Source organism: Eubalaena glacialis, chromosome 14 (genome assembly GCF_028564815.1).
Source record: "Eubalaena glacialis isolate mEubGla1 chromosome 14, mEubGla1.1.hap2.+ XY, whole genome shotgun sequence".
Classification (NCBI taxonomy): domain Eukaryota; kingdom Metazoa; phylum Chordata; class Mammalia; order Artiodactyla; family Balaenidae; genus Eubalaena; species Eubalaena glacialis.
This window is the reverse complement of record NC_083729.1, coordinates 4,644,179-4,932,536: the sequence shown is the minus strand read 5'-3', so window position 1 is coordinate 4,932,536 and position 288,358 is coordinate 4,644,179. Positions and strand designations below refer to the sequence as shown.

At 44.4% G+C, this 288,358-nt stretch overlaps 3 protein-coding genes and 1 non-coding gene across 10 annotated transcripts; 1 reads left to right on the top strand and 3 right to left on the bottom strand.

Annotated features, from left to right (window-relative positions):
- Positions 1-101,907: 101,907 nt before the first annotated feature.
- RNF144A (ring finger protein 144A) lies at positions 101,908-215,939 on the bottom strand. 7 transcript variants are annotated; one of them, XM_061211135.1, is made up of 10 exons: positions 215,716-215,939; positions 203,227-203,290; positions 191,313-191,457; positions 139,670-139,815; positions 127,918-128,022; positions 127,720-127,780; positions 121,804-122,011; positions 117,571-117,721; positions 112,660-112,749; positions 101,908-104,686 (listed from the first exon to the last, which is right to left on the bottom strand). In XM_061211135.1, exons 4-10 carry the CDS (start codon positions 139,802-139,804, stop codon positions 104,555-104,557), a joined length of 882 nt encoding a protein of 293 aa, XP_061067118.1. In that variant the 5' UTR covers positions 139,805-139,815; positions 191,313-191,457; positions 203,227-203,290; positions 215,716-215,939; the 3' UTR covers positions 101,908-104,554. The 7 variants fall into 7 exon arrangements, with proteins under 7 accessions (XP_061067118.1, XP_061067116.1, XP_061067115.1 ...); XM_061211133.1 differs by lacking the exon at positions 203,227-203,290 and having other exon boundaries at positions 191,313-191,498; XM_061211132.1 differs by lacking the exon at positions 203,227-203,290.
- Positions 215,940-227,182: 11,243 nt separating this feature from the next.
- Positions 227,183-242,512, bottom strand: RSAD2 (radical S-adenosyl methionine domain containing 2). Its single transcript, XM_061210794.1, has 6 exons — positions 242,077-242,512; positions 237,828-237,989; positions 236,030-236,259; positions 233,381-233,530; positions 230,379-230,411; positions 227,183-228,685 (listed from the first exon to the last, which is right to left on the bottom strand). The coding sequence occupies exons 1-6, from the start codon at positions 242,423-242,425 to the stop codon at positions 228,521-228,523; spliced, it is 1,089 nt and encodes a 362-aa protein (XP_061066777.1). The 5' UTR covers positions 242,426-242,512; the 3' UTR covers positions 227,183-228,520.
- Positions 242,513-251,171: 8,659 nt separating this feature from the next.
- On the top strand, positions 251,172-265,346 carry CMPK2 (cytidine/uridine monophosphate kinase 2). The gene is made up of 5 exons (XM_061210804.1): positions 251,172-251,846; positions 253,259-253,373; positions 254,309-254,510; positions 260,554-260,787; positions 263,895-265,346. Exons 1-5 carry the CDS (start codon positions 251,172-251,174, stop codon positions 264,010-264,012), a joined length of 1,344 nt encoding a protein of 447 aa, XP_061066787.1. The 3' UTR covers positions 264,013-265,346.
- A 3,412-nt stretch (positions 265,347-268,758) lies between these two features.
- Positions 268,759-268,865, bottom strand: LOC133074845 (U6 spliceosomal RNA). The gene has a single exon (XR_009697251.1). It is a non-coding gene; the product is annotated as a U6 spliceosomal RNA (small nuclear RNA).
- Positions 268,866-288,358: the final 19,493 nt, after the last annotated feature.

Genomic DNA, 288,358 nt, shown 5'->3' with positions numbered 1-288,358 from the left:
CGCCCAGACACATAATAATCAAGCTATCAAAAATTAAATACAAAGAAAACATATTAAAAGCAGCAAGGGAAAAGCAACAAACAACATACAAGGGAAACCCTATAAGGTTAACAGCTGATCTTTCAGCAGAAACTCTGCAAGCCAGAAGGGAGTGGCAGGACATATTTAAAGTGATGAAAGTGAAAAACCTACAACCAAGATTACTCTACCCAACAAGGATCTCATTCAGTTTGACGGAAAAATTAAAACCTTTACAGACAGGCAAGAGCTAAGAGAATTCAGCACCACCAAACCAGCTTTACAACAAATGTTAAAGGAAGTTCTCTAGGCAGGAAACACAAGAGAAGGAAAAGACGTACAATAACAAAGCCAAAACAATTAAGAAAATGGTAATATGAACATACATAGCGATCATTACCTTAAATGTAAATGGATTAAATGCTCCAAGCAAAAGACATAGACTGGCTGAATGGATACAAAAACAAGACCTATATATATCCTGTCTACAAGAGACCCACTTCAGACCTAGGGACACATACAGACTGAAAGTGAGGGGATGGAAAAAGTTATTCCACGCAAATGGAAATCAAAAGAAAGCTGGAGTAGCAATTCTCATATCAGATAAATTAGACTTTAAAATAAAGACTATTACAAGAGACAAAGAAGGACACTACAAAATGATCAAGGGATCAATCCACGAAGAAGATATAACAATTGTAAATATTTATGCACCCAACATAGGAGCACCTCTATACATAAGGCAAATGCTAACAGCCATAAAAGGGGAAATCAACAGTAACACAATCAGAGTAGGGGACTTTAACACCCCACTTTCACCAATGGACAGATCATCCAAAATGGAAATAAATAAGGAAACACAAGCTTTAAATGATACATTAAACAAGATGGATTTAATTGATATTTATAGGACATTCCATCCAAAAGCCACAGAATACATTTTCTTCTCAAGTGTTCATGGAACATTCTCCAGGATAGATCATATCCTGGGTCACAAATCAAGCCTTGGTAAATATAAGAAAATTGAAATCATACAAGTATGTTTTCCAAACACAACACTATGAGACTAGATATCAATTACAGGAAAAAATCTGTAAAAAATACAAACACATGGAGGCTAAACAATACACTACTTAATAACCAAGAGACACTGAGGAAATAAAAAAAATACCTAGAAACAATTGACAATGAAAACACGATGACTGAAAACCTATAGGTTGCAGCAAAAACAGTTCTAAGAGAGAAGTTTATAGCAATACAATCCTACCTCAAGAAATAAGAAACGTCTCAAATAAACAACCTAACCCTACACCTAAAGCAATTAGAGAAAGAAGAACAAAAAACCCCAAAGTTAGCAGAAGGAAAGAAATCATAAAGACCAGATCAGAAATAAATGAAAAAGAAATGAAGGAAACAATAACAAAGATCAATGAAACTAAAAGCTGGTTCTTCGAGAAGATAAACAAAATTGATAAACCATTAGCCAGACTCATCAAGAAAAAAAGGGAGAAGACTCCAATCAATAGAATTAGAAATGAAAAAGGAGAAGTAACAACTGACACTGCATAAATACAAAGGAACATGAGAGATTACTACAAGCAACTATATGCCAAAAAAATGGACAACTTCGAAGAAATGGACAAGTTCATAGAAAAGCACAACCTTCTGTGACTGAACCAGGAAGAAATAGAAAATATAAACAGACCAATCACAAGCACTGAAATTGAGACTGTGATTAAAAATCTTCCAAAAAACGAAAGCCCAGGACCAGACGGCTTCACAGGAAAATTCTATCAAACATTTAGAGACGACCTAACACCTATCCTTCTCAAACCCTTCCAATATATAGCAGAGGGAGGGACACTCCCAAACTCATTCTACAAAGCCACCATCACCCTGACACCAAAACCAGACAAAGATGTCACAAAGAAAGAAAACTACAGGCCAATATCACTGATGAACATAGATGCAAAAATCCTCAGCAAAATACTAGCAAACAGAATCCAACAGCACATTAAAAGGATCATACACCATGATCAAGTGGCGTTTATCCCAGGAAAACAAGGATTCTTCAATATAGGCAAATCAATCAATGTGATACACCATATTAACAAACTGAAGGAGAAAAACTATATGATCATCTCAATAGATGCAGAAAAAGCTTTCAACAAAATTCAACACCCATTTATGATAAAAAACCTCCAGAAAGTAGGCACAGAGTGAACTTACCTTAACATAATAAAGGCCATATATGACAAAACCACAGCCAACATCATTCTCAATCGTGAAAAACTGAAACCATTTCCACTAAGATCAGGAACAAGACAAGGTTGCCCACTCTCACCACTATTATTTTGGAAGTTTTAGCCACAGCAATCAGAGAAGAAAAAGAAATAAAAGGAATCCAAATCAGAAAAAAACAAGTAAAACTGTCAGTGTTTGCAGATGACATGATACTATACTTAGGGAATCCTAAAGATGCTACCAGAAAACTACTAGAGCTAATCAATGAATTTGGTAAAGTAGCAGGATACAAAATTAATGCACAGAAATCTCTTGCATTCCTATACACAAATGATGAAAAATCTGAATGAGAAATTAAGGAAACACTCCCATTTACCATTGCAATAAAAAGAATAAAATACCTAGGAATAAACCTACCTAAGGAGACAAAAGACCTGTATGCAGAAAACTGTAAGACACTGATCAAAGAAATTAAAGATGATACAAACAGCTGGAGAGATATACCATGTTCTTGGATTGGAAGAATCAACATTGTGAAAATGACTATACTAGGCAAAATAGTCTACAGATTGAATGCAATCCCTATCAAACTACCAGTGGCATTTTTCACAGAACTAGAACAAAAAATTTCACAATTTGTATGGAAACACAAAAGACCCCGAATAGCCAAAGCAATCTTGAGAAAGAAAAACAGAGCTGGAGGAATCAGGCTCCTGGACTTTAGACTATACTACAAGGCTACAGTAATCAAGACAGTACAGTAATGGCACAAAAACAGAAATATAGATCAATGGAACAGGATAGAAAGCCCAGAGATAAACCCACGCACATAAAATCACCTTACCTTTGATAAAGGAGGCAAGAATATACAATGGAGAAAAGACAGGCTCTTCAATAAGTGGTGCTGGGAAAACTGGACAGCTACATGGAAAAGAATGAAATTAGAACACTCCTTAACACCATACACAAAAATAAACTCAAAATGGATTAAAGACCTAAATGTAAGGCCAGATACTATAAAACTCTTAGAAGAAAACATGGGCAGAGCACTCTATGACATAAATCACAGCGAGATCCTTTTTGACCCACCTCCTAGAGAAATGGAAATAAAAACAAAAATAAACAAATGGGACCCAATGAAACTTAAAAGCTTTTGCACAGCAAAGGAAACCATAAACAAGACAAAAAGACAACCCTCAGAATGGGAGAAAATATTTGCAAATGAAGCAACTGACAAAGGATTAATCTCCAAAATTTACAAGCCGTTCATGCAGCTCAATATCAAAAAAACAAACAACCCAATCCAAAAATGGGCTGAAGACCTAAATAGACGTTTCTCCAGAGACAATATACAGATTGCCAACAAACACGTGAAAGAATGCTTAACATCACTAATCATTAGAGAAATGCAAATCAAAACTACAATGAGGTATCACCTCACACCAGTCAGGATGGCAATCATCAAAAAATCCAAAAACAGTAAATGCTGGAGAGTGTGTGGAGAAAAGGGAACCCTCTTGCACTGTTGGTGGGAACGTAAATTGATACAGCCACTATGGAGAACAGTATGGAGGTTCCTTAAGAAACTTAAAATAGAACTACCATGTGACCCAGCAATCCCACTACTGGGCATATACCCTGAAAAAACCACAATTCGAAAAGAGTCATGTACCACAATGTTTATTGCAGCTCTATTTACAGTAGACAGGACATGGAAGCAACCTAAGTGTCCATCAACAGATGAATAGATAAAGAAGTTGTGGCACATATATACAATGGAATATTACTCAGCCCTAAAAAGAAATGAAATTGAGTTATTTGTAGTGAGGTGGATGGACCTAGAGTCTATCATACAGAGTGAAGTAAGTCAGAAAGAGAAAAACAAATACTGTATGCTAACACATATATATGGAATCTAAAAAAGAAAAAAAAAGAAAAAGAAAATGGTCAGAAGAACCTAGAGGCAAGATGGGAATAAAGACACAGACCTACTAGAGAATGGACTTGAGGACACGGGGAGGGGGAAGGGTAAGCTGGGACGAAGTGAGAGAGTGGCATGGACATATATACACTACCAAACGTAAAATAGATAGCTAGTGGGAAGCAGCTGCATAGCACAGGGAGATCAGCTCGGTGCTTTGTGACCACCTAGAGGGGTGGGATAGGGAGGGTGGGAGGGAGGGAGATGCAAGAGGGAAGAGATATGAGGACATATGTATATGTATAGCGGATTCACTTTATTATACAGCAGAAACTAATACACCATTGTAAAGCAATTATACTCCAATAAAGATGTTAAAATAATAATAATAATAATAATAAATATAGAGGAGAGAGAGAGAGATAAGAAACCCAACTTCTAAAGTGAATACCCCGAAGCTAAAGGTGAAGAGAGAGACTTGACAAAATGCTGATGATGCTGTAAAATACACAGAGATCATAGCAGTAAATAGAAGAGCAGATTACACCCTACAGTAGAGTACAGCCCACAGTTCTCCAAGAAAAGCTAGCATGTAGCAGGACTAAGATACACCAGGACACAAAGTCACAGGTCTGCTTAATTCAATTTGGTGAATTCCTTACATATATGTGGATAAGCTGTGACCTGTTTATTGCAAGGCAGATGTGTAGAAAGTGGGAAAATGTCAAGAGAAAGCTACTGCATGGCAAAGCAGACACAAACTTGAAGGCAGCGCCGATGGCTTCCACTATAGAAGTTGTCTAGAAGAACGTGAGGAAAAGTGAACCGTGTCCAGCGAATAGAGAGGGTAGTGGGATAACGTCTAAGCAGCAGGCTCCCTTTGTGGCCATTTTGCCACAAAGGTAAGAACGCCCGGATTGTGAGGTGCTCAGAGGGAGGGCAGCCAGTGGCAAGGACAGAGCAGATAGAAGGTAAACAGAAAAGAAAATGAAAACCCAAACTTCTTAAAAGGCAGTAGTTTAAAAAGAAGCACCTTTCTGTCTGCAGAATGTGTATTTGTCAGCATGTGGTCTTGGCAGGAAAAAAAATTCAGAGAAAGTGTGCTGGTGTTTGAAGAGACACACGTCACTAGCCAACAGGAGGGGCCACCTCCGTGAAGTCGGGGTGTTCACGGCAAACACCCTGCAGCCACCAACCATGGGAATGACTTCTCCCTGCATTTCTCAGAGTGGATGGGACCACAGCCTCTCTTGGAAAACAGTTTGATTGCAGGCCATTGCTACAGAAAAGTTGTCCCCACTTTACAGCCTGTTAAACCTTGAGACTCTGATAGCCTTAGAAGCACACGGGTAGGGATCTAAGGGGAATATAAACTAAATACCTGATTTCTGGTATAAATGGGGAAACAGTGAGTTTGGGGGCATCTCATTTTGCTTCTCCTATACACACTCAAAGTCTCTCCTAAATTTCAAATTTCAGCATTTATTGCTCTAGAGCGCTTCTTGAAACATACTTGACAAATTATTTGATTGAAGTGCCAATTTCTACATGATCTTTTAAAAGAAGGTGGAATGATAAGCCTAATCCGTATCAATTCCAGTCATGCTCTGAAGCAAACAGAAACAGTAAAGTGTGCAGTCGTTCTCCTCCAAGTCAGCTCGAAGGATACGTATGATTAACATGATAGCAGGAGCCTCTAACTAGATGTCTAATCACAGTGGAGGGCCTGGAACAAACCCCATAAGAAATCATAGCACTCATGTTACACAGCCTCACACAGGGAGTCCTTCTCCATCTGGCAACAGCCAAGACAAAGCTGATCCAAGTTCCCTGCAAAGGGATGAGCTATGTCCCTGGGGGTAAGAGAAATACATGTGCTGACGGCCAGCTATTCCTCTAAGTGCTTCACGCATATTATTTCCCTAATCATTAATACACCCTTGCAAGGTAGGTATTAGTGGCCCCATTTTACAGGTGAGGAAGCTGAGACCTGGAGAAGTCTAAACGGCGGAGCAGGGATTCAATTCTAAGTCAATCTTATCCCCCAAAGTCATGTTTTTTGCTTTTGTTACTGCATTGTCTCCCACGTATTTCTCTTCTCTACCATTTTGCTTCTTAATTATTTTCTCTTGAGGAAATCCCCAAACAGGAGGCAGCACATCTCCGTTCTCTGATGAGTCATTGCATGCATACATAAATGCAAGTCAGCATTAGTCCTCCCAAAATGCTAGTAACAAACTGTTTCCCTGTAAACTAAAGGCCAAGAAAAAAAAGGTGCACTTGGGTTTCTACCTACATTTCTATTTAAAATGCTGGGGAATCCAAGTATTTGCCCTTTCTCGTCTAACTTTCAGTCTCTGAATAACACTGTGTTCTAAACCCAGGCTCAACCCCAGTCTCTCCTCACAGCCACACCCAGCTCTGGGCTTTGGCAGTAGTGGTCCTCTTAAACAGACTATCTTAAAGTCTGAAAAAAAAAAAATGCTGAGTTCTTTCCTGTGTTGAGGAAGCCTCCCGTCACTACAGTGGTCTAGCTCTTCAGTCCAGCATGAACTGATTACAACAGCAGGAACCTGGCTGCTGGGGTCCACAGTCTCTTGATGCTTTAGGTAAACTGGCCGTAAACCCCAGTTTCAAAGCCTCCACAGAACACCACATTTTCTGTGTTTCGCGTCTCTCATCGGGTCCCCTAATATTTGGGAGTCAGAGAAAGGAGCTGCACCCAGCTGCAGCTGGCCCCTCTCTCTGACTCTTTCTGGGCCTCTTCCTTTCCATCCTTCTCACCGTTGCCCTCACTCTTTTCACTCTCCCCTCCCCCTACAGAAACTTCTCTTTCTTTTTTAAAAAAATGTATTTTATTGAAGTATAGTTGATTTACAAACTTTTCTTTCTTAATCACACTCTTGGTAACTCAGTGGCTAAGCCATGTGGTTTATCAGAAATATTTCCTATTCTTTTTATGCCCAAATACCAACAGTGTTATTCCTAAGATAAATTCTGATAAATAAAATTAGGTCTAGAGAAAACCAAAGGAAAAGTAAAATTATCATGTAGAAGATTCAGAAGATTATAAAAGATGGGTTTTAGCAATGTTTCCAGGATTCTACATTATCACTGACCTAAAATGCCACTGATATTATACTTTTTTATACTTGTTAATGAGCCCAAAACCCGTTCCATTAACAGTTGGATCAGCTTGCTTTCTTGCTTCTTGTCTGCCTTCATTTGTTGTATGCTGGACTGAGCTGTCACATGTTTGGAATGTCAATAGTAGAAAACATGTCAATACCATTTTTAAATGGGGGAAAGGACAACTATAATGCCAGCTTCATAATTCAAAAAACTTTCTTCTTTTTTTTCCTTCCCTGGTGGTTTTCTTTTCAATGCCTTCCATCAATTTCCTCAATACTTACAGAAGACATCCAAACAATGTATAGCCGTTCAAAGCCCAACATAATCCTGCCAAAATATTAAGGTCTTTTTCGCCATTATTCCCACTCATAAATCCCTCATACCTGTTAAATGGCTGGCTCTGGTTTTTCTACATATTTCCATATTTTACTCAATCCTTACTCTTTTCCACCTAAATAAAATGCTGACCATATCTTTCATAAAACTCTCCAAGAGCACATCTCAAACTTGCAATGCTCATTTCCTTGGTCAGAATGCATGGTGCTGGTGTTTGTTACCATGATTGCAATTATTACTGCCAATATTGACACTTAATGGACCCTTAAAATGTTCCAAACACAAGGACAATATATGCATTATGTCATTTAATGCTTATAAAATAAAATGAGGCAAGTACTATTTTTAGTAATGTTATTTTTTTTTATAAAGTGGTCACACACACGAGGACAAAGTTAGACATGCGACGGGTAAGGATGAGAATAGGACTCAAACCCACATCCATCTCACTCTTAACCATTATCTGCGTCACCCCATCTGGAACTGATAGTTTCTCTGTCTTGGCAAATGCTTTGCTCTCTGCTTGAACATCCTTCTTGCTTCATCCACTCTTACCGATCCTTCAAGACCCAGTTTAGCCCCCGTACCCCCCGGAAGCCTACTCGTGCTCAAGTTTATTTGGAGAGCCACGTGTCTGCTCACAGGAAACACTGTTCCAGGTCCTTTCACAGCCCTGACCACTCTGTATTGTACCTGTGTGTGTTCACTACCCATGTGGTCAGTTTTCTACTGACAGTAGAACTCTCCCTCAGCATTCAATGAGATTTTTCCCCATTGACAGAGCACAGGGCTGAGGTGGGATGTACCTAGTGACCCACTTTCTGTGCTTCTGGTTTGTACCGAATAGCTTTCCCCCAAGGGAGGAACATCTGTGATGAGGCACACAAGGACCGCTTCAGCAGATGGAAACCTGAGACAGCCTCAGGGCCGTCTGGTGATCCCTTTGCCCCTGGATGAGGCTGACATTAATGCAGTTCGGGCTGATGCCTGGGGCAACCGATCCTGTGATGAAGGGGAGAGACGGTGACTGTTGAATGATGGGAAACTCCGTCAACTATGCAGATGGTTTGGGGACCCCAGCCTATGCGGTAAAAGCATGTGCATGGTCACTGCAACCTCCATGGACAGAACCACGGGGCAAGGTGAGGATGTGTCTCCTTACCCAGAACACTACAGCTAAGGTGCTGCCTTCATGCAAAGAGTACCTGGAAAGCAAAGAGAAGAAAAGCACAAATATAGTTGGCCCCCAGACCAAGCATAGAACCAAGAACCATGGCTTTTGCATGAATTTCTTTGCTCTATAATATGATTTTTTTTAAAAAATCTACCTTATGTTCTTTTCTCACCTTGTACTTCTGTATATTGGATGTATTGGGACAGAAAAAGGTAAGGTTGAAGTGAAGGGAAGTTCAGAGGGTTATGGACACAGGGACGGGGGACAGAGATGGTACTGGGTCTTATCTACCAATCCCACTGCCTGGTGATGAAAATTAATGTATGTCAGGGAGTGTCTACCTTTATAGTTTTAAATGAAGTGGAAGCAGCTGTTGCTCTGAATTCTTTTTAACCCAAGCCCCCAAAAAGACTGTTTAAAGTCCTTTTTCTCCTGAGTCAATGACGTAGCCTAAAATCCTAGGCACTTTTTTGTTTTTTTTTCTAACCTGTGCTGAGAAACTTGCTGTCTGAGGAAATCTTCCATCTCCGAAAGGGCTCCAGGGAAAGACAAAGAAAAGTAGAGTAAACTGAGGTTTAACCACATGACAACTATTTCATTTTTGTTTATTTTTTTTCCTCTAAGATTTTAGAGAAAAATATTCAGGATTCCTCACTGCACGTACAAAAATATATGCAATTGAATATGAAATGTCCAACTCCTTTCCCATAAGAAGATTCCAAGTACACAAGTTCATTTCATACTCTGACCCTAACTTCAGATAGATTGTTTAGAATATAAGAAAAAAAGTGTTCCAGTAAGAAGGTTAATTTCCTATGACCCAAATGAATGCCACTGAGGCAAGTTAGCAAATTCATTTCTATATCTAGGAGCCCCAGATCTTGAAACTGAAGGGCATGGAAATTGATTGTATTAATTCCTAAAAGAAGTGCCAGTTACAAAAAAATGAGGCTTTATATTCTGTAAAGCTCTAAACTGTATGGTACTTAATCGTGCCTGTGTGATGGTGCAGTTCCCAAATCTACATAATTAAGTATAAGAGGGAAGTGGCTACTGGATTCTGCCTCAGTATTGAACAGGAAAAAAAAGAATCTTTATAGCCCTCAAATAAATGCTGGAAGGCAATTGCTCTAGAGAAAAGAAAGCATGCAGGTAGTTAGATTTGTTCAAATAGGGCAGTGTATTCCTGAATGAATTAACTCATCTCTCTGGGTATTTGTCTTAATCCATAAAATCGGGATGGTAAATCAAACTCAATGAGAAATAGTGAGAATTCAGTAACTATTTTAATGTTTGTTAGTCATCTATTGTCATACATGCAACACAGTTTGCACATGATGGTTATCGATTTCCAGAGTTTAGCACTTGTAAGTGTTCCTCTCCCCAAAAGCTTTAATTTAGCAAAGGAAAGTTGCAAGTCCAGCCGCATGGTACATTAGCATTGAACTCCCCTTCACAATGGCCTCACAAAACCATTTTATCCTTACTATTAAATACACATCACCATGACCGGAGTCACACAAAGAACAACTTACCCACTGGCCAGCTCTCCTGACCATTAAAGAAAGATAGGGAAGGAGACCAGAGATTTTGTTTTCGGGTTTGTTTGTTTTTTTATAAACTGTACTGGATGTCCTTTCTAGCAAAGAAACGATGTCCAAATGCTCTGAAAGGAACCTTGGCCCAAATCCCACTGGGTGAGGTATATTCTTTTCTAACTGCAGGGGAGAGAGATAAGGATAAAGATAAGGGCTGTTACTATCCACGGAGGAGCCATGGGGAGGTTGGAAGAGCAGATACCACGATGAGCTTCCAATGACAGACCGCCTCCCGTGGGTCTACCCTGCCTGTTCTCTGGCAGGAAGTGCCTCACGTTTTGTCCGCACGCCTGCAGACCTCAGGTCTTCACTTCAACGTGTTGACTCCGCCTTGAATGGTCCCCACATGTGCCAATATAAGGTCAGTTGTTATCAGTGATTAAGACTGTTTTCTGTGGTTTTCTTAGTTTGAGTGTGTACATAGGTTCTGAGTCCAACGCATTTCCTCTGGTCAGCATTTAAGTTTACACCTTCCTTAAAGCAAGCCCTCCCCTCAGAATCCTTGTTTTGTAAATCCACATTCATGATTCTTATTTCTCTGAGCTTTGGGTCAGAAGAAATCTGGCTGGCTTTAATGTGATATGTGCCTAGGGCCTCAGCCAGGTCTCAGAACTTCAGCCCTACTCTTCAGGGTTTGGATTTTCCTGCTGCTTTGGTTACAGTTGCTCATTTTCTCAATAGGGGATAAGAGACTATGAGTGCTGTTTACTGTGTCTGACATAATAATATTAAGGCTGCTAAGTGAAACTATACTGCTTTATACTAAACATGAATCTGACTTTCTTTACAAAATAGCATCATTTTGAAAACATTCAGGCGTGCATAGTTTCTATCTTCTCCATCTGGGTACCAGACATGCTGCTATGTAAGACGTATTGGACACAGGAGGAAGAGGAAAGAGAAGGTCCCAGGAACCCTGGAAGACTGTCTGGTTTAAATGTATGGAATTTCCTCAGGACAGAAGTCAGGATGGCATGACAGGAAAAAAAAATACAGGCCATCTCCTTATTTGAAATTTCACATTTTATAAATAGGCACAGAAAAAATAGGATTTTGTGTCAGTCAGACTTGACTTCACATCCTACCTCTGCCCCCGGAAGCTCTGAGAACTTCCTTTAGTTATTTATTCTGTGGAAGTCTTGGTTTCCTTGGGGATGATGACACCTGTCAACCATATCGCTAGGGAGCATCAAAGAGGTAACAGTGAAACTCTCACACTCGCAGGGTAGACCCTCAATAAATGAAGGCGAGTGTCGACAGGGGAAAGGATGGGGCCAAGGACTGAGCCCTGAACCCCCCAGCATCTGGGGGTCAGGGAGATGAGGAGGATGCAGAAAGGAGACTGAGAAAACGCTGTCAGGAGGAGACGGAAAACCATGAGAGACGGTGTCCTGGGAACCAAGGTGAAGAAGGTGTTTCCAGGAGGATAGAGCAGCAGAGAAATGAATAAGGTGTTCAGGAAAGAGGGAGAAATAAGAGGACAGCAAGCCAGGGAGCAGGAGTCGCGCTCGGAGCCGGCATTCCATAAATTCCAGGTAATGAATGAATACGAGCGTGCATAAAGGAGCCCACATTCTGAGGGACTACAGCTCATCCATGCAACAGACACCTGCCAAGTGTCACCCTGTACATCTCCCACTCCAGCCTCTGCTCCCACCATCACCCCTCCCCCGTGATGCTGCAGCCTCCTGCTTTCACTTACAAGGACATTTGTGATTACACTGGGCCACTGATGCAAAGATGAATCAGAAACATCCCCTTCAACCAACCTAAGAAAAAAGGTTTTAAAGAGGTCTTGTTTGTGTAACAGGTGTTAGTCCCAGAGGATAGACAGCAATGCAGGAAGAATCCGGTCCCTGATCCAAGACATGTGGCCTAAAACATCTCGTAAACGTCCCAAGGGGAGAAAACTCAAAGTAATCGGAGAGCAATTATGACTAAGTTGGGAGAAGGCAGGAGACCGAGGTGGCCTGAGGGAGCTCACTCTGAGATTAATTTGAGGTTTGCATTGACTTCTGTGATCTGTACATTCAGGGAACAGCTTGGCTGCAGAGGGTGTCAAGGTGGGAATCAGAGGATCACCAGTTAAACCAGCATTGTTTCCAAATCACCACGGAGAGGAAGTCAAAAGCAGATTTTTTAAAAATTTCAGCTTTACTGAGGTATAATTGACATATAAAATTGTAAGATTGTTTAGAGTATATGTACAGTTCTCCTAATGTTTGCCCTGGAAACCGTGAAACACTAAGTCAGGGTAATGATGCACTATTATTATTATTACTTAAGCACAAATATTCTCAAGTCTTCTCATGCTACGAAATTTTTTTTTTTTTTTGGTGTCAGTCAAAGTAATGTATGACATTTTTGAAAAAAGATAATGTGTTTAATCGCCATGCTTGTGGGAGCCGCTTATTTGTCAGAAAGCATGTGAAAACAGACAGGTATGTATTCCCGGTTAGTACAACAGCATTCTAATGCCTGTAGTCATGAAAGCTATAGCTGAATATTCATCACGAGTCTGGTGATAAACCTCAGCTTTCTACCATGCTGTGCTTCATTTCAGTGCAAAGCGGATTGCAGCTTTTTAAAAGTAAGTTGGAAGTGTATTTGCTCAAGGGGTTGACTTTGGGGAGCATGGAAGTGTGCTTCTCTGCTTAAATCCTTTTAGTTGATAATTCAAAAATGGCTTTGGGGGAATAAAGCACGTTAAACTTGGCCTTCCTGCAAGAGGAGTCTTAAGTACAGGCTGCTTTCTTGAGTCTGAGTTGCTGCTGAACTGCCAGGTAGCATCTACAGACTTTCCTGGAAACCGCCTCTGGTTAAAAAACTGAACTCTACTGTGTATAAAATAGATAACTAGTGAGAACCTACTGTATAGCACAGGGAACGCTATTCAGTGCTCTGTGTTAACCTAAATGGGAAGGAAGTCCAAAAAAGAGGGGATATATGTATACATATAGCTGATTCACCTGGCTGTACAGCAGAAACTAACACAACATTGTAAAGCAACTATACTCCAATAAAAATTAATTAAAAAAAAAAATTGAACTCTCTCTCCATTTCTCCTCTAGGGCTTTGCTTCCCAAACCATCCTGTTCAACAAGAAGATAATTGCATCTCTGCCACCGTGGGTGCCCTCTGCTGCCCATGGCTGGAGAGGCCCACAGCTCAGAAATGTACAGAAAGGACTTCGGTGTGCATTACTACTAGTCAACTGGTTGGGGTCTTCTTCAAGTCTGGGTTCACCTGCGTGGGTACCTGGATCCTCTTATTCTTCACAACGAACTCACGGTCTGCAAGTTATTTTTCTCTTGTTAATAAGGAATGCTTCTCGTAGCATGATATTACTGAACAGTTTAAAAGAAAATCTCCTTCAAACTTATCAGTGGTAAAGATAGGAAAGAAAACAAGGTGACATAAAGAACCCCTAATATAATCTTTGAGGTTTTCTCCTTGAAGAGCTTCTGCACTTCTGGCTCTAAATTTCTCATCACTAAAGTGAAAGATTTCAACTAAGATGGTTCTCCTCTAGCCCAAAGCATCTTTGGTTCAGAAGTTAACCATGGCTGAGTTTCTGCCACAACCAACGTAGTCAAATGCGCCATCTGTGCCTCCCATCCCCCTGCCCCCTTCTACACACTGTTGAAATGTCTTCTAAACCACACAGCATGAGAAAATGTCAAATACTAAAAAACTAATTCCAAAATGTTCTAAAGGCAGCACAATAAAGGAAAAGAGACGAAAAATCAATACGCTCAAGATTTTCTAAAAGGTAACTAATGTATCCAAGATGGCCTCAGAATTCCTTCTGGAAAGTCCTGAGGTCCATGATCTCTACCTTTAGCTTTTAGTCTCAGTAGCTCAGTAGTCTCTCTTCTCCTGACCCTCTCCTTCCTGACTTTACATTCACAGTGATTTTTGAAATCAATATCAAGTAATCATATAGAATCTCACTTCTGCACAGGTAACTTACCTTTTTTTCATTTGTAAAGACCAGATCTAGGAACCTTGTTACAATTGAAAATGTCCCTCTTTCTTCCATTCACAGGTAAAGCTCATAGGAAGGCCAGAAGGATAAAAAATGGACATCTTCCCCCAGCCAGTGAGATTCACATAAGCGATGCCCCCATCTAAGGCTAGGTAAGCCTTGCTCAGCTCTGTGGTTCAACCAAAAGGCAGCAGCGACAGGTAACTTCTCACCTGAGAAGAACCAGCCAAGGGGCGCAGTCACTCCCCGGCAAAGGAGCCCTCATCCTGTGATGCTGCTGCGGCCTCCATCGTGTTTCCATTTCAGGCAGAGCAAACATGTGTAAATACTTTATTAAAATTAAAACAAACTGATGAAGTGAAAGCTGTTCCCTCTGATTGATTTTTCAAAAGCCCCCTAGACTGCTTCTGTTACAGATGTTTGCAAAATGATTGGATGCAAAGTGGGCTTAATTCATAAAAGCAATAAAACGTTGCTTATTGACTAAACAGATGAGCTAGCTGAGGGGGGGGGGTGTAATTTGGAGTGTTCTTATTGGAAATGTTTTGAAGAAATGTAATGATAGTGGAGAGATAATAAGAGTCTTATGAGCTGTGGTAAATACATTTTCTTACCGAATGCTTGGGAGATTATGGGAATAACTAGAAGATAACCCTCAGATGTTCAGTTTTACTGGCTTTTTGAATAAACATGTGTAACTTTTAGCTTCATAAAACTATATAATTCCTGAGATGCAACATTTAAAATCCGTCGATAGGTTTTTAGTGTAATGGGGAAAAGTTTAAGACTGGGAGTCAGGACAACTGGGTTCTAGTTTTAGTTTTGCTACTGACTCTATCACAGTTCTCTTCGATAAATAAGTGATGGGGAGACAGAGATGGGGAAGTCAGGTCTCTTCTCTCCAGGAGCATAGAGTCTAGTGTCATAAGCTGGGGTACTCAGAGAGCCCTAAATATTCCAAGGAAGTACGTCGGGGGCGGCTGGGGAGAAGTGAAGTGGGGTGAGCAGGGGTGCTCTGGGCCCCCTACCTCTGCTTCAGCGAAATATCTCTGCTTTTTCCAATCACATAGGGCTACAGAGTAACACTTCACCTGCCGAAAGAACTGGTTGCTTTAAAATTTTTTGAGAAACAGTAGTTTCATGATAAGTCGTGCCTTTCCTACCTATCACGCAAGTGTAACTGGAAAAGTAAGAAGCCAGTGGCAGGTATGCAAGTTTTTGTGTTAAATTTGAGTCATGAAGAAGCAGATGTCATTTTCTCTGTTGCCACCTTCTTCCCCTCAGTTCATGGGTGTTCTTGGATTAATATCAATATTTTCATTATTGTAACTCTTTATTCTTACATAGGTTAATTTGTATTTAGAGGTATATGAATAAGAATAAACACATGTCATACATTTCACTCAGCAGAGAAATGTCATCGATATTGACAGAATGGATAGTAAGACACAGTGATGCCCCTGCACTGGACGTAAGTTTGGAGAGAATCAATACCAGGCTGTGTTTGGAGGCCCATATGGCCTATGATGTCTGTATCTTAACCCCACAAAACACTTCCTCCATGGACTACAGAGACTGGGTCCAGAAAATCTACGTCCAGCGTCAGAGATGAGACACATAATTGCATGTGCAAATGCTGGCATCTTTAAAGAGCACATCATCTGCTGGACACTCTATAGCTTCCACCAGTGAGACATGCTGCCTTCCTTCTCTGCTCTTCATTTGCTGTCACTTCTTGCAGTCCTTGATACCCAAGATTTATCACACCAGGGGAAATAGGTCAAGATTCCATCCAAAACCACCTCCAGTGTTGTTTCTCCTTAGCTTTACTGGTTATAATAAGGCTTTGACATCAAATGGAGGTAATGAGAACATTTCAACAACATTTTTTTATTACTTTAAATGTCAGTAACAAGAATGCATACCTAGCCATCATGGATAATTTCCTGTATTTTATTGCACATTTATATGAACTCTGAGTTCCTGGTGTCTGACACGAGATAGGAATTTAAAGCATATCTATAATGAATAACTTCTTGTGTATACATAGCCGAGCTTTTTATTCTAAACTCCATTCTGATGGGCTGCAGGAAAGTCGCTTTCTTTCAGTCATTCTTGTGGATTCCCTCCCACCTGCCCTCCCGGGGATGTTCCATGTCCCTGGCCTCTCATAAGCAGTACTGCAGGTCACTGATTATTTGTCCTTGCACGCACTGCTGCAATGACTATTGTCTTTATCTACATGGCCCACAGGGTCATCAGCTCTCTGGGAGTCTTTTGGAACTTTCAGAACCTCTGTAGATCTGGTCCCGTCTCTTTATGACTTTATACCCTGAGAACCTACCTTCCTGGGGTCTCCCAGCCTCCTGGGGGCACTACCATAAAAAAGCTCTGAGCCCCATCTCTATGAGGGTGAAAAGCATTGCTCTTTTCCCCAACTGGAGGAATCGTTATCTGTGTATGCGTGTATCTATCTATCTATCTCTTATCTACCTATTATCTATCTACTTAGCCTAATGATGAAGTTGAACTTCACATCCACTTATGGCTAGTCCATTTGGGTGTGTTATTTTGTTTCACTTTGCCACAACCGTGGGCTGTAGAGCATGTTTGGGAATTAAAATTCCAGCTGTGCCATTTATGAGTAGCATGACTTTGGGTAAGTTACATAAACTCTTTGTGGCCTCATTTCCTCTTTTGCAAATGGGATAAGATTGCCTACCAATGAGTTTAAGTAAGATAAAAACTTTTAACACGTAGTATCTATCATATAGTAAGCTCTTAAGAAATGTTAGCTACAGTCATTGCATTACAGCTTCCCAACAAAATGAAACATTTCACCCCTTACGATGCGTTTTTACATATACTTGGATGGAAAGTAACAAATCTGAATTTAAAGTGGAAGAACATGCCTTGATTAAGTGTGCCCAAGGTTTTGGGCATTGGACATAGTGTGAAAAGTCACCAGTCTTTCTCTGCCACCTTCAGAACATCTCACACAGGTGAAACACATTACATTCAAACCTATTCTCCACAGAGCCAAGGGCAGATGTTGGCTTTTGCAAAGGATATCACTCAAGTAACAAAGAAGAGAAAATGTATAGATGTATTTTCCTTCAGAAGAGGAAAGGAAAAAAATTAGTGAAACAAGACCAAATACAAAGATGAATGGCAAAAGAATGGAAGCAATCTAGATTGAGAAAAAAGAAAAGTAATAAGATTTTTTTGTTGAAATGACTGTATTGAGATTTCTGGGATACTTACCCTGCAGTAACTTTCATTAAATAAAAATGGACCTCGATGCATAAAGCACAGACTTATATGGCAAGTCACAGAACGATGGCCCTCCAGGAGGAAAATTAACCCTAAATACTTGACTTTTCCTAAAAACCTTGCAGTGAACTCTTTATTAGACATGGGGGCAGATTACTGAACTCAAAAAGTGTCTCAGGACTGCTCATCCTGTCAAATGTAGGCGTATGTGTATTTGCATATTCATACCTTACAAGACAATGTTCCTCCTATGGTGTTTCACATAATTAGATCCAAGTTATCTGTGATCCTGAGTAAAGAACAGACCATTGATCTGAATGGATAATGGAAATGGTATTGGCTTGAGTTGGAATAATCTGTTTCTAGTTCTACCTCTACTGCCAAGCAGCTGTGCAATGTGGACAGAGCAGCGGATAACATAGAGGCTCAGTTTCCTCATATGTGAGTTGAAGCGGTTGGACTGTACCATCTCTAGTTTGCTTCCTAGTGACTTTTCTTATGGACAATTCAGCAATATGAGTGTTGTTGATTCATTCCTGACTTCAGTGATCCTGCAGACTATCCATGACCTTCTTAGAACTCTGTTTGAAAGACCTGGTATTTACTTGTAAAGAGAGAGACAGGGATTGTTATGATTCATGTCTAAGAGAGCCTTTTACTTGCCTTCAGATTCCTTTGAAGTTGAACAAAGATAGAAATCGGGCATTAGTCACAGCCCAGAGAGTAAATGACAGCTCCCTCGAGATTCTTGTCACCGATTTTAAGTGAGTGAAATGAGGAGGGAAGAGTGGGTGTGTTCAAGTCTCCTTTGAATGTGTTGCGCTGCTTTTCATATTGTGGGGAAGTTTCCCTCAGGTCAAGCAACCTTCTGTTGAATTTCACATGGTTATGCTTTTTAAATTATAAATATTCATTTGATTAATATTTCTGCAACCATGAGCTTAAAAAAAAATCTATTCAAACACAATAGCCCAAGAACGTTATGAGATGGACTTACTATTGAACCTGAATGGTCTACTGACAGGGCTCCCCTATTATCTGCTCTCATGGAAGAGGCAGGAAAGAAAGAAAGAAATCAGAAAATCCAGGGTCAGCTTTTCAACATGCAGTTACCAGCATTTCAAACACTGCAGCTAGCCGGAGAACAAAGCAGAAAAATAATACACCTTCTCTCAATGAAGGTATGTGGAAGGTGAATTCAAGAATATCCTTGGCTCTAAAAGGATATATTATTTTCAAAAGGGTGCAAGGAGACAACTTTTCTCAGCTAACTGTTGGGGGCATAAATTCATATAATCTTTTAGAGTACTTTAGAAAAATAGATATATGAAGGGGATAGAGAGATATGTACACAGTAGGAGGAGAGACGGGGAGAGAGAGAACATATGTCAGAAGACTTAAAGAAGTTCATGTTCTTTGTTGTAGCAATAATTCTCCTTTATCTAGAAATACATTTTAAAACTAATATTTTTATATACATGGGTATAAATATTACATATATTAGCTGCATATAGGTATGTATATTTAAACATTATGTATAGGAGTATTTATGTATATATACATATGTACACACAATATATATACATGTATGTATGCACATAGAATAGAAATCCTTCTTTCAAATATCATTGTATTTAATGCACATACACATGTAGTAAATAATGTCTCTGTGTGTTTCTTATCAAGATAGAAAAAGTTAAACGGTAATTCACAAATTGCTGTAGGTTCAGAGTGGAGAAGCTGGAGATTTCAAATCTCCAGGGAGCCAGTCTTGGGGGAAAGACCCACATTTATGAGTTTTACCCCTCAGGTTCCACCAGGTTATCAGTGTGAATATAATCTGAGAAGAATCTCCTCATGATCCAAGAGGAAGAGAGGAAAGATAACTATTTTGATATATGGCCAGAACATTCTTTTCTCTTAACAAAGGACTTGCCTCAAAAAAAAAATGATTTACTCAGAGCCTAACTAATCTGGGGGAAGGGAAAACCCCACTCCAGACACCTCTAACCTTGTTGTCTCACCTAAGGTGGAAAAAACTGAGATGCTCTTGTGAAGGTCACAGCCCAGTGACGCAGGCTCACTAACAGGCTGAGACCTAATCATAAGATTACAGATTGCTTTCCATCCCCTCATACCTTACCACCAAGTTAATTAGGCATCTATAAAATAACAGTGGATTGCAACTAAAAGAATAACAAAGCTCAGACCCCAGAGAAAGATTCTCTAGAGAAACCCAGACAACAGGGGAGAAAAAAACCAGAGAAAATGTTAACCTCTAACAAACACCTATGGCTACAGGGAAGAGTAAACACAACCTAACTCCTAGCCAGATAAACGTAAACCTCACACTGAAGGCTGATCTGCCCCACTCTCTTTTACTCAGTACATCCAGCTTTCAACGAAAAAATTTAAGACATGCTAAAAGGTTAAAAAAAACAGTTTGAAGAAACAAAGCAAGCATAAGAGCGGACTAGATATGTCAAAGTTTTGGAATTATCAGACTGAAAGTATAAAATAACAGTAATTAATATGCTAAGGGCTTTAATGGAAAAAGTGGACAACATGCCAGACATGTAAGCAGACAGATGGAAACTCTAAGAATCAAAAGTAGATACTGGGTCAAAAACACTGCAGCAGAATGATGAGTACCTTTAATAGGCTCGTCAGTAGATTAGACAGGGCTGGGGAAAGAATAAGCAAGTTGGAAAATATGTCAATAGAAATTTCTCAAATTGAAAAGCAAAAAGAAAAAAATGAAAAAAATGGGACTGAATGTCCAAGAAATGTGGGACAATTAGGAAATGTATGACATAACGTGTCATGGGAATACTTGAGGAGAAGAAAGTTCAAGAAAAAAAAGGAACAGAAGAAATATTTAAAGCAACAACGGCTGAGAATTGCCTTAAATTAATGTCAGAAACCAAACCGAAGGTCCAGGAAGCTCAGGGAATACAGAGCAGAATAAATACCAAAAAAAAAAAGTATACTCAGGCATAACATTTTCAAACTGCAGAAAATCAGAGATAAAGAAAAATTCTTGAAAGAAGCCAGAGAGGAAAAAATATGTTACCTATAGAGGAACACAGATAAAAATTGCACTAGACTTTTATTCAGAAACCATGCAAGAAGAACAGAGTGGAATGAAATATTTAAGGTCTTGAAAAAACAGAACTACCAACCTAGAATTCTTTATCCATTGAAATTACCTTCAAAATTGAAGGAGAAATAAACATTCTCAAACAAAGTAAACTGAGGGACTTTTTTACCAGTAGACCTAACTTGCAAGAAATGTTAAAAAACTTTCTTCAGAGAGAAGGAAAATGATAAAGGTCAGAATCCTGGATCTACAAAAGAAAGGAAGAGCATTTGAGAAGGAGTAAATGGAGGTAAAATTATTTTACTTTTAAAATTAAATTTTTAAAATTTAATAATAAATTTTAATGTTCTTATTTTTAGTGCATCTAACACATAACAGTTGATTCAAATTAACAGCAACAATGTATTTGGTGATTATAGCTTATGGATAAGTGAAATGAATGTCAGCAATGTTATAAGAGATGGGAGGGAGGAATTGAGAATCCTCTGTTACAAAGCATCTGCACCACCCATGACGCAGTGTAGTGTTATTTGAAAGTATACTTTGACTGATTATAAATGTATATCACAAACTGTAGGGCAACCACTGGGGAAAAAAAGTGAGTCTGAAGTTGGTGATTTCCCCTTTCTAGGCATTTGTGGAAGTCAGAAATTGCACAAAGCAAGCGGCTAAGAAACTAAGCACAAAACCACTGAAATGTAGAACAGAGTATTCAGTAGTTTATTAGGCTGAAGAGTAGATAACTGGATTTCAGGACCCAATGAGAAAGAAGAGACATTGGTAAACTGTCTAACCTGACCAACTTGGATCTCTGGACAGCATATTACAAACCTGAAAAATTCAATACTGGACATTAAGATGTCAGTTGACAAGGGCTCTATCCTTGATCAAACATTAGTCAGCCTCCTCTGAGTCCTCTTCTCAACCAGGCCTGGACCCTGGCCTGCAGTCCTTGGCCTTCCAGCCCAGTTTTAGCAAGAATCTAAAGCAGTTTAATGGGAATCCCCCCACGTTTGATGTTTAATTAATTCATCTTAACAATTTTCCATCCACCGACTCCTGCCCAGTGGCTATAAATCCCCAGCTGCCCTTGCTGTGTTTGGAGTTGAGCTCAGTTCTATACAAAGTCTCTCTCCTCTACAGAAATAGTTTGAATAAAATCTGACTTTTCACCTTTAACAAGTGTCAGTAGATGGGTTTCCAGCACATTTAACACAGCAGAAAAGAGAATGAATAAACAGTAAAATAGGTCAGTAGAAAGTATCTAGGCTGAGACTTGTAGAAGAAAAAGGATGAAAAATATAGGAAAAAACATCAAAGAAAAATACGCTTTAATTCCATACAATTAAACTTTTTCCTCCATGTGCTATGTAGTGGGGGAAAAAAAAGTTTAACTGAAGTCCCAGGAAGGTTGTTAAGAGAAAATGGGGCAGAAAACATAGTTGAAAACCTGTTAAAAATTTTTTCCAAACCAAAGGTTCTGGTTCAAAAAGGGCTGTGAGCTATGAGCAGAAAAAAAACGTAAATGAAATTATCCATAGACTCATCATAATGAAATTGCTAAAAGGAAAAGGCAAAAGAAAAATTTTGAAAACAGAAAAAATCACCATCAGAGAAAAAATTACACTGGTACCTGATCTCAGAGCAGAAATGACAAAACCTAGAAGACAGAATATTATCTTTAAAATGGTGAAAGAAAGGAACAGCTAACATAGATTTCTATAAAATTCAATACCCAGCAAATATACCCTTGAAACAAAAAAATTTAATAGAGATATTTCTAGCCAAACAAAAACTCAGAGTTTTTTGCCAGTTGGCATCATTAAAGGAATCACTTAAGATAATTTTTCGAGAAGGAAAAAATATCCCAGATGGAAACATGGGAATGCCAGAAGAAATGAGGAGTAAAAAATAGTAAATATGTAATTAAATATAAATATATATGAGCTATGCAAAGCATGAATATTAAAGCCTCATGGAGACTAAAATATATGCAGAATTAAAATACATAGAGAAAAAACCCTAGTGGGTATAAATGGAGATAAAGATCCGAGCACTAAGTGGAAAGTGCTAGAAGTACTAAAATATGCTAGGCAGTAACAAGTCAAAATAAACAATGTAAGGACCAATCTAAAATATAATAATATATAACGATTATAGCATAATAATGTAATATAAATATAACACACAAGTAAATAGAGATGAAAATGTAATAATGAAATATCTATTTACATAAAAGTCAAGGAAAGAGAAAAGACTTATAATAACATGTAACTGTAATAACACACAACTTAGAGATGAAAAATATAATAAATTTCCATTAATTCAAAAGAGCACAAGAAAAGAGAAAAATGTATAAACATAGAGCAATAATCAATGCAGAAAATTAACAAAGTCTGTTGCTTCATGAAAACATAAAGACAGAGAATTACTTATCAAGAATTGCTTATCAAGAAACAAAAAAGGAGACACCAGTTGCCAGTAGGAAAGAGAGGCATATTACTATAGATATTACGGAAATTAAAATGATGAGCAATATTAAAATAACTTTATGCCAAAAAATTTGAGAATGGAAATAAAATAGAGAAATTCTTTGGGAAAAAAAAAACCCTTACCAAATGACATAAGCAGAAATTAAAATCTAAATATATTTATATTTATTAATTCCATTTAAATTGCATCAAAAAACCTGAAATAATATATAAGAATAAATGTAACAAATGACCTGCAGAACCTCTTTCTAAAAGATAAAAAGCATTACTGAGATAATTTAAAGGAATTATAACTAAATGTAGAGATATATTCATAAATCAGAAAGCTCAATATTTTTAGGGTATCTATTTTCCCCAAATTGACCTATGGATTCAAAACCCCAACAGGGTTTATTGTGAAGTCAATTCAAAAATGTATATGGAATACTACCAAATGTAACATAAATAGCTAATGGGAAGAAGCTGCATAGCACAGGGAGATCAGCTTGGCGCTTTGTGACCACCTTGAGGGGTGGGATAGGGAAGGTGGGAGGGAGACGCAAGAGGGAGGGGATATGGGGATATATGTATGTGTATAACTGATTCACTTTGTTATACAGAAGAAACTAACACAATATTGTAAAGCAATTATACTCCAATAAATATGTTAAAAATATATATATGGAAATACAAAGAAATTAAGAGATACAAAATAATCTTGGAAAAGAAGAATAAAGTTGGAGGATGCACACTAACTGATGTTAAGACTTACTATGAAGTACAGTCATTGGTTTGTGGATACATAAACGGATTATTGGAACAGAGTAGAGACCAGAAATAGACCCACATATATACATTCAATTGATTTTTCACTAAAGACCTGAGGTGTCTCAGAGAATGTCTTTTGAAAGAAAATAGCACTTCAATAACTTACTAAACACGTGGAGGGAAAATAAACTAATTACACACCCCTAACTCACGTTTCGCACAAAATTTAATTTGAGATGGATCATAACGCTAAACATAAAAGCTAAATCCATTAAAGTTCTATAAGAAGTCATAGGAGAATAACTTTTCAGGTAGGTAAAAATTTCTTAGGAAAGACATGCAAAAATCATAATCATAAAAGAAAAAAGGCAAATTGGAACCGATGATAATTTAGATCTTCTACTCTTCAAAAGCTACAACTAAGAAAATGAAAAAACAAGCCACAAGCTGGGAGAACACAGTTTCTGTACATATCCGGCAATGGAGTGAAGGAACCATTCTGTGTGGTACTGGGGTGATGCCTACAGGAATCTGTGCATTTGTCAAAACCCATAGAGCTGCACATGCCAGACAGCGCACTTGAATGTATGCAAACTAAAAAGTAAAAATTAAACCAGGATGTCTAGGGATCTGAGGATGGAATGCCAAATGAATCAAAGTACCAGGGATGTGTGACATGACCTCACTGAAGGGGCAGGTGTGGGGGATCTAAGTTAGCCTGGAAAATGTTGTTTTAACTGGAAACTGTAAGACTAAAGACAAAGGAACTGTACTCCCTTGTAAATTTGCTTCTCATGGCAAAGGGGGTTAACTATTATCAAACTTCTTTACGTGTATACTGGTGTTTGACAAGTAAGAGATGGATGGTGGATGGCTAGAATCAAGTTTCTCATTGTTGGAAAGGGAAACTACAGGTGAGCAAGAAGGAAAGGCTGGAATGAACCCTGTGGTGAGTGTTGGATTAGTCAAAGACATCAGTATGAACTCGTGTGTGTGTGTGTGTGTGTGTGTGTGTGTGTGTGTGTGTGTGCGCATATAAATATACATATACTTACAGAGGATACAGAGGCAATACCCCACCCTGCATACATTAGTTTGTACACATACATGTGTTATCTAACCTGCCCACTGAGACGGCCTTGACACCTGGATGCTAACATCCAGATTCTGGTTTCTAAATATTTTTCTGCTAGAAAAAAAACCAGGGCTCCTTGGAGAAATGTCTGATTCTAGAACATTGACGGGGAATATGCAAGATGAACCTGGAGCATCTCTTCGGCCTAGAAAGTAAGGAAGTGTTGAAAAAAAAGAAATGATGGGGACATATCAAAGGAACACATGAATAGGGGTAGGGAATTAAGAGGTACAATCTACTATGTATAAAATAAATAAGCGATACAAATATATAGTACAACATAGGGAATATAGCCAATATTTTATAGGAACTGTAAATGAAATATAACTTTTAAAAAAAGGAACACACAAGCCCAACTGAAATAGCTACCAATAGCCAGAACTACTTGAGCAACAATATAAATAAGGTAGTATTGGATTATCATCCACAGGATAAAATAAATCCATAGTTTGTATAAATAAATGGTTGAATATACAAATAAATGAAGGCAAGGAGGCAAAATCTCCCTTACACAAAATCTCAAATATATGTAGATATTTTCCCCATAGAAGGTTCAGTTAATCCACCCCCTTGAGAGTACTCTGAATTTTGTGACTCACTCCCCAAGAGTAGAGTAGGTAGAGGGAAAAATAATAACTTCAAACTGGAGGAACTGGCCATCGCTCCTTAACCAGGAGATATGGCACTGATGTTATGTGGAGGTCAGGTACCTCCAATATGATGTGACAAGAAGGGCACTTCGCCCATGTCATATTCTTTCCAAAAACCCCTAACCAAGTCTATTCAGGAGAAAATGCACCCACATTCTGCAAATTACCTGGTGAGGATGCCTTAAAACTATCAAGGTCATCAAAACAAGGACAGTCTGAGGGGCTGTCACAAACCAGAGGAGGCTAAGGAGACATGAAGACTAAAGGCAATGGACTGTATCCTGGAACAGAAAATGGACATTAGTGAAAAACTGCTGAAATCCCAGTAAAGCGTGGACCTTGTTTACTAGGAAGGGCTTTAGTTGATGTCTTAGTTTTGAGAAACGTAGCGTGGTAATGTAAGAGGATAATATTAGGGGAGAGTGAAACTGGATGAAAAAAGTAGGGGAACTCTGCATTACTTCCATAAATCTGTAAATCAGAAATCATTCGAATAGAAAATTTACTTTAAAAAATTCTTATTGTGCCATGTTTAGCCCAACATAGGAATTCGATATTGTTGAATGAATTATATATGAAAATGGCTTAGCATGTCTGGAACACGGTAGGTAATCAGTATGACAGTTTAAGGAAACAATTAAAAAGACATAATAAATTGCCCTTGATTAGGGATCACACCAAGGTCTTTAAACACTTTGAAGATAAAACCCAACACTGATTTTAATGAAGTTGCTTATGTCTTCAGTGTCTGGGTCATATGTTGGTTTCTTTCCACAATATTCTCTTGACTATTAAGATCAGCTCTAACATCTCTAAGCAAGAATTACCCAGCAATAAAATTCAAGAGCACCTTTTAAAAATAATATCCTTGTCTTTAGATTTCCAGGTGCAAAGAGGAATCTGATACCTTCATTGTATTCCTCTTTTCCTTTTGTGCTAAAGTTAGCTTTTGACTAATGCTTATTGCCTAAGCTGTATCACTTTTGATGTTGACATGGGCAATTCCAAAAAATATTAAACTTTACTCTGCCTAGTATTCCGTTTCACACTGGGACAAATACAAGCTAAGCTTCAGAATTATTCATTTATTAAAGTTCTAGAAGTTCTTACTTGTTAAGTCAAAGGAACACAAAGTTCAACTTAAATTCCAACGTTACACCCTATCTGAAATCCCAGTTCATAAAAAGAATTTGAACACAGAATTTTTAAGTGCATTTTTTTTCTTTCTTTTCAACGTTGTGCTTCAGATGAAGCCTCTGTAAACATACTGTCGGAGTGAAGGATATCTTGTTTCTTAGCTGCAATACAATTTCACAGAACGTGGAAATGAGAGAGAGAAAAGAACTATTAAATCATCGTGTCCGCTCCCTGCTGGCACTGGATTGCTCCCCGCCGTACATTTTCCGTTGCTTTGTCGATTTTGAAATGACTCAAGCAAGGAGGTTTCCATCACTTCCCTCGGGAGACTTTTCAATGGTTTAATAGCCCTCACTGTTCAGATTGCTTTAATTTTCCTTCGCTCAATTTTCCTTTGCTTAATTTTATTCTGTCTTTCCCAGTTGCACTCCCCTGGATGTGCTCTCCCCCTCCCCAATGTTAGAGGAGCTCTCATCTGTTAGTCATCTAAGGCACGGATTTAGTCCTTTTAATCTCCGCTCAGAAATCCAATGTTCAGTCTTCCTTAACTGTTCCACTTGACTTTCTTTGGAGACATTCTATTTGTTGTCAGTTAACACCAGATTGATTTAAGCAGAATATAACTAAATTATTAGTACTCTGTTTATCCCAGAAGTCTATAATACGTGTTTAATATATTCTTGCACAAACAGCAAGCTCTTCTGTAATCTTTTTAACACCTATTTAGTGCAACAGCGAGCTAAACAATGCACAAAGGAGAACTCAGATTACTTCCCACGGATTTAAACCACAAATCCAAGTACGGCCGGAGTAGAGGTGGACCAATTTTTTAACGATGCATACGCTCCCATATTTTTCTAGGAGATTTGTAAAATTATAATAAGGTTGGTTATGATTTATTTTACTTAAAGTATATGGTAGCTACTGTTACAAAGATATATTTCAATAATTTCAATAATAAAAGGTTATCTTCTGATATTAGAAAACTTAGGAAAAATTTAATAAATTGTGATACTACTTATATTTGTAACATGAGAATTAGGGCCCTTATCCTTAGCCCTGTGGGAAGGAGCATGGGGTCAGAGGAATAGACCAAGAAGCACTTAGCCTGAAGCAGCTGAAGCCTGAAGGCCCCTCAGTTTCTTTCCCCTGCTATAGTCTGAATGTTTGTGTCTTTCTAAAATGCATATGTTGAAACCTAGTTCCCAAGGAGATGGTATTAGGAGGTGGGATCTCTGGGAGGTGATTAGGTCAGGAGGGTGGAGCCTTCAGGAATGGGATCAGTGCCTTGTAAAAGCCACTTGAGAAAGCTCTCTCTCACCCCTTCCTCCATGTGAGGACACAGGGAGAGGACAGCCACCTATGAACCAGGAAGCAGGTTCCCACCAGACACCGAATCTGCCAGCAACTTGATCTTGAACTTCCCAAGCTCCAGAACTTCAAGAAATAGGTGTTTGCTGTTTATAAGCTGCCGAGCCTCTGCTATTTTGTTATCGCAGCCCAAGTTGACTAAGACACTCCTCTTCCGTCCATTACTGCTCAGAGTTGCTGGGAATATTCTCAGGTGTGTGTGGAGTGGGGGACAATTTGCAATGGGGAAGTATTTCCATGTCAGTATAGCAGGTCAACTGCCCCAAGACAGCTCAGAACGATTGGGACCTAAATCTCTAATGTTCTAGCAATTCGTTATGATGGATATTTTCATTCTAAATAGGCATTCCTAATTACTTTCCTAATGTATTTATAATTTTGTCATTTTTTCTCAATGAGGACCACTCACATCTTCTAAGCTTTAGGTCACATCACTGTGAATCCACCTTGGCTGAGCTGATGATGGTGCAGGTTCCCCAAACCACAGCATCAGCCAAGCTGCAGGTGCCAGGCACTGACCTAAGGTGAGGACAGGGAGTCTGTTCTATTCCTTTCCCTCTGCCAAGTGATCAGACACAACCCCACAGGTATACTTGGGGAATCCGGTGATAAAGCCAGCTCATCCAGGGTTGGAGGGACAGTCACTTTTTTTCCTAAATTATTACAGGTTCTGATAACTTCTGCAACTTTCAACTTGAAAAATCGAAATCTTAATTGTTGAACCAATACTTCCTGATTTTATTTGGCTACAAACCCACCTTTTTTCCTTTTTAATACATTACCCACCATTTTGCTAATGGACTTATGTTCTAAGGAACACATTCTGGGAAATACTCCACCGCTGCATCCCCGACAAATCTAATGTTAATGCTCTTTACGCAGTAGGACTTAAAGCACGTATGGAATTAATGTGGTTATTGAGTCCTATAAAGAGTTAAGGAAGCTAGACAGAAATCTCCATGAAGCTTAATGAATAAAAGCTCTCTCTATGGATATGTTCTATATCTTCTCTTTGTTATTGATTACATGGATGTATATTATTGTTAAATCTTATTGAACTGAGCATTTAGGATATATTGTATGTACATTACATCCCAAGAAAAAAGAAAGTGAAAATAAATAAAACTCACCTTGGGGAAAAAAAAAAAAAAGAGAGAAGTCTCTCTATTCCGAAGTAATTGAACCGAACAAAAACCTTCTGAAAGAGGAGTTAGCAGTCTCTACTTTGCCCCGAGTCCCCAGTCCTTGAAGGTAATTTCCACCAGAAGTGTATTGGGCCAATCATTCCAGACCCCTGTCTGGCTGACAAATCATGCAGAAGTACTGTCAGCCTCAAGCCTCACCGGAGGTTTCCTGCCATGCCATCTGGGCTGATGTTACTTATCTCGCTGTGTTTCTTAAATCTTTAATTAGCAACAGGTTCTTTGTGTGAGGACGGACTGCAACCCCTGGGCTACTTCACGGGCCAGTGAACCTCACATGCTCCTGGGAAGGCTTGGTTCCAAATATGCTCTCTTAGTTCGCTTCTTCCACAAATGCTCCTTGTTGGAATCAGGCAAGGAAACAAATTATTCTGATGCCTCCAAAGTGAAAGTGAATGTCATTTGATCTAGAAAATCCCAATCTCCATACAATTTCTTCCACAAAATCAGATCGTTAGGAAGATAAACATATTCTCACTGATTTTATGTCTACTTCTTCCATCAATTTTTTGGGGGTGAATTGAAATCTCCAACTGTAATTGTTCAGTAAACTATCTCTTTTATGCAGTTCTTTAAGTTGTTCTACATGTTTCTGAAGCCTCATGTGGCTTCTGGTGGCTCCTGGTGGCTCTTGGCTTGTGGCAGCATAACTCCTTAGCTTTTGCTCTTAAGGATTTCCAAATGTTGGATGGTGCCCACCTACATGATTGACTTTTTCTTCTTAAAGTCAACTGATTGTAGATGTTAACCACATCTGCAAAACACCTTCACAGAAACACCTAGACTCCTGTTTGATTAAATGACAGGCCTAGCCAAGTTGACAGTGACAGTTAAAACTAACCATCATTAAACCGCTTCACTAAACTTTTGTACCTTAATACAGCATCTGCGAAACTCAGGGATCTAAAAAAGTATTCTCAGAAGCCCTCAAATTCCAAGTGATTTTAAAATGTACATTTTTTCCTTATACAAATACTTTCAAAGACAGAAGATGAAAGTTGTCTTTTGCAGCATAATTGGATGTTGAGACACATTTTCAAATATTAAGAATACCGTCTCTTATTTGAATATGTACATTTATATTGAATGTATATATATTTATATTGAACATATATGTGTGTATATATGTGTGTGTGTATATATATATGTTTTATATATATACATATACATATATATATATATATATATATATATATATATATATATATGGAGAGAGAGAGAGAGAAGTTGAAAGAATAGAGCAATGAACTGCCATCTCACTTAAAGTATCCCCTGGTTACTCATGAAGTTTCCCAGATATCCATTTTAAATATGGCCAGAAGGGGTCTCTCCTATTCTGCCTTCCATGAACCCTGTGGCTGCCAGACTTTACGGAGGACCCCATGACACCCACTCCTAGAATTAACCTTTGTGTAATCCCTATCTCTTGAGTGTGAAAAGGACCCGCAACTTGTTTCTAATCAAGAGAATGTGGCAACAGTGACACACCTGATTATGTGCACATGATTATAGAAGAGTGTGGTGCCTGTTTCGTTAGAGTCTTTATCCATTTCTAGCTCTCAAAAGCAAGCTGACATGAACACAGCTACAAAGATAATTCTGCCAACAGCCTTGATAAGCCTGGAAACAGAGCCCATTCCAGACAAACCTTTTCATGAGAACGCAGCCCGGCCTGTGAAACCCTAAGCAGAGGACCCAGCTAAGCTGAGCCCAGACTCCTGACCCATCGAAACTGTGAAACAATATAGGTGTGAGTTTTTTTAACTTACATAATTTGTGGTGATTTGTTGCACAGCTTAGAAAATCTAGTATAAACACCCATCTACCCAACCATCACAAATTAAATACGAGTGTGTAGATATGTATGTGTGTGTTTAACACTGTCCCATATTTTCTTTACTTAGTTTTTATTTCCTGAACCATATCTACGTTTCAGGCATCATGATGCTTTACCCTAAATACTACAGTGAGTTTCTCATCAAAGTAAAGACAATCTCCTATAATTATACTATAATGATATTTATATACTTAGCATACTTAGCAAATTAATCATACTTAGCAAATTACCAATAATTCCAAAGTATCAAGTAAAACTGAACTTCATTTATGTATTCTTTGAGACACAAAAGACTTTTTTAAAAAACTTTTCAAAGAGGTCCACACATACTCATTTTTTGAAAACTATTTTAGCAAAGGTCTACTAGAAGATAGGATAAATTATTAAATTGAATATAAATGACTAAATGATACCACATTTAAAAGTATCCATAACATTGTTAATTCCCTGTGTTCATTCCAAGAATAATGAGTTTAATACTTGGTTATTTACATATTTTTACATATTAAAGGCCACTTAATGTCCACCAACTACTGCTGAAGACAGTCTGGGCAGCCCTTCCTGACCCTCTCTCATCTCCAGCCCTAGTAGTATCCAGTCCAGATTCTTTAAATTGCAAACAATAAAATCCACTTAAACAATTTTAAATGTATTGAATGGGCATTATTTCAATAATTTTTAAATGTTATAGAATTCAAGAAGGGCAAACCAAAATTAAGTCAGACTTTGTGAGATTAGAATTGATGATTGACAAATGGAAAGTCTAGTACACTTTGTCTCTACTTGGTCTTCAAGGTGTTATGTATTCGATCTCTATCTTAAATTCTGGCTATTTTTTTTCTGCTTACTTATTTTATCTTGAATTTAGTACAGCATAGTCACCAACTCTGATCTAAATTGTGACACTTCAATCCCAGAGCCCTTTACCACCTGACTCAGACTCCCACGGCCCCATCCCTCTCCCCAGGTATAAAACAATACTCTCCTTTTCTCACTTATCTAAAAGTAAGATTGGATAGGGTCACAATTGTTGCAAAAAAATGTAGGCTAATTGTGATCCCACACACGATTATAACCACTGCTCAAAGTGGCAACTGTTCATTTCAACATGCAAGTGAAAAAGAGGTGATACATAGCAGGTCAACTGCTGACCAAAACTGTATGTGTCCTAGGGAAAGTGGGTGTTGCAGCTCTGACCTTGTCTCAACTCACATTTCCAGTACTTAATTCTCAGGCAGGTAAAGATGGGAAAATACTGCTTCCATCTCATCTATCCCACAGACCAGGCAACACAGATGTTAACCTTTTGAAAAACAGTTTCTTTCTCAGTTTATATGGGTATAACTTGTCCATGGATCTATCAACCCTTGAACCTTCCAAAGACACCAGAAAAGGCACCCTGTAATCTTTCTCTCTAGATCTTTTTCAACTACAGATTTTGTCAAATAGCCAGAAAAGTACGAATCCAAGGATTGAGGACAAAACTAGCTGGCATCAATAGATGTGTAAAATAAAAAATCCCTGCCACCAGCAGAATGGGTCTAAAATCCCTATTTAATAAAGACTATCAGTATCTATTGCCAGCTTTCCTCTTAATTGGATTATGACTGAAATGTTGATGGATAAAAATAAGAAAATCAACTTTTGATTTTGATTATTTGTTTTTACCATCCACAACATGTTTGGACTGCAAACATGGCCCTGTGATTTTCTTATGACTTACCCAACAATGAAAAGCTAAAACAGCACACAAGGTGTGTGAGATTTCAAAAATAAAAGTCAGTTTCCTCAATGTCGCCATCTTATTGGTAAACTCTGTCGCTTCTCACCAATATCCAGCTTTCATTCTTATTAGGGAATTATGTCTCCCCACCATACCGACCTCAGGTGTGGCCGTACGTCTTGTTTCAGCCAGTGAAGGGTGAGAGATGACACTTATCACTGGTACAAGCTTTAAGAGTTAAGTGCACTTTATCATGCTTCCTTTTTTGCTGCCAATGTTTTCAAGAATATTACAGATGGAGGATCTATCTGACAGCCTGCAGATAGACGAGAGCCCCCCAGCTGACTTGAGATGAATATCTAGGATGAGCAAGAAATAAACCTTTGGTGTTTTACACCCCTGGAATTTGCAGTTCCTTTGTTACCATGGTATAGCCTAGATTGTCTGGCTAATATCCTTTACTTCTGAACATTATATCTACCCAAGAAGACAGCAGCAACAGTCTAGCTATTTGCCCTACTTCTCCCTTTCCTCTGTCAAAGCCATAGTCTACATTGCTGCTGGTGTAAACCTTATGAAATCCAAATGTATTCATGCTTTATTAAAATCCTTCTATGAAATACAGTGTTAAGTCAAAACCCATAGTATATAAAACAAAGTCACTCATAATCTGCCATCTCCTTCAGATTGCCTTCCACTCACAAACTTCTTGCAGTACTCGGATTTCTGACATTCTTTCATATTTTTGAATTTGCTCATAATATAAAGGCTTACCCATTCTTCAAAATTCAGCTCAGATATCTTCAATTCTATGAAGTTCTTCCTCCAACTGAAGTCAGAAGACCCATGTCCTAGTCCTCACTATGCAAGCTGTGTGCCAAAGCGGACTCTCTCAACAAGGCACGAAGTATCTGAGACACGTTAGGACTGAGTATTCGTCCTCTTTCTCAATGGCTCTTCATTACCTCATGATTCTGTAACGTGGTCCACACAATCTGCAGAATCAGGGAGATATCAGAAAAGGACCATGGATATCCAGCCTGTCTTTCTCTCTGCTCTTCACTAAGACTTTTGGGATTTTATGTTCTAATTTTGTTATTTATTAAAGATCGATTGGGGATGTCAGCAGGGTTCTTAAACTCTTTTTGATGAGGTAGATTGAGCAATGGACCCTTCTATGGAGATATATATTCTGGTTTGGGGCCAAGGTCCTATGTCTCTGGTTAAAAAAATGAACTTCATTTAGATGATCCCCATGGTCTCCTGTAGTGTAGCATCTCATGAGTGTAAAGGTATGGTTCATTCAACCAATAACAGAAAATATTTATTGAGGACATTCCAAGCACAAGGTCTCAGATCAAATGCAGGGACCTGTTCACTAACCTGGAGGTTTTATACAAAAGCTTGAAGGTATTGTTGATGGAATGCACTTTTTCTCTGCTACACTTCCCTCTCTGTATTTCAGGTTAGTGATTCCAAAGCTTTGCATCCAGCAACTTCTTGTTTATTACCAATGGCACCCTTGGTGGGTCCCTGTGGAGTGACTGTGGGGAAATTAAATGTTTTCACGCTGGGCACAGTCCTTCAAAGAAAGTCCTTGCCTGAGACGAATTCTCTCCATAGGTTGTAGTTAGTAATTTGCTTCCTGTTAATAATACCACACACATTGATCTCACAGCAGCTGGTGATTATTTGGCACAAAACCCACTGGATTTATTTTAAATTTAGAAAAAAATTTGCTCCAGGACCTGCTTCCTGCTTCGGCATTGCCTTGGGAGACCAGAATATTCTGAATAGCTTGGTGAGAATGACCAGTGTTCTCAACAACAAAAAGCCTCAAACTTTTCATCCAGCTGCCCACAGGAACAAGATTTTGTTTTTCATTCAGCTGAATTTCTTCACGCAGTTTCAAGTATAAAGGCTTTTCTAGCTTCATCCCAATTCATCAGGCATACACTGCTAAAATAAGACATTTTCTTTTCACAGCCAGCTTCTCTTTTGCCCTTCACACCATCCACCCCTCTCCACTCCCCACCCCTAAAAAAAGAGTGGTTGTTTGTCATTAAGCATCTGTTATCTGTATTGGGAACACATTTAATGCCAGAATAGGAGCTCCATTAAGGCATTTTTGTATTGTTCATTGTGGTATCTTCAGCAGCTGAGACAATGCCAGGTACATAACAGGTGTTCAAACATTATCTGTGCTGATTTATCAAAAACACCAAACTACATTTTCTGTTGCATAAGTATTATTATCTCTTGCCAAATATCAAAGGTGGGTTAAGATTTCTCTGAGCGTAATATGATGACCATTTTTTTAAACACAATTTTACTACCAATACACTCCATTTGACAGAGGTAATCACACGTAGTTGTATTCAAGTCTCCTATCTGGTTATCTTACCTTAGGATCCATCAGCAATTCATCCCATTTTTCACCTCCACATTGGGAACTTTGAGGTACCACATTCATCATTGTTTTTTCTCCTGAAGCCATTAACACTCTTGTTGCAAGATCAATTAAAACTTTAGCAAGCACTTAAAGCTTTCTGATATTATTCCCAGTCAGACTTTATGCCCCAAATGCAACATGTTCATTCTTTCCTCCCTTTCTAAAACTGCTTCTCACTTTTACTTCATTGATCAAGTTTTTATCTATGCTTCCAGGGGTATTTCACTTAGTACGTTCTCCATAAAGCCTTCGTGAACCAATGCAGGAAAAGCAAGCACTCTGTCTTCAGAAACTCCCATACAAGTAATTTGCATCCTTCATTTTGGTCAAAGACATCCTGAGTTAGAGGAAAATGCATAACATTTGCAGCAGAAAAGCTAAAATTAAATTCCTAATTAAGACTGTTGGACAATGATTGTGTTCCTTGTATTCCTTGGACAATAATTGAACTCCCATTTATCTATCAGTTTTGTCACTTGTGAAGTTATGGAGATATTATCTGATCCATATGTCTTGTGAGAAGCAAAGAGGTAATGATTGTGGCTTATAAAGTACCATAAAATGCTAGTTTTCATTACCTACTATATATTATACATTTGCGGACACGTCATCTTGTCCATTAAGGTAAGTTTCTTGAATTCAGAGACTGGGTCCTTTTGTCTTCCACAGCACTGACTCCTACAAAGTTCCCTTGATTTGAGATGAATGAAAAAAAAAATTCAAAGAAGAACCTAATATGTGAGGTCCTAGCCTCTGTTCTCAATGAGCAGGGTTCTCACACTATGTAGGGAAGACACTATAGTGCGGTCTATGCTTTTATGATGAATGTACAGAAAGAGAAGGGACCAAGTACTTCTCAGAGGAGGTAACTTTCAAATTCCATTTTAGAGGTGATTATGATAGTCAATCATATAAAATAAAGAAGGATATATTAGGAGTGCATCTAGAAATAACATTTACAAAAACCAGGAAGCACACTCTGAGTTTTATGATAAGGGAGTAGTTAGACACTCAATATGGGCAGAAAGGATCAGGTACCAAGAGATGGAGAGTCCAAGTAACAGGAGACCTGCGTGGCAAGCTAAGAAAATTCTACCCTATCTTTTGGAACTTTTTCTGGTCCATTAGCATGGGCTGACCTCCCGTGTGTCTGGTCCTCCTCACCTTCCCAACTGTGACTTGCTTTCCCACTCTTGCATTCATCGTCACCTTCTGGTCCCTGCAGCTTGACCCCTTCTCCATCTCATCCCTGTAATCATTGTAAATTTCACACCTATTATTTCTTATTTGACCTTAGACATTCTTACAGAATCCAACCCTATCTCAACCCCCGATGACAGGAAAGAAGCACACTGACCCTGGTCCTCCTGGAGCCTTTAAAGCCCACTCCTTATCAAGGGAAGGGAATCAGTCTTGGAGACATCGAGGTCCAACATTTAAGTATTATGCTGCTGCATTTATGAAAAGCATTTAGGCGCACCTGTGGAAAATATAAACTTAAACATAAATTCAGAAAGGGAGACCTACCATGAGTGGGCATGTGTCATTTATGTGGTAGGAAATCTTTGGATAACACAATATTGTACAGATAATGTATGGAATGGACTTCAAAGTTTTGAATGCTCTGAATAAAATGAAATGGAGAAGAATTATGCTTTGACCTCGGAATTCATAGACCTGAGCTATGATTGCATGTTTCAGCTTTCTACAGTTTCCCCAGCTGATGATGATGATGTCAAAATATCACATAACAAGTGTGATGTTCAATAACATCCAATGTGATCTTTACTAGAAAATGCAATGCATCGTAGGGAATCAATGGAAGCAGTTTCACTAAAGTAAGAATGGAATGGATTAATTCACTGGTCATCTATGCTGCACTGCATCACAGACTGGATTCTTGCTCTGTGAGACCCAACAGTGCCAGGTAAGAAAGTATAACTCTGGGGCTGGGGTAGAAAGTAAACCTCTGAAATTATGAACACAAACTGTGTTATATGCTGTGAAACCTTTGGGCACAGTGCACTGGGTTGTCTGGGAATCTTTAGAAGAGTCCAATGAAGTCACATCATCCATGGGCTTTATTCTGCATCTTCTATGGCCAGAGACTAGCAGCAGAGCTACATTCTATCAAATGTTAAGTCCCAAGCATTTTCTCATTTATTAATTCAAAGGATATTTCCTATAGATCAACTCTGTTTTATATGAATGTGGAACTAGAAACATGACAGCAAGTGAAATGGGAGACATTCTCACTCCCATTCTTGATGCAAGTCCACTTTAGTAGTGCTTTCTAAATACTCACATGAAATGAATAAATATTATACCTCTTTTGTGGTAGATAACACCTGAGGTGATGCCTAATGTGATGACTATCCTTCCCTTGAATGTGGACAGGTCCTGTGACCTGCTTCTAACAGAATATGGCAAAGGATGTTACTCTATTGATTAGGTTATGTTACATGACATAGGTGAAGGCTATCACTCCATGACTACGTTACATTATACAAGATTATAACTTAGCAAACTAGAGAGAGATTTCCCTGGTGGCTTTGAAGAAGCAAACAGCCATGTAGTGAAGTGCCCATGGAGAGGGCCAAGTGTCAGAAAACCACAGAGATCCAAGACTTAAGGGCAGCCAGTGAGAAGCTGAGGGCCTCAGTCTTACAACCACAAGGAAATAAACCCTGCCAACAACCTGAATGAGGATAGCAATGGATTCTTCCCTAATGATCCTCTGGGTCAAAACACAGCTCAGCTGACACCTCAGTCACAGCCTGGTGAGACCCTGAGCAGAAGACTGCTAAGCCGTGCCTGGACTCCTGACCCACAGAAACTGGTCAGAAACTGGAGATAATATGTATGTTGGTAATAATTTGTTATGGAGTAAGAGAAAACTAAGACATCCTTGATTCTAAGATTCCATCTTATAAGGTTTCAAATCAATGTAGTAATAGTTTTATGGGAAACTAAGATTACTACATTAAATACATATTGAAAAAGAGGGATTTAACAACCTATAATACTATATATTGATGTACCAGGTGCTTTGCTAAACCCAGAGGATGGGCTAATAAGGAAAAATGCAAGCTTTCTGCTTCAATGAACCCACAGTATAGATGAAAGAGACATAGACAGCAACAAGGCAACATGCAGATTTACACTGTGGCCTAGAGGGACCACGCTGACTACAGCCTATCTCTCCCACTGGTTCCAGCTGAAACTGGACAGAACACAACAAAAAGCTACTTGAGGCCTCTGAAAAGTAAGCAATATCAGATGAATTGGGAATTGAAGTAAAAGCTGAGTAACAACTTATAGCCAGAGTGACTTTCATAGATTTTTTTCCCCTCCTTTGTCTTCGCAAGGGTGAACCAAATTGTGGAACTATGCAGCAGTCATTGACTGCAAAAACAATAGAGGAAAAAAATCAATAAAATCAAAAGCCCATTCTTTGTAAAGCTCAATAAAATTGATAAGACGCTACCCAAACTGCCCATGAAAAACAGAGAAGACGCAAACTGCCTAATTCAAGAATTAAAGAGGGAAGATGACTAGAGACCCTTAAGACTTTAAAAGAATAATAACGAAATTCTATGAGCAATTCTATGGTCTTCAGTTCAACAACATAGATGAAATGGAATGATTCTTTGTAAGTCACAAATTATCAAACCTCACTGAAGAAATAGGTAGTATGATTCTTCCTACACCAAATACATAAACTGAACTGTAGTTAAAAACCTTCCAACAAAGAAAACTGCAGGCTCAGATGGTTTCACTAGAGTTCTACCAAGCATTTAGGAAAGAAATGCTACCAATTCTATATAATCTCTTCCAAAAAACAAGGGAAGAAATACTGCCCAAATTATTTCAATAATTTTTTGGCTCTGTCCCCTAAGGCAAATAAATAAAAGCAAAAATAAACAATTAAACTTAAAAGATTTTTCACAGCAAAGGAATCCATTGACAAAACAAAAAGACAACCTACAGAATGGGAGAAAATATTTGCAAATGATATGACTGACAAGGGGTTAATATCCCAAATATATAAATATCTCATACAACTCAATATTGAAAAACAAAAAACCCAATCAAAAAATGGGCAGAAGACCTGAATAGACATTTTTCCAAAGAAGACATACAGATGACTAATACGCACATGAAAAGATGCTCACATTGCTAATTATTAGGGAAATACAAATCTAAACAACAATGAGATATCATCTCATACTTGTTAGATTAGCTATCATCAAAAAGTCTACAAATAACAAACGTTGGCGAGGATGTGGAGGAAAGGGAACCCTTGGACACTCTTGGTGAGAATGTAAATTCGTACAGCCACTATGGAGAACAGTATGGGAGTTCCCCAAAAAACTAAAATTAGAATTACCATATGATCCAGCAATTCCACTCCTGGGTGTAGGTATATCCAGAAAAAAATGAAAATACAAATTCAAAAAAATACATGCACCCAATGTTCCTAGCAGCACTATTTACAATAGCCAAGATATGGAAGCAATCCAAATGTCCATCAACAGACAAATGAATAAAGAACACATATATGATGGAATATTACTCAGCCATAAAAGAGAATGGAACTGTGCCATTAGCAGCAATGTGGATGGACCTAGAGAGTATTATGCTTGGTGAAATAAGTCAGATAGAAAGACAAATACTGTATGATATCACTTATATGTGGAATCTAAAACATAGTACAAACAAAAGTATATAGCAAAACAGAAACAGACTCACAGATACAGAAAACAAACTAGTGGTTATCAGTGGGGAGAAGAAGGTGGGGAGGGGCAGGATAGGGGTATGGGATTAAGAGATACAACTACTATGTATAAAATAGATAAATAACAAGGATACATTATATAGCACAGGGAATTATAGGCATTATCTCATAACAACATTTAATGGTGTATAATCTATAAAAATACTGAGTCACTATGCTGTACACCAGAAACCAATGTAACACTATACTTCAATAAAAACCAATCAACTATAATTCAATAAAAATAAATTAAATTAAAAAATAAATTCATCAAAGATACCTTTAAAAAAACAATGTGGTATTGGTATAAACCAATGCGACAGAACAGATTGTTATATAATGTGAAAAGATAGTTGCATGAACAATGAATTGCCTTTTCAAGAAATGGTACTGGACCAATGGGACTTCCATATGCAAAACAGACAAACAAAAACAAAAAGCAAAAAACAAATTTCAACCTATACCTTAACTAAAAATTAACTCAAAATGTCTCATAGCTCTAAATGTAAAATATACAATTATAAAACTCTCAGAAGAAAACATCAGAGAAAAGCCTTTATGACCTTGGTTCAGGCATCTTTCTTAGCTAAGCATGATCTGTGAAAGAAAAAATGTTAAGTTGGACTTTAAATTTAAACCTTCTGCTCTTCAAAAGAGATTGCTGAAAGAATATAGACAAGCGATAGATTGGGAGAAAATATTTGCATATCTGACAAAGGACGTTTCCCACAATATATAAAGAACTTAGAAAACTCAACAATTAAAAAAGCAAACATGCCAATGTAAATAATGAGCAAAATATTTTCATGGACAGTTTACCAGAGAAAGTATGTGGAAGGCAAATAAGTACACGAAAGGATGTTCAACATCATTTGGCATTAGAAAAATGCGTATTAAAATCACCAAGAGATACCACCGTATACTATTAGAATGGGTGAAAAATTAATAATAAGAATTGACAATATTAAGTCTTGGTGACAAGAACTCTCACGCATTAATGGAAGAAGGCACAATAGAAAAAAATTTGGAAAACAGTTTGTCAGTTTCTTATAAATTTAAACACACACTCTATGACCAACCAATCCTACTCATAGGCATTTACTCAAAAGAAATGAAAAATTGAGTTCACACAAGAATCTATATGACAAAGTTTATAGAAACTCTATTATAAATCACCAAAAATGGAAATAACCTAACAACCTTTAACAGTGAATGGTTAAATAAAATATGGTACATCAATACTACTCGGCAATAAAAATTAACAAATTACTGATACATTCAATAATAAGGGTAAATTCCAAATGCATTATGCTAAGAGAGAGAAACCAGGCTCAAAATGCTATATAGTGTATAATTCCATTTATATGACATTCTGGAAAATGCAAAACTATAGGGTCAGAGAACAGGTCCGTGGTTTCCAGGGCTGAAGTGTTGGGTGGGAGAGGCAGCATAAGCGTATTCAGTTAGGGTGATGGAAACCTTCTGTGACTTTACTGCACTGGTGGTTACATAGTTCTCTGCATTTGTCAAAACTCATAGAACTGTGCACCAAAAAGTGAACTTTATTGTATGTAAATTTTAAATAAAAACAAAAATAATTAAACCATGAATCAAATATATAACTACATCTATTATAAGTGCTACAAAAGAGAATATAATAAAAATTAGCCTGATCAGAGAGAATAGATACAAACTGTTGAACAGAAATGAGATTTGAAGGAACAGCGGCATTTCACGGGAGAAGGGGGGAGGAGTGAAGGCTGTTCCAGACACAGGAAGAACATCTGTGCAAAGGTCCAGTGGCAGGAAGAAGAAGGGCATGTTTTGGTAACTGAAGTAAGGCCAGTGTGGCTGGAGCGTGGAAAATGATAGTGACCTCAGTGTGTCTTGTAAACCACACTAAGAATTTGGTCTTTATTTGAGGACAAGGGCAAAGCCATTGAATAATTTTCATCAAGCATAGGACAAACTTCCTCTCTCTCAGAATGGATTCAGGGAAACAAACCATAATTAGAAGCCTACTGTGATCCTTGAGACAAGAGACCATCAGATTCCCACCTGTAGTGGTACAGTGGTGATAAACAGAACTGAAAAGATCCTTGGAATATTCATATAGCAAATTGATAAAATTTCATGTTGGATTGGATATGGCACATGAACAAACAGCAAAGTGTCAAATATAAGTCGAAATCTGGAGTCCCTAAACATTTTTACATTTTAGGCTTTGAAAGCCACACTTGGACTCTGTTGCATGTTGTTCTTCTTGGTTTATTTTATTCTGCTTCTTGCTTTTTAGCAACCATTTTTTAAATGTTTGGTTCATCCTTAGCTCATGAACTACACGAAACAGGCCACAAGCTGGATTTGCCTTGTGATGTAGGGGATTCTGGCTTTCATAAGACAGTAGGTACCAGTGCCTTTCTGTGGAGCAGCTGACGTGGTTTGAAGCAAATACATCATGGGATTAAATTTTAAAATGCTGACCTTGAGCTGCCTTTGAAACACCAGATGGAGATATCAAGCTGTCACTTGGGTATACAGAACTGATGCTCGGAGCAGAAGTCTGGGCAAACACATAATTCGACGTTGTCTATGACTGTGGTAATAAAGACAGAGATACAGATGAAAGTGCCTGAGGAAAAGTTAGACTGGGAAGAGGAGAGGGTTTGGGATTGAGTCCTGAGCAACTGCATAAATTAGTGTCTCAATTAAAGGTGATGAACCTACAACAGAAACAGAGATAGTGGGCAGAGTAATTGAAGGGAAATTAGATCAGGTTGTGTTACAAAAGCCAAAGGATTCCATTCACATGCTCATTTCTTCTCCAGAATCGCACTCAAAATGGGGATTTAAGCCTTATGAATGTCCTAGCCAAAGAGTCTTCCAAATCCATAATGGTCCTAGGTTGTTTCATAAACTATTATGATAATCCAGTGCATTTGTATTAACATGTGTGGGTGATAGCAATCCTTTAACCTATAATATCCATAATATAATTTTGATTATTTAGAAGAATTACAGGGTCTTTTTTGAGTTTACTGTTTGGTTAAAATAGTCATCTTATTTTTCAAAATCAAACAACTTCTCTTCAAATTTGACTGGAAGGGTTTAAGGGTCAATAATTACCTAGTTCTGTGATATTCCCATACAAATCATATTAGTATCTCTCAGCTTCAAATTTTATGTACGCATTTTCAATATATGTGCCAATATTTATTGTTTCTTACTGGATTGTAAATTAATGCCATATAGGTTAATTTCATCTTTGACTATAGTAGATAATGTTATTTCCCAAAATGGTTTTACCAATTTAGAGTATTACTAGCAGTATACAAGGAATTCCAGTTAGTCCGCATCTTTGTCAACACTTGATTTTGGCAGTCTTTAAAATTGTTGCCAATCTTACAAATCCAGTGACATGTATTTAATGTCCATTTCCCTGATTAATGAAATTGAGCACTTTTCTCATGTTATCGGCCATTTGAATTTCTTTTTCTGTGAAGTGTCTCTTTACATTTTGTCTCTTTTTTATGAGGTTGTTTGTGTTTTTCATATGGTTATGTATCAATTATTTATATATTCTGCATATTGATCCCATTTCAATTACATGTTTGAAAAAACATCTTCCAGTTTGCAGCATTCGTAATCTTTTTCCTTGAGGTTTATTTAGCAGAAGAGAGATTCTTAATTTTAAAGGAATTTGATGTTTGCATTTCTTTTGTTTTTCACTTTTTACATCTTGTTAAAAATTATACCTTAATATGATAAAGATGTTGTCCCATATTTTCCTTTAGAGATGTAGAGTTATGCCCTCCTTTTCCTATGGATTTGCAACACCAGTGCTGTCATAAATCAGGGTTCTATTATCAAGTGGTGATTATGAGATCTCTGTTCTGCTCATTGGTTAATTGGTCTGTCATTGAAGCCATGCCCCACTCTCCTGCCCTCCTAATGACTGTAACATGAGAAGTCTCAATATCTCAAACGAAGTCACCCCTCAGCCCCCTACCCTAGCATTGCCCTGCTGCTCTTCAATGTTCTGGCTTTTTTATTTTTGCCATTTACTATTCCATATAAATTTCAGAGTATTTATATTTTTTATATATTTTATAATTTTATACTTCATGGTAGTTTTCAAGAGATTACATCTCTTTCTCAGGTATTCCTTTCTGCCTTAAAGACTAATGTGTCTGACATTAATGTAGCCATCATAGCTTTCTTTGGATTAGGATTTGCCTTTACTTTAAGCCTTTTTGTATTGTTTTGTTTCATATATGTTTCCTATAAAAAGCACATAGGTCTATACATAGAAACAATTTTAAACAAGTCTGGTAATCTTTATCTTTAATTGGATACTTTAGTTCATTTTCAATTATATTATTACACGTGTATATATACATACACATATATGTTTGTACTTATTTCTACCACCTGATTTTGTGCTTCATGTTGAATTCACTTCACCCTACTTTTGATTGGTTATGTACTTTTTGTTGTTTTTCTCCTCCTTTAGTTTGGAAGTTATGTACTCTATTATTCTCTTAGTGGTTACATGAGACAATTGAACACACATACTTTGCACCTAAAATAACATTACCTTCCCCATGAACAATACAGAGATCTTAAAATATTTATTTTCCACTGCCTGTCTTCTGACTTCTAAGCTATATCGTTCTCATTGATTTTAGTTTTTTCTTGTTTCTTTTACATCACAGACTTCATTTTTACTGTAGGATAAAATTGATGATTGTTTAGATTTTTTTGCATATTTATTACCCTCTTTGCTCAATACTTCATGATTCTCAGAACTTCCATGCGTGATAATTTTCCTTCTGCCCAAAATACATCCTTTAGAAATTTCTCTAATATTGGCTGGAGGAAAACTGAGAGTTTCTATTAATAGGAAATACTTATTTTGTCCTCATTTTTAAACATAATTCATAATATATATATAATTATAATTATATATAAAATCATTATATAATACATATAATTACATAATAATTATAATTCATACATATATATAATTTTGCCTGGTCATTTATTTCCTCTTAGTATATTGAAAATCTTATTATCTTTCAACTTCCATTGTGGCTTTTGAGAAATCAGATATCCATCAAACTGTCATATTTGTAAATGTAATCTTTTCTTTCTGTTTTAAAAATACTCTTTCTATCTTTGTTTTTGTTTTTTGCCAGTTTCATTGTGATGAGTCTATGTAGGGATTTCTTTTTACTTATCCTGTTTGGGATTTATTGGGATTTTTGGATCTAAGGATTGATTTCTTTCTACAATTCTGGAAAATTTTAAGTCATTATATCCTTTAATATTAATTCTTCTCTCATTCTCTCTGTTATCTCCTTCAGAAACTCCAGCTTGATGCAAGTTAACAACTTTGATCTCCACTGCATGTGTTTCAACTTCCCTTTTACTATATGACATCCATTTATCCCCCTTGACCATATTCCATGTGATTTCATGATTCTACAGCTTCCCAACCTTCCATTTACTCTCTCCAACAGATTTTTATCTTAATTGTGACAGTATTTTAATTTTTAATTATTTTATTTAGTTCTCTAATTAACCTTATTTATTATTTTTCACTCTCCTATTTTTGAAGATGTTATTAAGCTCTTCTAATACCTTAATACACATAATGCAAAGAAAGCACTCCCTCCAAAGATGTGCATGCCCTAATCCCTGGAATTTACAAATATATCGCTTTAAAGGGCAAAAGTGACTTTGCAGATGTAACTGAGTTTACAGGCTTTAAGGAGGACGATTAGCCTCGATTATCCAGGCTGATCCATTCTAATCACAGGCAGCCTGAAAAGGGGAGAACTTCCTCCTGTAAGAAAAAAAATATGGCGGAGGGGAGAGCAGAAAGGTCCCCAGGGTGAGAAGGACTCAATATACCTTTGCTGGATCTGAGATGTAGGTGCTCCCGTAAAATGACCGCAAAGAGGCCTCAGAGTTAATGGTGGCCCCCAGACAACAGTCAGGAAGGAAATGGACCTTAGGCTTACAACTGCGAAAACCCAGATTCTGCCAGCAGCCCTGATGAGCTTGGAAGTGGATTCTCCCAAAAGCCGCCTCATGAGACTATGCCAGCAACGCCTAAACTTTGGATTCCTGAAACCTGGAGCAGAGAACTCAGCTGAGCCAACTCCCAGAACTAGATAATAAACACATGTTTTTTTCAAAACCCTAAATTGTGGTAATTTTTTATAGCAACAATGGAAAACAGATACAATGTATTAAACATCAAATCAAAACTTTACTACTTAATGTGTGGCCCACAGATCAACAGCAATGGCAAACCTTGGGGGTTTATTAGAAATGCACAATATCAGGACCAACTCTTAGACTTACTGAGTTAGAATTTTATTTTAATAAATCAAAATATCACTAGGTGGCCCATAAATGCTCAGAAGCAATGTTAGAAGACATCCAGTGTCTGATTATGTCAATATCCAAGGTCTATGTGGTGTGATTCTTGTTTCTTATTCCTGTTCATGGTGCCTGGATCCCTTGTGTTTTATGACTTATGTGCATTTTCATTTATTGGAATTTTATCTATGGGATTTCAATATGTGCGTGTGTTTACAGATTTTAACTGAGTGGATCTGGGATGGGTCGGGAGTATCTACATTGCCAACAAAGGAAGTTCCTTCAGAAAGTAATTGTATTTGCTCTTACCTGGTGCCTGGAGACTCTCAATCCTGGTTCCACATTGTTCACCCTACACAAGGAGGCGAATTAGATCTCTAAACCTATGTGAGCTTCAGCTTGTGGTTTTGATTCTCAGGGAAGATTTCTTTGACCTTCAACCAAGAAGGTTTCCATGTAAGGAACTGGGCAGTGAGTTTATTCTAGTTTACACTTAAGCTAAAGGTGAAGCTACTAGAAGTCACAGGTTCGTCGGGTAGATCTATTGGCCCTCCCAACATGCGTGGGGCTTTGGCTTCATGTGGCTTTGTGCTCAATGTGGCCTTGAATTTTGAATCTTCTAATTGCCCCATTAGCAAATGGCATCTGGTGACAGTTTATTGTACTGATCTGCTCACTTCTCTGAGCTTCATCTTTTACACTATATTTGGCCTCTGAGAAGTTCAGAAAGAATTTCTTAAGGGATTATTGATACAATTAAAAAGATGATTTCTATATATTTTTAGAAAAATACCTCTAAAAATTGTAAAGTGATGGCATTCTGATTGTTTTCATCAAGAAGGTCATTCAGGGAGCATGGTTCATTGTGTTGCTGGAAACAAATCTCTCCAGTAGCCGGACTAGGCAAGTATTTGACATGTACAAGGCAGGAAGGTGTCCCAGCAGAGGGGAGGGGTCTTCCACCATCCTTATCCCAGGGGTAGGTTAGTATGGCATTTTGTGTTCTGTTATTGAACTTGTCAGGTTGAGTCTATGCCATGTGCTTGCATATGTTAAATGGGAATAAAGCCATACTTGGCTTTTATGCAGTTTTCAAGGTGAAACAGTTGCTAACCCACATGAGAGATCCCAGAATGGATATCGGTGTCATGCACTGAAATACACCAGGATTGAAGAGATAAATGTTCAATATTGGAGTCTGAGACATTTTCTTTTGAGATTACCATGTGTCGATGTCAACTAAGCTATTGGTCTGGGCTCAGAGTAGAAATCTGGGCCAGAGACATAAACATGGAGTGATTTGGGGCAACACAAGGAAGGAACAATATCTCACATTTTCAATAGACAGAGCTGCCGGCTGGTCATAGGGGAGAGCAAATGTTATTGGAAATTCACAAAGAAGGCTTCTTGGAGGAGAAGGGCTGTAGAAGCCACTGAGATTTATGAAAAAAAATGTGCTTATGAGAAAGAATGATGTGTACGCAGTGGTAAGGTTGCTCTCACAGGAGAATTCTGACAGCAGGCCCGCCTGAGAGAGGTGGGCAGGAGACAGCGGTGTCTGTTTTTACAAGGAGATAATGAGGCAAACAATCTCAGATTCATGTTATTTTCAAGTGGCATGATGTTGTGTGAGGTTATTTCATCTTCCTTTAAACAAACAAACAACTCAAAAAGAACAGAAGGTAAATATCATAAACATAAGCTGGAGAAACCTCCGGAAAGATCATCTGTCAGGCTGTAGCGATAGGTGTCAGCCCTGCCTTCCCTGGCTCCGCTGGCTACAGGTGCTGCCTTTCAGCACCTGTAGAATCCCAGCCCCAGCGGGGAGAAGCTATAGCACCCGGCTCTTAGGAGGGCAGAAGTCTGCATTTGGTAGAAGTGTTTGCCAGACCCAGAGTCTAGTCTGTGTGGACAGAGTCCTGCTTGTCCTCTCCCATCACTCCCCACACTTTGCACGTGGCCCCAACAGTGCTGGGACTCTCAACATCCCTGCTGCCTTGCTGGTATTCCTGCCTTGATGCTCAGTCCTGACTCCCCATCCAGCTCTTGTCACTTTCCAGGCCCCAGTCTCACACTTCCTTCTGCTACAAATAGACTGAACTTTTTGAGACCTTCACTGCACATGTCACCTCCTGCATCCCACCTTTCAGAGTAGGTTGCCCTGGATGCTGGCACTGGCATGGATTAAGCAAAAGTTTGCTGTACCACTAACCCTCCTTACCAAATTGGAAGTGTTAGACTCTGGTTCTCAGGGTTTCAAGTCAGCTCAGCAGCCAGGTCTGACCTGGTTCCAGCTTCCTTCCCTTATACCTCAGCTCAGACCGCCACGGTGTTTGCACCCCTGTTGCTGAGCCCAGGTGGTTGCGTTCCATGAAATCTGGAAATTTCTAGGAAAGTCACTCATTATTGTATTCTACAGATATGTATTACCTGACTACTATGTCCCCTATCGATTCTGCACCACCAGCAAAAATAAAATCCCTATCCTCGTGAGATAGCATTCTGGTAGGGGTTGGAGTGGGAGGGGGTAGAAGTAATGATCAATACTATGGAGCATGTTAGATGGTGTTAAATGTTATGAAGAACAATAAAGCAAGGTGAGAGAAAAGAAATTTCCAGGAGAGGTGGGAGGGGGTAGCTCTTTTTAGAGTGCCCAAGAATGGGTCTCTGTAATATAGTGGTATTTTAGCAAAGATCTGAGGGAAAGAAGGAAAGGAGCCATGAGACTATCTGATGGCAGAGTATCCAAAAGAAAGAACCACAGGAAGAGACCCTGGAGTGGACACCTGCTCAGCATGTCCAAGGAATAGGGAGGACGCCAGTGATGTGGATGGACAGGTGTGGAGGAGCTGGCCAGCGGAACAGCAGAAAGTCAGGTCAGGGAGGATGTGTAACTTTTATTTAGGGGAAGATGGGGACCATCAGGTTGTGAGCAAGAAACTGAGATGATGGAATTTCCACGTAAAGAAATCACCCAGGTCCCTATGTCAAGAACAGCCCATGTTACAGAGGCAAGTGGAGAAGCTTGGACCAATCTGGAGCAGTTGTGATAATCCATTGGAGAGATGATGGATCAGGGAATGGAAAAAGAAATGGTGAGGGCTTCAGATTCTGGATTTATTTTGAAGTTGGCTCCAGTAGGATTTTCCACGTGAACGGTGAGAAAATAAGTCCAAGGTGACAGACTTTCCGGTGCTTGGACTGGGCGACTGTAAGGACAGATTGTCATTTACTGAGATGCGGAGGGAGTTCTGTGCATGTGTAGGGATGGAGGAATGAGGAGTTTGGTTTGGGATATGTTGCGTGACAATCCAATGAAATATCCGACAAGAGATGCCAAGTAAGTAGGTGGTTGTAGAAGGCTGGAGTTCAGGGGAGGGATCAGATATACATTTGGGAGTATAGAAGCTACTTAAAGCAATGAGACTGGAGACAACACCAGAGAGTAGTGTGGCAAAGGAAAGATCTGAGGGCCAGCACTGAGAACCCCTGTTAGGACTGCCCCAGGGGAGGAAGTGAAGATGAAGCATTGGGGGCTCTTGGCTCCCAAGCCTCTGTGTTTTAACCAAATGAGCTCCATTTTTTGTGAAAAGCCATGCAATGCAGGGGTTCTATACCTACTGGACTCACCCTGCTTGGGTTAAATTGCAGCTTCCACCATTGACAAGTTTTGTGACCGTGGACAAGGTAGTTCTCTCTCAGTGCCTCGGTTTTTCCATCTATAAAATGGAGGTAATAATACTACCTTCCCAAGCTTATAGATTTTTCATGAGGATTAAATGAGTTGAACACCTTAGGGTGAGGCCAGACATAAAACGATCACCATAAAAGTGTTGGACATTATTATGTGTTTTATACCTCAGGGTTATAAATACAATTTCATTAGAACTAAGAGGTTGATTGCTAAAAAGAAGCTTTTTCATGAAAAAGAGCAGTGGATCCCTATAACTACAAGTTTATAGGTAAAGACATATTAATAGTACCACATACGATTATGCATTAACCTTTGGAAGATAAATGGAGATTCTTAATGTAAATTATGACAAAATAATATGAAATAACATTAGGAAACATAAGTGTCTCAGCTAAGGAATTTTAATAGTTGCTAAAAATGGGAGAAATGTAAATTGTTTGTAAATGTACATAGCACAAGACTATCCCGCTGGGAAAACTCTCAGCTGGGTTTCATTCTCCCGGTAGAAACTCCTATAGCACGTAAATGAGCCCAGTTAGAATATGCTTGTTCCTAATCACTAAAAGCTTTTGTACAGTAGTGGCTGTAACTAGTTATTTCTTTGTTATTTCTTTATAGAACAAGTGACTTTCTGATGAAAACCTAGACTTGGGCAGATGCAGGGTCCTAAACTTTAGGATCGGGGAGCAGGGTGGGGACCTCCAACAGGACTGCAGGTGAGGAAATGCATCAGAGATACACGTATTGCTCAGGGTCCACAGCACACTACAGGTAGAACTGAGACGGATCCCAGATCCCAGCACCTCAGATTGGGCTGATTCAATGGCACTGTCTCCACTGGCCTGGCCAATATCCTGCCTAAAGTGTGGGCTTTGTTTTTAGGAACCAAATTCCCTGTTAAAACAGAAGCGAAGGTCTGAGATCCTAGGCAGCCCTGCAAGACAACATTCATTCTGGATTGCTGTGTATCCATGGAGTGGCCAGACACTGAAGAAACTTCAATTCAAAAACTCTGGAGGGGGAAGGGTAAGCTGGGACAACGTGAGAGAGTGGCATGGACATACATACACTACCAAATGTAAAATAGATAGCTAGTGGGAAGCAGTCGCATAGCACAAGGAGATCAGCTCGGTGCTTTGTGACCAGCTAGAGGGGTGGGATAGGGAAGGTGGGAGGGAGGGAGACGCAAAAGGGAGGAGATATGGGGATATATGTATATGTATAACTGATTTACCTTGTTATAAAGCAGAAACTAACACGCCATTGTAAAGCAATTATACTCCAATAAAAATGTTAAAAAAAAAAAAAAAAAACTCTGCTGGGGGAGGGAACATTTATGATGAGACTTGCACACCAGGCCACATGGAAGGGCTACTGCACAAATCACTGGTTAACTGGATTCTCACTCAATCACCATTTTAAAAATGATTACCTCTGTGTCTTTAGCAGGTCCTTAGAGGAAACATTTGATAGCTCTAATTCTCTCAAAATATTTGTTATAGGTGAAAAGGTTGGAATTGAAATTAGAATCGGTAACTGAGCTTTTTTTTCTTTCCAATGATATTTAATTAACAAATAACGTATATGATAAGAGAAGCTGCCATTACAGCGTACTGTGTGCCTGCTATATTCAAGCTCATCACATACTTTGTCTCTATCGACCCTGTCAGGCAGGAAAAACAGTCCCCATTTTACCTATACGGCCCAAGGTCACATACTCAGTCTGAAACTAGAAATCAAATACAGATGTATTTGAATTCAAAAACATTGGCTTTTTCAACACATAACCCTTACTTCTCACCAGGTTTATTCTGTTAAACTTTCCCATATTCGTATGGAAATACTAAATAATCTTGACATTTTCCTGATGATAATGCAAATATAAAGGGTTGATTTTGAAGACAGAGCCAGTCGCAAAATATCTAGGTAGTTGAGCTAAACTTCAGAAAAAAATTTAAATTTCTTTAGCCAAGTCTCTAGTCTCCCATCCGCGATGAGAAGATTTTGTCATTTAGTTGAAAAAATTTTGCCAAACTTGAAGTGGTAAATTTTCAACTGTAGAAGGCCCTGTCAATTATATGGATATCATTAAAACTCTAAAGCAGAGCTAACAAAGGTAGCACTTTTTTTCAAAACTGCAGAAGCTTGATTTAATCAGTGAGAATTTCTTCTTCACACAGATTTTTGTCATCTCTCTCAGCTCCAGGGGCCCCTTAATGACAAATTAGCAAGGTGCTACTGTCTTGTAACTGGGAAACATTTTATCACATTGACATTCAGCATTGTGACCTGCTTCTCGCTAGACTGATAATTAATATTTGCACTGGCTACAGAATTAGCTTGTTTTATAGATGATTTTATATTCAAAAACTGCCTTCATGTGAAGCAGGTTTGTATCTGGAAGCCAACTTCATTTTGTTTTATTAATGATATTTGCAAGAACAACTACTATTGGTGAGGTATGTTTTTTGCTGGCCACGCAGACATCTTGATGACTTATATGATCTCAATTACATTACAATTGGGCAAGGTAAATAACATTACCCCCATTTTGTGGCTTAGGAAACTAAGTCTCAAAAGTTGGAATAATTTGCCCAGGGACATGTAGTTGATGAGCGATACAAGGTGGTTCAAATGCTCTTCTGTCAGAATCCAAGATGCTCTTAACTGGACCTAACCATCGGCACCAAGCTAAAGAAGGTCCACTCGAAAGAGGAGTAGAAATCACTCAAAATTCCAAGTGAAGGCTTGCCTTAGCAGGTGACCTGCGCTACCATAGATCTTCCTGCTGCAACAAAGGAAAAAATACTCTTCCAAACCGAATGGTTTAATTGGAAGTTATGTGAATACACCTGAGCTCCCTGATATTCTTCCAGCATGCAAATATGATCCCAAGTACCTTTGTTTTTAAAACAACCAGCATTCGTTTTGATTAGTTTATACTCAGGGCTGAACCAGCTATTAAATATATGGTATCAGATTCCAAAAGAACAGAAACTGTATCTTCACGTGTTTCTTCATAGAGACAGAACAGTTTTCTTAACAGCAAGAGAATATAGTTGAAGATCAAGGAACGTGTACCCTATCTATCCTATCAACTACATCTTTGTGGAAAGAGCTACAAAGTAAAATCAAACTACAGGGCAACAGGAACCAGCAGACAACTCAAGCTCCCTGAATTTTCTGTCAGGAAGAGCAATCTGCTTTGTGTTTGGCTGTAGTTGAAGTCTCAGGATTCTCCTCTGTGTTTCTTTTCTAAGCACAATTTCACTTCCCCGATGATTGAGGTCAATACTTGAACAGATGGCAGCTGGCATTTCCAAACTGTAGCTTTGAAGGAACTGGGAGAAAGACTCAAAGTGTCCTAAACTGAAAAACCTTAAATTTATAAAGAAATCACTTTTTAAAACAAAGGTCAAATAACTGTTGATTTCTTCTTTTAAGGAAAGGATGTTTAAATTCAGATTGACATTTTATTTATTTTTATTTTTTACTTTGAGTATACAAATAATGCATGCTTATTTGGAAAAATAGAAAATACAGAGAAGAAAAAAAGGAAAAGAAAGGAAAAAATCATGTGTAATATCTTCAGAACTATGGGAGATTAATATCAACTTGATTTGACTTATGTTAACCCAATTGTAGGGGGGAGATATCTTTTGTAATCCCTTCGTAACGTTTTTGGAGCTTGTCATTTTTGCTTCCTATAGATTTATAATATACATGTTTATATTACACAATGAAATCACACTGTATATGCTATCTGTAATGTATTATCAGGTTTTGGTAGTAACAACTTCATTATCATGTTCATTATGTGTTTGCTACAATGTTTATATAATGTTCATTATGATTTCAGTGGCTTTGCCATTCCACCAAATGGGTGCAATACTATTATTTGCTACACAGCCTTAAATAAGATCACAGTTGATTAATTTTTGTTGTTGTTTTTATATTAAAAAACACTTTGATGAACATCTTTGTGTATACATATTTTGGCACTTGACTAATAATTTTCTTAATATAAATCCCTAGAAGCAAGTCAAAGTAACAAACATTTTTAAAGCTTTTAATGCAGTCTGTAAAGAGGTTACAACAAATTATTTTCACACAATCTGTGTGCAAGTATGCCATACCCCTTCACCCTCTTCAACACTATATTTTTATTCTATTTTATCACTGTCAGTCTCAGTAGCTCATTTTTGTCTTAATTCAGCCTACTCCTTTCAAGCTATATTCAGCATACATACAAAATCCAGCACAAGACTTTAGACTATTTGGACTTTATGCTAGACTTTTTTTCATACTATTTCTTTAAATGTTTTCCTTCCAAGTTTCTCCCCATTTTCTGCCTCATTCTCTTCTGAATGCCCAGCATCTACTTCAAAAACAAAACCCAGAGAATATAGCTTGAGAACTGTGATTTTCCTGGCTACCACTCTGATCAGAAGAAGAGAACAGCAGAGCCAAGGGAGCAGACTGTGTCCCAGAACCCCTGCCTCATACAATTCCTAGGAAAAGGTACCTACGTTCAGAGAAAACTATAATTCAAAGAGATACATGCACCCCAGTGTTCATGGCAGCACTATTTACAATAGCCAAGACATGGAAGCAACCTAAATGTCCATCGACAGATGAATGGATAAAGAAGATGTGGCACATATATATACAGTGGAATATTACTCAGCCATAAAAAAGAATGAAATAACACCATTTGCAGCAACGTGGATGGACCTAGAGATTATCATACTAAGTGAAGTAAGCCAGACAAAGACAAATATCTTATGATATCACTTATATGTGGACTCTAAAAGAAAAAAAAGACACAAATGAACTTATTTCCAAAACAGAAAGAGACTCATGGACACAGAAAACAAACCTATGGTTACCAAAGGGCAAAGGGGGGTGGGGTGAGGGATAAATTAGGAGACTGGTATTAACATATACACACTACTATGTATAAAATAGATAGCCAACAAGGACCTACTGTATAGCACAGGGAAATATGCTCAACATTATGTAATAACCTATAAGGGAAAAGAATCTGAAATAAATAAAATTTTAAAACTAAAAAAAAAAAAGAAAAGATATCCAGGTTTCCTGGCACCTAAGTTTCTCCATACTGAACAAGGCATAGGCAAGGCAAAGCTTGCAGCCAGCAGCTCTGTGGTGGTCCTTTTATTTGGGATAATTGTCTGTTTTTATTTTCTGTTAGTGATTATCCACTCAAAATGTATGGTTGGTAGTTTTGATAATATTTACTCATTTTCCAGAAGACAAAGTGGTGCGGACTGGAGAGACATTTCCCCTCCCTTTGACTGGATGAAGAGCTTCTCCTGGGCAGGTTGCACTTCTTACAAGGATACCTGCCCTAGGGGTGACTGGGAAGACCCGTGGAGGCTTCAGCAGCCTATGGGCAAAACAAGCCACTGTCAGTGAGGCTCGCAGATAAGGTAAGCATCCGTGACTCCAGCTTCAGCCTCTCAAAGATCAGCACCTGGATGGGTGATGAGACCAGGTGATGCAGGACTTGGAGTGAAGTAAAGGTGTGCTCCATCCAGGGCCAGATGACATGGCCAGTCAGCTGGCTCCTGGGTTATCTATCAACAGACATGGGCTGGTTACGTACTGAAGCCCTGAGCCTCTTTCACCAAGGAAGATGGTTAATGTCCAAATGTGAAGGACATGGCTTCCTTATCATTTCAGAATTGAACTGATTCTTCAAACAGTAAAACATACACAAGCCAAACCCCACAGATTTTACAGAACTCTTCCAGTATTTACAATATAGGAAACACAGAGGTTTATAACAGGATAGGTAGGGGCCACTGGTGGGAGATACGGAGACACAAAGCCAGCTAGGGGCACCCAAATAGAAGAAGAAGTGCTCACCCCATCCTGCCGCCACCCCACCTGCCTCCTCCCCACTCCATCAAGCCATGAGCTGAGGTAGGTGAAGCAGAGGGAGGGAAGGAAGCCTTTATAGCAAGGCAGTTGATAGGAATTAACTATTTATGATTCTATTTTAGAAACTAAAATTAGAAATCAAGGACTTTCTGAAAATTCTTAAAAGAACATAATAGAAAGAAGTTCCATTCTAGCACATATTGACATTGAATCAGAAAGCATGGCACCTATGCAAGCTGACCTGCAAAGTTTGGCTAAGAAGTTAAGATAAATCTAGAAAAGACCCCTACATAGATGCTTATTTTAGTCATACTTAACTAAGGAAATTAACGTTAGAACCACTGTATAGATTGTACTTGAATTTGTACCTGAAAAGGATTAATAAAATGTGCTGTTTACATTTACAATAGCCAATACATGGAAGCAACCTAAATGTCCATCAACAGATGAATGGATAAAGAAGATGTGGTATATATATACAATGGAATATTACTCAGCCATAAAAAAGAATGAAATAATGGCATTTGCAGCAACGTGGATGGACCTAGAGATTATCATACTAAGTGAAGCAAGTCAGAAAGAGAAAGACAAATACCATATGGTATCCCTATATGTTGAATCTAAAATATGACACAAATGAACTTACCTACGAAACAGAAGCAGACTCACAGACATAGAAAACAACCTATGGTTACCAAAGGGGAAAGGGGGTGGGGGAGGGATACATTAGGGATTTGGGATTAGCAGATACAAACTGCTATACATAAAATAGATAAACAACAAGGTCCTACTGTATAGCACAGGGAACTATATTCAGTATCCTGTAATAAGCCATAATGAAAAAGAATATATATGTATGTATAACTAAATCACTTTGCTATACAACAGAAACTAACACAACATTGTAAATCAACTAAAATTCAATTTAAAAAAAATAAATAAAAATAAAATGTGCTGCTTTTCCTCATTCCATAGTGTGGGTCTGCCCCTTCTCAACTAATTCTCTTGCCATTTTCAGAAATTTTGAGTTGAAGAAGTCCTCGGTATTGTTAGAAATAGGTGCTTGACTTGCTAGAAATTGCATCTGGAGCACTTCATCCAAGTTCTGACGAGCAGGGAAGGCAAACAGCTGAGTAAGCAGACCCCCGGGCAGTGCAGCCTGGAGGAGGGACTAGGGCCGAGATTCCCCGTGGGCGGTGAGCTCGGGCGGCCTCCACACTGTCACATCCGGGGGCATTTCACCTCGTCCTGGCACACGTCTCCAGAGCAAGTCCAACCTCGTGGCCGCTCCAACCAAACCATCGGGCAGGCCAGTGAGACCACGGCTTGTCTGAAATAGAAGAGGAGAACTGAGGGACCCCCATCCCTACGGTGACACGGACCCCTCCTCTCTAACCTGACTTCCGGGGAAGGGGACAGCAGAGGGGAGAAGGAGAGAAGACCGGGATGCATTCAGAGTGACCGCTGCCCCCCAAATGCCCAGGGTCACCTCCAGATCTTCCTGTCCTGTGTGTCACGCCTCTCACCAGTGACATTTCCTTTAAAGCAGGGCTGCTTGCTCACTGGTCCGCGTCCACCCATGGGCCTGCCATGTGGGCAGTGTGGGAGGACACTCGGGCCCACACGGTGTCCCCTCCAGGGCGGCACGGAGTCTCCACAGGGATTCTGTCCAACCACAGTGCTGTTGCATCTTTCTGACAAACATGTAGCAAAATTCAGGGTCTCACTCTATCCTGGGAGAAGAGATGAAGAATTCTGCTCTGGAGCTAAGGAACGAAATCCCTGATCCTAACCAAAGGCCGAGTTAATGGGTATAAGATTTACCACTGGCACCCCCTTCTTGAAGAGGTCTCCCTCTACTTAAAGTCTAGGTGGTTAGCGTTGTATTGCGTCAAAGAGCCATAGGATCCGCGTCCTTTCATGGGAAATGGCTGCAGTGCAGCCTGGGAGACAGGGCTGGACCTAATCGCCACCAGGTGAGCTGCGCTGCCCAGGAGGAGGGCTCCCTGACCGCCTTGGGCTTGTCTGAGATGAGCTTGCTAGGGACTCGGAACGGCAAATATGCAGCAGTGTGACCCTACTTCTCCTTCCTACGCCCCTGACTGTCTGTGATGATTAAGGTCAAAACTCTGTCCTGCTTAAGTGGGACCGGCTTCAGGATCCTGCACAAAGCAGCCCTCAGACAGCCCTTACCAGTGCTCGCAGCATTGAGGTAAAACACCCTTAGCACCGCCGAAGCCCTTCTAGCCATAAAGCTCTGTGCTTGTGGAAGGAGAGCCAAGTATTAACCCACTTTATCTATTACTAATTAAACATTTTCTGTGTAAGGATTTATGCGTGGTACTTTTATATCATTTTCTCTCTTAATCTTTACAAACACCCCATAAAGTAGATAGTATTTAAACCTTATTTCATCTATTTGGAAGTTGAGGCTTGGAAGGATCAGATGCTTAAATATGGTTACGTAGTTAGCTAGTTACTGATCAAGTACAGAAACCTAGTCTCAGGGTAGGGATGAATAGGCAGAGCACATAGAATTTTAAGGGCAGGGAAATTATTCTGTGTGATACTGTGCTGGTAGACAGATAACATTATGCAGTTGTCAAAACCCATGGGAGAATGCCCAACACAAAGAGAGAACTCCAGTGTAAACTCTGGCCTTTGTTCGTACTGTTGCAAAATTGTTTCAATTGTAACAAAAGTACCACACTAATGAAAGATGCTAATAATAAGGGAAACTGTGACAGAGGAAAGAGGGGGAATATAGGAAATCCCTCTACTCTCCGCCCAATTTTCTGTAAAACTAACTGCTCTAAAATATAAAGTTTATTTTAAAAAAGAGAGAGAAATAGAAATGATGGTGTAACTTGATACTGAGGGGCATGGAGGTAGATAGAAGAACCCACTAGAGAAAAGATGGGTAGGAAGTGGCAAGGATGACTTACATTACAGCATATACAGCGTTGTTAGAAAGGGATTCATTTTAAAAAGCAGAATCTAAAGACAATTTTCAAAATGAAAAAGAATTATTGGATGTGCTTAAAAACAAAAAACAAGCCAGTCTGTGAATGGAATCTGAGTTATTCACACAGTGTTGCCTCCGTCTCCGAGGACAATTTTATCTGTTCCCTCCCGGGCATCCTCAGCACCTAATACTTTTGAGTTGAGGGATACTCTCATGTCTTTCCCTCCCTGAAGCAAAACTAGAAACGATCCTTACGTCATTATTGGTGCAGATGTTGGGGGAGGGGTGCATCCTTAGGAAGCGTGACTTGTGTGTTATGAATGGACCACTCACTAAACAGCAGCTGTGATCCCAGCCTGCCCCCGCCCAGCCCTGGCTTCCCGGGACACAGATCCCGTTTGGGAATATGATGGATCCAGCTCTCTGAGCACATGTTCCCAGGCTCCTTCTCTCCCAATGTTTCTTCCTTTCTTTTATTTCCTCTATTGATGGGTGTACGCTGTACTTAAATCCAATGGTGGCACGCTAAGCTGCTCGTCAGCCTTCCAAGGTCCTGTCTACTGAAATGGGTAGTTTTCGTGTATGCCTAAAGGTAGGTAAATTCTGACTTCTTATTAACATTTCAGGATGTTTGGACTTTAAATGAACAACCACGTCTGCAAAAAACAAAGCCCACTTGAGAGTAAAGAGTTTTGAGTCTTGTAACCATTAGCACCCCTGCGAGTGAGCGGTCTTGGACAGTCACATGGAATCCCCAGCCTAAAAGGACGTCTGCACGATTCACTGGAAGGCCCCGTGTTTCTGGGTACAGAGACCCGGGAGAAGTCTGGACGATGGTGGCGCGCTGTGCTGGTCTTGAAGTAGAGCGGATTTACCACGGTGTGTTAGTTTCAGGTGTTCCGCAAAGTGCCGTGGTTTTATATATATATTCCATTTCAGATTCTTTTCCCTTATAGGTTATTACAAGATACTGAATATAGTTCCCTGTGCTATACAGTAGGTCCTTGCTGATTACCTATTTTATGTATAATAGTGTGTGTCTGTTAATCCCAAACTCCTAATTGATCCCTCCCCACCCTTTCCCCTTTGGTAACCACAAGTTTGCTTCCTATGTCTGTAGGTCTGTTTCTGTTTTGTAAATAAGTTCATTGTTCTGTCTCTACCAGCCTGAGCTGCGAGACAAGAGTGGGTCTTGCACAGCTTCGCTTCTCTCTGGGTGTCCCAGGGCAAACCCAGTGAATTGCGTGGGTGCCAGCGCACGGCTTCTTGCTGAGGTCGTCACCGAGAGACTGGGGACATGAGCACCAGACCCAGCACAGAAAACTCCCCCCAGACTGTGGTCCAGGAGACTAGGGGTCTGTCCCTGTTCCCCTCCATCCCTGCTGGGCCAGGAAGCAGCACTGGCCTCCAGGATGTGCCGCCTCTGCCCATTTTTGTGAGACCGTCGGTGGTTACCAATCCGGCCCAGTCCCACTGTCTCGCTTCCAAAAGGATGGGCGCTCAGCCTTTCACGACATGTGGATGATTTACAGCCTTTATGAGGTTTCACATTCATTTTGGAGTTCCTTTTGCCAAGTTTGCATCTCCTGTAGGGCCTTTTCTCCTTTGGGTATAAATGTCTTCTGGCTGACCTGGCCCTGGCAGGGTTTTTGCTGCAACAGTGACACCTGTTGTTGAGGACAAAGTTGGCGATTTCTGCCAGAGGAGTCTCTGTGGGGCGAAGATGGCTTTCAGATCTCCAACATCTGGAAGGATAAGTGGGCTCATTTTGCAGGAATCAGTACTGTTGCGCTGAACAAGCAACATCAAACAAGAGGCCAGGGACGGGAAGAGAAAAACAAAGCGGAAAGAAAGGTTTTCTGTGTTGAAAAACAAAGAGATCAAAGACCCCGCCAGCCTGGCACAAAGCCACCTGGCCAGGAAAGGCTGAATAAGAGCTGGCTCCTGACCCCAGGAATCCTGAGTGGTTAGAGGGATCGGGTGCACCTCCTCGGGGGCAGAGAGTGCCCTCCTTCTCTCCTAGGAGGCCAAGCCCAGCATCCTCAGAGCGGACCCTGACCCACCAAGGACCTGGTTTCTGCCGATGGACTTTCCCCAAGCAAAGAAGCACCCCAGGGCCACCTGCCACCCTCCTCAGCATAGGGCATGGTGAGAAATGTCCTCTTTCTTCTGTTTTCCCTGCACTGGGAAAACAAGTGCTTGCTGTTTCCAGCTCATCAAGATTACACAGTCCTCATGTTCAAAGACACAGTACCCAGATTTCTGTAAAACCCTAGAAATTATAACAGGAAACATTTATGATCAATGCCCATTTCACACTTACCTGTAATCTTAGGGAATAATTCTATTATTGCTGATTTTAATGTGCCTTAACTTTTAATGAAGGCAGGCCTTGAAGTGTCGATGACAATATCAAATTCCTACCTTATATATATTTTTTAAAGTAGACACGTTTTTAAATGACCTGCTCTCAGGTAGTCATGTAAATACTTTCAAAATGATTATTTTGGGGTTCCAAAACTATATTCTCACCGATATGGATAGTTTGACCCCCATAGGAAATCCATCAAATGAGTGTCACCAATACCTGAAACGGAGGACTTTGTTTCGTGGCGGGAGTGCTGGTCTCGGAATTAGCAGAAGCGGGCTGTGAGGATAGCTGAGCTGCGTGGCCTCTGGCAGGTGTCTTCACCTCTCTGAGTCATGGTTCTCCACGTATCAAATCAGGGAATCAGAGCGTAATTCAAGAGTTTTCGAAGTGTCATAGAAATCTGTTTAGCCCTCTTCGCATATACCAAATTATCAGCAGAGAAGCCTAGTTTTAAAATTGGAAAAGATGGAGTCTTTACTTTTTCACCCAGAGCAGCCTTGAAAAAACTCCTTGGCAGCCCAAAGACCCTCATGTGGCAGTTTGCCAAGCACAGGGTAAGCTGCCCTGATCTTCTGTCCAGCCCCGTGGAAACCATGGTCCACGGGCAATGGCCACACTCCTGCGAGAGCTACAAGCTGCAGGTCACTACGTGTGCATCCGCATCTGAGGGTGAGGATGACCCAGCCTGCGGAGGTGCTCCTGGTCATTATGAGAATCAAGGGGGACAACGCATCTGAGAAAGTTTTAATCAATGCAAAAGACTAAATAATTCCCGCTTTTAAGTAAAACTGGAAATAATTTCACTTCCTTAGTCTTCCCTTTGCCCAACTATAAAATGAGAGATCAGATTAGGGGATCATTAATAATACCTTGTTACTTAGCATAACATGTTAAACATGACCATTGCATTTGCTTTTTACATGTCTGTGGTGCCGTCCCTAGGTCCATTTTCTGGCTGAAGAAACAGGTTCAGGGAGATTTTGGAGGTTGACCAGCAACCCTACGGGGATGGTTCTAAACCCCCATCCCTGTGACTCCTGGCCCAGTGCTTATTCATCACCCCCAAACCCCCTCCCTCCACGGTAGCCTCAAGCTCTGTAGTTCTATGACTCCCTGAAACATTGCCCTCACACTCTTACAATGGAGACTTGCGGCTTGGCACGTGGATGTGAAACCAATAATATTGTGGTTACCACAGCACTCCCCTCTCAGGCGAGCGTACATAAAGTACAAGCATTCCTAATACACAGCAGCTGGACCCTAGCACAGGCTGCATCTTCAGGGAGGCTCTTCAAGGTGTTTCTGGCACGTCTTCCGGGGCCGTCTTGAACCCTCGACTCCAGACGTGGGCGGCTTCGTCAGTTCTGTCGGAATCTCGCAGGAATGCGCTTTCGTTCCGCATCATACCTGGACTGGGTATTACAGCACGAATTCAGTTTCCCATTTTCCTCTCTCGTTCATGTTCATTTCACTGATTCCCCCTTATCACTTAATACATTTTCCTCATTATTGGCATCAGGGCTGAAGGCTGCAACACAAACACTGAAAGACCAAATCAAGACTTAAAAAAAAAAAAAAGAGCAAAATATTCCCATTTCAGATGGAGAAGCAGATGGGGCTCTTGGCACTTCAGAGGATTTAAATTGACCCTCTGCACCACGCAGGGGAAGACAGACTGTCACTGCTGACAAGGAAGCACGCAGAGACCTGCTTTCCCAACGAACATAGTTGCATTTTGGAGCTCTTTCTGTTGGTGGTGTATGACGAAAAGAAACCATATGATTTATCCTCACTCTCTTGGAACCTGAAAATGCAGCTGTGGGACCCAAGACTGTCCTGGGTACAGACTTTGCACTCCCCGCTTCCACCTTGGTGGTCTGGACCCATCCACCTCTGAGCCTTGGTTTTGCTATTTGAAGGTGGTAATAAAACCATCTGCCTCTCATCATTATTGCATGAAGGAAGGTGAGTGCAGGTCAAAGTGCCCAGCACAGAGCCCTGCACATAATAGGTATTCAATATGTTGGGTTTCTTTTCCCTTTTTTTTTCATACATGGCCAGAGATGTGATTTTTTGGAAGCTCTCTTTTCACAACTTTCTCTTTCACAGCTGGTAAAGATAAGGACCAGGTGGGTAGCTCTGACCTTCCCTTGGATGACATTTATAAAATAAGCACGATCTATACATAGGACAAGTGTGATCGGCATTTGAGACAGGAGTTCCTTATTTTAAACAGGTTTTGAGCTTGCCTGCAAATCTTTAAAATATGGGAAACTTGGACAACCTTTAGTCACAAATCTTGAAGCTGTCCTCCTGTTCAGTTATCAAAATATGTTCCAAAGCTCTATGTCTATCCATTTTCAGCTATTCTAAGCACTGACTTCTTTTGATTGGTGTGAACTGTTCATTTTAATAATAAAAAAATCTGCTTTGAACAAGTCAAACTCTTTGTGCTTGTTACTAAAAAAAAAAAGAAAGAAAGAAAGAAAGAAAGAAATGGCGTAAGCCAAGTGTAGCTAAGTTAAAGGATTACTTGATGATAAAATACTACAAACTCAAAGAAAGAAAATCCATTTGGGAAATTTATAAATGAAAGTGTTTATTAGAATGATTGTGAGAGAAGAAAAAGGATACAAAGAGAAAAAGCAATGAGAATAAAAGAAGAGAGAGAAAAATATGAGGGTGAATATGCCCTCTTTGGACTTTCTGCTGGACATCGTACGTCTCTGTTTCAAACCTGTCATGGATGCCTCGTTGGCCATAAGATGAATTCAGTCCTCAAGGTATAGCACATAGGGACTTTTCTGATTAGTCTGCCCAATGCTTTTCAACTCAATTTTTAATAATTCCCTAACTGTTCCTTCTATCTCAAACCATTCACACTTCCCAGACAATGTCCAGCATGGTAACTGGGCACATTGCATGTGCTCAGTGTCTGTTGTTTATCCAAACAAAAAGCTTAACAATCACTGTATTCAAGTCAATGGTTTATTAAGGATATAGACCACAGAAAATCTCAGAACTTCCATTTACTTCAAGAAACAGGAGTAAGAAGAGAGGCTGAGAATAGAACTGATTTGACACCCATACAGAGAGCTAGCCCCCCATCCACTCCACCCTGAGCACTAAGGCATCTACACTCTTCCATCCAGGTGGGAGTAAAGAGAGAGAAGGTAAAGTGTGAGGCTATAGACAGAAGGAAAGAATGACATCAGCATAATGAAGAGGAGGTCCTCCCAAGATCCTTCTCTCCTTGGCTCACAAAACACCACAGGAAGAGATGGGCGAACCAATCTCTTGAGAATGGATGTGCCTGAGGAAAAGAAAAACAGGTCCAAGGACACAGTCATATCCATCCAGACACCAGTTACTCCAAGTGAAGCTTGCCAATTACTAAGCCATACACTCAGAATTTCAGACGGCTGTTTAGTACTTGACTCTTAAATCTAAGCAGAAAACCAAGAAGCACTAGACATTTGGGGGGCAGGAAGACAAATCAAAACTTAATAACAAGGAAAAGAATATTAATTAAATATATTTTTAAAGTTTCTTCATTGTAGAAGAAACTTTAAAAATATATTCAATTAATATTCTCAAAGAGATAAGATATTATTTCAATGAAACAAGAACAGAATGCTGTTAAACATGAATAATCAGAGAACAGAGCTCTTAGAAATTGAAACTATAATCCACAAAGTTAAAAACACAATAAAAATGTTGGAAGTTAAATTTGAGAAAATCTCCCAGAAAAATGTAACAAAAATTATGGGACATGGGAAATAGGAGAAGATAAGAAATTAAGAGGATTTGTCTGAGAAATCGAATATCTTAATAGCAAGAGTTACAGAAAGCACAAACAGAGTAAATAGAAGGGAAGAATTATTAAAGAAATAATAAAAGAAAATGTCTCAGAACCAAAGGACTTCAGTTCCTATTGAGTGACTGTGGTGGTATGGATTATAGCTGCCCAACCCCCCAAACAATATCTATGTCCTAATACCTGGAACCTATAATGTTGTATGTTGGGTTTTTATTTCAAGTATTTGAAAATGTGATTGAGTTACGGACCTTGAGTTGGGGAGATTATCCTGGATTATCCAGGTGGACCCTGAATGCAGTCACTTGTGCATTCATAAGAGGAAAGCAGAAGGAGATTTGACACATACAGAAGAGAAGGTACCTTGACCAGAGAGGCAAAGACCGGGGTGATGCAACCACAAGCCAAGGAATGATGGCAGCCACCAGAAGCTGGGAGAGGCCGGGATGGAACCCTGTCAGCACCTTGGTTTCAGCTCAGTGACACTGATTTCAGACCACTGGCCACCAGAGCTTGAGAGAATAAATTTCTTTTTTTAAGCCACCCAGTTAGTGAAGTCACAGGAAACTAATAAAGTGACCTACTCAATAAATGGAGAAAAATATACGTATGTATATATATACATATATAGCAAAAAGCACCGTAGCAAAATTTCAGAATGCCAAGCTTAAAGATAAGAGATTAAAAGCTTTCAGAGAGAAGAAAAAAATATCTTTGAAGGAATAGGACTCAGATAGGAATTATAATAATAATTACTACAATCCAATGCAGCAATATCCACAGAACTTAACATTCTGAGATTAAAATAATTTCTGATCTACAATTCTATATCCAACCGAAATAAAATATTAGTCACAAATAATTATATTTTGGCATGCAGTACCTCACTAGATGAACCTCTTCTGCACATTTTCTTGGGAAGATCCTGGAGGATATACTCAAATGAAGATGGAAACTCCAGAAAAAGAGGAAATCATGAAGTCTAGAAGGAAGGTAAGCCAAATTAGGTGTAACAAAAATGAGTTCCGAGAAAATTGGTGAAGGCAAGTTCCGAGATGACCGCTGGACCACAGATTCAACACAGAACCGTCCATGTTAGAGCAGGAGGATGGAAGTTCTCACAAGGATGTCTCAACACCAATGGAATCCATATATTTACTATGCATTGGATGATACTGGATGGGATGCTAAACCCCTTTTTCAAAAAGAATTATTGATAGGTTAATAGAAAAAGAATATTTTTTATCAAAGATATGTGTGGTAGACATAGAATATAACACCTAAAACTTCATGTCCATGATTGAAATCAATACAGAAGGTTTTAAACTTTTAAAAAATAGAATAAATATATATTATTTCAAAATCTGAAGTTTTAAACCAGAAGATATAACCAGAAGAGTTTGAAGTAGATGACTCTGTGGCCCAGAGCCCAGGCTACAGTTTTTCCTAAGGTTTTATTACTGTGATTTTTGTAAGCCATGCACATTTTTTTACTATGAATTAAAAAAAAAAAACGGAAGAAATTCATGGGCTTTCTCTCTACAAATAGAGTACTAATCCAGTTTCTACAGGACGGTAATTGTGTTAGGTATTTATATATATACATACATATGTTCTGTTAATTCCTCTCCACACTAACAAAATATAGTTGGCAAATGCCAATTAAAGATGAAGAAACCAAAGCTTAGAGAAATGAGGTCATATATCCAAGGTGGTAGAATAAGGAAGCCCATGAATCATGACCTCCTAATACAATGTATTGTATCCTATCAATCCAGGTCTCTTCGATTTGGACTCCATGTAGCGAGATGAAACCTTATTCTCTTGACTTCTATAAGCTCATTCTCTTCCCATCAGCTCTCACCTTCCCTGCTTCACAGCACAGGGATAAAGGGCATCTGCAAATATTAACTTCATCAGGATGGCCAGCGTTCCCAAGGAGGCTTTGCAGGCAATGGACTCAGCCTCCACCTTCCATCTGTCCAGATGGGTCCTGGGCTGGCCAGGCCCTGAGACCGAATAAAGGCCAAAGGCAGCCAGACCCTAGCATGACCTTGAGTGAGGCTGATTCCTGCCTCGTTGTTTATTCAGGCAAAGAAGACACATGTGCTCTTCTCTGACCTGCTGAGTAAACGAAGTAAGAGCACAAGATGTGCCACATCCCATCCTTGCCCTCAAGACGTCCACGGGCAGAAACTAGATATCCACTGCGAACTAGTAAAAACACATTTTAGAATCTAAAACTGTGGAGCTTAGAGGAAGGAAAAATCACTTTCGGCTGAAACATCAGAAAAGGCTTCACGGCGATAGTAGCATTTAATCTGGGCTCTAATGAACAGACAGTTTCAATTATGCCCCTGGATTCCCAGTGTGAAATGCCTCAGTCCTGTCCTGACACCCGTCCCCAAGGCAGGCCTGACAGCTTCCTCCTCTGAACCTGCAGTGCCCTCTGCAGACATGTGTCCTAACACCCAGGACACTGTTGGGCTCTGAGTCCCTCAGGGCTTGGGAATCGTCTTAACCAAAGACTAAAGGTCGCTTGGCATTTATTAGCATCTATTAAAAATACTTGCCAAATGAAAGAAAAAAATGCATGCCTGTTCTAGCCTATCAACTCAGCTCCTATCAGAATCCCTGGCTGTTTAACTGAGGCACTGGAATTTCAGAGGGGTAGAGCCCATTTTAATAAAGTGCATTTCAACATGATTCAGGGGGGCGCTGCTGAGTGCTGGGCTTGAGGACACGGGCTGAGATGAAGGCCCATGGTCCTTTTTCAGTCTCGCTAGTTACCAGATTGGTCCAGGAGAACACGGAGTTTCCAATGGCTGACAAGTGCTGTTTTCAATCTGTCATTTCAAAGAATGTTTTCGAAATATATACACACTGCTATATTTAAAATAGATAACCAACAAAGACTGTATAGCACAGGGAACTCTGCTCAATATTCTGTAATAACCTAAATGGGAAAAAAACTTGAAAAAGAATAAATACATGTATATGTATAACCAAATCTCTTTGCTGCACACCTGAAACTAACACAACATTGATAATCAACTATACTCCAATACAAAATAAAAATTTTAAAAAAAGAATGGGAAAAAAACAATGTAAGTGGAAATGAAGGTGTTTTCCTTCTTAATTCATGACTGACCCTTTCTCCTGGGACTCCTAACTCCCTTGGAGGCTGGAAACTTGAATACCAAACAACTTTGATATATTACTGGGGGTTCAATGGCTCCCAAGTGAAAAGACAGATCTTCAAAAGTAAAAACCCCAGCCCTTGGGGCTGGTACTGCAGGCCTGAGAATTGCAACCAGAATGGAATAGTTAAGGGGTGTGTGTGTGTGTGTGTGTGTGTGTGTGTGTGTGTGTGTGTGTGTGTGAATGTTTGTCTTTGGGAGCATTTTTCCTGATGTTGGGGAAAAGAAGGGTTTATTTTTCCACTGCCATTCACACCAGCTGCCATGAAGCAGCAGTAAAGGCCCCCTGGTGCAGCACTCTGGTCATAGATCATGGCGCCAGCCCCAGCTGCAGATGGACCCAGCAGCTGGCCGGAGAGGTGCTGAGCTCACCCCGCTCCCAGGCTCCCTAGCCTCCCTTCCCAGATTTATGAAGCAGGAAGCAGCCAGCCAAAAAAGCTAAAGACAAAAAGCCCAACTGCCCTTCTTTTTCTTTTTTTTTTTCCTTAAAGCCAACACACCTAACATCGTTCCTTAGCCACTAACTAGTGCAAGTGTCTGCCACCTGCAGGTGTCAGGAAGCCAACACCTTGGACCCAGAAGACAGCAACGTGTGCAGATGCTGTTAGGAAGTTCCAAGTCCTCAGAGTTTCCCATCATCGGGGTCTAGGAAAGGTTGAGAGACAGTAGTCACATTTACCGCACAGCCACTCTGAGCTGGACTTGTGACAGACTCTTACACTGAATCACCAAGTGATACTTGGGAGAGAAAATGTTAAGGTGAGGTGAACATCGTGCCCAGATTGACATAGTCAAGAGTTGCTTCCCACTGGGGGCTCAGGGCTGGGTTTTATGCCACTTATTTTATTTTATTTTTATTGAAGTATAGTTGATTTACAATGTTGTGTTAGTTTCAGGTTAGTTTCACAGCAAAGTGATTCAGTTATATATATTCTTTTTTAGATTCTTTTCCCTTATAGATTATTACAAGATATTGAGTGTATTTCCCTGGGCTATACAGTAGGTCCTTGTTGGTTACCTATTTAATACATAGTAGTATGTGTATGTTAATCCCAAACTCCCTTCCCCCCTTCCCCCTTTGGTAACCACAAGTTTGTTTGCTTGTTTGTTTATAAATTTATTTATTTATTTATTTTTGGCTGCGTTGGGTCTTCATTGCTGCGTGCGCGCTTTCTCTAGTTGCGGCGAGCGGGGGCTACTCTTCGTTGCAGTGCGCGGGCTTCTCATTGTCGTGGCGCACAGGCTCTAGGCGCAAGGGCTTCAGTAGTTGTGGCACGCAGGCTCAGTAATTGTGGCATGCGGGCTCTAGAGAGCAGGCTCAGTAGTTGTGGCGCACGGGCTTAGTTGCTCCGCGGCATGTGGGATCTTCCCGGACCAGGGTTCGAATCTGTGTCCCCTGCATTGGCAGGCGGATTCTTAACCACTGCGCCACCAGAGAAGCACAGCATTGGGCCAGGTGCATGGATTTGCAAACAGAAGGGGTCTGAAACATGTCTCAAAGGCCAGGTACAGAAGCAGCTACCTAACACTCAGGTAGAAAGAGCAGAGCGTCAGAGGAGTGGTTGGCGACATTGCCTCAATCAGATACCGTCGTCAGAGGCTGGGGTTCTGTGTGTGTCCGATAGGGTTGTGATGGACGTGACTTTTACTTGGGCCATTGTTATAAAATGGGTTTCCCTTCATTTACACTGAATTGGAGTGAGTGGGTTACTAGTTTCTCTCGCTCCCAGATTATGACTTCCTTTTGCAGAGGTCAGCTGTATCATCCTTATGTCCAGCATTAAGTAAGCCCTCACCGGTAGTTAGTAAACAGATGGTAATTGAATGGATATTTGAAATGCAACATTGTTGAGCGCTCTTATCCCTCAAACTTGAGGGATGATAATATTTTTTTTTTTTTTACTGTTGAAGGTTGAAGATCCAAAAATAACACTCTATAGTCAAACCAAGCTATTGAAAAATAAATAACTTGGCTGTTTCAGAATGGAGTAAGATTGGTTTCTCTAATATGGCACACCTGTTGTTTTCTCTAAGCCCTGGAGCTCTGGTTCTCAACTGTGGCTGCACCTTTGTTTCGTCAGGGGCTGAAAAGAAAATACTGTACCTACATCTCAGCCCCAGAGATTCTGACTTGATTCTCTGGGACATGGCCCTGTTGTTGATAGGCTCAAAAGCTCCCTGGATTCTAATGGTCAATCAAGATTGAGAACCACCGAAGGAGAGGGCTACACAGTCCTTGTTTGAGTAATAGGCCACCAGATTCCACCCATTTGCCTCTGGACCCACTGAGAAATCAAACTTTCTGCTTATGTAGGTACTGGGTAGAAAGAACTCAGCCATTAAAGTCATACAGATATGAACTGAATTTTAGAATTTGATAAAAAAATATATTTTAAACTTGTCAAAAGGAGGGATTACACCCCAACTACCATTGTATTTCTTGGGACACTCTACACATAGTAGGCACTCATTAAACACTTATAGAATTTAAATAAAATAAGAATCATGACTCCTTATACTGCTGTCGCAGACTTCCTCTAAAATCTCTGACGTTAACTTCAACAGGAAGAAGCCATGAGTGGCTATGACAGCCAACAGCTGTAGCATTGCTAGGACAACAGTCCAGGCACTGCATAGCTCTGTTAAAAAAAATCACATTGTAAAGAAGATGTGGTATATATATATATATATATATATATATATGTATATATATATATATATATATATATATGCAATGGAATATTACTCAGCCATAAAAAAGAATGAAATAATGCCATTTGCAGCAATATCAATGGACCTAGAGATTATCATACTAAGAGAAATAAACCAGACAGAGAAAGACAAATATCATATGATATCCCTTGTATGTGGAATCTAAAAGAAAAGATACAAATGAACTTACTTACAAAACAGACACAGACCTACAGACATAGAAAACAAACTTATGGTTACCAAAGGGGAAAGGTGAGGGAGGGATAAATTATTAGGAGTATGGGATTAACAGATACTTACTACTATATATAAGTAGATAAACAGCAAGGACCTACTGAACAGCACAGGGAACTATACTCAATATTTTGTAATAACCTATAAGGGAAAAGAATCTGAAAAAGAATACATATATCTGAATCACTGTGCTGTACACCTGAAACTGAAACACTGTAAATTAACTATACTTCAATTAAAAAAATTTTTTTTTTAATTCACATTGTAGGGCCCGAGAGCTTGGTGGTTGCAGTTTAGCTACGAGGCTCCTCCCAATGTCTGGCTCCAGCAAAGTCAGGGTTTAGGGCTCCTGGAGAATCAGGCATGCAGCTGTCAAAGTTCACTATTTTCTCAGCATCCAAGGGCAGGCAGTCACCTGCGTTGGTATAAAGGAAATCAGGGCGACAGTGCAGGTGCCACAGAGGGACCCCCGTGTGCATGTGCTTTTATGTGTCCAGACAGGACATTCCACAAGGCCCGAACCAACCCCCATCCAAGGAAATAGCAATCATGATCTTGAGTCCACAGGGCTAGGATTAAGACAGTGCAAGCCCAGGGGCTGTCAGTGGAACATTCTGTTGCCTCAGTGGTTTGGGGCTTCTCTCGGGGACACCCACACTTCACCCTTTGTGTACAGGCTCAGTTGTCCTCCCATCAGCCCTAGACACCAGCTTAAAGCACAAGGAGGACACCTGTTTTTAACAGCAAATGACTTGGTGATCATTACCCAATATCTAATAAAGTGAGACCTTTAAACAGGCTGAAGAGAAACAGATGTTTCCAGGATTTAATGAAGGGGAGTCACGCACCATCGTACAGCAGAACCCAGTCCCATGCATCATAAAGCGGCCAGACGTCCTCGCTGGGTGTTTGGATAAGCTCGGTGGGAATGGCCCCTGGTCAGCTTGAGTTGAGTCCAGTGCAAGCTCAGCTAAACATCACACGCTCACAAATACACACCTGTCTTGTATGTGTGCATGCACAACAACCCAGTGCCCAGGCTGCCTGCGGGCAACAGTTAAATAAACTCACTGCCACGAACGACCTTCAAAAAGGAACCAACCCACTGCTGACATCTGAAGCCCGGATACATTGAGTGCACTCAGGCCAGGGGTTACAGAGGAAAAGAACCAACTCTGCAGCCAGTCATACCCGGGCTCCCCCTCTCATGAGCTGCAGAGACGGGGACAAATTATTTATCTTGAGGCTCTATTTCCTCATCTGTGGAATTAGATGACCAAATACTACAAGACCTAAAAAATTCAATTTGTGGATTGCTGAGTTGTGAAATACTATTGTATAAAGCAGGTGAGCCCTAGGAAAGTGTTTTAAATGACCAAGGAGCCTGTAAGTCAAGATAAAGTCTCCCCTCATCCATCCTGTTGCATGTTTTCTCCTTTCGCAGTGGAGCCCTCGTGCGCCAGCCCCTAGCTCCTCGATCAGTTTCCCAGAGTCACGCTCCTGGATCCGGGGCGCCCCTGAGTGGGGCAGGGCCCTGCTGACCTGTGCTCCGGGTGTGCAGGGCGACTGGGCAGCCCAGCTGCTCCCCAGATGCACAGAGGGAAGGCACCTCCTGCAGCCAGTCTTGTTTTCTTCCTCTCATCAGTCTGTGTGGCCTCCTAGCCTCTATCCAGACTGGCCATGAGGTAGTGTCCCCCTGAACCCTGCACAATATCTGGGCTCTGGGTAAAAACCTGGTTTAGCAACACACACCGGAGCTCAGCCATTTCCCCAGGTGGCTTCCCTCACCTGCCCCGCATGCTTTTAACTCTCTTTAGCTCACCTTGCCTCCCACCCCGGTGGACCCTAATCCTTCCAACCCCAGACAGCCTGGGACAACCCACCTTTCCATCCAATCCGTCTTCTCTGAGCTATGCTGCCTTAGCCCACTTCCCTCCACTAGGTCATCGTAGTAAGTGACCAAGCATCACCTCATTGCACTCCCACTCCAAACGAGGCACCTCTGCCCCAGCCAGCAGTCTGTGAGCGAACACGGCCTGTCCAGCAGCTGGCAGGCTTCTCATCCGAGCCAACTCCTGGTACACAAACTGCTTGTCTGTCAACTTCAGTATGATAGCCGTTGCTTTGTGTGTGTGTGTGTGTGTGTGAGATCACGCACGTACACACATGTCAGTGTCTGCACAAAATGAAAGCTGCCCAACTCTCTCCCAATTACCCCTCCAAAATTCTAATGTTCTGGTTGGTTCTCATCAGCACCGTGGGCATCATCTTCTCTTCTCACGCTCAATCCTTGTCTCTCCTGATGGAACACCTGAGGGGAAATGGGAACACTTCCAAAACACCCAACATGCAGTCACGTGGTCACTCCCTTTTACAGCCATGGACTCTGCAGGGTAGAGGTTATGATCTTCATTTTAATCATCACATTTGTTGAGGTTTACTATGTGCATTCACTGTTTCAAACATCTTTGCCTGCCTGCCTGATCTCATTGAACAAACACTACGGATGGAGTTCAGAGAGGGTCTGATGGGGCCAAAGTAGCCCAGGTAGCAGGGGGTCAACCAGGCCTGGAGGCCCCTAACTTGTCTGTGATTTCACTTCCAGCTACAGAAGGGCACAGACATGAGACCACTTCTGTCCTGCAATTTAGAAGGCCCAGGAGACTTTTTAAATGCATCTTTCTCTGGGAAACAACAGGCTTGTCGGTGACCTCAGAATTCCCAGCCCTGATGAAAACCACACGTGATTCCTTCTTCCAGAAAAGCCTCATTCTGGCTTGTGGCCCTGCTCTCCTGGCAACCTCGGCAGAAGCCATCTTCTTGGCCTCACTTGTGACATAATAAATCTTGAGACTTAACTAGATTATTGTATCTATGGGCACATATATTTAGCTTGGAAGGAATACTAGAAATTTGAGATTCAACATCTAAAGGGCAAAGTGATACATTTTGGCCTCAGAGCATCTTCTTTCACTCCAGGAACAGCATAGAATCGATGTGGTTCCAGAATTGATCTGGAACTAGATGTGGAAACAGACACTGGGTCCTGTGCTCCTTCACACACACACACACATACACAAGGCCAAGCCTTTCTGGAACAAACAAACAAAGAAGCCAGGATATCATAACCTCCGAGGTAACCTCTAGGGCCTCAGCGTCTTTGCAGAACTTTCACAAATGTGATCTCATGTGAATCTCATGGTGACTCAGTGAGGGGGCTAGGGAAGCAGTGAACCCACATTTGTCAGGTAGAGAAATCTGCTCAGAGGGTGAACGAATTGCTCTGGATTTGTGGCAAAACTAGAATCATGCCTTGACCTCTGGCTTCTGGTCCCACATTCTTTTATACTACAACGCTCAGAAATCATTGTAATTCATGAACAGCAGTCACAGTGGTAGTAACAATATAGTAATAACACCAGGAGAAGCAGTTGCATTGGAAGACATATTAATAGCAGAAGCAGCAGCAAAGGTAGAATTATTGAAGTATTCGAAATAACAGCAGCCGAGGTGTTAACAGTAGTGACAGGAGCTTAAGAGCTAGCAGCAGTATGAGGGCAACGGTAATGAACATAGTATGAGTCACATTAACGGTAGTATTTGTATGGAAGTATTTACATAAACAACTTCCATAGAAGTAGAGAAACCATTAGAAAAGTGTATTACCCATCACACCTTCATTACTAAAACTACCCGTTATACTTGCTAGCAGAGTGTAATTATAAGAATAGTGGCAGCAAGAGTGAAAACTACACAGTTTATTGGCATCTACTGTGGGTCTGGCTCCCCACAGGCATAATTCCTAAACTCTGTCATGATTCTACAGTGTATGAATCATTATCCCACTTTCCAGACAAGGACAGATCAGCTCAATAAAGTAACTCAACCAAGGCCAAACTTTTAATAGGGAATAGAGTCAGGATTTGAATTCAAGTCAGACCAAACCTAAGGCTTATGCTCCAAATACCTTGGAATGCACGTTTATAAATCAAGAACTGAAGATAGGACATGGACAAATAGAAATACACTAGTGGCAGAATTTTAAGTCACTTCTATCATGACGGAAAAGATAAAAGTAAACAAAACACATCCCAAAGAGGAGTCTTAAATAAAATGTTAATACGGTGAAGAGAATCAATTCATGTCTAACATATGCCATGGGAACAGAAGATAGGTAAACAGTTTCAAGTGTCCGTGTAACAGCCCTTTAAAATGAATTGAAAAAAGAATATAGATATGTACATATATATATGTATAATGGACTCACTTTGCTGTATACCTGAAACTTACACAATATTGTATGTTGACTATACTTCAATTTTAAAAAATGGACCTTTTATGAGGTCACAAGAAAAAAAACTCATTAAATCCCAAGAGAGTAGAAATGCTATATACAACGATGGAAAAAAAAAAACAGAAATCAAAAAACAAAGTTAGAAAATAAAACTACTCATAAAAGCCTTTCATGAGGAAATTTAAGAAATTCCAGTTAATAATACTTTGGTCAAAGAGTAAATCCAAACCTCAAAACTGAAAGTGTGAAGTATCTGGACATAAGGACAGCGAGAACGTGAAATGCCAGAATCACAGAACACGACCGTAAGGTTCTCAGAGGGGATTTCTCTGCCATAATCACGCATGTTAATCGGAAAGTAAAAATGGAAATGCGTTATTTAATTATTTAATGCAAGAAACTAGAAAAACATAAGAAAGATAAAATTAAGGAAAGCAGAACAAAAGAATTAATAAAGATAAAAGCAGAAGTTATTTACTTAGGAAAAAAAGTAGTAGCATTAATAAATAAAATGAAGAAAAACATTAAATAATGTTTAAAAACCAACTCCTGGTTTAAAGAGCGACAATAACAATAAAATGATGAACCATTAAAAATAAGAATTATAGACATAAGGGGAAAGCGAAAAAAGATACAGCACATTTTGCAAAACTTTACACAAATCAATGTAAAGACCTGAGATAGAATATACATGACCCAACTGACTCCAAAAGAAAGAAAACATTCTAAACAGTCCAGTTAATAGAGAACCAACGAAGTCCTAGAGAATTAACTGCCTTCCTATAAAAGAGCACCAGGCCCGGTCATTCTCAAAGGAGATTTCTAACAAGTCTTTGAGAAAGAACTTACTAGAATAACATTAAGTGTTTCTCATCAGAAGGAGGAGGAGGAGGATGGAAGAGGGAGAAGGGGAAGAAAAGTTCCCAAATCATTTTGTAAAGCAGCAAAACATGAAAACAAACCCAACCAAGATGAGAAAGGAAAACTGTGGGCCAACTCTACTTAAAAATAATTACATTAAATTTCTTAATATATATTAGCAAACATAATCCAGAGGCCTATTTAAAGTCTGGCACCATGAAGAGCTATAGTTCATTCTAGAATGCAAGGGTGATTCAACATTAGAGAACTTACCACACCATTCTCCATTTGAATGGACCAAAGGGAAAAAGAAACATATATCATCTTTTCCATAAGTTTGGAAGAGCTCTTTGATAAAATTAAAATTCCATTCTTGATTTAAAGCTCATAATGAAATAGGATTGGGCAAGAGTGGGAAGTTTTTTCCACTTACAAACTTTTTAAAACTTTTCTTGGACTAGATGAAAGTTATCTTCCAGGACAAAATCCCCCCTGCTCTGCTGGGTGATGCAGGTGTTGGTGTGGTACGGTGCTCAGATTTGAAGCGTTTTACAAGTATATAATAAACCTCACTGTGTCTCATAAATGCAAGAGTAGCGAAAGTTTCCAAAGTAGCGACACAAAAAGAGTTATAATTATGATGGGAAGGAAAGAAAAGGTAACTTAAAATGAAATTGTGAGAAAATTGGCAAAATTTTGCATGCAGGTAGGATAAAACTGTAAATTGGGAATGATTCTTAAAGACAAAGAATGAATAATGCATACGTTAAAGATGCCTATTCAGCAGACAATAACCAGGAAAGCGTTAATAGCACCGATGTTGTATATGTTCTAGCCTGCTGCGTTTCCAAAGAACGCTAGCGATGTTTCCAGGGTTTAAAAACCACAAATGATTTCAAGGGATCAGTACTCTTCCAAAGCAGTACAACAGTGAGATATAAAGTAGGGAAAATATCCACTTTGTCAGCTAGAAATAAGTCCACGGCAATACTCATTGAGATTTTCAAGGTAAATAAAACTTATTATTTAGAGAAATGAATCCCAGGGAGATTCATCAATACCCTTTTTTTTAAAGCTTTAAAATGAAATCACACTCCTTTTGGGTGGAATTGCCTCTGGGAAACAGAACGTTAATCCCTTTCTGGTCATTTTTTAAAAATAAATAAATGGTCTTCAATTTTGTCAAGTCCAGGGGGCTCCATAGAAATGACCTGAGGGAGGAAAATATGCTTGGTTCATCTCTAGGGCTCTGTCTCACTCTTCTTCCTGCCAGGTGCCTAGGACCAGGATACAAAGGTTCTCAATAAGTTGAGAATTAAATGACCCGCTAGTAACGGCTATGTCTACAAAGCTCTCTGTAGTTCTAGAAGTGTTCTCACACCCCCAGCTCTATTTGATCTTCACAACCTGACTTTCTCCTTCTAATTCCCAGCTGGCAATAAGGCAACACACTGCATCCCAACCCAGAGGCTAGACGGAGCCGCTCAGAGTGAATGAGAAAGATCTGGAATCACTCTGCTCACTATGCAAAGAAGTCTTTTTACTTATGAAACAAAGAGTTTGCTCTGCAGCCCAAACATCTTACCCTTAAGACTGGTGAGCAAATGTTTCTGATCCCATATTCTGAGTAGAATCTGGCAGTAGAAGGAAAAATAGTAGGTCCCTTCATCAAAGTTTTAAATAGATCTCCTTTTCATCCATGCATGGATTTGTAATCAGGCTAGACCCTAAGATACAATACTAACCACTGCAATGACTAAACCCAGTTAACTTTATACATGTTTATTTCAATGAATGGAACCCTTAGTGGATTCGTACTCTTGTCCATATTTTACAGATGTGGAACCTGCAGTTCAGAGATGGAGCAGAGTGGGTCCAAGGATCCCACAGTCATTAAGGGGCAGAGAAGATGGGAGGGCAATGCCTACCTCAAAGCCCTTCAAAGGATTAAAAGTGGCTGAAAACACTTTCGAAGGGAGAAGGCAAAACCCGTTTTATTTTTCTCTTATTCTCACTTCCTGGGGGTCTAGAGGGCACAGTAGTAAAACCTTTCCCAGGTGAGGCCACCGAGGATGAGTGAGGTTGAGTGACGTGCCTGAGGTGACTGGCGGAGCAGGGGCCAGAGCCTCCCCTGAGCGGGTGTGTCTTTGGGGTTCCCTCTCATTCTATTAAGGAGGAAGGAGCCTATGGGGAGAAACCATTGTCTGGGCAAGAACAAATCTCCTGGCCTCAAGCACAAAAAGAAGTTACTGAAGGACTTCTAAGGTGAAGGTTGATTTTTAGATTATCTTGAAAGGGGACCTCTTCAAACAGGTGTGTCCATCTGGGGTGTGGGCCAGGTGCATGGGGAAGAGGTACCTGCCCGTCACCTGTCTCTGGACCCCTGGATGGGATTCCACCTACTGGCAGTGTGACCCCCGGGGACCAGGGTGAGGCGATGGCCGCAGAGGCCTGGTCTCAGTCAGAGACGTGCACGGCAGGGTCGCTCAGCTGCCCTAAATATCACACGGTCCTTTCTGAACCTCAGCACTTGCTTTTTCTTTCTTTGCTGCCCTTCTTGTTTTGGTTAATTTAAGGGGAAAAAAAAAAAAAGTATTCTGAAAGAAGTTGAAAGGAAGCTAGGTGCGTACAAGGTGAAAGGGCAGGAGGCAGACACAGAATTCGCCACTAACATGGCAAACAAAAACGCCAAAATAAAAAATAACAAAAGACCTCAAAGCACAGGCCCCGCCAGAAACTGGAAACACGAAGTGCTGCAGTGCCACCTGCTGGCTGTCTCTGGGCACTGCATGCTGGCCGGTTTCTCAGAAATGCAGTGATGCTTGACTCAAACCCCAATTCCAGAGATTGTGAGCTCCAAGCTCTCGCCCACTTTTTCCTCTTGCAAACTTCTTTCGGCCTCCGTGGGCCCTCCTCTTCAGATGAACCTTGGGTTTCCCTCCATGCCAGTCCGGACCCTGCACCAGGTTATTTCCGCGAGTGTGCACACACATGCACGTATTTCACCCACCGCAAACACTTTGTGAGGTTCCTTAACGGCCCAGAAATGGCCACACCAAGGAATACACCCTCCACCACCTCCTGGTTTTCTCCCTCTTCTTCCTGCTTCCATGTTTCCGACAAGAACCAGCAACTCCTCTCCAGGGCTGATCTCAGCTTCTACCTTAAATATGTTCATGAAAGAAAATCTTCCTGAAAAATGTAACAATGCTCCACAGAGAAGAATTCTCCTGAAAGCATTGGCTGCATGTTATTACACCTCGAAGCCCAAAAGGGCCTCGCTGCCCAAGTGCAGGACAGCTCCCTAGAACTAGACGCCACTGTGAGCGCAGGTCTCGTTCCCTGCTGGTCCTTCTCCCCCATCTCCCTGCAGACCAGCCCTTCCTCTGCTCCTCAGGGGGGGACACCCCAAGTTTATCTGGCCTTGTGAGCATTAACATGACTTCGGACTTCCTTGAGAAGGACTCCGAATGGCCCGCCATGGGTTCCTGCCCATTGCTCACATTCTTTAGGTGGATGAGGGGTGTGTGGGTCGTTTTACAAGATGCTGGTCACGCTCTGCAGCCATAAGGAAGCCCCCACCCCAGCAGCCCTTGGCCTTGAGTAGATGCTTGGGAAGTCCACTGTTCTGTGTCCTGACCAGGATGCCTGTGGTCAGTCCCGCTGCCTCCCTTCCATCCCCCCCTGTGCTCAGAGCCAGTGCGTAAGTGAACGAACAGGTAGAGCAGAGTACCTGTTACCCCCCCAAATCCTCACACTATATGTGGAGTCCAGTTCAGGATCGCAGAGTCTGAGTACACGTACCACACGCCTTCAAGCTCAGGGGTCCCACTCTCGCTTTCAAAAATCTGTAAACCAGAATAAAATAAAATCGTTATAAGGCATAGGGCACGTAAACAAATGGCATGTCCGTCCTTGGGGCTGAGGCTATGATTTGAGAATAGATTTGGGAACTAGAGACATAAAACTTTCTCTTGAAAAATCCCCACTCATGGCTGTTTCTAAATCTTTCAAAAGCTGTGCGGGACTAAAAATCTTTGCAATATTCATTAATATAGTTGTTGCTTCTTCAAAAGGATTACATCTTTGCCTAAGCCAACTTTAATTATGAGGGGAAAGTCTTTCTGTTAGGAGAGAGATGTTGTCAGTGGTTTAATTTTAACCTTTCTAGTGGGTGTGTAATCTTATTCCATGGCAGGTATGGTTTGCAATTTCCCGGTAACTAGTGATGCTGAACACCTTTTCATGTGTTTATTAACTAATCTTGTATTTTATATTGTGACATGGCTGTAGAAGTCTTGTGTCCATCTTTTAAAATCGGCTTGGTTCCCTTTCATTATTGATTTGAAGGAGTTCTTTATATATTTTGGATATAAGTTCTTTGTCAGATACTATATCGTAAATATTTTCTCCCCGGCTTGTCTTTTCATTTTCTTCATAGCCTCCCTTTTTGAGCTTTAGTTGTGATAAAACCATTCTATCAATCTTGTTCTCCCATGGTTAAAATTTTTGTATCCTCTCAAAAAACTATTTGCTTACCCCAAGGCCACAAAATATGCTCGTCTGTTTTCTTTCAGTAGCTTTTATGCTAAATCTATGATCAACCTCAAGTCATTTTTGTGTAGGTTGTTGGGTAGGTACTGAGGCTCAGGTCTTCCATGTGGAGTTGTTAGGAAAACTCACGATCGAATTGCCTGGGCACTCTTGTTATAAGTCAATGTACCACATTTACGTGCATCTATTTGGAGGCTCTCTATTCTACTCTTTTGATCTATTTGTCCAAAGATGAATAAGCCTATTCTGTAAAGTGCAAGCCAGGGAGTATTTTAGGTTTTGCAGGCCATGTGGTCTCTGCTGAAAAGACTCACCTCTCCGCTTGTGGTGTGAAATAGTCAGAGTGTGTGGTGTGGCTGTCTTCCAGGGGAACTTCTGTAATACTGAAAGGTAAATTTCACATCGTGTCACAAAATATTCCTCTTCTTCTGATTTTGTCAAACTTTTAAAAATGTAAAAGTCATTCTTACAACTGTACAACAGCAAGCAGCAGGCTGTTTTTGGCTCACAGCTGTGGTTTGTCAACGCATTTTTGTCTATCCTTATCCCCAAACCACAGGGTCTTGATTACTGTAGTTTTATAAGAAATTTTAAAATCGTGATGTGAGTCGTCCAAGTTTGTTTTTTTTTTTCCAAGATTGTTTTGGCTATTCTAGGTTCTCTGCATTCCCGTATAAATTTTAGAACCAACTTTCAATTTCTATATGAAACATCTGATAAGACCTTGAGAGTACATCGAATCTACAGAGCAATTTGAGGAGAATTGACATCATGACACTCTTGAGTCCTCCAATTCGTGAACATCACATTGCGTATCTCCCTTTCATTCAAGTCTTCTTCAAGTTCTCTTACCAATGGATTGAGATTTTAAGAGTAAACATCTTATATGTATTTTGTTAAATATATTTCTATGCATTTTGTATTTTTGCGGCTGTTAAAAATGGATTTTTAAATTAATTTTTCAAATGTTTGCTGCTAGCCTAGTGAAATACAATACATTTTATATATTGACCTTGTATCCTGCAACATAGCTAAATTTATTTGATGCTTCTAGTAGTTTTGTGTAGATTCCTTAGGGTTTTCTATGTAAGTGATCATATCAGCTACAAACTAAGACAGTTCTACTTCTTATCCAAACCTTTATGCCTTCTAGTTCTCTTTCCTGCTTATTGCACGAACCAGGAACTCTAGTACAATGTGGAATAGAAATGGAAGGAGTGGATAGCATTGCCTTGTTCCCAATGTTATGGAAAAAGCATTCACTATTTCACTGTAAGTTGTAGGTATTTTATAGAAGCCCCTCAACAGACCACAGTAGTTCCTGCCTATTCCTAGTTTGCTGAGAGCTCTCACACAAATGGAAGCTGACTTTTGTCAAATGCTTTTGCAATATTCACTGAGATGATTGTATGATTTTTATTTTTATTCCGTTATTATGGTGAATTATACTTTTGGTATATTTTGGTTTTCAGTTACTAAATTTAATGAGAATTTTCGCATCTGTGTTTCTGCAGTTTCCTTACATTCTAATCTTTGTCAGGCTTTGGTATCAGGGTTATAAATAAGTTGGGTAGTATTCACTCTTCATCTAGTTTCTGAATGAGTTTGTATGTAAGATTTTTTAACATTTCTTCTTTAAATATTTGATAAAGTTTCCCAGTCAAACCCTCTCAGCCTGGAGGTTTTTGTTTTGTTTGTTTTGGGAAGGTCTTTGCTTATAAATTCGGTTTCTTTAGTAGATGTAGAGATGTGTGGATTTTCTATTTGTTCTTTGTCACTTGTGGTTAGTTGTGTTTTTTTTCAAAGACTTCTCTATTTCATCTAAGTTGTCAAATGTACTGGCATGAATGTGTTCATAATCTTGCCTTCTTTTTAGTGTCTATGATTTTTGCTGTGATATGTTGGGGTTAGCCAAAAAGTTTGTTTGGGTTTTTCCACAATGTCTTACAGAAAAACTGGAATGAACTTTTTGGCCAACCCAATAGTTTCTTCAATTCCTGATACTGGTAAAGTCACATCACTTTAGCATTTCAAATCTGAAAAGATCATTCCACTTTGTAGGGTTAAAGTGGAATGGGACCAGAGGTTTTGGCTCACCTGTAATGTGTGCACATCACATGGTACCTCCTTAAATCTCTTCCTTGAGCCACACCTGTTCAGGGAGGGACAGTAATTCTGTCTTTGACTTCTAAGAATTATTATAGTTCTTATGTTATAGTAGTAGTAATAGTAGTATAGGTCACATGTTGCTTCCACATTAAACCATAAATTCTTTACTAACTATATTTTCATAGCCTAGCATGTCTATAAAGTCTTAATCAGAAAACAAGAAAGGGAGGAAGGAAGGAAGGAAGGAAGGAAGGGAGGAAGGGAGGGCAGGAGGGAGGAGAAAGGTAACATTTGTGTGAGGATAATCTTAATAGTTCATATTGCCCTATCTTTAGAGACAAATTTTAAGAGCCTTTCCAGGGTAAACACAATGCTAAAAAATATAGTAGTGAAAAGATGCTCCACATTGTACATCATCAGGAAAATGAAAATTAAAACAACAATGAGGTACCGCTACACGCCTATTGTAACAGCTAAACTCTGGGACACTGACAACAGCAAACACTGGTGAGTTTGTGGTGCAACAGGAACTCTCGTTCATTGATGGTGGGAATGCAAAATGGTACAGACACTTTGCAAAACAGTTTGGTGGTTTCTTACCAGAAAAACATGTTTTCCATATGTCCAGCAATTGCATTCCTTGGTACTTACACAAAGGAGTTGCAAACTTATGTCCACAAAAACACTTGCATGCAGATGTTTATATCAGTTTTATTCATAATTGCCAAAACTTAGAAGCAATCAAGGTGTCCTTCGGTAGATGAATGAATAAGTGAACTGTGATACATCCAATGGAATATTTTTCAGTGCTAAAAAGAAATGAGCTATCAAGCCATGAAAAGACATGGAAGAACCTTAAATGCACATTATTAAATGAAAGAAGATAATATGAAATACTACATACTGCATGAATACAGCTAGATAACCTTCTGATAAAGGCAAAACTATGGAGAGAGTAAAAAAAAAAAATCAGTGGTTGTCAGGGATTGGGGGACTGGGGAGAGATGAATAAGTGGAACACAGAGGATTTTTACGGTTGTGAAAATACTGTGTATGATGCAATAATGGTGGATACATGTCATTATACATTTGTCCAACCACAGAATGTACAACACCAAGAATGACCCCTAATGTAAGCTATGGACTTTGGGTGATGATGTGTCAGTGTAGGTTCATAGATTCCAGCAATGTGCCCTCTGGAGGGGGCTGTTGAGATTGGGGCAGGCATGTGTGTGGGCGTGGGCAGATGGTAAACGGGAGACCTCTCTACCTCCAGCTCAGTTTTGCTGTGCACCTAAAATTACTCTAAAATACTGTCTTAATAATAATAAACCAAAAGGCTATCGTTCCAGAGGGATGCTCAGTTACGGGTGGCTTTGATAGTGATGAGAACAAGTTCTTGATAAAACACCTCGACCTTCTTGCTCACAAGAAGGACAGGACACCCTACAGGACAACCATGGCCAAGGGACCATGGTTAATTTGCAGTAACTCCCTGCAGGATGGGCGGCGCCATAGACACCTGGGGACCAGCTGCTCTTAAGTTATGTGCCCCCCACCTCCAGTGCACGTGTGTTTAGAAGCTGGGCTACAACTAACAAGGAATTATTCTACTATGACTGCTTAGGTTGGGCTACTTTGAATCTTCTCTAGTTATTGTATTTAGGAGGACTGAATACACCCAAGCTAATGGGGCTTCAAGGAGTTTAGTTTCATCCTCACCACCTGGTCCAAATGCTCCCAGACCTTGGAGATATCTCAGGTTCAGTTCCAGACCACGGCAATCAAGCCAGTAGCACAACAAAGAAAATCACACAAATTCTTTCATTTCCCAGTGCATGTAAAAGTTATCTTTACACTATACTGTAGTCTATTAGGTGTGCAATTGCATTATGTTTAAGAAAAAAACAATGTACAGAAATTAATTTAAAAAGACTTTATTGCTAAAAAATGCTAACTATCATCTGAGCCTTCAGAGAGTCATAATATTTTTGCTGATGGAGGGTCTTGCCTCGATGTGGATGGCTGCTGACTGATCAGGGCTGTGGCTGCTGAAGGCTGGGTGGCTGCAGCGATTGTGTTTTTTTCGGATGGGCGGCATTGGGATCTTAGTGCCCTGACCAGGGATAGAACCTGCGCCTCCTGCACTGGAAGGTCAGTCTTAACCACTGGACCACTAGGCAAGTCCCACCAATTTCTTAAAACAAGACAACAGTGAAGTTTGCCGCATTGATTAACTTTTCCTATCATGAGAGATTTCTCTGTAGCATGTAATGCTGTGTGATAGCATTTCACCCACAGTAGAACTTCTTTTAAAACTGAAGTCAATCTTCTCAAACCTTGCCACTGTTTTGTCAACTAAGTTTGTGTAATATTCTGAATCCTTTGTTGTCATTTCAACAATCTTCACTTCACCAGGAGTACATTCCATCTCAAAAATAAACAAACACTTTCTTTGCCCATCCATGAGAAGCAACTCCTCATCCTTTCAAGTTTTATCATGCGAGAGCAGCAACTCAGCCACGTCTTCAGGCTCCACTTCGAATTCTACTTCTTTTGCTATTTTCACCACATCTCCACTGAAGTCTTGAGCCCCTCAAAGTCATCCATGAGGGTTGGAATCAACTTCTCCCAAACTCCTTTAATGTGGATATTTTGATCTCTTCCGATTACTCATGAATGTTCTTAATGGCATCTAAAATGGTGAGTCCTTTCCAGAAGGTTTTCAGTTTAATTTGCCCAGATTCATCAGAGAAATCACTGTGGCAGCTATAGCCTTACAAAATGTATTTTTTAACAAGACTTGAAAGTCAGAATCACTCCTTGATCCACGGGCTGCAGAATGGGTGTTGTGTTACCAGGCACGAAAACAACATTCACCTCATTGTACATCTCCAATCTTGCTTGACTGAAACTTTATGCCCGACAATTAGTTAACTCCTCATTTCTCTTTCCTCTCAGCCCCTGGGAACCACTATTCCACTTTTTGATGCTATGAATTGGACTAATAGATACCTCTTGTAAGTGGAATCATGCAGTATTTATCTTTCTGTGACTGACTTACTTCACTTAGCATAATTGTCCTCGAGGTCCGTCAGTGTTGTCATGTATGGCTGAATAGTATTCCAGTGTAGGGATACACCACATTTTCCTTATGTATTCATCTGTGGATGGATACTTGTTTCCATACCTTGGCTATTGTGAATAGTGCTTCTATGAACATCAGACTGCTAATATCTTGTCAAGATCCTGATTTCAATTCCTTTGGATAAATATCCAGAGGTAGGATTGTTGGATCTTACAGTAATTCCATTTTTAATTGTTCGAGGAACCTCTATACTGTTTTCCATAGTGGCTGCACTATTTTGCATACCAACAGTGTACAAGTACTCTAATATCTCTGCATCTTCACTAAAACTTGTTTTTTGTTTTTTTGATAACAGCCTTTCTGACAGGTGTGAGGTGACATCTCATTGGGACTTTGATTTGCATTTCCCCCATGATTAGTGACATTGAACATTTTTTCATATACCTGTCAGTGCTCATTTTTAAAACATGGGATAAACTACCCACTTCTCTGGGATGCCAGAGGAATTAGACATCATGGAATATGTACACCTGCTGTTTTATCCCTAAGATTCCCCCCACCTCATCCCACTTCTCAGGAACCTACCTCTCCAGCTCTCCCACTTCTACAAGGTCAAGATGAGAGTAGCCATTTTTACATTTGGTCCAGGCCTCCTGACTTCAGTTGATGGGGTCACAGGAAGACACTTGATCAGTTTGTTCCAATCAGAGTTCTTCTCCAGGAATTTTGATTTGGAACTAAGAGATTCGAGCATCAACCTAAATCTTCTTTGAACAGAGGGAATATCAACTTAAAGACAGTTGTTGTCAGGACACTGATGTGTGGGATACTGACAAAGTCAGGCTTCAGGGAGAAAGAGGTCCATGCAAGAGAGGAGAACATTCTGGGTCGCTAGAAAGGCCACCACCTTTCTCCATCCCAATAAAAGACCCACTTGCACACCTGCCTGTTTCATTGTCATGAATTCATCTTCTTTTTTCTTGTGAGCTTTACAGAACTGAATGGGGTACTTGCAGCCCAAAGAGTCTGAACACCATGAACAGGGGTCATTGTTTACTGGGTAAGAGGTTCTGCCTCTGGGGTTGGAGCACCTGGAAACCAGTTCTGCTCCATCACTCTTAGCTGCATGACCTCAGGCCAATTCCTTCACATTTCGAAGCCTCATGTGCTCAATTTTAAAGTAAAAATGAGAGTATCAAACTCATAGAGTTGTTCAGGGGATTAAATTTTAAAATGTGTCTCCCAGGGGCTTCCCTGGTGGCGCAGTGGTTGAGAATCTGCCTGCCAATGCAGGGGACATGGGTTCGAGCCCTGGTCTGGGAAGATCCCACATGCCGTGGAGCAACTGGGCCCGTGAGCCACAACTACTGAGCCTGCGCGTCTGGATCCTGTGCTCCGCAACAAGAGAGGCCGTGATCGTGAGAGGCCCGCGCACCACGATGAAGAGTGGCCCCCGCTCGCCGCAACTAGAGAAAGCCCTCGCACAGAAACGAAGACCCAACACAGCCAAAAAATAAATAAATAAATTTAAAAAGAACTTAAAATTAAAAAAAAAAAAAAAATGTGTCTCCCAAAGCACTAAGTATCATGCTGGGAGCATGTGAACACTCAGGAAATGTTAGCTTTTACCATTATTAGTGTTACAGCCAAGAAAAAGTCCCGACACCTAAAAAGCACTTTAAACGCAATAGCAGCTTATAGTCACTGCAAACTGTAGCCTTGACTTTGTTCTGGCTCCCAGTCTATTCTTCAAGATTACCAATGCTCTCCTTAGGGCAAAACTAATGGTTCTGAAAAATAATCTAACCTGAATTGTCTGCAGCAGTAGACATTAGACCATGTCTTCATTTTTGAAATGTTTTATTCTCCACTCCTATTTTCTCCCTCTACCTTGCAGGCCACTTCTTCTGAGTCTCCCTTCTGTGGCCTGTGTTTCCTCTGACGAAGCTTTAATATTGGTCTGCTGCCTTGGGCTTTTTCTCCTTTGGTAACTCTCTCTAACACCTCTTTGGCTCCCATATCCTTACTGTCCATCTATATAACAATGGTTCCAAAGTTAATCCCCTGCCCTGATTACTTTCCTAAGCTTTGTTCTTTTATATCTACCTGCCCTTTGGACACTTCCACTGGGTACCCCCATGGGCACATCAAGCTTAACCTGTCCATAACCGAACCCACAATCTCCCTCCCAGCCCCGTCCTGCTCCTCCTCCTATATTCACCACCCCAGGGCATATGCACATTCGTCCAAGGTCTCGAACCCAAAACAACAGCTGCTGCTTTCTCCCTGTCACCGCCACGCTGCTACAGCTAAGTAACTGCCATGTTCTATCCTACGAACGTTATTAAATTCATCCTCGTTTCTCCAACCCAATGACCAATGCCTCCATCAGGACCTTTAGCATCTCTTCCCTAGATGACTGCCAAACTCAGTTTCGTGTTCTCAAATCTAGTGTGAGCATTCACTCCATATAGATGTGCCCTTTCTAAATTGCAAAGCTGATCATGCCTCTCGCTTGCTTACAGCTTACCCATAGGATAAATGTCAAACATTTTCATTTTTCCACCTCTGTTCAGGACTTGGACCACAAACAATTCCAATTGAATTTTTGTCATTGTTTTGTTTTTATATTATTAGTATTATTATATTTCTGTTCGCCCCAAAAGAAGAATTTCTAGAGAATGGAGGTGATCCATACATATACAGGAGCCTACCAGAAACTATCTCATCCCTAATATGACCACCCTAAGTTCCCCATTTGAGCTGGTTAAGGATTAATGAAGCTGCTGATAGAACCTCACCACAATCATTCCTCTGAGCAGAGGAGAGAATTCCCTTCAAAGTCAGCAGAGATGCAGAGAAAGAAACTGGATGCATATCTCTCCTCCCTCCTCTGGCCCATCTCACTCAACACCACGCACGCTGGTATCAGTGGCGAGCAAACCTTTATCGTTCTTTGTTTATCTGACTCTCCACCTGAGTTGTCTGTAATCAACTTGTTTTAACTTGGGACCATGATGTCCTTCATACCATGGATGCAGTGTCTTCTGTGGCCTTTCTTGGTTGAGATTGAAGGCCCCCTATCTAATCTTCTTTTTGTCGAGTTCCCCACATCATTACAAAGAACACCTCTGTGACTGATTACATGGATGCCCCCCCCCCCCATCCATCCCCTTTGCAATGTGATTTTACAGCCACTCACATCAAGAGGCAGAATGTACACTATTTCCCTGTTTCTTAACTCTGGAACCTTCTTGAGATTTGCTTTGGCAAAAAAAAAACAAAAAGGAAACAACAATACCAAAAAAAAAAAAAAAAACTCAGCAGAATTAAAATGAAACAGTTTCAAGCCTAGACCTCCAGGGACCCTGCGTGTTTCTACTCTTGGTTCAACCTCTGCCCGGGTCAGCCTGAGGACAACACTTGCCAAACCTGCTAGAGATGGGAGGCCACGTGAAGCGAGGCCAAGTCAGTTCTAGATCAGCAGAACCACAAACGCCGTTGACCCGAGCTAATCACAGGTGCTTGAATTAGCTCTGGGGACACAGGAGGGGCCGCCTCCATGACCACTAGGCTCACCGGCAATGAGAAATACTCATTATTTTAAACCACTGAATTTGGGAACGACTATCAATAGCAAACTGATCTACTATCTCTTATCTTTTTTATCTGTTACAGAGTAAAATGGGGAAAATTCCTGTCATATAATATGTATTTGATAGGTAATGTCTGTCAAATACTAGGTCTAAAGCACAGAGTGGGGACTCTTCCATATCAACCTCTGAGATTCTAGAAATAGTTCTCATTCTTGCGTTGGGTAATTTATGAAGAGCTATGATAGCCTTACCAGAAGTAAGTATGAGATGTAATTCTAGCCCTCAGCATTTGGCCTAAATCATGAATTCCAAAGACTAGGTGTGCTAACCAATCAACAAAATCCACAGCAGGAGACTTACACCTGAACTGTGTTCTTCAGCCGGCTGCATGGTGATGGAATTCCACCTTGGCCTGTGGGAATGTGTGCAGATCGATGCAGAGATAAGCAATCTGGGGGGAAAGCCTTGGTGGAGGTTATTATTTTGTTCATCTGGGAAGAAAAAGCCGTCATAAACCTCACCATGGAACTTGGCTCCTGCGTTTTCCCTCAGAATATGATTAATTACTCTCTAAATAATAAAAGTCTTCCAGGAACAATAGAAGGCAGCTACTACAGAATATTCATAAATATTCAACTGAAGCCTGGTGGGAATGTTATACTCCCGTCAGGGCTCTGTGCTGACACTGGAAGTCAGACCCCAACTCAGAGACATAAAACTGTGCAGAAAAATATTTACATAAGTGAGCTTGGAATGAATTGCCAGAGTGTCACATTCTGCTTTTGCCTGGACATTGGGAGTTAATTTGGACCTGATAACGAAACTCGGGTCTGAAATGCTGGCAGCCTCTTTGTTTCTGTGACCAGCTCACATGAATGTCAGGGGTGAACAGAACAGGGCTACTCAGGCCACTATCTTAGTAGAACCCAGGTCATCAAAACATTGTTTTATTTGTCTTTGAGTTCTACAGTTTCCATCTACCCTTTTAGAAATCATTTGGTGCCCATCTACTAGACACTAGGAAAAACAAAGTGTAGACTCAGGGCCCAAGTTCTCCCAAGGAATACAGGCACATAAATAGGTCATTACAACTCATCTGAAGTGTCAGCATGGCCACTTGACCAAATGCAAGGGGGGCATAGGAGGAAAGTGGGATTGCAGGAGCTGGTCAGGGAGGTGGGGTGGGCCAGTAGCTGGATTGACAGGAAAGGCTTTATAGAGCATGGGACATCTGAGCAGGGTCTCTTGGAGGAGGTCAAGAGTTCTTCCAAGTGGGAAGAGAAGGCAGGAGATCCCAGGCATCTCTGATGTGGTCTGGGAAACAGTGAAGGACGGTGGGGTTGTGGTTAGGGATCGTGAGCTGGAAAAATCAGAGCTAAATCTGAGGCAGTCCCTTGGAGTCCCAGAAAAACACTGTGACCTTTCCCTCCATTTCACTGTTGGTTTATTCTGGCTGAAGTTTGTGCACAAGGGAAACACTCCAGAGGGTCTTGGAGTATTTGTCTGGCTGAATCCTTTGGAATTTGTAAGGAACAAAAGAAACATCCAGAACCACCAATTACCACGTGCTTTGAGAATGGCTGAGGGTCTTACAGACCCCCTCATCCACTGGGGACACCGCCACGCTTTCTTTGTCGAGCCCTTTCAGCTGTGACCCTCTCTGGGAAAGCAGAATGCCGGCATAATGCAACTGGAGCCTGTGTGGATTGAGAGGGCATTGGTGACTTTAGCAAGAGATGCTTGGAGGGGGCAGTGGGTGTAGAAGCTGGTGAGTGTGGTGTAAAAGCAAACGAGAGGATTGGAAATCCAGCTGTGTCACTTAGGAAAAGTGGTTCATATGCAAAGCCTTAGGTCCTTGCACCTGTGAGAATGTGATAACAGATGAGATATGATCATTGCTTCTCAAATTTCTCTTTACACAAAAGAAAGACCCTAGGGTAGCGTCCATGCTCACACCCTGTATAGTTCCCTTGCCTCAAGTGGGGCAAGTCCTGTAACTTGCTTCTAACCAAGGCAAAGACATCACTCCCATGATTAATCTACACACGCACACACGTACACATGTATATATACATATACTTATATATACAAGTGCATATATATACATATGCATATATGTTCATCTTGCTAGCACACACTAGAGAGAGACTTTCTTAGCTGATTTGATGACGTAAGCCACCATGTTGAGGAAACCCACGTGGTGAGGAAGTGCAGGCAGCCTCTAGGACCTGAGGGGCTCCCTGGAGACAACAACAGGCACATGGAAGAAAATGAATTCTGCTAACATTGTAAATGAGAACAGAAGTGGGCTTTTCCCCAGTAGAGACTGCAGATGAGAACACAGCCCAGCTGACACCTTTCTGGCCTGGTGAGACTCTGAGCAGTGAGCCCAGTTAAGCTTCCCAGACTACATACACATAAAAACTGTGAGATAATCAACACGTTTTAAGACACTAAGTTTTTGCTAATTTGTTACACAGCCATGAAAAGTTAATATTATGTACTCACCAGTCACCTAGGGATCGTCCTAAAATCCGGATTCTAACTCAGTAGATCTGAGGTGGGGCTTAGTTTCTGCGTTTCTAAGTAGTTCCCAAGCACTGTAATGCTTCAGGTCTAAAACCACATTTTCAGTAAAAAGGAGATAAGACGCCTACCAAGATTCCTTCCAACTCTAGGAATATACCAGCTGGAGAAGAAAATCACGGATCAAAGAAAAGAAGTTATTGCCGTTTGCAAATATCTAAAACTGACTTTTGCAATTTCACTAAAAACTGAAAAAGTATGTTGAACAAGTTTAAATGCATATGGAAGTATTTCATAGAAGTCATTTTCAAGAAATACTCAAGGCTCTGCAGGAGAAATGAAAAGACTAATGATGAAATAGATGTTGGAAAGAGAAATTACAGCAAAGTGCTAGCTCTAACTAAATATTACATGTGTAATGGTGTGCGTGGGTCCCTGTGCACGACTTACCCTGTTTCATACACAAACCGAGAATTATGGGGAACAGGAGGGTCTTTGGTAAACAAGTGGCCCCCACCATGTCACAACAGAAGCCTGAAACATGCTCTCAGCATGGGGACCACAAACCAAAGAGCTTCTCCTTCTAAAACACTGGACCAAAGACACAAGTGCACAGTCGCTGGGCAGCATGGGATAAGTTGGCTTTGCTGCTACCAGTTACATCACTTACGATACATCCTCTCTGAGCCATAATGAGCTTCTCTCTCAAAATAATGAGCGGTCCTGCCTCCACGGTACCCACTCTACAAGAGGCATTGGGAAAATGAAACAATTCAGTGGAGAGATCCATCTTGGCAATCCTAAGGACACCTGCTCAAATCCTGGCTCCAAGGAATACTGTCTTTGACCGTGGGCAGGTGAACTTATGGTTTCTCATCTACAAAATGGGTGCGAAATAATACAGACTTCTAGAATTTTTGTAAGGATTAGAAAATGTTAAGGGTTAAGGTTTCTCATGCTCCGTCCTAGGCAGTAAGCTTCTTTGTTGAGTGAAGCATCACAGAAGAAAAAAAATTAGTCATCACCCTGACCATTTCCCCATGGTTTCCTTGGCCAAGATCATCAATTTCTTTTTCCTGTTTCAGCATCAAGAAAAGGTGACTCTGAGATAGCATCACCTGAGTTTTGAGGGTGAGCATGGACTGTCCCTGTGCATCTACTTCCTCCAGGCTCTAGCTGCTGAGGCAATGGGGCATTTTGGCAGCATTTGTGGGATGTTTAATTAAGCATCATAATTAAGATGGATTGAAGGAGGGGGAATATGAGTAAGAACTGGGCACACCCAGGCGAGCATTGCTCTGCGTGTCTCCTAACACTGGGCGTTTTCATGATTGTCCTGGAGGAGGGCGCTTAGCACAGGAAGATCCAGCGATGTTGAAAGCAGAGGACGGGAATAGCCAGAGTGGTCATTCTTCCCTTGATCATCCTGAACTCTGTGGACAAAGTGCCACAACACGGCCCAGGAACACACAGTCCCCGTGTCCAGGTCACTGCAGCATGTCCAGCAAACCGTACACCCAGAACTCGGCTGCCAACAGAGCCAACCCTGCAATTTCACCTCTGTTGACCTTAAGTCTTTTTACTGATGTTCTATCCTTTCTGCTTCCACTCCACAGTCTGGTACAGACGCCCACCCATTTTAACAGCCTCCTAGTCACCTCCAGGCCTCCACTCCCTTCCACTGCAGGCTCCCAACTGGTAGCCATGCTTCTCATGCCACCACCAGCCTTCACCCTGAATCCCCCAGGCTGGCCAAGCCTAGTGGTCTTCTTCCTGCTGTTCCAGCCCCTTCACCACCTGTCTGTCCCCAACGCCACCCCAGGAGGCCTGCTTCTGTGACTCTGCTCACGCAGGGGGTGTGAAGAGGCGCCCCTCCCTCCTGTCTGTGCTCAGGGAAACCCTGTTCTCTCTGCCCACCCCCAAGCCCTGCAATCCCTTCTCCCCCAGGAGTTGCTCTGACTTCCCCTGAGGGACGTTGTTCCTCTCTGCCCCTCACTGTGCTTCAGGGCAGGTATAACCTTCTCGTCTCCGCACCCCAGTGGCCTTGATGCCTGAGGGCAGCATCCCGCTGCACGTGCGTTGGTCTGTGTGCGGAATTAAGGTGCTGAGGATGGAGAGAGAAGATCTGTGGAGAAGGAGCTGTGGGCTGCGGGCGAGGAGGTCTCCCCTCTGGGCGCTAGGCTCCTCGTTTATAAGAACAGGTGATCTCTGAGGGGTTTTTCCAGCCGTGGGATTCTGGCGATTCTTCCCTGGGGAGCTTTGTTAGGGATCAATGCTTCACTGAAATGCTGGTATTCGGGGTCTCCTCCATGAAGTCGGAGGAGAGAGCCAAGAATCAGTCCTTCAAGGGAGAGTTCTTCCGCATCTCCCTGAAGCTCTCCAGAGAATTCACACTCCTGGGATATGTTATTGTCTTAGAATTTTAAAAGCATAAATAAGGAGCAGTATGGGAGGCTGGGGGTCAAAATCTAATTCTTAAGAAATTAAAAACCCAAAAAACTAAAAAGTATAGTGTAACAAACACCCATGAACTTTTCAGCTAAATTTAAAAAAAAAAAAGATTAAAACCTGAATCCTATAGAGCTCAGTTATATGTCTGGTGTGTGAAATAAACATCACAGGTGAGGCTGAGAAGTCTCTGATGGGTGTCCCCTTCCTTCCCTCACCCTGCCGCCCCCCAGTTTTCTAGAAAGTAACTGCCTTCCTGGATCTGTTGTGCACTGTTTCTGTTTGCAAAACTTCTACAGAGTATATTACAATAAACCATGCAGAGTGGTTTATTGTAATATATTTACAACATATAATATATATTATATATATAATAATTTTGCTAAGAGTGGATCAAGAAAGAAAAGGCAGGAGAATAGTGTGATGGGCAGCACGTGTGTCCAGCAGGGCAGACCTGCCTCCCCCGCCAGCTGCCACTTCCTACAGGGGTCCTTGTGGCCACGCCTCCCAGAGCCCCTTTCATTCCTGTGCTGTGGAGATGACAGTCCTTGCAGACCTGTGAACACTCAAATCAACCCGTGTAAGGGAGTGAGCAAACCGCCCAGCCTATGATAGGGTCCCAATTCATAATACAACTATAGTGACACTTTTGCTTCTAGACTGTCTGTATACTTCCAGTTCAAATTTTTTTTTATTAATTATTATTGGAGTATAGTTGCTTTACAATGTTGCGTTAGTTTCTGCTGTACAGCAAAGTGAATCAGCTATACATATATCCCCTCTTTTTTGGATTTCCTTCCCATTCAGGTCACCACAGAGCACTGAGTAAAGTTCCCTGTGCTATACAGTAGGTTCTCATTAGTTATCTATTTTCTATATAGTATCTATAGTGTATATATGTCAATCCCAATCTCCCAATTCATCCCACACCCCTTTCCCCCTTGGTGTCCATATGTTTTTTCTCTACGACTGTGTATCTATTTCTGCTTTGTAAATAAGATCATCTATAGCATTTTTCTAGATTCCACATATGTGCGTTAATATACGATATTTTTTTCTCTTTTTTCTCTTTCTAATTTAATTCACTCTGTATGACAGTCTCTATGGCCATCCATGTCTCTACAAATGACCCAATTTCGTTCCTTTTTATGGCTGAGTAATATCCCATTGTATAAATGTACCACATCTTCTTTATCCGTTTGGCTATTGTAAATAGTGGTGCAATGAACATTGGGGTGCACGTGTCTCTTTGAATTATGGTTTCTCTTGGGTATATGCCCAGTAGTGGGATTGCTGGGTCTGCCAGTTCAAATTTAATGGTTGATTTTTTTTAACTGAATGACCCAAGCAATTGACCTTCCTCCTGTAAACACACACACACACACACACACACACACACACACACACTCACAGAGCAACTAATTCCTTCATTTGACAAGCATCTACGGTGTCTCTACCATGTGTCAGACAGTAGTAGGAGTTAGTGATGCAAACAGTAAAAACCCATATTTATAATGTTAATTTCCTAAACTCCTGGATAAAACTAACAATCGAGTTCACTTTTCTGAAGCTTTCAAAATTTATTCTTTTTACATTTTGGGCCTTTCATAAAAGCTGTGATAAACAGAGAGATTCTGAGGAGTGAGAACAGACTATGCTCTCCTGGAGCTTTCCAGTGTGATGAAAACTGCATTAAATATATGGACATTCTGAGTGGATTTTCTAAGTCGATAAAAACTATATATAGAATGAGTTAAAATATGTATTTTAAAAGACCCAAATAACTACCTAGGGGAACAAGTGAATGACTTTTGGTTTTCCCATATGGAGAATTTTACTCCGTTTTTCTTTGTGTTGAAGAGTCCAACACAGTCATCACCAGCATCCCTGGCAGCATGGGCTGTGATGTCAGAGGGAAAAGTGGTCGGATCCGGCATGTTTCACAGGTCGTAGAATGAGAAGAAGGGGAGGGACCCTCGGTGTTTTGTAGTTGGAGGATGTGAGTGACTCTTCTTGGTGGAGCCGTCACCCACATGAGAACCGGAAGTCATCAATGACTTGACATGTTGCCCGACACTCTACGATTGACTTGCATTTTCTCATTTATCCTTGGAAAGGTCCAGTGAAGGATACAGAGAACAAACTAGTGGTTACCAGTGGAGGAGGGGCAGCACAGGGGCGGGGGAGAGGGAGTGTAAGGCACAAACTATTGGGTGTAAGACAGGCTTAAGGATGTATTGCACAGCTCGGGGAATAGAGCCAATATTCTGTGATAACTGTAAATGCAAAGTAACCTTTAAAAATTGTATAAAATTTTTTTAAAATTTAAATAAATATTGAAAAAAGCAAGTAGAAAAAAAAAATCCTATGAAGTATTTTAACCCTCATTTTCAAATGAAGAAAGGGACCCCCTGGGTAAGTCACATGCCTAGGAAGTCACCCACCTGGGACCTGAGCCCAGGGCGCCCTGAGCACAGTGGCCACACTCATGACCATGATGCTCTGCCGCCCGTTCCGTGTCGGCCCCATTCCTAAAACGCACACCCTGAGAGATGCTAGAAAGGGAAGAATTGTAAAAAACCAGTAATGAGCAGGAATGGCTATTTTTAAATGTCTGAGTCACCCAGGGGCTGAGACAGAGCCCAGGGAACAGGAGCATTTGACACTGTCTCCGGCTCTGGCCACATCAGCAGCTACGTTCTCCCCTAGGAACAGGGCACCCGGTGAGGTCGACCTTCGCAGCAACCCTCATAGACACACAAGCCGTGGTTAGTACCGACACCCTCCCGCGCCCTGCAGTTTGGGTCCCCTAAGAGGCTGATGTTGGTGAGTGCTGGTACAGAGAGGAGTATTTTTTGTGGGGAGGACGAATCTATGCGCCCATGTGTACACACACACACATACACACAATTTATTTTGCTTAAAAGCAGTTTGCTTCTCAGCAGAGTGTCCTCTGGGCTGATTCCCACGTTCCAGGTCAGCTTGAAGAACTGAGGTCCAACCAGAGTGGGGAGGGGTTGCTTCAGGGCAGGGGAGGCTCGGCAGTCCCCCACCTTTGGGTCTTCTCTGCCTTCTGTGATCGGTCTCACTCGGGCAGGGCTGTCCACCCATGGGCCATGCTCCCTCTTTGGGCTGAGCTGTGTCCCCCCAAAACATGTTGGAATCCTCACCCCCAGCACCTGTGAATGTGACCTCATTTGGAAATAGGGTCTTTGAAAACGGTCAAGTTAAGATGAGGTCATCCTGGACGATTAGTCCCTGGTGGGACTAATCCAGTGACTGGTGTCTTTATAAAAGGAAGAAATGTGGACACAGAGACAGTCAGGCACACCGGGAAAGGACCATGTGAAGATGAAGACAGAGATTGGTTTGAGGCATGAACAAGCCACGGAACGCCTGAGATGCCAGCAAACCCCTAGAAGCTGGGAGAGAGGCTGGAAGAGATCCTCCTCGCTCAGGGTTCTCAGAAGGAACCAAACCTGTTACCCGTTGACCTTGGGCCTCTGGCCTCCAGAACTGTGGGAGAAGAAATTTTTGTTGTTTCAGCCCCCCAGTTTGTGGGGCTTTGTTATGGCAGCCCTAGAAAACCGACCCACTCCGCATAGCTGTAGAATGAAGGTCGAGTCCCAGAGCTTTTCACGCTATGCCCACCGCAGGTGGACACTTGAGTGACAGTACAGCCCCAGTGTGCTGGTCTGACCAAAGCCCTTGCACTTGCCGGACTGGGCCATTCCCTTGAACACTCCAGCCCTCGTTTTTGCTTGGTTGACCCTTACTCATCTCCAAGACCCACTTCACATAGCTCATCCTCCTGACAGCCTTCTCTGGCTGAAGGGCTGCAGGTGGCCCAGCAGATCACTAATCATCGTCTCTGATGGACAGACCTGCCTCACTCCAGACTAGGAGTCCCTGTGAGCAGGGACTCTGTGTCTTCAGTGTTAGCAATGAGTCCCCAGTTCACACAACACTCCTCACTCCATCTGCATCTCCAGATTCTAAGGGTGGTTTTTAAAACGTAGCCATAGGACAGGTAACTAACTGTCTATTTCTAGCCTTTCATTTCAAGTTAACGAGTGAGGTACGTGCATTCTTCCATGAGGTTTAGATGAAGCAAAGGAAAATCAAGGTGGAATACTCAGCGTTACTATTCTTTCCCCCTGCTAAACACACAGAATACATATTTATTCTTTTTTTCCCAGTAGTGAAAGGATGATCACTGATTTTGATGATGGTCTAGTAAACTTTGGTAGTTTTGCAAGTGCTTGTCTCTGTGGATGTAGGTAGAGGAGCCAGGCTGGGATGCCTTCCGATGCCGCCTTCCTGGGCTGGCACCGTGAGAAGGAGACGGGGGAGGCTGAGTGGGTTCACCTTCCCAGCGTCCCAGATCGTTTTGGCTGTAGAACAGAGTTGAGAACATTCCCAAGAGAGAAAACCTCAGTGTATGTGGATGGACCTGGAGGGTATCATGCTAAGTGAAATAAGTCAGACAGTGAAACACAAAGAATCTATGATTTCACTTATATGTGCAATCTACAAGACAAAACCAACAAGCAAATGAAACAAAACAGAAATAGACTCATAGTTACAGAGAACAAACTGGTGGTTGCCAGAAGGGAGGGGGCTGGAAGATGGACAAGATAATGTGCAGGAGGTTAAGAGGTACACACTTCCAGCTGTAAGATCCCAGGGATGTAATGTAATATAGGGAAAATAGTCAATAAGATTACTCAGCCATAAAAAGGAAAGGAACAAAATTGGGTCATTTGTAGAGATGTGGATGGACCTAGAGTCTGTCATACAGAGTGAAGTAAGTCAGAAACAGAAAAACAAGTATCGTAGATTAATGTATGTATGTGGAATCTAGAAAAATGGTACAGATGAACCTATTTGCAGGGCAGGAATAGAGATGCAGACGTAGAGAACGGAAGGGTGGACACGGCGGGGAAGAGGAGGGTGTGATGAACTGGGAGATTAGGATTGACATACATACACTACAGTGTGTAAAATAGTTAGCTAGTGGGAACCCGCTGTATAGCACAGGGAACTCAGCTCGGTGCTCTGGGATGACCTAGATGGGTGGGATGGGAGGGAGGTCTAAGAGGGACGGAATGTGTGTTTTCGTATGGCTGATGCACTTCGCCGTGCAGCAGAAACTAACACAACATTGTAAAGCAATTACACTCCAATAAAAAAAAAAGATTGTAAAAACTTTATATGGTGACGAATGGTAGCCGGTCTTACTGTGGTAATCATTTCATAATGTATAAAAATATTGAATCACTGTGCTGTACACCCAAAACAATATCCTAGTGTATGTTAATTATTACTTCTTTTTTTAAAAAAGCTGTTTTCCCGGTGGTAGAAGTTCCCCTTCCCATTCCACCTCCAATCCTCATAATATTTTCAATCTTCAAGACAACAGTCAACTAAGAGTATAAAAAAGATGGAGCCAGACAGGATTTACAAAAGTAACCTGTATTCCAGCCAAAATATCTTTAAAAAGAAATCCCTTCTAAAGGGGGGGACAAACTACGTAAGACACAATACACTTAAAATATGTATTGAAATTACAAATCAAACTTTTCCATATGATTCCAAAGTACAAAACACAACATTAAAAGGCATTCAAACAGCTCTTTTATACATCACAGTGTTAGTGGCACAAAACGTACTGACATTTCAAAAACACAAACCAAACTTGTTTTTGTTTTTTTGTTTTCACCACCACTTGTCAAATACATAATGTATACATGTGCATGACTCATTCATGCATATTTTTATACAAGATTAAAATACACCCATGGTAAAATGAGCATGGAATGAAGGAAAGGTCGGGTACCTACCCCTCCCTGAAGGCTGCTGGAATCTCGGAAGACAGGATTGTGCAAACCAAGGACGGGGAGACCACGGGCTTTACACACCCAAACAGCAGGCTCTCCTGGTTAGGATGCACCCGTCATTCTGCTTTAATGCAGCCCCTTCTTTCCAGCAGGCATTTTTGACAATACCAGTCATAACGCTTTATTTTGTTTACTTTCATAAGGGCTTGGGTTAATGATAAGGAATAAACAAGCTTTGGTATTTTTTTAAAGAGACCTTCAGGAAGCTTTATACATGCAAAATGTTTTCCCTTGATGATTTTACTGTGATTTATATACACATACCGGGGTATTTATTAATCAACGAGAATCTGAGAAATATACAAAAAACCCACCCTGGTTCTTTCCAATCCTCTCATTTTTAAAGACGACCAAGGGAAAAATGCTCTCTTCTAATGTGCGAAATAACCTTTAACATTTGTAACATAGGAGAGAAAGATAAAATCATCTTGGAGTAATTTTTGCATATCTGATACTCCCCTTCCCCCGGGAACTGGCCTGGTTGCTAAACCGGTTTTGTGCAATAATATGCTGGAAAGAGAATTTGTTCCCCTTTAAAAAGATGCCAGAGGTGGCGGATATTGGTCCCTCAGTCCGCAGCTCCCCCTGGAGGTGGAGCCGACACTGGTCTGGACAGCCATGCGTGCAGTCAAAGCCTCTGCGCATGCTCAGGTCCTAGGTCGGTCTCTGCCCCGTGAACATCTACAGAGACGCCTGTGAAGGCGCTGGTCCCCCGTGACGATGGCGAGCTCGGCTGGCCAGGCTGAAGGATGCAGGGCAGGATCAGGCTCGGAGACCAGGCACGGCCGGGGAAACCTCACGGCGTTGTCAGTTACCAAAGGGACTCAGAGAACCCCACCCGGACAGTGGCAGAGTCAGCCGTGGTCTGTCTCCGTCCTCTGCCTCCCCTCGTCCCCAGATTTAAAGGCCTCTAAATGAATAAACAGACGTGTGCTTCCAGAGTCAGTCATTTTTAATCAAGACCACCTCCTAAGCATCGAATCCCCAGGTTTTACTGGGAGGGACAGAAAGGTCAAAACCCAAACCGCGGGCCACCTTCCCACATCCTGTTTACATCTGACATCAAGCCTGGTTCATACTGCATCCCCACAAACAATGGGATGGCATTCCTCCCTGAAAGAAAAGGAGTCAGATGGGGGCGATGCAAGTCTATGTAAGGATCTCAGTGCGATCCCGCTGGTATCTTTCTAGGGAGTAGACAGTTTTAGTTTTGTTTTTACTGAATCAGACAGCACTCTGAGGCATGCTTGATGCAAAAACTCAGAGCAAGTAGGTGTTTCTTTGGCCCCGGCCGGCCCCAGAATCTCCAGTGTTCCCCACCTGGGTCAAACCACGTGCTATGAGCCTGTCAGAGGTAAAGGCACAGGGATGTTTGGTGCTCTGGATGTGCATGATTTGCCCATGGACTCCTCTAGGAGAGACAAGATAGCCCGACTCGCTAGGAATAAAGGGACCTGAGCGCTGACCCAGGGAATGCAACCTTTCCAAAGGCTCTGGTTCCCACCCCAAAGGAGGGGGTACTACTGTATGGACGTCTGTATGCAACGGGCAGTAGCGAGCACAGGCAGGATGACCGGGGATGATGAAGACCTGCTCCGTGGACCACTGGACACGGGCCACGAGCCTGCTGTATTCCATACGAATTTTAAAGCGCACTCACAGATCACGATGCCGTCTCACGCCTGGGCCACCAATCTCATCTTCAGGCCTCATGAAGTTGTCACTCTCTCCAGAAAAGCCATTCTACCTCCGGGCCCAATCAAAACATCTCAAGCTACAGAGACCTGGTGCCCAGGCTTCATCCAGAAAGACGGTCCCAGGCATGTTCTTATTGTTACTGAGTTTTCAAACTGCAATTATAAGGAGGATATTTTGCATGTAATGTTGACACAAACTGGGCTCCTAAATGTCTTCAGTTTCAAAAAGAAAATCAATACTAGAGGGGAAGAGTGAGGTGAGCCTGTGTCTCCTAACTGATGAAATGTTAGGAAATAAAGACATTTCTCTACGGGAAGGTAAACCAGGACCTGAGACAGGTACACAAACGCAGAAGTCAAGGATGTAAAACACCACCACACTTTACAAATGTGCTTGCCACAAGCAAACAACTGAGATAAAAGTCAGGTTTTGTTTTCATTTTACTCCTTTGTGGAATGCTTAGTAAGCTTTTAAAAAGTTCCACCATGATAAATCTACATTTGCCTTTCTACTATGTTTAGAAGTCCCAAGTTGGATGCAATCAGTTTGCCCTTTAAAAGCCATTATTAAAGTCAACTTTCTGTAAAGAACACACTGTCCAAAGGCAATTGATGGAGTTCCGTGTGTCTTACTGATCCGGGCATCCTGCTGCCATGGTAATAGACACACACAGCCTGTAAAAGACCAATCAAAATAACTAAGTGAAATGGAAGATTTTTTTCAGCAGGGTAAGCAAAATGGTAAGCAACAGGATTTGGAACTAAGATGATTTCTCCAAATTAACTTAGTCATTACAAAAACTGTGAACCTCCGGAAGCTTCTCCCCCAGGCCCTGGGAGCCCCCCAGCCCTGATAGGAGGCCCCCCTTCTGGGCATCAAGGTCACTATTTGCTTGGTTTTTGTCTGCTTGAGGAGACTGAGGCTACGGCCAAACCACAGGGATTCTCAGCAGAACTATTTCCAAGTAAAACATTTGGTTTCCGAAGACATGAAAAAATATTTACTGATACTTGGGTGAAAAGAGAGGAGCCCTGTGAGCTGAGCTGAATCACCAGAGAGAGAAAAACAAAAGGCAAACCTAAGGATGGACATGTTCCTTCAAATGCATCAGTATTTTCAAAGAAATGCAACGATACAGGAAACACGTTGATAACAGTACACAGCTTACAGCATCCAAAAAGTCTCCACAAGTTTCAAGAAAAACACAAAGCGCGCATAAGGCTTTCTAAATCTCCTGAAAAGTGGCCGAGCCAGAAAGGTCATTTAACCATAACTTCTTAAAATGCACATTTCAAGAAAAGGCATAGGATGGTTTCAATGCACCTTGTTGATTTTTCACTACTCAGTTGGAAAAAAAAAAAAAAACCTTCTAAAAAGGATTTTACTAAATGCCATTAGTAATAAAAAGAGTTGTCATAAACAGAGTGCTTTTCTCAAGTCAGAACACTTGGATTCTGTCTGAAGTGAGAGGCGATCCTTAAAAGACTTCTTCTCTCAGCAACGTGGCGCCAGCTTGAAGCCAAGGAGGAGACGGACAACATTCTGCGAGAGAAGGTCTCCTAAGCAACACCAGACGTTCCTAGTCTACCACTACTTGGTGCTCCATACAGCAGCTCCCTTGTCAAGTCTGCAGAGACCGACTCCGTGGGACGTGCCCCACCCATGCCAGCCTTGCCTCCCCCATGCCGGGGTGACAGCACCTGGGGCCTCCGCCAACGATCTGATATCAGTCCCTGAAATCACGGCATCCGGCGTGACACTGTGAAGCTCAATGGGGCACATAAGGCAAGAAAGATGTTTAGTGAGAGGGGGACGGCGGGGTGGGGATGGGAGAGAACCACGCTTCCCGGAGGTGGGGTCTTGTTCCAGCATCACGCCTTCCTCTAGGTGGGTAGGGGGTCGTCGTCGCCTTTACTGCACTTGCACTTGCAGCAAAGTACAAATGGAGTGGCCAGGAGCAGGAAAGGCGAGGCCACCAAGAGCAGGAGCCCAAATCCAGCAAAAATGCCCACAACCTGCAAGAAGGAAACAGAGGAGCAGAGGGTGAGTTGGCTGATCTGTAGGTTCGATAGCTAAAGTATAAACCACACAACCACCCACGCATCCATCACCCACCCACCTATATCCACCCATCTATCCATCCATCCATCCAACCATCCATCTATCCATCCATCCATCTATATCCACCCATCCATCCATCTACCCATCCATCCATCTGTCCACCCATCCATCCACCCACCTATATCCACCCATCTATCCATCCATCCATCTATCCATCCATCCATCCATCCATCATCCACCCACGTATATCCATCCATCCATCCATCCATCTATCCATCCATCCATCCATCCATCCATCTATCCATCCATCCATCCACCCATCCATCATCCACCCACCTATATCCATCCATCTATCCATCTATCCATCCATCCATCTATATCCACCCATCCATCCATCTACCCATCCATCCATCTGTCCACCCATCCATCCACCATCCACCCACCTATATCCACCCATCTATCCATCCATCCATTCATCCACGCATCCATCCACCCCATCTATCCCATCATCCACCCACTTATATCCATCCATCCATCCATCCATCCACCCATCCATCATCCACCCATGTACATCCATCCATCTATCCATCTATCCATCCATCTATTATACACACAACATCCACCCATCTTTCCATACATCTACATCTCTCCATCTACTTGTCCATCCACCCATGCATGCTTCCATCATCTACCACCTATATCATCCATCCATTCATCCATCAATCCATTTATTCATCCATTCATCATCCATCCATCATCCATCTATCCAGCATCTACTCACCTACCCATCCATCCATCTATCCATATTTCCTTCCCTTCACTTCCTTCCTTTCACTCCCCCTTCCCTTATTACCCTTTTTTTCTTCCTTTCTCTTCTCTTCCCTTCCTCCTTCCATCTAAATACCCAAACATCCATCCAATTATACATCCAGTTAACCAACAAGGTTCCTCTGAGCCAAACGCTGTATTAGGTGTGGCAAACACAGAGGCACATTAGATCTTGGCTCTCAAGGACCACCCAGTCTGGTGGAAAGAGACCATGACTACAACTGATAATAATACATTTTACAAAAACTGCCATTGTGTTCCAGGGTGTAAAGGGAGCCCAGGAGCCAGACACCTACATTAGCCAGGGGCAGGAGACTTTGCGTGCAATGGGAAATGGTTGAGATTATAACGATTATGAGGAGGTGGGTGGTAAACAAAAATGAGTGGGAGAAGGCATTCCAGGTGGGAGAACAGAAAGGCACAGGCATGGTGCATTAGCGGGTGACCAGACCTGTGTTATTCCTGGAGTTTAAAACCCAACATTTACTGCTACGAATTTTGATTTTTTTTTAAAACATATGTTTACCCCTAGGTATGAGTAAATGCCGAAGGAAATAAACCTCAAATGTAGACATACTGTCATTCAAATCAGGCAGTGAGGCTGGACAAAGAAGCAAGGGGGGTTGTTCTTTAACTGGTCCCCTCCACCAGCTGCTAGAGCCCAGAATCGGAATCCGAAGGTGGAGTTCGTCTGCCACCTAGTGTTCAGAGCGATAAATACATGAACCCCTTGGGCTCATGGTTCTAATCCTGACTCAGTGTGTTCACCTCTCTGGGCTTCAGTTTTCTCAATTATAAAATAAGCAAATGAAGTAAAAGATCTCCAAGAGCTAGTATCAGCTCAGAAGTATGATGCTACGCTACAGCATCACAGCAGCGTGAATGAAAGTACACCCTTAGATTTTGCCGGAAAACCACCTCACACACACACACACACACACACACACACACCATGTTGTGTTTCTAAATTAGATTGTGCTTATGCTAAGAATCTGTTTTCTGCCGACTGGCTGAGTCCATTTGTCTGAACATGATGTCAACGGTGGAATTACGCGGTGTGGATTCAGATCATGCTATGTTAAAACCACGCACACAGATATTTCAGAATACATAAAACCCCCCAGGAAGTCGTCACTGATCTGCAGGGCACCTTGAATAACCTCAACCACCTGGGACACTTTCTCAGTCTCTAGGGAGCCAGGGACTCTTGCACCAATAACACACCAAAATCCTTCACCAAATGCTCACATTCTTGGTCAATAAGACACCATCTTCATTTTCACTCAGGCTATCTTGTCTCTTTCTTTGCACGCCATTGAACAAGCGATGTTACCCAGTGGGTCCCAATTGTGATGGGAGGATACAGATATTGTCAGAAGGAAGTCAGCCAACAATAGAGAATGAGAGAGGAAGCAAATACCTCACAACAAAAATAATCACTTAGGGGTTTCCCTGGTGGCGCAGTGGTTGAGAATCTGCCTGCCAATGCAGGGGACACGGGTTCGAGCCCTGGTCTGGGAAGATCCCACATGCCGCGGAGCAACTAGGCCTGTGCGCCACAATTACTGAGCCTGCGCGTCTGGAGCCGGTGCTCCGCAACAAGAGAGGCCGCGATAGTGAGAGGCCCGCGCACCGCAATGAAGAGTGGCCCCCGCTTGCCGCAACTAGAGAAAGCCCTCGCACAGAAATGAAGACCCAACACAGCCAAAAATAAATAAATTAATTAATTAATTTAAAAAAAGAAAAACACTTAGTGAGCATCTTATAAGTACGTGTCAGGCAGAAATGATATACTGTAGGAGACAGAAGGATAAAGAAGGAATCACGGTGAAACGAGGATCATTCATACTGGCAAACCCTGATTTAAAGGAACGGCTAACCAGTCAGACAGTTTCTCAAGAGGTACACTCATTCAGGGCAGAACACAGTTTGTGTGACCATCATAAGCCCCTGTGCACAGCCTGGTGGCTCTGCCTTAACAAACGTCCAATATGTGTTTATAGGATGAACCAGTTCAATGGAATCTAGTAGCTTCTGAATCCTCTCCCCCCAGAGAGTTCTGTGACAAGGCTTGGGAACACTAACCCAAGTCAAAGAGATGGTAAGATGAACGGGACACATTTAATTCACTGAAACTTGGCATCGGACACAGCCCGGGTGTCTGCCGCGCCCAGGCCTGACTGCGCAGAGGCCGGGTCATTGGCCGAGGGCTGTGCTGGGGTATGTGGGGGCTGCCCCCATGTCTCTTCCCAGTTCTCCATCCAATGACCTCACCTTGGCAACTTGAAACATCACCAAGCCATCCTGGGGGTGCTGACGCCACAGAAAGCGACCAACCCTCCCAAGTCGGCCTGCCCCCTGCTGCCCCATGGCCGGTTGTTGAATATTCTCACTACGCTGGCCCTGTGTGTGTGTTGAGGCAGGGGACGAATGAACTAAGAGGGCCGGTGGCGGCTGCGTCGTTTACGCGGAACGTTTACTGATTGCTCCCACTGCCGTCGTCCTCGCCCCACCACAGCGCTCCTCTTTTCTCTGCTTAATGACTATTTGCTGTTCTGAACGGGATAGAGTGCGAGGGAATTAGGGTCTGCTTTTGTCCTCTGAGAGAATGGGTTCTCCTGTTGGGAGGAGGAGATGGACGCAGATAATGAAAAACTTCTGCACAAAAACAGAGTCAGGACACTGAAAACAGCCCCAGGAGAGGCGGCAGGTCCCGCAGGAGTCAGGCAGGTGGAGACGGGGGCCTGATAAGGGAGTGACGGGAAGCCGTCTCTGAGGATGGGACCGCCGAGCTGCTGTCCGAAGGAGAAGGACCCCAGCAGGGAACGTGAGGACGGCTACCCGTGCAGGGAGCCTGGGAGTAGCGTTCGGGGAGCAGGAAGGAGGTGATGTGGCCGGAGTGGAGGGGTGCTGGGGGGAGCGGGAACCCTGGGGGTGGCCCAGGTCTTTTGTTTAGAAGATACGGAAGCTGGGGGTGCGCTTCCCGAAATGAGGGAGACCTGGAGGAGGAGGCGATCTTGAGGGAAAGTCTAAACTTCTGTTCACGCCTGTTCTATCTGAAATGTACCGTTAGACCTCCAAGTGGAGGCGGCTGGCATCCAGGTAGGCACGAAGCTGGGAGTTCGATGGGGCCGCCAGGGTGGAAACCGAAGTGAGGCAGACATAGCCTTGCAGTCCTGGGGGGGCGTGGGCTCTAGGAATGCACACAGAGGGCTGACACGACGTCCCCTCCCTGCCGTGGTCACAAGCGCGGGTCCCACCTCCCTATAAACGTAGAATAATGAAACCACGGTTGACCCTGGATAATAATCCAGTCCAATTTTCTCATTTCACCAATGCAAAATCTATGGCCAATGAGCGATTCCAAAGGCCCCAGTACTTAAGACAGAGAGGACTGGGCGTCTAGTTCAAGTACAAGACACGACTTGTGTGTATTTTCCTGAGCGTAGCGAAAAATACCCTCCGAACAGGTCACTGCGCGAGGCCCCTGCCTGTGGCCCGGCCCCGGGGGGCTGGGTGAGGGCACTTCCAGCACAGGTGAGCACAGACATCAGCAATCAGCCGCGTGTTAAATGCCGCCCTTGGGCTAAAAGTGAGCTCTCTCTACAGGGAGATGGGTCTCCTGCTCAGAAGGAAAGGAGGAGCCAGTGTGGGTGAGACTCCCCTGTCAGGTGCTGGCCTCCTAAGGAGGAAGCGTCACTTGACTGAGAAAGGAATGCCGCCCTTGTCTCTTACGCATGATGGCTGATCGCTGGAACAGCACTGGGAAAGGCAAGGGGCACTTCACAACAAGCGTGTTTCCAGAGGATGTTCGCGAGGGCAGGTGGAAGGTCTGGGCTGCGACCCCTCAGTGTGGTCAGGGACGGGGGCAGAATTAGGACGTGCAGAGCTGGGCACGGACAAGACAGGGAGACAGAGGAGTGGGTGACGAGGACCAGGACAGCAGCGGGGCCGCAGCAGGGCCAGGGAGAGGGACACAGCACAGCTGGGGGGCTTCCGTCCCGAAGGCCAGGCAGTGACGAGGAGAAAGAGGGGAGGGGCTGCAGAGAGAGACCCAGAGTCGGGCCATGGAATGGGGGCCTGCCCGCTGTCCCAGAGCATCTGGACATCAGCGCCTACTACGACTCCCGGGCGCTAGGGAGACACTGAATGCAATTTTCCTCAGTAAATTGATGGAAGACAATCAAGCCTGCATTTCTGCTTAACAGACGTGGTGATAAATACAAAGTGAAACTCCACTCGCGGATCGTTGACGAAGCAGGTGATGAACATGCCTTGCGCCAGAAGCCCGTTTGAGAGGTAAGGGAAAGGAGGCCACCAATCGGATGGAAAACCAGGAGACTCACAAGGGAAATGAGGACTTTCTCAGCTTCCACGTGGATGCTTTACCTCTAAAAGCGAATTACGAGAGTGAAAGTTCCTTTCAGTAATGGAGATTCTGTATCTTGTGCTGGGAGGTGGTTCTAACTATGAAAACTGAAGGCTTAAGAGCAAATTGGTCTTGTAATTGTACGCGAATGTCTGCTTTGGGTGGGGCTCTTCCACTGCACACCATGTCCCTCGCTAATTCCCAAGCCTCTGGCCTTCGTTCCTGGTTTATATGTCACACACTTTGCTAGTTTTTGTGACTCCCTTACTTTCTTTTTGACACTGTTCACTCATATTTTATTGTTTACCCCAAATCCAACACTAACGTGTGGACATCTGTCTACAACCCTGCGTGTCTCCAGGGCTCCTCACACCCCAAGGAAGAGACCCCTTCACCCCGAGTGCCTTTGTTCAATTCCACCAGCACCTAGAGGGGCCTGAGATCGGGGGGGGCTTCCTTTGTCCATGTGGCTCCAGGGGTGGCTCAGAGCTGGCACTCAGCAGGTGCCCCTGGCAGGTGCCGACCGACGATGCTGAGAGAGGCTGGTGGGAGGTGCCCCCAGGCTCCTTCCTCAACAACAGGGGAGCCTACGGACCCCCGTCCAGGCTTCTGCATTTCCTCAAGGGCCCGTTCTCTAAATGACTGTTACCAGGAACTGCAACAGTTCCAGGACCCCAGGAACACGTGACTCACTCCCGAGGATAAACAGGCGCGAGGGCTGAGGTGTGAGCGCCCAGCCCAGCCTTGTTATCGGACAGGGTGACAACGGTTTCCACGGCTCTCACGCTCTCCTGGGAAGCTTGCCACGGCTCCGGCCGCCATGCTCTTAGGGAGCTCAGGCCACGTGGAGAGGCAGCTCCTTATTCAGAAAGAGGGTCTTTACGGAGGGAATCAAGTTAAAATGACATTACCAGGATGGGCCTGGTAATCCATTACGACTGGTGTCTTCATCCAAAGGGAAGTTTGGACACAGAGACAGATGTGCACAGAGAAAGATGAAGTACTGGAGAGACGCACCTGGGAGCCGGGAGCTAGGACTGCAGGGAACCGCCAGGGGCCGGAAGAGGCAGGAGGGGCCCTCCTACAGGTTTCCGAGGGAGCCCTGCCCACACCTCGACTCCAGACTCCTGGCCTCTAGAACCGCGAGGGAGTCTATTTCTGTTGTTCGGGGTGCTTTTTTTACACAGCAGAGGTGGAGGGGCTAGCACTGGAGCTGGCCGTACTGGCCAGGAGGACGAAATAAAATGCAGCTAAAATCCACTCTCCACACCGAGGTCGGCACACTGGCCCTCGGGCCAGATCCGGTCCACAGTCCGTTTTGTTTAGTTTGGTTCTTACAACTTTATGGAGCTATAACTCACATACTTCGCAACTCACCTATTTAATGCACAATTTGATGGTTTTTACTGCACTCAGAATTGTGCAACCTTCGCCACAGTCAATGCTACCACTTGATTGTTTAAAGCGTTTTCCTGGAATGCAGCCACGGGCCTTTGTTGACATACTGTCTGCGGCAGCTGCTTCCCTACCAGGCAGAGCTGATAGTTGCAACAGAGACCTTATGGCCTGCAAAGCTAGGACCATCTACTGTCCGGCCGCCTGTGGACTCATCAGCCCTGCCACGTGGTCTGCAGTGAGGATCACCGAAGAAGCACAGTTACGGGTGGTCTCTTTCTATTCCCACAAAACTGCCTGAGTCTCCGTTCCTGCATCTCCCAGGCAGCCTGCTTCAAGGCTGTGCTGAGAAATGCCGAGAATGTGGTAATGGTCGGAGCCCATCGAGGCTCTTCCCCGCACCCAGGAGCTGGCGCACACCCGAGTCCTGCCTGCAGCTCCCCTCGGTGGGCTGCCCCCGCGCCCAGAGCACACCCCGAAGATCGCACCTCAGCCTGCAAAGCCCATGGGGTCAACTCTGGTCATCTCTGACCACTGCTGCCTCTTGCTGCTCTGTCCCCACGGACCTTTATGCCATAGTTCTGCCCATCAGCCCATCTCCGTCCCCCCTGCCTGGACTGTCCCCTCTGCCCTGTCCCACCTACTCCCACGGCCAGCTCCCCAAAACTCAGTGCTCAGTCATAAGTGTCACCTCCAACAGGCCTTCCCAGCCACGCCATCTAAAAGACCCCTCCCCAACCACACTTCCCCTACAGCTGAGTTCACGTCATGTACATAAGCATTATCTGTCCCTACATGGAATGTGGGTTCCATCAGAGGAGGATGCATCTATCTTATTCACGGGAGTATTTCCATCTCCTGGAATACTGCCAGGCACACAGTAGGAAATAAATGTGTTGAAAGTGTGAATAACCGCACCAGCTGCACACACATCACCACCCAGGGACCTTTCCATTCTTTCCCTCTTACCCTTCTCTGTGACTAATTTGCTCACCTGGGAGCCTCTATGGAAAGCTCTTCCATTAAAGGCCATGCAAGGATTGACTAAGCACAGCGGGTCATTACCAAGGTCAAGAGTAGGTGCAAGCAATCGAAAGCCTGATGTTGAAGAATCATCACGGGCTAAGTGTGGTGCCTATTTATTCCAGGCCTACTGAAAGCATAATCTTAGTCCAGGAAAAATTCAGGCAGGAACCCCATTTACTAGCTGTTTTTCTATATAACAGACCTTGGACCAACTGGCAAGTCTCCCGGAAACCCCACACACGTGTACACACACACTCTCTCTCCCTCTCTCCCCCAGGAGGTCAGAGTTCGAGGTGAGCGGCCTCCTACCTGTGTCCGATGCCAGATGACAGATGCCCTGGAATGGCCCAGCTTGTTCCTGCAGGGCCCTTTATCGTAATGGATCAGGAGGAAGTCATCCTGAGAAGGAAGAGAAAGAACAGGGGTGGGTGGGAGAGTCCTCTCTGTTTAGTGAATGAGTCCTGCCTGGTCCCAGTTTCTTTTTTTTTTTTAAATAAATTTATTTATTTTATTTATTTATTTTTGGCTGAGTTGGGTCTTCTTTGCTGCGCGCGGGCTTTCTCTAGTTGCGGCGAGCAGGGGCTACTCTTCGTTGCGGTGCGCGGGCTTCTCATTGTGGTGGCTTCTCTTGTTGCGGAACGCGGGCTCTAGGCACGTGGGTTTCAGTAGTTGTGGCACACAGGCTCAGTAGTTGTGGCACACGGGCTTAGTTGCTCCGCGGCATGTGGGATCTTCCCGGACCAGGGCTGGAACCCGTGTCCCCTGCATTGGCAGGCGGATTCTCAACCACTGCGCCATCAGGGAAGCCCCCAGTTTCTTTTTTTTAAGCTCAAGTTGGCGATGTGAGAGAACGAGGACGACAGCAGAGGAAGAACGTACACCCAGAGGGGGCTGCTGCCACCCCAGGTCCCCGTGAGTCCCCAGGCTCTCCCTCCTCCGTGAAGCGTCCCCGACAGACTGCTCAGGGGCCACTAGAGGGAGCCCTGCTCCAGCTTCCATCTCTGCCCCAGCCCGGCTCCCCGCCCCCCGGGCTCAGGGACTCCGTGCTGATGCAGGCCTTCTGAACAAGTAGGTCAGAGGCTCCCCCAGCCCTGGCTGTGCTTTACTCCCCACGAGTCTCTGCCTGTGCATCTTCCCGCCACCCTGGCAGGATTATTCCGGGATGAAATGACTTCCTTTATGTCTGGTCCATCCTCCTCGCCCTGAAAGTGCCTCCTCTCAGCTCAGACCAAGAAAATGTTCTCAGTTCTCAAGAGGAGACCCGCCCTCCACCTAACAGTTCCTCAGACTGTCTAGAAGTGAGAGGGAGCTCGAGGGAACATCCTGCCCACCCTACCACCTCCAGCTGTCCTCACGTCCCACCTCCATCTCCAATCACCTTCCCCTGACTATCTTCACCAGACCGTCAGGGTCTTGGAGCTGGGACCCTGAACTGATGTCAGCCTCTGTAACCACGTCCCCGGCTCGGTGCTCGGCCCCCAAACCTCAGCAAGCAGTGACCGAGGTGCAGGAGTGGGTTTCCTGGACAAAACCCTTTGCTTCTCCATGTACAGGAGGTGCCATTTTCTCTCCTATTGTCCATAAAAAGAACCAGCTCAGTAAACAGCACAAAAGAGAGGCCGATGCTGTTTGTTCACTTAACTGAGGCTGTAAACAGAGCCTCTTTTTGAGAAAAGGGGAAATAAGCACAAGACCCAGGGTGTCTGAGACGGGAAGTCACTCCTCCGAGCGCCGGGCAGAGCCGGTGGCGGTGGTGTCCTTTGGCCCTTCGCGGCCCCGCTGGGTGGTCCTCCCAGGGAGCCCCCCTCTCATCCTGAGAGCCGCCGGCCTCCAGTCTGATGATTTCATAGGTCGGCCTCGCGGAGCCTGAACCCACGCTGGAGCATCAGGAAATCCTGGCTTTCTGGGGGTTGTAGCGAGGGCCCAGACTGCCACCCCCAACTCACCCCCTGTCCTAGACCCTCATCTGTCCAAGGAAGCACAGGCGCGGGTGAATGCACGCCTCTTCCGGCTGGAGCTTGTCCTCTCTGGGGCCATTTCTCATGACTTCTGTCCACGGAGACTCTCTGTTCCTTGAACTCCTAATTCTGTTTTCTTTCACCCACACACCACGGAGATTAACGTCCCATTTTAAGCCTCGTTTTCCCAGGCTGCCTCTCACAGTCTTGCTCTGTAGATGCCTAACAGCCTTTGGATTTGTTTTCTGAAACGCAAGCTGAGCTGCGTCACCCAGCTGAGAAGTCTTCAGGGCTCTCGCCTGGCAAAGCTGGACAAACCCAGTTGCACTTTACAGTCACCGGGGCCACCTGGGGAAACGCGGATCCTGACTCCGGGTCAGGGGGGTGGTGCCCAGGTCACAGATGCCCCACGTGGCCCTCATCAAGCTGCTGTTGGACCAGTGCTCAGGGGGCACTAGCCCCCGTGCCAGAGGTCCAGCTCTAGCTCGGCACGGAGACCCTGGTCACGTCCCCCGCCTCGGCCAGACACAGACCACGTACAGCCCACATCCTTCCTGACCACGTCCTGTCCTCTGGAGGTGACCCGTCTCCCACACTCTGCCCTCTGCCTGGTCAGCTAACTCTCCATAGCTGTGCCCACACCCCACTCCCACCCCAGACCCAGTGACCCACCCCGGAGGGGCTGCTGGGGACTCCACACCAGCTGTCTTGTAGCACTGCTCCCTAGGACCTGGTGCTACTAGGGGCTTCTCAGTCGGGAGGTCACCAGCCCCTCGAGGTCACGGATTTTGCCAGCGACATCCTGGCAGCCCAGGCCTCCATGCGGAGTTGAGTTGCCAACACTCACGGCACGCTTCCTGAGCAAAACAAAAGCCTTCTCCCTAACAAAAGCACTCCAAGATGCTTTTACGATATAAAAGTGATTTCATCGTGACTTTAAGTTCCTGGATGAAGCCCTTGGGCATACCCACCGCAGGGCCTGCCAGGAACCTAGGTGCGTGGTGAGAGTGAACGTTTCCCTTACATTGTTCAGAGAAGCCTCATCAAGCTTCTGGGTGGAAGCAGAAACAATGGTGCTGGCGAAGGAGAGCACGGTGGCCCAGACGCTCGCAGATAACAATGAATTCCTCAGAGCAGCTCCACCACGGAAGGTTTGAGGCTTCCTGCCCTACTCTGGCCGACAGGGACTGGTCGTACCCAAGCTGCTGGGCCTTAGGGTCTGAAAGACCAGAGAGTGGATGCCGAGTCCATTCCTCACTCCGTCGGTGCTTTGGGGAAAGACGGCTAACCTTCCTGGACTGCTTCCTAAAGTCAGGAAATCATCATTCCACCTCTCACAGAAAGAGTGCCCGTATGAAACAACAGAGGTGTGCAGCGCAAGTCACAGATAGGCCAACCTTCAGCCCACATAAGCATCACTTCATAAATAGGGACCATTGACCACCACCTCCAAAAACGACAGAAGGCGAGCGGGTCCCTTCTGTCTGTAAGCGGTGAATGTTGGGCCCACAGGGGCAGCAGAGAAGCAGTGCGGTCCTGGGCCTCACAGGTGAGGGCGGGGCCTGGCGGGGGGCAGGGGCAAGGACGAGGATGGAAAGAATCACCCTAAGATGACTGATAACTCCGGGAGGTGTACGTGCACAGGAGCCGGTGCTCGGAGAGGAAAATTCCCGAGAGGAGGGAAGGGGGACGTGTAAGCCCCTCCTCCGTCTCAGAAGCTCTGCTGCTTCCAGACACACGTTCACACACTTGTCTTAAATCACGGCTACTGTCCTTGACTGACCGTTGCAGAGCTGACCCCCTGTCCCTCAGGGTCTGTTTTCTGTGGCCACAGGGTCACTTTTCAGCAGCTCATAATCTACAGAGGAAAACAGGCCACCTTTGGCCCCGAGGACGCTGACTTTCAAGGAGGAAATTGCCCTGTGCTACCTCTGTCCCTGGTCTGGGCAGAGCCAGGACACAACGGGGCCTCTGGCCGGCGGGGACTGTGCTTTAGAGCCGAGTCAGACGGACACACAGACGGACAGAGAGGGTGTCTCTCCAGAGACCAGAGCAGAGAGAGAACAGCTTTGGGCTCAAAGGGGACAGACCTCGGGGAGGTCAAGGTAGCAGGGGAGGTCACAGCAGAAGCAATGCTCCCTCTGGAAGTCTGTGTCTGTCCATTTCTAATACTTCCCCCAAAAAAATCTACCAGGAGATTTGATAACATGAGGTAAAACTGGCATTTCATTTCCTTTCCCCTTTAGGAAAAGTTAATAAGGAATTGCAAATTGCAGGCCAGACTTTAGATAATATAACATAATTTAATAATCAGTTTTCAAAAAAAAGAAATACAGTAAAATGCAAATTACATATATATATTATGTATGATACAGGGAGACTATATATAGCCTATATATGATATATAGAGACTATATATATAATTATATATATGATATATAAAGAAACTATACACATAAAGCCCCTGAAGGCCCTAAAGACTTTGTAATGCTTCAGACATCATTCTAAACAGCAGAGACAGCGCAGGGTACACTGGGGAGATGGTGGCCGTATGAGGCCAGAAACTTCCATTCTGCCAGACGGCAGAGGGTCTGTATGTTCTTCTGCCCTGCAGGTGACACGAGCGTCACTAAAGTAACTGCCCCGCGTCCAGCATCCACGGTCCCCTGCCTCCATCATCCTTGCTATTCCAGGAACGGCCCCTGCTATGGACTGTTTGCATTCCCCCAAATTCCTGTGTTGAAGCCCTGACCTGCAGTGTGATGGTGTCTGGAGGTGGGGCTGCTGGGAGGTGTTTAGGTTCAGAGGAGGTCATGAGGCTGCGGCCCCCGTGACGGGATTCATGTCCTTATAGGAAGAGGAAGAGAGTCCAGAGCTTCCTCTCTCTGCCAGGTGAGGCCACAGCGAAGGCGGCCGTCTGTACACCAGGAAGAGGGTCCAGAACCTGATGACGCCGGCACTGATCTCAGACGTCCAGCATCCAGCACGGAGAGATCAACGTCTGTTGTTTCAGCTCCCAGATGTGGGGAGATGCTGAGATCCTACCCACCCCTTTAACACCCAGGCTGAACCCCAGCCTGAGCTGACCCTCCGCTCCCAGAGCTCCTGCACAAACTCCCATCTTTTGATACCACTGCATCCAGGGAGCTCATATTACCATAAATACGCACAGAGAAAACGCCTGACCGTGTAACTTCAGTGAAGCGGCTGGCGCACGCCTCCGGGTTCAGCCCGACCCACAAAGCCCCCGCCGCGTACTCACGTCCAGGGACTCGAGGCAGTACCAGCAGAAGGCGTGCTTGCAGCTCTTACACATCATCTGTGCGCACCCTTCGTCCCGCTCGATGTAGACCTTGCACTTGGGGCAGCGTTTGATGGGCGCGTCGTCCTCCTCCAGTGGGAAGGCGGAGCTGCTGAGGGAGAAGCTGCATCAGGGCCGTGCTCAGAGGGCCAGAGGGCCAGGAGACACCTGCCAGCACAGGTTAACCCTGGACGCACCAGCTCAACTAGAGGGACTGAGGCCACCTGTGTTAAATGAAATATGTTGAAACCAAAGAGACTCGAACTCTGGAAAACAATCACGGAAAAACTGGGAAGCAGCCAGTTTGACTTAGGGAAAAGAGCACGGTCAGCACATGACTACATTTAGACACGCACAGACGACCCAAAGAAAATAGGGCACAGGGCTGAGAATGGAGGCCTCTGAATAATGGGAGTACGGTCAAATGTTATGCCCTTATTCATATAGTTGTATGCTTTCCTAAGGGTTGATAACACATGGTATGCTCTCCTCCATGATCAGAAAAAAAAAAAAAAAATGTTAAACACACACACACACACACACACACACACACTAATCGCTTATTAAGATCTACTTGGCTTCTCTGTACAAAATTGTTTTCCTGAGGGGTCTGAGCAGGCCCACAGGGGTGAGCATGGTGGCATTTAAGCCTGGGGTCAAGTGCAGCTCTTCTGCACACAGGCTGGGTGGCAACCTCTCTGAGGCCCAGCCTTCTGGTCAGTGTGAGTGTGACAGATGGGGTTATGCAGGTGTGAAGGGCGCAGGGCAGTGCAGGCCTATGTGAAGTGCCCAGTAAATGGCAGCAATGATTCTATGCTGCTCATAAAAAGACAGCCCAGGTATCTTTTTAGGTTGACTGTAGAACGATGTCCATCCCATGCTATTCATCTTAAAAGACAGCTAAAAATATGGAATCATCTGGAAAAAGAAGCGGTCAAGGGCAGTTATCACTGATTATGGGGAACGTACTGTTTGAACTCACTGCAGCTACTCAACGTCACCAGGAGAAAAATGATTTCCCATTGGGATGAGCAGCCTTTTCAGAACCTAATGCATTCATGAGTATGAATTCACTACAAGTGAGCAAATTCTGGCATCCTGAGTAAATTCTGGCTGAAGGATCTTCCACAAGCATCATAGTGAATGTCAGCCTTAATTATGTCATCACTTTACACGGTTGTCTGAGGATCAGTGAGCTTCCGAACAATTGCAGCCTCAGGGTTTTCCTAAGCTCGGGGCTCCTACACCGTGGGGCACGTGCTTCAGCTTGATAGGTTCTTGTTTCGTTCACTAGTACAAGGTGACCAGGTAAGACGCCCTGGAAGCAAGCAGTACGTCCTCGTAGTCAGGGGGTCTGGAGACAGACATGCAAGCCCTGGCTGGCCTGTGTACATACTATCAGTCTCCACGTCTGCAGACATGAGGCAAACTGCATCCGTCTCAGAGAGGGTGATGAAGATGTAAAGAGTTTCTCTGTGCTGAGCACATAGAACCCAGCATGTGTATAGTAATCACTCAATAAATGGTAGTTGTTAGTAATACTATTACTGAAAGATAATACAACTGTAGCTCAAATTCATCTCTAATTTAACAGCAAACTGCAGACCAGCCTGGCCGCACAGAATGTGATTTACGATGAAGGAGGGTTGTCATAACACGTGCAGGTGCCTCCATGGGGACGGGCAGGGGCCAGCCGTGCACAGACGCTAGCTGCCTCCTTCTGGAATGAGCTTGATTTTCTAACAAAGGCCAAAAGTCAGGAGGTACCATGTCCCGTGATTAAGGTTGACTATCAGGTTAGAAAACATTGTTTTGGTTTGAAAGCCAGGTGTGACCTTAAAATAATGAAACCAATTTTCTCATGTGACTCATAAACTAATTTTGAAGGAAATGCCATGAACAGAGGCCACGTTCGTGGAGAGTGGAAAGCGCCTCTCAGGGAGACTTTTCAAGCGGAAACAGTTAAAATATGTAAGTTCTGGTGCATTGCGGCATGGAAATTATATGGTATAGACAACAGTTTTCAAACATTTTCTGGTATCTGAATTATATTTAAAATGATTATTAGTAACAACTACTACTATACACTCAAACTTGTGAAGGCAGGTAGGAGTCTTTTGACAGTTTCATCACAATTTACGTGGTCTAATGTCTTTAAGGGGCAAACACACAACATAAACGAGTGGGGCTGGTCAGGTGGTGGGTGGGAATGGGGGTTAAAGGAAGATTTAACTTTAAGGAAAAAAAGTCTGTTATATGCAAATAACCGAGTGTGTCCTCCGTTATAAATGGTAGTTGACAGTCAGCCCAGGGACCAGGGAGACAAGAGGGAGTGGTGAGGACTGTGGCAAAGTAAAGATGCCAGAAACCCCGGATAAAGAAGGGGTTGCTGCCCAGCTCCAGACACCTGTCTCCTGGTGGGGATGTAGTTCCATGTGGCTGGATAAGCCAGAAAGTCAGGTTTTTTTGGTAAAATCTTTGTTTTTTATATTTTCACAAAATGAGATTTGTGAGTTCTTATTCAAATTGCCCTTGTGTCCGTTTCTTAGGTTGCACAACCTGATTTTTTTTTTTTTTCATTTTGTTTGTTCTTGTTCTTTCTAAGGTATATCACGGATGATTTAATATACACGTACGTCGTGCCATCGTGACATGATTGCGGTCTTTGGGCAATGACGTCCATGAGATCAGAACACCACAGATGAAGAAATACTAAGTCGTCAGTCTCCCAACACCCACCACCCTCCACCTTAAGAAGGTTTTATGGACCCCTTCTTCATCCCTCCCAAGAGCAGGACACCGGCTCTTCCTGACTCCTGGTTTCACTGGTTCTTGGAAGGGAGGAGCCCCTCACTCACTAAGTGGGGCCTTCTCTTAAACAGTCACCCGACTGCTTCACGAGGGCACAGCCCCGCCTGCCCTCTACCTGCTTCTTCCCCAGCCTGGAAATCCAGCTCTCCCAGTTATGTGTAATCTGTCACACATGCAGTGTGGCTCTTCTCGCAAAATTATGAAGGATCAAGACCCTAAGTTAAGTGATCATTCTAGCGTTTCGGCGCCTGCTGTATGCCGAGATTTGGGGTGACAACGTCCAAACAAACACAAGCGCTCAGCCTAGTGGAGGGATTGGCCACATAAACAGATGAACTAACATCCAACAAGGCTGGTGTTGTCATCAATGCAGACGATCTCCATGGGGGACACAGAGAATGGGTCTCCAACCCTGCCCTGGGAACTGGGAAGCTTGACAAAAGAGGGGACATGAGCCACGTCCTCGAGGGTGGCAAGGAGTCCCCAGGGAAAGCAGGAGGGCGGAGAAGGGACATTCCAGGCACAGCACAGAGGTGCAGGCGGCAGGCGACAGGGGTGTGTCCGGCGTCACCACGAGGGTCCCTGGGCAGGTCGAGCTGTGGGGAGAGGGGCGGGGGGCAGCAGATGGGGACAGAGGAAGACAGGCTGGTGACACCTTCGGGTGGATGGTGAGATTTCCTCCACCAGGAAGTGGCCTCAACAGGCGCTGGGCCACGTCTATCTGATTGAACCAGATGCCACTGCAGATACTGGAGGACAAAACAGCTGAATACTATCAATTTCTATGCTTCAGCCTACTAAATTTCAAGGTACACAGAGTGATGCTGTGGTGTCCACCTGGCCATCCAGGCTGAGGGTCTGGCGGGGGACGGGAGGGCAAAGCCGCTACGGTGGTTTACCGCATCCTTCCTGCCAAGCCCCCCATTTCAGGGACATGCGGCCCCCTTGGCCTCAGGCACCAGGAGCCTGTATTTGGCGAACCTTCTGGTGTTTCTAACCACTGCCCCCCCTCCTCTCGTTCCTGCTCCTGCACCCCCATTTTGGATCATCTTCAGCACGATGGAGTCTTGGAAAAACTTCAGGTATCACAGGACTTAAAACCCTGCATAGTAACTGACTGTTCATACGTTTGCCTTTCTGGATGGGCAGAGTGTACTCTGTTTCTTATGCATCTTTCTATTTCCAGAGGCTGGCACAGTGCCAGGCACATAATCAGTTCTCAAAAATAAATAACAAACGAATAAACAAATCCAGGTCTGAATGAGACCCAAGAGAAGAGCGTACGTGGAGACTGACCGGGGTGCAGGCCTGTCCTCCCCAGAGGCACATTGAGGGAGAAGGCTGATTCCTTCTCCCGGCCTGCAGTCTGTGCCCCGAGCGTACCTGGTCTCCCCGGGAAGGAAGGTGATGGGCACGGTCTCCGGGCAGCCCTGGCCAGGGTGCCAGCTGGCTTTGCAGGCAGAGCAGAATTCCGCGTCGCAGGCTTTGCACTGCACTAGCTGCGGGGTCTGCAGCCCCATCTCCTGGAGCTGGCACACAGCCTGGCAGGTGGACGCCGGGCACCAAGTCCGACAGGGGTCCAGGAGCACCTCTGGCACAGGGAATAAAAACGGGCAAGTCAAACTCTGCAGGACCAAGGATCTGGCGGGGCTTCGGACTGATGGACACGGACTTCACGTATTTAAGGGAGAAAAGGAAATCGAGGTCAGACATAATACACCCTTCACGATCCGGGACCCATCTGGCTCCTCTTCCTCCCCGCCGGCCACTCCCCACTTCCCACTCCACTCACGTGGGGGACAGCAGATCCCCAACTACCCCCAGAGTCCTCGTGGCTCAGGAGCCCCTACATCCTGGAAGCCTTGTGGTCCAGGGACCACCTCCTGCTCCCTGCCCCCCTGCCCTGGGACATAGCTTCATGCAGTCAGGCCCATCCTTCAGGCTCGTAGCCTCACAACCTAGCCCAGGGTGGGGTGTGCATCGGGCATCCCAAAATATTGGTTAAGGATGGAAGGAAAAGAGGGAAGGGAGATGGCTGATTCTTCTTCTCATCAAAGGTCTCCTCTGACTTATGACTGTCTCCCTCCCAAGTTCAAATCAAAGCCCTGAGCTAAGGACTGTATGAAATTCACTCTTCAACAGCAGGGTTTCCCTCTGAAGTGGAGCCCACGTCACTAAGAAGCCTGATTTGATGAAATTAGTCAGGAGGTTTATTTTGAAAAACAGAACACCACAACACTCCCATTCCTTCACATCTGCTTTCATATCTCACATTTCTTTAAATAACGGTCCCGAGCTGTCCTTCACGTGAGCCTGGTTACTGGTTCCTTGGACCCTTTGTCCAGTGTGACTGGACTCTCAATGCAGGCCAGCGGGAGGGAGAGCTGGGCAGGAACCCACATGGATGCTGACGCAAGGCCAAAACGCCGCGAGGGAGGCCAAAGGATTCCAGGGTGTGTTCAAAGGCCTCCAAGTCAGCCACGGAGGGTCGCTCTTGAGAAGGAATGGACTGCATTGTGCTGGGAACTTGGAATCAGTGAAAGGCGCTTGCAGGCTTCTCGGCCACGTGACCAGCGATGGCCAGGGTGGGTCGATTCACCCACATCAGAGACAGGATTTGGAGGCACTGGGACCTCCAACAGGCTGGGGCTGTCAAGAGCTGCAGGCGCCCGGGCCTCACCTCAACAGGCCACCCGTGTGTTTGCCATGTTCCCCAATCAAATGTGGATTCAGCCCGCCATGAATGAGCTCCTGTCAGGTACAACGGGACTAAAAACCATCTCACCATCCAATCTGGGGGCTAACAGTAAGTATTTCAGTCTTTGAGGGCCATGAGGTCTCCATCCAACTACTCAGCCCTGCTGTGGTAGCACAAAGGCATCTGTGTTGATTCGTAAATGAGTGTTCCAATAAAACTTGATTTATAACCCCAAGCCAGGGGCCGTACTAATTTGGCCCACTGGCCACGGTTGGCCGACTCCTAATCGAATCTAACTTTTTTTAAAAGGTGAATTAATCAACAGCACAAAAGTATCAAATTGGTAGGTCTGGCAGAAGCTTTAGAAGACTTGCTAATACAAAGCAATACCGGCATTCAGGAAAATGTGATACTTTTTAATTGTTTTTCTTTATAACAAGGTAAAATCTTCCTGATGCGCCTAATAGCGCGCGAAGGAGTAAAATTAGCTCTTGTCATGATGAGCTGAGAGTATTGGCTTTTCTAAGACTGTCTCTGGCTCTCCAATCCAAGGACGTGGTTTTGTGGGAAAACGCACGTGTGTGGGGCAGCGGCCTGCAGGCCCCTGGGCTGAGGAGGCAGGAGGAAGGCGGAGGGAGGGATGCAGAGGCGGCCTGGGGCATGCGGGGGACACACCAAAGGCCGCTGCCCCAGGGTCCTGTGCCTTTTAGCGGCGGCCCTCCCCCTCCCTCATCTGGAATTCTCTAAGAGCTCTGCCTCCGGTGCTGGTGTGCGTGGAGGGTGAGCCAGGGTTTGCGGCACCTGCATCACGGGGCCCACATGTGCCCGGCCCCCGAGGACATTGCTGCGGGATGTGGGCGCTTGGCCTGCCAACAGCAGGACACGGGCAGGAACGTGCTCAGCGGGGTCGCTTTCCCTGCCAACTTGACAAGGTGTTGAGTTTAGACCCTTCCAGTTCCCACCGCTCCCCGCTTCTGCTCTGAGAAGGCTGTGACCTCAGGAGGGGACCAGCAGAACCTCTTCCTGCATCTCACGGCCGAGCGCCATCTTCCGTCCACTCCTCTTAGATGGCACGCGTGGCTGCTGGGGGGGGCCTTTTCATGAAAGGCCCAATTATATCATGCAGCGCACAGCAGAGGAGACCCAGTTAGGGTTTCCATGGTAACGACTTCAACAGTGCGACCTGTGTCCTTATGGCACCGCCCACCCCCATGGGAGAGACTCCCTGTGGGAGACGTAGAGGGCAAACACTCTGCCCCATCGATCTGCTAGCTCAGAACACCCTTCCGCAGTGTTGCCGGCACACATGCCCCTGTGGGCACAGCCTGGGCTCCTCTCTCAGACTTCTATTAAAATTCTACATCATCACCCCGCTGCTGGAGTCTGCCAGCTGGGTGTACAAGATGAGATGCGATCAATAGGAAAATCCACACTGGGCAACAGCAGAGGTTTTCTTTCCAGGATGTGTATATACATACATATCTATGTCTGTCTATCTATCTATGTATTACATGTATATCTTATACTATACATTAGATACATTATATCATATGATATATTATAACTATTATAAATATTGTATCTAATATTTATATATATACATATTTGTATATATTTTCACACAAGGCAAGCAGTGTATTTTCTGGCACACTAGAAGAAACTCATCTTAACTCCCATCTCCCAAAGGTATATTCATAATAGATTAATGAAGCAGGTCCCTAATAGCTCTACTTATCAAAAAGCCCAAGACTCTTTTAAAAGATGTTTTTCTTTCCCTTTTTTTTTTTTTTAACATCTTTATCGGAGTATAATTGATTTACAATGGCGTGTTAGTTTCTGCTGTATAACAAAGTGAATCAGCCATACATATACATATATTCCCATATCCCCTCCCTCTTGTGCCTCCCTCCCACCCTCCCTATCCCGCCCCTCTAGGTGTTCAGAAAGTACCGAGCTGATCTCCCTGTGCTATGTGGCTGCTTCCCACTAGCTATCTATTTTACATTTGGTAGTGTATATATGTCCATGCCACTCTCTCACTTCATCCCACCTTACCCTTCCCCCTCCCCATGTCCTCAAGTCCATTCTCTACATCTGCGTCTTTATTCCTGTCCTGTCCCTAAGTTCTTCAGAACCATTTTTTTTTTTTTAGATTCCATACATATGTGTTAGCATACAGTATTTGTTTTTCTCTTTCTGACTTACTTCACTCTGTATGACAGACTCTAGGTCCACCCACCTCACTACAAATAACTCAATTTCATTTCTTTTTATGGCTGAGTAATATTCCATTGTATATATGTGCCACATAAAGATGTTTTTCTTTGTTAAACACAACTGTCCTTTGAGAAGCACACTGTGAAGGGCCCAGCACCCCCGCTCATACTGGTCCATTCTCACTGCCCTGGATATATAAACAAACGTCTGCAGCGTGGTGTGGTCGGTGCTCAAATAGGAGCTCGTGTGTAGTCCAGTGGGGCATGCAGGCAAAGGCGATGGACCTTCCCTGGAAGCTTGTTTGTTCCCAGCCTTGGGGGTCTTCCAGTTGGGAGAGTAGGTGCTCAGAAAGCACCTCACAGCCTCCCTCCTGGCTTCCTGCTTCCCAAGGACCTGGCTGGAGGACTGGGGAAACTCAGATTGAAATCAAGGCTCTGATATAAGATGAGACATGCAAAGTTCACAGGAAGACAGTGTTTGAAACTTTAACCATAGGACTTTTTAGTAACTAAAGGTTGTCAGAAAATCATGGCAACTGTCAGTTTTAATCCAGTCACCAACCTCATTTGAAAATGAATTTCAAAGGGAGAGAGTACGTTGAAACTTGCTCACTGATCCTGTCTCAGAATTTGCTCAGTGACCAGCTATAATCAATAGCTGTATTTTATTAGCCCTAACATTTTAACATTTCATTCAGACCGGTCTCTGGTCCTATTAAGTCCGAGTCCTTTTTGTGTTTTTTGCTGCTTTGAACGTAATGCTAGAAAAATGTTTTAAAGTGATGGGTTTGAGAGATTTTTTTTTAACCTAAGTCGAGTTGGGTTCATTACGCAAAGGAAAAAAAAAATCTTTGACTAAGCTAAAGTTCGGAAGAAATAACACAGTTAAAATTATTATGTAGGAATATTTACCCAGCTGCGTTTTTAAATTCAATGTCATAGAAAGTTCATTTTCTTGTAACCCAAATAACTGCCAGTTTCTGTCAAGATTCCCACTGGAAAATGTTTTCAGAAGACGCTCAAAGTCTCAGAAATCCAAATTAATTTTATTGTGCCACATACTGACGTTTGTATCACATGGCATTATATTTAAGCTATAAACTGCCCCAAACCAAACAATATATGGCATTTAAATAAATAAACTCTTGAAAACAAATTTCAATGCCATCAAAAATCCTGTTTGATTTTTTTTAGGTTGGCCACACATTACCTTTTTTTTTTTTTTTTCTTGAGAAGTGAGCCTCAAGAGGAAATGCAGCTATCTTTAGCATTTCTTTTAAAAAAAAAAAGAAAAAGAAAACTTTCCACATTCAGCTAAACTAAGAGTCTCTGGACACTTTCCTCTAGTCTATTCCGCATTCCATTCCCATCCTGATGGTGTTTTCCTGTAAACACGCCACCCAGGGCCGCATCTCTCATAAAGGCCTGATCCAGGCAAGGACTGGGAACCACTCCAGGAAGAGGGGGGAGCAAACTTCAGTGCTCACAAACCGAGCTGAAAACTTTACAATCCGGATGCGGCATCTTCACAATAAAGTTTTACATACAGAGCATCTTCTACCCATGTCTTATTCTGCTCCTTTTCAGATGAGCCCAAGGTCCAGAATATATATGAAAACGAGGCCAAACAATCCACAGACTCTTTAAAATACCATGTTATGATCCTGAAGTACTTCAGACAGCAAAGAGAAAGACCCATCCCGGACGGTCAGCGTGTCTGAACTCCGGAGCGGCCCGGCTCCAGCCAGCAGGGCTGGGCAGGGCACTGTGGGGGACCTGGTCCACACCCCACCCCACTACCCACCAGAGATGGAAATCAGGGCGCGTCAGTTAGCCTCTGTGGGTGTCAGGTTAACAGACAACCTTGTCGGGCTGTTGGGAGACTTGGTGAACTAAGGACTCAGCACCCACTGGTCCCGGCGTGCACGAGGCAGCCTGTGAAGGCGATGGACATGCGTGCGGTCAGGATGGTGAAGGCCACGATTCCACCCTGCCTGACCTCGGGACTTGCTTCCAGGCCTTTGTATCTTTTAAATTCACCGGAGGTCTAAGAATTAGTTCTCAGACTGTTAGGCCTTAACCTGGCTGGAGAACAATGCCCCACGAGGGTCTCTTTAAACTACCCCCAAAATCCCAAACCCCTAGAAGCAAGCTGTGTTTCACGAATCTTTCCTGTTCCGAACTAGATCCCCAACAGAGGCCTTCCAGCCGTGAGCTCTGCAGAGAATTCAAATGACAGCCGAACTTTAGAAGTCTAATTTACATCAATGTTTTCACTTCTGCTGTAGCCAAATGATATATAATCACAAGCACCAAAAGCACTCCCCCAAGTTACCCGGATTCTGTCACAGGAATCATAACTGGCTAGGACACTGGGGCACCTACCTCTTTCAAACTGTAGCTTTTTGTATCTTTGCATGATTTCAGCTGCAACCATACACTCAATCTAAGGGAAAAAAGAAAAAGGAGTAAAACAATCTGAGGGCTAGACTACACTGCCAGGTCAGCCTAGACAGAGCCCATGACCCCCGATCCGCTGAGGAGCCCATGCTCGTGCACCCCAGTTTCCCCAGCTGAACGTGCCTCGTTCTCCTGTAGGTGGCCCTGTTTGGGGCAGGCAGCATCAGGGCAGCTAATTGCAGTTTCTAATCCTTCTTTGATCAAGAGTTCCACATACTGTTTCAGGCACTGAAAAAAAGAAAAAAAAAAACAGAGAAATATCTGTAAACATCTTTACTTCCTTAAGGCTGAAGGAGCAGTGAGGCAATAAAAAAAAAAAAAAAAAAGGACAAATCAAACACATTGTTCCAATACGGTTTTTTGTATATTTTCCGTGTAGCCATAGCAACGACCAAATTAGGGGTTGTATTCACTCAACAAATATTTGCGGGGTACCTCTTCTGCACTGGGACTAGGGATGCGGGCTGGACCCCTGGGCCCGACCTCGGCAAACACCGTGCCAGTGAGCCCAGGGCAGAAGCAGAGGCATCGAGGGAAGCAGGGAAACCGTGTCCCTCAGACACACATCAGACGTCAGGCGCCATGCTCACTCCCCTATATTCCACTGTTTCACGTGCTCCTTAGAACATTCTCGCAGGAAAGGTATGACCATGTCATCATTCAGGTGTGAACACTGAGTGACCAAAGAAGGAACTGCCAGCTTACCCAGACAGCAAGGGCAGAGCCCAAATTCCAACCCAGCCTCGCCTGCCTCTAAATCGCCCCTGCACCCCCCACACTGAGAACCCAGATATGGCTGCCCATCCTCCTTCAGTGACCCCTTACTTACTGGGCAATTACTTGCTACCACCTTCCCCTACTTGGCAGTCTGGCTGGACATCTGAAGTAAGTCAGAAAAATCAGTGAGGGACACAAAGCAAAGTTCATACCAAAGTGAGGAGGCCTTTCCCGATGCCGGTTTACTCTTGCCTCACCGTCTGCTACTCGTGGAAATCCAATACTCCCTTAAAAAGCACTTCGCAAACAACAAGTAGAAGAAAGGTCATGGCCTTCCCTAGTTGCAAGCTCGCTACCAAATGTGACTGAGACAAACACTGAAGCGCTTACATCAGAACTCAAAGAGCATGGGAAACCAGACCTTTCAATGAAGGGACAGCAAAGCACAGTATCTCACCAGCATCTCCGAACCTCCTTTCAGTCACAGCCCAGTGTAATACTGGGGCTCATAATTCCACCACCACTACACTATTATAATAACACTATTACGTGTCATAGCGATTCATCAAGAAAAGCACATAAACTGTTGGTGGGAATGTAAATTGATACAGCCACTATGGAGAACAGTACGGAGGCTCCTTAAAAAACTAAAAATAGAACTACCATATGACCCAGCAATCCCACTACTGGGTATATACCCAGAGAAAACCATAATTCAAAAAGACACATGCACCCCAATGTTCATTGCAGCACTGTTTACAATAGCCAGGACATGGAAACACCCTAAGTGCCCATCGACAGACGAATGGATAAAGAAGATGTGGTACATATATACAATGGAATATTACTCAGCCATAAAAAGGAACAAAATTGAGTCATTTGTAGAGACATGGATGGATCTAGAAACTGTCATACAGAGTGAAGTAAGTCAGAAAGAGAAAAACAAATATCGTATATTAACACATATATGTGGAACCTAGAAAAAAGGTACAGATGAACCGGTTTGCCGGGCAGAAATCGAGACACAGACGTAGAGAACAAACGTATGGACACCAAGGGGGGGAAGCGGCAGGGGGTGTGGTGATGGGATGTATTGGGCAATTGGGATTGACATGTAGACACTGATGTGTATAAAATTGATGACTAATAAGGACCTGCTGTATAAAAAAATAAATAAAATAAAATTCAAAAATTCAAAAAAAAAAAAAAAAAGAAAAGCAGATAAGCTGTTTCCTAAGCCTCTTCCTCCCCACAGAATGTCTAATCCATTTCATTATAAGAATGCATGGTTACTAGGAACGGATGGGCCTAAAATCAGATCCAGCTGCAGTTTCCACTGGTTCTGTGCTTTGAACAAGTCTTCCTCTCTACCAGCCTCATTTTCTGGACCTGCATTTTAGGGTGGTTCAGCCTACCTCATGGTGGAGTCGAAAGAATACTGTGCAAAAGAAAGAGGTCGAGGACTTCCCTGGTGGCTCAGTGGTTAGGAGTCCGCCTGTCAATGCAGGGGACACGGGTTCGAGCCCTGGTCTGGGAAGATCCCACATGCCGCGGAGCAACTAAGCCCGTGCGCCACAACTACTGAGCCTGCGCTCTAGAGCCCGCGAGCCACAACTACTGAGCCCACGCACCACAACTACTGAGCCCATGTGCCTAGAGCCCGTGCTCCGCAACAAAGAGGAGCCACCGCAAGGAGAAGCCCGAGCACCGCAATGAAGAGTAACCCCCGCTCGCCGCAACTAGAGAAAGCCCGCTCGGAGCAACGAAGATCCAACACAGCCAAAATAAATAAATAAATAAATAAATAAATAAATAAATTTATATTAAAAAACAAAAAGAGAAAGAGTCTAGAAGACTACATGGAAAAGAGTATATGCTCAATATATAAATGACAATTGATCTAAATGGGTAATTCTCACCATTTTAGCAAACCAGAATATTTCATTCACTAAAGACTCTAAAGATGGCAATTTCTTTAAAAAATAGAAACCAAGGTAATCCTCGAAAAGACCCATCTCCTACAGCCTCTCTCAAGAGCACTGAACAGAACGCTAAGACTCCACGTGTCAATTGCAGCCTTGGTGCCTACGACCCAAGGGCCCTGTATCCCTCTGACCTGTCCAAGCTCCCTGTGACCACGTGGGCCCTGAACTTAGGTTTTTCCCAGATCATCTATGTTTCACCAATGCAATGATGATGAAGAGAGCTCCAGAGAACCGAGTAAGGATGAGCCTGGTCCTGGCACTCCCTCTGAGGCCTAAGATGGCAGAGGTTTCAGAGGTAAACTCATCAAAACCAACACAGGAGCTTCCCAGAACGAGGGAGGGGCAGAGGAGGAGGGAGGGGGTCATGCCGAGCCTCCATCAGGCCTGCACCTCTTCAGGAAGATGGCACCATGGTTTGGTGGTGCGCTGAACCCCTACAGCAAGGTCTGTTCACAGTGGGAGGTGACTGGAAAGCGAATGTCCTGTGTGGGGCTGGGGGCAGGCTGAGGAGGAGAAACACGGCAGGCTTCAGAGCTACAGAGACACCTGGAATCCCTGCCCTTCCAGGCAGAGCCGCGGGCCGGTTATGTGATGAGTTTGGGCCACAGCTCCCTTGACTACAGAATACAGATGCCCATCTTGCTGGGCTTTTGCAACGGTAAGAAAGAAACTATGTAAAAGCACCTGGCACAATTCCCAACACACAGACCAGCTAAGTAAGAGGGACCGCTGTTACCTGCTGTGTGTCTATCTGGGTGATAGATGTCTTACAGTCATAGGTGAAAAAAAAATCAAAACCTTAGCAACAAGATCATCATTTTACTTTTTACACTTAAGTTTGTCTAAATTGAGTCTCTGGAGGACACTGGATTGCCGTAAACTGATAAAATGCTGAAAACTCTCACAATACTGTGCAGAGAAGTACATGATGAGAGAAGGTTTACAAAATGCAACAATGAAAGCTGGTGTGAAGCACACACCCGGGGGGGCATCTCCGAGTCTAAACGACGCTGTTGAAGAGACTGCACGTATCAACAAGCAGTGCGTCACGTCTGCGGAGGACTACCCAGGGGCGCACGTCCTATGCCATTCGCAGGCCTCTATGCAATTTGCAAAATGACTGTGCTCTGGAAGCATCCATTTGTTTACTACAGAAAAAGAGATGAGGATCCAAGTGCCTGACCAAGCATCCATGGAAAAGAAGCCCAGGCTTCTTCCAGATATAAAGCAGGCCATGACTCACAAGCTATGTTTTTCAATCTAATAGCAAAAAGATGTCTTGAAATGAGCACCCAAAAAATGCCAGAGAAACCTCAGTCAAAATATACAGGACAAAGGCAGGCACTGATGTATTGATATTTCCTGCTATCATATTAGTTATAACTCTCTGTAACCAAATGCCTCAGGACCCTGCGTTAATCACTACCTGTGTTAGCCAACTAAACACACACGAGGCTCTTAGGAGGTGTTAATCACTCCCATTTTATGGAGGAGAGAACAAAGCCCAGGGAGGTTAAAAACGGGCCCAGAGGTGGAGCCCGTAAGAGGAGCTCGAGCTCAAACCCACGTGTGCCTGACTCCAAAGAGGTGAGGGTTTTGTTTTTTTAAACTCGTGCCTTCTTCCTCCCCAATCAAGAAATCTTTCATAAGCAATCATTTATTACTTATTTTCTGTTACCTCATGAGGTTTTATTTTTTTTTCAGTACAAAGCATTGTATGCATTTTAAAGTGGCAAAGTCTGAGTCAAACTAGACTGTGTCTTTATGTGTCCCTGATGCTTGGATGCCAGGACATTCCATGACATCAAGACCCCAAGGTCCCTGTGGGAAAAGACGCGGGTGCAGACCCTTAAGACGCACCGTGCTGGGGCTCCCGTGGGGTCCCGCCTCGGGGGTGCGGGTGGTCAGGAAGGCATCCCGGAGATGGAAAGCTGGCCAGAGAGACAGGACGTCCCAGCAAAGGAGCGTCTACCACACAAAGGGCAGGAGGAGGGAGGGGGGCTGTCGAGAGCCGCAGAATGTTCCAGGCCTTTCGTTTTCCACTCTGTCGTCCAACTCTTTGAAACCCGGTCCAAAGGCAGAGGCAGCACTGCTGATCTGCTAAGGTACCTCCGCTGTGTCAGAATTTTTCTGCCGAGGAGAAGGGGCCACAGAGACACCTCTGCCTGATGTAAAGTCTGCAGCAAGTCTGAATTTCATCTGTTTTCTCCCTTGGAGGCCTGCTGGCTACTGATGATGCTAACAGCCGAAAGAAACCCCCAGAAACTGTGCTCAGAGGTGCCTGAGTAGCTTCTGCTTACCAAGATCCACTGTTTACGAACAGTCCGTGCAGGCAGGTCCAAACAACTGTGGTGGGACCCCCACGAACAGTGTTCAAACAGCAAGGACCCTGGAATCCCCGCCCTGGGTTGGAATGCCAGCGAACCCGCTTGCCAGATGTGTGACTGGAGCAGGAGCTGCGCCTCTCTGAGCCCCCGTCCTCCGCGGTGTGGAATGAGACAAGCCTGGTGGACAGAAGAGGATGCGTCTACAGTCGGTGCCCCAGGGCCCGCAGCGCTCCGGCATGGTGCCCGCACACGCGCCACGTGTCCTGCTCGGCACGCCCCGGCCTCCACCGCCGAGGGTCTGCTTACATTCCTTCTCTGTTAGAAGGCAGGCTCTTTGAAAGCAAGAACTGTTCATCTTTCCAGCCCCTGTGCCTGTGAGAGCTGGCAGAAAGCAAGGGATCAACAACGCTGCAGGGAAAGGCAGATGCCAGCAACCGGGGACGTGAGCGCTCACACACACCACAAGCCGACACCCGCGTGGACGCGGACGCTCGGCAGCCGTGCAGAGGAGGGGAGACCCGGGGCGGCGCGGGCCTCAGGTCACTGCCAAAGAGCAGCTGGACGGCGTGGCGTCCCAGGCATCTCCGCAGGCGGGGAGGGCAAGCCCTTCCTCACACAGCTGTCCTCAGGGAGGCGGGAGCCACCGCCTGGCAGAGCAGGCATGACAAGGATGCCTCGTGCATCCCCCCCCCCCGCCCCTCGGCCATGCCACCAGGGGCTGGAAACCTGAGCAGGCCACCCAGCCAGCCCCGTGGTGAATGTTCTGGCAGCGAGGCTGCTCCAGGCTGCAGGAATGTGACTTTACCCAAAGCAGGGGAGTCCAGAGTATGAAGGTTGCTTTTGTAAAATTTTTAGGGGAAAGCAAAATTCAGACTTACTTTCTACCAAAAAAAAAACCCCAAAAAACAAAACCCAGCTCTCATCTACGTGCACTACTTGTCCTCCGCTCTCGACAAACCACAGGATCTGCTGTCTCCTGGACTAAGCTCCCCTGAGCTCCGACCCCTCGGCTCTGCTGAAGACCACGTGCAGCCCCACGGTCAGCCCTGCTCCAGGTACCCTCGGTGCTCTGCTCCCCGGCTGTCCTTGGGCCTTTCTGGGGAGAAGACACCATTCTCTCCTCCGCAGGGAGGGCGATCTCCTCGCCCTCGGGCTTCTAAACGAGCTGCAGGAGAAGCCGTGTGTGTAGGACAAGGTCTGTCTTCTCCAAAGTCGCGGAGAAGCAAGTATGAGCCTTTCACCAAACCACACCTTCATCACCAGGACCTCCCAGCGAAGGCCAGACAGAGCTGGCTGTGGTGGGCAGGGTTAACATACGGAAATCAGAGTCAGGGACACGAAGGGGTCCTCCGTTTCATCCACTCAACAGATACTCATTTACTCTGCACCAGAAGTCCAGGAGGCCGGAAATGCAGAAGCGACAGATAAACCTTGGGTTGAACTCTTCCCGAAAGTAGAATGAGTGTGTTTCGTGTGCAGTGGTGTGGGGTCTGGGTGTGCGTGCATGTGAATTTAAGAAGGCACGTGAGAGGAGGGGATACAAGGATATGACGAGTTTGAGGGTCTGAGGGTGTGACAACGGGAGTACATGTGCAACGGCTCAGAATCGGCGGTACCTGAGGGCTCATGCTAATAGAGGGTACTCTGTTCCCCCGGCCTCGTTATGTCAAGTGGTCTAGATTTTCCAAACGACTGGAGATTATTCCATCGAATGGAGAAACCAAGAGTTTTGTTTGTCTTTTATCTCATGAATAAGAAGGGGCTGGGGAGACCGAGAATGCCCATTTGGGTGTCTTGACAGCAATGCGGCAGGGTTCCAGGACCCTGACCTCAGCAGGATGCGGATGGGCCTCCTGCAAGAGAACAGGGAGGTCGGCTTTGAGATTCAGAATCAAGTGCACAAAACGGGGAGAGAGAAAGAGGGACCCAAGTGTCCTTCCCGGGTAGGAAGGTACTGAGATCTGGGGGCGTGAGAAGGAAGCCCAGTGCCCGTGACCCAGGACGTGGCCTGCAAATGCCTCCCAGCAGCCCTTCAGCTCTTTGCTATGTTTGTCAGCAAAGCTGACACCAGGAGTCAGCACTTTCTTCTGCATGGTTAGTGCACAGGCATCAGGTTTTAATGCAAAACGCAAATGCACCAGAGTCAAGGCACACCCAGTGAACGTTCTAGAGCACCTCGTCCCGTCTTTCTGAGCTGCGGTGTCCCTTTTAGGAGATGGAGAATCCTGCCCAGTTTGCAGGGTCTTATGGGAAGTGCGGCCATGTTGCAAGGCACGGGGTAGACCACCAGCAATCAGAGATGCTGTTCTTTCACCCACAAGGTGAAGTTTTAGAGGGACCCTAAATCCAGACATAAACATGAAAACCACGCCTGTGGAGCCTGTGAGCAGTGCCCCAACTCGCCGGCCCCAGGAGAAGGATCAATGACGGTCACACAACCGAGGAGGCCGGAGGGTTTCCTGGGAACACATGTGTCTTCTTTACCCACAAGTTACCGAGAGAGATGCCCTCGCTCTACCTGTGGACAGTGCGGGGTGAGGACGTGCCGTCTGCAGCTGCTACCGTTTTGTTACCATCACTGGGAGCCCCAACCCTGCAGGCTTCCTCGGTCACGGGCAGGATCTTCATGCCACCTGAAGCTCTTAATGCCTACACAAAGGCAGTGCCAGTGGGGCTGGCAAGTGACAAAGTCCGTGCAGTCTGAGAGCTCAGAGACGAAAGAGTCCCGCTTTCCTTCCTTGGACGAGGGCACCAGAGAAGACAGGGAAAGGGACTCGTCCAGGGCCCCCCATTGTTAACGGCGGGGTGGACCCTAGAACTAGTCAACACTTGTGAATTACAGCCAAGCGCCCTTCCTACAATGTCCAAACTGTGGTTGTCTAAGCAAACAATGCCCTGCAGAGAAGCCGGTCTCACTGGAAGGTTCATGCACTTTCTAGGCCCAAAGCTTTCTGCTCCTTGCGCGTCTCCGGCCTCCTGCGGGAGGTGGATGACCCAAGGCTGTCCTGCTCTCTGCACGGCACCATCCAAGCACAGCTGCACATTCACAGCTTTCCGGCCTGATGCCCTTCCGATCCCGGCCAGTTATGTCACTGTGGGAACCCTAGCAAAATCCTCCTGTTCCGGCCCCTCTCATGACACCCCGTCCTTTGCCTGCCCTTCCTGATGGGGTTCTATCCATCACGCTTTCTTCAAATGACCCCCTGAAGCCTGCCAGGTGAGTTCCCTTCTCTGTGCGGTCACATACCTCTGTTTATACTGCAAATACAAGTCTTTCCGTCCCAATGACAGCGACCCAGACCTCTCTCTCGCCTACACATGGGATCGGGAGAGCAGAGACTGGAAGCTTTCATCTCCCCCAGGTACCCAGGGCACCTGGCACAGGCTGGCGCTTGACAAGGACTGAAGAATGGAAGTGACCAAACAACCACTTTGTGCAAAGCTGACGGGGATGTTAAGATGTGCAAGTCAAAGCCCATCTCCTCACCTGCTGGATTTCTGGATGAGAAAACATAACTAAGGGAAAGAGTCAGAAGTTCTGGGTCTCAGAAAATAGACATGTCCACCTTCCTGATCCCTGGGGCGTGTTATTTTGAGGGGGGAACCACAGCACCCCACGTCTTTGAGCCTCAAGTCCCCCCAACCTTCAGAACCAGAAGATCCCCTCCAGTGCTGGGAGCTGTCACACTGACCCTGCTTTGTCAGCAGTGAAACAGCATAAAGGTTCTATGTTATAGGATGCTGCAAGTATAGGGGAGACCACAGTGGCCTTGATGGGCTTCATTTTAGCTTAAAATGTCATACATTTTAGCTTCTGGTCCACGGGGCATCTCCCAGGCCACCAGAAACATAGGCTGATGAAATGGAAATGGGATTGGCTCTCAGTGCAGGATCTTATTTTAAGGACATATTTTGACATAAATGTCAACAACCCTTTCTCTCCTCCCAGTACTTTTGCACAGAAACTGTTGGTCATACTTGAAGATTTCACATTTTTGCACACAAATGTTCAAGTTTACGTTTATCTCTTTAAGTTTCATTTTCACACACAGTCAAAACTTGACCATTTGAGCTACCTGGTGGTCGTCACATCTCCAAACCCCTGGAGCTTAGCATCATACCTGGAACGTGCGCAGGGCTAGAGGGTCCCTCCAGCCACTGAGACCCTTGGACCAGTGCATCCCTCTCCTACCTGAGTCACGCCCCACCGGCCCCATGCACAGGCTCTCCACGACCTTTGAACTCATCCTAAAGCCACCAGGCGCCCTATAAACAAGGGAAGTCCCCCGGAACATGTGTCATGGTCATGCCACGCTAGTAACTGGTAGGCAGACATTTCTGGTGCTCGACTAATTTGGGGAGATGCAAGTTAAATCAACAGTTGTCCCTCGTGTGGATTCCTCGGGGCTTTCTTTGTGCTCTTGGGCACCCAGAGCATCCCAGGGGTAAGGGTACAGAGAGGGACACGGCATGCTGTGTTTAGCAAATCCACTGAACCACAAAGTTCGTCTGAGTGCACCTTTGAAGACAAGTGTTCCTCAGGACACACGCTTGGGGAAAGCTGCCCAAAACTCCTTTTGATCCCTGCGGTTCTAAGTCCCAGCTCAGAAGCGAGATGGAGAGGATCTGAGCCTCCACATGGCAACTCCTTCACACATGTCCTTCCTGAACCTCAGGGTAAACTCCGTTCAGCTCCATTATACAGATGAGGCACACAAGGGAGGCTGAGGTCAGAAACAGCCTGCGTTTCAGTGCCCTGATGCCTGACACCAAACACCAGGCTTTCCCCTCGAGCCCCTTCCTCCTTGAGGTCAATCTACCTCAGACCTAAAGCCCGCAATTCTCTAGTAGTTTTTTATTTGAAGAGTGCCCCCTTTCAGCTTTGCACAATTTTCTCTCTTCACTCTTTCCTACCTTCCCAGGTCCGTCCCCAGGAAAAAGACAGTGGCAATTCTGCTGGCTAGGGGCGCCCTGAGGCCTACACAGAGGGGACGGCAGGTGACGAAGCCCTCGGGGACATGGGCGCCTTCCCCCAGTCTGCGACACGCAGGTGTTTCCTGTGCTTCACGTTGCAGGGAGCTGCAGGCACAAGTAAGCCTGTCTCAGCATCTTAATTTTTAATAAATGGCTGTGAAAAAACAATCACAGCTGCCACCTGTTTCTCAGTGCTCCCAGCAGCCCCTCTTTGAGAAAACAATGTTATTCTCCTCTATTCACAGTGCCTGACTTAAATAAGTGTTTGATCTGAATTAGACTCGCTTATTTATTTTCACCACTATGCTCTAGAAATAGAAAACTAAAACAACAATGACAACACATGAAAGGCTGGGTAAAACCATGCCAGGGTGAATGGGCGACCTCACGGTGGAAGAAAAGAAGCCGTGGTCCCATGAGGCCCTCCCCACATGACGCAGGCAGGGGACAGCTAGTGGCAGCAAGCTCGCCTACAGGCACATCTGCAGAGAGGAATCAAGCCAGTTGGTTGAAATTGCGGAAAGCTTCCCTTCAGGCAAAAGGGAGGCAATTTTTGCATTAAGAGGACTCTTTAATCCATCCCAACGCTGGACCGTCTCATCCTCCAGAAATGAAAACGAGTCCAATTCTCTGTGTTCATTGGCTGCATGTCTGTCTTTCCACCCACCTCCCCACAGGGCTCTCTCGCTCCCATCCTTCCCCAACTCAGAAAAAGCCCAAAGCACCTTCCAGCGCTCCAGGTTGAAGTTACTTTCCTGGGGCTTTCATGAGGCACATTTCTCGGCTGCTAAGCACACGGCTGAGGCCGACTCTGTGCGGTTCAACCCAGCTTGCCTCTACTGATCATCTGTCATGGGCCCTGTTGCAAACCAGGCATTTGGGGGCAGAACTGTGCCCTCAGGAAGCCAGTGTCTAACATAAAGGGAAGTCAGAGACCCAGACTTAAACGACTGAAAGCTCCGCCTCCTTATCTGTAAAATGCAGATGATGCTATTGAATGCACATAGGTCCCAAACAGACAAGGTCTGTAAAACAGAGACAAACAGAATAAGGTCTGTAAAATCGGGGCAGGAAGAAAGAAGTCTCTGAAAATGAGAAGGAGGCTGTCGGGGACAGAACCCGATCCAGACATCTGAACAATACACGGGAAGGCCGCCCCTGTAGTCCGTTTATAACAGTAGTCAAATTCAGAAACTTTTTTAGTTTTCCACAATTTAAAGAAAAATTGTTTTTCTGGACTTTTCTTTTTGTGTATTCCTTGAATGGGAAGAAAAATCAAGCAAAATTAAACGAGACAAACTGAAAACAAACCCTACACCCTCATTTTTCTCTTCTGATAGGTAAAATGCTGGGTCTGAGTGAGGCCTGATGGAAACAGAAGCCCCTACAGGCATTAAGAGCAGGTCATTCGGCCCAGGATGACGCTGGCTGCATCTTCAGGAAATTCAAATGTGATTTCAAGATGCAGCCTCTCCAGCTTACCACTAAAGCAGTGACAGCTGACACGGAGAGCTGACTATCCTGCCCTACACACTCACCAGGCCAGCACCCCTGCAATCTCAGGCATGTCATCGTTCAATTACATTTAAAGGGAGCTGTGGTGAAGCTCTTCCCTTCCAGAAAGGAGCGCACACGCCATGATCAGGGTTTCTCAACTGCGTTCCCAGCTCCTAAGATTCTGTTTAACTGATTACTTTTGCACCACGAGTGCCTGCCATCGAACCTGCTTGGGGAGCCTGACTGATGTGGAGGAGAATCCTTCCAATAACTGGGTAAAAGTGAGGGCAAAGGGCTGCAAGGTGTCTCCAAAAACAAAAGTGAAAAAGGCTCATCCTGGAATTCTTTTAAACTGGTGTTTTCTGCAAGACCCACCAGGGTACAGAAGATGCATTGGCACTGGGCGATGGTCGTCATCTGCTCCACTGGGTACTCCCCGAGACACAGCTTGCAGGACACCAGCGGGTCCAGGGCCAGGTCCCAGGTGGGCCGGCACCGCGCTGTGGTCATGGCAGAGCAGTCTGAAACGAGAGAAGCACAAGCCATCAGACCCTTGTGGCCTCCACCGGAACCGAGGCAGGGGTCACTCCTGGCTGAAACTGGGGCTCTGGGGGTGGCCAGGTGAACACTGAGGGGCCCGGGGTTTTACAGTCCTCGTCTGGGTCCTCTGAGAAGTTTTAGCCAGAGGTCCCTGATCTGAGTCTGTGGGTGATTCCTTTCCCGTATTGATGGTAATATTCAAGATGGCGAGTGATCTACCCGTCGGCATCCTTCCCTCCACCCCTCCGATGGGTACTGAGGGAGACACCGTCCACTAACGAAGCGCCCAGCTCAGGAGGGCAGAACCTTAGCAACCCGGCGAAGGAAGCTTTTGTTAAAATAGTTACTGATCAGATCAAACTGTGCTCCAGTCTCCGCTGTAGGGATATCCCGCGGAAACCAGTTGGTGAAGTTCTGGCCTCTCTGTGCCCTCCCAGTAGAATGGTCCTTCCACACTGGTTTCGGTCCTCACCGCCCAGGTGTCACCTGACCTTCCAGAAGCAGCTCAAGCACCACTGCCTCCTAAGTCCTGGAAGACTGTCTAAAATGTAAGTTTCAGGAAGGCAAGGGCCTTTGGCAGATTTGTTCATTCATGTGGGTCAAGTGCATCCAACAGTGCCCGGTGTGTGACAGACACTTCACAATCATCCATGGAACAATCCTCACTTCCCCACCCTCCCCAACATTCTCTGTGCACATCCACCCCTGGTCTGTGTTCCCCTGATAACAGGCATCTTCCTATTGCTACGTTACACACCGATTTCCACTGCTTACTGCTTGGGGGAAACAGAGAAGGTGTGAGTGTCCAGCTCTTAGCTCGGCTCTGACCCACAGTGGCCTCAATAATTGCCTGTTGATTGACTGAATTCTTGCATCCAGGGAAATGGCTCCTCACTCCTAGCGTGCCCCCCTCAACTTGATTTAAGCCTTACAACACTTATTTTGCACCTGTGGTGGGTAAGTATGTGCTTTATTCTACCAGCACCCCCTTGCCCCCCCAAACTCAGAACTGAGAAAGATTCAGTTAAAATTTCAGATAAAATCCCCGGCCATCCAAGCTCTCACTATCTGCTATCCAAATCTCAGGACCTAAATTGATTTAGAGAATTTGGTATCCTTCCCTACTGAACCCCTAACCTCACTCTCTGAACTGAGGCATGAAAAGATTTGGATAGCAAGACACACCTACATTCCCCCCGAGTTCGTGAGGCCATGAAAAGAGGGTTTGTCTTGTTCAACTCCACACGTACAGCAGGAGACTACGCATAACGACAAAGGTACACACACGAAGGGAAAGAAAACAAGACAAAACAACACCAACCAATGACCAGAACGTACACAAAACGGCTCTCGGATCTTGGAAAGACTCAAAGATGTATGAGACAGAGTTCCCCACCTTAGGGTCTTCGGATTCAACTCAGGAACATCCTTTGCCAAATAAAAAGCTAATTGGTGATAACACAAGGCAGAGTGTAGGATTATGTGTGAAATCAGTGCTCAAGGCACTCGGGAAAACTGGAAATCAGCCTGGGCTAGAATCTTCCGAATAGAACTTCGCAGGGGAGATGAGGCCTGAGTTTTAAGGGGAGGTTACATTTCATACAGGTGAAAAGGGGGTGGATATCAAAATAAGAGAGAGGAGGATCCCAGCATCTCTCACCAGGCAACAGGGTGTGGAGGCAACACCGTAGGGGCAGAAGGAACTCTGCTGCTCCAGGGCAAGCAGAACACCCGTATCTAGTAGGGTGCTGGGCTACCTGACCACTGTCAGCCTCAGTCTGCTCAGGTGTGTGATGGGGCCACAACCTCCACCTCCCAGGGCTGGTGCAGGGTTAGCAGAGATCGTATGAAGGACCTGGCACACGTGGCAATGCTCAGTAAACCCTCTCCCCTTCCCCTGGGATGCCTCATTTGGCCATAGTTTGTCCACCTGTGAGAAGGCCTCTGCGGATACCAGTCAGGGGCTGGGTGTGCAAGTTATTTCTAGGGTCAGGGAGCTGTCACGATATTTTTTTTTAGAAAAAAATTATATCCATTTCTCGTGTTTTGACAGTCACAGTTCAACGGGTCTCACTAAGCAAATATTTAGTTAGGACGAACCACTGTGGGTTCTACGCGGCGCGCTGGGGGCGGGGAAGGCACGTGTGAGTTGGGGAAGAGACTCTGCGATGGTCTTGGGAACGCGCAGAGGAGATAAGACGCAGTGACACACGACCCAGGCGCGTGAGTGATGTCAGGGTGGCAGAGCAGCGGAGGAGACCCTGACCTATAAGAGCTCAAGCAAGTGAGGGGAGTTACTGAATTCCGGCGGGAATCGGCATCGGGAGTGAGGGCGGGAAATCCGAGTTCGGGGCGGGGAATGGACTGCGGCCTCCTCCCAGGCCAGTTAATATCTGTGGGCGACTTAGTCTAAAGTAAGTGCACTTTCCATTGTTAGAAAAGAACTCTGACACAAATTCAAGGAATTTCGGGGTGGGTTGGGGCCTTCCGGATAATTTAAACACACATGATCATTTGACCTTAATCCAAGGGCACCAGAACACTTAGGTGATTTGGGGGTCACTCAGCGATCTGGGGGTGCAGAGCGTACCAGAATCAAGGCTCCTCATGTCACTGAGTTCATTTTCATTTGGAACGTCTCCCTGCATCTTGAATTTATGCTTATTATGATTATTTTAAATGTCCAGTGTCGCCTGGATCCTGGGCTCAGGTGCCAAGACTTTTTTTCTATATGTTTCTCAGCACCTTTTTCTGTTTTAATCCTTAATATCTCTTAAAGCTCACAGTACAGAGTGTCAGCTGTGTTTTGATTAAGAATGTTAGCTAAGCCCTAACAGGGATCACAAACCTTTACTGGAAGCATTGAGAAATCGCTTAAGACTGGAAATGTCCCCAAGGGGACAGAGGTTGCTTAATTGGCTTTTCTGTCCTGGAGAGCTGGGGAAAGGCAGCAGTGGACACTGTCCAAAAGGTCTGGGGTCCAGATTCTGTAGGGCACTGAGCAGCAGATGACATGTCACCCAGCAGACCTGGGTCCAAATTCCTGTTCTGTCACTTGGTCATGTGATTTTGGAGAAATGACTCAACCTCGAGGAACTTTAGTTTTTTTCTCTCTGTAAAACTTACACACCATCACCTCCCATGTACACTTGTGAAGAGTGAGAAACAATATGTTTAAAATTCCTGGTAAGTAAAGGTCATCAGGCTATGTTGGGTTTAAGAGTTTGGACATTAACCCACACGAACCAAGGAGAGGAGAAAAACTGAGAGATGTTAAGATGGACTTAGGAAGTTCACGCTGATGGCCGTCATCTTTGGAAGAAGCAAACACCACAACCTCAGAAGCCTCCTGCTTCATCATCCGCTGTGCAGGGTGCTCCAAGGCTGGACATCACCCCAAACGGCAGAAATCAGGAACTTAACCCTTCGACATAGTCCTTGAAGCCCACGGCCCTGACCCCACTCACTGCCTTTCACCCTGGACCACTGGTCCCATCCTGGCTGATTCCCCCCCCAGATAGTTCTCTCTCCCCCAGCTTCTGAGCTTGGCTCCTTTCTTGTTTAAAATGACCTTCAGTTCAACTTGCAAGGCTTGACCTCTCACTTCCTTTCTTCCTGGACCATGATTTCCACTTGACCTGAGACAGTGTGGCCTCCACTGCCCTGGGCACAGGTTAGCTGTAGCCTCTCACCTCCCAGCCCCATGATTCAGCCTTGAAGCAGGTCAGACACGGTCTCCTGGCATCTTGTCAGTATTCTTTCCTACAGAGTAGACACTCTCTAAGGTGAGTTCACAATCATGATTCAATGGGAACAACAATTGCATGTATTTTACAAAAAAAAAAAAAGGATACATTGTCTAAGCCCATCATGACCTTCCCGACACACAGGATGGGCTGAATATTATTTTGCAAACATTGAACAGCTGCAAACTTGAAATAGGAATTTGCAAAGAAAATCACAATGCACAATAAGAGAAAAAAACAGTCTTTGTTTTCCTAATGTGAATGTCAAGTCGAATGAAACAACAAACTATTTTAAGAACATCTGGTCAATTATAAGCATTATTCAATCTAAGCAACTCAATATGTTTATAAGGCAAGTTACTTATTAAGCACGACTGGGTTATGCAAAGAGGGTGCATTGTGATGAGAGGTATGCAAGGATGAGAAAGAGCTAGAAGGGAAAAGAACCCATTGAGGGAGATAGTCTAAAAGTACGATGTGGTTATTCAGCCAGGACCATCGCACCTGGGCTCTGGGGCTATGGATTCTGCAGGTCCCTATTCACCCACTGTCACCCCTTCAAAGCAAAGTAGGGGAAGGGAAAATCAAATCGGTGTCAGCCAATCACTACCCAACTTTTACTCTCAGGACTGCCCTAAAGCCCGCAGAGGCATGTTGGTGGTTCATCCCCGAGGGGGCAGGGGGAGTCACAGCCATCTGAGTTTTCGCTAGCCTTTCAGCGAATTCCCATCTGCAGTGAAGTTTAAGAACCACTGGGCTACATGATTCCACAGGATAGCATCTCCCCCCAGGACCCTCCCACCCCGAAGCCCATAGGGGCTTAAGCCCGACACATGATCACCTCTCAAAAATGCTATACCGCGCAGCCTGTGTCTGCCAGGCACGGGGCTAGACTCTGCATATTAGCCTCCTTTATTCTTTGCCATGACTCCTTCCGGGGAGGCGTGGCCTTTCCACGTCTGCCACGTGTGTTAGTTTGTCCCCCAAATTGATAAGCAGTGTTTTCTATCCTGCTGGACAGTGCTGGTCACAGGCAGACCAGCATACATACACATACATGTGCATCAGGCATTATGTGAACCAATTTTATACATTATTTCACGTATCTGCACAGTGACTTCGAGGCTTTAATAGTTGCTATTATTCCAATTTCAACAATGAGGAAAGCAAGACACAGAGAGGGCACGTAACCAGCCTGCGAGACCTCCTTTGTATATCCTATGGATTGCGTGAGAACGGAGCCTTCTGGGTCTGTAGACAAACTAATTCCAGTTCTGCCACGGAGCTTCCTGGGCCTAACCCGAGTGCTTCCATGTTGGCGGCGGGGTGGAAAGCTACAGCGTCACAATTTGGAGCTGCCAGTCACAGCAGAAACATGAGAACGGCTGGTGGCTGGGTAGAAAATTGACTGCAGGGAGGTCGACTTATCCAAGTGTATGTGGTTCCATGAACCTTCAGGAAGGTGTCTGAATGTCATCTCCTCCAGAGGAGACAATGCTGCTCCCAGGTATTCACCCAACTAACGTGAAAACTTATATTCACACAAACACCTGTGCATGGATATTTACAGCAGCTTTATTCATAATTGCCAAAACGTGGCCTCAACCAAGATGTCCTTCAGGAGGTGAACTGGATAAATGACCTGTGTGACATCCAGACAATGGAACATTTTTTCAGGGCTAAAGGGAAATGAGCTATCGAGCCATGGAGAACCATGGAGGAACCTTCAATGCATGTTATTAAGTGAAAGAAGCCAATCACTCTGAAAGGCCACAGACTGTCTGATTAAAACTATATGACATTCTGGAAAAGGTAAAATTATGGAGACTGTAGAAAGATCAGAGATTGCCTGTCAGGGAGAAAAGGATAAACAGGCCGAGCACAGAGGATATTTTAGGACAGTGAAACTAATCAGTATGATTTGTAATGGTGGATGCATGTCATTATACATCTGCCAAAACCCACACCAAGTGTGAACCCCAATGTCAATGGTGTGGGCAAAATCATGTGCCCCGCAAAGCTCCTATGTTGAAGCACTAACCCTCCATGTGATGATTGTATGTTCTTTCGAGGCAATGAAGGTTCAGTGGGGTCGTAAGGGTGGGGTTCTAATCCAGTAAGGCTGTGGCCTTATGAGAGGGGAAGATCTCAGCATCCCCCTCTCTTTCTCCTACAGGTGAGGACTCAGGGAGAAGGTAGCTACCTGCAAGCCACAAAGAGGGCTTTCACCAGCACCTGAGGAGAACCCAACCCTGCTGGCCTCCCGATCTCGGACTTGTAGCCTCTAGAACTGTGAGAAAATACATTTCTGTGTTTTAAGTCACCCAGTCTACGGCATTTCGTTATGGCAGCCTGGGCTAATACAGCAAACTATGGACTCTGGGTGGGAGGGATGTCTCAGTGTAGGTTCATCGCTGTAACACCCGCGCCTCTGGTGGGGATGGGATGTCAGCAGTGGTGGAGACCTAAATCTCTTCTATATGGTACCTCCCTATACAATCTGCATCAGCTTTCTAAATATAAGTCCAAATCTGTTAACCTAAAGCTAAATTTAAAACCAAATCTGTTCATCTAAACTGCCCTAAAATAAAAAGTTTATTTTAAAAAATTTGTTGTTTTCATTTAAACCCGAATAAGCCTATTGCCATGCAGAGTCAACTGGAATCTTTTAAGAGTCTAAGATTTTAATCTGTTTTAAGACCATGGTTTCCCCAAGCAGTATTATTTTTTATTTTTTAATTAATTTATTTTTTCTAATGAAGTATAGTTGATTTACAATGTTGTGTTAGTGTCAGGTGTACAGCAGAGTGATTCAGTTATATATATATATATATATATATATATATATATATATATATATATATATATATTCTTTCTCAGATTCTTTTCCGTTATAGGTTATTACAAGATATTGAGTATAGTAAACTGTGCTATACAGTAGGTCCTTGTTGATCATCTATTTTATATATAGTAGGGTGTATCTGTTAATTCCAACCTCCTAATTTATCTCTCCCCACTCCCTTTCCCCTCTGGTAACCATAAATTTGCTTTCTATGTCTGTGAGCCTATTTCTGTTTTGTAAATAAAGTTCACTTGTATCATTTTTTTTAGATTCGACCCCAAACAGTACTATTAAGTGTGATACTAAAAATCAGAGGAGTACGGGATTAAATATAATTGGGCAGATTCGTGTGCTCATTTTTAACCATCAAACCCCGCGCGGGCCTTCAGGTGTTAATGAACACGGTGCTACTACAAGAAGGGCGTACAGTATGGCTCCACTGGACGAAGCACAAAACACGCTCTCAAGCACAACCACACACCATCAAGGTTAAAAAGGGGAAGAAAAGCTACTTTTCAGTCATTTCGCTGTCACAGGTTCCCCAACATTCAGACTTTGCAGGGAAAAGAGCAAAGAGGAGACAATCAACAAGGGGCCCAGGGACCCGAGAGAACTCCGGCCTGTCCGAGCTGCACGCTGCACAGGAGAAACAGCCCGAGACCTTCCAGGCGCAGCTAAGGGTTTCCACTCCGCACGTCGTAGAGGCCCTAGGGTCCCTTACCATAGACAGGATGAGGAAACCTGCCTTCACTTAACCTGGGACCTTCCGTTTACTTCCCTCCTGCCTCCCAAAGATTCGGACCATTTTACAAGCATATAAACTCACCTCTGTTAACAGTGGCCCAGAAGCCTCTTTCTGCTAAAAGCATGGATGTCTAAGGCAGTCAGCCATTCCCGGGCAAACAGGTCCTGCTGCGTTCGGCTGCCCTCCACCACGTCCCTGAGGCCCCATCCAGTAAGGCAACCCCCTTGCCAGTCTGTCCCACAAACCCGTGTCCCAGTCGGGCCCCGCGTCTGAGGAAGGTAAGCCTGTTTCCCCTTGAGGTCTTCAGTAGGTTACCCGACACTGGTGTCCCTCAGTCACCTTTTCCGTAAAATGGGGTTTTTAGTTTTGTCTTTTTTTTTTGTTAAATGCTGGGAAATACTTGCATTCAAGCAGGGAAGGGAAGGCAGAGGTCTGGCCCGATGCTCTATTCCTTTAATGCTGTGGGATCTGCCCCGGGAGCAGACCCTCCTCTGTCGAGCCCCAGGAGCTTCTCTGCTTGTAGTTATCTCAAGTTCAACATATTTCACCTTAACCCCCTTCTAGATGTCGTTTGGAGGGCAAAGGAGATCTGCTTCCCTTCGCCATTGGGCTATAGGGTTCTGACTGCCTTGCCTACAGATTCATGGCTTGATAAATTTGTCATATTCAAAATCTTGAAATGTACTAAAAGTGGGTTTAAAAAACCATCCACGAATGGGAGCTCTGCACCTTTCAAATGCACCTGCACAGGTGAGAGGGAAGAGGAGTTCCTTCACCCGGAGCCTCCTGACTGTGAGGCAGCATCCATTACTGGGCACTGAAGTACACAGTGGGGTTGAGGGGAAGGTTGACTTAAAGGAGCCGCTTCCTTCCACAGAGCAGGCCCACCTCCTCCCTCCATCCTACCCTGGTGCTCTGGGTCTGCGCTTCTCTTGCCACAAAAAAGTCTGGGCTGGGGCGAGGCCAACACAGTGAGTCTTCCTGCAGCAGGGCCCGGAGCCCCTGCTGCTGCCCGGGGTGCAAAAGAGGGAGGCCCGCACAGGCACGACAGAAATCTGGCTGAAAAAGCCCTTACAGACGTTTCCAGCGCCAGCCGGGGCTCCGGCCTTGAGACGCTTCCTCCCCGGCCTGGGCAGACCTGTGCACTTGCTTCTGGAAGCTGCCGCTCTGTGGGAGGCTTGGCTTAGGAAACAAGTGACATTCATGGCAGAGCACTCACTCACGACGCCCCAGTATCTTCCTCATCACAGACTGCTTCGCGCAGACGGCCCAGCCCAGCCTGGCTCTCTGACCTCGGTCCAGGAATGAAACGCAGAGGGAGACACAAGGGGGCTATTATTCCCACCGCAAACGTCACACTTTGGCTACCGGCGAGCGGCAACTTTAAAAGTCAGACCTAAAGGCATTGCGTTTTAAGGCTGATGGCGATCATCGTCAGATTGTGTGTCCTTTTAGAGATGATTTCCTTACTCCCAGATGGTTAGGGATTTGCTAAGGGGTCGCACAGCCCCCTCGCCCCATCCCACCACCTTCTACCTGGTCATGAACTACCCTGATCGTACTATTGACAAACCTTGCCAGTGACACAGTGAATCATTGTCTCCACTTTTTATTTTTCAGATAAGGACACAGAGAAAAGAGCAACAGAACATGTCCACACGTGTGGGATGGAGCACGGACGGCACGGCCACGCCCACTCCCTGCTCCAAACATTCCCAATCACGCTCTGCCAAAGAAAGGGCCCTCAGTGGGGCACAGGTGTCCTCTGCATCCTCCCGCCCCTTTAAGTCAGTCCTGGGTGATGGCAGGTGGTTTGGGAGCACGCTCTGGCCAGCTCAGATGGGGGTAGGACAGGTACGAGGCTGTGTCCTTCCAGGCACCAAACAGAGGTCTTGCTGCTAAGACAAGGAGCCTGGGCAATTCCTGGGTGTGGAGCTTGTCAATCCCTTGGGTTAACAGAACAAGACGTGATGGAGTAGGGAGCACGCAGTGGGATGGACACAGGCCGCTGTGAAGATTCCAGAAGCCGGGGTTCTCACGTCAGCATCGCTGCCCACCGACCACGCGACCCCCGTGACCTGTCCTGGGCCCTCCTGGATGAGCAGGCTCACCTGAGCTCCTCTGGCTCGGGCCTGGCTCGCAGGATTCCTCCAGGCCCTGCACCCTCCCTCCTTCCACCCACCCGGGAAGGTGTCACCCAGCTCTCAGCAAGAGGGACCGCTGCTGTGACTGCTGCAGCAAAGGGGGGCTTCGGCAGGGGGGCGATGCGTCTCAGAGAGAGAGAGCTAGAGGATAAAACATGCTCTCGAAGATTTGATCCTGCCACCGCAGACCCGTCTCGGAGCTCAGGTACTCCTGCGGCTGTGAGCCCTGTCTGTGCATGAAATCATCTCAGCACTCCCGCCCTCCCTTTCTAAGAGCTCACCGCGATTCCACCTCAAGCTCCTCCCCATCCCAGCGCCTATGGTTACACACCCCAATCCTTCCACCTACTCGCCATCAGTAGTTAGCCAGCCGGCGTTAGCTTGCTGTAATGATCCAAACACTGTTCTAGACACGGGATTACAAGGGCCAGAGGTCTCACCCACACAGCACGTCGGGCAACAACCAAAGCCTTTTCTCCGGTTGAAGCACCTGCTTGTGAAGACCTCATCATGAAAGAAAAGGGATCAAATAAAAGGTACACAATGACAGGGAATCTGTTCAAAGAAACCTTGGGGGAGTCGAGCAGAATCACCCTTTTATCAATATTGAGCTGCAGGTGGTTTCAGCTTCCTTGATGTACTTTAGCCAGAAAATTAGGTAAAATTTGGAGCTTCCAAATACGTGGAACAGATTTCTTATAGTACCAACATATACACTTCTTCTATCAGGCTTATTTGGATTTTGTCTTTGCTTCTTAAGAACAGATGAGAGGAAGGGGCATTGCTAAAAACAGAGTAAGTGGATACAATAAACTCCACTCGGGTAGTTAGAGCTGATTCATGTTTTCAGTGAGGAGGCCAGGTATCTGCCAGATTCTCTAAAGACAGAGCCGACAGGATGACATGCAGGACTCAATGAGGGGCCTGAAATAACCAAGAGGCACACATGGCCCAGCCTGAGGTTCTGGTGGTGCCCCTGCAGGCCAGGCCACGGCACGTGCCAGAGGTCTGGGGTCGTTCAGGGTCTGCATGCCCGAGAAACGTACATACACATATACCCCTTGGTTTTCAAGTGTACACGATATCATTGGGATGAACTAAAAAGTGTCCCTAGGGGAATTCACACCTGGGACAACAGAAGACAGTCGTCCTTCGATCATTCATTAAACAGGTATCTCGGAGCGCTTCGTTCCAGGCACTGCTCTGGTCACCGGAAACGTTAACAGTGCACAGACTCTGCAAGCACCCCTGCCCTCTGGGAGCTAACACTCCGCTGGGGAGACAGGAAATAAATAAGGTAAATCGGTAAAACAGACGGTGTGTCAGCCAGTAATGCGTGTGCCGTGGGCAAAACAAGCAGGGCGGGGGAGATGTACTGAAATGGTGTCCAGGGTCCCCGACAGACCAGCGGGGCAAAGGCAGAGCCCAAGCGACCGGTGGGAAACAACGGCACCTGTCCAGGTGAGAGACGGGGTGTGTCTGGGTGATGCCATGAGAAACAGGCCGAGGACAAGTGGTCATACTCTAGACCTGCCTGGAAAGAAAAGCCGCTAGGACGAGCTGACAGCCCAGGTATGGCTATGAGAGAGAGAGAGGGTCCAGGCCAGCCCCACGGCCTTTGACCTCGCAAGTGGAAGGACTGAAGGACAGAGCGGCCCTTGCTCAAGTCTGGTGGGCGTGGGAGGAAGGTGCCAGGGTTTCTCCATCATTTACCGCCGGCTGCAGGATCTCAGCGAGCCCCTCTGAGCCCAGCTCAACCGCTTTCCCAGGAAGCAGACACGGTAGGTACACGTTACCAGCAGGCAAGGCAGGCTCTGCACGGGGCAGAAGCCCTCCAAGTGAAGAGCAGGGTCTGCGAACCAGGGCCAGGCCTTTCCTTTGTACAACCTTCAAGCTAAGAATGTCTCCTTGCATTTTGAGAGATTATAAGACAAAGAAAAACACAAGCAAAGAAATGTGGGCCAGCAAAGCCTAAAATGCTCACTATCTGGCCCTGCACAGAAAAGTCTGCCAGACCCTGATTTACAGGTCGGCATCCTCGATTCCATGCGTGGAGCCAACTAGGACTCCTGGATGAGGCTCAGAAACAGGAAATTCCTACAAGAAGTCCTCCAGGAGAGCAGGCCCAAGGTCAGGGCCTGACAACAGCATCCTGGAAATGTCACTTTAAACACACGTAACCGCGAGCAACTCTCCAAAGCCTCCTGAGGTTTGAAGAAAGGAAGTGAAAGAACTAGAGGTTTGGGCCCTTTCTCTGCTTCCACATGTATGACAGCCAAAGGCTGGACACTGCCTGGACAAGACAGTTTTGAGTGCCCCATCCTTTGTGCTCTAGTTCATTGAGACCCAAGGGCTCCTAAGGATTTGTCCTAGAAAGACCACAAACAGGCGCAAGTCAGAAGGTCCAGCGCACACCCTCAGCATCCAGGAGACTTCCTGCGGGAAAGCAAACAGGAAGCTTTAAATTCCGCTTCTCCTATTTGGAGCGGACCATGAGGTGATTGCTCACACGGGGACCAGACACGTAAAAGTGCAATCACCTCGTGGTGTGAGCCACACTCAGTCCCCATGTCTTTAGATCTGGAAGCAGTAACCTCTGACACCTGCCAGCACAGGTGTGGGAGAGACATGCAGATCCCATGTGCAGAGCAGGAGTGGTGTCCCCTGCCTTGGACCCTGTAACACTTCTATGACAAGTATCTTCCCTACGCTGTCTCCAAACTCTCATTTATACCTTTGGGTATACTCAGAGTTCACTTTTCATCACCAATAAATTATAACCCGCTGTGCCCTGCGTTGGGCAGAAACCACATCATTCATTCCTTGGGGGCTCAGCTATTTTCTCAATGTAATAATGGCCTGATAACTATGAAAGGACCCCTGCATTTAGAAAACGAGAGCTTGGAACAAGCCTAAAGAATCCCATGTCACTTCATCAGTATGATGATTATGACAATAATATCACGAATCTTTGTTTTCCAAAGCCCATGACCTACAGACTATCACATCTTTCACCTTCTTTCAATCATCTGATCACCTACATAAAACCCCCCGCATCCCACCAACTCCGGTCCCCTGCCCCTCTTTATGTTACCCCAGGCATTGTCTACATGCACTTCTTTATTTATTTATTGTTTTCTTCCCCCTCGAAAGGAAGTTCCATGAGAAGAGTCAGTATTACCATCCGACAGTTAAAAAAACCTACTCAAAGAAAACTATGGCTGTATTTTGTTCTTTCTTTTACTGCCTAGTTAACTAGGTGGAAAAAAAAAAAAAAATACTAGCCTCAGTGGGCATTACATATTTCATTGGGGTGAAGAGGATATACCTATTTTCTGACCAAACAATGCTGAATAGCATCTCAGAATGCCCTTGTGATTGCCTGCAACATTTCTGAACTTCTATGCAAAAACACTTTCTATTGTATAGTTGATAATCAACACTTCAAAGAAGGAAATCAGCTCAGTTATCTTCATTTAACAGATAAGAGCAGAGGCTGAAGAAGAGTCAAACATTTGCCAAAGTCTCAAGGTAACAAATGGCAAATCCAGAATTCTCACCCAGTCTCCTGACTTTCCAAGCCACATTCTCTTCCTGCACCAACGTTTCCACTACTCTCGGGTCCACCGAACGCTCTCAAAGCACCCACTGCTCAGATTGCTGATGGGGTGGCAGAGTCTTCCCTGGAGCCTGGAGAGGCCCCTTCACTCACCAGAACTCCACTCACGGCCCCTCTGCTCTCATCCACTGCACACAAAAGCCAATCGCTAACCGGGCTGTTTCACCTTTAGATGACAAGAGAGGCCACCCTCTGAGAAAACACGCCACTGCGTTTTAACCTAAGAATGTTGAAAGTGTCATGTTTTGCACATAAAAATATATTTTCCGTCACCGAGAGTCCTCCAGCTATGAAATGAGGCATTTGGCCCCATGATGGTAAGGATAGTCCATTTAGTTGGCTAAGATGCTGAAATCAATGCAGCGCTCAACTTCCTTGATGAGATGATGAATCATAATCTCACAAAAAGCTCCTCTGTCTTCCCCAGGCCCAATGCCAGAGTCTGTACTTTCTAATAATCAGGAGAAACAATCTATCACCCTACTGGGTTTCCTAACCTCTCTGTGAGGAAGGCTGGGTCGTCAGTATGTCCTTGGACAGGACTGAAGACCAGGGGTCCAGAGGTGTGGCCAAGATTAGGAGGTCAGGAAGGGTCCACGACTGCAGGTCCCTCCCACCTAGTCCTAAGACCCACGTGCCCAAGCCCCAGGCTCAGTCCTCGCCCACGATTCTAGAACTCATATTCCAGTAGGGACTCAGAGAACACTACAGCTGCTCCAATCTCTCTTTTCTGCCCCTGGCTGAGGAGACCCCAAGTGCAGATGAGCTTACTGGATGGAGAGAGAGATAGCCAAGTCATGACAGAGAGATGGGATCATGGAGATGCCACGAACCCCTTCTTGTCCCCTCCTGTTCCAACACCCCACCTGTCCCCACTCTCCAGCCTTTAGCTAGACAACACTGGGGACTCTATTAAATATGAAAACCACAAAACTTACTCAAAATTCGTTCTGACATGGTGGCGATGATGCCCCACAGGTGCAGACACAGAGCGTTAATTTAGAGAAGAGTCACAAAGACGGAAGGAAGGCCCCGGACGAACAGGGTCAGCACTCTGCCTGCAGACCTACTTCACCGTCTCCTGAACATGCAGCTTTGTTCGAAGCCCCCCCCATGAGGGAATTGGATGTAATCAAATAAACTGACTCAACCTTTCTTACAGGGAAACAGAGATGCCAACTTCAGATTACTCCCAAGAAAACCCCAGCTTCCAAGGTGGGCAGCATTCCTGCTGGGAATACCCATAAGAAAGCGAGTCTAGAAAGCGCATTTATTTCCAGCCCAGTGTTGAAACCTGGGTTGTACTCCTCGGACTGGCACATGGTGTTCCTGTGCGTGGAGCCTTCCTTCACGGAGAACAGACGTGGAGAAGTCTGTTGCGGGGAAGGACCAAGTTGTTGACATGATAGTGGGTCTAAAGGGACTACGTTCTCTCAAAGACGTACAACTCTTTGGTCACTTGAGAATCATTAGTGTAGAATTACAGCACCCAAAATAATAGGACCAGCTAGGTCCAGCCAATGTTTTCCCCTTTCACAGGTTATTACAGGCCTCTGATGCATCAAGGGCTGTCTGCCGGCTTCCTGACATTCCAGAAAGGAGCAGGCTCAGGTGCTCCAGGGCCGTGCAAGTCCACACACACCCTCGCCCACGGGCACCCAGATCTCGTCTCCAAGTCTGCTCCCACCTGCGCAGAGAAGCTGAGGGATGGGGGCCGAGGGGCTGTCTCTCCGGGCTCTGCAGCAGCCTCACGTGTCCGCAGGACACTATTTCATCAGGTCTCTCCTGCTTGAAAGCTTCTGACCACTCCCCAGAGGTGCAGGTGAAATGCAAAGCCCTCAAGCCCCACCTGCACCCACCTTCCTCCTCCTCAGAGCCCATCACTGTCTGCGGCTTACCTTACTTATCTCGTTTATCCTCTGCTGCCCTTTCCTCGAGGAGGCTGATTTTCATTGGCTTTGCTCACACTTGCATCCAAAGGCCCCGGCACAGAGGATGCGTCCCATAAAAATAGGTCAGCACAATCTACCTGATGCTCCAAACTCATGCCTGGGAGAAAGCCAGGGTGGCTGGGTGAGAGGGGTCTCTGCTCTACTAGAAGCTTTTCTGGAACAGGGAGGATTTTATGTCCATGTCATATCCACTACCTGGTATTATGGGCTACATGTGGAAAGTAAATATTTACTCCGTGGATGTCTCAATAACTACTAAATTAGCAATTTGGTGTGACTTTTCTCTGCAGTGAAATAAAATTGCTCATTTTGGCCCAGTTAAATTTACGTGAAAATTGTCCAAAGAACCCTGTCCAGTCACCTGTGCTTTGGTGTGAATTCATGTGGAAATGTGCCAGCTCTCTCTCCCTGGGAACCAGGACACTGGCTGTAGCCAGCTCTGTGACCTTGACCCACCTCCTGAGCACGCTGCACCCTGAGTTACTCACGTGGAAGATGATAGGGCTCATTTTCCACCTATAAAGTCAACTGCACTTTTTTTGAATTATAATAATCTGGTTACAGTCATGGAGCCACTACTAAATACACATGGCTAATGGAAATACATAATGATAGACCACAACTGAGAGGCAACAGGCAATATTTTTCAAGGACCTTAAAAATGTTCAACTCCTTTGATCAAGTAACACCGTTTCTGGGAATTCATCCATACGAATTAAAAAAAATCAGGACTTCCCTGGTGGTGCAGTGGTTAGGAATCCGCCTGCCAATGCAGGGGACAAGGGTTTGAGCCCTGGTCCGGGAAGATCCCACCTGCCATGGAGCAACTAAGCCCGTGCGCCACAACTACTGAAGCCCGGATGCCTAGAGCCCGTGCTCCGCAACAAGAGAAGCCACCACAATGAGAAGCCCGTGCACCACAACGAAGAGTAGCCCCCGCTCATCGCAACTAGAGAAAGCCCGTGCACAGCAATGAAGACCCAATGCAGCCAAAAATAAATAAATAAATCTATTAAAAAAAAAAAAGAATAAAAAAACAAGGGCATTAAATGTTCATTATAGCATTTCCCGTAATATTAAAAAAGTTTTCAGAGCATAAATATACTTTTTAAAAAGAAATATCAAACCAGTAAAAACAGAAGAATGGAAAAGTACGAGCCACAGAATGATATTTTACAGTCTTAATCAATGGCTTTACAATATAATTTTGGTGAGTGGAAAAGGAGCATAAAAATCATATGCTATGTTAGCCACCACAGACAAAGAAAGGATATACACCCACACAAGTAAAATCATTGCTTCATTAGAATGAGGAGACATTATGTTTCTTCCTGCAATATTCCTTTATATATACAATTTCAAAAACTTCTGCAAAGCCAAGGTAAGTCAAAATAAATAACAAAATTATTTAAAAAAACAGTTGCAAAACTTATCCCAGTTAACCTCCTTTGTACAGAGTTTTAGAAATTGAGAGATAAAAGAGCAACAGTAATAGAAAATGATCAAAGAACAAGAAATAGTTCACAGGGAAAGAAAGACAAGTGTCCCCAGATGGACACATTCCTAAGAAGAGAGATGCAAATTCACTGCACAAGACGCCACTTCTCAACTCTCCAACCGGCAAACATTCAAACGTTTGACAAAACACTCGTCCACGAGGCTGTCGGTCAATAACTGCCCTCCTGCCCGACTGGCTGGAGTCCGAGATGATACAACACATCAAAAGGGTTTTGTTGTCAGAATCTACCGACACTTTACCTACATTTATCCTTTGATCCAGAAATCCCACTTCTCGGGCATGTGACCAGTGTATATGTGAGCAAGTTTGTCATTGTGGTCATGTGACCAAGTTTGTCATTGTGGTCTTGTCTGAAATATCAAAAGATCAAAAACAATCCAAGTAGGTGACAGGTTAAATAAACTGAGGAAATCAACCCTGGAATGGATTACTAAGCTACTGTAGAAAGAGGAGAAACATTCCACACATTAAAATGGGAAGATTTGCACAATGTAGTACATTTAAAAGGCAAAGTGCAGAACGTGTATATTGCATACTCAATGTTGTGTAAACTTCATATATATATTCGTACTTATTTGTATTTGCATAAAGAAACACTGGATGCTGCAGCCACTATGGAGAACAGTATGGAGGTTCCTTAAAAAAATAAAAATAGAGCTACCAAATGATCCTGCAATCCCACTCCTGGGCATAAAGCTGGAGAAAACCATAATTCAAAAAGATACATGCACCCAGTGTTCACTGCAGCACTATTTACAATAGCCAAGACATGGAAGCAACCTAAATGTCCATCGACAGATGAATGGATAAAGAAGATGTGGTACATATATACAATGGAATATTACTCAGCCATAAAAAAGAATGAAATAATGTCATTTGCAGCAACATGGATGGACCTAGAGATTATCATACTAAGTGAACTAAGTCAGACAAAGACAAATATCATATGATATCATTTATATGTGGAATCTAAAAAAGATACAAATGAACTTATTTACAATTAATGCCATTTGTAGCAACATGGATGGAAAAACAGATGATCATACTAAGTGAAGTTAAGCCAGACAGAGGAAGACAGATCTCATAGGCTATCGTTTACATGTGAAATCTAAAAAAATGATACAAATGATCTTATTTACAAAACAGAAATAGACTCACAGACATAGAAAACAAACTTATGGTTATCAAAGGGGAAAGGGTATAAATTAGGAGTTTGGGATTAACACATACACACTACTACATATAAAACAGATAACCAAAAAAGAACTACTGTATAGCACAGGGAACTATACTCAATATCTGTAATAACCTATAAGGGGAAAGAATCTGAAAAAGAATATATATATATAACTGAATCGTTTTGCTGTGCACTTGAAACTAACACAACATTGTAAATCAACCATACTTCAACAAAAAAAAAAAGAAAAAGAAAATGAAAAAAAAAAGGAACACTGGATGAATACCCGAACCATAATTAAAGCAGTTACCTAGCGGAGTGGGCTGGGCTAGAGGGTGGAGGGACCGACCGGGCACAGAGGCAAACAAGACTCTTCAAATATTACCTTTAAATAAATTGATTGTGAACTATATGGATATTCCTGTTTAGAGATTACAAAGATTTTAATGAAATAAACTTAAGTATTTTAATAACAGTAATTTAGAATGAACAGAGGGTCTCTCGCCTGGTCTTACTTCAATCAAAGGATAATGCCTATTCATTCTACACAGAGACTTGCCTACTTAAAGTCAGGGGATGCATTCCAAAATTGTATAAGAGAAAAGCTCCAAATGATATTTTAATAGTGTTTTTCTTCTCTGAGCTAGCTCAGAGTTCCAAAACTGTCAACGTATATCTGCTCTCCTCCGTGTCTCTTCCAAATTTAAAATCTGGCATTTATTTTATTGTCGAAAGGTTCAACATTCTCTGATCAGCTGCCTGTCAGTGCTAAGGTTTCAGACAAGGGCCTGTCAGCTCACGGAGTCATAAGACTTTCACAGTGTCAGCCTTTGGGGGAGGGTTTTATATTTCCCACAAGGAAAAAAAGCAACATCAATTCAAATAAAGATGAAGAAATAATAATAGCAGCTAACATTGACTGAGAACTTGCTAGGTGTACAAATTCAAATTCATGAGCCACTTAATCATACAACAGCTGTAAGAAACATCACCCCTCATCTGCAGGAGGGCTGGGGTCCAGGGAGGCTGAGTGGTGGAGGTGGGGTGCATCTCTCGGCAGGCAGGACCCAGGCCTGTTCTCTAACCACAAGGCTACACGTCTTTATTTTCTGAATGCAATGAGACCGCATGTAGCACCGGTTGTCATGAGGCAGCTATAACCTCAGCGACACGCAGGACCACGCTCCAATCGCCGCTCTTGTTTTTTGAGAATCCTATGTGTTCAATTACAACGCTCCTGGTGAACGGGGGTAAGTGAGCTTCGCCATCGCAGTTCACAGAGCATGAATGAGATGGAGCTGGTAAGTGAGCGGTCTCCAAGCTACCATCAGTAGACGAGCGCTAACTATGGCCTGGGAGCTGTGGAGTCTAGAATTCTTACCCAGTCTTAATTTCTACATCTTTCCTTCCACTAGTGAATAACGTGCTACGAAAGCCCAGTAAAGGTGTAGACCAGAGGCTGGCAAATGTTCCCCGTAAGGGTCAGAGAGTTCCTACTGTAGGCTTTGTGGGTCGTAGAGTGGCTCCACAGCAACGGCTAGACTTGGCAGTCGTAGCCCCAAAGCAGCCAGAGGCAGCTCCTAACCCATGCGCGGGGCTGTACGCCAGTGAAACCAGGGACCATATCCTGACCCTGGTGTAGATGCCTGTGGAGGAATCCTGCCCATCTTTCTGACCGGCCCCCTGCCTAACGTGGTTAAATACTGTAACAAAGTTTGCTTTTGTTTTTTATTTAAATCATTTCTATTCTGAATGCCTGAGCCTGCAGTGAAGACACGTCACACCCTGATGCTTAGCCAACTACAGCCTGAAGAAACTGTGCACCGAACAGCCCGCCTGGCTTCAGGCAGGACGGGCACCCAGTCAAGGTCAAGAAAGATCCTTCCATTCAGGCCACGTGCTCTAGTGTTTATTTCTTGAAGAAGTCCTGGGCCTTTTTTCGCTCTGTTCCAAGGTCACGGACATCCACGCCTCTCCTCCACCTAGTGAATCCGTGCCCCCCTCACCATCCAGCTCAATGGCATCTCCCAAGACCACCACAGCACGAGGCATTATGACCCTCCCATGAATCTCACCGGCCCCAGGTCTGAGGTACCCCGACCACAACATAGATTCAGACACAACATCTTACCTCCATGCTCGGCATCTAAGACCCTCCGGACAAAGCTACGCTATCTTGCCTTGAGCTCCTGACTCTTTTTTTTTTTTTATATAAATTTATTTTATTTTATTTATTTTTGGCTGCGTTGGGTCTTCGTTGCTGCATGTGGGCTTTCTCTAGTTGCGGCGAGCTGGGGCTACTCTTCGTTGCAGTGCGTGGGCTTGTCATTGCCGTGGCTTCTCTTGTTGTGGAGCACGGGCTCTAGGCACGTGGGCACGTGGGCTCAGTAGTTGTGGCACAAGGGCTTAGTTGCTCTGCAGCATGTGGGATCTTCCCGGACCAGGGCTCCAACCCTTGTCCCCTGCATTGGCAGGCGGATTCTTAACCACTGCGCCACCAGGGAAGTCCCGCGCTCCTGACTCTTACGTAAGCATTTATTCTGTGGGTCAATGGCAATAGGATGGCTTTACCATCCCAATACACACGCGGGGAGCTGAGGAGGTGCAGTACGATAGCCCGGCTGGGCTGTGGTTAAAGAGTTAGTGGCAATTCTGAGAGAAGGTCCTAAGTCTCTTTATCCACAGGAGCCTAGTATGATAGACAGTGGCCTTTGCTGAAAGTGGACAATCTCCAGGACCAGAGGTCACTGGGTTTGAATCCCAGCACGGCCACAGGATGGTGGCAAGTCACTTAAACTTAACATCAGCTTACAGTTACCACGGCACTATCTTAGGCTGTATAAAATGCATACTGCTTCATTTAAAACTTCCACCTACTGTGACTCTTATCCCCATTTTATAGATAAGAAAACTGAGGCACTGAAGTTCTGCAACTTGTCCAACATTAAGTGGCAGAGCCTAGTTCCAAACCGAGGTATTCTGGCTCCAGAATCCCACTCTTCCAACCATAAACTCTAGGGCCCCTTGGGTATCACTGGCAATGGTGTCTGTTGTTATTGATCATTCAACACATGCTGTTATTATGATTATTCTCTCCTCATTGGTAGAGGATGTACACCTCTCTAGCTAAGGTGGGTTGGAGAACTGACCTCATCAACTCTTTCCTGACTCATCAACTGCTCCGCCAGCCACAAGCATCTACAGGAGGTCTTCCTCTGGGAGTCTGGGCCTGGACACAGCCCAGGGATGGGCCCCCTGATCTCGGCCTCGGTAGGTGTGGACAGTGCCCTCACGGAGGGTCAGACATACCCTGGAACACTGCCGGCTGCCTTGTCAACCGAGATCACAGCAACATCTACAGCCAATGGTAAGATGGTGCATAAGCTAGAGAGGCCAGGAAGTGGGTGGGGAGGACCTAGAAAGGGAAAGGGTTGCCAAGGAGTCTGATCCTACGCTCCCATCCCAAGAAAGAGCAATTAGCCCACAGAAGGAACCACCTGGGGCTGTTTCTGCTCAGCCTGACCCACTGGAAAATTCTTCTAAAAGGGAAAAATCAGTTACAAACATATGAAGACTTGCAGTTTAAGGAGATGAGGGTGGGGTGACTGCCAGAAGTTACATAACATCCCTTCTGTAGGCTGGGGGAAGCTGTCTCCCGAAGTTTGACAAATGAACAAAGAAATGTGGCAGCATTTCAGACTGCCACCCAATCTTTCTGTGGAACTGATGTGCCCACGAGCGAGCCCATCCCAAACCCTGGCTCGTGACGAAGAGGAGGAGGTGGGGAGGGGGAGGGAGACCATGTAAAATTAGCATCTTCTCAGCTGTGTGCTGCGCTGGGGCTTCCAGGACAGCGGAGGGGTTCTGTGGCTCCAGCCTGATTTGCGGTTATTGCATAAGGTTGTGGGCCTGGGGGTGGGAGCCATTCCTCCCCAGGAGCCTGAGAACAAAGAAATGAGGCTCCTCCCCCATGGCCCACCGCTCGTGAACCAGGCTACAGTCTCCCCTGTGTGCAAACCGGTAAGAAAAGACCAGAAAGAAAACTGCATTAAGTTCAAAAGAAGCAAACAAGGAATCTAGAAATATACATGCTGTACTTAACCTACAGCAGAGAAACACGCAAGGCCTCATTCAAAGGTAGAGTTGCAGTTAAGCAGCGTTTACTCCATTCTGTTAACACAGTAAAAGAGCAGGGAGAGCTTTGGGAATCACACTGTCCAAGCCCTCTTCCATATACATCACTCAGAGACAAGAGACCTCCATGGCCACATAGCAGAGCGGCAGAATCTAATCAGAAGACAGGCCCCTCATCCCCAGGTCAGTGGAGGTGCCGTACCAGCACGGTGAGATTGGAGGGCTGTCTGCGTTTAGAATAAGCTGTTCACGCAGCTGAAATGAGGGTTAGAAGGCACGAGGTCTACAGAGAAGGGTCAAGGAAAACGCTCAGTAACCCTGACACTGTATCTTGTTTTTATCCAGACCCACCCAAGAACTCAATCTGTTTTTCAGTCTTAACCATCACATCTCAGAGGTAGCTCCATATTTTAATTTTGCAACATTCAGCATCTTCCTGGCATTTATGTGGAACAAGGTCGGAACTACCACGTGTACCAGATGCCAATCAGCAGGACCGTCCCCCAGCCATCCGCATCACAGCCCCGTCCTGGGCTCCCAGTGCCAAAGAAATCCGGCCGACTGGAGAAACCAGACAGCTGGAGGAGTATTCAGATGGGTTCACAATGGTTCACAGACTCTTGGAAATCGGAGAATTAAGAGAACACCGCACAGCCCTCCCTAGCGGCCCCCGCATAACTTCCGGGCTCCGGTGAACCTCAAACCAGCTGGAGCTTCTGCAGCCAGGACAGAAGAGGACAGTGGGCAACAAGTGACACCAGCAATAAAGTCAAACAAGGTGCTAATCAGTGTTCCCGTTTCTCTAGATTTGCCAGATATTTCACAAAGTGTATGTTATACTTTGTAAGAAGAAAAACAAGTAAGAAAAATGTGGCAAAGAAGAAAAAGTTTAGGAAAGTAAGGTAGAGCTGAGTGATTTTAGGGCACAAAGTTCATGTCCTCAAGGTTTTTGTTTGTTTGCCATTTTTTTTAACAAATTTTTTTTCTGCAATAAATTGTGTGCAGGCCATGCTTCAGGGGCAATAAATTTAGCTCAAAACTTCAAACAGGGACTTCCCTGGTGGCACAGTGGTTAAGAATCTGCCTGCCAATGCAGGGGACACGGATTCAAGCCCCGGTCTGGGAAGATCCCACATGCCGCGGAGCAACGAAGCCCGTGAGTCACAACTACTGAGCCCATGCGCTGCAACTACTGAAGCCCGTGCGCCTAGAGCCTGTGCTCCACAACAAGAGCAGCCACCGCGATGAGAAGCCCGTGCACCGCAACGAAGAGTAGCCCCCGCTCGCCGTAACTAGAGAAAGCCCGCGCGCAGCAACGAAGACCCAACGCAGCCAAAATTTAATTAATTAATTAATTAAAAACTTTGAACAGGGACAAGGTCTTGGGAGAAAGGCAGGGAGCCCTGGGTCCCTTGAGAAGTCTCCACAGGGTGAGGAAACTCAGCTCCTGAGGTTGTGCAGGAAGAAGGCTCACATCCCCTGCCTCCCGGGCCTGCGGGCCGAGAGCACGTGGCTGGAACCAAATGACCTAGGTCACACCCACCTGCCGCCCGTGCTCTCTGGGGACCTTGGGCAAGTTACTCAACCAACCCAACCTCGGTTTTGCCATCTATAGAATGAGCATAAGGAGACGTGCGTTAGTTAAGGCTGCCTTAACACACCACCACCGACGGGCAGCTGAAACAACAGTCATCTACTGTTGCACAGCTCTGGAGGTTGCAAGTCGCAGGGCAGGCTGGGGGCAGGGTTGGTTCCTCTGCAGCCCCTCTCCTTGGCTTGTGGACGGCCATCTTCTGCCCGCGTCTCTTCACATCGTCCTCCCTTTTGAGGTGTCTCCGTCTCCAAATTTCCCCTTTTGATGAGGACACTCACGATATCGGGCTAGAGTCCGCCCCAATAACCTCATTTCAACTTAATTCCATCTGTGAAGACCCCAAGTGACTCTGCTGAGGGCCCTAAACTCAGCCAGTGCCCTTCACAGACTCACCGTCATTGTCATCATCGCTCCCAGAGCTCCATCCCTGGTGACAGGCTGTCACCAAGGCCGTGTCCAAGCCCTGGACCAGAGGCAGGAGGCACAGCCCGAGGCACAGGACCCCATCTGTCCGACAGGACGAGTCACACTCTGCCAGCCTCACGCTTTCTCTGCAGGGGACGGTGTGGCCTGGAAAGGCAGCACTCGGGGACACAGCGTGGCCACCATCACCCTTTCTGATGCTGGAGGAGGAGGCTTTGCAGAGCCATTGCCCACTGCCCCCTAAGTTCTAAGTGCCTCCTTTGTCCTGAAGAAGAGTGAATTCGTTTTTCTAGACATGGTGGCTCAAATGACTTGTAAAGAACAAATTTACAAGGAATTCCGGGTGCTATTTTGTATGGTTGGAGAGAATGACCTTTGTGTCAAGCATGTTTGTTTCTGTGACAAGAGCAGGCTGGGTCAAAAGCCCCTCATCCCTGCCGCTGCCACAGGACACACTGAAATTACTGGACGGGCTTGTGTTTTCCCAGAATCAGTCAAGGGTTTGCCCGGCTGCAGAGGTGAACAGCAGTTGGCTCAGCGGGGCCTGCCAGCCAGGAGGGAGCTGCGGCCCTACTTCCCACCTGGCTTCCTTCTGTGCCCTAAACGTTCACCGCACTCCTCTTTCGACCAAAATAAAATTAAAGTGTTTTTGCCAACATATTTCAACTTGAGAGTCATCCTGGAGGATATTGTGCCTCTGTATTTTCTAATGCAAATAAGGAAAGCCGGAGGGCCCTGGAATGTCTCTCTGCCAGCCTTCGAGACAGCAGCGGCCCAGAGAGCGGAAGGGACTTGACAAAGGGCCGCACTCGGGGTTGGCAGGGATGGGCTGGCTGCGGACCGCAAGTCCAGTACGTCTGCCCCTGCCGTGCTGTCTTTGCATCAGACTGTCCCAGGCCATAATATCCTGTCTTCGTAGAAAAGTTGCCTTCACTCCGTGTCATAGTGGCAATGCAGGGGGAATAGTAGTGCAGTGCAGGAGAGGGACACAATTTAAAAGCAACTAACAACAAATCCCACAGAACTAAGAATCCTTTCAAGAGGGAACCATTTCTCGGGCCCCAGAGATGTCAGCGATTCATCACTGCAAGCAGTGACCCGTTTCTGAAAAGCATCAGTGTTCCTTGAAATGCTCATAGGAGGTCCGCCAACACACGGATTCCAAATTCAAATAGGTTAGTGCTTTGAGTTTAAAAGTACATCTATGTCCTTTAACTCATCTGATTCTCCCAGCAAGCTCTTGGCTTTTCCCTCGTTTCGCACATAGGGAAACCGAGTCTACGGAAGCATCTCAACTTGGCCTCCCCCAGAAGCAGAAGCAGTTAATTTGGGAAGTGATCCCAGAGACCCACCTGTAGCCGTGCAGAGTGAGGCAGGAGACGAAAGGCAGCCAGAGCAGGAGTCATCAGGAGCAGCCCCCCTGGTGGTTAATGGGGGCTTCCTCCCCACAGCTGGGTGCTGCAGGGGGCGGGGTACAGACCACCAGAGTCACCGCAGACCGGGGGTCTCCATCCCCCCGCCAATGGGAGTGCCCAGCTCTGAGCTTCGGGAAGATTTCCTGGGGCAGGTGACAAACAGGCTGTGTCTTTCTGTACATGAGGAATTAGACGTTTCACAGAATATTTTCAAAGCTTGATTTGGGGTAATTTGTCAGATAAATTAGTCTCTAATTGGAGACAGAACAACCTAAATGCACAGAGATGGGTTAGAATTTATTAGAATACGTGTCTGAATTGATGAGAACCTGCTTTCAGGGGGATGGCGATGGGAAAATGAAGGAGCAGAGGATGGATGGGACAGTCAGTGAGGGAAGATGCCAGAGGGATGCGGGGAAGGATGGGGGGCCGGGGAGGAGGAGACAGAGAAGTATCCCCCGAATGCCCCTCGCAGGTCCTGGAGACACTCTTGACACGGTAACAGAAGTCAAGAAAGCAGGGTTGATTTGGGAACAGGAGTCTGTGCCGGGCAGAAACAAGGACGTTCCCAAGACAGAAGGGCTTCCAGGTGGACACACAAGCCCAGTCTCTGTATCCCGGGTCTGTCAACAGGGAATTGGGTGGTTCGTATACCCATCTGGGTACCCACAGCCCAAGGGACCACCTGACATGCCGAAACCTGCCCAGTGGCCCTAACCACTAACCTCTTAACTGTCCTGTTCACAGAACACCCTCCTTGGTTATTATTCTACTAGACAAACTTGAGGTTCTTCAGACCACCCCAAAATAGCCTCCAATCTCTCACCCTCTCAGACCAATATTGACTGGACTTCATAAATGCAAGGGGGGAGGTTGTTAATTTAGCTACTATTCACCTCTACCCTAAGATGTTCTTTTTATAATAGATTGCTTTGGATATTTTGGTGACTGGGGATTTCTCCAGTGGCAATTTACCCTTCTCCCAAAACAACCCTCAAAGCCCAGCCTTTTCCGGCTCTGGGAAGCCCAGGGCTGGGCCATGGCACCTGGATACCATGCAGTCTGCCCGCTATGCTTGTGGTCTGGGTCCCGCACCCTAGCCTGAAGGTGAAGAAAATACCCAACATTGAGAGGATACCCCCAATCTTAAAATATTCTAGAGCCCTTCTGGCCAATTTGTCACAATTAAGACTCACACGGTCAATTAAACCCCCTCTTTTCTTACTATATAGGAGTTAAAAAAACGAGGCAAACTCAGGGCCTCACGAGGGCACAGCAAGCGCTGGCTGAGTGAGACTTTCCTAATACTGAACGCGGGATTTTGGTTTGGGGAGAGCCTTCTTTTTTCTTCCCTTGTCTTTCTTTCTTTTTTTTTTTTTCCTTTTTAAAATAACACTAAACTTTTAACTCTCTCAAAACTGAAATGCAAATCCTGTTTAAAAACTGGAAACGTAATAAATGAAAACCCCAAGAAACATATACCTGGTAGTTAAAACAAAGATTTCCTTCTACTATTACAAAGTTACTTGCAGAAAAGGAAAAATGTTGTGCTTATTTCACTGTTCACCCGGAAAGGATAGACAAATGGCTTCGTCTAGGAAACCCTGAAGATAGAATCCTGTAATATTTTCCGAGAACTGGTGCCGCTGGCCTATCAGCCCTGCACATCTGGGGAGGTCGCCTGCACCTGGATCAGCTACCTGTTCTCACGTTTTACAACCTTGTCCAAGACTTTGGGAGGTTCTGCCTTTATAAGAAACGGGTCCCCCAAACCTTATCAAGGCCCTAAATGTACAGACCTTTCTGTAACTGAGAGAAATCTAGCCTCCCCAGGGAAGGGGGCCTGGTGCTGCCATCCCACGCACCCCGGGGCTCCCATCGGTCTTGGCAGGTGTGGTGGGTAGCGGGGAGGGCCGGCGGGGAGCCCTGCACAGACACCTCAGTCTCCCCAGCAGGGTCAGAAAACCTGTCTCGTGTCACCGCCTCAGACAACCCTCCTTCAACAGCAAAGGACACGTCCTCATTTCCTCACCAGCCCGATCACTGCCCATTCGTCTGCGGAGTGCTTATGCTTCTGTAATATGCTCAAAGCAGCCTCACCAGCCAACGCGAAGGAAACGTTTCCCACCTGGGTACACGTGGCTACACGCAATTCCAAACGAGGGCCCTGCATAAACACGCACGCGGGACTCCTTTTTATGCAGAAAACCCTGCTTTTGTATCTCATCTCCTTATTGTCTCCTTGATCTCAAACCATAAGCTCTGCTCCAAATAAGGAGAATTCACACTGGAACCAGTGTGTTCCTTTGCCCCTGCTTTTTTGTTGTTCCTTTCCATCTCGACTACTCTTGCAATGGTTTTCCTATAACCCTACTCCTCTTTTCCGGGCCACTTCATTAATTCTTCTACAGCTCTGCCTCAAGCTGGTGAGGTGGGCCGGTCGGTGAGCAAGGAAAACACTAGACTAGACCACTTCCCAGCACAGCTCCCAGAGAGACCCTTCTCCAGTGCAAAACCACTTCACTCTGTATAGCCTGTGTGCCCGACGCCTTCCCCAGGTGAGGATGCTTGGGACCAGGGACTAGACTAAATGCATCTCAATGACCCCAGTTCCTCACCCAATGACTGGCACATAAAGGACAAATGAGCCAGAAACCCTGAGTTTTACCCCTGGACAGGTCATGAACCAGCTGGAAGACTTTTACTCATCAATAGGAGGGAGGAAGAAAGGGAGGGAGGAAGGGTGCGGAAAAAGAAAGAAAAGTGGAAGAAAGATAAAGAGAGAAGGAGGAAGGAAAGGGAGTTAGTTAAACCATGTGGTTTATTTGGTTCTCTTCTCTTGTAATGTTCTTTCGTTCTGTCATTTTCTTTCCAGACATGGGGCTCAGGCAGAGGACATCTAAGTGGACATCACACAGTTGACTACACAGATTCATTCTGAGAAGGGGGAGGAAGCCAGACAAAGGGTTTAACTTAGGACAGCCAGGCGCCGAGGAGCAGCGTGACATGTCAGGAGAAGGTTGGGGCACGTGGAGGGCACTCGGCTCGATCAACACCTTCAAGAACAGGAAGAAGCCAACACGGGGGATCTAGCTGATCAGAATCGGCTGCATGGTAACTTGGTGCCCTAACAAAATGAGGGGAAATTCTTTTCTCTTTAAAATGCATGGACATACTTCAACCCAAAGACCCCTCGCTTGGCCAGTGAGGGTGAAAATACACTCGTGCAAAAGTTGGGCTTGCATCGTTAGGCATTTAAAGTCTGTGTCATCGGAGAACTCATGATGCCACCTTGATCTCTCCTCTCAAGGCCCAGTGTCTCTCTGTGGAAGGGACAGAAAAATATGTCCTCACGTGCCTCAAACACAGAAAGCTGGATCTCAACAATCAATCTGCTGCTCGCAAGACTTGCTGCCTGATTCCAGGCCACGTGCAACATTTCCCCTGTCCTCTGCTTCTCTGCGCTGAGGACGGCCCCATTATTCTTCCATCTTTCAAGATTGCCATTATGATCATGCGGTCTCCCTAGACCAAGACCAACCAAAGACTCCAAAGGTTCAGCATTGGCCTCACGATGGCACAAACCATGGAGAGGGCAAAAGGCCGTCCAGTCTGTGTGTGAGGGTCTGCACTGGGCCCTGGGTAGGACAGCATCCAGCCTCAGGAGGTTTCCAACGCAGGTGATAGAATAAGACACGTGCACAAATAACTACACAACATAGAAGGGAAAAGAAGTGATGTTTTACTGGTTGCCCAGTAAGTGTTAGGAGCTTTACCTATTTACATTAATTTAGCCATGACCTCAGTCCAATGGGATATTTGTTACCCTAACTTTACAGATGACGAAGCCTATTGTCAGAAGGTTAAAGACTTCTCACAAAATCTTACATGTATTTAGTCAACAATGGGAGATTTCCAAATGCCAACCAGATACCATAGCTAATGCCCAGCACTCTAGGAGTTCCCAGAAGAGACACAGCATTTCCAGATGAACTCATCGGTAATGCTTCACGGAAGAGGAGCTATTTGTGTGGGGCTTTAAGGGACCAGTAAGATGCTGCTATGCGAGAGGAAAGAGATGCCAGGCAGAAGGACCAGGGAGTGACGGAAAGTAACAAACCACACGCCGGAAATGAAAGCACGACCTTGCTGGAGCCACGCTCATTGGAATTCCCATTTCTTAGTGACATGTGTCTCTTGAAATAAAGTATTAACGATGTCATTATCATGCATGTCTCATCTCTCCAAATACATAAACATCTCTGTGAAGGCTGGATCTATGCCAAATATCTTCAGATCCCCAAAAGGTCCACTCCCAGAGCCTTGAGTGTAGTCGTCACTTAACGCAAATCTTAAACGAACAGATAGCATCCCGAGACACATAGTGTACTTTTACAAGAATTCAACGGCAAAAATAAAATACCTCCACCCCTTAGAAAATCATTTGTTTTTTTCCTGGTCTGATCTTGCTGCATATTATCATTTTAACATCTGAGTACAACGAAAGAAATAAAATGTCATCTAAATATATATCAAATACCTATGAAGCAACCAACCTCTCCGTAATGCAGTAAGAGGCAGTGAGAAACCCACAGACTGATTTAACATCAGACTTGAAAAAAAGAAAAGCATTTATTATTTCTTTTCCAATTGCAAAAGTATGGCTTGATATTTTAAAGAGAAAATACAAGAAAAGGTATAAAGAGTCAAATGATAAACTCACAAACCAAGAAAGACATGAAGGAGGCCAGGTTTATTTCAAACACTTAAGCAGGCTGTTTTAAAGGTTTCTTCAATACCACACACACACACACACACACACACACACACACCCTAAACTGGCATTACACTGAGCAATGGCTTCACACAATCCCTTCACTGCCAAGTTCAAAATAAAAGGCAGACAGTACTTTCTTCTGTTCTTCCTTTCATACTGAAGGTAGCAAACAAACCACTGGTGAATGTGAACACGGCAGAGCTCCCGACACCCTGCCTGCAACACCTCGCCCGTCCAGGGCACGGGGAGTAAGTACACACACAGCCACATGCAGGGCGATTTGCAAAGACAGGACTGCCAGCACCTCTTCCTTTTATAGGTGAGGAAATTGAGGGCCAGTGAGATGAAATAAACGCCAGGCAGAAAGCAAGCCCATGGCTCCTCTGACTTCAGTAATTCTTTCCCTGAACTCCAGCACGTCTGAGTCATGACTGCTTTCTCTTCACGTTCAAGATTGGGTTAAATTTCTTCAATTACAGGTTGGGTCACCACTTTCCATAACGCGTGCCTGGCCACTCTCATTGCCAAGAGGAAAGGGCAGAGCGTAGCGATCCTCGTGGACACGCCCCCACTCAACTGCTAACAAAACAGAAGCAAAGGCTCCCTTCTGGGTGAGGCTTCCAAGCATCAGAGCAGACTGTTGAGAGGCTAAGTTTCAAAAAATAAGAACATAGGCCAGCGTTTATCTGGAAACCTCAGAGGGCTTGGCTCTGCTATAAAGACTCTCTTCCAAAGGCACCAACGTCTCCATCTACACTGTACATCTTCCCTAGCCCACCCCAGGGGAGAAACAGAAAAAAAATAAAATTAAAGGGTTTCAATAAGCAAGAAACCAAAACAAGGCACAGTTGACTTTTCCTCTTCTCGTGTGTCCGTGTAGTTTTCCAAAGGCCTCCACTGTCATAAAGCATCCTTTCAAGTATGAGAGGCAATCTGCACATTTCCAAAGAAGAACTGTTCTTAGAATCACAGAACGTGAGGGCTGGGGAGATGGTAGGAAGCAAAGGGTCACAGAGAAGAAGTGGCTTAGAGGAGAAACGTGTGATCTCTGTACCTGCAGGAAGGTGAGATCCAAGTCCTATTTGGTGCCAGACAAGTCTTGGGGGACCCATGGGACTTGGGGCTCCACGGGCTGTTCCAGCTGCAATTCTCCTGCCCGGATGTGAGCGCGCAAACGGACCCAAGGCCTCCACGCTCTTGACTAGCCATCAAATTCTGCAGAGGCTCTGAGTTTCCCTCCCACTGTTCCATCCCAGGTCTCAATTCCTCCTCTTTCTGTCCACCTTTTCCTACTCCTGGGAACCCCAGACCTCTCATTAGGAGAGGGGCTGTGAACATTTCAAGGCCTCCTAAGAGTCCAGGGGTGTGGAACTGAGAGCCCCCCGGGTTCAGGCCTGGGATGCTCGTGCCGTATAAGATCGCCGGCCTGGCCCGGGGCTGTGACTGGGCTGCAACAGCGCCTTTTACAGGGATCCGGAGGCCCCCTGTCCTGGCAGGGTGGGGACGGGGGAGGGGGAGGTGTGTATTCCAGATAAGTCACCGGGGCAACTTGACGGGAGCATCGCACGTCCCTGCCCGAAGGGGAGAAGAGGACGATCAGAGGAGAAGCCAGCCCTGCTCGACAGTCACCGAGCCACACGCTGGCTCATCTGAAGTGGAATTTAGGGGGGCTGACTGTTGGGGAAAATATAGTTCTTAATTCAGTACGCAAAGTCCTCTCAGACGGCCCCCTTGCTCTAGACCTTGATCTCTGCACAACCCACCGCAGTGTTGCTCTGCACCCTGGACGCTCAACCCAGATCATGACCCCGACCCTCTCCTCCAGGGTTTTGAGAGAAAAGTGGCAGTTTCTCCACGTTTTCATCCTTTAGGTCTTCTGACGTTTGCCTTCTGCAACACAGAAGCTTAATTCACCTGTGCTGAGTTGATCTGGCCTCGGGAGAACAGGCACAGGTGTATAAAAATGTACAAAAATAAAAGACAGTGTGCCCTGAGTGCCGGATGAGTGGAGGGCGGTGGGCGAGGCAGGGGGCAGATGTGGAGTCAGGTAAACATGGCCATTAAGGGGGGTCAGCACTGACCAGCCCCGTGGCACAAGCCTGACCTCTCTGCGCCTCTGTTTCGTCATGGGAAAAACAGGGGCATAAGGCCTGTCTCGTGAGGTTTCCGCAAGGGATGAACCAGCCTCTCTGTGCACAGAGCCACTCAGGGCCTGGACAGAGGAAAACCTCCAGTGACAGCTGCCTGAATCCGGTGCTTCATGACAGGTCAGCACTGAACTGAAGGGAAAGGACTTTTAAATGATTCTTAAAGAAAAAACAAAACACTAAGCTCTCTAATATTCAATATAAACACACCACATCCTAACTGCAAGGGTTTTTAAGAAGTGGTCAGTGGGGCTGGTCATCCTTCACTGTCGCAGGCGCTGGCAAAGCTAGCCCTTTCAGCGCACGGCGGCGGTAGCCCAGGAGGACAGAGGTGAAGCCTCAACTCCTCGACAGCCCGAGGCCACCAGGCCCCCGACACCTGAGCCAAGGTCCGAGAAGATGGCATGAGGCTGGTGAATGTTCATGGTGAAGCCGGGCGTGTGGACGAGGGCGGGGAGACAGCAGTCTGGCCTTCCCCCTTCACGCTGCTGGCCAGCCCGCCTGCGTCTGGACAACCCGCCGGGCCGCTCAAGCCTCCGACCCCCAGTCGGTGTGTCTGTGCATCTATGTGTCTGTGTGTCTGTGCATCTGTGTGTCTGTGCATCTATGTGTCTGTGTGTCTGTGCATCTGTATGTCTGTGTCTGTGTGTCTGTTCATCTGTATGTCTGTGCATCTGTGTGTCTGTGTCTGTGCGTCTGTGCATCTGTGTCTGTGTATCTGTGCACCTGTGAAGGCAGGCGGGCTGGCTTAGGACCAGGAAGGGGCCCCAGGGTCTTCACAATGATTTGGGGTAGAAGGGAAGGGGGTTCTGCGTCCTCCACCCCAGCTCAGATCACACATGATAGCTGATTTGGAGGGAAAAAGTTCCACTGCCAAAACAAAAGCAGTTTGTAACATGTGGCCTATATTCGTTGCTAAGGCCCCTGTGGGTCTGAGACCCTCTGACTGAACGCTGCAGCTGTGGACAGGCTCTAGGTCTGGCAACACCACCTACCCTGACAACAAAACCAAGGACCGAAGGGCCCCTGTATTCCTCTAAATCCCGTGTTTTCAGGCACTCGCACCCTCCTGGGGTCAGCGACATCTGTGCAACGTGCGGGACAAACCCCTCACACCTCCTACCGAGATTCAGGGGAACACCGGACTGATTGGGAGGGAAGGCCAGCCTGGGACCCTCTGGGAAGTCAACTGTGGTCACACGGATGTTCCCAGAATAGTGGACGCTGAGGCTCTGGCCTGGCCCAAAAAGCCACATCAAAGGCCCAGGAACTTGCCACTATGATTCAGGAGAGAGGCTGCCATGTCATCAGCTAAAGGTGCGAGTCCCAGCCCGACTGTGTGATGCCCAAAGGGGCCCAGAGCTTCCCCGGAACCACAGGCGGGTCCCATGCCACTTTCTCAAGGTCTGTGCCAAGAGGCCTGGGGGGAGCTAAGGACCTTCCTTCTTAGAAACTGCTCTACCTGCAGTAGGGCTTTTTTTCTCCCTCACTGGGTGATGGAAGGAGAGCAAGAAGAGCTTGTCTGTTTTTTGTCCGTCTGTCTGTGTACACCATCTCTGTCACAGCATTAGCGAGTTAGCTGGGCTTTGTCTTTCCATCACTCCTGTTTACTTTCTGGACCTTTCCCAGCTTCTACAGGAGCAGCAGTCCAGAGCAGGGGGCCTGCGGAGGGGCCGCAGGGGCAGGGCCGATGGGACGGGGCCCAGCATCCTGAGAACAAGCGGGCCTGCCCCCTGAGGTAGCCGCACGACAGCCACCCCACAGACTGCCGGGCGTCCCTCTGTCCGCTCCACGCACGGGGCAGAAGCCCTCCAGGGACCCACATGCTTCCCGGAACGCCCCCTGCCGCTCCCAGCCCAGTCTGTCGGTGACTGATGGGACACATTCAAGATGAGGTGGCCTCGGTCCAGGAGAAAAACCGAGAACCTGTATCGGGCTGCTGACCAGTCAGGACAGGGCGCTGGGAAAGCAGGGAGTGTGAGGTCCCCACGGGGCCTACAGGGTGACACACAGGGTGACACACAGGGTGACACAGCTCAAAGACTGGAAAGGGTGGAGCAAAGGACACTGCTTTTATTACAACGAAAGCATTTGTAGAATTAGCTCTCAGAGCAGCCCTCTAAGTGTCCTCTGGGATCTATGAGAGGCCCAGAACCGAAAAGGCTCAAAAAGTCTAAGTGTTGAGAGAAATTACAGTGTTATATAATCCCATAAACATGGCTGAGAGCCAGCGCCGTGCCAGAGCGCTGTGCAGAGCTGCTTGGGAGAACAAAGAGACGAACCCCGTGGGGCAGCCTCCCTGGCAGAGGCCACAGCGCCGTCCGTACATCAGGGGCTTGGAGCCCAGGACCAGCGCCAAGGTGAACGTCAGGTAGAGCAGGTTCCCTCTGAGTGACCCCATGGCAAGCTCCCTCCTCTCCATCACATCCTTCCAAATACCCATACTGCGCACACACGTGTAAGGGGATTCAAGAGGGAATTTTTGAACTGTAAACGCAGTTCGTTTACTCACTGACTAAGTGCATGGCCCTCCAGGCGCTGTCAGAGCCCAAGGAGATGCACGGTCTTCCCCACCAAGCTCACAGCTCGCTCAGAGCTGGTTAAATCCTGATGACAGGGAGGAGGGACACAGGCTCCAACAGAAGCAAACGCAGGGGACAGGAGAGGGGCTTCTCCACCGAACTGGCTCTCAGGACAGCTTCCTGCAGACACTGGACAGAGGGAAGGGAGTAACAACTGAGAAATCACTCCTTGGACTCCAGCCAGGTGTGTGCCGGGGGCCTCAGAGCAGACAAGGCTGCAGGTAGGCTGGAGCTGCCTCGTGGGTTCAGATAAAGACTCTTATCTTGGTCCTTGAAGCTCTGGGAGCCAGTGATGGAGTTTTGAACAGAGAGTATGTTTATCATTTTAGGACGATTACTCCGCGGCAGTAATCCAGTTAGATTACCGGGGCAGAGAAACCAGTTAGAACTTTGCTGAAGATCAGTAACAATTTGGAAGTGGCCTCTCTGTTTTCAGTAGTGTATGTACATAGTGAAAGGCTACCAGAGAACGTGTGAGGGCGTGGGATCTAAAGTTGCAAGCCTTCCAGAGCGTGATGCTGAGGCAGCCCAGTGCCCCCAGGGGCCAGTAGATTAAAAAAGAGCATCTTTGAGGACATACCAGTAATGAGACGAAAAGAACCCCTAAGATTCAAGAGACCTAGACTCAAGAGCCAATTGCACATTAACTTCACAAGCTCTTGGATGATTCCACACCCCCTGGAAGCCTCAGCACCCTCACCTGTAATGTGGGATTAAAAGCAACCACCCCACTTCTCATGGGGCGGTCATGGGGACTGCACAAATGAAACGGGAAAGCATCAGAGGCGTCCGCGTGGGAGCGTCAAGGCAGGGAGCTGGCGGCCCCTTCTTCTCCCCGCCCCCTGACTCTCTAGTTCAGCCACTTCACAACTATTTCAGGTCCATACGTGTGCCAGACACTGAGGCTACCGAGACAATTAAGGAAAGCGCCGCCCTCAAAGAGTTGACAAGAAAATAAATGACCATTACTGTGCATCTTGTCCCAGAAAAATAGAAACAAGAGAGGAATTTGCCAGTCGGCAGCCAAGACTCAATCCTCTATGAATCACACCCCCCCCCTTACCATGTAATCTGGGATATTCTGGAACAGCCATAAGCCTTGAAAAGATTCAGAGGGACCACCTCGTTGTCAAAGGTCTCGGAGGGCTCAAGGCCATGTGATATTTTTATAGCTTCTTTTGGAGTCACGAGCAGTACAGATTTTGTACTTACTCTGAATTTAACCAGCATTTAAGCGTGCTGATTATAGCTGCAAATACACTTTTTGCTCCTGCGTGTGGTTGGAGAGGTGGCCAGGGAAGAAGCCTTGGAAATTTACAGAACAGAAATAGCATGTGGTCTGTCTGCTTGAAGGAATGGGTCGCTCTGTGACCAGCAGTGAGAAGACCAGCAAAGGGCCTGAAGCAAACCCAAGACAGAGAATAAAATGAGGCTTTTTGTCACCATCTCTCTGTTACCAGCCACCTTTTCCCCAGTCTGGGAGACCCCTAAGAAAGCCGGCAACAGACCCGGGGCTGGGGTTTCAGAAGACACAGGACGCAGCAAGTCTAGCTGGTGAACTGGGGTCACCCAAGCAAAACGTCTAGACGTGGTTCTGAATATAAAGAAAATAATGAAAGTGGAAACGTGGAAATCGCTTCCTAATGGGCTTTGCACGAAGGAGCAGTTGTCCTGGCTGTGGAAATGAACTATTCGTGGCAGAAAGGCCTAGAAAAGGATGCAAAGACCTGATCTGTGGTCCAGCCCCCAGCCAACCTGGGGACCCTTTGAGGTCTCCAGCTGCCCCTCTGCTGAGCTAGGAGCTAGAAAGAAAGGCCTTGTGTGAGGTCTGCACTTCCCCGGCCCTCCCTGGGGGCCAGGGTGGGCAGGCCTTCACTGGCACGGGCTACAGGTGCCCCAAGTTTGTTCCAATCTGAGCCTGTTTATTTTTGAGACATCAGGCTTCCAGAAGACTTCTTTGAAGAAAGGATCACTGAACCACCTCCCCGAAATAACTGTGGAAACCACGTGCTACATGAGCAGCACGATTTCCTTTAAGCAGAACACTCCACAATTCTATATCCAGACACATCGGCACTGCCTGGCAGGGAAGCATGCAGGAGAAGAGGGCATGGCGATCTTGCCCCATAGGGTCTGGCATAGTGCCAGCCTTTGGATAATGAAACCCTGGTATGTCCCAGAACTTCAAGTCACTGAGAAAAACATGGGACAGAGAGGTTCCTTTTTAAAGAAATACACACTTGGACTTTTTTTTTTTTTTTTTTTGAGGGAAGAGGGTGTATGTCTCTTTGTAAGTGTTGATATACTATAGAAAATAAGGGTAAAATGAAATTATAGAATTAAAAAATCTAGAATACCATGTTGATAAGAAGTAATGTTAATGCTGTTGTGTCCTTTCTGTATGTTTGTATGATGTATGAAGGAAGCCCCTCTGTTTACATACAGGTTACATCTGGATCGGTCATCTGGTCCAAACTGACCAACAAATATTTCTTTACACTAACACTTGCTGCACCCATTTCACTGACCATCTACATAAGTGTCATGAAAACCTTCCTAGCAGTAAGGGGTTATCACCCACAGTGATGCTCCCAATACTGAAATGGGCTTGGAAACCATCCGTATCTTCGGTAGCAACAAAGATGTAATTACTTTAAGACAAAAAAATGGGAGATATCTACTTCTCTCAACACCATGAATTAGATTCTGCAAAGGTCTCTCACACTGGAAGATAACTAAAGTTCAGTTAAAATACTGAACCAAAAATAAATAAATAAGTACCCCTAGCTTATATGCTTCCAAGTTAATTACAGTGTTCTGAGGCTTTTGTGTATTTTGAGAATTAAGGAGTTAAAATATTTATTTTAGACCTTAGATGTATTTATGGTAAAATTTCAGCAGTTTCCACTAAGAGAAGAGAAATTGAATATATAACTGCCCAATGTAAAAGGAGGAAGTGGAAAAAGAATACAAAGAAACAAACATGCACTTTAAAAAAAAAGCAACAAAGAAAATAGTATAAAAATAATTTAGTAGGAAAATAACCAACCCTATTAAATCGTATGAGAAATAAACTGATTAAACTCAATAGCCAAAAGAAATAAATGATAAAATTGAAATTTAAAAACAGCGATACACATAAAACCATAGGAAACTGGAAAGATTGGAAGTCAAAGGATGGAGAAAGGTGGTCCAGAAAAATGCAACCCAAAGAAAGCTATCGGACAAAAGAAGACTTAAAGCAAAAAACATAGCTAGAGTAAAAGAAGGCAATTATGTAACAATAAAATACCCAATTCATTACGTAGCTATAGTAATTCTAAGTTTGTATATATCAAATAGCTTCAAAATATAAAAAGTAAAAATAAAATAGTTTCTGAAAAAAATGACAAATATACCACCACAGTGGGGAAATCACAATACATTGTTTAATATAGCAAATATAGAAAATTAGGAAAAATAGAGGTGATATGAAAAGCACTATTAACAATCTAAATTTAATACACATAGGAACTCTCATAACCAACAAACTGAAAATCCACAATCTTCTCAAAAATACACAGAACATTTACAAAAACTGACCTTACACAGGGACATAAAGAATGACCAGCAAATTTCTAGTAGCTGGTATTATATGGATCATGTATTTTGACATCAGTGCAATTAAGACAACATCAATAATGAAAAGATTCTCCATGCTTGAAAATCACAGAAGACTTATCAATAAACTCATGGGTTTAGAAGAAAATACTGAACTTTAAAAACATGTAGAACTAAACATACTGAGAATATTGTTTAACAAAACCTATGAGATGCCATTTAAGCAGTACTAAGAAATTTATAATCTTAAATGCTTATATTTAAAAAGAAGTCTAAAAGTTATTGAGCTGTCTCTGTCTTAAGAAGTTAGAAAAGCAACTGCAGAATAAACACAAAGCAAGTAGAAGAAAAGACCTATTAACAGGTAAACAAAAATAAATAAAACACAAAGTTAAAATAGAGTCAACAGAGTCAAAAGTATTTTTCTTTGAAAATAATAATAAAACATACACTGTCTGGCAGATTGGTCAAGGAAGAAAAAAGAGATATGGCCCAATTAACATATTTGTAATGAAAAAAATGGATAGCAGGGATTTTAAACTAAATGAATAATTTTAGGCTAATTTTAATTTGAAAAACAGGTAAGTAGGAATATACTCCTAGAAAAATATAATTTAAGAAAACTGAAAGAAATTCAGTTTAAAAAGAAATAGGGATTCAGATCATTTTAAAAGCCTCAAAAAAATTAAATAGATAAAAATCTTGCAACGAGGAAAGCACGAGTTCTTGTTTTTAGCTGAGTACTTCCAAAATTTCAAGAGCAGATAATTCAAATCATACAGAAAATCTTGCAAGAAATAGAAAAATAGAAAAAAAAAATCCTCTCTCTAAATCAGACAAAAAGCAGTTAAAGAAAGGAAAAATAGAGGCCAAACTTACTCATGAGTAAAGAAACAAAAATTTAAAACAAAGTAAGAGCAAATAGAATCCAGATGTGCATCAGGCATGTATTTAGGGGAAAAAAAATAAAGTCAAACAAGCTAGATTTATCCTAGGCATAGAAGAGAGTTTACCATCGGAATGAGCCATACGTGTAAGATAACATAGTAATAGGAAAACAGTGAAAATCATACAGTCATCCTAATAGATGCAGAGCAGCCTTTGATAAAACTCAGCATACACTTAACGAATAAAAGCAGAAAACAAAACTCTGTAAAACAGAAACATAAGGGAACTTCCTTAACCTAATAAAGGGTATTTGGAAAAAAAGTGATAGCAAACAACATTCTTAATCAAATTAGAACACTCCTTATAAAGATTAGGAACAATGAAGGGCTATCTTCTATTGTTCCAATTCATTATTGTACTGGAGGTCCTAACTCAAACAAGGAAAACAGGAAAAAGAAAATCTGAGAATTGAAAGGAATAAACCATACTTTAATTATTCACAAATGGCTTTTTACATATAGGAGGATCCATAGACAAAATATTAGAAATACTAAAGGTTTAGTTAAGAGGCTGGATGCAAGATCAATGTATAGATATTAATTACACTTTTATCCTCCAGCAAAGATGCCATCTCTGAAGGCACCCCAAAACTGAGGTGGCTGGAAACAAACAAACATGTCACATGTACCTAGGAGCACACAGCAAATGAGTAAGACCTATCTACAGAAAAGTATAAAGCTTTCCCAAAAAACACTTGTGAAGACAAATATATGGATACTGACACAATGTTCATGGATAGGAGAACTCAATATCAAAAAAAGTCAATTTTTTCTCAATTGATCTATAGATTGAATGCAATCCAAGCAAATTCCCCACAGGTTTTGTTGTTGTTTTTATTGTTGCTATTGCTGTTTCATAAACTAACTCTAAAATCTCTATAGAAGAGCAAAAGTCCACATACAGCCAAACATCACCCAATAAGAGGGAAAAGATGAAAGGATCAAATATCAAGACTTCGTAGACAGCTACAGTAATTAAGAGCAGGCAGCACTGATACAGAGGTGGGCAAATTAACCAACATACAAATAGAGACAACACACAAAAAAAACCCATGCACTTAGGGAAACTCAATATATTATAGACTGTACATCCCAGATCAATAGAAAAAAAGGATTATTCAATAAGTGGTACTAGGCGAATTATTATTCTTTATGGATAAAAATAATCCTGGATTCCTCTATCACACACAAAAATTAATTCCAAATAATTGTAAAACTGATAAAAGAAAATAAGGGAGTAATTTATAACCTTGGGATACAGAAGAATATCTTAAATGAAAGGCTCTAACTATAAATGGCCAAGGTTGTATACATTAAATACATTAAAATCAAGAACTCCTGTTCATCAAAAAGCACCTTGTGAAAATATATGGCACAAACTAGAAGGTAATATTTTTAACAGTATGAATCTTCAGAATATATAAAGAATGCTTTCAAATCAATGAAAAAAAATATACAACCCACTGGGAAACTAGACCAAGGAGATGAACAGTCCTTTTACAATAGATGAAACAGATGATAATTAAATATGTGAAAAGAAGCTCAATATTATTGGTACATTAAGTTCACTTTACTATTAATTTGTCAAAAATTAAGAAGTCCAATAACACCAAGTGTTGGGATAAGGCAGGCATGAATCTTAAAGCAAACTTTTATTCCCTGCTGATGGCAATGTGCCTTGGTGGTATAATCACTATGGAAATCACCAGGACATTTTCTTGTAAAGCTGGTCATGAATTAGCCTTTCTTCAGGCCCAAACTCTCCTCCTAGGTATATAACCAAGGGGAAAAAAATGGTGTACGTATAGCAGAGATATGTGCAAGAATATAAATAGCAGAGTATTTTGTGACAGTAAAAGACTGAAAATAACTCAAACACCCACTGACAGGAGGAAGCATGGATGTCAACCTTATCAGATATTATGTAAGTGAGATGAATAAATATAGCCTCACGGAACAAGGTGGTTAAATCTTAGAAACAAAACGCTGAACACAACAGCATGACACAATTTTTACTGAGTAACATTATATATACTTTTAGGAATACAGACTACCAAAAATAGCACGGGAAGATTAAATGATAGTGTGGGGGAAAGAGCAGTCAGATAGAGGAAAATGTCCACATCAATGTCACAGTGTTAATGATGTTTTTGTTTAAGAGACAGGTTGATGGATATTCACTAATTATGCTTCATAACTCACATACATAAAGTGTTGTATGTACCGGATCCGACTTAACACATTTCTTTAAAAGCTCTGCTTAGAATGGTGTTGTCTAATCTGGTTCAGATTTAAAATGGGTATCTTTTCATGGGTACTAAATTTTCTAGATGGGGAAACTAAAAAAAAAATTAAAAATAAATAGTGGTTTTCTCTAGGGAGGACAAAGAGATGAAGCATTTACATTTGTATTTAATAACCTGTCTGTATTTTAATAATTTTACTACATGCATATACGTATTTTAAAAATTGAGTAACCAGCTTAACTGGTAAGCTTTAGGAACTCGAATTTGGTGGTTATGAGCAACGATAGCTCATTGGATTCAGAAAGCTCATTGTTGATTCATCATCGATGAAATTAAAGAAAACAAGGATGTCCGGGCTGAGCTGGTGGCCAGCTCTCTGAACGGATGTCCTGGACCATGCCCACACCGCCCCCCCAATCCCACGCCTCCATCTCCCTGGCCAGGGAGGCAGCTCTGGGCACAAGAAGTCCAGATTCAACTCCAATACCAGCTCTTAAGGTCTACAGATTTCATGATCCTTTCAATAAAGAGGACACCCTTTGGGTCCTGTCCTATAAAAGAATAAGAACCTTCCTCAGATTCTGTACTTGTAATTTCTTCTCTATTCTATTGGAAGCTTTTTGATTCCCTAAACACGGGGGAAAAAAGGACTATGAAATGTTTTCCCCTGGCTAGCCCCCTCTTCAAAGATTATGAAATATGATTTTTTCCCCATCTTGGAGCAATTTATACACAAAACATCCTGCTTCTTGTTAATCCTCACATTCAGTTCACTCACTCACACAGTGGAGAAATCACAGTATGATCTTCATTCTGATGTTTCAAAACCCCATAGTTCATTTGATTTTCCTTCTGGGGGATATTAGTGATAAGATTACACTCTCTGGTGTTCACTTCAGCTTGCACCACAGTGTTGAACTTGAACTGAGCAGAGAGAATCCAGAACAAAATTACAAAGTACCTTGTGGTCATCTTATACAGCCTACACTTCCTAACACTTCTAGGGATGGATGCCCCAGAGCCCAACTGGCCTCTTCCCTCACCACACCAACCCCGCCCACTAATGGACTTCACAAGGATGTTCCTAAACTCTGCAAATAATTCATCACATTTCAATATATATAGCCCCTCCCATAGTTACTACTGGCACTCAAGATGTCTTGCAAACCTAAATAACTTCCTGTTGGCATGGATGCAGAGGAAGTGACATTCTAATACATTGCTCATGGGACTGCCGAATGTTACAGCCAATGTAGAAAACAGTTTGGAAGTTTCTTGTAAAGTTAACCATATCCAGCACAAAAAAAAAAAAAAAAAAAAACTTAAATAACTTCCTTTCTGAACTTTCTGAACCAAGATGTTCTCCAAGACTTCCTAATCTTCCCTGCTTTCCTGGGGGCTGAGAGTCCATACAAAACCTTCCTTATCAGGCAGAAAGGTCAAGTGAGATCTGGAAGTTGGGTGTCCTGGCTTTGTTGGGCTCCACCACCAATTTCCAGTTGCATCATCTTGAACAAGTCGCTCTCAGTCTTAGTTTTCTCAACTGGACAGTAGGAAGAACAATAGCTATAATCACAGGAGAGCTGTGTAAGCTAATAACAGTACACAGTGCACATGGAGGTTCCTGTATGAACTCCAAAGCGATATACCAACGACAGCTATTAGCAGCCATCACTAGTTACCTCATCTCTCCCTAGACATTTGGACAGTGGCTTCAGAAGCCAGAGAGTAAATCAAACTCTCTAGGGTTGTGGCTTCTCCCTCCTGTGCTGGAAGACATCCCTTAGCCAGATCCTCCAAATTCCTGCAGCCCTCCCTAGTAATCAGAATATCCCTCCTCAGAGAACAAAACGCGCATGACTGTGGGAACGCCTAGCCCTCCCCACAGCTGTGAGCAATATGCTTCCTGTCATCTTGTTTGCATCTTCTGTGGTTCCAAGGTCCGGCCCCACCTGCACGCACACCACCCTCACCACCCCTTCCCTCAGGTCCCAGAGGAGGCTGCAGGTGGTCATTTCACTTGCATTTGGTTCCTAACCAGTAAATAATAGCTGACAGTTGTTTACACATCATGAGAAACGTCCCCATCCTTCACTCACATCTGATCCTCACAAGGGACTTCCGGGTAGGTAGGGAAGCATTGCTGTCATTCCCGTTTTGCTATGAAAAAATCCAGGCTCTGAGATGTCAGTGACTTTCCCAAGCTGCACTGGGCAGTTAGTGGAGAAGCTGGGCCTAGGCCTGTCTTCTGACCCACTGTGTCCATCACTTCCCACCACACCACAAAGCCTTGAATTTGCTCTGTGTGGCCCAAAGCAGAGATTTTCTGGTTTTGCTGGAGAGGGGCTGGGCTATAGCCAAAAATAACCTTTTACAAGTACACAGGCCTTTAGCACATTCCTCAGTCGCCATTAAAAATTATAGAAGAATTTTAAATAGTTGCAGAATACGTAACCTCTGGCATATTGGAAATATTGCCTTTTTAAAATAAAGTAGCAACAGTTCAAAAAATGTAATTTCTAGTATATCATTTATTTTTTTTTAATATGCATGAATAGCTGAAGCAATCCTGAGAAAGAAGAACAAAGCTGAACACTTCCCAATTTCAAACTATATGATGCAGCTATGGTAATCAAAACAGTATGGTGTTGGGTAAAACAGACACATAGATCAATGAAACATAATAAAAATCCCAGGAATAAACCCATATGTATAGGATCAATTAATTTTCAACAAAGGCACCAAGAATATACAATGGGGAAAGAATAATCTCTTCAATAAATGGTGTTGGAAAAACTGGATAGTCACGTGCAAAAGACTGAAACTAGACCCCTATCTTACACCATAAATCTCCTAGAAGAAAACCTAGGCAGTAAGCTCCATAACACCAGCCTTGACAATGATTTTTTTTTTATTTGACACCAAAAGCAAAGGCAACAAAAGCAATGTAAACAAAAAAGTAAACATCAAACTAAAAAGCTTCTGCACAGCAAAGGAAACCATCAACAAAATGAAAAGGCTACCTACAGAATGGGAAAAAAATATTTGTAAATCTTACGTTTGATAAGCGGTTAATATCCAATATAGAAAAAACACATACAACTCAATAGTAAAAGTACAGGGCTTCCCTGGTGGCGCAGTGGTTAAGAATCCACCTGCCAATGCTGGGGACACGGGTTCGAGCCCTGGTCTGGGAAGATCCCACATGCCGTGGAGCAACTAAGCCCGTGCGCCACAACTACTGAGCCTGCGCTCTAGAGCCTGCGAGCCACAACTACTGAGCCCATGCGCCACAACTACTGAAGCCCACGCGCCTAGAGCCCGTGCTCCACAGCAACAGAACCCACCGCAATGAGAAGCCTGCACACCGCAATCAAGAGTAGCCTCCGCTCACCGCAACTAGAGAAAGCCCGCGCACAGCAACAAAGACCCAACACAGCCAAAAATAAATAAATTTATTTTGAAAAAATAGTAAAAGTACAAATAATCCAATTTTAAAACGGGCAAGGAACTTAAATAGATATTTCTCCAAAGGAGATGTACAAATGGCCAACAGGTACATGAAAAGATGCTCAACATCACCATTCATCAGGGAAACACAAATCAAACCACAAGAAGATGTCACCTCACACCTGTTAGGATGTCTATTATCAAAAAGACAAGAGTTAACACATGCTGGCAAGGATGTGGAGAAGAGGGTACCCTTGGACACATGATGGAGATGTAAACTGGTACAGCCACTATGGAAAACAGTATGGAGGGTCCTCAAATTATTATAAATATAACTACCATATGATCTAGCAATCCCACTACTGGGTATATGTCGAAGGAAACAAAATCATGAACTCAAAGAGATATCTGCACCCCCATGTTCACTGCAGCTCTATTCACAGCAGCCAAGGTATGGAAAAACCTAAGGGTCTGTCGGCAGATGAATGGATAAAGAAAACATGATATGTGTGTGTGTGTGTGTGTGTGTTTGTGTGTGTGTGTGTGTGTATATATATATATATATAAAATTATTATTATTATTATTCAGCCTCAAAAAAAGAGGAAACCCTGCCATTTGCAACAACCTGGATGAACCTGGAGGCTATTTCTCTGTCTGGAAATAAGCCAGACAGAGAAAAAGACCACACGGTATCACTTACATGTGGAATCTAAAAAAAAGGAAAGAAAGTAAAACTCAGAGAAACAGCAAAGAGTAGAAAGGTGGTTGCCAGGTGCAGGAGGGTGTGGGAAATAGGCAGAGGTTGGTAAACGAGTGTAAACTTTCAGTTACAAGATGAATAAGATCTGAGGATCTAATGTACAACATGCTGACTATAGAGGCCCCTTGTTTCAACAAATACACTCAGAAAAAAATTTGAGAAAAAATACATTCATTTCAATGCACCTCTCCATAGAAAATACCTTAATACATGATTTTATTATAACCATGTTTCAACTGTATGTTTGTCCATAGTATTTGCATATTTAGCTCCTTCCAATAACTCACTGTCAAACCAATGAGCCAATGAGAATTCCTTTCTATCAGAAAGATTTTACCTTGTTTTTAAATTCAAATAAGTGTGTTTATATATAGATGATAGATAAATTACGGAATACACTCATAAAGTCAGCCATTAAAATAAGTAAATTCAGGATTAAAATGAGATTGAGATAATTCAATTATGCTACGCAGTTTTCAATACATAATAATGACTAGATACTAAAGGTTTCCTCACTGATATTAATCAAGCAATGCTAAATGTAGCTAAAATCATAAGTATGATAGAAGGATGATATTTCTCTGGTAAAAGTGCTTGCATGTGTTTGTGAAGCTCTGCTCTTAGGCTTTGGGGAATAATCAAAAACGTACTGTATTTTTTAAATCGGGGGGAAAATATTCCATTAATTTTGTTAAGCCACATGATCAAACTTTTCCTTTTGACTGTTTTCCCTGCTTTCCATCTTTTCTTTGTATTAGGAGAACAAGAGTGCCCAATGAATCTGTCCAAATCACTTTTTAAAAAAAATCCTGTCACTACCCTTAGCAAATCATAATGGTTCCCGACCAGCCACAGGAAAGAGTGTAACTCCAAACCTGCAGGGTCCAGCCCGCGTGGCCTTCCGTACCGCCTTCTCATCTCTGTCCGTCTCTCCTCTCCACTCAGACATGTCTCAGCCGTGAAGGGATCTAGTACTCAGCGCCCACTTCCCACAGCCTCACTTCTGCTCTGTCCTGCGCTCAAGTTTTGGGAATTGGCGTTCCACATCTGCTTGTTAACAGTAGTCAAAGGAAAACATAACAGCAGAAACCCGCCCCATGTCTACTCTTCCATCCCTCTTGGCCCAAGCACATGACCTTGCACATAACAGATGTTCATTAGGTGTCTGATGCTTGGCTGTCTAGAGAAATCCACACTGTCCTAGGGAACAGGCACTTGCTTCTCCTTGACCAGTGGTTCTCGCTGCCTCTGGACTTTGGGATGTGGAAACACCGGGAACGCTCACGGAGACTTACCCAGGAAATACTGACTTGACAGCACGGCTTAGAGGATAGCACATATAGCTCTCAAAACAAAACAACAAAAAGAACAAAAAAAAATTCAAAGAAACTGCAATTGAGACAAATGTGGGAAATGTGGTCGTTAAGATTTCTTTTAACAGGACCTTCCACCATAGCATCTCAGAACAGCATCTCTAAGTGTTTCTATTTCGAAAAATATTGCTCGTGTAACCACCTCAGCCACTCCAAAACCATGAGAAGTTAAGCAGGGTATTGATATTTTCGATTCTAGTTAGAGTTTTAAACGACCTTTGCCTTAAAGCTTCACCAGCGAAGAGCAGGGTTGAGCCCAGCTGTCCCAGCTGCAGCTCTCCAAATGCCGGCCATTCCCAAGGCTGAGTCAAGGCCAAGGCTCAGTTAAAGTTTCTTAACAGAAGATTTATTTTCTTACTAATGACATTCTCCACTTGGGGAAGAAAGAAAAAGAAAAAAGAAAACTATCTTTTAGATATAGCTACGTCAATGACAGAAGTGTGAATTGGGGGTGGTTTATATCCTACGGAGGCTGTTTCTCTTTATGAATCCTAAACATTTAAAAATATCTTTGCTTGTGCTGGAATGCCATTTTCTGGTATTTTGGCTTCTTCAACATGAATCTTTTGTAACTATGAAGCCATTTCAGCTCTTGGAATTTGCTGGAGACAGATTCCCAAACAGAACGTCCTGGGAGGTGGGAGTGGGCAGATTCAGGAAAGAATGCACAATTCCACTTGGCCTTGCAGTACATTTTTTCCAGGGTGCTTTCATGTTTTCCTCATACCTGAGGGAACTCTATCTCTGGACCAACAAATGTACTGCAGAGAGGGATGCAATAACCCTAAAACGTTAAAGTCGAGGTTAAAAAAAAAAAAAAAGAAAAAGAAAAATCCTCTTAGTGTCCAAGGCCTGTGAAGAAGGGGAAGGGCAGCTTCAAATGTCAGCTGTCACATTTCCTGTGTGTTTACTGCACGGATGATCCGGCTGCAGGCCTCCCTCTGCCTCAGCAAAGAAATGTGTTGGTAAGAAATCAGCAAGATATCCCCCGTATTACCAGAGGAACATTGGTAATATTGGTATCTGGTTCGGGATTCAACAAGAGTTCTCGAGCAGGCCCTTTTACAGGGCAGGCAGTGAGGGAGTTCCCTGGTGGCCTAGTGGTTAGGACTCCACACTCTCACTACGAGTTCAATCCCTGGTCTAAGAACTAAGATCCCACAAGCCTAGAGGTGTGGCCCCAAAAATTTAGAAAATAAAGGGCAGGCAGTGAAAAGGCAAAGCGGGGTGATGAGAACCTGAGGCTCGGGGGAAAGAACGTTGGAATTTAGGTTCCCGAAAGCATCCCAAATCCCCAGGTTTAGGCACACGGTCAGCCCACCACCTCTTGTCTCCCCAGCCGCTCTCTCCAGTGTCCCCGGCCAGACAGCTCTGGCCCTTCTCCTGCACCTCCAATCCCCCCATCGCCCAGCCCAACCTCCTCCTCATGACTGATGTCCTCTGTCCTCAAGTCACCGTGGTAATCTCCAGGTGACCTGGGCCATCTCTCTCCTGCAGATGCTATTGCTGGGGCCACCCCTTTCAATTTGTCCCTCTCTGCTCAGCCAAATGATAATTCAATTTTTTTTTTTTTTAATTTTATTGGAGTACAGTTGATTTACAAATTTGTGTTAGTTTCAGGTGGACAGCAAAATGAATCAGTTATACTTATATATGTATCCATCATTCTTTTTCAGATTCTTTTCCCATATAGGTTATTACAGGATATTGAGTGGAGTTCCCCGTACTGTACAGTAGGTCCTTGTTAGTTATCTATTTTATATACAGTAGCGTGTATGGACCTAGACATTATACTAAGTGAAGTGAGTCAGACAGAGAAAGACAAATATCATATGATATCATGTATATGTGAAATCTAATTAAAAATTGATACAAATGAACTTTTGTACAAAACAGAAACAGACTCACAGATCTCCATAATTCAATTCTTGAGCTATTGTGTGTGTGCCCTCAACTCCCCAGCTGAGCTGTCTAGAAAAACACACAATCTCTCTCACTGATGGGGTCTTTCAACTTGCGGCCAAGAGCTCCAGGTGGACTCTTATGACTAACAGGTGATCACTCCGCACCTCCTTCCCTTCTTCCCCAAACTTACAAGCCCTCCTGCACCATGGCACTCTCAGCTGGTGACTTGACTTCCTATTTCACAAAGAAAATAGAAGCAATCCGAAGAAAACTCCTCTTCTGAGCACCACCTCGGCACCCATGTATCTGTCATTTAGTCCGTCCCCCACCAGTAACTATCTGTGCTCTTCCTGAAGCAAACAACTCCACCTGTACACGAACGCACCTCCCTCACCCACTCAAGACATGCTTCCAGCAACCCTCTGTCCTATATTATCAACTTTTTACTCTCTACTGAATCATTCCCATCCATGTATAAATAACGTTAATGCTTCCAACTAAAAACGAATTCTCTTGGCCTGACTTACCCCACCAGGTACCACCCCATTTTCGGCTCCCCTTTGCAGCAAACCTTCTCCAAACTGCGGTCAACAATCTCAGTCTCAAGAGTTCTCCCTCCGTCTTTCCCTCGGTTGCCATAGTCACCAGACCCACATGACATTTTGCTGTTTCTACCGAAGGCACCAATGACCTGCGTGGCACTGACCCAAGAGTCAATTCCAGTCTCCACCTCATCTGGCCCATCCACACGCTGGGCACAGCTCACCATTCCCTCCTTCTGAAGCGATTTCACGTGGCTTCCGAGATGCCTCACCCTTGGATTTCCCCTCCCTCTCCGGGGACTGCCTCTTGGTGTCCCTCTTCCCTTGCTCCTCCTAAAGCCGGAATGTTCCAGGGCCCCCTCCTGAGAACTCCTCTCTCACTAGGATCTCACTGACCTTACTCCTTTAAATACCAACTGCAGGACAAAGACCCCCGTTGTACCTCCAGCTCAGATCACCATCTTCAACTATCAGATCTGGATATACCTGTCCACTCAGCAACTCCATTTGGGGGGGGGTCTTACAATCTCAAACTCAACCTGTTCAAAACTGAACTTCTAACCTCTTTTGGCACCAAACCCTCCCCACCCTGCAGACTTCCCCATCTCAGGTGGCGACAACTCCCTCTAGCTGCACAACCTAAAATCTCTGCCATCATGACGGACTTTCCCTTCTTCTCAAGCCCCACACCCATTCTGCCAGGACATCTTAAAGGCTCTTTCTTCAAAATATATCTAGAATGTGACCACGTTTCCCTACTTCCACGGCTACCAGTGGAGCAGGCCACCGAATTATCTCTTGTCTGAATTACTACAATGGATTTCTCTAATGACCTCTAAGTGGTCTCCTGGTCTACCCCCCATCCTTCAACACTGATACCAGAATGAGCCTATCAGAATGGATCCCGTCCCTCCTCTGCCTAAAACACTGCACTGATTTCCCATCGTAAAGCCTAGAATTCCCCCCAATAGCCCGCGATGCTAAACATGGTCAAGTTTCTGTTACCTCCTGACCACTCTCTGCCCCCCGCCGCCCGACTCACTGCTTCTGCTGGCTCCCCTGCCTCTCGGTGTTCCCCCAACGTGCTGCGATGCACAGACTGGACTCTGGGCCTTCACACCCACCTTTTCTTCTAGCTCCAAGTCTCTTGTCCCAGTCGGTTAAATGGCTAATTCCCACAGTTCCTTAAATCCACATTCAAATGTCGACTTTTTTATGAGACCTCCAGGAGCACTCCATTTAAAAAACTCCACCCCTCTAAACTTGGTAGCTTTTTATTTTCTCCACAACACTTAATGCCTGGGAATGAGACATAAAATTTACTTCTTCACATGGTGGTCAGTCTCTTGGTGCTTGTCCCCACCCTCCACTCACACGCCCCCCCCCAACTTGGCATCTCCATGAGAGAAGCTTGCGTCTGTTGTGCTCACCGTGGGTCCTGGGTTAGAACAGCACCTGGCACAATACGGTTGTTCAATCCATATGTTCTGGACGACTTAATGAATCACTGAGACCCTAGGGACATCACTTTGATCTTCTAAACCTGTTTCCTGGTCTACAAAACAAGACTAGCAATAAGTTTGTTAAAAGCAGAAGATGAGGACCCGTGGGGTCATCTTTGTAAAATACCAATTACTATAACCACTTAACGTAATATGTTGAAGACCATCCTTCAAATTCATTCAGGGGAAGCAAACTAGGCAATTGCTTATTTGGTGTGGTTAAGAGGTACAGGAAAACCCATCCAGGTTGGGGTCTTTCCCAACAATGGCCTGAGATTCCACCAAGAAGACATAAATGCAGGTTTTCAAGCTTTCATTTTCCAATTTCAAAGTTACCTCTGAAAAGCCCTGATGGGAGGAGAGGAACGGTCTTCTGGCCAAATCCTGGTGTCCTGATGTGCTCAGCTGGCCCTCCCTCTCATGGCAGGCTGCCCATCTGGAGTAGTGGGAGAAGATCTCTGGCACTGGGGTCCCTGCAGACCTGGGGGATGGGCAGTGTATCAGACTCAGCAGGGTGAACACCTGGAGAGCAGGAGGAGGGCACAGGAGCTTAGAGAGCAGGTTGGGGGGTGGCAGGGGGCAGCAAAGATCATTGTGCTGATTTAGAACCCAGCATCAGCCTTTCAAATCCCCAGCCCAAGAGGGAAAGCTATTGATATAACTACTAGAAATCTAATCTGATCAACATTTGGAAAGTATCACTGGAGAAGAAACTAAGGTTCATGGTATAGGTAATCAAATTCCACAAAGAAGTTAACAGATAAATCTACCAACACAGACAATTCTCAGATAACAATGTGTCCCTGGGTCTCCATTTCTGTCCCCTCCTTTTCCAATCACAGTCATTCAGGTTTGCCCCAATGGGACTCCTACAGGGAGAGGTTTAGGGCCATAGAAAAGTTTAAACATAAGGCAAGATTAGGTTAACTGTAATCCCCAGGGCAACCACTAACAAAATAACTGAAAAAATGTATAAAACATGAACAACAGAATTAAAATGGTATGCTAGAAACTAACACAAAAGAAGGCAAAATGGAGGAATAAAGGAACACAAAAGACCTAAGATCCATAAGGAAAAAAAGCAAAATGGCAGACATAAATTCTATCTTATCAGTAGTTACACTAAATGGTCTAAACGCTCCAATCAAAAGGCAGAAATTGGTACAATGGATAAATAACATATGCTGTTAGAAAAGCACCAAAACAGAATCAAAAAGAATAAAATACTTATGAATAAATTTAACAAGATATGCAAGATTTGTACGTTGAAAACCACCAATATATCATTACAAGAAGTTAAAAACTAAGTAAACAGAAAAGACATCCTGTGCTCATGGGTTGGAAGACAATATTGTTGAGACAGCAATACTCCCCAAATTGGTCTTCAGATTCAATGCAATCTCTATTAAATTCTCAGCTTTCTTTTTTGCAGAAATTGACAAGCAGTTCTTAAAATGCATACAGAAATCCAAGACATCTCACATAGCCAAAAGAACCTTGAAAAAGAAAAGCAAAGTTGGAGAATTCACACTTTTGGATGCCCCCCCAAAAAAAAAAATCTATTGTAATCAAGAGAGTATGATACTGGCATAAGGAAAGACATAGAGAGCAATGGCTTAGAATTGACAGTCCAGAAATAAACCCATACATTTATGGTTAATTGATTTTCGCCAAGAGTGCCATGACAATCCAGAGGGTAAATGATAGGCTTTTCAACAAATGATACTGACATTCAGAAAATGAATCTCTACACAGACCTCACACCTTTCACAAAAATTAACTCAAAATGGATTGTACACCTAAATGTAAGAGCAAAAATTATAAAACTCTTAGAAGAAAGCATAGGAGTAAATCCTTGTGACCTTAGATTATGTACTAGTTTCTTAGATATGTCACCAAAAGCACAAACAACAAAAGAAAAGTTAGATAAACTGGGACTCCATCAAAATTTTAAAGTTTTGTGTGTTATAGAACACCATCAATAAAGTTAAATCAACCCACAGAAAGGGAGAAAACATATACAAATCATGTATCTGATAAGGACTTTGTATCTGGATTATATAAAGAACACATTCAAATCAACAATAAAAAGACAAATAACCCAAATAAAAAATGGGCAAAAGATCGGAATAGGCATTTCTCCAAAAAAGATATCCAAATGTCCAATAAGCACATTAAAAAATGTTCAACATGATTATTCAATTATGGAAATGCAAATCAAAACCATAATGAGACACCACATCACACCCACTAGGTTGACTAGAATCAAAGACAGACGATAACAAGCATGGGTGTGGGTGTGGAGAATTCTCAACACTTACACATTGCTACTGGAAACTGAAGTGGTGCAGCTGCTTTGGGAAATAGTTTGGCAGCTCCTCATAGGGTTAAACACAGAGTCACGTATGGCCCAGCAATTCCACATCTAGGTATGCACCCGAGAGGATGGAAAACAAATGTCCACAAACCTGTATGTGGATGTTCATAGCAGCAGTATTCAAAATAGCCAAAAAGTGGAAACCACCCCAATGTCCATCAACTGGTGAATGTGAAAACAAGATGTGGTATGTCCACACAATGGATTTGAAATGCTACAATAAGGATGAACTATGAATATATCATGCTAAGTAAAAAAAAAAAAAAAGTCAGACCAAAAAGGCTACAAACTGCAAGAAAACATGTATGTGGAATATCCAGAACAGGTAAATCCAGAGGGACAGAAAGTAGATTCATGGTTTCCAGGGGTTTGAGGCAAGGCAGAGTAAGGAGCGATGGCTATTGGATCAGGGATTTGGGAGGGAACTGAAAATGTTCTAGAATTAGATGATGGTGATGCTTGTACAACTCTGTGAATATCCTGAAAACCCCTGAATTGTATGCTTCAAAATGATGAACTTTATACTATATGAATTACATCTCAATGAAACTATTATTAAAAAAGAAATATATCAACTGGAAAAAATGTAAAGGCATAATAACTCCAGAATTTCCCAAGTTTCTCTCTCCTCAAGTACAGCACCTGCTCATCAGAAATGCAACACCAGCATCTGAACTTGGCTTATTTTTAGGCTATGGTCAGGAAGCAAAGAACAAAATCAATTCTGTCTTTCTAGTCACTTCAAAGTAGGGCATCCGAGAGCAGCAGATGTTTCCATCCGAGTAGACGTGAGATACATCCCAATGGACAAACCCACATCTCTTCTGGAGCCAGCCCTTCCTCCCCGTTCTTTTACTAAAACGACAAGCTTTGCCCACGTGTGGCCTGAGCAAGTGAGTTTTCCTGCAATGCTCCTGACCAGCTCCCAAAGTCTACAGCCTTCGATGTGGAGGCTGAAAGCTCTGAGCTACCGCCGCCCATCACCTGGTCCCTGCACAGAGCAACCCTGTCTATCTGCAGGAAGCTCCTCCTCTGCCCTGAAGCATCAAGGTACCAACTTCAGAAAATGTGACGCTGTGTTTTGCACATCTTTTCTCTGCCTGTACTTGGCAATCAATAGGAACCCTTCAAAAAAAAGATAATACAAAAGTCTGCTTTACTACACATTTCCACCATTTTTCCCAGGTACGAAGAGCCAGTAAAGAGAACTATAATCTTCAGCAAGAAAGAAAAGCTCTCGGTGAGCTGGTGCAGTGACAACAGAAGACTGTTTTAGCTGCATTAGAAAAAGGTTCATGAAAAGAGGCTGCACGCAGAGCTCTCTGTCCGGAGGCTGCGCCGTGAGCCTGTGTGTTTTCAGGCTGCCAGCAGGTCGGAAAACCCCTGCTCACCTTCCAGAGCCCCACTCTGGGGGCTGCCTTACACTGGCATTGCCTGGGCTCCACAAACAGGCAGGGGTTAAAGTATTAAAGCGCTGCAGCGCTTCCCACGGTGGTTCTTCAATCACACGTTTCGTGGAAGTGGTAGCCACCTCCAGCCTCGGCTCAATCCTCCAGGTATGAAATACTGCCCTTCACAGAGCTCTGCTTACAAAGCTGCACAGATTGTGACTGGTCAGTCCCCATCCTAGGTCCCCACAAGCCCTGCTATTTTTAGTGCTGGTGCTGCAGAGAACCGGGAATATATGTACTGGGTTTTAGCAGAAACACCTATAGTAAACATTTATCAGTTATTAACCTTTTTTTGCACTCCTACCATCTGCTGAGATGCTGGGTAGGAATGATACAAAAATGGATCTGGCATGATCCTGCTCTCAAGGAGATCAGACTTGATAGGAACTTTTATGCCCACACATTACTCTCCTGGGTGATTAAACATAAAAAACATTACTGTTTGTCACTGGAAGCAAATATGACACACCACAGCCTAGGACCAGGCTTCTTGTTTCCTAAGTCTGTGTTCCTCTGGAATCTCAATTTCATTCCAATATAAATTTAATAAATTCACCCTTTTATAGGAACAGGGATGCTACATCAAATAACAAAGGTCTCAACTGTTTGGAATAACCTGAGAAAGCCAACCTGGTACAAAAATACGCATTAAAGAAATTATTTCACCAATTGTATGTACATCAATATATAAATGGGTCTTATTAGTGAGTTATATATAAGATTATTCCTTGTTAAATTCATTCACCAAACAAAGAACAGCTGGAATCACTAAAATAACCAGGCTTATAAAAAAAAAAAACTGTGGGAATTCCCTGGCGGTCCAGTGATTAAGACTCCGAGCTTCCACTGCAGGGGACACAGGTTCGATCCCTATTTGGGGAACAAAGATCCTGCATGCTGTGCTTCATGGCACGGCCAAAAAAAAACAAAAACAAAATAAAAAACTGGGGTTAGGGATAACCACTCAGAACCTTCAGAATTTCGTAATACATATACACACACCCACATATATATATACGTATACATATATATATATACACACATACTGCAGGATTGCTGGGCCCTGCTGAGGTAGCACTGTGCAGATCTAGGGTGGCAGGGGGCCAGGCGGAGCACTCCCCCACCTCCACACTGCAGCTCAGGTGCAGGCACACAGTAGCAGGAAAATGGACTTAGCCAAAAATGGGTTTTGCCAGGTGATTATGAAAGTGGGAGAAAGGGCCACATTTCAGAAAGAAGAGGATTGAAGACATAAGGGTGTCAGTGAACACTGAAAAGAAAGTAGGGCTGACGATCCTGTGGGGATGAAGTATTTCTGAAGACCAGGAGGAAAAGGAGTAGCTGCAATGAGGAACGATAGTGATCAGAGTGGGTGCTGGATGTCGGGGGTCGGAATAACCAGGTATCACTTTGGGAACGGGCAGATGACAGAATGCTTCACAGCACTCTTTGCAAGATAAAAACTGGAAAGTGACTTAAATGTCCATCAAGAGGGACAAGCTGAATAAATAAGATGGTGTCTTTCATATAAGTGAAGAAGGAGCTGGACCTGCAGGCATTGGTATGAAGAGATGTCTAAGACATAACAGCAAATACAAAGGCATAATACATAACAATGTGTATAATAATCCCATTCACAAACATAAGTTTTAGTTATACACTCACACACACAAAACTTTTCTAGAAGAATGTAGAAAAAAACAGTGAGTAATCACTTTATACTAAAGGGAATTTTACTCTTCATTTTATTCCTAATTAAACTTTTTTTTTTTTTTTTACTTTCTACATTTGTAACTCTAAGTTTTTAGAACTAAAGATTTTTGATGTAGTCTATTACCCATGAGATGCTACACATTGATAGAAAGTAGTTATTTTTCTTTGGCTTCACACAGGATCTCATATTGCAAACTGAATTAAAATCCCACAAAAAGCCCCATTGCTTTGCATTCCAGGCTCCCTGAAGCAAATCCTTAGAGCGGGACCGGCTCTGCAATGGGCACAGGGATTAGAGTTAGTGGAGGCTCTTCCTTCTTCCTGTCTGTCTCTACACTGAATGGACATTGAGACGCAACTGGTTATCAGCACAGACTCCAGCTCAGAGAGTGAGATCCTCCCACTTACCTACAATTCCATACACACAAGTACTCAAAAGAGATCCAAAGGCAGTCCCTCTACCTCTCCCCCATCTTTCAATTTCCAAATCAAGAACTGTCTTTTAGTTGCTGCTGGGCTTGAAAGTTCCTAATTCAAAAATCCGTGTAGTTCTACTTGGTTCAGCTTCTGTGGCCACAGTGAGTGGAGGTTTTCATATGTGCAATTTGTTTGACTCTGAGATGAATAGAGGTCTTGTCCAGCGTGTATAAAGCCATCTCTGTCTACGGGCATTGTATACTAATAGCATCGCACACTGGGGGACAGAGGGCCCCACAGCCATCCCTTTGGAGTCGTCCTGCAGTTAGTTATTTCACATTTGTCTTCTCTGGGGGAAAATAAAATACAGTCTTCAGCAGTGGAGATATTTGTCAAATTATAGCTATGGAACAGATTCATTGGCTCCTCAACTATCAATTAATTAAATGATTTTCAATTCTCTTGTTGTGATAAAAGTCATTTGGCTAATACCATCATTCTTCCTGATTCTAAGAAATGACTCATAAAAACGAAGCTAATTCTTAGGTTTAAACCTGCTCGCAAAGAGCAGATTGATTTACCCAACTGGATACTGAATTAGGCACAGATTAAGCAGCTTGCTATAGTAGAGGCATTACCACAGGAAAGAACGGTTTATTTAGAATGGTGAGACAAAACACACACCAACTTTAAGAACTTAGAAAATAACTCCTTTGACTATGTAGCTCTGAAAAGGAGAAAAAAAAGTTCTTTATGTGCTGATAAAGAAAAATCCAAAATAAGTAGAAAAAAAGCAATATGCAGCATTTCCCACTTAAAAAGGGAGGTGAGAGGGACTGGTGTGGACGTATATAAGAAACTGATAGCAGGTGCATCTGGTTCAGAAGATTAAAGGCCTGGGGCAGAAGGAAGAACTGCTTTGTACTGTAAAAGTTTTTATACTGTTAGACTTTTGAATTTTTAATGTGCTATATATAATTTTTATTGAGGTCAGATTCACATAACATAGAATTAACCATTTTAAAGTTAACAGCTCAGTGCATTCAGTGCACTCACAATATTGTACAAGCAGAACCTCAATCAAGTTCCAAGATATTCCCATCACCCCAAAATAGAACCCATTACCTACTAAGCAGTTAATCTCCGCTCTCACTCCAACCGGTCCCTGGCAACCAGAAATTGGCTTTCTGTCTCTATGGTTTTACCTATTCTGGGAACTTCATACAAAAAGGAATAATACAATATGTGACCCTTTGTGTCTGGGTTCTTTTGCACTTCATTATTAAAAACTAAAATTTAAATAAAATATTTCCTGGAAAAATTCCATTCAAGTCATTCACTACGTTTTTCAAAAATATTTAAATGCCTAATATATGTAAATCCATTATATCATGTCCCATAAATGACAGAACAATGAAATTAGCCATGAAAAGATTATTCAGCTAATTATGTTCCACTTCAAAGGGCAAAAAGTTATCAGCCTACTGAAGAAAAGTTTGAACACCTACCTTATGCAGAATATCCTGCGAAGTATCATGAGTAATTTAGAAGAAAGAGAAGGTTAGATTCAAAGCTGGAAGGGAACAGAGGTTTCATTCACTTATAGGTTAAAAAGTCAAGGCCCAGACCCACAAAGTTCCCCAGCGTCACACCGCAGTTCTGAGTGCCCTGGTTTCCGTTGATATCCTCTCCACTCTCACAGCCAACGCCTTCACAAGGTTTGTTATTGAACAAAGGAGAGTAAGGCAGAATAGCACATGTGGGCAGAAAACTGAGGGTGGAGACCTGAGGTTTCAGCTCTGACACATAAAGAGCTGTCACTCCCATCCTCACACGAAAGGGTTGGACAAACCCACAATCAGAAACTTCTTGGACCCATCAGAAAACTGAGGGCACAGGGCAAACCAATCCCCTGAAATCTGGAGAGGTCACAAAGTCACAGCCAAGATCTGCTCACCAGAAGGAGAATCCTCTAGGCCATAACAGATAGGATCACCTACATGGTAATTTTCATGAATTGCTAGAGGTTGAGTATGAACTAGACTGAGTGAGAAAGAAACTACTAGGGGCCACAGTCTTGAGGAGGCCCCCATGCTTTGGTGGGTTTGACCTCTAGGAATCCCACCAGGTTCTCACGGTGAAGAACCAAGAAAATTCACTCCTGGTTCTAGCTTGGAGAGGGGAAGAGTAACCAATTGAAATATGCCCAGGACGGTCTACATAACACAGGCCCATTCTGCAGCCCTCACCTAACCTGAAGAACAGCAATGACCCCACTCCAGTCCTGTCTCACCCTGTCTCACCCAAGGAGGAGCAAAATAGCTAAGAAACTCTTGTGAAGAACACAGCCCAGGTACACTGTCCTGCTGAAAGACTGAGGCTTAATGTTGAGAGTATAGAGTGCTCCCCTGCCTCTCAACTTACAGCCCCATTAACAGGGCACCAGTATGGTAACAGTGAATTACAAGTGAGAGGGCTGCAGGAAACAGACACTCTCTAATGATGAGTTCTTAAGGAAGTTCTCAGGAAACCCCAAAGACGTCAGGGAAGACAAAAAAGTTCACAAGAGGAATTTGAAGCCTCTGGCACCTACAGCTACAGCACACACTAAACACAGCTCAGCTCCTACCAACATTAACATAAAACCTCACCTTAAAGGCTCTCTACCTCAGTTCCTACTAACAAATACATCATGCTCAGCTATCAACAAAAAACCCACAAAGCATACCATATGCAAGAGAAATTGCAATCTGAAGAGACAGAGCAAGCATCAAGCCCAGACCCAGACATGACACAGATACTGGAATTATCACACAGGGGATTAAAATAGCTATGGTTAATACAATAAGGGTTCTTTTGGGCAGCGTAGACAAAACACAAAGCCAATGGGTTATGTGGACTGAAAAAAAATGCACAACCTAAAAGTTGAGAATTATGTTTTATTTGGAGGATTTTCTGAGGACTTAAGCCTGGGAGACAGCCTCTCAAATCGCTCTGAGGGACTGCTCTGAAGAGGTAAAGGAGGAAGCAGGATTCATAGGAGTCTTGCAACAAAAACCGGGTCTTCAGAACATTAAAAGATTACAGTTAATTAAAGAAAAAACAGACATCTCAAGTTAATGAATTTAGCGCTTTTCTACGTATGGGAAGATGTAAGAGTCTGGACTCATTGAAACCATTCCTTTGATGTGCACCTCAGCTATCTAGGGCCAGTGTCCTACTTTTCTCCACCCTAAATCCCCTCAGGGTACACAGTTGGCGGTGGCTGCAGTGGCTGATGGCTTGATGGCCACAACATCCTTTGTTTACTGATGTGGCAGGTGACATTTTTCATCCACAGTTATGTAAACATAAAGATGGAATTTTTTTTAAAGAATCAAAGGAAATGCTAGAAAACAAAATATTGTAAAGAATGAAGAATGCCTTAGTTGGGCTCATCAACAGAGTAAGCACAGCGAAGAGAAAAGTCAGTGAGCTTGAAGATAGGTAAAAGAAAGTTCCTAAACTAAAATGCAAACCGAAAAGAAAGAAAGAAAGAACGAAAGAGAGAGAGAGAGAGAAAGAAAGGAAGGAAGGAAGGAAGGAAGGGAGGGAGGGAGGGAGGGAGGGAGGGAGGGAGGAAGGAAGGAAGAAAGGAAGGAAGGAAGGAAGAGAACATCCAAAAACTTTAGGAAAATTTCAAATTTCAACAGTAGGAAAGTTCCCAAACTAAAATGCAAACAGAAATAAATAAATAAATAGATAGATAGATAAACAAATAAATAAAAGAACATTCAAGAACTGTAGGAAAATTTCAATATACATACTGACATATGCATATGCATATGACATATACATAATTAGAACACCAGAAAAAGAAAAAAGAGGAAAATATTTGAAGCAAGCATGGCCGAGAATTTTCCAAAATCAATTACAGACACCAAACCACAGATTCAGGAAGCTCAGAGACCATCAAATAGGAGAAATACCGAAATATGTACTCCTAGGCATACCATACTCAGTTGCACAAATCAAATACCAAATAAAAATCTTGAAAGAAACCAGAAATGAAGGAGAAAAAACACTGTACCTATAGAGGAGCAGGTATAAGAAAGTAGATCTGACTTCTCTACAGAAGCCATACAAGCAAGAAAGTGGAGTGAACTATTTAAAATGTTGAAAGAAAGCCACTACCAAACTAAAGTTCTATTTCCAGGAAAACTATCCCTCAAAAGTGAAGGAAAAATAAATACTTCTTCAGACAAGCAAAAATTGAGGGAATCTACCAGAAAAAAATGTAAAGTTCTTTAGAGAGAAAGAAGATAAGTCAGAAACACAGATCAACATAAACACAGGGAAAGAGTTAGAGAGAAAATAAATGAAGGTAAAATATAATGTTTCATTTTTTAATTTCCTTAATTGATCTAAAAGAAAATTATTTAAAGCAGGAATAGCAACAGTGCATTGGGTGACTACAGAATATGGATAAGGGAAAAGAATGACAGTGAAGTCATAAGGGCAGGGAGAGAAGAATCAGGAATACTTGCTATAAGGCACCTTTCCTACATAGCAAGTGGTATAGTGTTATCTGAAAGTGGACTTAGTTTAGTAAAATATGTATATTGAATACATACATATATATATGCTATATATATATAGCAAACTCTAGGACAACCACTGAAAAAGGTTAAAAATAAGTATAACTGATATGCCAATAGAGGAGATAAAATAGAATGATATAAAATAGTCAAAACCAGAGAAGTCAGAAAAAGGAGGAGAAAAAAACAAAGAACAGATGTCATGAATAGAAAACAATTTCAACTATGGTAGGTATTAATCCAACTATATCAATAATCACTTTAAGTGTGAACAGTCTAACTGTACCAGTTAAAAGTCAGAGATTTTCAGAGTGGTTAAAAGAGCAAGACTCAACTATATGTTGTCTAAAGAAACCCACTTTAAATAAAAAGACTCCAGTTAAAAATAAAGGAATGGGGCTTCCCTGGTGGCGCAGTGCTTGAGAATCTGCCTGCCAATGCAGGGGATGTGGGTTCGAGCCCTGGTCTGGGAAGATCCCACGTGCCGCGGAGCAACTGGGCCCGTGAGCCACAACTACTGAGCCTGCGCGTCTGGAGCCTGTGCTCCGCAGCAAGAGAGGCCGCGACAGTGAGAGGCCCACGCACCACGATGAAGAGTGGCCCCCCACTTGCCACAACTAGAGAAAGCCCTCCCACAGAAACGAAGACCCAACACAGCCAAAAATGAATAAATAAATTAATTTAAAAAATAAAATAAAATAAAGGAATGGAGAAAGACATAACATGTTAATGATAAAGAAAAGAAAGCTGGAGTAGCTATGTTAATTTCACACAAAGCAGACTTCAGACCAAGGAAAATCATCAGGGATAAAGAAGGACACTACGTAACAATAAAGGAGTCAATTCTCCAAGAAGACATAAAAATACTAAACGTGTATGCACCTAACAACATAGTGGGAACATACAGACTCAAAAACTGACAGACCTGCAAGGAGAAATAGACAAACTCACTATTATGGTTAGAGGCTTCCCCACTCCTTTCAGCAATGGACAGATTCAGCAGGAAGAAATGCAGTTAGTACACAGCTGACCTGAACAGCACTAAACAATCAACTTGATTTATTTGACACATAGAATATTCCATCCAACAACAGCAGAATACACATTCTTCTAGTTCATATGGAGCACTCTAGGCCATAAAACACATTTTAACAAAAACAACAAAAATCATACCGAGTATGCTTTCACATCACAATGGAATTAAATTGGGAGTCAATAACAGAAAGATAGCTGGAAAATCCCCAACTATCAGGAGATTAAACAGCACAATTCTAAATAACACATGGACCAGAGAAGAAGTCTCAGGAGAAACTAACAATATTTTGAACTGAATGAAAATTAAAATATAACTTATCGAGATGAGCAGAATGTAGCAAACACAGTGCCGACAGGGAAATTTATAGCATTAAATGCCTATGCGCCAGAAGAAGAAAGATCTAAAACCAATAATCAAAGCTTCCTCTTTAGAAAACTGGAGTAAAGAGAGCAACTTAGGCCTAAAACAAGCAGAAGAAAAGACATCATAAAAACTGGAACAAAAATCAATGAAATCATAAACAGAACAAAACAGAGAAAAGCAACAAAACCAAGAGCTGATTCTTTGAAAGATCAATAAAAATGATAAACATCTAGCTAGGCTAAAATTGTGATGGTTAAGATGTTACATAAAACATAAGGAGTGTGAGCTTTCAATAAGAAATGGACGTAGGACTAACCTCAGCCCATAGCCCATAGTATCTGCCGTGTCTACCAGCAATGCAGTGGTTTAGGGCATTTTCACTGAAAATTTAAAGCAAAACAACAATCAAAAGAGAAAAATAAGGAAAGGAAGAAATGTGGCATTATTTCATTTAGACTGTTCTCAACAGAAACAGCTGAAAAGCTAGAGAAAATAACAGCCTTGATGGGTCTAATACTTTCCATTTTTGTGGACCAGGAGGGCAGTATTGTATCCAACCGGGACGTGCTTCCCAGATGGAATTTGAGTTCATTTAGAGGCAGTATTTGTCCGAGTTCCCAGACCCCTCACCACTTCCTCACATCTCATACCTGGCTGCCTCCGTCCCTGTGGAACTCTGGAGACTTATTTGTGACTCTGCCTTTTGGATAGAGCTTAAAGGCTTTTCTTCAGGTTTTCTCACTGGAGATTTATGAAATCCTCAGAGGAGCCCCGAAAAAGAAGTAGCCCTAGTACTAGTCTCACTTTTTAGGTGGATAAAATGGGACCGTTTACAGAGAGGTTAAAGGTCTTTGCGGAAGTGACCGATGGGATGTGGAGTCTGGAGCAGGATTCTGAGCCACCGGGCCTGTGGTCCTGCTCCGCTTGGCTCAGGCAGTGACCATAACCACAGGACTAGGAGGTGCCCGGACTTCACAGGCCGAGTGTCATGGTTCTGACATTAAGTGTCACTGCTGGGATGCAGGGGCGTTAGCTATAAGCAAGCCTGAAAGAGCCCCCTTTCGGGAAAAATGTCAGTGTTTGTATTGCTTTATCTTGTTTAACTAACAGGAGGGGTGTCTACTAGTTTACACTCATTTCTCTTCAAGCCCTGGCAGCAGAACGTCCACTGGAGACACAGGGTTATTTGCTGAAATATATTTGTTGTATATGAAATAATAAAATAGGGGGGGGGGAGTGCAGAATTTATAATTAAACATTTTTAAACTGAAATAATTCCACTATAAAATTAAACAGAACCACAATTTAAAAAATCAAAAATAGAAAAAAAATGTCACAATCCTTGTGAGTTAGGATTTCCTTTCTGTAGTATATTTTCCATCTTTGTACACATATCATGCATACAATTCAGTCTCATAATTGTTTTCACTTAATGATATGTTTTAAACATTTTCCCATGACCATAATCTCTAAAAATCTTCCCAAAGAAGAGTGGGATATTTGCTTATCCATATTTAGATGTTTGCCATTTGGGGCTATTATTAAAAACACACAAAGAAACAAATGAAGAGCATTTGGGCCTAAAGCACTTCTTTTTCTCCAGATTTAGTATCATTTCCTTGAGCAAAATTCTCCAAAGTGCAACTGTCTGAAGTAATCATGCGGTTACAAATAAAAATCATGCATTTATCCTTCAGTCATCCCTTCCCCCAGATTAGACCTAGAAATTCTCTGCAGCAGAGCCCACTTCATCATATTAGCAAATGTTCCCTGTAGCTTAACTTATCTTCGGATTGTTTTTCAATTAAAAAAAATTTTAACCCAGAAATTTTTTATCTGACGACCCAAGGTATTTATTATCACATAATGGTAGTTACACTGTAACTAGACTGGTTTCTAGATAAGCAATGTGGTATAAAGTACATAGGGTCCATGGAAGGAAAGATCTACATACAATTTAAGCTAAAATGATACAAACTACACTTGCAGCTTCTAGATGATTATTTTTATTAGCAGTTCATCTAAGGGTTTTTGTCACGTGGGGTCAGTTTATAAATGTCAGCGGTTTTAAAAACTACCATATGGTAATGTTTCAGAAAAAAGAGAAAACTTTTAAACCTTCAGGCAGCATCTTAATGTCCCTTATTTATTTATGTTTTTAACGTACTGAATTGCGATAAAAGTTTAGCACACTGAAGCTGGGTGTAAAAGGCCCTGTGCTGGGAATTCAAAAATGAGTGATAGGCCTGGCCTGCCATTTAGCAAGGAGAGTGTGACAAATAAATGGGGAAGTCTGAATCTCAGAAGGCAAAAGCATGGAGAGCAGTGCTTACCTCAGGGATGTTTTACTCCCAGAGGCCCCACCATGAATCATGCCAAACACTAAAAAGTACCCTCATTTCAGGTTAAATATGATTTTCTATATGACTGTGTCTTAACTCTCAGCTGACTAAATGACAGTTATATTTTGTTGACATAACACGACACGGGTGTTACCATCAATTTTGGCTTTTCAGGTTTTGGACTTCTTTTCTTTTCTTGTTTTTTTTTAATACTTTGGAGCTAATACTTGTTTCCAGGATTTTAAAATACTCAATTTTGCAAAGCTCGCAGGCCCTAGGCACCATGCCTGCTGTGATCGGAGTAAAAGGACGCTGACTCAACTCCGTGTCATCCACAAAATGCCAGGGCAGTTCAGGGACAGGATGAGGTCCAAAGGAGCCACGCAGAGCTCCCGGGAACCGGCAGGAAGAGAAGCAGCTGGTGAGCCAGGATGACCACAGGAGAAGGCAGAGTGCCGAGTCAGGAAAGCGGAGGTGAGCCTGGGATGCAGGGAAAAGCAGGTGATGTGGAGGCAGAGGTATCCTGGGATGCCCTGGACCATGGCAGTGTGTCCAGTGACTGCAGGGAATACAGCCAGCCAAGGACGGCAGGCCAGAGAATGGAAAGGGCAGGCGAAAGGAACACATCTCAAAGATGCAGGGAAAAAAAGCTGGCAGCTCTGAAAGCGGGGATGCAAACAAGGCAGGCACCGTTGCCGGGAATGAGGACGACAGCTTTCCGGAGGTCAGCTAGAGAAGGATGCCTGGGTGGGCAGCTGACCAGCTGGAGAAAACACTCTAGAACATCTTAGGCGAGATGTGTGGACTCAGGCCAGGCACGGGTGGCAAGATTCACCAAGAGGGGACATGTGTGGGAGAGGAGTCTCTCAACCAGTCTCCATTGGGCATCTAGTGATGGAGGACTGCTGGATGCACTTCACCTGACCCTCGACAGCGGGTGGCCAGAAGCCGATGTCCCAGGGCAAGCCAGGTGGACACTGTGAGCCACGGGGGACTCGGGAGAGAAAACCAGGAGGGCTTGCGGCTATTAACCTGAGGCCGGAAGTTGACAGTCAAGGCAGATTTCAATGATCAAGGAGCTTTGTAAAGAAAAATGTTCATCTAAGGCGAGCCCCTCCTTTTACACATTAAACATAAAAGTCCACGGACTTGCATCTGAATTGGTACTGAATGGACTCAGTGGAATGCCTGAATCTGAATAGCGAAGGCTGCGAGAGAAGAGGATGGGCCGAGCTGGGCAGGAATCTCAAGCATCCAGGACTAAACTCAAGAGAGAACTGTCCAGTGACAGTAAACTCGACACAAGTCAGGCCCAGACCTGCTCCTGGCCGGCCCACCAGTGCCGAGTCCCCGGGTGGCCAGGTTCTAGAAGGGGGCAGGGTTGGGCTGGTCACAAGGTCTGTCAGCTGAAAAAGAAACTCACCCCTCCAAGTCCCTTCGGACCATCAGTCCAAGGAAATATCAGGAGAGCCGCATCGGTAATTTTAAATGTTCTGGTATCCACATTAAAAAAAAAAAAAAATGTAAAAATAAGCAAAGGAAGTTCATTTTAGTAATATATTTAACTCAATACAGCCAAACTAAAATCATTTCAACATGTAATCAACTTCAACGTTATTAATAAGATATCTTGCATTCTGTTTTTCACACTAGATCTTGGAAGCCAGATGCTTTCTACACTCAGGGCACAGTTCACGTGGGACTGGCCACAGTTCAAGGGCTCAGCAGCCCCACAGGGCCAGTGGCTGCTGCCTGGACAGCCCCGGCCTCCACCCGCACTCCCCTCTGCCTGCCCGCCTTTGGTTTGCTCCTGCTGTACCAGGAAGAGGTCCCCAAAGAGAGGCCTTATCTGTCAGGCCCCAGGACACAGCCCAAGGCCTCCAACCAGCGGCCCCCGCAGGCAGTAGAGCTGGTCCTCCTGGACAAAGCCTGGACCAGCTGCATGTGGCTGGGGACAGGGAGAAAACAAGGTCACTATCAAGGAAGCATGGCTTCAGGCCAAAGGAAAAGAATCCTAGGAGTGATTGAAGTATTAACAGATAAGAACTGTTCCGGCCACTCTGCTATAGGAAGGGTACATTCATTGAAGGACAAACTGAAAACATTTCCTTCAGAGACTTATTCACGTTTGCACATTCCACAGCCCAGGACCTGGCTTAGCGTGAGGGCTCAATAAATATTTATTGAGCATATTAAAAAGCACGTACCTTACGTTGGAGCTATTTCACAAATAGGAGAAATGGAGAGTGAGCGGTGTTGCTACATGGAAATTCCTATGTGTCCCAAGTGGTTGTTTTTAGTGAAACCGGAATTTATAAAATTACAAAAGTTTACGAGATGGATACCTGTCCGTCCTGTTGATTACTGAACAGCACACCCTATCTTGTTCTAGAAACGCCTCACCAGTCCGCCCCCCCCCAAACCCCGCCCATGGCTCACCCTCACTGTCTATTCCTTAATGATAGGAAATGGGCTACCCCATTTGGAATATCAGGCTTTCAAATCTAATACATTCCAAGTGTCTATTCCTTAATCTGCCTTTCAACCCCCAGGACCAAAACCATTTTGCCAAGTGAATGAATGAACAAAAAGAAAGAAGGAATGACGAGATTGTTTCTGGACTCGATTGTTTCTGGAAAAAGACGCCTACTAAGTTCAACAAATATTTACTGGGCACCTACCATGTCCCAGGCACTGTGTGCCAGGTGTTAGAGGGATACAGAAATGAACAAGACTGGACTGATTTCCTGACCCTCATTGCACCCCAAACCACAAATATCCACGGGAGATTCAGGTGTGCTTGCACTACACTGGTGAGACACTAAGAACATCTAAGCCATGTGCACAGTGGTCTGGACCTCATCCCATATGGATTCTTGCCTTTCAGAGAAGAGCAAGTGAGAGCAGCAAAGACATTGTATTAAATCACAGTCTAGCCACGCACCACACCGGAAGCTCTGTCCTGTCCCATCCACTCGGGGACGCTCTCCCTGCTCCCGTGGTCTCTCACGTTCCCAGCTTCTCTTACTCCCCGGAGTTGCCGTCCAGCCCAGTGCAATGAGACAGAAACAGAGGCAGCCGTGGTGCTTTTGGAAAGGGTGGTTTCCATGATAAAGAAAGACAAATGGATCTGACACCAACTGCCCCACCTCTCCGGCTACCTAAACACGGATGTGAGTGCAGCCTGGAAAGCTATCTGGCCCCGGGGTCCAGGGCAAGACAGTGCAGACACAGGAGACCCTGGGTTGTCAGAGCAGCTGAACGAAGGCCAGCCACCAGCCCCTTCCGTGCCTTGTCACCGAGGACACAGGGAGTGTTGTGTTGCTGGCCAGACATACAGTAACATACAAGGACATACGCACATGTACTGCGTGGCACTGGGAGATGTGTGTTATGGGCTGAACTGTGTCCCCAAAAGATATGCTGAACTCCTAGGTCCCAGCGTCTGGGAACATGACCTTATCAGGGTCTCTGAAGATGATCAGCAGAGCGGGTTCACCCCCAATATGACCGGTGACGAGCCATTTTGCCTCTTAGTCCATCCAGACTTCCCTAACAAAAATTCCACAGACTGGGTGGCTTCTAAACAACAAACATCTATTCCTCACAGTTCTGGAGGCTGGCAGTCCAAGAACAAGGTGCCAGCAGATCTGGTGTCTGGTGAGACCCATTTCTAGTTCACAGACAGCGGTCTTCACCACGTCCTGCCACAGAGAAGGGGCGAGGGAGCTCTCTGGGGTCTATTTTATCAATACAAGGGCACTAATCCCATTCATGAGGGCCCCACCCTCACGACCTCATCTAAACCTATCACCTTGCAAAGTCCCCACCTCCTAGCAACATCCCACTGGGGGTCAGGTTTCAACATACGAATTTGGGGGGCACACAAACCCCGGGTCTATAGCATCACACGTCTGCCTGAGGACAAGAGGGAAGTTAGGAAGGTCTCAACGAGCGAGATTGGGAGAAGCGGGGAGAATGAACATGGAAGCAGAGGCAATTTCTTAGGGTCCTACGAGCTGAGGGACTAAAGATCCCGTTTTTCTTCTTTCTTATACATCCAGCCCACCCACCACTCTACCTCTCACTATCTCAGGCTAATGCTTCATCAAGACATAAAGAAGAAAGAAGAAGAAGCAACTGCGATCCCAGCAGGGACAGCCAGCTCTGTCTGGTCCACACCAGCACTGGCGCTGCCTCACCCCTGCCAAGCGATTAGGAAGAAATATACAGTTTCCGCCAACAAATTCGGCTCCCAAGGCGCCAGCTCTGAAAGCCTTCGGGAAGCTCTTTGTATTCCATTGTCCTAGGACTGTTATGAGCCATGCATGTGGTACCAAGAAGTACCGTGTGGCAATCAGGGTGTCAGGAAAAATCAATTTATGGGACTGTTGGTTTCTTTATGTTCTTAATGTCATAACCAACAGCCAGCCCCCCAGGGTGTTTGCAAGCCTTCCCACTTCCCAGAGCAAAGCTGCTCTGGGAACACACAGCGTACAAGATGTTCTAGAATGCAAACTGGCCCCATGCACCAAAGCAGAGGGGAAGGCACTCAAAAAATAGACTCCTAGGGGACAGAGAACACGCCCACCACTATGGATTATCTTACACGCCCTGTAGGTACAGAACCTCTAACAGCTCCGTTCTTCCATGTGACTCGAGGGTCCCCACCACGTTTACCTGGCAAACCCTCCAGGAACCCTGACCACCTCTTTACCTAGAGCACCTCTGTCTCCCATTAGAAAGATCCAGACTCGTGAGGCTGATGGAGCCTCATCCTCAGCCCCGGGTCCCCGACATCCTCATGAACGCATCCTGCAGTGTCCTGCTCTGTGGCCTGACCTCCCCAAAGAGAAAGCATCTCTCGATTTGCTCAGATCTTGCTGGAGAACAGAATGTGAACCCTGATCCCATCTCCTTGTCGATAACCTGCCTCAGCTTCCCTTTTGAACCAGGTTTCTCTATCTTGGATTCAATCACAGAGCAAGAATTCATTTAGAGAGAGCACGCACGATAGGCACTGAGGGAATGCAAACATGAAGAAGTTCTTACCCTCGTAGAGCTTATAATTTAGTAAAAGAAATGATAGGAGGGAAAAACAAAAGACAAGACAAAAATTCAGTGATGAACAAAGCCAACCATTAAAAAGTAGAGTTCAAAAAAAAAAAAATGATAAAGTTACAGGAAAATTAGATTAGAGAGGTTTAAGTGCAATTACAGGTTCTGAAAAAATGTTGCTGTGGAAACACCTGGTAGAGAAGAGGCTCCCAGCTCACGGGAGAAAGAGGAGGCTGGGGCCTGGAAGGACAGGGGCCTGGCTGGAGCCCCAGGTCTGCCATTCCGTCCTCCCTGCTCCGCGCCTGCATTTTCTCATCTGCAAGACGCCAGTGCTGGCGGAGTTGGCCTCCACGGCCCCCACGTCGATGAACCCACAGCTTTAAGAAAAAGGCAACATGTGTGTGAAGCCTGGAAGGATCATTAGGAATTTGGCAAGTGGAGGTGGTGGGAGAATGTTCCAGGGCCTACATGTGGAAGCTGCGGACAGATCAGCCTGGAAAGACGGGCTGGAACCAAGTGAGGAAGAGTCACGGAAGCTCGATCCAGGGGCACACGCGTGACTTAACAAACAACGGTGTCTCAGCAGGAAAGTGACAAGAGGTCAGTGGTGAGCCTGGAGGCGGACACCACTGGGAACCACAAAAATCGTCCCGGGAAAGTGAAACAATATCTGCATGATCCTGGCCTCAGAACACTACTGAAGAGACTGTCCTACCTTGAGGTCAAAGAGGCCCCTAATGCAGAGGTCTGCGCACTTTCCACCCATGAGCCGGGGGAGAAAGCAGCCGCTCTGCCCAGGAGGCTGCCCTTCCTGTAGGGTGTGTGGGCAAGCCTCCCCGCGGAGGGGGCAGCAAGGGGTGGCCAGCGGGGCTGTTCTGGAACGTGGGAGCGCCGGCAGACCTGCCAGCTACAGAGGACAAGCAGGGAGGGGATGCGAACACCACCTGCCACTGGCCAGGTACCACGCCCCAGATGCAGAGACAGACTGTCAAAGAACCGCTCCCTGGCTACCTGCGCGGCTAGCGGGTCAGTGGAAGTCTGAAAGGCATTCTGTTCTCCTTCGATGCAGCCTGCACAGCCCACCTCCCTCCAAACCACCTTTAAACGCTGCCACCTCAACATCAAACATGCCCTGTTTCAAAGGACTGTTTGAAAACTGACCATTTGGAGGCCAAAACATGTCCCAGGTCAACCATATCATAGGGTTCCATCTTCTGGGTCTGGAATCCCCTGCCCCACCAACTCCGCCCGGGTTCTTTCCTGCAGGGTGGAGCCGGCAGGAGCAGGGGTGACCCCAGTCTCACTGCCGTCCTTCGCTGCGGCTCACTTCCAGCTCGGAGCTTCCCCACTGCAGGCCCGGCTGCCATCACCTGGGGAATCACAGCAGCCTTGCTCAGGTGACCCCGCAGACAGGGCGTGGTGACGCTGGGTTGTAAAAACCACGGCTGCTGCTGGGCTTCCTCTCATCTTCCCTGAAGCCTCTCTCCTCTACCAAGGAAACTGGGGGCAGGAAGGGAAAAGAAGGGAAGACTTCTAGGACAGAGGCTCCAAAAGCAAAGAACGAAAGTCCCCCGCACTGCTGGGATGGTCCAGAAGATTCCAGAAGTGAAAGCAGCGGCGTTGCACCCAGGAGCTTGGTTTGAACAGGGTTCAGAGATAGCCGGGCCACCCTCCAGCAGGACAGGGCCTCAGCCCCACTGGGCCGGCCCGAAGTTCCCTTCCCACCCCGGGCAGTTTCTGGCTGTTCCCAGCCCCAGAATTTGACCCTGACCTTCTCATTCGCCTGGTTAACCGGGACTCATCCTGCAGGTCCCAGCCAGCATCAATGGCTCCAGCGGGCAGACTGCTCACACGCCCCACCCCAGCGCTAGAACAATCCGTGACTGGCTACCTTCCGCCCCCCAGACCGTAGCCGCCTCAAGGTCACGGAAGATATCCTTTTCCACAGGACTCTGGGTTCCCTGCCAGCTTCAACATGTACCACGTCCCTGGCCTTGGACGCCACACCTTCTCCTTGTCCCTCTCACCTCGGTAGGTTGGGGACAGTAGAGATGCCTGTCCTACGGGCCAAGTGAGAACTGGGTCCGAGCACACAGAGCACTTCCTATCAGCACCTGGTGATGGAAAACGCTAAATGAACACCTACTGTTCCCTGGCTCTCCAGAGCCAAACTCCAGGAGACTATAACATGTTGGTGGACATGCTTCTTCATGCTCCCCAGGAACTTATTTTTTCTCTGTAACACTGCATCCAGCTTGTCTACTTGCTTCTTGGTGAAAGCCCTACTCTGCGTCTATCTATAGGCCATTCAGGAAACACAATCCGATTCAGGCTTTAGATTCCAGGAAAGAAGGAAGATGCAGACTCTCATCACCAAGGGGCCACCCTCTTCAAAGCCCATCTCTCAAATTATCATCTTTGAGAAAAGCCATTGTTCTGAAAGCAGAAATATATATAATGTTTTTTCTTGCAAAATTCTTTAAAAATGGTTGCATTGGCAATATTGATGCTCCTGGAAAAGACCTTTAAAGCAGCACATTTTTATATCTGGATCTTGGAAATCATTTAGACCAACACCTTAGTTTCACAGTTGAAGGAACTGGGGCCACACAGGGAGATTAAGACACTTGCTCAAGGTCACAGAGCTGGGTCAGAAAGTTGTACAAGCTCTGCCTTTCAGCCCGAATCCCCAGCAGGTATGTGAACAGTTGCTTCCATTTAATTTCTTCATCTAATTAAGAAAAGGTATTCATGTGTATCAGTAATGCAGAAACAAAGGAGAGAGGAGGCTGGTTCCAGAAATGATTGCCTCACATGACTTTTCCAGTCTTAAAGGAAAGAACCTTCAACTTAGTTCTCGGGTCTCCAAGGTAGGAAACTACCCAAGGGAATACGGAGAGGGTTCATCTTCCGTAGAAGCATTCCATTCTACTCACAGCCTCATAGCTGCCTCTGATCTTCCACACCCGAGGGATCCAGGGGAGGTCCTTATTGGCCAGATGCCCTGGAAGAGTCTGAGGGGCTCCAGACCACCAGACCCCAGGGCAGCTGACACGCCTTCATCCTCCCAGTTCTAGGGTGGAACAGGAGAAAGAACAGCAGACCGTCGGGAGAGCTGATGCCAGGCCCAGGCCAGCCATGGCCCTCTGTGTCGCTGGGGCCCCTGACCTCCCCCCTCCAGCCCACAGTGTCCTCAGTGACAGTGGGCCGGCCGGCCTGGTGATCTGTGCTGACCAGCGAGCTCTGAGATGTTCAGTCTGCGGGGACAGACTTCCCCTGTCTCTACACCAGAGAGAAAGGCTCTCAAGAACGAGGAGAAATGTGCACAAAAGAAGGCAGTGGGGACAAATTATGAACCACAGTGGAAAAAACAGGCAACGTGGCTCCCGGCGTCTGGCCCTGCCGCCGTCTGGCCTAGCAGCACGTTCACCCGCTAAATGCCAGCAGCTTCAACTGAAGTGTGGGCAGTCCCTTCCAAGTCCCAAACCACATCGAGCCCACAAGCCAAGCCCTGAACTCAGGTGAAGACCTGGATGCAGGGATTACACTCGATCAAAGTAAGGGCACTGGAACACGCTTCTAAAACACAGGGATTGGAAAGTGCTCTTGCAGGTTTCAGTACCGCCATCTTCACGGCCCGTGGGCGCCCACACCATCACCCGCCGGCTGCAGCTCTGCCCCCAGCCCTTGAGTTCTCCCTTCCAGCTCCTCTTCCAAGCGCCCTGACTCTTGAATCCGAGCTTCTTTAAACAAACTCCCAAACCCCAGTGGTGCTGGATCTGGAAAAGGCCCCTCCCATTAAAATTCGGTCATTTGCACCTTGTTTTCTCCTGAGGTTCTGGATCCATGCCTGACCTTTGATAACGGGCACAGGTGGAAGCCCATGCTGGGGACTAAAGGCGACACACCCCACACTGGACAGTAAGGTGTGGTCCCCATCCTTCAACCGCGCCTTCACCACTCTAAACCAGGGCCCAGCTCACTCTCCAAAAGCATCAATGGCGCCCACTGCCACAGGATCAAGGCCAAAGGAGGCCTGGAATTCAGAATTTCACCATCTACCCTCATCTGACCGCTCTAGGCATAATTCCTTTGCACTCTCTAAAAAATAATAAAAGCAAAAATTAAAAAGGTGCTGGAAAACTGCAGAAGACCAGGTCCCGAGTCTCAGTACCAGGAAAGGGAACACCTGGGCTGCAGGCCTGGGGGAAAGTTCGAGGGTCACACTTTGTGTTCCTTCCCCCTTCCTCCGCTGGGCAGTTCCTTCTGGCCTGGGGCCCTTCCTGTCACCTAGAACCTGCCCCTCCTTCAAGCTCTGACCCAGTACCAGGCTCCCCAGCAGCTGGGCCCCTCTTGCCCCTGCCTCTACCTCCTGGGCACGCACAGAGCTCACAGCTCTTCAGGCAGGTGTCCGCACACCGCACTTTCCGTCTCACACTTTACTATCCGCACAGCTTATCTGCCAGCTGCCCCAGGCCAGATTCACTGGAATGTGTCCTTATCAGATCCCCAGGCCCGCTCCTAGAAAAAGGCTTTCCTCCCACAACAGTTCAAAGCAAGATGTGAGGTCCGTCTCTAGTTCAGGGACCAGAGCTCCCTCCCCCCGCAGGGCAGCAGGATCCCCTGGGGCTACTCCCCTGGGGCTCCCTCACCCGGCCTGGCACAAGGTCAGCATGGGATACTTGTCGAGCGAGATTTTTATTATTATTATAGTTGTTCACTGGGAAGAGGGCAGGCAGAGAGAACTTCTGGAGTGCCCATCCAGAGGTCTGCCTATGGAGATCATTAGGGTGCACGAGGCACCCCTTCCTCCCCGCGACCCTGAGCCTCCAGGCTCGCAGGAGCGCCCGGAGCTGGGTGCCCAGGGCGGTACGGGGAAGCTGGGCAGCCACCGCCGGAGGGTGGGGCGGGGAGACCCGCAGGGAACTTTCCGCGCGCCCCTGGGGAGGGGACGGCTTGGAGGAGCGAAGCGGGCGGCCGCGGGCATCGGGCTCCGGGATGTGCCCCGCGGAGGACGCGGCGCCGGCCCACTCTGGCCGGGCTGAACCTTCCCGACGGCCCCCCGCCCCGCGCCCCGGCGGCTCGCCCTCGCCAGACCCGGTCCACCGCGGTGGTCCGTCCCGCGGCCCCCAACCCAGGGCCGCCACCTCGTCCGCGGGACCGGCCGGAGCGCGGGGACGCGGCGCTGCAGACCCAGCGGACCGGGAGGCGGGCGGGGTCCCGAAGGGGTCGCGGCACTGGAGCCACCGAGGGGCAGGGCCAGGGTGGCGCCCTGGACGCGGACCGGCCCTCGCCCCTGCCCGATCCCGGCGCCCGAGGCCGGCTCGGCACGGCCACCTCTCTCGGGCCCCTCGGCCGCGCCCGGCTCCCGCGAGGCCGACACAAAGGGGACGCGCGTCACCCACCTGGTCCCGCGCGGCAGGGGCCCTGGGGCCGCCGCTCCTGCTCGGCCACGGGCGGGGCTCCGCGCGCCGCGCCTAGGTCCGCGGTCCGGGGCCGGGTGTCCGCGCTGCGCGTCCGCCGCCCCGCCCGGAGGTGCCCTTTATTCCCGCCCTCCCTCCAGCCGGGGCGCACGGCCCGCGGGGGGAGAGTGGGCGGCGGCGCCGAGTGGCACAAAGACGCGGGGAGCACAGGCTCGGCCCGAGCGCCCCCGCCCGGCGCGCAGCGCCCCCTGCCGCCCGCCCGCCGCGCCCGCCGCCGCGCCCCGCCCTCGGCCGCGCAGGCCCGCGGGGACACCCGGTGCCCGAGGACCACCCGGACCTCACGCCGCCAAGAGGAGCACAGGGCGCGTCGTCCGGAGGCAGCCAGAAGATTGCCCCAGATGCCGATGCGCCGGGGAGAAACGATCAGCAAGACAGGAGAGAAATGGGTGACCCCAAAACACTCTTAGCCGGGTGATAGAAAGAGCACTGCCTCAGAGCAGATCGGGGCTCCCAGAACCTGGGCTTGATGCCCCGGCGTGTGGGGACCTTGAGATGAAGGCTGAGGGCCTTTCCACGCCAGCGTCACGTGGAATGTCTTTGCTTCCCACTACCTGATTGCTTGGACGGACGGAGAAGAGGAGGCAACTTGTCTGGTCCTTCCTTCTGGGGATTCCCGAGATCCAGGCACAGCAGTTTATTTCCTATTCTTGGGGTTTCTAGCTTGTTAGAGCCAAAGATCTTTGAAGGTAGAATCTTCCTGTAAGATTTCTCTTTGCCACTCCCTCTAGTAGCTGGAAGTTGCACCAGTGCTAAATTATATGTCTCAGGCATGCGTATCTGAACAAAACCTATTGGTGCCTATGAAAGAATGCCTCCTTCAATAGACAGACTCTTTTCTCCAGAAGTATGGGAAAACCCACCACCATAGCTTTCTTCAACATGAATTCTAATGCCATCACCTACGGGCCCAGTGACCTTAAGCAAGTTACTTAACTTCTCTGTGCTTTGATTTTCTTATCTGAAAAATACAGATGGTCATCGAGATCTTGGCAGGGGTTAAATAAGGCAAATATGCATAGAGCAATCTCAACATAACTGGAAAATTGTAAGGATTCCATAGTCCTTAGCTGTTATTTGTCTCGTTTTCCCCCAGACTACAAGATTCTTAACTATCTTGACACTGCATCATTTGTCTTCCTCTAGTACATAACCATCTTTTTAAAAATAATAATCATAATCATAATAAATCTTCTCATCTACATTGAGAAGTTATTCCGGTGAATATTTTTCCTCCCCAAATATGAATGAGCACTTCTGATGTCTTTGTCTAATTCTTTGTACAAATGTCATCTTTCAAGGAAAAGGCACAATGGGAAGAATTCCAACAATACTTGGTTACTGCAGCCTCTCACCAGAAGATGAAAATGATTCTGCATAAAGGCCTGAGCTTCACAGAAAATATATTCACCCCTTCTATACGCTGGTTGTGGTACCAGGAATGTACTGGTGTGATACTGCTTATGAATGAATGATTAAATGAATGAAAGGATGACAGCAAGTAGCAGGGAGGAGGATGAACGGGCCCATACTGAGATGCAGATGTTTGTATGGTTAGCAGGGGCATGGGAATGGGGATGGGGGGAGGGCTGGCAGGAAGAAGGCTGAGGTGCAAAGCCAACTTCTTACCCAACTGAGCCACTGGGTCCTTAAGCAGTGACGTGTGTGTGTGTGTGTGTGTGTGTGTGTGTGTGTGACTTCATTCCCATGTATGTTTGTTTGTCTTTGTTACCATCATTTTTGTTGGGGAGATGGGGAAAGAGGACGCCATCATTGACAATACAGTTTGCAGCAGGCCATACATTGCATCTCAAATGTCGTTTTTCTCTATGAAATCTTCCCAATCCATCACTGCTTTCCCCACCTCCAGGAGTCTGAAGTTGTATAATAGTTTGTCTCCATGCTGATCATGGCATCTCTTAGACTTCATGCTTTGGATATTTACTGCCTGATTTTATTAGGTCGTGAGATTCTGTAGAACAGCAATGAAGTAATTTTGTATGGAATTTCCCAGAGGGCCTTGAACATAGTAAGTGCTCAATAAATAAAGACTAGAGTCATCTGCTCTGAGCTGTGCCACTGAGCAACCTTCCTGGTTCTCTCCAATGTCTCTCAAGGTCACGTCCACCCATCACTGGTTGGTCTTCTGTCCGACTGACCCTCTGCACAGGTCACGGCTCTCAACCATCTCACCCAGAGGTTTGTCAGGTCAAGATCACTTTAAAAAATACCCTTTGTTGCTAAGCGTTTGTGCCTGTGGGCAATGTGACTCATCATTCACTCTCTGAACAAGCCCCTTTTTGATTACCTACTAAGGGCAAGATTCTTGTGCTAGATGGTTACAGGCCAGGGAATCAGTGCCACAGTAAATAAATGGTCCAGAGGCTGGAGAAATGGAAGTCTGTTATGAAGTTCCTCCTTTACATAGAAAATTGAGCGAAGCTCAAGATTCACACTGGTGGCTTAAAATAGAACATTTTTAGACAGTGGAGTTTGTATGAATTCATCATCACACATTCTGAAAGTATAGAAAATTCACATTTCTTTAATTTTTAAAATTAACTTAAATTCAATTCCTTATTTCTAGAGTAGCAAGCAATCAAAATATCAGTTGCTGTTCTACTTCTCTCTCCCTAGAGGCGACAGGAATCTGGGGGATTTTACAGTGCTGAGATATGGGATGTAACCTGTCATCTTCAGCCCATCACGCTGTCCATCGAGCAGTCCCTTCTCCAAGCCCTGCAGTCCCTTGCAAGCAGGCTGTGCTCAGCTTCTCTCCCAGGTACACGGGAAGCTGAGAGGTCCCCCACCTCCCAGGGCGATGCCAAGTCTCTGCCGCTCTCAGGGCCTCTTGGGAAAGCTTTCCTTGTCCAGCCCCTGCCTCCCTTCCCACAAAGACCCCCTCTCTTTCCTTCGCAGCCTAGATGTCCCAAATAATCTCTTGCGCAGGTGGAGCATCGCATAAGGAACCCAGAGAGGCTGTCTTCACGCAGCTCTGCCTTCTGCCGTACAAAGACCCCTGGAGCTAGAAAAAATGCAAGGCTCCAGGTATTTTCCCAGAACACGTGGAGAGGAAATGCAAAAAAAGCAAAACTACCTTACCGTCACAATAAAGTGTGTGGTCAAAACAACAAAGCATGATAGCTTAAGGAAGAAAAACAGAACTTCAGGAAAGAAAGTACAAGCGAAGGGGAAATTCATCCTTGCAATCACTTAACAACAGCACTGCTAGGGGTGAATTGTGTCCCCCAAATTCATAGGTTGAAGTTCTAACCTCCACCACCTCCTGATATGACCCTATATGGAAATAGGGTTGTTGCCGATGAAGTCGTACTGGAGAAGAGTGGGCCCTAATCCAATACAACTGGTGTCCTCATAGAAAGGGTAAATTTCGAGACAGGCACACAGGGAGGACACCATGGGAACATGAAGGCAGAGATGAGGTGATGCCTCCACAAACTAAGCATCAGCAAGGATTCCAGCTAAGCCCCAGAAGCTAGGAGAAGGCCTGGAACAGATTCTCCCTCTCAGCCCTCAGGAAGAACCCACCTTGCCGGTCCCTTAATCTCAGACTTCTAGCCTCCGAAACTGTGAGAAAATAAGTTTCCCTTCTTTAAGCCACTCAGCCCATAGTATTTTGTTTCAGCAGCCCTAGCACACTAATACAAGTAGCTAGAAAGTGCCCATGTGTGACTACGATTTAGAGAATAATTTCATAACAAAAATAAAAACGTCATACCAAGGTGATAAAGTACATGCTAATAAGCAAGAAGGTTACCATGTTAATAAAAAAGTAAAGATATTTTTCTGGCACCCTCTCAGAAAGTAAAGGCATTTTCTGTCTTGTTCACCACTAACTCCAGCACAGTAAGAACAAGTTCTGGGCACTTAATAAATATTTGTAGAAAGAAACAGATGAATCTTGTCTTCCAGGACTCTCTGCTACCTTGTACTTCTATATGGCTCAGATGCAAAGGCCATAGGTTCTACACAGACATTTAGACCAGAGAGAAAATTTAATCTCATCTTTTCATTTCACACATAGAAACACTGAGGTTTAAAGTGGCCCTTGAAGGTCCCAAGATCACTGCCAGTTAGTGACACCCACGGTACTATTACTCAAGGTTCTTGGCTGATTCAGTTATTCTCACGTTTTATTATATTGCTTTTCTAGAACAATCAATAGGATATGACCCTCGTGGCTTGACAGAATTTTAAAAGGCTTTTCCAGTTCTGAAGGAATGACTAAGTTATACTCAACATTAGATGGACTTAATTGTGGGCAGACATTTGATGCTCACTAAACATCCACGTGCTTCCCCACGTCTTGCAGCCCCTTGCAGGTAGGAGGGGGCATGTGACTCATTTTGTTCACCAGACTGTGCGCAGGATTGTCACTTCTGAGCTAAGGCAGAGAGAAGAACTTCAAGACCTCTAACTGGCCTGGCCTGTCCCCATCACAGTGAGCACACAGCCACCTAGTGAGACGGTTGGACCCTACGGTGAAATCAGTCTGGGTCCCTGGGTTACCTCCTGTTAGGTAATTCTTCTGGTAATTCCCAGAAGAATGTACACTTGCATGTGTTAAGCTATGGAAACCTAGTCTACACTTACTAATGCCTTCGTTTTAGACTTGCTGTCGAGTCACAGTAATTCACTGTGGGTCTTAAGGAGAGTCAATGTGCAGTACCAGCTAAGTAAAATGAGTCATCAAGTCTTAGACGTGAGAGCACGTTTGAGGCAGGTGGCCAGGAGCCAGAGAATATGGGAACCTGGAAGGAATGGAGGTATCAGAGAGGCAGAAAGGCAACACCGCGAGGAAATCAGGCGAGAATCAGAACAGAGATTGTGGTGCCCGGAGCTCATTCCTCATGCGTGTGGCCACGTGGTATAACGTCTTAAAGGTTTACAATAAAGGCTGAGAGGGGAACAGGACATGAAGCTCCGTCCACTGGACAGGGTTTGGGTGAGATTTGACAGGTCGATGCTGTAGTGCCTTGCACAGACCCGCCTATAGAACCTGAGTTCTTCCATCCTAACATGGAACCATGGTTCCAGGCAGCACTCACTCCCCAAGCTGCCTGGAGTGAGGGGGTGTCGACAGCTCACTTCCTGGGAATTCTCCTCTGCCAAAGGAAGCTGCCTCGCCCGGATGTCTGGAGGCAGTGCTTCCAATCATCGGTCCATTGGGAGTTAAAGGCCCGCTCAGCTGCATGAATTTGGAACGTTCCTGAAGGGTCCCAGCCACGTCCCATCAGCTGAAGCTCTATCGCAACCGCCTCCCAGCGCCTCTGCTCCCCACTCCCTGCGAGAGCCATTCAGAGAGCATCCCCTGCCAGGAAGCTTCCATGTCAGAGCCTGCTTCCCAGAGAGCTGACCCGGACATAGTGAACAGCGGGAAGAGCCCCAGCACAGCCACAGAGGGGAGAACCAGGACACATCAGGCGGGCTCATCTGGTTGGGCGAGGCAGCGGGTTTGTCTACCAGAAATGCGGGTGGAGGGTGGGTCCTGGGCGGCCAGGATCCACGGGGCCTTGGGTACCACCTGTGGATGGACAGTTCTGGGGGACCATGGGAGTAAGAATAGAACTGGGGCTGCAAAGACCCTTTCTGGACCTAAACAGACCTGGAGACCCCTTTAGAGATCCTTGTTTCTGTTTGTTCCTAAGAACCATTTGATTTTTTTGCATTTAACTTTTATTCTGCTATGATTTTAAAGATACTTTCTTTTAAGGAGATTATTCCATCTCTTTAAGTTCTCTAACCCCGGACAAGCTGGCAAACCTCTCCTGATATTTCAGACCTCGGTTCACTGCTGTTGCCTTTGGTGTCGTTAGGTCATCAGCCTTTGTGCCTGACCCGAGCTCTCATACTTTCCTCACTCTCGTGGTGTCCATGGCTCTGGCACCATGGTTCCATGTTAGGATGGGAGAATGCAGCTTCCTCTTCCTCCGTCCCCATCCTGCATGTGCATGAAGGTCTGTATCAACTCTCTGTCTTCCCCTTTCCTTCCTGTCCTATTTCATATCTGTATGAATGCTGGATACCAGGCTGTATTTCTGAGAACTTTTTCTTATCACAGGATCTCAGGGTAAGGCCACATCTCATTTCCCTGAAAGAAGATGCACATTCAGAACATCTAATCATCAAGAGAAGGCTCCACAGACTCAAGCAAACAAACAAATAACAACCAAGCAATACCTGGAGTTGCTGAGTCTGGGTGTCCCGGGAGGCGGGGAGGCGGAGGGAATACCCTGCTCCCAGAGCCTGGAGCCTGGGCGAGTCCTCCCCAGTGTTACCGACCGGTGGTCTCTGCGACATGAGGGCAGCAGGAATTGCTTACCTGGCACGCAATCAGCCAGCACCTTGGTCTTGGACTTCCAGCCTCCGGAACTGTGAGAAATAAATGTCTGTTATTTAAGGTGTATTATTATGGCCACCTGAGCTGACTGCAACAGGTCAGGTCAGTGCAAACAACACTTGAATAAAGTGACATCTGTGTTATGATGGAAGGAGTGACGAGGTACCCCTTGTGAAAATGCACAGCTCCTGCTTCATACACACACACACACACGTCTTGTGACTCCTCAGTATCAGCTTATGGGGAGGAATTCTTGGAAACTTATTACAACCCAAACCCCAAGAGAGAACTGATAGAAGTCAGTCTATTCAGACATGGAGCTAAGGGGGTTCAGGGTGAGAGATCATGATTTATAATAAGAAATACATATTTGGTCTTCATCCTCATTCCTGGTGCAGAGCTCCTAAAACCCTTGGACTTTCCTGAGTGATGCTGTTACTAGGTTCTTGGACTCTTTAACCACTAGAAATTGATTAGAGGTCAGGTGAGGAATTGAGGCAAAGGCTTTATTGGGACTCATGCTGCAGCAGGAGGGAGTGAAAAAAAGTAACAGGTTTCCTTGTTTGCTCCCCAGAGGGGGGGAGCTGGTCCCTTAAATGGGGTGGGGGGGGATAGATGGGTCAGGCAGGAGGGGCGTCTTGGATGGCTTGCCCACCCCTTTGGTGGTGCTGTGTGCAGGGGGCATGTGCGGTCCCCTGCTTTTTCTCCCAGCACCTCAGAAGTGGCAGTTGGGTTTTAGCCTTTTTGTATCTTGTTCATAATTTGCCCCAACTGTGCAAGTGCACAGTTACTTTTAGTCCCTATAGTTTCTTTTTATTCCATTGCTGTAGGAGACATTTGTCCAGGTGCAAGCATTTAGGTAAGGGGGTCCCGGGTCCCAGGTCCCAGCCTATCTCAATGACGTCAATACGGATGTCTTTTGCTACGCTACTGAGGGGACTTTGGGAAAGCCCCTAGGCCACCTCTGGTGGGCGGTGATTGCCAGGGCACCAACCATGTGATTAGGGGGCTAGAACTTTCAGTCCCACCCCCAGACCTCCAGAGGGGGAGTCCAATCACCAGTGGCTAATGATTTAACCAGTCATGCTACGTAATGAATCCTCCATAAAAACCCAAAGGGATGGAGTTCAGAGAGCCTCCAGGTTGGTGAACATGTGGAGACTGGGAGAGACTGTTGCCCCTGGAGAGGGCATGTAAGCTCTGGGTCCTTTCCCCGTACCTGGCCCCCTGCACCTCATCCATCGGCTGTTCCTAAGCTATATCCCTTCACAGTAAACTGGTAATCTAATAAGTAAAATGTTTCTCTGAGTTCTGTGAGCTGGTCTAGCAAATTAATCCAATCCTAGGAGGGGGTCCTTGGAACCTTCAATATAGCTGGTCAGTCAGAAGCACAGGTGACAACCTGCAGTTGTGATTGGCGTCTGCGTTGGGGGGGGGGTGGTGAGGGGCATTCTTGTGGGACACAGCCCTTAGCCTGTAGAATCTGATGCTACCACCAGGTAGAGAGTGTCAGACTTGAGCTGAATTGTAGGACATCCAGCTGGTGTGGGAGAATTGCTTGGTGGTGTGGAAAAACTCACACATGGGAATTAGGAGCAGAATCAGACAAGGACAGGACTTCCCTGGTGGTCCAGTGGGTAAGACGCCACGCTCCCAATGCAGGGGGCCCGGGTTTGATCCCTGGTCAGAGAACTAGATTCTGCATGCACGCCTCAACTAAGAGTCCTCATGCCACAACTAAGAAGTCCACGTGCCGCAACTGAAAGATCCCACGTGCCGGCAAGGAAGATCCCGGAGTGCCACAGCTAAGACCTGGTGCAGCCTAAAAAAAAAAGGAATCAGGCAAGGACAAGCCGAGATGGCCCCAAGTGAAAAAATAAATCACTTTTGGGCAGTTCCCCGGATCATCCAGGAATGAGCTTGCACAGGGAAGCTTTCTTTTCATTATTATATGTATATTTTCTAGATAAAGTGAATTCCCAGAGCACGAGTTTTATTCACATTCATAATCAAATACGTAAACAACTAAAAAATGAAATCCAGTGATTTTTTTTCAAACTAACTGCGGTTTTTAGAATACCATTGAATCTCTTCTCATCTTTTTGTGTGAATTGTTAAGAACTGGCTGTTCTCATTAAAGTGTAAGAACGCTAATTGGCTTTAAAACCCTTCATAAGATATTAGTGGAAAATAAAATTAAGTAAGAGCTCAATTCTATTAAAACTATGCATTTCTGGACATATGCATGAAATGAATTAGCAGTTGCCTCTGGGTGATAACAGTTATGGGTAATTTTTATTTTCTTCATTTTGCTTTACTCTGTTTTTCAAATATTCTCCAAATACATATTCTTTTTAGAATCACGGGGGAAAAATGTGGTTAAAGTCTTTCTGGTCTTTCAAACCCAGCTCAATGGCATCTGAGTTGAAATTGCTATGTGGGTTTTCTGTGTAATTTCCCAGCCTTTTCCCCTGACTGGTACGACATGTGCCCGCAGTGGCTTGACACTGGGTTGTGTACCCCAGATGTGTCTGTCCTTGTCCCAGCCACGATGACAGAGGACCTTGGCTGCCCCTTGAGTTTCTTTCACTGTCTTCAAGCCCCTGGATTTGACCTCTGTCCCAGGGGCTGGAGCCCAGGGTTGGCATGTATCCAGGATGGGAAAAGGTAGTGAGGCCATATCCTTCCTGAAGAAGTGAGTACTTGTAACTGGAGATCAAGTGCAAGGACACGTCTGAGAAATGCCGCATGTCCGAGGAGGACCAGTCCGCGTCTGGAGGATGTGAGGTGGGCACTGGAGCCAGGGATGTGGAACTCTTGGCTCCCAGAGCCAGGAAGCGGGTGGGAGGGAGAAACAGGCTGACAGGGGAAGCAGCGGCAGGGCCGGCCTGATGCATCTGAGGGGACTGAGTGGACCGCTCAGAACCAGGTGCTGCGGGGGAGCTCTGCACCTCCTTGGACTCCGAGGTGCCAGACGCCTGCCCTTTGGACTGCTGACCAGGTCACACTCAGAATGGTGGTTCTACGACCACTCGTACCCTGGGCTGGTGCTATTCCTGCTGCCTGTCTGCAGGAATTCATTCCTTCAGAAGGGATCAAGTTTTGGACACTGGGCCCCCAAGAGGCTGGCTTTCATTTTAGAACACAAGGAGTTTATTCCCCAGGGGCTCACCTCTGCTCTATCTTGTTGCCGAGTGGGTTGGTTGAAATGTGCTTATTTTTGTTTTTTTTAAAGAAATCTCCATTTTTATTTTTATTTATTTATTTATTTATTTATGGCTGTGTTGGGTCTTCGTTTCTGTGTGAGGGCTTTCTCTAGTTGCGGCAAGTGGGGGCCACTCTTCATCGCGGTGCGCGGGCCTCTCATTATCGCGGCCTCTCTTGTTGCAGAGCACAGGCTCCAGACGCGCAGGCTCAGTAGTTGTGGCTCACGGGCCCAGCCGCTCCGCGGCATGTGGGATCTTCCCAGACCAGGGCTCGAACCCGTGTCCCCTGCATTGGCAGGCAGATTCTCAACCACTGCGCCACCAGGGAAGCCCGAAATGTGCGTATTAATTATTGATAAACTTCTTGGTTTTTAAAGTGTACTTGCCTTTAGCGAGGGTGGTTTGTAAAAGCATGTAATTACTGTAAACACACACCAAGGAGAGACTTCATTACATTGACCCACTGAAAGTGAAGGTAGTGTACAAAAAATACTTTAATGTATTATAACATCTTACAACAGACCAGTAGTCAAGAGCATCATATATGGAGAAAAAATATACATATTTACATATATTTCCCTAAAATTAAGATGTCCTAAATATACTCAAGAAAAACCTTAAAATCTTATTGCATGATTAGTCTTCAACTAATCGCAGTGAATGAAACAGTCCTTTCAACAGAAGAGCGGCCTACGGGATGAATTATTGCCTGATGGAGCCTCATTGAGAATTTGTCCGCCTGTTTTAGTATCATGATTCTCGCTACTGATCCAACAACTAGACTCCAAACTCCAGATTATCATAGAATAGGAGCCGACATTTCAGATGATTCAGCCAAATGATCTCATTCATCTTCAAACCTAAAACAGGCAACTTTCATAGCATTTATCACTAAATAACAGAGATAGTTCATCCTTTCTAAACCAGTATGCTGTTACTAATGTCTGATCTATCTAGGTTTCTTAAGACAAAATTCTATTCATAGTATTACAAGCTAAACTAAGCAATAATTGAAAGCACCACAAAATACTTGCCTTTAACACTTAAATTGAGATACCTCACCTAAATTACCTTTTATTTTCCTAATAAAAAGGAATTTGTCTCACAAAACTGATACACATATTTAAAAACTGAAACTATAAAGCAAAATGTTATATAATCCAAACTTGAATTTTACTCTAATGATAAATGTCCTGACTTCTCCCACTTAAGAAAAATGAATATTTGAATATTTTAAACATGAAGGCTTTGAAAATTCTCTCAGTGCATAAGAAAGGGGGTTGTGGTGTAAAAACAGCTGGAAAGTGCGTTTAAAATAGCTTATTTGTTTTTCTCTTTTTCTGATTTTTGTTCATTTTTTATTTTATTTTTTGTTTTTTCTCTTTATCTATATACATATGTATATATATACATATATTTTCTTCTCAAGTGCAGTGTTTTGTTTTATATTTCCCTTTGGGGAAAGAGAAATGCAGTTTCCCTCAGCTCTAGAGAAATTCACTTCAACTCAGAAGATTTGGGTTTCAGATTCAGATTTTGTTTCAGATTATAATGATTGGGCATCTACTGGATACCACACAATGTCTTCTGTGCTTTCACATACGTGCCCTTTCTCTGTGGAATAATGTAATGGTCAGCAAAATAAACTCATGTTAAGTAAAAAACAAAAAACCTGTTTTATGGTTATCTGATTATATTAAGGTCTTCATGGCTTAGATACTATCAAGACCTATAGAGGAAAAATACTTTCTAATTCTTTTTTTTTTCTTAAAAACATAAAATAAAATGGAAAATACATGACAACCATTCTATTGCAGAAGACACACAAACGTATTTCAGTTGAATTACAGTGATTTAAAATTTGAAGTAGGAATATCTTTTCTGAGAAAAAAAAATCACATAAACCAAACTTTCAAATTCACCAAGTCTTGAAAAAAGATTCTGAAGCGGAATTTCTGCATGGCTGCGTAACGGAATCAGGCAACATTTAAATGCCACCTAGTGGCCAACACTGGAACGGCAGCTGGATTACAAGAGTTCTTCGCTTGAGCAAAAAATTGTCCATGATTTTGCTTTTGTAAAACAATGATAGGAAATTATTATTTCCCAGGAAATGGGATACCGTCTGGGTTGCACGAACAAACTGCATGTGGTATTTCCAAGAGGAGAAGATTTTGTTCCTTGACCCAATTCAAGTGACATTTTCCCTCAAGCTCTTTCTTAGCCTAGCAAAGGAAGGCTCTGGATCCTATATTGACCTCGATTACATTCTTATTTCAAGTGATTCAGAGTTAAATGGGAAATATTATATTGTGCCACAGCTTCATTTACAGAAAGTCCTGGCGCACCCTACACTCTTCGCCACACCCTTTGCTCCACCTTTGCCTGATGCTTTTGCAAATGAGTTCATCCCAGTCCAGGAAAGTGTCACTTTTCAGGGACACGGGGACAACCAAGCAAACAAACTCATACGTCGTTGCTTGACAGACTCAGCAGATTCACACAGCAACCCAAGCCCTGACCCCATGTCAACTTCATCACTAAATTTAAAGCACACCTTGGTTTTGTTAAGAATCTTGGAAGAGAAAGGGGAGCCGCAGAGATCACTCACATTCCTGGAATAGTCAGCGTGGGTCAGGGCCATGCAGAGCACCCGGGGAGATGAGTTATCTCCTTCTAGGTACTTATCAAAGCCTGGTAAGATGATCATTTCTCACTCTTTGAAACATGTATGGACTGTTTCTAAACTTCTGGGTAAAAAGTCCAAGATTGCAGTGATATAAAGGCCGAAAAGGAAAGAGCCTCACCGCAAGCAGAAATAATTGGGGGAGATCATTTGTAATTTTTCCAGATGGGAAAATAACTATCAAATGAAAGGACTAGAAAAATAACTTCAAAATGGAAATATAGGAGTCACAGTAAATACTACTCAAAAATTAAATCCATAATAAGCTAATTAACTAAAGTTAATGGTCTTGCATGTTCTAAGGATTTCAATTTTCCCAGTTATTTATCTGTTCAGTTACCACAGGCAATCAGATCCCACGTGCGACTGAAAATCGAATTTGGGGCCGCTGGCAGTGCCCACGGGCAGCAGGGCAGCCACGCGCTGAGTGCCAGGGCGGTCCCCACAGATGCGCTGAAGGTTGTTCAGCCTTCAGCTTTACCAGTCCAGCTTCAGGTCCGCCTTGCTCCATACGTATTTCCCTCCTCGCTTGAGAAACATCTTTTCATCAAAGCCGCTGAATTTTATAGCTTCTTCTACGCCAACATCCAGGATGGACGTGGAAGGATCCTTCCGCCCGTTTCTGCAGTTCACGAAGCGCATCTAGGAAATTCATGACAGAAATTGGGATATTTCCTGTAAAACTCAATTCGGGGGATCAACTCAAAATGACTTTTGATGTTCCAATCATTTCAACAGATGTTTGTGGAGAGCTGTGAACCAGATGCTTTACTGGGGACGTTGAACTCTGGGGACACTATCTCTGTACTCAACCAGCTCCCATCACCCACGTGAACACCTGAGACCAGGTAAGGGCATGATAAACAGAATTATATACACATGCCTGTCCCTCCACTGGGGGGCGGGGCAATCAGCAAAGGCTTCCAAAAAATGTTGCCATCTAAGTTATGTTTTGAAATTGTAAGCTAGAGAGAACAATATCGTAAAAGTCCAGAAGCGTGAAACAGTACGGTGAGTTTGGGAAATTGCAGGTAGATGATATTGCTGGAGTGAAAACTGTGTGTGCAGGTATAAAAAAAAAAAGTGTAAATAGAAATAAAAGCTTCTTTTAAGAAAGGGAGATAGCATGGTAAGAAAGGTGCTATACAGGCGGGCAGGTCCCACATCAAGAAGAGTAGCACATGCCTTGCTAAGGGTCTTGGTTTTTATCCTAAATTAAGCATCTTACAGACAGGAACCAGATCGTCACACCTCTATGACCTACCATGGCACACAGCATTTTGTAGTAACACTTGTTGAATCAAAATGTTCTTAGATTGCCAAAAGTAAATTTTGTTCCCACTCTATTTATTCCAACTGTACAGAAACCAGAGAGTTTCTGGAGGAACATTGGTCAAAATCCCCAGCCAGTCATGGTACTCCAAAAATAAATTCCGTTTGACTTTTCCTATCTACCTTGAACCCATGAAGTGAACATTTGTGTTACCACCTTTCCCCCTCTGCTCCTTAAAGAAAGCACCTATTGACAACAAATGAATGACTGTGAATCATCACTGATTAACTTGAAAATAATAAAATATCAAAAGTCACAGTAAGCATTTCTCGAAACACCAAATTCAGTTTAAATATGGAAAAGCCATGGTTCTTGTTGGAGCTCATTTCTTAAAAACAGATCTTTGAATGGAATTATTTGTCCAGTGCTGGAAATATTGGCAAAAGTTTATGAACTGGGACAGAAAAAGAAAAGAAAAAGAGACAAGGAAAGGGAGAAGTGATTTGTTGTTCAGTTTGGAGAATGATGGTGTATCTCTTCCTTTGGAAGGCAGTGGGGTAGGAAGGTATTGGTGGCTTTTGGAGAGGAACTGTACCCTCTTCTCCCCAAAGCCAAGAGCTATCTGTCAGAGGAAAAGCTGGCAGCATCTGAGGTATTAAAGGCAATAACGTCAAGTGTGACATGTCCTTCCTGCAAAGATCCTTGGGCTCCCCTTGACCAGAGAACCCAGCTGAAGATGGCATAACAAAGGACTCTGCTTTGTGTGATGTCAGCTCCGTGCGACCTCCATGGATCCATAGCCATAGGGAAAAGACCATCAAGTGCGGGTGTGTGCAAACACTGGGATCAGATTCAAGCCAATGCCTGCCCAACCCCTTAGCTCAGAGACGGACACAGTGAAGTAAGGGCTCTATAATATTAGTCAGTGACAATAAACATATGAAATGCTGGCCAAAAAGAATGAATATGGGCTAAATGGTTATGCTGATTATAACTCAACCCTGACCTTGCTGCTTAATGAATTTTTAAGGGATCGTTTTATAATGCATTAGACATACTCACATATTCATCCAGAATAAGGTAGGAATCTCTCATCTGCAAAGCAGAAATTACATACCAATTTAGCTTCAAGCATATTTTTCAGTATGTATGCTCAACTGTCTGTCTTACCGCGTTTGTGCGTTTGTGCTTTATTATTTCTGGAGGCCACATTTCTTAAATCTCTAGAGTGTCTTTAGATGCGTCCCTTACAAGGTGAGCCATCTGCCAGTGCCCCATACCCACCTAACACACATCTCCGAGCCATTTGTTTGTGTCCATTCGGATTCCAGCAGATTCTAGCAGGCTGGCTTCTGCCCCGTGCTGGAAGGGTCACATGCCACTCTGAAAGCTCCTCTGACAGTGAAACCCCCAGGCTAATTTCCCCGTTTCCTCCAGCTCTGGGGAACCCTGTCCTTCATTGTTCAATATTCCCTGTGTCCGCCATGCCTCTGATGGACCCCCTTTTCAGTGCGTAAAGCAGAATCCCTTTAATGCTATTACCTGGGAGCTTATCTGAGGATTTTAATATTACTTACGTTACTTGTAACTCGTTATGCCTTCTATAGGTATATAGAGAGTGTGCCTACACTCTCATAGGAAGGTATACCCTCTATACGTACCCCATATAGGTAGGAGTCTGCAAACATTTTTCTGTAAAGGGCCAGAGAGTAAATATTTTCAGCCTCATAGACCATGCGGTCTCTGTGGCAACTAAAAGCCACTGTGGACAATGCTTAGAGAGCAAGCGTGGCTGTGTTCCACTGAAACCTTCCTTATCGACCTTGAAATTGCATTTCATATACTTTTCCTGAGTCACAGATGCCATTCTTGTTTTGATTTTTTTTCCAACCATTCTTGGCTTGCATTCTGGGTTTGTCCCACGGGCTGTAGTTTGCCAACTCCTGTGCGTGGCCAGTTAGGGACCTTGTTCCTGAATGTCTGGAGGTGGGCCAGGCATCAGCATCACCTGGGAGCTGGTTAAAATGCCGAATCATGGGTGCACCTCAGACCTGCTTGCTGGTTTGCAAACTTGGGAGTTCCCTGGGTGAAACCTTACCCACGTCAGAGGTAAAGTGAGCTGACCCCACCTATGTCAGAGGCAGAGTTCACCGACCTCATCTAAATAAGAGGCATGGTTAGCTGACCTCACCTACATCAGAGATAAAGTTAGCTGAGCTCACCTATGTCAGAGATATCGTTAACTGACCTCACCTCTGTCAGGTATAGATAGCTGACCTCACTTACATGAGAGGCAGGGTTCGCTGACTTCACCTATGTCAGAGGTAAAGTGAGCTGACCTCACCAATGCAAGGGAACCACCATACAAAGCTTGTCTTGGGTGACCTGCAAGACAAGAAGACCTCAGCACCCTCTGCTAGTCTTAAAAGTTTATAGAGAAGCCTGAGCTGGGTTCAGTTACATGTACCATCCAGATGGTCTCACCGTGGGAGTGTCCGTCCTGAAGACAGGGGAGGGGTTAGGAGCCTCCAGTCGCCCAAGTAAAGCTCTGGGTCAAATAGTGGTCACCTCCTCTCAATAACTTCCCCAGCCCTGCTGACTCAAAATCTGCATTTTAGCAAGACCCTGCCTGGGGGGTTGTCTGTACAATGAAGTTTGAAATGAACTGACTAGTAAGATTCTCAGGCTTTGGAGTTATCCAAACCCCAGTTCGTCCCTTGCTGGGCTCTAAGGGAGGTGAGTTAACCCTGCCTCTGACATGGGTTAGGTCAGCTAACTCTACCTCTGTCACAGGTGAGGTCAGCTAACTTCACCTCTGACACAGATGATGTCAGTTAATATACCTCTGACATAGATAAGGTCAGTTAACTGTACCTTTGACACAGATGAGGTCAGCTAACCACGCCTCTCATGTAGGTGAGATCAGCTCACTTTACCTCTGACACGGGTGAGGCCAGCTAACCCTTTCTGTCATGTAGGTGAGGTCAGTTAACCTTATGACTCAGCCTCAGAGTTTCTAAAATGGGGGTAATATTTCTGGCTCATGAAGCCTCTGTGAAGTGCTCAAAAAGTAGTAATTTATGACGTATTTTCTTTGATCTCACATTACCTATGTAATTAAGACAAATTTTAAAAAGTCAAACAAAATAGTGTATAGATATGCGTATTCTCCTCTGTTCTCCGTCTTCTTTTCAAAAGCTGCTCTGACCCCGTTCAGGGATTCTCTTATTCGTGCTCTGGTCAACATTACTCAGAGGTCTGAAGTATAAGGAATGAAACCTTGTTCTCAAATTTCTAATATGATGTAAGCATATGAGGGAGAGATTTTGCTGCATATATATTCTTTGGTGGAAGATGGGGAAAGCTTTTGATGTTTAAATACTTTAAAAATAATAAAACTACCTATTTTAGAAAATTTAAAGTCCAAACAGTTATCAAGGTAAACAAAAATGACTGATAATCCCATTATCCCAAGATGACCATGGGATGTGTACATACACACCTTTTTTGCACATTAGGATTAAAGGTCAAATGAATTTTGCCTATAGTTCTTCATTTGTACCTAATATCGTATCATGCACATTTATCCTTGTTCCCTAATATTCTTTGAAATAGGCTCTGTAGTCAGTATAACATTCCATGCAGGGAACATGAGTTCACCTGTTCTCTGTACGTTGAATATCAGGCTACCTTCAATTTTTTACTCCTGTCCCTAACACGGCAGTAATGTAGCTTTGAATAAGTTCTTTTTTTCTTTAGCTTCTGAGAACACACTGATTATTTACTCTGTCTCTGATAACACCTGGAAGCTCCAAACTGTAGACGTGCTTTGGCTGACACTGTTTAACCTACATGATACGTACATTTGGACTAACAGGATGAAGCCAATTTTTCACACTGGAAACCTAAGGATCTAGTGAAACTCCCACCTCAGCCCTGAGACTCCTCCCATCTCCCCATGCAAACCCTCCAAAGCCACAGTGTGTGCAGCCCTTGGTGGAGACACTTTCCTGTTCGGAGCTAAATGTGTGATGGGGAAGAAAACAACGTTTGCTTCATACAACCTTCTGATTAGACTCGGGCACCAGGCAGGGCACGTCTTTGTGGCGGTCCAAGAAGGCTTCAAACTCTTCATCACTTATCACGAACGGTTCTGCTTCTCTCAGAGCATCTTCTCCAGAATTCTCACCCTCGATTATGAGGCACTGGAAGACCTGAAACACAAGTGTGGTGTTGGCTTTGTGAAGAGCTTTCCATCTCTTTTGGCCCCAAATCTCATTTCTCCCTGAACCTCTCCTGAGCAAAGAAGACTCCTCCAACTAGGGAACATTCTAGAAAGACACTGCTCTGGGGAAATGAGAACATGCCCTGAAATTTAGGGATATGGTACTAGAAGCCCAAACATTCCCAAAATATAAATTTTTAAAAACTGGTCTAGATTACATTTGATCTAGTCTTATAACCTAATATTTTCAGACTACAAAATAATGGTTGCCTGCAAGCCCAGGGCCTCCCGCGGAGGAGGCCGCCTGGGGGACCAGGTTCTGACCCACGTGAGCGATTGCATAACAGTTGACACCTGATCCAGGTTTACATCAATTTGCATCCTGCAGACCTCAGTGATCTGATGTGAAAACTGTTTTCTAAGCGGACAGCAGCTAATCCTCTCACTCCAAAAAAAGTCGGAATTTTGAAAAGGCAATTCTGGAGTGAATCAGGCAAGTGGAAGCCAGAGTAGGAGTCGAAAGATTGGAGAAAAGAGATAGAGAAGAAGTGACAAGGAGCCATGAGCAAACCAAAGCTATGAGAAAAAAATATATATAATACGTATGTATAATATATAAGTATAGTACATGAGTGCGGACTGACAGGGGGCTCTAGAAGGGAAATCTAAGAGCTTGGAGCTTAGCCCTCTGGCTCTCCTCCGACACCTCCACCCAGTGGGTCATAGCCTGGGGTCCTCCCATCACCCCTGTTTCTGTAGCTGTTTTCAGTTCCTCCTGGACCTGGGAGAGTGGCTGATATTCCAGCTTACTTACATATGTAACCAAACATCAAGTTCAACATACAAATTAAAACTTTTTAAAGTAAGAAACATTTCTTGTTTCCCATAACCCACTTTCACATGTTACAGGATAACCTCAGGAAAATAATACATTAATCCCTTTCCCATCTCCACAACCCTTCTCTGAATGCTAACGTGGGATTAACAGCACTTCCCAGGCAGCTTTGATAGGAAAGGTCTTCTTGGTGTCTAGACAGGAATTCCTTCCCTAGGTCTTCCCTGCCTGTGGAAATTCTGTCCCTCTGTCTGAGCAGGAGCCAAATACCTCCTCCTACACGAAGTCTTCCTGGCTCTTTGGCAGAAATAAACCTTGCCTGTTTCACCCTGCCACATTATCCCAGCACACATAGCTTTATATTACAAGAGTTTTCTTTAACTCTTTTACTTGCTAGAATTGAATTCTACATCTTATCTTTAGTTGCATTAGTCTGGGGTTCAGGCACAGACTTTGGATACCTGCATAGCAATCATCGGGGCAGCTTGTTAAGAATACATATTCACAGAAACCCTCCTGCTAATCTGTTTCAGGATAGTGGGTATAGGATGAGGCCCAAGAAGCTGATTTGAAACAGTTCCCTGAGATCATTCTGAAGAACAGTCAGGGGCAGAAACCTTCAGTTTATAATTCTTTGTAAGCATCTGTGCATGGTGGGTGCTGTAAGTCATTTTGAACTGGCTTACGTGTATTCGAACCTTAGACTTTTTAGTAGCTGATAGTGGGGCTAAGTCCTAAAGCACACATCTGGGTGAATGAATCTTGGGAATGAATTTTGCTACCACTTGGGGATGGCCTTTCTCCCAATAGCTTCTAATAATTCTATGAAAAATGAACTAACAGAAAGAGAAAAACAAATACTGTATACTAACACATATATATGGAATCTAAAAAAAAAAATGGTTATGAAGAACCTAGGGGCAGGACAGGAATAAAGATGCAGACATAGAGAATGGACTTGAGGACACAGGGAGGGGGACGGGTAAGCTGGGACGAAGTGAGAGAGTGGCATGGACATATATACACTACCAAATGTAAAATAGATAGCTAGTGGGAAGCAGCCGCATAGCCCAGGGAGATCAGCTCGGTGCTTTGTGACCATCTAAGGGGTGGGATAGGGAGGGTGGGAGGGAGACGCAAGAGGGAAGAGACATGGGAACATATGTATATGTATAACTGATTCACTTTGTTATAAAGCAGAAACTAACACACCATTGTAAAGCAATTATACTCCAATAAAGATGTTAAAAAAAAAAAGAAAAATGAACTAACAGAATTTATGAAGAACATATACCCATTTATAAATAAGCCAAGAGTTTTTAAGACAAATCAGCCTTATTATTTTAATAAACACATACGAGTTAAACTTCCTATGAACATATTCTTCAGAATATCTCCAAGCACTTCTCATATTCTTTTATATTTACTTTCACAATTTTCCAGAAGGAAATCAGTTATAAGGGGGAAATTGAGGCAAAGAGAATGTAAGTAGTTAACGTTTAGCAGAGCTGAAAGAAGGACCAAGGGCCTGCTTTCCCAACAGGCTCTCTGAGTCCATAGTTCCCTGTATCCTTATCATTTCTGGTTTTGCTGAAGCAAGTCTCTCCTGACCGTTCTCTTAATTACAAGCAGCAAAAGCGACACGGCGCGTACCTTCCAGCGGATGGGGTTCAGGGCTTTAATCTGTTCCTTCATGTCCTCATCCATGTTGAATCGATTGATGACAGAATTTATCTTGAAGGCCACTCTGTAATTCTTGCACCACGTCCTCAGTTTTTGGAGATTTTCCACGTGGTTCTTGTTTCCTTGACCACGGCCAATAAGGACATTGACCTGCTCGTCAAAGCTGTCGCAGGAGATGGCGAGGATGTCCAAATATTCCCCTGAGGGAAAACCATCACCATTAGGCTTTTCCATCCAAGGATGCAGACACAGGCCTTTAAGCCAGAGGTGGAGAAATGGAGCCTTATGGACCACATAGGTAGACATAAACGTTTTGTTTGTTCCTCCAGACATCTAAAAATATTTCAGATTGTTTGCAAATATTTTTTAGGGGGTAGATTTAACATAGAATGTAGATTTATGATGTATCTTTAATAATTTGAGCATATGGCAACACTAATCTTGAACTCCCATATAGGACAAAGATCAACGGAAGTTCATAATTGGCTGTCCACGTGTCCACTATTAATAGTCCTTACACTTTCTTTTTGTCTCCCTACCACTAATGATCCTTTTTCTCATGCACTTCCAAATTCACTAACTTGCACCACGTCTCCCATACAACGTTTGAGCTTTTGACCCAAAGGTGCAGCAATCCTTCTGGTCCCTACTCTTTACACCATACTGACAGCATGTGGAGCCCATCCTGGAGGGAGCGAGCTGCCCTGGGGACACAGACAGCAAACCCAACCAGTTCTTCTCTGATCACACAGCTCCCTAACCCTGTCTTATGTCTCTGAATCTGGTTCCCAAAGCTTACTTTTGAACTTCTGACCCCCTCTTTCACTGAGTGACTCCCTTCACGGTCATTTTGATGTTGACTCATTGCCCTGTGGTCTTCCTGTTAACCTTCCTCAGGTGGGCTGTTCTACCCACATCCACACCCGGCGGATCCACATCCATTTCTTCATCATCTTGGAAGGAGGATTTCATCAGAGATCTCCTGTGAATGTCCTCAACAGAACGCAAATGCAACTACCCTTTGGATGATTTCAAGGCTCAAACAACTTACACAAAGCAAAGCACGGAACATTTTACTCTAAGAGTTCAGTTAGAACTGTCTCCCAAAATGATAGCAGTAATAATAGCTAACATTTTTCAAGTGCCTCCTAAATTCCAGGTGCTGCTCTATGAATATTAACATCTATGTAAAACTTAGCTTCCCAGTCTTAGGACCAGGGGTTTGTAACCCTGGGCTGTATAGTGGAATCCCTTGGAGCACCCCAAGTTGGCCTGTCCACATACCACGAGGCTCTGATATAATTAGTCTGGAGTCCAGTCCCAGTACAGATATTTTATAAAGTTCCTCAGTAGCCAAATATGCAGCCAAAGGTGAGAACGACTGTTTTAGTCTAATCCCTTAATTTGTACACGAGACTACTAAAATAGTTATTTCCGAAAATACTTTAAAAAGTAAACACGAATACCAAACAATAAGGTCAGGGCTTGCAAAACCGTACACTGTGTTAATTTTCCCCACTAGTGGCTCAGCTAAAACTAGCTACACTGATAATGTACGGAAGAGTTCTGGGGCTAGCCTGTTCTGTTATCTGCCTTGCCGTACTGCTTTACTTAGAGCCCTACCAGCTTGAAAAGAGATTAGAACAAGCCCACTTGTTTCTTCCTCCCTTTGGATCCCCAGCAGGCCTGGCCAAAAGCCCGGGATGGAAGGAAATAGAGCAACAGACAACGACAGAGGCAGCGGTCGCGTGCCAGGCGAGGCTCTCACCGTAGTTCTGGAACCATCTCTCCCGGATCAGGCTTCCATTGCTCACTATGCTCACGCTGGGTAGTTGCAGCTCCTGTTTGCAGAACTTCACCAGCTGGCCGAGGTATTCGCCCCGGTCATGGAGGAATGGCTCTCCGCCGGAGAAGTTGATCTTTTCCATACCTGGGACAGACAGAGAGCATGGCTTTTCCTTCTATTTTTCCACTTCACCAACATCCATTATTATTTTAACGGCAAAAGTAGTATTTTCTCAATGTAATGGAATGAGATGAGAGGAAAATGGAGCTAGGACGTGCACCCAAGCTCCAAAGCCTTTGATCTTTCTAAGTGTGCAGGTCGCCCTCCATCCTAGCTTTCCCAGGACAGTCGCAGTTTATGGAGAACCAAATCTCATCAGTTAGTTTTTTCTAGCAATCTCTTTTACTCTCAGATGTTTCTACAATGGGGCAGTGGTACATTATAGCACCTCACTATTTATAAGCTAACATGCTAGGAGGTGGCTTGTATGATGAGCATTATTATCCAATAAAAATACGATTCCCTAAAAGTGTGGTTAAATCGGGGCAGATAACTAGAGAAAGTGAAACAGTGTATTGGCCAGTGGTGTAGCCCGTGATGAGTTTGAGGAGCAGGTTAGAGGGGATGAAAGAATGAGAAAACTGAAGAAACAAGATGTAGAGATGTTGTTAAGAGCTTAGATGAGGAGCAATTAATCCACAGTGGTGCCAACATACAAGCCATCCTGTCACAGCACAGATCAATAGCTGATGCTCATAATGGTTGAGTTCTATTCAGTCTGCTCTGTTTAAAAGCCAAAGAAGTGGGCTTCCCTGGTGACGCAGTGGTTAAGAATCTACCTGCCAGTTCAGGGGACATGGGTTCGAGCCCTGGTCTGGGAAGATCCCAGATGCCGGGGAGCAACTGAGCCCGTGCACCACAACTACTGAGCCCGCACACCTAGAGCCCGTGCTCCACAACAAGAGAAGCCACCGCAATGAGAAGCCCGAGCACCGCAACGAAGAGTAGCCCCCCTCGCTGCAACTAGAGAAAGCCCGTGTACAGCAACAAAGACCCAACTCAGCCAAAAAAAAAAAAAAAAAAAGCCAAAGAAGCAAATAATATATTTTAGAAGCATCTTCAGCCAGAGCAGTAATTTTAATTTTAAATGTAATGTACATTTATTGTTTAAATTTAAAAATAAATTTAAAATTTTAATAGTCACCAAAATAGATTTTCCTCTATTTGCCAGAAATTTTACTTACAGGACACATCACCCATACTATACCTTAATCATTTTAACTAACTTTGGTTTTATTTACTTAAAACTGAGAGGTCATGATATAAAAGTATTAATTATAACTGTAATAGTTTATACTCTATTAAAAAACATATGAGCATTTATTTATTTGTGTCTTGTAACAACTTTTTAAGGTTGATATATGAGTTATCATTATTGTCTCTATTTTAAAGAATATTAAACTGATATTCAGAAAGTTAAATGTCTTGACACATTGTTTAAGTCCTGGAGCAGGAACTCAAACCCTGGCCTTGTGAATCGAGAGTCTAAATTTGTTCCATAACCCCAGACCTCTCTTCATTTGTTCATTCATGCACTAATTCATCCATTCAAAAACATTCATTAGATTCCTATTACCTTCTAGATATTTTGCTAGGCAGAAAGATAAGGCAGAATGCTAGGTTTCAACCTTGGAACTCAAACTCTTTGGGGACCCAGATATTAAAAACAAAACAACAAAACAAAACACAAGAGCACAATTTTAAATATGCTACAATAGGCGCTTAGGTTGCTTCCATACCTTGGCAATGTAAATAATGCTGCTATGAACATTGGGGTGCATGTGTCTTTTTGAATTATGGTTTTCTCAGGGTATATGCCCAGTAGTGGGATTGCTGGATCGTATGGTAATTCTATTTTTAGTTTTTTAAGGAACCTCCAAACTGTTCTCCATAGTGGCTGTATCAATTTACATTCCCACCAACAGTGCAGGAGGGTTCCCTTTTCTCCACACCCTCTCCAGCACTTATTATTTGTAGACTTTTTGATGATGGCCATTCTGACCGGTGTGAGGTGATACCTCATTGTGGTTTTGATTTGCATTTCCCAGATGATTAGTGGTGTTGAGCATCTTTTCAAGTGCCCGTTGGCCATCTGCATTTCCTCTTTGGAAAATTTCTATTCAGTTCTGCCCATTTTTTAACTGGGTTGTTTGTTTTTTGATGTTCAGTTGTCTCAGCTGTTTATGTATGTTGGCTATTAACCCTCTATCGGTCATATCATTTGCAAATATCTTCTCCCACTCAATAGGTTGTCTTTTCATTTTGTCAATGGTTTCCTTTGCTGTGCAAAAGCTTTTACATTTTTTTAAAAGTGTCCATCAACAGACGAATGGATAAAGAAGATGTGGTATATATACACAAAGGAATACTACTCAGCAATAAAAAGTAATGAAATTTTGCCATTTGCAGCAACATGGATGGACTTGGAGGGCATTAGGCTAAGTGAAATAAGTCAGACAAATATTGTATAATATCATTTATGTGTGGAATCTAAAATAATACAACAAACTAGTGAATAAAACAAAAAAGAATCAAACTCACAGATACAGAGAACAAACTAGTGGTTACCAGTGGGGAGAGGGAAGGGGGGAGGGGCAAGATAGGGCTAGGGAGAAAAAGGGTTATAATTAGGATTATATGAAATCATGTGTGTGAAACTTTTGAAAACTGTAAAGCATTATAGGATTTAAAGAATCTTTCATTCAATTAAAAAAATAAAATAAATAAAACATGCTATAATACATGCATTTGTAACAAATGCCATGGGATCGCAAAGGAAGGCAAGAGGGCATTCATTTTGCATGACGAGGACCAGGAATAATTCTAAGGAGCTTTGAAAGTTCACCAACAGAGACTGAGGTGACAGGCATTCCAGGAAGAGAGAACAGTGCAATCACAGGCTCCATGATGCAGGTGTTGGGGGAGAACTGTGTCACATGATGTGTCCACAGCTTGGGGCCCTCCAGGAATTGGGGTGAAGGATGGCAACACTGAGCTTGAAGCCTGTGCTGACAAGTTTGGGCTTGGAAGCCATGCAAGAGAGCTAAGTGGGGGAGTTAGTCATCAAAATATATATTTTAGTACGATAACGTGCTTTCAGAGGGGACCCAGAGACAATGAGATGAATTGCAACAGTCTTGGTGAGAAATAATGAGACCCTGAACCAGACCCCACTGGGAACGGCAAGGTGGGTCAGGCATTGGATGAGCTGTGGATGACTAGGCAGGCGTATGGAAAGCAAAATAAGTCAGATCCAATAAAGTGCAAGCCTACGATCTCACCGCATCAAGCACAAAATCCGGCAAAACTAGTGCGTGTGTTAGAATAAGAGCTAGTGGTTGTCCTGGGCGGGAAGGGCAGGTGCTGAAGGGAACATGCGTTTTGGGTGCCCTGCTGTTTTCTGTCTAGATTTGTGTGCTGTTTACCTGGGTGTGTGCAGGTCTGCGCAAATGCATGTTACACGTCTGTAAAAAAGGTAAGCAAGTTGAGAAAAAAGTTGGCCATGTAGCTGAAGTTGCTCTAGGGAAGACAGGAGGACAAGGAGAGAAGGAGGACAGATCTGGAGCGGAAGATGTCACCTTAGAACTGGACAGGCTGGGGTCTCTCTGAGATGCCTTCGAGTTACTGACGTGGTGACACTGAGTGAGAAAGTCTCCAGGGAAAAGTCATTGCCTTATTTGAGTTGTAAATAGTTTCTCTAAAGTTTCATAGTAAGAACACGTAAATAATCCAAAATAAAAGATCCAACTATTGGGTTTCTTAAGTCAAAGTGTTTGTATTTGTTTGCAACCTTCCTCATTAACTGTTTCTGGGAAACCCCAAGCGCTTCGGACAGACTCAGCGCAGCACGACCTTCCCGACCTGCCCCGTTCCGCGGGCTGGGCGGACAGGGACCCGGCAGGTGCAGGCCCGGCTCGCTTAGCAGCGGCAGGAGGCTGGGTTTGCTCCACTTACCCCCAGGCCAGCCGACTCTGCGGGTTGGGAAGGCCTAGACACCCATCCCCAGATTCACCTCCACATCCTCTGGCGGGAGGGCATCCCCCAGAACCGCTAAGGTGGGAACCGCTAAGGCTCTGGGGGAACCGTCCAGCCCATGCGCGCTCCCAGCCCCCTCCTCTCAGCCGGCCACGTGCCAGCTGAGCCCCTGACATCGTTCTGGGTCCGGACTCACCAGCTTCCTTCAGCAGCAGCAAGCCTCTCTTGGCCTCCGCCAGCGGCAGCACGAAGGACGTTTTGGCCGTGTGGAAGCAGAAGCCACACTTGTAATTGCACTGACGGGTGAAGTGATAGTTAACGCTGGTGGGGGTGATGGGCAGATCGCGGTCCTCTTCGTCTTCCCTGCTGGTCTCCCTTGGTTTTCTCCTGTCCCGCTGCTGCTGGCTTTTCGTGCCCCCTGCCAGCCAGAATGCTGCCCTGAGCCGGGGGAACAGGGCCCCCAGGCTGCTCCACAGGGAGCCCAGGGGCTGCAGGAAGGCGCTCAGCAGCTTGACAGTAAATGACAGGGGTTCCAGCATCCACATGGTGGCCAGGTGCCCTGATGCTGCCCTGCAGCTGCAGGCTCACTTTATATGTGCCCGGCAACTTGTCACACGGGGAGGAGGGACACACCTTCCTTGACTAGCTCTCAGCTGAGCACAAGTTTCGATTTCTCTCTTCATGAAAATGAAAGTTGGAACAGGGCCAAGACTGAAGGCTCAGAACTAGGACTGACATCTGCTTTTCTCTGCCCCGCTGCTTCCCTCCGTCTGTAAATAATAGGGGTATAAATAATAGCCTCCTAACTGGATACAGATGGAGAAGATATTGATATCTAATCTCTAGCTCGATCTAGCAGATAGCAGTAGAACTAGACAGAGACGTAGCCACCTCTGTAGCTGTTGTACTGCTCGTGCATGACATAACATGTAGAAGCTTCTACTCCAGCACCCTTCACCTGGGGACACTCAGCAAGAGTTTGTTAGGAGAGCCAAATAGCGAAAAGAATGAATGACCCTTGGAGGATGAGACCCTACTCCATGAGCCTCAGCATCCCCTTTCAGATCACAGTCAAAACGCATGGGCATGTAATGACACTGACGCCTGAATCTTTCTTTAGTAATTTATCTTAATGTATGCATTTTTACATGTTAAAATTTAGACGTTATATTTCCCTGCATGTCTATGCATTTCTATACCATTTTTAATAGACGATAGGAAAATCAGATGCTTTTCTAAGATGCTTCCTTTTTTTAAAAATTGAAGTCTAGTTGATTTACAACGTTGTGTTAGTTTTAGGTGTCCGCAAAGTGATTCACTTATACATATCTATCTGCTCTTTTACAGATTCTTTTCCATTATAGGTTATTACAAGATATTGAATATAGTTCCCTGTGCTATACAGTAGATCCTTGTTGATTGTCTATTTTATATATAGTAGTGAGTATTTGTTAATCCCAAACTCCAATTTAACCCTCCCTGCCTTTCCCCCTTTGAAAACCATAAGTTTTTTCTTCTATGTCTGTGAGTCTATTTCTGTTTTGTAAATAAGTTCATTTGTATCATATTTTAGATTATACATATAAGTGATATCATATGATATTTATCTTTCTCTGTCTGACTTATTTCACTTAGTATGATAATATATAGGTCCATCCATGTTGCTGCAAATGGCATTATTTCATTCTTTTTTATGGCGGAGTAGTATTCCATTGTATGTATATACCACATCTTTTTTGTGTGTGTCTTAGAAATTCATTTATTTATTTTATTTTTTATTTATTTTTAAAAAATTTTATTAGAGTATAGTTGCTTTACAATGTTGTGTTAGTTTCTACTGTACAGCCAGGTGAATCAGCTATATGTATACATATATCCCCTCTGTTTTGGATTTCCTTTCCATTTAGGTCATCACAGAGCACTGAGTAGAGTTCCCTGTGCTGTACAGTAGGTTCTCATTAGTTATCTATTTTATACATAGTATCAGTAGTGTATGTATGTCAATTCCAATCTCCCAATTCATCCCAACCCCCTCCTTTTTCCATTCATCTGTCAATGGACATTTAGGTTGCTTCCATGTCTTGGCTCTTGTAAATAGTGCTGCTATGAACATTGGGGTGCATGTGTCTTTTTGAATTAGGGTTTTCTCCGGATATATGCCCAGGAGTGGAATTGCTGCATTATATGGTCATATGCTAGATCATATCTATTTTTAGTTTTGTGAGGAACCTCCATACTGTTTTCCATAGTGGCTACGCCATCCAGTGTTTCTTTATGCAAGTACAAGTAAGTACGAATATATATAAAGTTTACACAACATTCAGTATATAATATACATGTTCTATACTCTAGTTTTTTTAAGGAACCTCCATACTGTTCTCCATAGTGGCTGTATCAATTTACATTCCCACCAACAGTGCAGGAGGGTTCCCTTTTCTCCACACCCTCTCCAGCACTTATTATTTGTAGACTTTTTGATGATGGCCATTCTGACTGGTGTGAGGTGGTATCTCACTGTAGTTTTGATCTGCATTTCTCTAATAACCAAGATTCTTCTTAGTTGGCAAGAATTACTGTGGTTTTTTATTTATCTATTTTCACAGTTCTCCTAGAAAGCGTTGAACTTTGTACTGAAATTTTCTTTCCTGTAGCCCTCTTTAATGGGAATTGGGTTTGATCTTGAGTGTGTGGTTTTATGTTTTCATGAGACTTGGAGGAAGTTGGGATAGTCCTAGTGGTTAAGTTTATGAAACCACAAGCCTAGCTTGTCACTTACTAGCTAGGTGACTAGGTCACTTTATTTCTCTGGATCTTCAATTCCCATCTGTAAGACCAGGTATCTCAAGGGATATTTGTGAAGGGTGAAAATTCTAATTTATGTGAATCACTTAAAACAGTGCCTGGCAAATCATTCAGTTAGGGTCAGCTTTTGTTATTCTACTCGTGTTACATTTTGAACAGAAGCAAAGATGACTTTCATTTCACTGAGAAGGAAACTGAAAGCAAACTCAGCACAATAGCCAGTGTATGCTTAATGATTACCAAGCCTGCAATGACAAATATGATCCAAGTTCTTGAAATCTTAGTCAAAAGTATTTTAAAACCTTACCATGGCCTGGCTCAATTAAGAAATCCTTTTTTTTTTTTTATTTTCCTAGATCACATGTGTATGAAGAAATGAAAACCAAATCAGTTTCCATTTCAAATCAAATATCAAATTTGATTATGACAAATATGTCATAAAGGGTAACCACACAGACTTTTGAAGCCAAACATTTTAAGGTTTGAATCTTAGTTCAGCCTGTATTGTTTAATTCGGGGTAACTTTCTTTACCTGCCTGATTTTGCTAACACACCTGGGAAATATGGGTGTTAATGTCTATTTCACCCAGGGCATTTTAAGGATTAAATGACATGAAGTTTATTAAGCACTGAAAGTAGAGCTCAACATAATCCATTAGAAATATCTAGCATGTATATAACATTATGTACCAGGCACTGGGCTATATTTTGCAGGCACTAACTTATTTTACAGCTGGGGAAACTTATGTCACACAGGGAGTGAGGATTTGAACCGGGACTTAAACACTTGCAATACTGCTCAATAATTGATAATTACTATCATATTATTTTATTATTACTTCTTAAGTCTGTTCTATCCAGGCCAGTTTCTTTTATATTCATTCATTTGTTTATTCATTCACTTATTCACTCATTCATTCAAGGATTCTTTCTTTCCTTCCTTTCTTCTTTTCCTCAACAATGGTTTATTGAGAAGCTCTTATGTATCAGATAAAACATTAATAAATATGAATAAAATATAAATAAAATAAATAAGTCCAAGTCCCTTCTGGCAAAGAGCTCACAAAAGTCAACGTCACTTTGATACCCTTTGAACACATGCTTATTCACTCAAAACCTGTCTTTCTCCACGCATCCAAGAGTAAGGCTCAAGAGAAGTAGACTTTCTTATTCAAAGTCATGGCTGACAAAGGCCAGGGAGGGATTTCTTCTCCCAACTGCTCAAGATGGGTGTGGGCTGGAGGGAGGTCAAGGCAGCCCCTTCTTGCTCTCTACCTCTCAGGAGTCAGCCATCTCTAAAGACATCTAAATGCAGCCAGGTAACAGCCAAATGTCACTACCATTTTTCATTAGCCAGGGACTTTTTTCTTTAAAGACTTGTACATCCCCAGGGTACTCCCTGCTCCCTGATGTGGACCATCCTGCAGTAACATCAAACAGCGGCTGCCACACATTAGCAGATTGTAGAATCGGTTCAGTTACTTGCAATCTTCATATTATTGCTTTGGTAAGTCTTCTCCTGAAGCATCTTGTGCATAAAGAAAAGTGCACAATTCATACACATACAGCAGAACAAATTTTGGACCAAATGAGCACACATGTGTAACAACCATCTTGATCAAGAAATAGAACTTTGCTCAGACCTTCACGTGTCCAGTACCTTCCCCCAGGCCCTAAACCCTACCTCTGCCCCAAAGATAACCATGTCCTGTTTTCTAAAACCATGCTCTAGGTTTGCCTGCTTTTGAAGTTCCTGTGGATATAATCACACCTTATGTACTGTTTTCTGTATAGCTTCTTTCACTCAATGTTATTTTTGTAGATTTATCCATTTTGTTGTGTCTACCAGTACTTTGTTCATTTTCACAGCCATCTAGGATTTTATTGTTGGAATATACCACAATCCATTTAATCGTTCAATTATAATGAGCATTTGGACTATTTTGCTATTACGCTATGAATTTTCTTGTACATGTCTTTTGGTCAACGTAAGTATGCATCTGTGTTGGGTATACACCCAGGAGCGGGATCACTGGTTCATAAAAAATATACATATATACTCCCCTTTAGTACATAACTCCATAGAGTTTTCCAGAGTGCTGGCCCAATTTACACGCCAACCAGAATAATATAAGTGCGGCTCCAATTGCTGCACATCTTTCTCCTCACTTGGTATTGTCAACATAAGATGTTTGTTTTGTCTGGTTTAATTTTAGCCATCTCAGTGGGTGTGGAGTGGTGTCTTGTGGTTTTACTTTCCAGTTTCCTGATGACTAATGATGTTAAGCATCTTTTTTATATATTTATTTGCTATTTGGATATTCTCATTTGTGATGTGCCTATTCAAATCCCTTGCCCCTTTCTGTATTGGATTTTCTGTATTTTTATGATTGATTTGTAAGAATTCATTGTATAGATGTACTTTCTTAGTTATATGTTTTGCAAATATCTTCTTTAACTCTTTGTCTTTCCTGTTCACTCATTTACTGGTTGTAATTTAATTCATCCAATGAGTGCCATTTCACTAATTTACAAAGTTGTAATTGTGTGTGTGCATGTGTGTATTTAAATAAATAAAATGGAATATCAAAGCACTTCAAAATAAGAGTTCCTTGAACTTTTAATTTAATTTCCGTGTGTGTGTGTGTGTGTGTGTGTGTGTGTATTGGGTTGTGTTTTAGGAGTTTTAAGACCACCCACATGTTTGCTAATTGGCTATAAGGACTCCTGGGACAGGAAGAGGCCACACTCAAAGGTGGGCTTTATTCCAGGGAAGAGATGCAGAGCAAGGATAACAGGAAAAAAGATGAACATCAGAGGAGTCTGGAGAGACGGGCACAGCTTCTGAGTCCTTCACCATCTGGGTTGCACAGATAGACGTGCTTTCTTTCTAGCAGCACTCCCACCCTGGGTGCAGGAGGGAGAGAGCTGGTCAGGGAAGCCCGCTTGGGTCTCAGGTCTGCCATCACGTGGTGGGCTGGACATGTAGGCACATCCTGCTGTGACCAGTCTTGGTCACCTAATCTCAGGACCCCATCTGTGAATGAGGTGCCCATCACCAATCTTGATGTTTGTGCGAAGCAACCCTGACAAGTTGCTGTGGCGTGTCCATTGTTCCCGGGGCAAACACAGAACCATCAATGACTGATATAAAGAAGCTTTTGAGGGCCTATTTCTAGGATTTGGCCACGATGAATCATGGTTCCAGGCTCCCCAGGAGAGATGCCAGGAGTAAGTATCCGCACCTGCTGCGTTAACTCTCTTCTCACAGGGAGCTGTATAAACTATATTTCTTAGTGAGAAAATCAACTCCACAATATGACAGTGTACCCTTCAAATCAGAAGCCCACAACCCAGGGGTCTGGCCCCCAGAGCAGTTTTAGGCGGTGCCAGCTGGACTCTGGAGGCCAGAGCCTGGCCATGGAAGGGATCCCTTAGCCCGCTGGGCTAAAGCAGGCGGGCAGAGACGGTTGGACTCAGGGAAGACTGGAGGCCCAGCAGTGGGGAGAGGCCCTGGGCCGCAGGTGGGTCCAGAGGGGACGTGGAGGGGCCTCCCTGGACCCCAGACTCCCTGCTGGAGCCCCTCGGCTCCTCGGTGGGGTTGGATGTGCTGGTTTGACGGGATCCTGGCCTCGGTGCGAGGGGCGGGGTGTGGGGCCCACCGTCCGGCGTGCGTTCCCCGTCAGGCAGTACATGTGCGTGCGGGGTGGCGTGGAACTGAAACTGTTCAGTGATGCCTCCTGGGGGCGGGGTGGAGGAGAGTCACGGGGCTCAACCCCTCTGGTCACAGGGGGACACTTGGCGAGGTCCAGTGATGGCCTGGCATCCTCAGCAAAGAGAGTTGGTGAGGTTGGGTCCTTTTCTGTTGCGCTTGGTGAGGGACAGGGCAGTCCTGAGTCAGCAGACTTTGTCGCCTGTGAGAGTTCGGGCTCTGGGCCCAGGTCCCTGGCAGCTCCCCCGCTTTGTCGAGCGGTGGGAAAGCAGCAGACTGCAGACGTGCCAATACAGCGATGTGCAAAAACGGACAGTGGCGGGATCTGGCTCACAGGCCGGAGTTTGCCAGGCCCTGGTCTAGAGCAGCAGTTTCCAAACTTACCGGTCTTGTGATGCTAACGAGCTTTTGTTTTATCTATTAGTTTTTCCTATGTTAGTAATTAAATGCAGCAGCACTTATTTGTTGAAAAAAAATAATAAGCTTGTTACAGGTTAACAATATTTATGCAAGAAATAACTTTTCTGTATCAAAAAAGGTCAGTGGAAAAAAAAAAAATCAGAAGCCCACAAACATGCCCAAAAGAACTTTTATGAACCAGAAACTGATGGCTTATGTAATGGGGGTTTACCTGTTTCTTGATAAAGCAATTACTTATAAAACTTGTCCAGTACTTCTCAGAACCTTCATCAACTACCTTCCTGGGATTTGGATTATAGAATCATCACTCTTTCCTGGATTTATTTTGATAAATCTTATTTTCCAGGTTCATTATTTATTTTGTGATGTTTGGATTTATTGATGTAGAATTGTATGTAATATTCTCTTTGTGTCCTTTGTAACCTGCGGTTCTTTCCTCTTTTGTATTACTATTATGCTGACTTCATTTTCTTTTTATCCACTTGAATGGTCTACCTAGAAGCATATCTGTTTAAGTACGTTTTCAAAAACCAATCCCTTTTTCAAAATAAATGTTATTTTTTCATTTTATTATTTATTAATTACAGCATTTATATTAGTTAATTCTCCCTTTCTGCTTCTTTTTCCCTATGAGCAGAATGATTAGAATATTTCATGTTTTCCTGGTTGATGTTGTTAGTGCTGAAGACTCTGGCTTTTTAAATGAATAAAGTCGTGCTATTCATTCATTCAAGGACCTCTTTCAAGTGTCTTTCCAGGCCCAGTTTCTTTCCTCCACACCCACTGGATAGGTTACTACAGGCAAGTTTATTCAATCTAAACATGCACCCAAGCTGGGTCCATCAGATTCTCTGTCCTAGGAATTTGAAATTGGAGCTCAAAAATATGACAGAGATTTTTTTTCCCTTTATGAATGAAGACATTGTATCTTCAATCTTCGACTCCCAGTTAACATTGACCGAGACCAGATCCTGCAGGGCCACTAATTTCACAGTCTCCTGGTAGGGAGGAGGGTGAGTGAAAATGGAGAGGAAAATTTAAATTAAGAGCGGATATGATTGGGGGTGGGGTGGGGTCATGGAAAAAAGGTCAAGAAAGGCTCACGGGAGGATGCAGTCCTGTCCTAATGAACAAAAAGGACTTTGTTCTTTTCCTATTTTCTTATGTTCCACACAGGTGACAACATCTCTGCTCCCTAAATGTCCAAAAGTCAAATTGATCATAGAGAATAAAAATGCTCCTGTTCTCAAAGAGCTAAAAAATCTTAATCTCAGAATTATTCCTTGCCTATTAACCATACTTCAACCACATATCTGTAATAGTTCATGTCTATCAAAAAGGGTTTTTCTTTCAGAATTAAACTTAATCCCACACTAAATGCACATAATTAATAATTGATTAAATCATAACTACATGCTTTCTGTTCATCTAATGTTTTCCATCTTTGTTTCAATTCTAACTTTTGGGTCTGCTGGACAATCATTTTCAAAGATACCAGTCAATGAGTAAAAACAAAATAAAACATCCAAATAATCTTGTCAATGCTGCTTTACTACACAAAGGCAGCAATACATCCGACGCCGGCTGCTGGCGGATAAGGCGCTTCCAGGCCATCACGCTGCTGTCTCATTGGAGCTGCGTGCACGACTTTAATTTGGCGTTTGTAAGGCAACTTAGAGGTGCCAGTCTGGGGACACTTCTCAGTTTGAGAGTCAGCAAAAGGAGGGGTTAATTCCAAAAGAGGGGAAAGCGTGTGCAAAGCGGGGTGAAAACGCTCCAGCGGCTCCCAGGCCTGGAGTCCGGGCGCGGGCGGGGAGGGCGCTCGGGGCGCAGGGCTGGGGTCGCGAGCGGCCGCGTCTGCGGGGCCCGCAAGGCGAGTCCAGATGAGGAGTCGGCGGTACCCGAGAGCGAGCAAGAGCCGGTGAGCGTGGTGGCGCAGGGGAGACACTCACACACACACACACACACACACACACACAGGGGAGATACACACACACACACACAAGCACCGAGGAATTATTCAAACGGGGCCTGGCGCCCCCTGCCCGCTCCCCATCGATCGCAGCGCGGGTCCCCATCGGCGGCAGCCTGCGGCCCGGCCCCTGCGGGCGTCCCCTCCCGGCGGCCGCCGCCTCCCGGCGCGATCTCGCGGCGAGGCGGAGGCGGAGGCCGAGGCCGGGGAGGGCGCCCCAGGGCGCCCCACCCGAGGGCGCCCCACCCGAGGGCGCCCCACCCAGGGCCCCGGCCGCTTCCCGCCGCCGCCGCCGCCGCCGCTTCGCTTTCGCTTTTCCCCGCGGCGCCGCCCGCCGAGTCCCGGGTTTCGTTTCCGACGCGCGGGGCGGGACCGGGAGGCGCCCATGGACTTCGGCCGCCGCCCGCGCGCCCCACTGCTGCTCGCGCGCTTCTCGAGGCTGCGGCGCGGGGCCTGCGGTCGGACCATGGCGGCGCCGCGCTGCTTCGCGCTGGAGCTGCCCGGCTGCACCCTGGCTCACTTCGCAGTGGGCGACGAGGCCCCGGACGCGCGCCCCGACCCCGGCGTGGCCGCGCTCCTGGGCCCCCCGGGCCGCAGCTACTCTCTGAGCGTGCCGGTGGCCGGGGGCGCGGGCTGCGCGGCCCGGGTGCGCGCGGCCCGGCTGCACCAGCGCTTGCAGCACCAGCTGCGGCGCGGCCCCTTCCGGCGGTGCCAGCTGCGCCGGCTGCTGTGCTACCGCCCGGGCGGCGGGGCGGGGGGTCTGCAGCACGGCTTCCTGCTCCGCGACCCCCGCGACAGCCCCGACACCCGGAGCGCGCTGCTGGCGCTGCTGGACGCCTGCCCGGAGGCCCCGCGCCCGAGCCTGGCCGAGTTCTCCGGCGACCCGCTCTGCCGGCTGTGGCAGCTCCCGTGGGAACGGCAGGACGGCCAGGGGTGGCGGCAGCTGGGCCGCGAGCGCGTCGTGCCCGTGCCGGAGCCCGCGCTGCACCCGGTGGTGCCGGACCTGCCCAGCTCCGGGGTCTTCCCCCGCCGGGAGGCCGCCCGCGCCGTTCTGGAGGCGGTAAGAGTTGGGTCCCTTGCCAGCGCCCAGGGTGGATCCCCCAGGCCAGGGAAGCGGACACCACCGTGCGCTCTCTGCGGGGCTGGCCTGTGCAGACCTCCCTTTGCCGGGGAGTTGCTTTACTCCCGTCCGCAAATCTGGTGGAGAAGGTGGCCGGTGGGCCAGCCTCTGTTTAGACACCGTGGCTCTTTCCAGATTCTTGCTCGCCAGGGACCCCCAACCCCATGGGGGAAACTGACATCCCAACAGGAGCGGCGCGGCTCCCGCGCTGGCGGTGCCCGAGGGGGGCGGTGGCGCTGGGTACGGGGAAAGCAATGCCATCTTGGAAGTGATGACCCTCTTCTGGGAGGTCGGGGTGTAGAGCAAGGGCATGAGCTTGGGGGTTTAAGAAACTTAGATTAAGCGGTGCCTGCTTGCTTACTGGCTGCCACCCAGACACTCGGCTACTCCGTGTTGCTTGGTGCCTTTTCATCTGTAAAATACCTGCCTTGCAGTGTTAGGACAGGGAAACATCTGACACACAACAGGTGCTCGGTGCGGAACAGCGAAGATTCTGCCTGAGCGCAGCCTGGGCAGGTCCCTAGGCTGGACTATGGGTCCTAGATACCTTGTATGAGCCTTGGGATAGCATCTCCGAGTGGTTAAGATTGCAAGACCTGGGTTTGAATCCAAACTCTGGCATTTATTCCCTGTGTCACTTGCAGTAAGTTTATTGAACATTCTTCTTTGCCTTGGTTTCCCTGATCCATAGATGGGGTTAATAACAGTAACACACAGAGTTATCTTCAACTGTGGCCAAGTTAGTACTGTGAAAGCACTTAGACTATTGCGTTGCTCAGAGTAAGCACGTAAGAAGAAAATACATGTCTGGGCCTCTCTGTAGAGGTGCTGTGAGTACACATGAGGTCATGCACAGTTCAAAACCTGGAATCCCCCGGAGACCCTGCCCTACCCGCTTGGTGATTGCAGTGCTTGACCCTCTTCTGAGCCCCCAAGCACCGCTTAATCTAAGTTTCTTAAACCCCCAAGCTCATGCCCTTGCTTTCTTTGGAGCCTACAGTGTGGCTGATTTCCCACATTTGTGACACACAGGGCCCATGGTTCCACTGTCGCTACGTGACACTGCTCTGCAGTTATGCATCTTTTCTGTCCTTCCTCCTCTGGGGGAAGCTGGTCCATGAGAGTTGCAGGCTGGGTGATGCCGACAGTTACGGCCTTTTTGAGCCTCAGCTATGCAGTACGGAATAAAGCAATCCAGCCCTTTCTCGGGTTCACAATACTTCACATTTTGGCCTGGTGCCAAACATAGCTTATGCGCCATTAGCATTGTGCAGTCTTCTTCTCAGCAATTCGATAGAGCTTCTGCCGAGGCCCCGTTGCTTTGCTGCTGATGCACGGACATTGTTTTACAGTGTACATCCTTCATTCCTGAAGCCCGGGCTGTGCTGGACCTGGTTGACCAGTGCCCAGAGCAGGTCCAGAAGGGCAAGTTCCCCGTCATTGTCATTGAAGGCCTGGATGCCACAGGTAAGAGAATATTACCTTCCAGTTACAGGCAATGAGTTGCAGGAATAGACAATTCTTGACACACAAAACTTTATACAGGGTTCAATTCATAAGCCTCCTGTGAGCCTCTGTCGTGTGCCAGGCACGGAGCAAGGCTGGCCTGGGACACAAAGATGGATAACTTCCGTTATCCATCCCCGTAAGGTGGGGGGAGCCTCAGGTGCTCCGGTGAACATGGGAGGGCACTGGGTACAGCCTCGGTGTAGGAGATGAGGGGCAGTCACGGTCCGGGAGACCTTGGAAGGATGGATCCTGGACTGAGCTTTCAGTAGGACAGGAGTTGGTCGGGTGAGGAAGGCGGGAGAGAGCCTCCAGACAGAAGAAACGGCAGGGTGGAGTTGGGGGCTCGAACCGGCCTGGTGTGTCCAGGAACTGCAGGCAGTTCAGAGGTCCCTGTGGAAACAAAGTGTGGACGAACTAGGGAGTGGAGGACAGAAGACTTTGGAGCTGCCAAATAGGCGTCAGAGTACAGTGGGCGTGCCCACACTTAGTCCAACACACGACAGCAGGACAAGGGTGGCTCCAAGAGCCACAGGGAATACCCAAGGACAGCGTGGATCTGGGAGAACCCCAGGGTCACCTGGTTCCCTGTGAGTCTCCTTCCTGTGTCAGGTGAGGCGTGATGGGAGGAGGGAGTTCCTGGAAGCTGATAGCAGAGTTTATCATTAGTTTGTAAACGAGGTGACCATTTGCTTTTTTCTTTCAAGCATTCTCACACCGAACAGGAATCCTGAATTCCCAAGGGTTGGCAACTTTTTGTAAAGAATTGTACTATTTAATCAACTCTTTCTGGTTACAGGTGGAAAGAATGTCTTTGCTCGGACATTATTGTTAACTTTTGGGAGTGATACGGTGGCCGTGGTTAAGATGTGCTGCATTTTGTATCCGACCTGCAGGTAAAACCACTGTGACCCAGTCAGTTTCAGATTCACTCAAGGCTGTTCTCTTGACGTCACCACCCTCTTGCATCAGCCAGTGGAGGAAAGTCTTTGATGATGAACCAACTATCATTAGAAGAGCTTTTTACTCTTTGGGCAATTATATCGTGGCTTCTGAGATAGCTAAAGAATCTACCAAATCGCCTGTGATTGTAGACAGGTGGGTATAAAGATGCGTTGAATTCGGCATTTTCTTCCTAACATATGAGTAGTGTATATGTGTGTGTGTGTGTGTGTACATATACATGCAAGTACACAATACTGTTTAAGACAAAGTGTATTATGATAATAATAGGAATAATGTCTATGATTTATTAATCACACCGTTGGCTGGCATTTTGCTAAAGACATTATACATACTATACTAACATCTGGAGCAACTACTGCATGGATACTAAAATTACTGATGAGAAACACAGGTCTTAGAAAAGTTAGGTAACCTGCCAAAGTGACAGAGCTAGAAATAGCATATGGGGGATATTAACAAAAGTCTCTGCTTCACAAATCAAGCTTTGAGTGGTTCATTTGTTTATTGGCTTATTCAACAAACACATATTGGGCATCTACCATTTGCCAAAGACAGTTCTCAATTTAGAGGATTCGGTGGTAAATGAGCTAGGCAGTTCCCTGCTTTCATGGAGCAAACATTCTGTTGAAGGAGAAGGTAATAATCAAGCATATAGATGCATAAGGTAATATCAGAGAGTGATAAATACTATGAAGAGGAGAGATCAAGGTTGTGTGTTGGAGGATGGCTAACCCCCCACTAGATGTGATTTAGGAAGGCCTGCGTGAGGGGGTACCATTGGTCTGAGCTCTGAATGACCAAAGAGACACACCTGAAAATCCTGGAGTAAAAGCTTTTTGGGAGAGGGGTCAGCAAGAGCAAAGTGTAGAGACAGGAAGATGCGAACACATTCCAGGGCTAGAAACAGGCCATCGTGAGGAAAACATGTGGACGAGGGGCTGCTTTCTGGATGGATAAAAAGGCAGAGACAGGTCAGCAGGGTCTGTGGCTGTGATAAAGAGTGTGGATTTTATTCTGAGTGCAGAGGGGGGCCTTTGGGAGGTTTCAGATAATGGAGTGACAGAAGCTGAGTTATATTTTGAAATTTCACCTATAAGAAATAGCTTAAAAGTGCTACAAAAATGGACAAAGGGAACGGCAAGCAAGCCCTACTAGGAATGGAAATTCAAACGACGATGAGAGCCCGTTTTACTCTCATCAGGTTGGTGAGAACTCATTAGAAAAGTCTGAAAGCCCAGAGTTGGAGATGATGTGGATTGATAGAAAGTCACGTGGTGCTGGTGGGAGTGGGCACCTGTAGGGTGACTTGGGGAGCAATTTGAGAAGATTGCTTCCACTTCCTGAAGAAATACTCACAGAGTTTGTTTCAGCTTTGTTCATAATATTGAAAAACTTGAAAAACCAAAAGCATCGGCAGAAGAAAGGGTAAAGTAATACTGGCGTATATTTATAACATGGAGCACCGAACAGCCATATGCTCTCGTAGGATGCATCAATGTGCCTAATTTACAAAACTATAGTTTCAAAGGAAAGAAATCAACTTGCAGAAAGATGTTCAGTAGAACACATGCAAAATAATACAAAACATAATACCAAAAAAGGGATGGAAAGATGTTGAACACCAAATTTAGGAGAGTGCTGTCCCCTGGGAAAGAGAGAGAAATGCAGTTGGTGGGGAGTACTCAAGGGCTTCAGTTGCAGCTGGATTCGTCCTTGACGTTACTCCAGTGTACGTCTTGTTCTTGCTGCAGTTTTACTTATTTGTGGAAAGATGAGGAGTTGCATTGAAGTCTGACAAGTGTTCAGGGAAGAGCACTCATTAGAAATGGAAATCTCGAGGAGTTTTAAAAAGTGAACACGTTCAAGTACAACCTGCACCCAGATCGTGACTTAGAACCTTACTCCACCCTGTAAATCCTTCCCTCCCAGTCACGACCCATCCTTCCGCCAGCGGGAACCACGACCCTGCCTCCATCGCCTCAGATTAATTCTGCTTGTTCCTGAACGGTCTCTACAGGCAGATAGACATTGACTGCTATTTGCATCTGCCTGCCTTCACGCCACCTGTGAGAATCGTCCCTGTTGCCGTGACCATTCTTTTACACAACTTTGGTGCCCATGTGTGTTACCAAACCAGGTTCGACGTTTCCCCAAGCCAAACACTGAGACTCTTGTTTGCAGCGGAGAAAGGGTTCATTCACAAGGCCGCCAAGCAAGGAGACGGCAGAATACATCTCAAATCTGCCTTCCCCAAAGCAAGGGGCTTGATATTTATGGGATGAAGAAGCAGAGTGGTCTGAGGCGTGGGAAGCCTGGGGAAAGGTGACTGGAACTAAGAAAAAGCGTGTGGTGGTGAGTGGTGGTGGGGAAGATGAAAACCGTAAAAATTAGTTAGAAGGCCTTTGCTGTCATCTAAGCTATAATGCCAGTGGGTACTCTTAACTTTGGGGATGGCAAGATAGTGATTTCAAAGCTGGCAAGTTACAAGGAATCCTAGACAAGGGTAAGACATTGCTTTCCTTTGTGGGACTTCTTCACCCGTGGGATGTTTTCACCCTATTGTTAAAGTCCCTGGATTTACCATATTTATATATATATATATTTGTTAGTCTCTCTTTATTTCAAGGAGATAGACTAGGCTTTTCCTAATAAAGTGTGACTTCATAAGGCACATTATTTCCTAAGATGTCCAAAAATCCTGGGGCAGTACTGGCTTCTGCATGTAGGTAGACACTTACTCTGCATCCGGTTTCCTAATCTGTTCAATGATGATATCCTTGATCCCTTCCCTGCTGACCAGAATTTGAAAAAGAATAGATACATGTATATGTATAACTGAGTCACCATGCTGTACACTTGAAACTAACACAACGTTGTTAATCAACTATACTCCAATGCAGAATAAAAATTAAAAGACTTGTGATGAATATCCAGTGAGTTGATGCAGGTGGACGTGCTTTGAAAATAGCAAATTGCTATAAAAATATAAGGCATTATTATATAAGTGATGTATAATGTGTCAACAAATTGCGTTTGATTTGAACTAATGTGGTTTCCCTGATGGCAGGAATGGAGAATACTAAATAATGAGTCTGAAATTGATGGCCAGAGGGTATGATTATTTAAAATGAGCAGCAGTGTTGGCAGTGAGAGAACTCTGGCTTTGCAAAACGGGGCTCCCATTCTTCCCCGATTTTTCTTCTTTATGTCTGTGAATTGTCTGCAATTTTGTTTCTTTAAAGAGATAATGCTAGATCACCTTGTCAGATGAGAAGAAAAGAGCAGTTATTTGTTGTCTGGGTGGGTTTTGTTCATGTTTAAAGATTTTAAGGAAATCCATTTTAGACAACACCATCATCTAGCTGAAAAAAGAAGGGAGACGGAGTAATTTTTGATTGTGACTGTGGTTAAGGTAGGCAACTTAATCACCCTCATTACCTTTAAAAATCTTCTTGCTGATGGTTTTTCTACAATAAAGAAGGCTTTTTACATTTAGATGATATCAGCCTCTGTATTCATAGCTAAGTATTTAATTCAGTGAACACGGAGCATGTGTAAAATGCAGCGCAAATTGTAGTTTTGTTGCTAAGAAGAAGAAAACCTGGACCTGCTTGGGTTTATTCGGCTTGGGAGACAAGATGTATCTGGGGGAGAAGGTGAAAGTACAAGTTTGTAAGTGATTAAAAGTCTGGTAAGTGATACATAGGAATGGCCCCAGGCAGAATTCAAGGCGCTAGCAGCTACACTGGCCACGCTTTTGGAGGTGGAAAAGGGCTTTGAAGAATGAATGATATTAGAATTGATCAGCCCCCAAATTAATTTTTTACCTTTGTTCTTTTCAGTATTCTCTGTATTGTATCATCATAATTTGAAATGATGCAGCTTTAGTGTCCAATAAGAATTAAATATTGCCTTATAATGACAGTGTGATACATTTCTTTTTTGAATTTTATTTTATTTATTTTTTTATACAGCAGGTTCTTATTAGTTATCCATTTTATACATATTAGTGTATATATGTCAATCCCAATCTCCCAATTCAAGTGTGATACATTTTTAAAAAGCACTTGACTATTTTTGTATAAACTATGGGAGGAAAACAAAGCATTCATGATTTTCATTTTACAGAAGAGGAATTTGAGACTTACCAATGTACACAAAGCAAGTAGGTGGCAGAGAGTAAAACAATACACAGCTTGGATAACACTCTGCATTTATTTTGTAGATAAAGGACCAGTATGTCCTTTTCACTGTGAAAAGCGTTCAAATCTAAAGTGATTAAGAATTTAGGATTTTAAAACAGTACAGGCAGTAAATTGAAAATACAGACAAGGGTGGGGCCATGGGTGCCTCTCGACATTGGGATGTTTATAATTGTTTCATAAATGTTTTTGTAGGTGATAGTCCTTTGATACTGGATTTGGAGTTTTGCATTTCGTCACTTAAAATTGGAATATGACACGAACAGGGCAAGAGTGTAATAAACTATGCCAATCAATAAAATAATTCTAATTCATTCATTCCTACATCCAAAAACCATGATTAGTTGCATACCTATTGTGTGCCAGATGCTGGTTTCAGATTTTGGAATACAGAGATGACTAAAAAATGAATTATCTAATGGCGGAGATGAAAGAGATAAACTTGTACACAACTGGCTCTAATTTAGAATAAGTCCTTCAGTAGAGCTGAGTATGAAGGGCGTTGAGAGCCCAGAGGAGGAAACAGTGAATTCTGCTGGGGGCTTCCTCTGCGTGGCGTGCAGAAGGAAGAGGAGGCACTTTGCTGCCTGAGACCCTCACTCCAGCTGGAGGAAAAGTGTGAAGACAGACCCCCATGAAAGAGCGTGCCTGGGTCCACACTGTGAAGGTGTTTGTGTCTTAGATGGAGGCTGAATGTTTTCTGGCAGGTGGTAGAAAGCCATTGGGCTTTTTGAAAGAGCGGGCTGATTTGATTTTCTTTGATGGTTGGGATTTTCTTTTCCTCTCCTCAAAGCATTTTTTAAGATCAGCCGGTCAAGAGTGACCGCCTTCACTCAGGGAGGACATTCACAGAGTTTCAGAGATTTTATCTGGGTTTATTTCTCTTCCTGATCCATGCAGATGCAATTAGATGACTGGAGAGCTGGGAAAGACAAAGGCCTCCTATCCAGGGTTCCTAGAATGTGGATTTCATCAGCAAGTCCAATTTTTTTATTTTTTATTTATTTATTTTTAAAATTGAAGTCGATTTACAGTGTTGTGTTAATGTTTGCTGTACAGCAAAGTGATGCAGTTATACACATATATATTTACATTCTTTTTTTATATTCTTTTCCATTATGGTTTACCACAGGATATTGACTATAGTTCCCTGTGCTATACAGTAGGATCTTGTTGTTTATCCACCCTATATATAATAGTTTGCATCTGCTAATCCCAAACTCCCACTCCATCCCTCCCCCACTCCACCCCCTTGGCAACCACTAGTCAGTTCTCTGTGTCTGTGAGTCTGTTTCTGTTTCGTAGATAGGTTCATTTGTGTCATATTTTAGATTCCACATATAAGTGACATCGTATGGTATTTGTCTTTCTCTTTCTGACTTACTTCACTTAGTGTGATCATCTCTAGTTGCATCCATGTTGCTGCAAATGGCATTATTTCATTCTTTTTTATGGCTGAGTAGTATTCTATTGTATATATGTACCACATCTTCTTTATCCATTCCTCTGTTGTTGGACATTTAGGTTGTTTCCATGTCTTGTCAGCAAGTTCAGTTTTAAAACATTGTAGGAACTGAATGGGCCTGCAGATTTTTGTTTGGCCAAGATACAGCATTAAATACCAGTGGACTACTGAACAAATCTACCATCCCATGCCAACCTGCCATCACAAAAGAAAGCATCCTGCAAGGCCAAGGCAACAGAGTAGTCTCACAATACATGCAGTTTTAACTGAGTAAATGGAGCTCTGGGTGGTGTGCACTAGATTCTTATTGTGGTTGTTAATTTTAACTTATTTTTACATTTTATAAATACTTTAAAAAATAAGATTTAGTTTTACCTCTTTAATGTGTACGGTACTAGGACAAGTTCAGCAGAGCCATCCCTGGTTTCAGCGTCCCCAGCAGCTGGTTTTCAGGTGCTCCCTTGACTTCCTCTGCGGACGGGGAACTCACTACCCCTTTCCTTCTCAGGTACTGGCACAGCACGGCCACCTACACCATAGCCACCGAGGTAAGTGGGGGCCTCCAGCACCTGCCCCCTGCCCATCACCCTATATACCAGTGGCCCAGGGACCTGCTCAAACCTGACCTGGTCCTGCTGCTTACCGTGAGTCCCGAGGAGAGGATGCGGAGGATCGAGGGCCGGGGCATGGAGAGGACCAAGGAGGAGGCTGAACTGGAGGCCAACAGCGTATTTCGTCAAAAGTAGGTGTCCCGATGCCACGTGAGGGGCAGGGGTCCCTGGCTGTGGCGACGATCCAGAAACAGCACTGACTCTGGTAAAGTGCAGGACATGACACGGTTCCCATTTTCCAAACCTGAGAGGCAGTGTCCTCCAAGTTAGATTCACTCCTTTCAATGGGATTGTTCCATGGGGCCACTGCGTGGTGGTTTTGTAGCCACAGGATATCTGACTGGGGATCAGACCTCCTTCCTAGTCTTTCTAGCCCTGGCTGTGCCAGCACCGGCGTGAACCTGAGTGAGACAATACACCTTTCTGGGTCATCGTAACAGAATGGTCACGAGCACCGTCTGACGGCCTCGCAGTGACTTTTACCTGTGAGGGGCTCACCGTGTGTCAGGCATTTTACTTCTGATGCTCTGTAACCCTTGGAAGGACAATGTTAGCTGTACTTCACAGTTTATAAAACTGAGGCTCAAAGGATTAAGTGATTTGTCTACAACTTGCATATCTACTGAGTAGTAGAATTGGGATTAAACCCAAGACCTTTCTTAATTTAAGGCAGTGCTTTCATTTTCATTAGAAAGCTGTGAACACAATAGCAGGAGTGTCTGGACCATCTTACTGCTTCTCGGCTGACTAAATCACTTCTGTAGGACTGGTTTGAAAAGCCAAAACAGAATTGTTTATATAAATAAACAATGATAGCACTGTTATCCTAACTTAATGCTGTTATAACATAAATAATTAACCACTCAGCTGTGTGCAGAGAAACCATGTCAAAGAATTGACTGGTTGGTATTAATTCAGTTAAACTTCACGACAAACTTGCAAGGAAGGCATTATTTCCGTCCTCGCTTCACAGATGAGGAAACGGAGGCACAGATGGGAAAGAAATGTGGCATGTTCTCCTAGCTGGTAGGTGGTGAGGCAGAGCTATGGCCCCAGACCATTGTCGACTAAAAAAATATTCACAGCCTAAAAGTTGAGAGTTTTGTTTCATTTGGCGGGAATTTTTAGGACTTCAAGACCGGGAGGCAGCATCTCAAGTAACCCTGAGAAAACTGCTCCGAGGAGGTGACAGGAGAGCTAGGACACATAAGAGTTTTGCAACAAAGGACAGGTAGTCTGAACGTCAAAAGATTATTGTTAATTAAAGAAAACCAGATAAGTCAAGTTAAGGAATTTAGCGTTTTTCTGTGTATGGGAAGATGCAAGACGCTGGGCTCACCGAAATCATTCCTTTGAAACGCACCTCAGCTATCTGGGGCCAGTGTCCTGTGTTTTCACATCCTGAGTTTCCTCAGGGCTCACAGTAGGGAGTGGCCGCAGTCCGATGGCTGCTAGAAGGCTGGTATTCTTTGTTTCCTTCCTGAGTTCCCTCAGGGCTCACCAGCTCACCATCCGTGGTGGCTGCAATCGCTGATGACTGTGACATCCTTTGTCTACTGATAATGGCAGGAAATATTCCATTTCTCAACATCTACTCTGAGCACTTTATTTTTTAAAATAATTTTTATTGGAGTAGAGTTGATATACAATGTTGTGTTAGTTTCTGCTGTACAGCAAACTGAATCAGTTATACATATACATATATCCACTCTTTTTTAGATTCTGTTCCCATATAGGTCATTACAGAGCATTGAGTAGAGGTCCCTGTGCTATACAGTAGGCTCTTATTAATTATCTGTTTTATATATAGTAGTGTATATATGTCAATCCCAATCTCCCAGTTTATCCCTCCCACCCCTTACCCACTGGTAACTATAAGTTTCTTTTCTACATCTGTGAGGCTATTTCTGTTTTGTAAGTAGGTTCATTTGTACCATTTTTTTTAGATTCCACATAGAAGCGATATCATATGGTATTTGTCTTTCTCTGTCTGACTTACTTCACTCAGTGTAACAATCTCTGGGTCCATCCATGTCGCTGCAAATGGCATTATTTCGTTCTTTTATATGGCTGAGTCCGGGTGCTTGTTTTAACCACAGAGCTCTAGAGGTTTGGTCATATAATCTGAAACCGTGCACCTCAGATTAGGATTTGAACCCAAGAGGCCGGGACACGAACCCGGCCAAAACCCACAGTCTTCCAACTGAGATCACACACCTGGTTGCAGTACTTAATGAAGCTCAGGTTCTTGATGTCTCATCACAGAAAGAATTCAGTGAGAGACAAAGTGATAGGTAGGAAGTGGATTTATTTAGAGAGAAACACAGTCCGCAGTCAAACTGTGGGCCATCTCAGAAGGTGAGAAAGGCCCCAGGATATGGGGTTGTCAGTTTTTATAGGGGTGGGTAATTTCATAGGCTAATGAGTGGGAGGATTATTCCACGTATTTCAGGAGGGGGCGGGGATTTCCAGGAACTGGGCCACCACCCACTTTTTGATCGTTATGGTAGACTTTGGAACTGTCATGGCGCCTGTGGGTGTGTCATTTAGCTTGCTGATTTGTCACAGTGAGCATATACTGAGGTCTAGTGGAAGTTGACTCGTCCGCCATCTTGGGCCCATTTGGTTCTAATCAGTTTATGTCATGTCCTCGGGTTATGTCATTCTTTCAAAGGCTGTGCCCTGCCCAATTCCCTCCTGTTTCAAATCAGCCCCAGCTATTCTGTACACACCAAGGCTAGCTAACACTGAAAAGAGAGATAGAATTCTAGTGCAATTGTAGAAGACTCCCAAGTGAAAACAATGTATATGCCAAGGACCTCTGGCTTGTATGAAATCCTTCAGGGCACAGACTCTTGAGAAATTTGCCATTGGGCAACTTAGTTAATCTCTTTGAGCCTTTGCTCCTTTCTCTGCAAAATGGGGGTGGATGACATTGATTCTGCTCCTGAAGTTACTCTGAATATGAAATGAGAAGACCATGCAGGATGCTAATGCTTGGCAGATAAAAGGTTTTGAGTAAATGCAAGCTATTAAACATTATTATTAATTTCTCATCTGTTAAACTAAATGTATCGAATGTCTCCTGTATGCAAAGCGAGTTGCCTGGGGGGCGGAAGTGCGATAAACCAGATGGGGACCTGGCTTCAAGCTGTCTGTATTATGGTAGGAAAATAACATTTGCGTAAAGAGCCGTGTTAACAAATGGGCCAACTCTTTTCATTCTGCCTGTCTCCAGGGTAGAAGTGTCCTACCAGCGGATGGAGAACCCTGGCTGCCACGTGGTTGATGCCAGCCCTTCAAGAGAAAAGGTCCTCCAGATGGTGTTAAGTGAGATCCAAAATAATTGCAATTAATTGTAGTTCCTCTGGGCCAGGAGACACATTTTACTAGATTTGATGTTGTTTGATACATCTAAGCCCACGACTGGTTATGCAGTTTTCCCAGATTTCAGCTGCATGAGCTTGTCGTGTGGCAGAAGGTGGGACATTTCAATTTTACCTAAACCACTGTTCTCACTTCTACCCGATGGACCCATCGGGACTGAGACGGGGCACATTCCAGTGAGAGACGGTGATCGCTTTCTGCCAAGTATAACAAACGTTTTCTTGGAACAGATTTTTAACTGCACCCCTACCAAATCCTTCCAAGGTGTGTCTCCCCTAGAAAGCATGCGGTGGACAGAAGCAACCAAGATGACCTTCCAGATCAACAGAAGCTCCTCCAGCCTCTCCCACGCCTGCACTGCCGGCTCCTGGGTGAGATCTTGAGGACGTGCTCGGAGCTGGTTTCCTCCCAGTCCAGCCACACTCCGTCTTTGTGAGCTCAGCCCCGATTCTTAGAGCCAACCACTCCCGAAGAACGTGTCTGTGTGTCCTGGCTGTCGGAAGACCCTCCCACAGACCCATCTTGTGGGTGGGGGACACTGACCAAGAAGGCATCTGACTTGTGTCTGAGGCTTACAGCCCCTGAGAGGTCAACCCAAGATGCTCTGAATACAAACACACCAACAGTCCTTGGATTCTATTCTGCTTATTTACTTTCCTCTTCTTTCATCTGAAAACATGGCTTTGGATAGAATGAGTGTTTTGCACTGAAGTAGATGCATTAAACTCAGCGAATCCAGCAACGTACTTATACTGTTGTTTACGTCTTGTTTGTCCTCAGTGTAGGGGTTGTGCTTTACTAATCAGAATTGAAGGCAAGAAGCTGAACGCAATGCTTGTTGTGTATTTTCATCAGACAGATTTAATTTATCTTACTGAGTAAGCACAGTGGATCCTGGAATGGGATTTCTCAGTGAATTATCTTGCACTTGAATGTCTTATGATTACACATGAAATCAGCATTGAGATCTGTTTGGCTAGAAAAAAAAAAGAGCTGAGAAAAGAGGAAACTTAATAGTTATGGGGCCTTGGATGAGTCATTTAGCATCATGTAATTTGATCTAAAAAGTGATAGCGATTCTTCATTTGTCTTAAGGAGTTGACTGAACCAGATGATTACTTAAAATTCCTTCCAGTTCTGAGATAGATTGAATCTGAATTATTTTAGGGGAATGTCTCAAGAAGACATTCCCCCAAAATAATTAAATTTATGGCATTAACAGGTTTATCACATGGACTCTTAAATTATAATAAAGTTTATATTGACTCTATCATATTATTTTTCAAAACAACTATAGGTAGTTTATACATAATATATGTACATACGTAAAGATGTAATTTCAGTTGAAAATATTTTTTAAAGCTGATAAATTGCATTTGGGTTCTTTAAGATGTGATATCTAATTATGCTATTGGTGTTATTCACTTTAAACATTTTGAAAAGTTTATGCTGGCAGCCTAGAAACACAAACATTTAATGCTTTCTTTATGTCTCTTGCCAATGAATAAACTTGCTGTGATTTTCTAACCTATGCTGTTGTCACAGTGTGTGTTGGTTTTTCTGAAGGGGCTCCCCCAACGAGGCTTTTGTACAGGAGGGGATTTGGGGTTAAAGAAGTGAAAAGGTGTGAATTTGTGGTCAAAGTGCTTTCAGAGGAAGAGGAGGGCATTTTTGTTTTGTTTTAAACGTCATTTCAAGAAAGTGCAATTCCTTCCTCATTGCAGGTATTAAAGGGATTTTCTTCCTTAATCCAATAAGAAATAATTCTTCGTACACTTGCGCTCTCTATACACTGTAATAGAGATAAGATTACTGAGTATGAGAACGGATAGCGCCTCCTACCCAGAAACCGACGACAAGGCATCATTTGCTTGGCTTTGTTTCATTACCAGGTGTGTTTCTGTTCCTTTAATAGACCTTTAGTGTCCCAAATATTTATTCTCCATCTTTTCCACAGCCATAGAACTTTGAGCCTGACACGTGGCTGCCAAGAATTATGAGTACATTTCCAAGGCTCCCTTACAGCTGGAGTGGCCAAGTGACCACCTACAGGTTCTTCCTGTGAGCAGTAGGGACATCAGGAATGTCAGGGGGAGGGTGTCCCTCTCTCCTTTTAACCTGCTTGGTACTCAGCGATGGTGGTGAGGCATTTGGGGACCGAGTGATGAGGGTGGCACTATGCAGGTGGAGAATGGGGACGGCTTTCACTTAGGAAAAGTCAATAAGGAATGGGTATGGAAGTGTCTGGAGTTCCATCCTAGAGGGCGTGTCCACCTGGGGACACAGCTTCTGTGCACAAAGCTCAATATCCACCTTCTCCACTTGCGTCCCCTTTCAGTGGCAGGTGTCTGGGTTTTTTGCTCCTTTTGTTTGCTCCATTTTCTACAGTAGAATCCCCCTTTTTGCTGACTCTTCTCTCTGTGAAATGTCTCTCTTTTCTAGAAGCAGTTGTGAAGCATCTTAAAAATGTTCAGACCCTGGTATCTTTTTGGAATATATACCGAGGAAATGATCAGTGATGCACATAGAAATGTTTTATCATATCTGCATAATGTACTTCATAATGTACAGACAGATACACCTTGTTTTGTTGCCCTTTGCCTTACTGAGCTTCACAGTACAGTTATTTACAAATTGAAAGTTGGAGGTAACCCTGCGTTGAGTAAATCCATCGGCACCATTCTTCCAACAGAATTTGCTCACTTTGTGTCTCTGTGTCACGTTTTGGTAATTCTCACAGTACGCCAAACTTTTTCATTATTATTATATTTGTTTTGGTGATCTGTAATCAGTGATCTTTGAGGTTATTATTGTCATTGTTTTGGGATGCCACAAACCACACCCACATAAGACAGTGAACTTAATCAGTAAATGTTGTGTCTGATGTGATTACTCCACTCAATGGCCTTTCCCTCATCTCTCTCCCTTTCCTTGGGCCTCCCTATTGCCTGAGACACAAAATTATTGAAATCAGGCCAATTAATAACCTTGCAATGGCCTCTAAGTGTTCAAGTGAAAGGAAGAATTGCATGTCTCTCACTTTAAATCAAAATTTAGAAAGGATTAAGCTTAGTGAGGAAGCCATGTCAAAAGGCCAAGATAGGTCAAAAACGAGGCCTCTTGTACCAAACAGCCAAGTTGTGAATGCAAAAAAAGAAAAGTTCTTGAAGGAAATTAAAAGTGCTACTCCAGTGAACACATGAAGGATAAGAAAGCAAAACAGCTGTCTTGCTGATATGGAGACAGTGTGAGTGGTCTGGATGGAAGATCAAACCAGCCACAACATTCCCTTGAACCAAAGCCTAATCCAGAGCAAGGCCCTAACTCTCTTCAATTCCATGAAGGCTGAGAGAGGTGAGGAAGGTGCATAAGAACATTTTGGAGCTAGCAGAGGTTGGTTCATGAGGTTTAAGGAAAGAAGCCATGTCTCCATAACAACAAAGTGCAAAGTGAAGCAGCAAGTGCTGATGTAGAAGCTGCAGCAAGTTATCCGGAAGATCTAACTAAGATAATTCATGACACTGGCTATATGAAACAACAGATCTTCAGTGTAGATGAAACAGCCTTATATTGAAAGAAGATGCCATCTAGGACTTTCATAGCTGGAGAGGAGAAGTCAATGCCTGGCTTCAAAACTCCAAAGGACAGGCTGACTCTTTTTAGGGGCTAATGCAGTTGGTGACTTGAAGTTGAAGCCAATATTCATTTACCATTCTGAAAATCCCAGGGCCCTTAAGAATTATGCTAAATCTACTCTGCCTGTGCTCTGTAAATGGAACAACAAAGCCTAGGTAACAGATCATCTGTTTACTGAATATTTTAAGCCTACTGTTGAGATCTACTGCTCAGGAAAAAAAAGAATCTTTCCAAATATTACTGCTGGGAATTCCCTGGCAGTCCAGTGGTTAAGACTCGGTGCTTTCACTGCTGTGGGCCCAGGTTCAGTCCCTGATCGGGGAACTACGATCCCATAAGCCACGTGGCTCAGCCAAAAAAATAAAATAAGACAAAATTTCTGCTCATTGACAGTAAATCTGGTTATCCAAAGAGCTCTGATGGAGCTGTACAATGAGGTGAATGTTGTTGTCATGCCTGCTAACACAGCATCCATTCTGCAGCCCATGGATCAAGGAGACTTTCAAGTCTTATTATTTATTTATTTATTTATTTATTTATTTATTTATTTTAACATCTTTATTGGAGTATAATTGCTTTACAATGGTGTGTTAGTTTCTGCTTTATAACAAAGTGAATCAGTTATACATATACATATGTCCCCATATCTCTTCCCTCTTGCGTCTCCCTCCCTCCCACCCTCCCTATCCCACCCCTCTAGGTGGACACAAAGCACCGAGCTGATCTCCCTGTGCTATGCAGCTGCTATCCACTAGCTCTCTACTTTACGTTTGGTAGTGTATATATGTCCATGCCACTCTCTCACTTCGTCCCAGCTTACCCTTCCCCCTCCCCATATCCTCAAGTCCATTCTCTAGTAGGTCTGCGTCTTTATTCCTGTCTTGCCCCTAGGTTCTTCATGACCATTTTTTTTTTTTTAGATTCCATATATATGTGTTAGCATACGGTGTTTGTTTTTCTCTTTCTGACTTACTTCACTCTGTATGACAGACTCTAGGTCCATCCACCTCACTACAAATAACTCAATTTCGTTTCTTTTTATGGCTGAGTAATATTCCATTGTATATATGTGCCACATTAAAAATATGGAACGCTTTACGAATTTGCATGTCATCCTTGTGCAGGGGCCATGCTAATCTTCTCTGTATCGTTCCAATTTTAGTATATGTGCTGCCAAAGTGAACACAAGTCTTATTATTTAAGAAATACATTTCATAAGGCTATAGCTGCCATAGACAGTGATTTCTCTGATGGATCTGTGCAAAGTAAACTGAAAACCTTCTGGAAAGAACTCACCATTCTAGATGCCATTAAGAACATTCATGAGTAACGGGAAGAGGCCAAAATATCCACATTCACAGGGGTTTGGAAGAAGTTGGTTCCAACCTGCATGGATGACTTAGAGGGGTTTAGAACTTCAGGGGAGGAAGCATCTTAGGATGTGGTGGAAACAGCAAGAGAGCTAGAATTAGAAGTGGGGCCTGAGGATGGGACTGAATTGCTACAGTCTCATGGTAAAACCTGGATGGATGAAGAGCTACTTCTATTGGTGGGCAAAGAAAGTGGTTTTTTGAGATGGACTCTACTCCTGGTGAAGATGCTGTGAAGACTGTTGCAACTACAACAAAGGATTTAGAATATTACATGAACTTAGCTGATAAAGCAGCGGCAGCGTTGGAGAGCATTGACTCCAATTTTAAAAGAAGTTCTATTGTGGGTATAATGCTATTGAACAGAATTGCGTGCTACAGAGAAATGATTCATGAAAGGAAGAGTCAATCCATGCAGCAAACTTCATTCTTGTCTCATTTTAAGAAATTTCTGCAGCCACCCCAGCCTTCAGCAAACACCACCCTGATCAGTCAGCACCACCAACGTGGAGGTAGGACCCTCCACCAGCAAAAAATTAGACTCGCTGAAGGCTCAGATGAGGGTTAGCATTTTTAGCAATAAAGCTCTTTAAAATTAAGGTCTGTATATTGCTTTTTCAGACAGAATTCTATTGCACACTTAACAAACTACAGTATAGTGTAAACATACTTTTATATGTACTGGGAAACCGAACAATTTATGTGACTGGCTTTATTGTGATACTCATTTTTTTGAGTCTGCAATATCTCCGAGGTGTGCGTGTATGCATAATGTGTGCCTAGGTAGAATATGTACTGATTAAATACATTTGGGTAAATCCTTTTAATGAAATACTAAGGAGAATGCACCTGAGAAGGTGTAAATTATCAAAAATACTTTTCTCTCAGTGATAGCCAGGGATTTAAATTTCAGCAACAACTGAGGATATAGCTAAAACCCTTTTAACCAACACAAGTTTGACTGATTCAGAATGGAAACTCCACGTAGAGCAGAAGTATGGCTTCAGGTATGCTGGGAGACAGGGTCTTTTATGCCTTTGGTTTGTTTCCCATTCAAGCTGTTCTTTTTCTTTGAAGTTTGAACGCAGAGGTCAGGCGCTAAACTATGCCTCACATGGGCACATATATCCACTAACAAACTCATTTAATCTTCAGGCTTCTGTAAATGCAGCTTTGTTCATATACTTATTTTCTTAGTATGAACAGGGAGAGGAGAAATCGATGTTGGCCTTTTTTTTCCCCCCAGGAGGGTTTTTTTTTTTCTTTTTCTCTCACTTTAAAAGCATAGGAATTTCATGAAATCCATTCAGCCTACAGCTGCAATCTACAACTAGGAAGAAACACTGTCCCTTTATATTGCCTATAAATAATCTGGTCTTTCTCATGAGCAGCCTAACTGGTCAGTAGACACAAAAATATTTAGTCCTATCAGGTTTAAACCTTAATATCATTTGATCTGTTAACAGGCCTTTTAGGTAATGCATGCTCTTTTTTAGAGAGAAGATCAGGATCTCAGATTTCTCAGTCTTCAAAGGCCATGCTGGCCTCTCCCCAGAATGGCATCTGCCCGGGGGCCAAAAGTGTCATTTAGGCAACATTGGGGCTGAGGGGAGGATGGGTCTGTGGTCACATTATCCTCTCTCTAAATGGACGTGGATTGCCCCGCCCACATAGGCAATTGAAATTTGTTTCTTGTGGCTGTTTCTGTCGAACTTGGCCTCGGCTTGGGTCTCCTTGGTACTGGGATCTCTTTTGAGTGTCTGTCTTCCATGCAGGCCCACCCACAGTGCCCCTCCAGCTCTAGTTTCATGGGCACTGGACCCACCCCACCTCCGCCCCCCGGGGCCACATACTCTGCGGGGCGTATTCAAATGTCCGGAAACTGAGAACAGTCAAGAAAGTAGATGTTAAGACCTCCTTTGCTTAATCATTCTGCCCAGTCTGGTTTAACCTGACCCTTGTTCCAGGTTGGTTCAGAGGAGCTCAAAACGGAGATGGATGCTCTCCATGTCCACCTCACTGAGCTGTGGCTCTGTGTTAAAGCCTGGAGACAGGAAACTGGGGGACGGGCACCTCACCATCTCACACTTCATTGTTTTCCCCTTAGAAAGCAAATAGAATCTTCCATCCGCCCACTGGGTTCTGAATTTCACAACAGGGTACTTTGATGTGGGTCTGTTTTCATCCATTTTCGCTGGGCCCTTGATGGGTACTTTCAGTCTGGTAACTCAAGCCCTTGAATTCTTGGAAATTTTCTTGGCTTGTTTCTTTGATGAATTCCACTCCTCACTTTTTTTCTTTTCTCTTTTTCTGTATTGTCTGCTATTCAGATGTTGGACATATTGACTGGTTTTCTAATTTTCTTGTCTTTTCTCTCACATATTTCCTTTTTATACCTTTACTACATTTTATAACATTTTTTCAGCTTTGTGTTTTCAACTTGTTTTTCAACTCTTTTACGAAGACTTTCATTTCTGCTCTCAAGTTTCTAAGTTCTAAAAGCTTCTGCTCTCTCCCATTTTTGATTTCCTCCTTTCTTTCTCTTGTTATCTAAATATTATTTTTAAAATAATATCTTTTCTTTTTTATTGGATGCAGTGTCTTTACTTACTATTCTGAGACTTTAGTGATGGCTTTGTTTAAAGTTCCTCATGCAAAATCTCCATTTCCTCTAAGGTGAATTTTTATTTATTTGTTTTTTTGGAATTTTTAAAATTAAAGTTTAGTTGATTTACAATGTTTTGGGTGTACAGCAAAGTGATTCAGTCATATATATGTATATGTGTGTGTATATATATATTCTTTTTCAGATTCTTTTCCACTATAGGTTATTACAGATATTGAGTATAGTTCCCTGTGCTATATACAGTAGGTCCTTGTTGGTTATCTATTTTATATATAGTAGTGTGTATCTGTTAATCCCAAACTCCTGATTTATCCCTCCCCCCTTCCCCTTCAGTAACCATACATTTGTCTTCAATGTCTTTGAGTCTATTTCTGTTTTGTAAATAAGTTCATTGTATCATTTTTTAAAGATTCCACATATAAGCGATATCATATGGTATTCGTCTTTCTCTGACTTACTTTCCTTAGTAATGGTCATCCCTAGGACCATCCATGTTGCTGCAAATGACATTATTTCATTCTTTCTTATGGCTGAGTAATATTCCATTGTCTATATAGACCACATCTTCTTTACCCATTCATCTGTTGATGGACATTTAGGTTGCTTTGTTTGTTTTATTTGCACCTTCCAGGTAGGATGCTCCCCTGGATTCTGGTGATGCTTGGCGGTGGCTCATGATTGGTGTGGAAGATTAGCTACACGTGATTGGTGCGTAGATTTAGATCTCATTGAGTGAAGCTCTCATCTTCTGAATTACTGCTGTAGACACCCAGCCGACCTCCTTAGTGATCGTCCTTTACCTTGTTCACTCTTTAGGGTGTAGACCTTATTACAACTCTTACTTGGGAAAGAGGACCAACCAGGGCTCTGGTTGGATTGGCTAGCAGGGTGAATGGAGCCAGCACAGTGTTATTTGATTTTATCTTAAAGAAAAAATAACTTTTCAGCACAGTGATTTTGAGACAATTGAATGTGAGTGCCTTTGAAGTCACAGTCTCTCCAGCGGTGTCACTCTGATTCTTCTCCAACCGTCCGGAAGAGAAACACAAGGAGGGTGAGAAGCTCCCTGTAAGGAGCTCACTGTCAGGATGGGGAGGTGGACATGCACACACACCATTGTCGACGTACTTTCTGTGGCTGGAGGAGGTGTTTATGACAAGTCAGGGTAAAATTTACTTTGCCTGGGGAGTCAAGAAAGGTTTCAGAGAGATGGAATCAGAAGATACATAAAATAAGTACCTACACGTAAACTGGATTGAAATGGACATTTCTTTTATTTATTTATTTATTTATTATTTGTTTATGGCTCTGTTGGGTCTTCGTTTCTGTGCGAGGGCTTTCTCCAGTTGTGGCAAGTGGGGGGCACTCTTCATCGCGGTGCGCGGGCCTCTCACTATCGCGGCCTCTCTTGTTGCGGAGCACAGGCTCCAGACGCGCAGGCTCAGTAGTTGTGGCTCATGGGCCCAGCTGCTCCGCGGCATGTGGGATCTTCCCAGACCAGGGCTCGGACCCGTGTCCCCTGCATTGGCAGGCAGATTCTCACCACTGCGCCACAAGGGAAGCCTTGAAAGGGACATTTCTTGCCCAAAAGCCCTGTCTTTAGCTCTCCTGCCTTAGGGCTTGCTTCACTTGTCCTGTTCAGTGACTGCTTTGACTCAGTAATTTTCATAAGTGAACTGATGTTTAACATTCTTGGGGGCATAAATTAAATACAGAATATCTAATTTGGACCCGTGTATTTCATTTGCAGACCTTGGGTGGCTCTAAATCTACTTTGCAGGCTTTCATTGTTAATCTTGAATTTTTTTAAAACAAATAAAATATTTAAGACATTTGTGTGGGACAACACTGTAGCAAATTGTGTTTGGTTTGATCCCATATTAGGACTCAGTCGTGCTACTTCTTTTTCTCTGTTTTGTTTGATGAAAACAAATCAATTTCGTTTAGCGCAAGTACATCGCATTTCCACTAGAGGGAGGAGAAGTGCTAATTTTAAACATTGAGGGTGGCGCTGTACTTTTTGCCGAGATAATCACTCCCCTCATTACACACAAACTGTGCTTGGAAAAACAACGGTGGTTCCTTTCTTTTTTTTTTCCTTTCATTTTTATTTAAATGTTTGCTCTAATGGGAGAACAAAGGACAAACCGTGGAACATTTCTAGGTCAAAGTAGCAAGTATTGAAAAGTGGCTAACTTCTTGCTTCAAGAATTCTAAACACAGCCCTGGGGTCAGAAACATTTTCAAAAGAAGACCTTAGTGATCAGAGAACTCCATCTCTTTCTTTAATAGTTCTGGAAAATGAGGCCCAGAGAGAGACCTGCCCTGCCCAGGGTTGGAGAATTTGCTAGTAGCAGATGCAAAAATAGAAATGTTGCCCAGTTCTTTTTCTAGAGCTCTTTATAATGCAACAGATTTGGTCAGCATATCTGATGCCATAAATATTACAGACACATACCTACATATATGTTTTTGTACATGTATATGTATGCATATATTTTCCTCCCTCTGACGTTTATGATTTGAGATCTGGCATTAAGAAATATTCTGGGGCTTTTATGTGTCCTTGTTTACTTGCTCTTAAACCCTCCCCATCCCAACTCCCCTCCTTGTATTACTCTAGATGCAAAAAGCAGTGCTTATGTAGGGTATGGCTAATGGATTCAGCATGGTCCAAGAGCTGGTAATTACTGATCAATCACCAAAATACCATGGTTTAAAAAACACACTATAAACTTTCCTGTGAAGTCTCCAAAATTTTTATTAACATGCATGACGTTAGTGGTTGTACTTATTTTGCCATAATTGAGGGTGTGTCCCGTTTCTCTAGAATAATAAGGCATTTGAGGGAGCTCTCATATTTCACTTCTGGCTGAACCCGGTCTGTAAGCTCTTACAAACATAATGCATTTTGTGCTCATCTTTGAGGTAGGAAAGATTATTTTCCGAGTTTTAACTGAAAAAAACCACAAACACACACACCCAAATTTTCAATTCTGAAGTTTTTAAAAAACAAAAACAAAAACAAAGCAAGGCCATTTACCAATGAGTGCTTTTTGAAGCCATAAAAGATTTTTCAACATTTTCTCTAGTCAGAACTTTCAATAAGGAGTTTTCCCCTTACCCCTGAATAGTCTGACTAGAAGTTCTGGTCTATTTCTACCCTAGGAGAGCTTCATTAAAAGTGAGTATTAGGCTTAGTGTTGGGGATTGTGGAGATGCGTGTATAAAAACTGTGGTCATTCTTTTTTTTCCCTTCCATTTTTATTGAGATATAATTGACACACAGCGCTGTGTATGTTTAAAGTATACAGCATAATGATTTGACTTAATACATCATGAAATGATTATCACAAGAAGTTTAGTGAACATCCATTATCTCTCTTTTTTTAAAATTAATTTATTTATTATTTATGTTTTGGCTGCGTTGGGTCTTCATTGCTGTGCGTGGGCTTTTCTCTAGTTGCGGCAAGCGGGGGCTACTCTTCATTGCAGTGCGGGGGCTTCTCATTGCGGTGGCTTCTCTTGTTGTGGAGCACGGGCTCTAGGAGCATGGGCTTCAGCAGTTGTGGCTCATGGGCTTCTGTAGTTGTGGCTCGCGGGCTCTAGAGCGCAGGCTCAGTAGTTGTGACGCACGGGCTTAGTTGCTCCGCGGCATGTGGGATCTTCCCGGACCAGGGCTCGAACCCGTGTCCCCTGCATTGGCAGGCGGATTCTTAACCACTGTGCCACCAGGGAAGTCCCATCCATCATCTCTTATAGATATAAAATTAAATAAATAGAAAAATGTTTTTCCTTGTGATGAGAACTCCTAGGATTTGCTCTCTGGACAACTTTCATTTATAACGTACAGAAGTGTTAATTATATTTATCATGTTGTACGTCACATCCCTAGTACTTACGTATCTTACAGCTGGGAGTTTGTACCTTTTTACCACTTTTATCCTATTCCTCTCCCCCCTCCCCCACCTCTGGTAACCACAAATCTGATGGTGGCCACTCTTTTCATGAAAAGATGTATCATCTTCCACTTTTATGTGCATAAATATAAGTGAAGTAATGAGTGAAAGCACTTGTGGCTGTAAGCGGACGTAGGTGTCATTCCCAACTGGGTGGATCTGTGACCGTGCGTAAGTTACTCTCTCTGTTTGCAAAGCAAAACCATCAGGCTGGAAGAGGACCAAGGGTCCTCCACTTCCAGTGGCCATAGTTTCATAACTGCATAATGAATGGAATTCACCTATGACCCTAAATCCCTTATAATTTTTAACAGGATTGTAACACAGGGTGTGTTGTTTTTATACCATTCTGTTACTGTTTTAATAACTTGGGAAAGCCTGGTGTTGGTATGCAACGTGTTACATTATGTGCTGGTTCCCACAAAACGTCTAGGTAAATTAGTCTTCTGTAAAACATTACCTTTAAGTTCCTTAGGGGAGTCTAGTGTGACTTACAGTGTGACTAACGAGGATGCAGCTGTCACTCCCGCTCAGTGGAACCTCTGTTTTCCTCCTAAGAACTGCGGCGGTAACCTCGACCCTGGTGTTTCTGCTGACACTCTGCTGCCCCCTATAGTCTGCTCTTTGTGCAGCACCCAGTGTGATCCTTAAAAGTCACCTTGTTCATCACACTCAGGGGTCTTCCTTTAAGTCTCTTTTTGGTATTTCTCCTAAAAGGCCTTCCACATTACTTGATCTGAAATACCTTTCATCATCCTCTTCCACTTAGCGCTAACTCATGACTACCTGTCTCTCTCCATGTCTGTGTCCGTGCCTGTGTGTTTGTCTACACCTATCACATTTATATCCATACCCATAACTATATATCTGTACTCATAACCATATCTCTATCTATGTCCACGTCCACACTTATAGCTATATCTCTGTCTATAGTATGTGCGTGTTTATCTGTACTTCTGCACTAGAATATGCCCTCTATGAAGGCAGAGGCTTTCTTTTTCTTATTGCTTTAATCCCAGTGCCTAGAACAGTGCCTGGCATATAATAGATGCAAAATAAGTATTTGTCAAACCAAGGAACAAATCTCCCACTTGTCAGGATTTGGGTTTTGGCTTTTATTAGCTCTGTGGACAAGTTACTTAACTTCAGTGTGACTTTATTTTCTCATTTCTCCATCAAGGACATCATCATTTCCCTCAAAGATCTGATGTGAGAATGAAATGAGATGATACAAGGAAGAGGAGCTGCCGGTCCTGGCCCAGAAAAGGCACCAAGTTAAGGTTAATTCCCTTCTTCCTCCTTCTGTCTTGCTGAGCACATTCTGACTTTCACAAATCTGTGGGCCTAAAGGGAAACACACCTATTAGTATTCACTGCTGAGTCATTTCCAGAGCTGGCAAACTGAGCCTTTCCAGCTCTGGAAGATTATAAACATAAACACTATTTTCCACAGGAGAGACTGCCAAAACACAGAGCTGATTTGCCCACGAGTTTAAGCATGGCAATGGTAAATATATATATGTATATAAAGTCAATAACAATGGCAGCTTATTATTTAATTTTATTAATAGACAAAAATTAAGAGTTAAGAGCTATACTTTTGCTATCTAGGTGACGTGAGCTTAAGCATTTACCCCATCACCCAGCACAAGAGATCATGTTTCAAAAATGAAAAACTTTCAGGAAGGCCTCTTTCCATTTGTATTTAAAAACCAAATGTTTCCAACAGAGAATTATCTCCCTTAGAAAGAGAAACCACTTTAGTCAATAAAAATATTAACCCTAAACATCTGCTAAGAGTCTCACATGCATTATTGCACATATTGTTCACATTAAATCTATGAATCATAATACTGTTATAATCTTATATCTATTTTGAAGTGACTTAACCAGCCCGAGGTCACAGGGCTAGTTAACCGTGGAGCCAGGAATCATGCTATGTTTGCCTGACCCTGGAACCAGCAAGGGCCCCTAAGCACTCTACTTGGAGGCCTCAGGTGACAGCAAAGCCAGTCCCAGTGACCGTTCAATCTAAATATGTAATTAAATCAAAACCAAAAGATGAAAACTGAAAAACGAATACACCCAGATTTGTATAGCTTCGTATTTGCATAGCTCTTTGTTAGTTACAAATGGTCCCTTTATAAGTCATCTCAGTCCATCCTATGTAGGATTGGGTGAGACTTTATATCACTTTATAGATGAAGGAGGAGAGGTTATACGACTTCACTGAATGGCCCCAGGTAATAAGCTGTAGAGCCTGGACTCCACCTTCTGACTGTAGATCCTTGTTCTGTCCCCTGCTCTCCTTGACTTTCTAGGAGGAAACCTCCTCTGCCATAGTTAGAGACTTGTTACCCATTGACAGAGTATCTTCTAAGTGTCAGTTCCGCTGGTAGCTGTTGTGAGCACACAGGTCTTAGATAAACACAGACACTACCCCTCCTCTCTGGAGGAGAGACACAGATAAAAAACAAATAAATACATACGATGTTAGTGCCCTGGTGGTGTTCGTGCCACAGACAAAATTAAAATGTGTGAAGTAGGTAGGGAGAACCAGGCTGGGGAGAGGGTTGAAGTTTTAACTTGGGTGGTGTGGGGAGATTGCTCCGCTAAAGAGATATTTGAACACCTGGAAGAAGTGAGCAGGCCAGCCGTGTGGTTATCAGGAGCGATGTGGCTCCAGACAGACACGACTGCACGTGCCAAGGCCCTGAGGTGACGGGAGGATTCTTGATGTGTATGAGGAATAGGAAGGAGGCCATGGGAGCTGCATCAGCTGGGCAGCAGATGAGTCTACAACTCCGAGGGCTGAGTCTACAACTCCAAGGGCTGTGTCTTCCGCCGTGGAGGGCAAGGACCGGTAAGTTCAGCAGATCCGAGGCTTTGGTGCTGAGAGACAGGCACGTGGAGGAACCGCCCTCAGCTGGTGGAGAAGGGGCCCTGAAGTAGCAGGAAATCAAAAGTGATTCAGGCACGGATTATGTCCAGCCTCTCCGTAAAGGAGCCAATTCTGTATCGTAAATGTGATGAGCGTTCGCGGAGGACGGTGAAGCCCAACTGGATGAGCACCAGTTACGAGCGTTTGAGGAAAAGCCGCAGCAGGAAACGGCCATCTCTCTCCACAGATTGAAGCCTTCCTGGCAGAGACCACGCGTTTTTATCATATTTCCCAGAAGAGCTCAGGTTCTCTGGGTCCGCATACATGAATTATCTAGAGTGAAGTCAAATGGGGCAAAGTCACGCGAGTCTTTTTAATTAATCGGATTCATAAGTGCTCACTGGAAGGCAGCACTATGGATCCCATTTTTTCCCTATTTGACATTTATGTAGCCCTCTTTACCATGTAAAATAGCTTATCCTTTTTTATTGTCACAGCAAAACTGTGAAGTAGGAGAGTACGAGCCATATCGTCTTTCTTTCCCTCCCTCCCTCCCATCCTCCTTCCCTCCCTTCCTCCCTCCCTCCCTTGAGGAAATGGAAAGTTAAATGGTATTGGATATGATGGGAAGTGCTGGAACTCCAGAGACCTCAGTGGCTTCCTCTGTGTGGCCTGGTCAGACCCCTCCAGAAGGGGACACGGTGCCAGGTCCGGCTGTGACAGTGTGGGGTGGGACAACGGGGGCCCTTCCGGAATCTGCAGGCTCTCTGTGGGGCCCTGTTGGCTCCCGGGCCACGTGGGTGGTGGATGGAGCATCTGGAGACCAGGGTCCAGGACCGGGAGAAACACTGAGCATCTAAACAAACTTGGGGAAATCACGCTACCGCTTTAGCCTGCCCTTCTCTCATCTGTAAAGGGGGGAGTTAACGTTTCGTTTATTTAAGTAATATTTCTATAGCTCTTATTTCCGGCCGGTCGTGGTTACAAGCACTCTACAGACATTAACTTGTTTAATTCTGCAGGCAGCCCCCTGAGGCGGGTCATACTATTATCCGCATCTTACGGATGGGGAAAGGAAGCCACAGGACCGTGAAGCAGCTTGCTCAGGGCCGCAAGCTAGTGCCTGGTAGAGCCGGAATTCAAACCCGAGCAGGCTGGCCCCATCGTCTGGCTTTAAGCTCTCACTCTGCCGCCTCCCAGTGCAAGATCTGTACGTTCCCTCCTAGCCCTCCCCTCTGACGAGTGTAATTTTATGAGCTGAGATTTCAGCCCATACGGGGAACTCTTGCTGTAATCCGTGACATCAAACTGCACGCTCTGATCTGATCACCCGGCCTTCCCTTGAGGCAGCGTTGCCGCCGGAAACGTCCACTGTGTGAGCTGGCCGGGATGCTGACTTACACAGAGGTGAGAACTCAGGACCTCTGTGTATGCTGATCTCACCAACGATTTCTAGTTTTAAACTAGGAAACGGTAGATGCTGATGTAGGTGAGGTGCCTGGCCCTGGGAACGGTAGGTGCTGATGTAGGTGAGGTGCCTGGCCCTGGGAACGGTAGGTGCTGATGTAGGTGAGGTGCCTGGCCCTGGGAACGGTAGGTGCTGATGTAGGTGAGGTGCCTGGCCCTGGGAACGGTAGGTGCTGATGTAGGTGAGGTGCCTGGCCCTGGGAACGGTAGGTGCTGGTGTAGGTGAGGTGCCTGGCCCTGGGAACGGTAGGTGCTGATGTAGGTGAGGTGCCTGGCCCTGGGAACGGTAGGTGCTGATGTAGGTGAGGTGCCTGGCCCTGGGAACGGTAGGTGCTGGTGTAGGTGAGGTGCCTGGCCCTGGGAACGGTAGGTGCTGCTGTAGGTGAGGTGCCTGGCCCTGGGAACGGTAGGTGCTGATGTAGGTGAGGTGCCTGGCCCTGGGAACGGTAGGTGCTGCTGTAGGTGAGGTGCCTGGCCCTGGGAACGGTAGGTGCTGATGTAGGTGAGGTGCCTGGCCCTGGGACCCCCTCTCCCTTCTCATGAGTTCACCTGTTCCCCTGACCGTTCCAATCACCCCTGCTGGGATGACCCCAAACTGTGTCATTAGCGCTCACTCCTGTCAAGGGTAAGTTAGGTTAAGGAGGAGCCACAAGCATACCTCCTCTCCTGCTCCCCGCTGGCCCGCTCTCCTCCCCTGGACGCTGGAACCCGCTCACGGCGCCCCACGAAGAAGTAGAGCCCCCTGCACATAAGTCTGCAACCCACACTGAGGCCGGACCTGCCGGGGGTTCCTTTCCAGCCCCTACTTCAATTCACCTCTCGAGGGGCCCACAGGAAGCTCCACCCCTCCTCTGGGGGACCTCTGGAGACAGTTCTTGGGGTTCTAAGGTTCCTTTTTTTCTTTCTGCAGACAAAAATACATCTTATTCTTGAACCGTAGCTGCAGATTTGAATTTCCTTTGGGCTGCCAGCCTCTTTCACCCGCAGCCCTGACACAGCTGCATCTCATCCTCACCTCCTCTCAGGTCGACTCAGGTCCATGTGGTCGACGGCCCCTCCGTCCTTGGAGTCCGGGATGCTTTGCCCGTGCGGTCCAGGATGTCCGTGATCATGGTCCCTGACGTTCCTCCTCTGAAGTGACCCCGTGTTTGTCTCTCACTCTCTGTCCCCTTGTCCTCTTTCCCGTGTTTTCCACGGGAAAACGAAGCCACTGTAGCCTCTTCCCAGTTACAGGAGTAATCTCTCTGAAAACAGCCTCACTAGTTAAGAGCTCTCATCAAAGCCCTTTTCTTTATCCATGCATAAAATAGCTACACAGGGGTATGTATTCTGTTTTATGTTTGTTTTGCTAAAACCCACGGCAGCTTACAATGCATATTTTTTTACACCTTGTTTTTCACAAGGTGAAAAATACATCTTGTAATTTTTTCACATGAGAACACAGATATCTACTTGGTTCGTTTTCATATCTGTATAGTGTTTTATTGTATACATAAGTCATAATTTATTTAATGGATTCTTGATTGATGGACAGTTGCCTCCAGTCATTAGCTATATTAATTGATGCTGCAAATGAACATGAGTGTGTGTGTGTATGCATGTGTATGTGTACGGGTGAATATACCTACCTATATTTCTGCAACTCTGTGAGTATATCTGTGGAATAAATGCATAACAAAGTAACCACTGAGTCAAAGAATACATTCATTTAATTCACTTTTAATTTGCTCAAAATCGATTCATTTGGCATCCAAAAAAGTTGCATCAATTTAGTCACCCAACAATGTTTAATATTCCCTCATTTTGTTTTTCAAGTTGCATAGGTAAGCAATCTTATCACATTGTTTTAATTTGTATTTTTTTAAATATAAGTGATTCTGAGGATCAATTTATATTTCTAAGTCTTTTGTCTTTTTCTGTCTGTTCGCATACACTGCTGAGTACTCTGTTGGGTCTTTATCTTTTTAGAATATTGATTTGTAAGATTTCTTTATATATTTAGGTGCTAGTCCTAGGTTATATGTATTGTCTTATGCTATTTTTTTTTCTGAAAATGTGTTAAAATTTTAGTGTCTTGAAATCTGTTCCTTAATAGCTTCTTTGTTTTTTTTCTTAAAGACATTATATTTTCAGAGAAGTTTTTGGTTCACAGCGATATTGAGAGGTGGGCACAGAGGCTGCTCACATAATCCTCCTGCCTCCACACAGGCACAGCCTCCACCATCATCAGCATCCCCCGCCAGAGTGGTCCATTTGTGACAACCAAGGGGCCTCTGTCGACCATCATGATCACATCAAGTCCACAGTTTATATCAGGCTCCATTCTTGGAGTTATACATTCCATGGGTTTGGACAAATGTATGATGACACATATACACCATCACAGTATCAATCGGAATAGTTTCACTGCCATAAAAATCCTGTGTTCTACCTCTTCATCTCCCCACCCCCCTTCTACCCCGACTCCTGACAGCTCCTGATCTTTTTTTCTGTCTCCACAGTTTTGTCTTTTCTAGAACGTCATACAGTTGGAATCATACAGTAGGTAGTCTTTTCATATTGGCTTCTTTCACTTGGTAATATGTGTTTAAGTTTCCTTCATGTAGTTTCATGGCTTGATAGATTATATCTCTTTAGTGTTGAAGAATATTTCATTGTGTGGATGCACCACAGTTTACTTCTCCACTCACTTACTGCAGGACATCTTGGTTGCTTCCAAGTTTTTGCAATTATGAATAAAGCTGCTATAAACATCTGTGTGCTTCTGCCTTTCTTGTTTTGCTTTGAAAGTTTTTCTCATTTCCAAGAAATATTAAAAAATTTTTTAATATCCTAATTTTCTTCTAATTTGTGATTTTACTATTTGCTTCTATTTTATAATCTATTTGAAATTATTTTAGTGTTAGAATATATATTAATGTTTCTCTTCAGCTGTCTTTTGAGTTATTTTGATGGCAAGAGTTACATTTTGCACTTCTTTGAAATTTACCTAAGATGTACCAAAATGCTTGTCATGTACATAGCACTAAATACTTATTAGCTGTAATGATACATATTTGCTTTAATAAATATTAAGCAGTACCACTAACATGTAAAGGCTGCTAATATAGTAGTAATAGCTGCCATTTATCGAGCAGTTGTTATGTGCCAGGTAGATTCTATAAACTTTACCCATTTTAAATCCAACAACCTGGCAAAGTATGTATTATTGTCTCTATTTTATACATAGGAGAACAGATGAGGGCTTCCCTGGTGGCGCAGTGGTTGAGAATCCGCCTGCCAATGCAGGTGACACGGGTTCGAGCCCTGGTCTGGGAAGATCCCACATGCCGCGGAGCAACTAGACCCGTGAGCCACAACTACTGAGCCTGCGCGTCTGGAGCTTGTACTCCGCAACAAGAGAGGCCGCGACAGTGAGCGGCCCGCGCACCGCGATGAAGAGTGGCCCCCGCTCGCCGCAACTAGAGAAAGCCCTCGCACAGAAACAAAGACCCAACACAGCCAAAAAAAAAAAAAAAAAAAAGAGAACAGATGATCTTGAGATCACACATCTTAAAAGTAGCAAAGCTGGGGCTTGAACACAAGTTGATGTATCTTCAAAACACCAAGATTTTCCAACACCTATTGCTGTCGACGACAGTGGAGAGAGGAGGTGAGTGAGGTATGGAAATACAGAGTAACCTCTTTCTGGTCCACTAACTGGAATTTATAGTCCTAAAGATTCAGTCTTAACATCAAATATTTTATTGAATTGGATTTAAACCTCTTTACCATCTAATGAGCCCCATGAGGTAATACTTAGTAAATGCTACATGTTGGCTTCTGGTCCAGTGCAGGGGATACGAGCACGTTGCAGTGATAATTTTCTCCTAATTGCTTGTAACTAATGCACTGCCATTCTGGAATTTGTCACTTACCTAAATGTACCTTAGCAAATGGACCATGGTCTCCACCTAAATGCACATTTACACACACTAGAAACAGCTTGGTGAGAGGCAAGTGGGATGAAGAAGGATGTGCCTAAGTCGGCAGTAGGTGAGCTGGTGGACCGCCAGCCACCTTCTACGAAATCTCTTTTGGATGAGGGAGGATGGCTGGAAGAACAGGAACTGGGACTCGAGAGGCCAATGGAGAGGCAAGGCTGAGCCAAAGTCACTGTGTCTCCTGGGCTAGTCTTCCTTCTTCAGAGGCTTATTTTCTCAGAAGTAAAATGGAGAAGCTTGGTTAGATCTGCCACTTCAAGCTGTGCTCTGTGGAGGTTACTTGGGGTCATCGTAAGTAAGAAACGAGAGCCGGAGGGATCTGAGTTCTCTGCTCCCGCTCAGCCCCATAGCTCTCTGCTTTGCCCAACTTACGGTTTCTGTGGCGAACAACATGCAAGCCACTGGAACTGAGCCTGCCCCAGAATGGCTCCAGGGAGGACATTCTGAGAGCTTACTGCTTCTCTCCCGTCTCCAAGAGCCCCCAGTGCATGTGCTCTGATGAAGGTTGGCATGACGAGCACAGAGGATGCTGCCTGTGTGGCTTCCCAGGAACTCCCACCGGCCAGCGCAAAACAGAAGGCAGGGAGGGTGGCAAAAAAGAGAAGCCGGTGGAAGTAACCTGGGTTAGTCTTGGCCCCCATGGGAGCAGGTAGACAAATGCTCACCAGTAGCCATCCGGTTCCCTGTGAAAGGAGCTAATGTAGTAGAGGGTGGTCAGGGCCTCTGTGTCCCCTTGAGGAGCTTCCAGGGCTGGCAGGGGCTGAGGACATGTGGAGTGCCCACCCACCTGCCCAGCTGACCCGCTTCAGGCAGTGCCAACTGCAGCCAGGGGCAGCTGTCCTGGGCCAGGGGGACATCTGATTCCTGGACCGGCAGACCAGGAGCCTCAAAGGGAAGGCATACGAGACAGATCCAGGAATTGAGGTGACATGAAACTTTCAGAGGAAGAGGCACCTTTAGCTTTCTTTTTGTTAAAATATCAATGAACTCATCTCTCTGCGTATCTAAGTCTCTCCCCTTCTTTCTCTGTCTCTGTCTCTCTCTGTCTCTGTCTTTCTCTCTGTCTCTCATCTATATTCTATTGAGCTGTGATTTTCAGTACTCCAGGGATCTTAAAGTTTCCACACCAACCGCAGTAAAATTGCATAAGACGTCTTGATGGTAGTGTGAATTCTCACTGCCTTGGGGCCAGGCTGAAACCCACAAGCTTGAAAGATCTGGACTTTGTAGGAGAAGCAGAATTGGAGAGAGAGAGAGAGAGAGAGGAAACAAATGAATTCAGGAAGATCCACAAGGAACCTCATTTCTGTCTTTCTCGAGCTGGTGGGAAATTAGCAAATGACTTAACCTGTCTGAGTGTCATGTTCCACATCTGTTAAAAGAGGATTTAGATTAACTTCAGATTGCTAAAGCTAATAGTACTATCTACCTTCCAAATTTATTTTGAGAATTATTAGGAAAGAGCTTGACTAGTCTAATATTTCCAAAATGAGCTCCGTAGATGGCAGCTGTAATTGTACACAGGTTAACACCAGCTCTGATGGCTGTCTTTGCCTGTGTGGCCCTGTGATCATGATTTTATTGTGTTCTATTCCTTCTAGGCAGACGGAACCCACCATGCACATGTGGTGTTGTGCCAGCATGTCTCTTTCTTGGGCTTGTTGAAAAGGTCAAAGAATACAAATTTGGAGAAAAAGTTAAAAGATTTAGTTAAGTCTGAAAAAGCAGTTGTCTACCTTCCAATTCTTATCTTTCCTCATTGCCTTTTCCACCAAAATTCCAGCCTTTCCAGGAAACCTTTCCAAATCAAGCATAAGTCAGAAGTGTGCACTGGCATCCCCAGAATGTGAGCTCCAGGACCATCATTCATTTCTTGCCTGATTTTGGGCACCACTTCCGGTCTGGACTGGCCACTTTCCTGTTCTGGAAATCCAGCCTATTGGACTTCATGGTTCTGAAGTCCATTCAACCCGGGTAAGTTCTGCGATTCTCTCCCTCTTCATCCTGAGACCATGGTTTCTACACTAAAATTCAGATACCTGGTCTGATAACTCCAAAACTTATGATGAAGAAATTAAAAGAATATTTTAATTTTAAAATATTGAATATTTTAATATTTGAAATTGAAATGGTTTGTGGTTGGCCCCTTCTGAGAATCTTTCTGATGAAATTTGATTATGTAGATCCAACATTTTATCAAAAATGAGGAATATTTTCTATTTTATTTTTTTAGTTGGAAGCCCTTTGGCTCTAAGCATCAGAGGAAATGAAGAAGGGACGTGAAGCTGTTACTAGGATGGACTGCATGAAATCTCATTAACTGAGAACACAAGGGACCAGACAAAACAGATTTTGAATTAATTAGTTTGCAGTATGTGAAAGCATTGCTGAGAAATATAGGACATCTTATTGGCTAAGAAATTCCCATTCATTATATTACCCAATGCAATGTTAAGTCAAATGATAAATGGGAATGGTGTTTCCTATATTTTTGGGCAAACGATAGGTGGTTTGGGAAATACCTTATTCGGTTCTCGGCTGACTGGATGAAATTTATCAGATTCTTGCTTATTGTCATAATTTTAGGTTGTATCCTGACAGCTCTCAAGTTCTGTTCTTTAATAAACTTTTCCCTTTCCATGTGAATCCCGAGTGATCTAATGGATAACCAGACATCCCATGTTTTGTTTTATTTATTTTAAAAAATATTTATTTATTTATTTATTTTGGCTGTGCCAGGTCTTAGTTGCGGCACGCGGGGTGTAGTTCCCTGACCAAGGATCGAACCCGGGTCCCCTGCATTGGCGAGCGCAGAGTCTTACCCGCTGGACCACTGGGGAAGCCCCCCCATGTTTTGTTTTAAATTTATTGATTCCTAAAGATTCAATACTATTTTTTCACTTTAAGATCTTTCTTTTTTCTTCAAACGTGGCTCACAGTCATCAGAGAGAAGCTTGGCTTCTTCACCTTGTGTCTGGAGGCACTTGCGCTTTGCATTCCATTTCCCGCTCCGAGGTGCCCGGACACTGGGCTGCCCCTGGCTGTGCTCTGGCCGCCTCAGCAGCGCGGCTCTCAGTGCGTTTTGGTTGCTGTCTCCTGACTCACGGCGTGTGTGGCGAGGTCTATGAGGAATTTCCACGTCTGTGCTTATTAACCTTTCCTCCTTGTGTTAGAGTCGGCTTAACCCAGGGCCTTGAGAAGATGAGGCTGTAATGAAGTACTCAGCGTAGCAGAGAGGAGAGCGTCGCCCGGCTGGGCGTGGAGCAATGGGGCTGAGCGAACGGGCAGAGTGCGATGGGGATGTTTGGGGCGAGCTGGTGCGTGTCCCCCCAGCTCCTGTGAGGTCCCCTCCCTCCCTCTTGGGCGGGGCTTCCTCTCTTCGCTACTCACCCTCCTCCTCCTGGCTAAGCCTCCACGTGGCCTGGGACTGAGCCGACGCCCGGCTCAGGCTGGCCCCCTGCTCCGCCCAGCGCGGGGCTGGGCTTGCCGGCCGGATGTCTCTCTGTCTCCCCACGAGAACCCCTGCTTCCCAGTTCCACAGCCCCCGGCCCTGGCTCCAGGCTTGAAAAGCACCTGCCAAATCCAACCTGTGACCAGATGGGTAGGGAGGGACATGGTGCTATCTCAGCAAGGAGACGCGTAGACGCAGACTTCCTTCTCTCCTTGACGGGGCCTCACTGCCTCTGCTCTCTCTTCACAGCTGTTTCTTCCGGCCACGTGACCCACACCTGGCTGTCTCTCCAGATGTGGACGAAGCCCCGAGAGGAGCAGCTGGGCCTCAGTCACCAGGACAAGCTGTCCGCAGAGCAGGTGAAGCTGGCTTTGGGGACTCGCCTGCCCCCGGGGCCTGGCCTCTCAGCTCCGGCCTCGCTGCCAGGGCTGCTCCTGATCTTCCCTCCTCTGACCATCTTTCTAGAATGAGAAGGAAGGAGGGAGAGGGTGACCAAGGAAGATTGGAAGGTGGTTGAGCTCCTTTTTTTTTTTTTTTTTTACATTAATTAATTAATTAATTAATTAATTTTTAGCTGTGTTGGGTCTTCGTTTCTGTGCAAGGGCTTTCTCTAGCTGCGGCAAGCGGGGGCCACTCTTCATCGCGGTGCGCGGGCCTCTTACTATCGTGGCCTCTCTTGTTGCGGAGCACAGGCTCCAGACGCGCAGGCTCAGTAATTGTGGCTCACGGGCCTAGTTGCTCCGCGGCATGTGGGATCTTCCCAGACCAGGGCTCGAACCCGTGTCCCCTGCATTGGCAGGCAGATTCTCAACCATTGCGCCACCAGGGAAGCCCCTGAGCTCCTTTTTTTAAAAAAAAATTAACCCATGGATTGGAGAAATCTGAATAAGTTCGTAGGGTCAGGGCAAAGGAACCAAGGGAAGGAACGAGATGGGAGGTGTA

Bases quoted from the DNA above. Each gene is read 5' to 3' on its own strand.
- RSAD2 (XM_061210794.1), bottom strand. From the start codon at position 242,425: ATGTGGATGCTGGAACCCCTGTCATTTACTGTCAAGCTGCTGAGCGCC. The intron at 237,990-242,076 runs GTGAGTCCGGAC...TGTCTGTCCCAG, and splicing joins GCTGCTGCTGAAGGAAGCTG to GTATGGAAAAGATCAACTTC. The intron at 233,531-236,029 runs GTACGCGCCGTG...CTTGTGTTTCAG, and splicing joins TGAACCCCATCCGCTGGAAG to GTCTTCCAGTGCCTCATAAT.
- CMPK2 (XM_061210804.1), top strand. From the start codon at position 251,172: ATGGACTTCGGCCGCCGCCCGCGCGCCCCACTGCTGCTCGCGCGCTTC. The intron at 251,847-253,258 runs GTAAGAGTTGGG...ATTGTTTTACAG, and splicing joins CCCGCGCCGTTCTGGAGGCG to TGTACATCCTTCATTCCTGA. The intron at 253,374-254,308 runs GTAAGAGAATAT...TCCGACCTGCAG, and splicing joins TGAAGGCCTGGATGCCACAG to GTAAAACCACTGTGACCCAG.
- RNF144A (XM_061211135.1), bottom strand. From the start codon at position 139,804: ATGACCACAGCGCGGTGCCGGCCCACCTGGGACCTGGCCCTGGACCCG. The intron at 128,023-139,669 runs GTGGGTCTTGCA...TCTTTTTTTCAG, and splicing joins AATGCATCTTCTGTACCCTG to TGCCTGAAACAGTATGTGGA. The intron at 104,687-112,659 runs GTAGGAGGCCGC...TCCTTCTTGCAG, and splicing joins TCATCTGGCATCGGACACAG to GTTGTGGGCATTTTTGCTGG.